Raw genomic sequence first — 243,793 nt, forward strand, 5'->3', positions numbered from 1 at the left:
AACATTATCTCGGAAAGCAAAAATGGGTATGTTTGAAGGAATAGTGGTTCCAACAATGTTGTATGGTTGCGAGGCGTGGACTATGGATAGAGTTGTGCGCAGGAGGATGGATGTGCTGGAAATGAGATGTTTGAGGACAATGTGTGGTGTGAGGTGGTTTGATCGAGTAAGTAACGTAAGGGTAAGAGAGATGTGTGGAAATAAAAAGAGCGTGGTTGAGAGAGCAGAAGAGGGTGTTTTGAAGTGGTTTGGTCACATGGAGAGAATGAGTGAGGAAAGATTGACCAAGAGGATATATGTGTCGGAGGTGGAGGGAACGAGGAGAAGAGGGAGACCAAATTGGAGGTGGAAAGATGGAGTGAAAAAGATTTTGTGTGATCGGGGCCTGAACATGCAGGAGGGTGAACGGAGGGCAAGGAATATAGTGAATTGGAGCGATGTGGTATACCGGGGTTGACGTGCTGTCAGTGGATTGAATCAAGGCATGTGAAGCGTCTGGGGTAAACCATGGAAAGCTGTGTAGGTATGTATATTTGCGTGTGTGGACGTATGTATATACATGTGTATGGGGGTGGGTTGGGCCATTTCTTTCGTCTGTTTCCTTGCGCTAGCTTGCAAACGCGGGAGACAGCGACAAAGCAAAAAAAAAAAAAAAAATATATATATATATATATATATATATATATATATATATATATATATATATATATATATTTATATCATCCCTGGGGATAGGGGAGAAAGAATTCTTCCCACGTATTCCCTGCGTGTCGTATAAGGCGACTTAAAGGGGAGGGAGCGGAGGGCTGGAAAACCTCCTCTCTCGCTTTTTTTTTTTTTTAATTTTCCAAAAGAGGGAACAGAGAAGGGGGCCAGGTGAGGATATTCCCTCAAAGGCCCAGTCCTCTGTTCTCAACGCTACCTCGCTAATGCGGGAAATGGCGAATAGTATGAAAGAAAGAATATATGTATTTATATATATATTTATATGTATTTTGCTTTGTCGCTGTCTCCCGTGTTTGCGAGGTAGCACAAGGAAACAGACCAAAGAAATGGCCCAACCCACCCCCATACACAATGTATATACATACTCGTCCACACACGCAAATATACATACCTATACACCTCAATGTACACATATATATACACACACAGACACATACATATATACCCATGCACACAATTCACACTGCCTTTATTCATTCCCATCGCCACCTCGCCACACATGGAATACCAACCCCCTCCCCCCTCCTGTGTGCGAGATAGCACTAGGAAAAGACAACAAAGGCCCCATTTGTTCACACTCAGTCTCTAGCTGTCATGCAATAATGCCCGAAACCACAGCTTCCTTTCCACATCCAGGCCCCACACAACTTTCCATGGTTTACCCCAGACGCTTCACATGCCCTGATTCAATCCACTGACAGCACATCAACCCCGGTATACCACATCGATCCAATTCACTCTATTCCTTGCCCACCTTTCACCCTCCTGCATGTTCAGGCCCCGATCACACAAAATCTTTTTCACTCATCTTTCCACCTCCAATTTGGTCTCCCGCTTCTCCTCGTTCCCTCCACCTCCGACACATATATCCTCTTGGTCAATCTTTCCTCACTCTTCTCTCCATGTGCCCAAACCATTTCAAAACACCCCCTTCTGCTCTCTCAACCACGCTCTTTTTACTTCTACACATCTCTCTTACCCTTACATTACTTACTCGATCAAACCACCTCACACCACACATTGTCCTTAAACATCTCATTTCCAGCACATCCACCCTCCTGTGCACAACTCTATCCATAGCCCACGCCTTGCAACCATACAACATTGTCGGAACCACTATTCCTTCAAACATACCCATTTTTGCTTTCCGAGATAATGTTCTCGACTTCCACACATTCTTCAAGGCTCCCAGGATTTTCACCCCCTCCCCCACCCTATGATTCACTTCCACTTCCATGGTTCCATCCACTGCCAGATCCACTCCCAGATATCTAAAACACTTTACTTCATCCAGTTTTTCTCCATTCAAACTTACCTCCCAATTGACTTGACCCTCAACCCTACTGTACCTAATAACCTTGCTCTTATTCACATTTACTCTTAACTTTCTTCTTTCACACACTTTACCAAACTCAGTCACCAGCTTCTGCAGTTTCTCACATGAATCAGCCACCAGCGCTGTATCATCAGCGAACAACAACTGACTCACTTCCCAAGCTCTCTCATCCACAACAGACTTCATACTTGCCCCTCTTTCCAAAACTCTTGCATTCACCTCCCTAACAACCCCATCCATAAACAAATTAAACAACCATGGAGACATCACACACCCCTGCCACAAACCTACATTCACTGAGAACCAATCACTTTACTCTCTTCCTACACGTACACATGCCTTACATCCTCGATAAAAACTTTTCACTGCTTCTAACAACTTGCCTCCCACACCATATATTCTTAATACCTTCCACAGAGCATCTCTATCAACTCTATCATATGCATTCTCCAGATCCATAAATGCTACATACAAATTCATTTGCTTTTCTAAGTATTTCTCACATACATTCTTCAAAGCAAACACCTGATCCACACATCCTCTACCACTTTTGAAACCACACTGCTCTTCCCCAGTCTGATGCTCTGTACATGCCTTCACCCTCTCAATCCATACCCTCCGATATAATTTACCAGGAATACTCAACAGACTTATACCTCTGTAATTTGAGCACTCACTCTTATCCCCTTTGCCTTTGTACAATGGCACTATGCACGCATTCCGCCAATCCTCAGGTACCTCACCATGAGTCATACATACATTAAATAACCTTACCAACCAGTCAACAATACAGTCACCCCCTTTTTTAATAGATTCCACTGCAATACCATCCAAACCTGCTGCCATGCCGGCTTTCATCTTCCGCAAAGCTTTTACTACCTCTTCTCTGTTTACCAAATCATTTTCCCTAACCCTCTCACTTTGCACACCACCTCGACCAAAACACCCTATATCTGCCACTCTATCATCAAACACATTCAACAAACCTTCAAAATACTCACTCCATCTCCTTCTCACATCACCACTACCTGTTATCACCTCCCCATTCCGTACCTAAGAATATTATTTCCTAAATAGGGTTTACACATAGTTCACACTTATCATCTTGACCACTTGTATATGATTTACTTGTGTTGGTTATATTTGCATTTATTTTTCTTTGAAAATCATAGTATTTGTTTTGACCAATAATAATTACACTTATTTTTTATCTTTATTTTGTAGCAGTAACAAAGAGAGTGAAAAGAGACTGTTGAACCTTACAAAACTGAATGAGGAAGTCAGAAACATCGGAATGAAGGTAGTGAATGGGGAATGTCATATCAAAGAAGAATTGGAGGAATTAGATGAAGTAGAAGCAAAGGTGGTAAGTTATTAAGATCAGCATTATTATTGGAAGTAGATTACTTACACTTGTAAGTAGTGAGTACTTACAGTATTATGTATCAAATTTATTTGAGAAGATTGGTTATTTGCAGTTGTATATAGGAGAGAGCTTACTTACAGTTGTGTATAGTGAGAACTTAATTGTATTATGTATGATTATTATTGGTGATAGAGGATATTCCCTCAGAGGCCCAGTCCTCTGTTCTTATTGCTGATTCGGGAAATGGCGAATAGTTTGAAAGAATAAGAAAAATTACAGTTACATATAGTGAACACTTTCGGTATTATATTTATTTGTTATTATACTTTATTATACTTAATTATACTTTATTATTCTTAATTATACTTTATTATACTTAATCCCCTATCCCTGGGGATAGGGGATTAAGAATACTTCCCACGCATTCCTCACGTGTCGTAGAAGGCGACTAAAGGGGACGGGGGCGGGGGGCCAGAAACCCTCCCCTCCTTGTATTTTAACTTTCTAAAAGGGGAAACAGAAGGAGTCACGCGAGGAGTGCTCATCCTCCTCGAAGGCTCAGATTGGAGTGTCTAGATGTGTGTGGATGTAACCAAGATGAGAAAAAAGGAGAGATAGGTAGTATGTTTGAGGAAAGGAACCTGGATGTTTTGGCTCTGAGTGAAACGAAGCTAAAGGGTAAAGGGGAAGAGTGGTTTGGGAATGTCTTGGGAGTAAAGTCAGGGGTTAGTGAGAGGACAAGAGCAAGGGAAGGAATAGCACTATTCCTGAATCAGGAGTGGTGGGAGTATGTGATAGAGTGTAAGAAAGTAAATTCTAGATTGATATGGGTAAAACTGAAAGTTGATGGAGAGAGATGGGTGATTATTGGTGCATATGCACCTGGGCATGAGAAGAAAGATCATGAGAGGCAAGTGTTTTGGGAGCAGCTGAATGAGTGTGTTAGTGGTTTTGATGCACAAGACCGGGTTATAGTGATGGGTGATTTGAATACAAAGGTGAGTAATGTGGCAGTTGAGGGAATAATTGGTATACATGGAGTGTTCAGTGTTGTAAATGGAAATGGTGAAGAGCTTGTAGATTTATGTGCTGAAAAAGGACTGGTGATTGGGAATACCTGGTTTAAAAAGCGAGATATACACAAGTATACGTATGTAAGTAGGAGAGATGGCCAGAGAGCGTTATTGGATTACATGTTAATTGATAGGCGCACGAAAGAGAGACTTTTGGATGTTAATGTGCTGAGAGGTGCAACTGGAGGGATGTCTGATCATTATCTTGTGGAAGTGAAGGTGAAGATTTGTATGGGTTTTCAGAAAAGAGGTGAGAATGTTGGGGTGAAGAGAGTGGTGAGAGTAAGTGAGCTTGGGAAGGAGACTTGTGTGAGGAAGTACCAGGAGAGACTGAGTACAGAATGGAAAAAGGTGAGAACAAAGGAGGTAAGGGGAGTGGGGGAGGAATGGGATGTATTTAGGGAAGCAGTGATGGCTTGCGCAAAAGATGCTTGTGGCATGAGAAGCGTGGGAGGTGGGTTGATTAGAAAAGGTAGTGAGTGGTAGGATGAAGAAGTAAGATTATTAGTGAAAGAGAAGAGAGAGGCATTTGAACGATTTTTGCAGGGAAAAAATGCAAATGAGTGGGAGAGGTATAAAAGAAAGAGGCAAGAGGTCAAGAGAAAGGTGCTAGAGGTGCAAAAGAGGGCAAATGAGAGTTGGGGTGAGAGAGTATCATTAAATTTCAGGGAGAATAAAAAGATGTTTTGGAAGGAGGTATATAAAGTGCGTAAGACAAGGGAGCAAATGGGAACTTCAGTGAAGGGCGCAAATGGGGAGGTGATAACAAGTAGTGGTGATGTGAGAAGGAGATGGAGTGAGTATTTTGAAGGTTTGTTGAATGTGTTTGATGATAGAGTGGCAGATATAGGGTGTCTTGGTCGAGGTGGTGTGCAAAGTGAGAGGGTTAGGGAAAATGATTTGGTAAATAGAGAAGAGGTAGTAAAAGCTTTATGGAAGATGAAAGCCGGCAAGGCAGCAGGTTTGGATGGTATTGCAGTGGAATTTATTAAAAAAGGGGGTGACTGTATTGTTGACTGGTTGGTAAGGTTATTTAATGTATGTATGACTCATGGTGAGGTGCCTGAGGATTGGCGGAATGCTTGCATAGTGCCATTGTACAAAGGCAAAGGGGATAAGAGTGAGTGCTCAAATTACAGAGGTATAAGTTTGTTGAGTATTCCTGGTAAATTATATGGGAGGGTATTGATTGAGAGGGTGAAGGCGTGTACAGAGCATCAGATTGGGGAAGAGCAGTGTGATTTCAGAAGTGGTAGAGGATGTGTGGATCAGGTGTTTGCTTTGAAGAATGTATGTGAGAAATACTTAGAAAAACAAATGGATTTGTATGTAGCATTTATGGATCTGGTGAAGGCATATGATAGAGTTGATAGAGATGCTCTGTAGAAGGTTTTAAGAATATATAGTGTGGGAGGCAAGTTGTTAGAAGCAGTGAAAAGTTTTTATCGAGGATGTAAGACATGTGTACATGTAGGAAGAGAGGAAAGTGATTGGTTCTCAGTGAATGTAGGTTTGTGGCAGGGGTGTGTGATGTCTCCATGGCTGTTTAATTTGTTTATGGATGGGGTTGTGAGGGAGGTGAATGCAAGAGTTTTGGAAAGAGGGGCAAGTATGAAGTCTGTTGGTGATGAGAGAGCTTGGGAAGTGAGTCAGTTGTTGTTCGCTGATGATACAGTGCTGGTGGCTGATTCATGTAAGAAACTGCAGAAGCTGGTGACTGAGTTTGGTAAAGTGTGTGAAAGAAGAAAGTTAAGAGTAAATGTGAATAAGAGCAAGGTTATTAGGTACAGTAGGGTTGAGGGTCAAGTCAATTGGGAGGTAAGTTTGAATCTAGAAAAACTGGAGAAAGTAAAGTGTTTTAGGTATCTGGGAGTGGATCTGGCAGCTGATGGAACCATGGAAGCGGAAGTGAATCATAGGGTGGGGGAGGGGGCGAAAATTCTGGGAGCCTTGAAGAGTGTTTGGAAGTCGAGAACATTATCACGGAAAGCAAAAATGGGTATGTTTGAAGGAAAAGTGGTTCCAACAATGTTGTATGGTTGCGAGGCGTGGGCTATGGATAGAGTTGTGTGCAGGAGGGTAGATGTGCTGGAAATGAGATGTTTGAGGACAATATGTGGTGTGAGGTGGTTTGATCGAGTAAGTAATGTAAGGGTGAGAGAGATGTGTGGAAATAAAAAGAGTGTGGTTGAGAGAGCAGAAGAGGGTGTTTTGAGGTGGTTTGGTCACATGGAGAGAATGAGTGGGGAAAGGTTGACCAAGAGGATATATGTGTCAGAGGTGGAGGGAACAAGGAGAAGTGGGAGACCAAATTGGAGGTGGAAAGATGGAGTGAAAAAGATTTTGAGTGATCGGGGCCTGAACATGCAGTAGGGTGAAAGGAGGGCAAGGAATAGAGTGAATTGGAACGATGTGGTATACCGGGTCGACGTGCTGTCAATGGATTGAACCAGGGCATGTGAAGCATCTGGGGTAAACCATGGAAAGTATGTGTGGCCTGGATGTGGAAAGGGAGCTGTGGTTTCGGTGCATTATTACATGACAGCTAGAGACTGAGTGTGAACGAATGGGGCCTTTGGTGTCTTTCCTAGCGCTACCTCGCACACATGAGGGGGGAGGGGGTTGTTATTCCATGTGTGGCAAGGTGGCGATGGGAACAAATAAAGGCAGACAGTATGAATTATGTACATGTGTATATATGTATATGTCAGTGTGTGTATATATATGTGTACATTGAGATGTATAGGTATGTATATTGTGCGTGTGTGGACATGTATGTATATACATATGTATGTGGGTGGGTTGGGCCATTCTTTCATCTGTTTCCTTGCGCTACCTCGCTAACACGGGAGACAGCGACAAAGCAAATAAATATAATAAATAAATAAATACTTTATCACTGTCTCCCACGTTAGCGAGGTAGCTCAAGGAAAGAGATGAAATAATGGTCCAACCCACCCACATATACATGTATATACATACATAAACATCCACACACGCACATATACATACCCATACATTTCAACATATATGTACATATACATACACAGACATACACATATATATACACATGTACATATTCATACATGTTGCCTTCATCCATTCCCGTTGCCACCCCACCACACATGAAATGGCACCCCCCTCCCAATGCACGAGCCTGAGGTAGCACTAGGAAAACACAACAAAGGCCAAATTTGTTCACACTCAGTCTCTAGCTATCATGTGTAATGCACCAAAACCACAGCTCCCTTTCCAAATCCAGGCCCCACAAACCTTTCTATGGTTTACCCTAGACGCTTCACATTCACTGGTTCAATCCATCGACAGCTTGTTGACCCCGGTATACCACATCGTTCAATTCACTCTATTCCTTGCATGCCTTTCACCCTCCCGTATGTTCCGGCCCTGATTGCTCAAAATCTTTTTCACTCCATCTTTCCACCTCCAATTTGGTCTCCCACTTCTTGTTCCCTCCACCTCTGACCCTTTTATCCTCTTTGTCAATCTTTCCTCACTCATTCTCTCCATGTGACCAGACCATTTGAATGCACCCTCTTCTGCTCTATCAACCACTCTTTTTATTACCAAACATCTCTCTTACCCTTTCATTACTTAATCAAACCACCTCACACCACACATTGTCCTCAAACATCTCTTACTACTTTAGTCACCCTCTACGACATGTGGGGAATATGTGGGAAGTATTCTTTTTCCCGTATCCCCTGTGATATATATATATGTAAGAAAAAAATATCCTCTTCTCACTTCACCACTTCTTGTTATTACCTCCCATTAGCCCCCTTCACCGATGTTCCCATTTCTTCTCTTGTCTTACGCAGTTTATTTACCATTTTCCAAAACATCTTTATATTATTTATTTTTATTAATTTTGCTTTGTCACTGTCTCCCGCGTTACAGAGGTAGCACAAGGAAACAGACGAAAGAATGGCCCAACCCACCCACATACACATGTATATACATACATGTCCACATACGCAAGTATACATACCTATACATCTCAATATATACATATATACACACACAGACATATACATATATACGCATGTACATCATTCATACAGTCTGCCTTTATTCATTCCCATCGCCACCTTGCCACACATGAAATAACAACCCCCTCCCCCTCATTTGTGCGAGGTAGCATTAGGAAAAGACAACAAAGGCCCCATTCATTCACACTCAGTCTCTAGCTGTCATGTAATAATGCACTGAAACCACAGCTCCCTTTCCACATCCAGGCCCCATAGAACTTTCCATGGTTTACCCCAGAAGCTTCACATGCCCTGGTTCAATCCATTGACAGCACGTCGACCCCGGTATACCACATCATTCCAGTTCACTCTATTCCTTGCACGCCTTTCACCCTCCTGCATGTTCAGGCCCCGATCACTCAAAATCTTTTTCACGCCATCTTTCCACCTCCAATTTGGTCTCCCACTTCTCCTCATTCCCTCCACCTCTGACACATATATCCTCTTGGTCAATCTTTCCTCACTCATTCTCTCCATGTGACCAAACCATTTCAAAACACCCTTCTCTGCTCTCTCAACCACACTCTTTTTATTACCACACATCTCTCTTACCCTATTATTACTTACTTGATCAAACCACCTCACACCACATATTGTCCTCAAACATCTCATTTCCAGCACATCTACCCTCCTGCGCACAACTCTATCCATAGCCCATGCCTCGCAACCATATAACATTGTTGGAACCACTATTCCTTCAAACATAGCCATTTTTGCTTTCCGAGATAATGTTCTCGACTTCCACACATTCTTCAAGGCTCCCAGAATTTTCGCCCCCTCCCCCACCCTATGATTCACTTCCACTTCCATGGTTCCATCCACTGCCAAATCCACTCCCAGATATCTAAAACACTTCACTTCCTCCAGTTTTTCTCCATTCATACTTACCTCCCAATTGTCTTGACCCTCAACCCTACTGTACCTAATAACCTTGCTCTTATTCACATTTACTCTCAACTTTCTTCTTTCACACACTTTACCAAACTCAGTCACCAGCTTCTGCAGTTTCTCACATGAATCAGCCACCAGCGCTGTATCATCAGCGAACAACAACTGACTCACTTCCCAAGCTCTCTCATCCACAACAGACTGCATACTTGCTCCTCTTTCCAGAACTCTTGCATTCACCTCCCTAACAACCCCATCCATAAACAAATTAAATAACCATGGAGACATCACACACCCCTACTGCAAACCTACATTCACTGAGAACTAATCACTTTCCTCTCTTCCTACACATATACATGCCTTACATCCTTGATAAAAACTTTTCACTGCTTCTAACAACTTGCCTCCCACACCATATATTCTTAATACCTTCCACAGAGCATCTCTATCAAGTCCATCATATGCCTTCTCCAGATCCATAAATGCTACATACAAATCCATTTGCTTTTCTAAGTATTTCTCACATACATTCTTCAAATCAAACACCTGATCCACACATCCTCAACCACTTCTGAAACCACATTGCTCTTCCCCAATCTGATGCTCTGTACATGCCTTCACCCTCTCAATCAATACCCTCCCATATAATTTCCCAGGAATACTCAACAAACTTATACCTCTGTAATTTGAGCACTCACTCTGATCCCCTTTGCCTTTGTACAATGGCACTATGCAAGCATTCCGCCAATCCTCAGGTACCTCACCATGAATCATACGTACATTGAATAACCTTACCAACCAGTCAACAATACAGTCACTCCCTTTTTTAATAAAGTCCACTGCAATACCATCCAAACCCGCTGCCTTGCCGGCTTTCATCTATCGCAAAGCTTTTACTACCTCTTCTCTGTTTACCAAATCATTTTCCCTAACCCTCTCACTTTGCACACCAACTCGACCAAAACACCCTATATCTGCCACTCTGTCATCAAGCACATTCAACAAACCTTCAAAATACTCATTCCATACCCTTTTCACATCTTCACTACTTATTATCACCTCCCCATTAGCCCCCTTCACTGAAGTTCCCATTTGTTCCCTTGTCTTATGCACTTTATTTACCTCCTTCCAAAACATGATTTTATTCTCCCTAAAATTTAATGATACTCTCACCCCAACTCTCATTTGCCCTCTTTTTCACCTCCTGCCTCTTTCTTTTATATATCTCCCACTCATTTGCATTATTTCCCTGCAAAAATTGTCCAAATGCCTCTCTCTTCTCTTTTACTAATAATTTTACTTCTTCATCCCACCACTCACTACCCTTTCTAATCTGCCCACCTCCCACGCTTCTCATGCCACAAGCATCTTTTGTGCAAGCCGTCACTGATTCCCTAAATACATCCCATTCCACCCCCACTCCTCTTACCTCCTTTGTTCTCACCTTTTTCCATTCTGTACTCAGTCTCTCCTGGTACTTCCTCACACAAGTCTCCCTCCCAAGCTCACTTACTCTCACTATGCTCTTCACCCCAACATTCTCTCTTCTTTTCTGAAAACCTCTACAAATCTTCACCTTCGCCTCCACAAGATAATGATTGGACATCCCTTCAGTTGCACCTCTCAGCACATTAACATCCAAAAGTCTCTCTTTCGCGCGCATATCAATTAACACGTAATCCAGTAACGCTCTGTGGGCATCTCTCCTACTTACATACGTATACTTATGTATATCTCTCTTTTTAAACTAGGTATTCCCAATCACCAGTCCTTTTTCGGCACATAAATCTACAAGCTCTTCACCATTTCCATTTGCAACACTGAACACCCCATGTATACCAATTATTCCCTCAACTGCCACATTACTCACCTTTGCATTCAAATCACCCATCAATATTATCCGGTCTCGTGCATCAAAACCACTAACACACTCTTTCAGCTGCTCCCAAAACACTTGCCTCTCATGATCATTCTTCTCATGCCCAGGTGCATATGCACCAATTATCACCCATCTCTCTCCATCAACTTTCAGTTTTACCCATATCAATTTCGAGTTTACTTTCTTACACTCTATCACGTACGCCAACCACTCCTGATTCAGGATTAGTGCTACTCCTTCCCTTGCTCTTGTCCTCTCACTAACCCCTGACTTTACTCCCAAGACATTCCCAAACCACTCTTCCCCTTTACCCTTGAGCTTCGTTTCACTCAGAGCCAAAACATCAAGTTTCCTTTCCTCAAACATACTACCTGTCTCTCCTTTTTTCTCATCTTGGTTACATCCACACACATTTAGACACCCCGATCTGAGCCTTCGAGGAGGATGAGCACTCCCCGCGTTACTCCTTCTTCTGTTTCCCCTTTTAGAAAGTTAAAAAATACAAGGAGGGGAGGGTTCCTGGCCCCCCGCTCCAGTCCCCTTTAGTCGCCTTCTACGACATGTGAGGAATACGTGGGAAGTATTCTTTCTCCCCTATCCCCAGGGAAAACATCTTTTTATTCTCCCTAAAATCTAATGATACTCTCTCACTCCAACTCTCATTTGCTCTCTTTTTTGCCTCTTGCACCTTTCTCTTGACCTCCTTCCACCTTTCTCATGCTACAAGCATCTTGTGTGCAAGCCATTTTTTCGTCCATTTCCTTGCACTACCTCGCTGACACGTGAGACAGTGACGAAGTATAATGAAATGATAAATGTAGGAGTTTGTTAATGTGTGTGAAAGAAGAAAGATGAGAGTAAATGTGAATAAGAGCAAGGTTATTAGGTACAGTAGGGTTGAGGGACAAGTCAGTTGGGAGATAAGTTTGAATGGAGAAAAACTGGAGGAAGTGAAGTGTTTTTGATATATGGTTGTGGATTTGGTAGCGGATGGAACCATGAAAGCAGAAGTGAGTCACAGGGTGGGGGAAGGAGCGAAAGTTCTGGGAGCGTTGAAGAATGTGTGGAAAGTGAGAAAGTTATCTTGGAGAGCAAAAATGGGTATGTTTGAAGGAATAGTGGTCCCACCAGTGTTATATGGTTGCAAGGTATGGGCTATAGATAGGGTTGTGCAGAGGAGGGTGAATGTGTTGGAAATGAAATGTTTGAGAACAATATGTTGTGTGAGGTGGTTTGATCAAGTAAGTAATGAAAGGGTAAGAGAGATGTGTGGTAATAAAAAGAGTGTGGTTGAGAGAGCAGAGGAAGGTGTATTGAAATGGTTTGGTCACATGGAGAGAATGAGTGAGGAAAGATTGACAAAGAGGATATATGTGTCAGAGGTGGAGGGAAGAAGGAGAAGTGGGAGACCAAATTGGAGGTGGAAGGATGGAGTGAAAAAGATTTTGAGTGATTAGGGCCTGAACATACAGGAGGGTAAAATGCGTGCAAGGAATAGAGTGAATTGGATGGACGTGCTGTCAATGGATTGAACCAGGGTATGTGAAGCATCTGGGGTAAACCATGGAAAGTTTTGTGAGGCCTGGATGTGGAAAGGAAGCCATGGTTTTGTTGCATTACACATGACAGCTAGAGACTGAGTGTGAAAGAATGTGGCCTTTGTTGTCTTTTCCTAGCGCTACCTCGCATTCGCGGGGGAAGGGGTGCCATTTCATGTGTGGTGGTGTGGCGACAGGAATGGATGAAGGCAGCAAGTATGAATATGTACATGTGTATATATGTATATGGCTGTGTATGTATATGTATGTATACGTTGAAATGTATAGGCATGTATATGTGCGTGTGAGGGCATTTATGGACATACATGTGTATTTGGATGGGTTGGGCCATTCTTTTGTATTTTTCCTTGCACTACCTCACTAATGCAGGGTACAGTGACTACATATGATAAATAGAAAGATATAAAATACAGATATCCCTCCAGTTGCCCCTTTCAGCACATTAACATCCAAAAGTCTCTCTCTCACGTGCCTATCAATGAACACGTAATCCAGTAATGCTTTCTGGCCATCTCTCCTATTTACTTACATATACTTATGTATATCTCTTTTTAAACCAAGTATTCCGAATCACAAGTCCTTTTTCAGCACACAAATCTACAAGCTCTTCACAATATCCATTTACAACACTGAACACCCTATGTACACTAATTATACCTTCAACTGCTACATTACTCTCATTTGCATTCGAATCACCCATCACTATAACCCAGTCTTGTGCATCAGAGCTGCTTACACACTCCCTTAGCTGCTCCCAAAACTCTTGTGTATCATGATCTTTCTTCTCATGACCAGGTGCATAGGCACCAATAATCACCCATCTCTCTCCATCCACTTTAAGTTTTACCCATATCAATCTAGAGTTTACTTTCTTACACTTTATCACATACTCCCACAACTCCTGCTTCAGGAGTAGTGCTACTTCTTCCTTTGCTCTTGTCCTCTCACTAACCCCTGACTTTACTCCCAAAACAATCCCAAACCACTCTCCCCCTTTACCCTTGAGCTTCATTTCACTTAGAGCCAAAACATCCAGGTTCCTTTCCTCAAGCATACTACATATCTCTCCTTTTTTCTCATGTTTGTTACATCCACATACATTTAGACACCCCAGTCTGAGTCTTCGAGGAGGATGAGCACTCCCCGCATGACTCCTTCTTCTGTTCCCCTTTTCGAAAGTTAAAATACAAGGAGGGGAGTGTTTCTAGCCCCCAGCTCCCTTCCCCTTTAGTCGCCTTCTACGACACATGTGGAATGCATGAGAAGTATTCTTTCTCCCCTATCTTGTGGAGGCGAAGGTGAAAGATTCGTAGAGGTTTTCAGGAAAGAAGAGAGAATGTTGGGTTGAAGAGAATGGTGAGAGTAAGAAAGCTTGGAAAGGAGACTTGTGTGAGGAAGTACCAGGAGAGATTGAGTGCAGAATGGAAAAAGGTGAGAGCAAATGACATAAGAGGAGTGGAGGAGGAATGGGATGTATTTAGGGAAGCAGGGATGGCTTGCACAAAAGATGCTTGTGGCATGAGAAAGGTGGGAGGTGGGCAGATTAGAAAGGGTAGTGAGTGGTGGGATGAAGAAGTAGAATTGTTAGTGAAAGGGAAGAGAGAGGCATTTGGACGATTTTTGCAGGGAAGTAGTGCGAATGAGTGGGAGATGTATAAAAGAATGAGGCAGGAGGTAGAGAGAAAGGTGCAAGAGGTGAAAAAGAGGGCAAATGAGAATTAGTGTGAGAAAGTATAATTAGGTTTTAGGGAGAATAAAAAGATGTTTTGGAAGGAGGTAAATAAAGTGCGTAAGACAAGAGAACAAATGGGAATGTTGGCGAAGGGGCAAATTGGGAGCTGATAACAAGTATTGGTGAAGAGGTAGAGTGAGTCTTTTGAAGGTTTGTTGAATGTTTGATGATAGAGTGTCAGATGTAGGGTGTTTTGGTCAAGGTGGTGTACAAAGTGAGAGGATCAGAGAGAATGGTTTGGTGGACAGAAAAGAGGTAGTGAAAGCATTGCGAAAGATGAAAGATGGCAAGGCAGTGGGATTGGATGGTATTGCAGTGGAGTTTATTATAAAAGGGGGTGACTGTGTTGTTGTCTGGTAGGTAAGGATATTCAATGTATGTATGGTTCATGGTGAAGTGCCTGTGGATTGGCAGAATGCATACATATTGCCATTGTACAAAGGCAAAGGGGATAAAGGTGAGTGTTCACATTATAGAGGTATAGGTTTGTTGAGTATTCCTGGGAAGTTGTATGGGAGGGATGCCTTTTCCTGTTTTCAGGTTAATGTTGCACTAATAAGAAAGAAAAGGGTCTTGTTCAGAACATGGTGTGGAAGGATGCTGAATGCTGTTATAATGGAAGTAATGTTTTCATTAAAATAACTGACAATGTGAGTGATTGGTTTAAAGAAGTTTTGGGAGTATTTCAGGGTTGTTTGATTTCACCATAGCTGTTCTGACATTTTCCACCTTTAGACAGAGCCATGTTAGCATCTGTGAGAGGGCACTCTCTCACAAGCTGTTAGATTTCATCTAGCCCCTTGCAAAATGGGGGGTGGGGGTATGAGAGAATCCAAGAGAATTTCTTTCCCCCTCCTCTTTTGACATTCACAGATATGTGGGGTTTGACGAATGCTCATTAACAGGAGCTCATCAACCAATCAGCAACTGCTCTGAACTGTCAGGTCACCGCCATGGCTCACAGCTGAGTTCACCATGTGGATTAGCTTCAGCTTTTCACTTGTCTGCAGAGTGCTGCCTATGATATGATGCTGCAGCTGATCCAAGCCTGAGATTTTGTTCTTAATTATGTCACTTTAGTATTCTTTGTTTTTTTCATGGTTTACAAATTCAAATTGTAATTACTTTGTTTTTATTAGGAATTTTAGATATTTAGGTGAAAGCCATTTTCTTTGTTTAGCTGTATGTTTTTATCACCTAGCTTGACTCCTCTTGAAGGATATGAGGAGTTATCTTCAGTGAATCTTAAGATTAGGTGCCATTTCTGTGAATGTTATCAAAAATTTTAGATTTCACATTTCAAATGTGGGTTTGATACGTAGGACACATTAGCTTTTTAGGATTAAGTCCAACCTAATTTCTATGAGGTTTCTATCAGTTGTGTTTTCCCCTAGAAATGTTGGGATTAAAAAGGTTTCTATCAGTTGTATTTTCCCCTAGAAATGTTGGGTTTAAAAAGGTTTCTATCAGTTGTATTTCCCATAGAAATGTTGGGTTTAGCCGCTTTTATACTCTGAACTGGATCTGGTGACTTCTAGGAGTTGAAATTAGTTCATTTGATTGAAGAAGTTTGGGGATTCCTATCAACCTATGTCCATCCTGTTATGGGAGTTCCATTTCTTTTCATAATGCATTCTGTTCTCCCTTATTTAGAAAAATTTTGGGATGCAGTATGAAGAGACTTGTAGAACCGTTTAGGTGGATAGCAGTCTGCCCTCCACTGTGTGCAATTGCGTGGTGGCTCATTTATTTCTTAGCTGGTTCCCAAGTGGAGCAGTTGTAGGAAATGCTGATAGTTTCATGGATTTTTTTCCATTTCAGAGAAGGGGCCCAGGTGAGGATATTCCCTCAAGGGCCCAGTCCTCTGTTCTCAACGCTACCTCGCTAATGCGGGAAATGGCGAATAGTATGAAAAAAAAAAAAAAAAAAAAATCATGTACTGTAGATGATTATTTTATGTCCTGGAACAAAGACTGATGTACTGTGTTGGGGCTATAGAAGGAACAAAGACTCATGTACTGTGTTGGGGCTATGGAAGGTACAAAGACTCATGTACTGTGTTGGGGCTATGGAAGGTACAAAGACTCATGTACTGTGTTGGGGCTATGGAAGGTACAAAGACCTATGTACTATGTTGGATCTATGGAAGAAACAAAGACTCATGTACTTTGTTGGGGCTATGGAAGGAACAAATACTCATGTACTTTGTTGGGGCTATGGAAGGAACTAATACTCATGTACTGTGTTGGGGCTATGGAAGCAAGAAAATTGCAACAGACCGTTCATACATGTAGCATTGCTGACTGACATGTACCAACTAGCATGTATCACAGTAGTGCTCTAAACAGTTGTTGATGATGACAATTTTATAAGTAATTCATACATTTATTTATTTATTTTGCTTTGTTGCTGTCTCCCGCGTTAGCGAGGTAGCGCAAGGAAACAGACGAAAGAATGGCCCAGCCCACCCACATACACATTTATATACATACACGTCCACACATGCAAATATACATACCTAAACATTTCAACGTATACATATATATACACACACAGACATATACATATGGACACAAGTACATAATTCATACTGTTTGCCTCTATTTATTCCCATTGCCACCTCGCCACACATGAAATAACAACCCCCTCCCCCCTCATGTGCACGAGGTAGCGCTAGAAAGACAACAAAGGCCCCATTCGTTCACACTCAGTCTCTAGCTGTCATGTAATAATGCACCGAAACCACAGCTCCCTTTCCACATCCAGGCCACACAGAACTTTCCATGGTTTACCCCAGATGCTTCACATGCCCTGGTTCAATCCATTGACAGCATGTCGACCCCGGTATACCACATTGTTCCGATTCACTCTATTCCTTGCACGCCTTTCACCCTCCTGCATGTTCAGGCCCCTATCACTCAAAATCATTTTCACTCCATCTTTCCACCTCCAATTTGGTCTCCCACTTCTCCTCATTCCCTCCACCTCTGACACATATATCCTCTTGGTCAATCTTTCCTCACTCATTCTCTCCATGTGACCAAACCATTTCAAAACACCCTCTTCTGCTCTCTCAACCACACTCTTTTTATTACCACACATCTCTCTTACCCTATTATTACTTACTTGATCAAACCACCTCACACCACATATTGTCCTCAAACATCTCATTTCCAGCACATCCACCCTCCTGCGCGCAACTCTATCCATAGCCCATGCCTTGCAACCATACAACATTGTTGGAACTACTATTCCTTCAAACATAGCCATTTTTGCTTTCCGAGATAATGTTCTCGACTTCCACACATTCTTCAAGGCTCCCAGAATTTTCGCCCCCTCCCTCACCCTATGATTCATTTCCGCTTCCATGGTTCCATCCGCAGCCAAATCCACTCCCAGATATCTAAAACACTTCACTTCCTCCAGTTTTTCTCCATTCAAACTTACCTTCCAATTGACTTGACCCTCAACCCTACTGTACCTAATAACCTTGCTCTTATTCACATTTACTCTCAACTTTCTTCTTTCACACACTTTACCAAACTCAGTCACCAGCTTCTACAGTTTCTCACATGAATCAGCCACCAGCGCTGTATCATCGGCAAATAACAACTGACTCACTTCCCACGACAGACTGCATACTTGCCCCTCTTTCCAAAATCCTTGCATTCACCTCCCTAACTACCCATCCATAAACAAATTAAACAACCATGGAGACATCACACACCCCTGCCGCAAACCTACATTCACATACACAGCTTGATACAGGCTCTTGTCAGTGACATCCCATTCTAGGGTGTGCCATAAGTGGCACAGATCTGGGGGTTTGTACTGTAATATGGTAGTCCCATGTGTAATTGTAATAATTAGGCTTTTAAAAGGATGAGTGTGTTTTTTAAATTGTGCAAAGCAAAATTACTGCTTTATGTTTCAAATTGTAGTATTGAAATTTTGCATTAGAAGCAAGTTTTATAAAGAGATTCTCTTTCTTTTTGAATTGCTATTTTAGAAAAAAGTTTGACAGATTTGTGAAAATGAACTTTTTTGCAGTTCCTTGAACACCTAGAGATAAATTTTTCCATTCCATAGAATCTGTGAACTTAAAAGTATTCTTTCCAACCATCCTCGTATGTCTAGGAACATGTAGTAATTCTTAACTCAAATGAATATGATACTGTGGATATTGAAAATGAAGTAATTAAACAAATATTTTAGAGCATCCTCTGTATTTATGGAAGCCACATTGCTGGGCATTTAGTATTTTTCGGTTGACGAACACATGCACTGCTTTAGAGAATTTCTGTCAACAGTTGATGAACACATGCACTGCTTTAGAGCATTTCTATCTACAGTTGAACACATGCTTTGCTGTAGACCATATCAGTCTACAGTTGATGATTACAGGCATTGCTTTCTAGTGAACAATTCCGTTTTGTACAGAAAATTTGTGTACTCCACTTAATAAGAATTTTCCAAGAGAATACAACCAGGCAATATAAGAACATTGTAGGTGAGTTTGTTTTGATTAATGATTTATTTGTTTTCTTGGACAACCTGCAGTGCCTTGATGAACATGCATAATCAGATTGACACTTAACAACAGCCAGCGCAAGTAACTTCGTCATCTTGTTGACCTATCTTAATTTCTTCTTCTTATTATTATTTTGCTTTGTCGCTGTCTCCCGCCTTAGCGAGGTAGCGCAAGGAAACAGACGAAAGAATGGCCCAACCCACCCACATACACATGTATATACATACACGTCCACACACACAAATATACATACCTATACATCTCAAATGTACACACATATATTTACACACACAGACATATACATATATACACATGTACATAATTCATACTGTCTGCCTTTATTTATTCCCATCGCCACCTCGCCACACATGGAATAACAACCCCCTCCCCCCTCGTGTGTGAGTTAGCGCTAGGAAAAGACAAGAAAGGCCCCATTCGTTCACACTCAGTCTCTAGCTGTCGTGTAATAATGCACTGAAACCACAGCTCCCTTTCCACATCCAGGCCCCACAGAACTTTCCATGGTTTACCCCGGACACTTCACATGCCCTGGTTCAATCCATTGACAGCATGTCGACCCCGGTATACCACATCATTCCAATTCACTCTATTCCTTGCATGCCTTTCACCCTCCTGCATGTTCAGGCCCCGATCAATCAAAATCTTTTTCACTCCATCTTTCCACCTCCACTTTGGTCTCCCACTTCTCCTCGTTCCCTCCACCTCTGACACATATATCCTCTTGGTCAATCTTTCCTCACTCATTTTCTCCATGTGACCAAACCATTTCAAAACACCCTCTTCTGCTCTCTCAACCACACTCTTCTTATTTCCACACATCTCTCTTACCCTTACATTACTTACTTGATCAAACCACCTCACACCACACATTGTCCTCAAACATCTCATTTCCAGCACATCCACCCTCCTGCGCGCAACTCTATCCATAGCCCATACCTCGCAACAATACATCATTGTTGGAACCGCTATTCCTTCAAACATACCCATTTTTACTTTCCGAGATAATGTTCTCGACTTCCAAACATTCTTCAAGGCTCTCAGAATTTTTGCCCCCTACCCCACCCTATGATTCACTTCCACTTCCATGGTTTCATCCCTGCCAGATCCACTCCCAGATATCTAAAACTCTTTACTTCCTCCAGTTTTTCTCCATTCAAACTTACCTCCCAGTTGACTTGAGACCCTCAACCCTACTGTACCTAATAACCTTGCTCTTATTCACATTTACTCTTAACTTTCTTCTTTCACACACTTTACCAAACTCAGTCACCAGCTTCTGCAGTTTTCCACATGAATCAGCCACCAGCGCTGTATCATCAGCGAACAACAACTGACTCACTTCCCAAGCTCTCTCATCCACAACAGACTGCATACTTGCCCCTCTTTCCAAAACTCTTGCATTCACCTCCCTAACAACCCCATCCATAAACAAATTAAACAACCATGGAGACATCACACACCCCTGCCACAAACCTACATTCACTGAGAACCAATCACTTTCCTCTCTTCCTACATGTACACATGCCTTACATTCTCGATAAAAACTTTTCACTGCTTCTAACAACTTGCCTCCCACACCATATATTCTTAATACCTTCCACAGAGCATCTCTATCAACTCTATCATATGCCTTCTCCAGATCCATAAATGCTACATACAAATCCATTTGCTTTTCTAAGTATTTCTCACATACATTCTTCAAAGCAACCACCTGATCCACACATCCTCTACCACTTCTGAAACCACACTGCTCTTCCCCAATCTGATTCTCTGTACATGCCTTCACCCTCTCAATCAATACCCTCCCATATGATTTAACAGGAATACTCTACAAACTTATACCTCTGTAATTTGAGCACTCACTCTTATCTCCTTTGCCTTTGTATAATGGCACTATGCACGCATTCCGCCAATCCTCAGGCACCTCACCACGAATCATACATACATTAAACAACCTTACCAACCAGACAACAATACAGTCACCCCCTTTTTTTAATAAATTCCACTGCAATACCATCCAAACCTGCTGCCTTGCTGGCTTTCATCTTCTTCAAAGCTTTTACTACCTCTTCTCTGTTTACCAAATCATTTTCCCAAACCCTCTCACTTTGCACACCACCTCGACCAAAACTCCGTATATCTGCCACTCTATCATCAAACACATTCCACAAACCTTCAAAATACTCACTCCATCTTCTTCTCACATCACCACTACTTGTTATCACCTCCCCATTTGTCCCCTTCACTGAAGTTCCCATTTGCTCCCTTGTCTTACGCTTTTTATTTACCTCATTCCAAAACATCTTTTTATTCTCCCTAAAATTTAATGATACTCTCCCACCCCAACTCTCATTTGCCTTCTTTTTCACCTCTTGCACCTTTCTCTTGACCTCCTGCCTCTTTCTTCTATATATCTCCTACTCATTTGCATTATTTCCTTGCAAAAATCGTCCATATGCCTCTCTCTTCTCTTTCACTAATAATCTTACTTCTTCATCCCACCACTCGCTACCCTTTCTAATCAACCCACCTCCCACACTTCTCATGCCACAAGCATCTTTTGCGCAAGCCATCACTGCTTCCCTAAATACATTCCATTCTCCCCCACTCCCCTTACCTCCTTTGTTCTCACCTTTTTCCATTCTGTACTCAGTCTCTCCTGGTACTTCCTCACACAAGTCTCCTTCCCAAGCTCACTTACTCTCACCACTCTCTTCGCCCCAACCTTCTCTCTTCTTTTCTGAAAACCCCTATAAATCTTCACCTTTGTCTCCACAAGATAATGATCAGACATCCCTGCAGTTGCACCTCTCAGCACATTAACATCCAGAAGTCTCTCTTTTGCGCGCCTATCAATTAACACGTAATCCAATAACGCTCTCTGGCCATCACTCCTATTAACATACGCATACTTATATATATCTCGCTTTTTAAACTAGATATTCCCAATCACCAGTCCTTTTTCAGCACATAAATCTACAAGCTCTTCACCATTTCCGTTTACAACACTGAACACCCCATGTATACCAATTATTCCCTCAACTGCCACATAACTCACCTTTGCATTCAAATCACCCATCACTATAACCCGGTCTTGTGCATCAAAACCACTAACACACTCATTCAGCTGCTCCCAAAACACTTTGCCTCTCATGATCTTTCTTCTCATGCCCAAGTGCATATGCACCAATAATCACCCATCTCTCTCTATCAACTTTCAGTTTTACCCATATCAATCTAGAATTTACTTTCTTACATTCTATCACATACTCCCACAACTCCTGTTTCAGGAGTAGTGCTACTCCTTCCCTTGCTCTTGTCCTCTCACTAACCCTGACTTTACTCCCAAGACATTCCCAAACCACTCTTCCCCTTTACCCTTGAGCTTCGTTTCACTCAGAGCCAAAATATCCAGGCTCCTTTCCTCAAACATACTACCTATCTCTCCTTTTTTCTCATCTTGGTTACATCCACACACATTTAGACACCCCAATCTGAGCCTTCGAGGAGGATGAGCACTCCACGTGTGACTCCTTCTTCTGTTTCCCCTTTTAGAAAGTTAAAATACAAGGAGGGGAGGGTTTCTGGCCCCCCACTCCCGTCCCCTATAGTTGCCCTCTACGACATGTGAGGAATGCGTGGGAAGTATTCTTACTCCCCTATCCCCTATCTTTCATATTTGTTCACTGTTTCATACATGTGCAAGGTAGCAACAGGAACAGATGAAGGTCTCATTTGCTCACATCCATTCTCTTAGCTGTGTAATGCGCTGAACCTCATTCCGCTATCCACAATCAGGTCCCAGGTTGCTCTTTTGCCTTGGTTAATTCCATTAACAGTAAGTGGCCCCTGTATATCACATCATTCCATTTTGCTCTATCCAGTGAACACCTTTCACACTCCCCCATGTTCAGGCCTCAAGTGCTCAAACTATTTTCACTCCATCCTTTCATCTCCAATTTGGTCACCCCTTCTTGTCCCCTCATCTTCTGACACATATATCTGTGTTCTTTGTCAACTTCTCCTTACACATTTTCTCTACATGTCCAAAACCATTTCAGCACACCCTGTTTAGCTCTCATACACACACTTCTTATTACCACATCTCTTTCTTACCCTTTTATTTGTTATTCAATGAAACCACCTCATGGAACATATTGTACTCAAACATTTCATTTCCACCACATCTCCCATCCTTTGCACAGCTTCATCTACGGCCCCTGCCTTTCATCCATACATTATCCTTGGGACTACTATACCTTCATATGTAACCATTTTCTTTTTAATAGGTAATGACTTCTCTTTCTGCACATTCCTCAATACTCAAAAACCTTTGCTCTCTTACCTGCCTTATGACTTGCTTCCTCTTCCTTGGTTCCATTTTATGCCATGTCCACTCCCAGGTATCTAAAACACCTCTCCTGAATACTCTCCAATCAAACTCACACATTTGCTAACCTGTCTCTTTGCCCTGCTACACCTGATAATCTTGCTTAATTCACATTTGCTGTCAACATCCACCTTGCACACACACACTCTCCCACACTCGGACACTAACTTCTGCATCTGTATTTGATTTTCTGGCTAAAGATTTTTATTAATTTCATGTGCCAAATATTTTCTGCTCCAAGGGTTTTTGTACTGTTTTGACTTTCATTAGTGTGCCATTGCACTGAATGTTAAAACTGGAAGATTTTCTTTGTTTTGACCAGAACTAAGAAGTTAAGATTCTTTTTATTATTAGAGAGATTATTTTACACATTCTTTCACGCATTCGTTAACTTATCTCTGGGGAACAGATCAATTGTAACTGCATATTTTCCTGTTGCTAACAAAGGTGTGTACTTGGCATACTATATTGTAACATACAGTTAAGTGCAGTCTTCGTGTCATTGATATATGGTGAGTGATTAAGGGCCCAGGATACTACCTTGTAGGACATTACATGTTTTTCACCAGGTTCTGACTTTGTACCCTTTACATTACCAGTTTGCTCTCTACCAGTCAAGTATGAATATATTTAAGTTTAAGGGTAGACCTGGTCCTAGCCTTTTTTAAGAAGAGTCTGGAGAACTTCAGGTCTGTCTTGTTCATAGTCTCGATCATGGCCATTTACTAGTAGTTTTATTATGGATTCTAGTCAGGGCATGCAAACTGCCACCTCTGAATTCCCTAATAACAACTACCTTGATGTTTTTTATATCTAGATGGTCAGAACAGCAGAAGTTATCAGTCATTATTAGCCTCTTACTGTAGACTGGAAAATGGATTTTTAGTGAATTGTAAAGTTTCATGCATAATGCATCAAGTATGCCAACACAAGCATTTTGGATCATGCATGGTGCATCATCTGTGCACAAGTGTTGACATACTTTGTGCCAAATAACTTTACAGTGAACAAGTAAGTGGGGTGGTTCTAGCTCTGCATCCTTACTTGACATAGTTGAGTCGAAAGTGGTCTTGCTTATAAACTCTCCCAGGCTAAATTTAAGACTTGACCTGCTTGCCCTACACTGCAATGTTGGTACATTAAACCTCTTCTATAGGTATTACTTTGGTTTTTGCTTTTAGGAGCTTGCTGCTTGTGTGCCCCCATCATTAACTAGACCATGTGATACGTAGTAAGCTGTTGCATCACATGATTACTATGTGACCATTTTGATAACTGTTTCTTTCCCTGGATCTTGAAGCTTTGGAACTCTCTACCTTCTCATGTCTTTCCTAATGTCTCTGACCTGGCATATTTTAAAAGACAGGTTTTTCACTTCTTCCAAAATTCCTAAACACTTACCTTTGTTTCTTCTTTTTCATAATCCTCTATATTTCAATTAAGGCCCAACCTTGATGTGGACTATTGTCCATGACTCGAGCATCCAACATAAAAAAAAGGTAAGTCAGCTTTTAAAACTGAATTTCTTGTTCAGATACGAAAATGTCTTTTTTATGAGCAGTTACTTCAGTTACACAAAGGATTGCTCTGTCATTCTATGGAGTACTGATCTTAATTTTAGGATGGCTCTAGTTCTAAGTACTTACTTAATAAGAGTCAGCCCTCTACAGTCTTACCATAAAACTGTACCTGCTTTTTCTATGCTGTTGTCTCACTTTCCCTCATTTCTTAGATGTTACTTCGGTGTTTGTAACCAAGAGGAGATTGCTTTCATGCATCTGTTATTGCCTAGACTATGCAATCCTTGATAGGCTTACTTTTAATTTGGTTGGTTGCACATAGATTGAATGGCTGATGTAATTTTCACTTTATTAAGTTGAACTTGCAAGATTTAGTTAGAGAGGAGAAAACTCATTAGAGATGCATTATTAGCAAGTGTTTACTGGAAAAAGTTAAGAATGGTCATAGTTTATGTAGATGCATTGGACATTTATATGTATTGGAAGGAGGAATGAGTGACCAATTTTTTTTTTATATCAGATGTATGAAAATAAGTTGAGAAAGAGATGAGTTGAATTGTCACTGTGAGAGTGCATTTTAAATAAAGAGGGTAACACTAATGAATCTGCAAAGATGTGCAGTTACCTTGGTATTTTGATGAGATTCTTAACAAATCTGCTGTGAGTATTGTTATCTGGTCTCAAAAGCAGGGTACAGCATAATCTAGATTAAAGAATGAAAATAGAACATAGGTTATAAGATAACTTCCTGTCATTTACAGGAGATTGTGGATTCCAGTTGCCCAGAAAATGGGGATTCGGATTCTCTAAAATCATCTTTCTCAGTATCGTTGACTCAGCCACGAGAGGGTACTATGACTGAGAGCCTAATGGATAGTGATACAGCATCTGGAGCTTCACCATCACTTGGAGCAGTGAACTATGCTGCCCTGTCGGCTGCTGGAAGCGCCCGTCCTCCCAGTGGTAGTGGCAAGCGAAACACAACCATTTTACTGTCTCCACCAGGTATTCTGATATTTATCCTTATCTTGTGTGCTCTTTCAATTGGTACATATCCTGTCCACTCAAAGATTTTTAAGTATTATCATGATAATGTCCAACAGATCTGTGGCCCCCTAGTCCTGCTATCATGGGGTGTTAAGAATCTCCAGGTTTCTGCCTGACTCTACTGCCCATGAGAGGGAGTGTTCTGGCCACCATTAACACTGATTCTAAGAAAATTTATGTTGATTTTTATTCTCTTCAAAACCATTTTCTTCTTGTAATCATCTATATATATAGTTACTGAGAAAGAGTTATGAACTGGCTAATAACCTTTTCCTTACTATTTCATGACCTGTGCAAGAGTAGGCAAATTCTTCTTGTTGAGTGTTTACAATAGTTGATAGTTTTCCACTTCTCTATAAGTTAGAAAGACCTAGTCTTAAAGAAAGCTAGCAAGAAATGTTAGTAAACAGAATATATAACCAAGGATGTGTAGCATGTGTAAAAGATTATTAAATAAAATATTGCACATGAACTTATTAGATGATTCATAAATATGTCTTCATAATTGTTTGCCATTTTCTGCATTAGTTATGAAACACCAGGAACAGACAAAGAATGGCCATATTCGCTCACATCCTCTCTCTAGCTGTCATGTATAATGACCGAAACCAGAGCCACATATCCACATCTGCCTCTCAGACCTTTCTGTGGTTTCCCATGACACTTTTTATAAGCTTAGGTTCAGCCCATTAACAGCACATTGCTCCTTGTATGTCACATCACTCCAATTTGCTCTAACCCATGCGTGCTCACACCTTCCTGTGCAGGAAGGCAGCCGAGAACAGTCTTGTACATCAAGCAACAAGTGCCAGTGCCCTGCCACCATCTCCTTTGTTTCCTCTCTTTTCTTGTTCCCTCCACCTCTGATATGTATACCCTCTTCGTCATCTTCTCATCTTTTATCCTCTCCATATGTCCATTTCATGTCAGCACACCCTTAACAGCTCTCTCATACATATTCCTCATGCTATTTGGAGTTTGATTGCCTTAACTTGGAAAAGAATTATCTTCATGATAGATTTTATTAAAGATAAAGATTAGAATTTTACTCACAAGTCAGACTCACTTCCATATGCTTTTTCATCCATTCCACAACTTCAGCAGCAGTGCTTCCCCATTCTTAGTCCTTGCCCTCCCTCTAACCCCTGATTGTACCTGAAAAACTTTCCCAAACCATTCATCTCCTCTCCCCTTTAGCTTTGTTTTGCTCAGAACTAGAACATCCAGGTTCCTTTTCTTAAACATATTACTTATCTCTCTCTTCTTCACATCTTGGTTATAGCCACACACATACGGACACCCCAGTGTGAGCCTTCAAGCAAGTTGAGCTCTACTCATTTGGATCCTTGGTCTATTCCAGCTTGTAGAAATTTGAAATGCTGTGTTGGGAGGGTTTCCTGCCTCCCGCTGCCACCTCCTTTAGTTGCCTTCTACGGCACACAGATTACACTGGGAAGTATTCTTTAAACTCTGTCCTGAAGGATTCCGACCCTTTTAGTTGCTGTCTTTGGCTCTCAAGGAATAGATAGGAAGTACCCTTTCTCCCAAACCCCAGCTTGCACCCTTTAGTCATTCTGTTGATGCCAAAAGCATCAACACAAGAACAGCACACAAACTACATTCTCTTAGAACACAAACTGGCAAGATATTTTGATGAGAAAAAGAATCTCCTAACATCCAGGTCCTTTGTGATGAAATCATCCACTTCTTTCTAAACTGTCTCACCTACCCTGTTATCCACCCTTTCAAAAGCAAATATAGCTTATAGTTAATTCAGCTGACTATTAAGGGGGAAGGGTTTTCTGTTAATGTCATTTGCCTATAAAATCGCAGTTTTTATGCACTCACCATTGGACAGATATTCACTACTGAATGATGTGTAACTATCATTAAATTGAGAATGAAAGAAAATGAAATGAAAGAATACAGTATTGTGATGAAATGAAATAAATGATGTGCTCTTGATGTACTGTAGAAATATTAGGTAGAAGTAGTAGGTAGGAGCATTAGGTGGAAGTAGTAGATTGGAACAGTGGGTATACACATAAGGTAGAAGTAGGCAGTAGTTACATTAGGTAGGAGCCTCTGGAAATGGTGCATGGAGTTGCTGCCTCCCTGTGGCCTGTTAAAGGTGAGGCACAAAAGACTATGAAGCAGCAGTGGAGTTCACTTATTATGGAGACCCCTTTCTGTGGCCATCCCCTTGCAGGAGTTCCCAGAGGAAATAGGTATCAGAGATATAGATGGATGTGCTGTATTTTCTTTTTATCAACTTACATGTTTAGTCTGGGTTATCTTGATACAGTTTTGAATTGCTGTGATAAGTAGTGGTGTGGGAGGCAAGTTGTTAGAAGCAGTGAAAAGTTTTTATCGAGGATGTAAGGCGTGTGTACGTGTAGGAAGAGAGGAAAGTGATTGGTTCTCAGTGAATGTAGGTTTGCGGAAGGGGTGTGTGATGTCTCCATGGTTGTTTAATTTGTTTATGGTTGGGGTTGTTAGGGAGGTAAATGCAATAGTTTTGGAAAGAGGGGCAAGTATGCAGTCTGTTGTGGATGAGAGAGCTTGGGAAGTGAGTCAGTTGTTGTTCGCTGATGATACTGCGCTGGTGGCTGAATCGAGTGAGAAATTGCATAAGCTGGTAACTGGGATTGTTAAAGTGTAAGAAAGAAGAAAGCTGAGAGTAAATATGAATAAGAACAAGGTTATTAGGTTCATTCGTGATGAGGGACAAGTTAATTGTGAGGTAAGTTTGAATGAAGAAAGCATGGAGGAAGTGTTTTGGATATCTGGGAGTGGATTTAGCAGTGGATGGAACCATGGGAGCAGAAGTGAGTCATAGGGTGGGGGAGGGGTGAAGGTTCTGGGAGCATTGAAGAAGGTATGGAAGGCAAGAACATTATCTCGGAGAGCAGAAATGGGAATGTTTGAAGGAATAGTGGTTCCAACAATGTTATGTGGTTGCAAGGCATGGGCTATAGATAAGGTTGTGCGGAGGAGGGTGGATGTATTGGAAATGAAATGTTTGAGGACAATATGTGGTGTGAGGTGGTTTGATCAAGTAAGTAATGAAAGGGTAAGAGAGATGTGTGGTAATAAAAGGAGTGTGGTTGAGAGAGCAGAAGAGGGTGTATTGAAATGATTTGGTCACATGAAGGGAATGAATGAGGAAAGATTTACAAAGAGGATATATGTGTCAGAGGTGGAGGGAACGAGGAGAAGTGGAAGACCAAATTAGAGGTGGAAGGATGGAGTGAAAAGGATTTTGAGCAATCGGGGCCTGAACATACAGGAGGGTGAAAGGCATGCAAGGAATAGAGTGAATTGGAACAATGTGGTATACCAGGGTCGACGTGCTGTCATTTAAATGAACCAGGTCATGTGAAGTGTCTTGGTAAACTATGGAAAGTTCTGTGGAGCGTGGATGTGGAAAGGGAGCTGTGGTTTCAGTGCATTACACATGACAGCTAGAGACTGAGTATGAACAAATGTGGCCTTTGTGGTCTTATCCTAGCTCTGCCTTGCTCGCACGTAGGGAGAGGGGTTGCTGTTTCATGTGTGGTGGGATAGCAACAGGAATGGATGAAGCAGCAAGTATGAATATGTTCATATGTATATATGTATATGTGTGTGTATGTATATATATGTATACATTGAAATGTATAGATATGTATATGTGAGTTCTGGGTGTTTTTGTATATACATGTGTATGTGGGTGGGTTGGGCCATTCTTTCGCCTGTTTTTTGAGCAATCGGGGCCTGAACATACAGGAGGGTGAAAGGTTTGCAAGGAATAGAGTGAATTGGAACAATGTAGTATATGGGGGCCCCGATGTAGTGTTAGTGGACTGAACCATGGCGTGTGAAGCATCTGGGGTAAACCATGGAAAGTCTGTGGGGCCTGGAGGTGGATAGGGAGCTGTGGTTTCGGTGCATTACACATGACAGTTAGAGATTGAGTGTGAGCAAACGTGGTCTTTTTTGACTTTTCCCGGTTCTACCTCAATGTAGGGAGGGCTTTTTCCTGTGTGGAAGGTTACCGACAGGAATTGATGAAGGCAGCAGTTATGAATATAACATGTGTATATATATATGTGTCTGTGTATGTATATGTATATATTCATTGATATGTATATTTGTGTGTATGGGCGTTTACGTATTTTTATGTGTTTATGAGTGGTTAGACCATTCTTTGTCTGTTTCCTTGCTCATTGTCGCTGATGCAGGAAACAACTGTTAAGTATAATGATAATGAAAAAAGGATATTCCCTTTTTTTATACTTGATCATTGCACCAGGTGCAGATGAAAAAAGGTGTCATCCACTGACACCCATTCTTCTCTTCCTCCTTTTGTCTTTCCTCGTCATATAACTTTTCCTTTAAGTGATCTTCAAAACAGTAACAGAGCCTTAAGTTCTTCTTTTTTCCCTTTAGTTTGTTTTTCCACCCAAGATTGCCTTGATTTGGGCATGTTATTTGCCCATTTTGGTCACTATAGAAAAAAGGCCTTCTTTTAAGGCCCTCAATTATTATAATCCAGTTGCATCAGAAGGAAGTGGCTTTGGTCTTTAATCCCAAACCAGGGCATAATTCTTAAATCCACAGGCTTGATTTTAGTACTCCTAATGTAATATCTTGTTTAGAACATGTTTGCAAACTCTTATATATCTAAAACTCTCTGCACAAGTTGCTGAAGTGTTAGATTTTGACATGGGGCATTTTTCCCTTCCCTGAATTCTGTTTGCTCCATCATGAAAAAGTATGTAATAGTAAGGACTTGATCATTTGTAGTGCTGATGTACACCTTAACAATTAAACTGAAAATACTAATTCTCCTATAAAGAAATGTACATGCCTCTGAAATGAAGTTTCTGAATGATAAAGTAAAACCTAATTCAGTTTATTTGAATAACTTTGATATGCCAGCAGTCAGAGAATATGACATAACATGTGTCAGTAGCATCATTAATAGAAGTAAAGATTTGTAGGAGCCTCTGAAACACTGCATTAGAGTTGCTCTCTGCCAGTGGCCTCTCAAGTGACAGGCACTAAAGGATAAAAAACAGCACTGAATTTCAACAGTTATGGAGAGTCTCTTTCCTTAGCCACCCCCCTAGGGACTTTCCAAAGGGAATGGGCATCAGAAATATAGATATATAGATAGAAGATTTGTTTAAGCAGCTTACATTATAGATGAATGTCTTTATTGCAATACTTGATCAAATTTACTTTTATTCTCCAAATACAGTGTTGGCAAGCACAGCAGTTAGTGAAAATATGGCGCAGCAGGTGCACTTCCCATCCCTCCCAACCACTGGCACACTACCAACCACAGTCATGCCACTTACAGCAGGCACAGTGCCCAATACAGCAGCAGGCACAACAATTAGTACAACTACTAGCCTTCTTACCACATCTTCTGGCCAGTCATATATCCATTCATCACTTGTATCTCAGGAGGCACAGGCTACAATGGGTAAGTTAGTTATCTTTCTCTCACTCTCTCATTACCTTAACTTTGCATGTAATAAAAATCTATGAAAGAGTGTTAAAAGGACATATATTAAATCATTATACCATTAACTCAAGAATAGCTACTTAAATGAAGGCCAGCATGGATTTGAGACAGGGAAAAGTTTACAAACCTAGTTTTTGGCTCCTTGCAAGCAGAAGCTATAACAATATTCAGTGTACTGTCAGGTGAAAAAAGAAACCTGCATGAAACAGCTACAGAGACTTAAAAAAGAATACTTACCATTATTTGATATCAGTCCCAGATGAACCAAGAACAGATGATTATGTAAAGCAGGTGGCTGCTGACAAGAATAGCTTCATTGATCATGCTAAATGTGCAGTGAGGGTCTCATGCAAACCATGCAGTTATAGTTACACCTCGTTATAGGTACTCATAAGTAAGCAGCTACTCTCTCACTTTCTCTTTCCTGCTCTTCTGAATCTGAAAGTGACCAGAATCATTAAATCAAGAGTAATACCCGGAAACATACCAAAAATGCATAAGACAAAGATGCCTGAATGCACAACAAGGAAATTGGAACAATTCTTTAATGTGATACTGAGTGATATAAGACATTTGATTGGAATGACTACAGAAACATTCAGAAAAAGTTTGAACTTATGGTTGAAGACAGAACCAGATGACCCTAGAATAGATGATATGCCAAAGGAAAAACTAGAAAAAAAGGGAATAGCATTATACATCAAGTAAGGCAACAAGTTGAGGCAGTCAAGATAATCATTTGTTAATGTGTGTCAATTAGTGAGCACAGTGTGCTTGCCCTGCCACCACTTTGGCTCTCTCTCTCTCTCTCTCTCTCTCTCTCTCTCTCTCTCTCTCTCTCTCTCTCTCTCTCTCTCTCTCTCTCTCTCTCTCTCTCTCTCTCTCTCTCTCTCTCTCTCTCTCTCTCTCTCTCTCTCTCTCTCTCTCTCTCTCTCTCTCTCTCTCTCTCTCTCTCTCTCTCTCTCTCTCTCTCTCTCTCTCTCTCTCTCTCTCTCTCTCTCTCTCTCTCTCTCTCTCTCTCTCTCTCTCTCTCTCTCTCTCTCTCTCTCTCTCTCTCTCTCTCTCTCTCTCTCTCTCTCTCTCTCTCTCTCTCTCTCTCTCTCTCTCTCTCTCTCTCTCTCTCTCTCTCTCTCTCTCTCTCTCTCTCTCTCTCTCTCTCTCTCTCTCTCTCTCTCTCTCTCTCTCTTCTCTCTCTCTCTCTCTCTCTCTCTCTCTCTCTCTCTCTCTCTCTCTCTCTCTCTCTCTCTCTCTCTCTCTCTCTCTCTCTCTCTCTCTCTCTCTCTCTCTCTCTCTCTCTCTCTCTCTCTCTCTCTCTCTCTCTCTCTCTCTCTCTCTCTCTCTCTCTCTCTCTCTCTCTCTCTCTCTCTCTCTCTCTCTCTCTCTCTCTCTCTCTCTCTCTCTCTCTCTCTCTCTCTCTCTCTCTCTCTCTCTCTCTCTCTCTCTCTCTCTCTCTCTCTCTCTCTCTCTCTCTCTCTCTCTCTCTCTCTCTCTCTCTCTCTCTCTCTCTCTCTCTCTCTCTCTCTCTCTCTCTCTCTCTCTCTCTCTCACATATATATATATGCAATCATGTCTGGGGAGGAAGTTGTCATACCTAGGCTACCAGGAGAATGGTATTGCCTCATTACTCGGTTATAATGGTATCAGACATCAGCAGTAAAGGAGAGCATAGTAAGGAGTACTGCTGGTGACACCAGAGGAAGCAAAATGATTGGATTGGAAAGTGATGAAAAGAGGATGTGAAAAGAATTAGATACAATTTACAAATGGGTTGGAGTGAACCAGACAGAATTTGATGATAAATTTTAGCAAATAGGTTATGGGGCAAGAAAGAATACATCACTGATGCCACGTAGAGGTCCAGCAGAGAAAGTTATAGAATAATGAACAATTATGAATTATGAGAAAATTGATTTTAGAAAGCATATTAAGATGATGAAGCCATCAAGTGACGAATGGTTTTGAGATTTTAGATAGCATATTAAGATGATAAAGCCATCAAGTTATGAGTGGTATGATTTTGAAAACTTTTTCTCATGATATAGAAACCTATTGATTTTTATTAATAGTTTATTATACTTAATCACCGTCTCTTGCGTTAGTGAGGTAGCGAAAGGAAACATGTATTTACATGAACGCCCACACATGCACATATACATACCTATACATTTCAACATATACATACATATACATAAACATATACATATGTACATATGTACATATTCATACTTGCTGCCCTCATCCATTCTCCTTGCCATCCTGCCACACATATAATAGAACCCCCCCCCCTCCCAACTGCTGCAGCCGCCGCCACCACAAGGTGGCGCTAGGAAAAGACAAAAAAAGGCCACATTCGTTCACACTCAGTCTCTAGCTGTTATATGTAATGCACCGAAACCACCCCTCCCTCTCCACATCAAGGCCTCACAAAACACTCCATGGTTTACCCCAGACTCTTCACATTCCCTGGTTCAATCCATTGACAGAACGTCCACCCTGGCATACCACATTGTTCCAATTCACTCTATTCCGTGCTTGCCTTTCACCCTCCTGTATGTTCAGTAAGTAAAGAAAGGGTAAGAGAGATGTGTGGTAATAAAAATAGTATAGTTGAGAGAGCAAAAGAGTGTGTGTTGAAAAGGTTTGGACACATGGAGAGATTGAGTGAGGAAAGATTGACAAAGAGGATATATGTGTCAGAGGCAGAGGGAAGAAGTGGGAGACCATATTGGAGGTGGAAGGATGGAGTGAAAAAGATTTTGAGCAATAGGAGCCTGAACATACAGGAGGGTGAAAGGCGTGCAGGGAATAGAGTGAATTGGAACGATGTGGTATACCGGGGTCAATGTGCTGTCAGTGGATTGAACCAGGGCATGTGAAGCATCCAGGGTAAACCATGGAAAGTTTTGTGGGGCCTTGATGTGGAAAGGAGCTGTAGTTTTGATGCATTACTCATGACAGCTAGAGACAGATTGTGAATGAATGTGGCCTTTTTTTTTTCTTTTTTCTTTTCCTGGCGCTACCTTGCTGGAGGGTGTGGGGGATGCTATTTCATGTGTAAGAGAGATGTGTGGTAATAAAAAGAGTATGGTTGAGAGAGCAAAAGAGTGTGTGTTGAAAAGGTTTGACACATGGAGAGATTGAGTGAGGAAAGATTGACAAAGAGGATATATGTGTCAGAGGCAGAGGGAAGAAGTGGAAGACCAAATTGGAGGTGGAAGGATGGAGTGAAAAAGATTTTGAGCAACAGGAGCCTGAACATACAGGAGGGTGAAAGGCGTTCAAGGAATAGAGTGAATTGGAACGATGTGGTATACCGGGGTCGATGTGCTGTCAGTGGATTGAACCAGGGCATGTGAAGCATCTAGGGTAAACCATGGAAAGTTTTGTGGGGCCTTGATGTGGAAAGGAGCTGTAGTTTTGATGCATTACTCATGACAGATAGAGACAGATTGTGAATGAATGTGGCCTTTTTTTTTTCTTTTCTTTTCTTTTCCTGGCGCTACCTTGCTGGAGGGTGTTGGGGATGCTATTTCATGTGTGATGGGGTGGCGACAGGAATCGATGAAGGCAGCAAGTATGAATATGTACATGTGTATATAGGTATATGTCTGTGTATGTATGGGAGCCTTGAAGGATGTGTGGAAGTCGAGAACATTATCTCAGAAAGCAAAAATGGGTATGTCTGAAGGAATAATGGTTCCAACAATGTTGTATGGTTGCGAGGCATGGGCTATGGATAGAGTTGTGCGCAGGAGGGTGGATGTGCTGGAAATGAGATGTTTGAGGACAATATGTAGTGTGAGGTAGTTTGATCGAGTAAGTAATGTAAGGGTAAGAGAGATGTGTGGAAATAAAAAGAGTGTGGTTGAGAGAGCAGAAGAGGGTGTTTTGAAATGGTTTGGGCACATGGAGAGAAAGAGTGAGGAAAGATTGACCAAGAGGATATATGTGTCGGAGGTGGAGGGAACGAGGAGAAATGGGAGACCAAATTGGAGGTGGGAAGATGGAGTGAAAAAGATTTTGAGTGATCGGGGCCTGAACATGCAGGAGGGTGAAAGGCGTTCAAGGATTAGAGTGAATTGGATTGATGTGGTATACCGGGGTTGACGTGTTGTCAGTGGATTGAATCAGGGCATGTGAAGTGTCTGGGGTAAACCATGGAAAGTTGTGTGGGGCCTGGATGTGGAAAGGGAGCTGTGGTTTCAGGCATTATTGCGTGACAGCTGGAGACTGAGTGTGAACGAATGGGGCCTTTGTTGTCTTTTCCTAGTGCTACCTTGCACACATGAGGGGGGAGGGGGATGGTATTCCACGTGTGGCGAGGTGGCGATGGGAATGAATAGGGGCAGACAGTGTGAATTGTGTGCATGGGTATATATGTATGTGTCTGTGTGTGTATATATATGTGTGCATTGAGATGTATAGGTATGTATATTTGCGTGTGTGGGCGTGTGTGTGTGTACATTGTGTATGGGGGTGGGTTGGGCCATTTCTTTCGTCTGTTTCCTTGCGCTACCTCGCAAACGCGGGAGACAGCGACAAAGCCAAAAAAAGAAAATAAAATAATGTATATGTATGTATACATTGAAATGTATATGTATGTATATGTGTGTGTATGGGTATTTATGTATATATATGTGTATGTGGGTAGTTGGGCCATTCCTCGTCTGTTTCCTTGCGCTACCTTGCTGACGCGGGAAACAGCAACCGAGTATAATAATAATAAGAAAAAGTGAGCGTGTATGTATATATGTGTGTATATAGGTGGATGGGTCTTTCTTTGTCTTTTTGCTGGTGCTACCTCACTGGCACAGGAAGCAGCGGTCAAGTATGATGAATAGATGGAAAAATATAGTTTTAATGGGATGGCCTTGATTAGGGCCTCAGTTGCCCATGGTATCTCAATTAACATAAAAAAAGACTGATAGGCATGCAAAAAAAAAGCCTCTTGGATGTGAATGTTCTGAGAGAGGCAGCTGGTGGTATGTCTGATCATTACCTGGTGGAGGCAAGGGTGAAGAATTGTAGAGGTCTTTGGAAAAGAGGAAATTATACAAGTGAGAAGAGGATATTTAGAATAAGTGAGCTTAGAAAAGAGGCCTGTGTAAAAAAAGTACCAGGAGAGATTAAGTTTAGAATGGTAGAAAGGTACGAGTAAATGAAGCTAAGGGAGTGGGTGAGGAATGGAGGTATTTAGGGAAGCAGTGCTGGAAGCAGTGTGAGGCATGGAGAAGGTGGGATGTGGACAGGTAAGAAAGGCTAGTGAGTGATGGGATGAGAAGGTAATGTTGTTAGTGAAAAAGAAAGGGAAGGTATAGAAAGGTATGTAGGTGTTACTTACAGGAAAGAAGTACATATTATTGGGAAGAGGAGGGTGCAGGGGCAGAAAAAAGGGCAAGGAAGAGTGAGTATCATCAAACTTCAATATAGATAAGATGTTGTTTTGGAAGGAGGTTGATAGGGCGAGAAAAACAGCAGAACAAATGGGGAAAATGGGAGGATGTAACAAGCAGTGATGAGGTTGATAGAAGGACTGAGTGCTTTAAAGAATTGTTGAATGTTTCATGCTAGGATGGCAGATATATATGTCAAGTGAGGGTCATGGTAGAGTGACAGATATGTGAAGTGAGGGTCATGGTAGGGTGACAGATATGTGAAGTGAGAGTCACAGGTGGTTTGGTAAAGAGAGAAGAGTTGCGTAATATGAAATGTGGCAAGGCAGCTGGAGTAATGGTAATGCAATTGAATTTTTTAAGAAAGGAGGTGACTGTTATTGATTGGTGGGGATTTTCTGTGTTTGTGTGGATCATGGTGAGGTGCCTGAGGATTGGCAGACAGCAAAGATGAATGTTCAAACTACAGAGGTATAAGTCTGTTCAGTTTACCTGGTAGATTATATAGAAGAGTGGTAATTAAGAGGGTGGTGGCATGCACAGAGCATCAGATTAGGGAGGTACAATATGGATTCAGGAGTGGCTGAGGATTTCTAGATTAGGTGTTTGACGTGAAAGATGTGTGTGAGAAATACTTACAGAAACAGAAGGATTTGTATGTGGCACATATGGATTTCAAAAATGCATATGATAGATGTTGATAGATATGCTTTGTGGAAATTATGAGTGTATGGCTCGGGAGGAAAGCTAATAGAAGTAAGAAGATTTATCAAGAGTTTTTGGCATGTGTGTGAGAAGGTAGATAAGAGGGTGAGTGGTTCTAGGAGAAGGTAGGTCTGTGATAGGAGTGTGTATTGTCACTATGGAAGTTTTATGGGTGGGGAGGTGAAGGAGGTAAATGCAATGGTCTTAGAGAGATGATCAGGTATGCAGTTTGTAGGGGTGAGGGACCTCAGGAGTGAGACCAGTTGTTGTTTGCTAGTGACAAAGCTTTGGTTGCAGCTTTGTATGAGGATCTCCAGAGGTGAATATCTGAGTTTTGGAGAGTGTGTGGAAGGAGGAAGTTGAGAGTAAATGTGAACAAAATTAAAGTTATCATGTTTATCATTGCAGAGAGGATGCTAGGTAGGATATGATTATGTGTGGAGGAAACTTTTAGGAAGTGGGATGTCTTAGATACATTGTTGTGGACTTGGCAATGAATGGAACAATGGAAGCACTGATGAGTCATAGTTTGGGTTAAGGGGCGAAGGTCCTTGGAGCATTGTGAATGTGTGGAAAGAGAGGTTGTTGTCTCGCAGGGCAGAAATGGGTATATTTGAAGGTAATGTTATCTCAACGATCATGAATTGATGTGAGGTATGAGTTGTAGATAAGACCATTTAGAAGAGTCTTCTCATGTTTTTAAGGACAAGCCATCATGTGAGGAGGGTGGAATGAGGAAGTAATAATTTGGTAAGAGAGAGGTGTAATGACAAGAAGAGCACGGTTGAGAGAGCTGAAGGGAGTTTGGACATCAAGAGAGACTTGAGTGATGAGGGGTTGGCAAAGAGGATATATGTGTCAGAGTTGGAATGGCTGAGAAAGGGAGACTAAATTGGAGATGTAAGGATGGAGTGAAAGATATTATGAGTGCTGGGACCTTAAATGTAGGAGGGTGAAAGGTGTGCACACGATATTGCGAATTGGAGCAATGTGGTGTACACAGGGTGTCATGCTGTCTGTGGACTGAACCAGGGGATGTAGAACAGCCGGAGGAGACCATGTAAAGGTAGGTCCTGGTCATGGATAGGGTGCTGAGGTTTTGGTGCATTGCACATGATGGTTACAGAATTGATGTAAGTGACACTACCTTTTGAAGGCAGGAAATGGCAAACAAGCACAAAAGAAACAAGTTGAGCAAATGAATTATGGGACAAAGAAGAATACATCATTGATACCTCATAAAACTCCAACAAAGAAACTGATAGAAAGTAGGACAAATGCAAAAAATTTGAGTTTCATCATAAACGAGGAACTAGATGTCAGGAAGAATATTGAGAAGTTAAAAGCTCAGACTGAGTTCAAGCTTTTAAGTTAGGTCATTGGTTGAAGGATGCAACCGGTGTGACCTCCACAGCCTTACTGGTTTGGTACACTTCTCAAATTTCTCCACTGTATGTGCCATAATGCTCTTGACAGATGCAGTCAATATGTTAAAGCATATTGGGCTCCAGATGTTTAAAGTGCTTTCTCTTATTTTATTGATTGTGCCTTTTGTTTTCAGGGGTAATATTTGAGTTTTCCATACCAGTTGTGCAAATATTGATATTTTAGTGTGATTTAGGAAATCACACTTTCCAGGATTTTTGAAGCTTGTGGAACAAGTATAGAAAATTATGGATATTAGGTAATTTTAGGGATGTTGTATATCCCATAATCTAGTTAGATTGCATATTTCTTAGGCATACAAAATTTTATACTGGTACCAGGATCATGGGTTTAAAGATGCATTAAGGAATTTTCAATTTCATCCGCAGAGCAATATCAGCGAAAGCTGGCATTCCATGAGCCTCGACCTTGTCCTACTTGCAAGAGAACATACCGAGATGCTGCTACTTTACGTACTCACATGGCTATTATGCATGCTGTGGGTAAGTTTCTTGTACTAGTTTTAAAGTCATGTTGCTGTTCAGTAATTGAGGGATAACTATGTGGAATTCAGTATGGTTAAATTGTATTATTGACGGTATAACAAACATGAAATTTTTTCTGTCCAGCAGTCAGTAACATGAGAAGTTCTACAGACGAAGAAAGAATTGCCCATCCACTCATATGCACATATATATACATAAGCGCCCATACATGCACATAAACATACATATACATATCAACATATACACATATACATACATATACACACATACACAGACATATACATATATATACACATGTACATATTCATACTTGCTTGCCTTCTTCCATTCCTGGTGCTACCCGCCCCACAGGAAACAGCACTGCTACCCCCTGCTTCAGCGAGGTAGCACCAAGAAAACAGACAGAAAAGGCCACATTCGTTTGCAATCTCTAGCTGTCATGTGTAATGCACTGAAGCCACAGCTTCCTATCCACATCCAGGCCCCACTAACCTTTCCATGGTCTTACCCCAGATGATTCACATGCCTTGGTTCAGTCCATTGACAGCACGTTGACCCCGGCATACCACATCGTTCCAATTCACTCTATTCCTTGCATGCCTCTCACCCTCCTGTATGTTCCGGCCCTGGTCACTCAAAATCTTTTTCTCTTCATCCTTCCACCTCCAATTTGGTCTTCAGCTTCTCCTTGTTCCTTCCACCTCTGATACATATATCCTCTTTGGCAATCTTTCCTTACTCATTCTCTCCATATGTCCAAACCATTTCAACACACCCTCTTCTGCTCTCTTAACCACATCCTTTTTCTTTCCGCACATCTCTCTTACCCTTTCATTACTTGCTCGTTGAAACCACCTCACACGACATATTGTCCTGAAACATTTAATTTTCAACACATTCACCCTCCTCTTTACAACCCTATCTATAGCCCATGTCTTGCAACTATATAACATTGTTGGAACTACTATTCCTTCAAACATACCCATTTTTGCTCTCCGAGATAACATTCTTTCCTTCCACTCATTCTTCATCGCTCCCAGAACCTTCGCCTCCTCCCCCACCCTGTGATTCACTTCCGCTTCCATGGTTCCAATTGCTGCTAAGTCCACTCCCAGATATCTAAAACACGTCACTTCCTCGAATTTTCTCCATTCAGACTTACATCCCAGTTAACTTGTCCCTGAACGCTACTGAAATATTCTTTTGTTTTCAACCCATTCCCAATGCTTTTTGAAAGTTTGCAGTACAGTAGTAATAGCACTTTTCAACACCACTGCTTGGTGGCATTGTTTAATTCTTCCCACTGAACTTCATTAACTACCTAGAATTGCAAAGATTTGAACTTCTCCATGGGCTGATTTTTTTTCATATTTTAAAGGTATTTCCCACGTTAGCAAGATACCACTAGGAACATGAAAAATGGCCTTATTTGCCTGCAGCTACTCTCTAGCAGTCATGTATGATGCTCTGACACCAGGGCCTCCTATCAGCAACCAAGGCCCACAGACCTCTTTGTGGTTTTCCCTGATCCTCGTATATACCTTGGTTCAGTCCAATATATATGACATCTTTCTAATTCATTCTGTCCCATGCCTGCCTTCACACCTTCTTGCATGCTTGAACCTCCAAACACCCAAAGTATTTTTCACTATATCTTTCCATTTCCACCTTGTCCTCAGTTTCCATCCTTCTCCTTTTTCCTTCCACTTCTGATTTGTATAATGTCTTAGTCGGTCTCTCCTCACTCACTTTATCCACATGTCCAAGACATTTCAGCACATATTCTTCAGGTCTCTCAACTATGCACTTCTTACAAACACATCTCTCACTTATACTATCTTTCTTGACCAACCCTCTTTACCCACATGTCATGAAGCAGTATTATTATAATTATTAATTTTCTTTTCATTATCATACTTTGTCGCTGCCTCCTGCGTTAGCGAGGTAGTGCAAGAAAACAGACGAAAGAATGGCCCAACCCACCTCATACACATGTATATACAGATATATACATACCTATACATTTCAATGTATACATACATATACATACACAGACATATACATATATATACTGTACACATCTACATATTCATACTTGCTGCCTTCATCCATTCCCATTGCCACCCCGCCACACATGAAATGGCACCCCCCTCACCCCACACTTGCACAAGGTAGTGCTAGGAAAAGACAACAAAGGCCACATTTGTTCACACTCAGTCTCTAGCTGTCATGTGTAATGCGCTGAAACCACATCTCCCTCTCCACATCCAGGCCCCACAAAACTTTCCATGGTTTTTCCCAGACACTTCACATTCCCTGGTTCAATCCATTGACAGCACATCAACCCCAGTATACCACATCGTTCCAATTCACTTTATTTCTTGCATGCCTTTTACCCTCCTGTATGTTCAGGCCCCGATCGCTCAAAATCCTTTTCACTCCATCCTTCCACCTCCAATTTGGTCTCCCACTTCTCCTCGTTCCCTCCACCTCTGACACATATATCTTCTTTGTCAATCTTTCCTCACTCATTCTCTCCATGTGACCAAACCATTTCAAAACACCCTCTTCTACTCTTTCAACCACACTCTTTTTATTACCACACATCTCTCTTAACCTTTCATTATTTACTCGATCAAACCACCTCACACCACATATTGTCTTCTAACATCTCATTTAAAACACATCCACCCTCTGCACAACTCTATCTATAGCCCATGCCTCGCAACCATATAACATTGCTGGAACCACTATTCCTTCAAACATACTCATTTTTGCTCTCTGAGATAACGTTCTCACCTTCCTCGCATTCTTCAACACTCAGATTCTTCGCCCCCTCCCCCACCCTGTGACTCACTTCTGCTTCCATGGTTCCATCCGCCGCTAAATCCACTCCCAGATATCTAAAACACTTCACTTCCTCCAGTTTTTCTCCTTTCAAACCTCCAGTTTTCTCCTTTCAAACTTACCTCCCAGTTAACTTGTCCCTCAACCCTACTGAACCTAACAACCTCGCTCTTATTCACATTTATTCTCAGCTTTCTTCTCTCACAAACTTTACCAAACTCAGTCACCAACTTCTGCAGTTTCTCACCCGAATCAGCCACCAGCGCGATATCATCAGTGAACAACAACTAACTCACTTTCCAAGCTCTCTCATCCACAACAGATTTCATACTTGCCTCTCTCTCCAAAACTTTTGCATTCACCTCCCTGACCACCCATCCATAAACAGATTTAACAAGCATGGAGACATATGCACCCCTGCTGCAATCCGACGTTCACTGGGAACCAATCACTTTTCTCTCTTCCTACTCGTACACATGCCTTACATCCTTGATAAAAACTTTTCACTGCTTCTAGCAATTTACCTCCCATAACATATACTCTTAATACCTTCCACAGAGCATCTCTATTAATTCTGTCATATGCCCTCTCCAGATACATAAATGCTACATACAATTGTAATCCATCTGTTTTTCTAAGTGTTTCTCACATACATTCTTCAAAGCAAACACCTGATCCACACATCCTTTGCCACTTCTGAAACCACACTGCTCTTCCTCAATCTGATGCTCTGTACATGCCTTTATCCTCTCAATCAATACCTTCCCAAATAATTTCCCAGGAATACTCAACAAACTTATACCTCTGTAATTTGAACACTCACCTTTATCCCCTTTGCCTTTGTACATTGGCACTGTGCATGCATCCCGTCAATCCTCAGACACTTCACTATAAACCATATATACATTGAATATCCTCACAAACCATTCAACAACACAGTCACCCCCTTTTTAATGAATTCCACTGCAATACCATCCAAACCTGCAGCCTTGCCGGGTTTCATCTTCCGCAAAGCTTTCACTACCTCTTCTCTGTTTACCAAACCATTCTCCCTTAACCTCTCACTTTGTACACCACCTCTCCTAAAACACCCTATATCTGCCACTCATCATCAAACACATTCAACAAACCTTAAGATACTCACTCTATCTCCTTTTTACTTCACCACTACTTGTTATTACCTCCCAATTAGCCCCTTCATTAATGTTCCATTTGTTCTCTTGTCTGAAGCACTTTATTTACCTCCTTCCAAAACATCTTTTTTATTCTCCCTAAAATTTGATGATACTCTCTCACCCCAACTCTCATTTGCCCTCTTTTTCACCTGTTGCACCTTTCTCTTGACCTCCTGTCTCTTTCTTTTGTACATCTCCCAGTTATTCACACTACTTCCCTGCAAAAATCATCCAAATGCCTGTCTCTTCTCTTTCATTAACAATCTTACTTCTTCATCCCACCTCTCACTACCCTTTCTAATCTGTCCACCTCCCACCTTTCTCATGCCACAAGCATCTTTTGTGCAAACCATCACTGCTTCCCTAAATATATCCCATTCCTCCCCCACTCCCCTTATACCTAATGCTCCTGTCTAATTTTTTTTTTTTTTTTTTTTTTTTTTTTTGCTTTGTCGCTGTCTCCCGCGTTTGCGAGGTAGCGCAAGGAAACAGACAAAAGAAATGGCCCAACCCACCCCCATACACATGCCTTGATTCAATCCACTGACAGCACGTCAACCCCGGTATACCACATCACTCCAATTCACTCTATTCTTTGCCCTCCTTTCACCCTCCTGCATGTTCAGGCCCCGATCACATAAAATCTTTTTCACTCCATCTTTCCACCTCCAATTTGGTCTCCCTCTTCTCCTCGTTCCCTCCACCTCCGACACATATATCCTCTTGGTCAATCTTTCCTCACTCATTCTCTCCATGTGACCAAACCATTTCAAAACACCCTCTTCTGCTCTCTCAACCACGCTCTTTTTATTTCCACACATCTCTCTTACCCTTACGTTACTTACTCGATCAAACCACCTCACACCACACATTGTCCTCAAACATCTCATTTCCAGCACATCCATCCTCCTGCGCACAACTCTATCCATAGTCCACGCCTCGCAACCATACAACATTGTTGGAACCACTATTCCTTCAAACATAGCCATTTTTGCTTTCCGAGATAATGTTCTCGACTTCCACACATTCTTCAAGGCTCCCAGAATTTTCGCCCCCTCCCCCATCCTATGATCCACTTCCGCTTCCATGGTTCCATCCGCTGCCAGATCCACTCCCAGATATCTAAAACACTTCACTTCCTCCAGTTTTTCTCCATTCAAACTCACCTCCCAATTGAATTGACCCTCAACCCTACTGTACCTAATAACCTTGCTCTTATTCACATTTACTCTTAACTTTCTTCTTTCACACACTTTACCAAACTCAGTCACCAGCTTCTGCAGTTTCTCACATGAATCAGCCACCAGCGCTGTATCATCAGCGAACAACAACTGACTCACTTCCCAAGCTCTCTCATCCCCAACAGACTTCATACTTGCCCCTCTTTCCAAAACTCTTGCATTCACCTCCCTAACAACCCCATCCATAAACAAATTAAACAACCATGGAGACATCACACACCCCTGCCGCAAACCTACATTCACTGAGAACCAATCACCAATATATATATATATATATATATATATATATATATATATATATATATATATATTTTTTTTTTTTTTTTTTTTTGCTGTCTCCCGCGTTTGCAAGGTAGCGCAAGGAAACAGACGAAAGAAATGGCCCAACCCACCCCCATACACATGTATATACATACGTCCACACACGCAAATATACATACCTACACAGCTTTCCATGGTTTATCCCAGACGCTTCACATGCTTTGGTTCAATCCACTGACAGCACGTCAACCCCGATATACCACATCGCTCCAATTCACTCTATTCCTTGCCCTCCTTTCACCCTCCTGCATGTTCAGGCCCCGATCACACAAAATCTTTTTCACTCCATCTTTCCACCTCCAATTTGGTCTCCCTCTTCTCCTCGTTCCCTCCACCTCTGACACATATATCCTCTTGGTCAATCTTTCCTCACTCATTCTCTCCATGTGACCAAACCATTTCAAAACACCCTCTTCTGCTCTCTCAACCACTCTCTTTTTATTTCCACACATCTCTCTTACCCTTACGTTACTTACTCGATCAAACCACCTCACTCCACACATTGTCCTCAAACATCTCATTTCCAGCACATCCATCCTCCTGCGCACAACTCTATCCATAGTCCACGCCTCGCAACCATACAACATTGTTGGAACCACTATTCCTTCAAACATACCCATACCTGTCTAATGTTCTTACCTATTGCTGTCTATTGCTTCTACCATTTTACTAAAAGGCAGGGCTAGCACATAGTACTGACCACATGAAAATAGAGTAATGAAGAATGTGTGAGTTGAGCATTAAGTGGTATAAGTGACAAGGAGAGAATGTATAATTTATGGGCAGAATGTCAACAGACTTCACAGAAAGAAAAAACATGTACCTGAGTCAGGGGAGTGCTTCTTAACAACTGATGTGCTGCCTCACTGTGCAACTGTTAATAACCTTCCTAATATTATTATTTATTATTTTGCTTTGTCGCTGTCTCCCGCGTTAGTGAGGTAGCACAAGGAAACAGACGAAAGAATGGCCCAACCCGCCCACATACACATGTATATACATACACGTCCACACACGCAAATATACATACCTATACATCTCAATGTACACATATATATACACACACAGACATATACATATATACACATGTACATAATTCATACTGTCTGCCTTTATTTGTTCCCATCGCCACCTCGCCACACATGGAATAACAACCCCCTCCCCCCTCATGTGTGCGAGGTAGCACTAGGAAAAGACACCAAAGGCCCCATTCGTTCACACTCAGTCTCTAGCTGTCATGTAATAATGCACCGAAACCACAGCTCCTGATACCTTCCTGATACCCAGGCTAATAGTGCTGGTAATATACATCCCTGGTTTGTGGCTTCCTACCAACTATCTATCTATCTATACCTCTGGTGCCCTTTCCTTCCAGGAACTCCCATCAACGGGGGTGGCCAAGGCGAAAGAGTTTCCACTCATCCCTCTCCTTACATGCCACCCTTGCATGCACCACTCCACTCATTCTTCTGCCATTTCTCTCCCTCCAGTATTCTTCCACTCTGTTTTCCCATGTCACAGTGATCTGCCTCTCACACTAACCCCTTTAAGTGTATTGTCGTAGACTCTCCTTCTACTCTTCCCATCTTGCATTCTTTCCACATGCCCAAACCACTTCAAAGTATTATGTTTCACCCACTCTACTACTCCACAATCCATTCCCTTTGCAGTTCTTGCCATACCACATCTGACATACACCAGTTCATTTCTTTCTTCATTTCATCTAGTCAAACCACATGCTCCTCTCAAATAGGTATTTGCACAGCTTGGATTTATGACCTCTGTAACTCATTCCATGTCCATGTTTTGACGTTTAGGTCAGGGTTAGGAGGACTGTGCTGTCCATTAATCCTCTCTTCACTTCCATACGTACACCTTTACCCTTTTATTTTTTTTATTTTGGGACTCATTGACTCTTCTACTCTGTACTGTGCTCTCTCCCTTATCTTTCTTTCCATATCACAACTTACCCAAGAAAGTTTCTAAATATTTAGATTTTCTCACCACTTCCATCTTTCTTCTCTCATACCCAGTTCTCTCACCGCTTCCCTCTTTCTTCTCTCATACCACACTCTTCTTTCATTCTATATGGTTTTGCAATATCTGCACTTTCACTCCATTTCCTTTTAAACACCATTACTTTACTTTTACTTGCATTTACCCTCTATCACCAATGCTTACACACATCATAAAACACACATACAACCTTCTGCAACTCCTCTTCACTCTCATCTAACAACATAGTATCATCTGTAAACAGACTTACTACTAGCCTCCATGCCTTACCACTACACTCCATCTCTGCACCCCATTTGTCTAGTTCTCTTCTCACTCCTCTTATCAGACATCTGTTTTTGATGCTGTCTCACTAATGCCGGAAATGGCAAATATGTATAAAGAAAGAAAAAAGATTTATGTTTATATATTAATTATACTTGATCACTGTTTCCCATGTCAATGAGGTAGGAAACAGATGAGGCCAGGAAACAGATGAAGACCCATCCACTCATATACACACGTATGTACATATCATCATATACACATGTACATACCTATACATACACAGACATACACACATATATACACATTTGCATATTCATACTTGCTTACCTTCATCCATTCCTGGCGTCACCCCACCCACAGAAAACAGCATTGTCAACCCCTGCGTCAACAAGGTAGTGCCAGGAAAACAGACAAAAAAGGCCACATTTGTTCACACTCAGTCTCTAGCTATCATGTGTAATGCACTGAAACCACAGATCCCTATCCACATCCAGGCCCCACAGACCTTTCCATGGTTTACCCCAGATGTTTCACATGCCCTGGTTCAGTCCATTGACAGTACGTCAACCCCGGTATGCTACATTGTTCCAGTTCACTATTCCTTGTTTGCCTTTCACCCTCCTGTATGTTCAGGTCACAAATGCTCAAAATCTTTTTCACTCCATCCTTCCACCTTCAGTTTGGTCTCCCACCCCTTGTTCCCTCCACCTCTGACGTATATATCCTCTTTGTCGGTCTTTCCTCACTCATTCTCTCCATATGTCCAAACCATTTCAACACACCCTCTTCTTTTCTCTCAACCTTACTCTTTTTATTTCCACACATCTCTCTTACCCTTTCATTACTTACTTGATCAACCAAATCACGCCACATATTGTTCTCAAACATTTTATTTCCAACACATCCACCCTCCTCCATACAACCCTATCTGTAGCCCATGTCTCACATTCTATAACATAGTTGGAACTACTGTTCCTTCAAACATACCCATTTTTGCTCTCTGAGATAACATTCTCTCCTTCCACACATTCTTCATCACTCCCAGAACCTTCACTCCCTCCCCACCCTGTGACTTACTTCCTCTTCCATGGTTCCATTCTCTGCCAAGTTCACTCCCAGATATCTAAAACGCTTCACTCCCTCCAACCTTTCTCCATTCAAACTTACATCCCAATGAACTTGTCCCTCAATCCTACTGAACCTGATAACCTTACTCTTTTTCACATTTACTCTCAACTTTCTCCTTTCACATACTTTTCAAAATTCAGTCACCAACTTCTTCAGTTTCACACTTGAATCAGCCAATGACTCACTTCCCAGGCCGTCTCATCCCCAATGGACTGCATACTCGCCCCTCTCTCCAGAACTCTTGCATATACCTGCCTAACCACCCCATCTATGAACATCTCTTCCTACTCATGCACATGCCGTACATCTTTGGTAAAAACTTTTCACTGCTTCTAGCAGCTTACCTCCCACACCATTAAGACCTTCCACAATGCATCTCTTATCAACCCTATCATATGCCTTCTCCAGATCCATTAATGCAACAAACAAATCCCTCTGTTTTTCTATGTACTTCTCAAACATTCTTCAAAGCAAACACCTGATCCACACATCCTCTACCACCTCTGAAACCACACTGCTCTTCCCCAATCTGATGCTCTGTACGTGCCTTCATCTTCTCGATCAATACTCTCCCGTATAATTTCCCAGGAATACTCAACAAACTTATGCTTCTGTAGTTTGAACACTCGCCTTTATCCCCTTTGCCTTTGTACAGTGGCACTATGCATGCACTCCACCAATCCTCAGGCACTTCACTGTGATCCATACATACACTGAATATCCTTACCAATCAGTCAACAACTGCAGTCACCCCCTTTCTTAACAAGTTCTACTGCAGTACCATCCTAAACTGCCACCTTGCCAGATTTCATCTTTGGCGAAGCTTTCACTACCTTTTCTCCCTTAACCAAACTATTGTTCCTGATCCTCTCACTTCGCACACCATCTTGACCAAAACTCCCTATACCTGCCACACTGTCATCAAACACATTCAACAAACCTTCAAAATACTCACTCCATCTCTTCACTTCATCACTACCTGTTATTACTTCCCCACTTACCCCCTTCACCGATGTTCCCACTTGTTCTCTTGTCTTACTCACTTTATTTACCTCCTTCCAAAACATCTTTTTATTCTCCCTAAAGTTTAATGAAACTTTTGCACCCCAACTCTCATTTGCCCTCTTTCTCAACCCTCGGACCTTTCTCTTGACCTCCTGCCTTTTTTTTTTTTTTTTTTATACATCTCCCAGTCGTTTGCACTCCTTTCTTGCATGTATCATCCAAAGTCCTCTCTTTCATCTTTCACTGACAACTTTAGTCCTTCACCCCACCGCGCACTACCGTTTTTAATCTGCCCACCTTCCACCTTTCTCATGCCACATGCATCTTTTGCACAAGCCATCACTGCTTCACAAGATATATCCCATTCCTCACCCACTCCCCTCACATCATTTGCACTCACCTTTTGCCATTCTACACTCAATCTCTCCTGTTACTTCCTCTCAAGTATCCTTTCTGAGCTCACTTACTCAAACAACTCTTCTCCCTAACATTCTCTCTTCTTTTTTGAAAATCTCTACTGATCTTTACCTTTGCCTTCATAAGATAATGATCAGACATCCCTTCAGCTGCCTGTCTTAGCACATTAACATCCAAAAGTCTCTCTTTTACATGCCTATCAATTAACGTAATCCAGTAATGCCCTTTGACCATCTCTCCTACTCACATAGTATACTTATGTATATCTCTCTTTTTGAACCAGGTATTCCCAATCACCAGTCTTTTTCAGCATGCAAATGTACAAGCTCCTCACTATTTCCATTCACAACGCTGAATATCCCATGTACACCAATTATACCCTTAACTGCCACATTACTCACCTTCACATTTAAATCACCCGTCACTAAACCCAGTCTCATGCACCAAAGCTGCTAATACACTCACTCAGCTGCTCCCAAAACACTTGCCTCTCATGATCTTTCTTCTCATGACCAGGTGCATAAGCACCAGTAATTACCCGTCTCTCTCCTTCCACTTTCAGTTTTACCCACATCAATCAAGAATTTATTTTCTTACACACTATTACATACTTGCAAAGCTCCTGCTTCAGGAGTAGTGCTACTCCTTTCTTAGCTCGTCCTCTCACCAACCCTGAACTTTACTCCTAAGACTTCTCAAACCACTCTTCCCCTTTACCCTTGAGCTTCGTTTCACTCAGAACCAGAACATCCTGGTTTTTTTCCTCAAACATACTACTTATCTCCTTTTTTCTCATCTTGGTTACATCCACACACATTTAGACACTCCAGTCTGAGCCTTTGAGGAGGATGAGCACTCCCCACTTAAATCCTTGTGTTTTCCTTTTTAGAAATGGAAATACAAGGAGGGGAGGGTTTCCACCTCCCTGCTCACACCCCCTTTAGTCGCCTTCTACGACATGTGGGTAATACGTGGGAAGTATTCAAATAAGCCAGAGATCAAACATGATTCAATTACATCTCTTTCACTGAAACAGTTTGATTTAGCTATGGTCTTAGCTCCTTCCCAATCAATATGGTGATCAAAGGCAGCTTTATGTTGGGATAAGCTGCTGCTGTGTTTTGCTATCCTAACAATATACTTGTTGTGAAATCTTAGTCTCTAAATCTTTTCCCGATTTTCCAAGATAGAATTGTTACAGTCTTTATGTGGGACTTTATAAACAACACCTATATTATTTGATGGGCTATTTTTGATGAGGGCTTTCTTGATGGTTTTCTCATATTTGAATACTACTTGTACATTAGTACAACAACAACAATGTTGAGTAATGTAAGGGTAAGAGAGATGTGTGGAAATAAAAAGAGCGTGGTTGAGAGAGCAGAAGAGGGTGTTTTGAAATGGTTTGGCCACATGGAGAGAATGAGTGGGGAAAGATTGACCAAGAGGATATATGTGTTGGAGGTGGAGGGAACGAGGAGAAGTGGGAGACCAAATTGGGGGTGGAAAGATGGAGTGAAAAAGATTTTAAGTGATCGGGGCCTGAACATGCAGGAGGGTGAAAGGCGGGCAAGGAATAGAGTGAATTGGATCGATGTGGTATGCCGGGGTCGACATGCTGTCAATGAATTGAATCAGGGCACGTGAAGCGTTTGGGGTAAACCATGGAAAGTTGTGTGGGGCCTGGATGTGGAAAGGGAGCTTTGGTTTCAGGCATTATTACATGACAGCTAGAGACTGAGTGTGAACGAATGGGGCCTTTGTTGTCTTTTCCTAGCGCTACCTCGCACACATGAGGGGTGAGGGGGATGTTATTCCATGTGTGGCGAGGTGGCGATGGGAATGAATAAAGGCAGACAGTATAAATTATGCACATGTGTATATATGTATATGTCTGTGTGTGTGTATATATGTATACATTGAGATGTATAGGTATGTATATTTGCGTGGGTGGACGTGTATGTATGTACATGGTTATGGGGGTGGTTTGGGCCATTTTCTTTCGTCTGTTTCCTTGTGCTACCTCGCAAATGCGGGAGACAGCGACAAAGCAAAATAATAATAATAATAATAATAATAATAATAATACTTGTACATTATGTTTTTTTGAGAATGTGAACATTCGAGAAAATTCTCATTGAAGGGAAGAACAAGCGTTCTTTGGTAACTTTTACATTCTGACTTATCATTTTCGCAGAAAGTCCTCAATGTTCAGATCGTTAGGCCAAAAGCAAAGTACATCGTCCACATATGGGAGACAAACTTTCTTTTGTTCCGGTATAGTGTTTAGCAAATGATTTTCAAAGTACTTGGTACAAGGGGTGGATGCCATCAGGACCATAAGCCTTGCAGTTGTCCAGAGAGAAACACTTTTCGAACAGGCTGAGAAGAGATTATGGAGAGGGGCATAGGATCAGTAAGGGTGAAGGAATGTTAGAATCATCCAAGATGGAGTTAGAGGAGAAATGGGAGCCAAAGAGAGTTGCATTATCATTGGGAGAGACAGCTCTAGTACCATCAGAATGGAAAAGAGGAGGAAAGGTAGAGCGACAGAAGTTGTTAGAGATGACCCTAACCAAAAAACTAGAAAGACCTGTCACTGGATGACAAGGAGAGGTTAGCTTCCTTCCTTTGAATAAGGGAACACTTTCCATGACAGATAACATACTTGCAGTTATTACATCAGTAATAAAAGCTGAACAGGAGTCAGAGGAGGGAGATTTTTTTCAAGCCTGATATGTCTGATCCCTTGCCTGAATGGCCTCAGAACAGGAATTTTTGAGTCTTGGATTGGAAAAAAAAGGTCATCTTGGAGGAAGAGGGGATAAATGCTTCCATTGCCTTAAGAATAGCTTCTGCTGTGTGTTTGGCAGAGACACAAGCATTACCGCATAAAAGGAAGTAAAATTACTCAGGGAAAGGCAAAAAAGAAATTATGTATGTAAGTCCAGTTAGTTTTGTTGAGATGCCAGTATTTATGCATAGAAGGGGCTGCTGGAGGAAGAGGTGCTGTTAGAATAAATACATTTATGAGTGTGTTGATCAGATGAACTAATTAGGGGTGAGATTGTGTAGTTACAACAGGATGGGCTTGAGGTGAAATTCAGAACAAGAATATTAGGAGAGTGGTTATAGTAGTCAGGAATATGGGTAGGGTGGGAGATGATTCGCTCTAAATCATTGAGAATGTAGAATATGAGCTCTTCAATCTTTCCACCGTCCATCCGTACAGGGGCATTCAAATACTGTATTTCCTATGGTGTTTATTGAAGTCTCCGAAGTAGAGGATCTTGGCTTGCAGGTTAGATGATACCACAGTCTCATGGCAGGAGTTTAGACAGTCGAAGAAAGATATAGAATTTGTAGAATTAGGAGAGCAGTAGGCAAAACAGAGAAAAAGTATGGAAGTTGGGAGACAGACCTTGAGCCACATAACATCAAAGTTTGAGGCATGCATCAAAGTGTGTTTATGTTGGAACTTGCACAAACATCACTTTTTAACTGGAAACGAGTGGAGATGATAATTCAGTATGAAAATGGGACTAGTGAGAACATCTTTAGACAACTGTTTCTCAGAGAGAAGTAAGATATTAGGAGAGGTGCTAGACAGATGATGTTCAACAGAGGAGAGGTTACCAGAGAGACCAGGAATGTTGCTATAGTTAATAGAAAAAGAGGAAGGTCAAACAGAGAGGGAAAGGTCTTGGAAGGGGCTGGTACTAATACTGTCTGAGACTTCCCTCTCGTTAGCAGTAGTCAGGTGGAAATCTGGAGAGTCTTAGTAATCCATGATGCTGGGGACTCTATTATGATTATGCTTAAAAACATTCGAGCATACAGGAGTTGGTAAGAGTGGTCATGTGAAGAAAATAAGCAATATTTGAGTAGGTGTATGCTACTTGTAAGAAGATGTTAGGACTAGCCCAGTAGTCCTGTTTTGATGAGACAAAAATTAGACCAGCAATCCTAACATGGAGAGTATGTTTTCAGGCACCAATTTAACATTTATCAGTCAGACGGTAGTATCACCTTGGGTGGCTGCTGTCAACAGCCCTCTACCTAATGGATTGCTCCAAGGGTAGGGCACAGGATGTTCCTTAAGTTAGTTGGGGTATTAGGAGGGGCCAGTGCACTGCTACCTGAGCCTTCCCTCTCACTGGTAGCAGAGTCATGCGAGAAAGTGTAGTCAGAGAAATATACCTTAGATTTTCAGGGGTCGTGGGAGGGGCCATTACTATACTACCTAGGCCCTCCCTGTTGCTGGTAATAAAGTCACAAATGCTTGTGATAATGATGATGATAAGTACTGATATTGATAACGATGTTCATTGTTTTAATGACAGAAATAGCAATGATGTAAGGCAAGTGTATGTTTGTGTGTAATTAACTATTTGTAACTGCCTATCTGTAATGTATGGGGAAGAAGTTTTATACTCCTGGGACCCTAGTTCTTGAGCATCATATACAATGGTTATAAACCATTAAGCCATGTACAGTGGTTATAAACTAAAAAGACATATACACTGGGTATAAACCCATAAGCCATATGCAATGGGTGTAGAACCCCAGTGTGGTAAGTCTCACGCAGCAACCCATACAATATTCATGGTACCCTTTATTACCAAAATTCACCATAAACCCACTGGGAATATCTTATAGAAATTTGCTTGTATAAGCATGATAGAGACATCACAGTAAAGTGAAAAATACAAAGTGTAGTTCATATCTATAGCACTTCAGTGATTTAAGGGGTAAGAGAATATGAACAGTTAATCCTTTCAGACACAGAAGTTTGTGAGATACAAAAATGCCAAATTTTACACAGAGCAGCCATAGATATCAGGGTATGCAAAGGACTTACTAAAAGGTCTAATCTAGAGGGAGATGAATTAAACTATATGACAAAACTGATTAGCTAAGTTGTCATTTTGTTACACACTCTCACAGTCCAGCTTTGATGAGGTTTCATTAATTCACATTGTCTATGACACAGAAGGAAGTCTCTCATTAGCTGAATTTTTCTTCTTATAATTTCTGATACAATGTCTATGACACAGAAGGAAGTCTCTCATTAGCTGAATTTTTCTTCTTATAATTTCTGATACAATGAATGTTGTTTTGAACATTTGCTTATTGTGCTGTGACCATTGCATGTTGTGTAAGTAGTGGTAAGTAGCATTTACCAACATTTTGTTGACTTTATGTGCCAGGCATAAATCCTTGAAGCATCTGCATCAAATAATAATAAACCTACCATGCAGGTCTTGACTTTCCCTGATTTGTACATTAAGCCATTCAGTCATTCTATAGTAAATGAATGTCTCTGTTCCCCTGTCATTTTAGAAGCTCTTCAGTGTTTTTGGCAATTTTCTTCCCTTATTACTAAATCCCTTGTAAATATCAGAGATTCTGTCACAGTGTACACAAGGCTGTAGAGGAGGATGTGTGAGCATTATTTAGATACATGTTATCATTGCATTTTAGTCATGTGAATGATGTTTTGTTTTTGTATTTCCAGGTAAAGAACCTTTTTCTTGTTCATGTGGGGCTCTTTTCCGTACCAAGTATGATATGTATCAGCATAAGAAGAATGGTCATCGGTAAAGTCACTACAGATATATGAGACCAAAGAAGTTTCTGTGGAGAGTAAAGATAGCATCGACAGGCAGAGTCATATTACATTTTATATTGCCACATACAAAATAGTGGTTTTTATCCACCAAAGATATTAATGAAGACTTATGTTACCAACTACATCTTGGCACAAAACTAGGATATTTAAGAAGTTATGTTTTTTAATGTGACTTTGTGTTTAAGCTCAAGTATGTAACTTGGAAATGTGTATAGCATGGTCCGAGTTAGAGTAACAGTAGTTGTGGTTTGTTTGAGAAAAAGTTTAGAAAAGCTTTAGAAGTTTGTTAGCTTACATAATTCCTCTTGATACTTGGGTAATAGATTTGTCGACGACTTGTCTCTCTACCTGTCTGTCACATTATTCTTAAGTTCTTATGTGATGTTTCAGTCACATTTACTTCTTGACATAATGATTAAATCTTGCTCAAGTTAATCACACCTGTGTGCCCATTGCACTGCTCACAGTAGCAGTATCTATGACTTCCTTAAATATTGAACTCTGGTGCTGCCAAATGGTGGTGCTGCAAACTTCTGTATTTAAACTCTAGTGTTGCTAACTTTAACATTGTTAGAAACTCTCAAAACCGTTGATGTCCAGTGCTGTATCTGAAGTTTACCCAGTGTATTAATGAAATTTGTAGATTGAGAGGGTATTGTTTAGACTTAGGATGTCACTGAGTGACATTTTTTCTTTTACAGTGAATGCATGTGTGTATTTGTTTGTGGTTTCATGTTTAAGTTGTTGTGTATTGTATACACCACAACAGTAATGACAGATACCATTGATACCAGTGAGAGAAGAGTAAGAGGTTTTTTATTAACTTCATATATTCTTCAGCCTTTCAGCGCAGACAGTAAATCTGCAAGCCTTAAAGTGAGCTTATATACTAACATATTTATAATATTTATTTTGATTCTTTTTCATGATCATGAGGATGAAAATGGTACTTAAGTACCAATGACTTTTGATCTCAAATTTTTTGTTAATTTGTTTAGATTTGCCCTTAAGTGGTGCAGCACTGAGCAGTATAACAATCATGGATAACAGACTTTGTATTTGGAATCAGCATATTTTAACTGCATTTACAATGGAAAACATACATTTATAGATAATTGAAAGATTTGGAGCTTGTTAGATAAAGCATTAGTTTTCCTGTGGAGACTTTGTTGGTATATAAAGTACAGCAGAAAATAGCTCCATATATATAGTTTCAGCTTTAGGAGAACTGTTTTATATCTGTGTGTGTAATTATTGTAAAGGCCAGACAATATTTTGTTTGTGCCAGTATGGTGATATGGGTGGCATTTCAACTTGTTACCAATCAAACTGTATAAGAGTTAATGCTTATATGTTCTTGGGAATACTAGGTTGTGTTATTATAAAATTGTTTAGGTTGAGGGAAAGTTACCACCAAATAGTTTTAGTGTAAGCACGCATACCATTGATATATTTTTCTCTTGTTACCAAATAATGGTATGAACAGGTTGTATTTCTGTCTATTTTAGTTTTAAGAGTTTTTGTAAATGTTTTGATACTACATCTTCAGTCATCTACCCAAACATTTGGCCAAAATTAGTGATAGCGATATGAATGAGAAAGTAGCTAAGTGGTCTCTTACATTTTTTGATTGTTTACTTGTAATTTGCTTTCATTTAACAATATTTAGTTTCATCAAAGTTGCTGCATCATTGTATTGTGTAAGTAGTATTGTCTGGGTTCTTTGTAAAGAAATAATACAGTTCTAATTTGCATACTAGATCTGCACTACAGTACCATACAGCAGGAGTTAACTGGTTGTTGAATTTCTAGGAAAAGTATATATAAGTGAGAGATGCATCGAATTAAACTTGCCGTGCTTGTATCTATTGCTTAGCTTTAGTATTATGCATGTTACTTTTTTCATGTTTAGAGTTGCCTCATTATGTTATGATCTCTTTGCACTTTACCGTTGCAAGATGTTAAAAAATATCCAGTACATATTAGTCTGACTACCTAAACGAAGCCTGCCTTTGTCCCAGTTGACTGGTATCTGAAAAAGGAGCCAAATTGACAAATACTATTTGATCAGATATTCAGGAACCCACAAAACCAGCAATATAGTTCCCCACTCCTTCTGACTTGTATGGTGAACAAACAATTCATCTCATTATTCAAAATTGGTAATGAAGTAAGGATATTCCATCTACGGCTCAGGGATTTGTTCTTAATGCTACCTTGTTAATGCGGGAAATGGCGAATATGTATGAATATATATTTTTTATTTTTTTTTTTATTTTGCTTCGGCGCTGTCTCCCGGGTTAGCGAGGTAGCACAAGGAAACAGACGAAAGAATGGCCCAACCCACCCACATACACATGTATATACATACACGTCCACACACGCAAATGTACATACCTATACATCTCAATGTACACATATATATACCCAAACAGACTTATACATATATACACATGTACATAATTCATACTGTCTGCCTTTATTTATTCCCATCGCCACCTCGCCACACATGGAATGACAACCCCCTCCTCACTCATGTGTGCAAGGTAGTGCTAGGAAAAGACAACAAAGGCCCCATTCGTTCACACTCAGTCTCTAGCTATCAGGTAATAATGCACCGATACCACAGCTCCCTTTCCACATCCAGACCCCACAGAACTTTCCATGGTTTACCCCAGATGCTTCACATGCCCTGGTTCAATCCATTGACAGCACATTGACCCCGGTATACCACATCATTCCAATTCATTCTATTCCTTGCACGCCTTTCACCCTCCTGCATGTTCAAAATCTTTTTCACTCCATCTTTCCACCTCCAATTTGGTCTCCCACTTCTCCTCGTTCCCTCCACCTCTGACACATATATCCTCTTGGTCAATCTTTCCTCACTCATTCTCTCCATATGACCAAACCATTTCAAAACACCCTCCTTTGCTCTCTCAACCACACTCTTTTTATTTCCACACATCTCTCTTACCCTTACATTACTTACTCGATAAAACCACCTCACACCACATATTGTCCTCAAACATCTCATTTCCAGCACATCCACCCTCCTGCGCACAACTCTATTCATAGTCCACGCCTCGCAACCATACAACATTGTTGGAACCACTATTCCTTCAGACATACCAATTTTTGCTTTCCAAGATAATGTTCTCGACGTCCAAACATTCTTCAAGGCTCTCAGAATTTCCCCCCCTCCCTCACCCTATGATTCTCTTCTGCTTCCATGGTTCCATCCGCTGCCAGATCCACTCCCAGATATCTAAAACACTTTACTTCCTCCAGTTTTTCTCCATTCAAACTTACCTCCCAATTGACTTGACCCTTAACCCTACTGTACCTAATAACCTTGCTCTTATTCACATTTACTCTTAACTTTCTTCTTTCACACACTTTACCAAACTCAGTCACCAGCTTCTGCAGTTTCTCACATGAATCAGCCACTAGCACTGTATCATCAGCGAACAACAACTGACTCACTTCCCAAGCTCTCTCATCCACAACAGACTGCATACTTGCCCCTCTTTCCAAAACTCTTGCATTCACCTCCCTAACAACCCCATCCATAAAGAAATTAAACAACCATGGAGACATCACGCACCCCTGCCGCAAACCTACATTTACTGAGAACCAATCACTTTCCTCTCTTCCTACACGTACACATGCCTTACATCCTCGATAAAAACTTTTCACTGCTTCTAACAACTTGCCTCCCACACCATATATTCTTAATACCTTCCACAGAGCATTTTTATCAACTCTATGATATGCCTTCTCCAGATCCATAAAAGCTACATACAAATCCATTTGCTTTTCTAAGTATTTCTCACATACATTCTTCAAAGCAAACACCTGATCCACACATCCTCTACCTCTTCTGAAACCACACTGCTCTTCCCCAATCTGATGCTCTGTACATGCCTTCACCCTCTTGGTCAATACCCTCCCATATAATTTACCAGGAATACTCAACGAACTTATACCTCTGTAATTTGAGCACTCACTCTTATCCCCTTTGCCTTTGTACAGTGGTACTATGCAATCCTCAGGTTTCTCACCATGAATCATACATACATTAGATAACCTTACCAACCAGTCAACAATGCAGTCACCCCCTTTTTTAATAAATTCCACTGCAATACCATCCAAACCTGTTGCCTTGCCGGCTTTCATCTTCTGTAAAGCTTTTACTACCTCTTCTCTGTTTACCAAATCATTTTCCCTAACCCTCTCACTTTGCACACCACCTCGACCAAAACACCATATATCTGCCACTCTATCATCAAACACATTCAACAAACCTTCAAAATACTCACTCCATCTCCTTCTCACATCACCACTACTTGTTATCACCTCCCCATTAGCCCCCTTCACTGAAGTTCCCCTTTGCTCCCTTGTCTTACGCACTTTATTTACCTCCTTCCAAAACATCTTTTTATTCTCCCTGAAATTTAATGATACTCTCACACCCCAACTCTCATTTGCCCTCTTTTTCACCTCTTGCACCTTTCTCTTGACCTCCTGCCTCTTTCTTTTATAAATCCTCCCACTCATTTGCATTTTTTCCCTGCAAAAATCGTTCAAATGCCTCTCTCCTCTCTCTCACTAATAATCTTACTTCTTCATCCCACCACTTACTACCCTTTCTAATCAACCCACCTCCCACGCTTCTCATGCCACAAGCATCTTTTGCGCAATCCATCACTGCTTCCCTAAATACATCCCATTCCTCCCCCACTCCCCTTACCTCCTTTGTTCTCACCTTTTTCCATTCTGTACTCGGTCTCTCCTGGTACTTCCTCACACAAGTCTCCTTCCCAAGCTCACTTACTCTCACCACTCTCTTCACCCCAACATTCTCTCCTCTTTTCTGAAAACCCCTACAAATCTTCACCTTCGCCTCCACAAGATAATGATCAGACATCCCTCCAGTTGCACCTCTCAGCACATTAACATCCAAAAGTCTCTCTTTCACGCGCCTATCAATTAACACGTAATCCAATAACGCTCTCTGGCCATCTCTCCTACTTACATACATATACTTATGTGTATCTCGCTTTTTAAACCAGGTATTCCCAATAACCAGTCCTTTTTCAGCACATAATCTACAAGCTCTTCACCATTTCCATTTACAACACTGAACACCCCATGTTTACCAATGATTCCCTCAACTGCCACATTACTCACCTTTGCATTCAAATCACCCATCACTATAACTATAACCCAGTCTTGTGCATCAAAACCACTAACACACTCATTCAGCTGCTCCCAAAACACTTGCCTCTCATGCTCTTTCTTCTCATGCCCAGGTGCATATGCACCAATAATCACCCATCTCTCCATCAACTTTCAGTTTTACCCATATCAATCTAGAATTTACTTTCTTACACTCTCTCACATACTCCCACCACTCCTGTTTCAGGAATAGTGCTACTCCATCCCTTGCTCTTGTCCTTTCACTAACCCCTGACTTTACTCCTAAGACATTACTAAACACTCTTCCCCTTTACCCTTGAGCTTCGTTTCACTCAGAGCCAAAACATCAAGGTTCCTTTCCTCAAACATATTACCTATCTCTCCTTTTTTCTCATCTTGGTTTCATCCACACACATTTAGACACCCCAATCTGAGCCTTCGAGGAGGATGAGCACTCCCCACGTGACTCCTTCTGTTTCCCTTTTTAGAAAGTTATACATCATCTCTTTTTCCCGCATCAACGAGGTAGCACCAGGAAACAGACAAAGAATGGGCCATCCACTCATATACATATTTATATATGTAAGGTGATCAAGTAAGTAATGAAAGGGTAAGAGAGATGTGTGGTAATAAAAAGAGTGTGGTTGAGAGAGCAGAAGAGATTGTATTGAAATGGTTTGGTCACTTGGAGAGAATGTGTGGGGAAAGATTGACAAAGAGGATATATATGTCATAGGTGGAGGGAATGAGGAGAAGTGGGAACCAAATTGGAGGTGGAAGGATTGAGTGAAAAAGATTTTGAGCGATCGGAGCCTGAACATACAGGAGGGTGAAAGGTGTGCAAGGAACAGAGTGAATTGGAATGATGTGGTATACCGGGGTTGATGTGCTGTCAGTGGATTGAACCAGGGCATGTGAGGCGTCTGGGGTAAACCTGGATGTGGAAAGGGAGTTGTGGTTTTGATACATTACACATGACAGCTAGAGGCTGAGTGTGAATGAATGTGGCCTTTGTTGTCTTTTCCTAGCGCTACCTCGCACGCGTGGGGGGAGGGGAGTGCCATGTGTGGCGGGGTGGTGACGGGAATGGATGAAAGCAGCAAGTATGAATGTGTACATGTATATATTTGTATATGTCTGTGTATGTATATGTATGTATACGTTGAAATGTATAGGTATGTATATGTGCGTGTGTGGGCATGTATGTATATACATGTGTAAGTGGGTGGGTTGGGCCATTCTTTCGTCTGTTTCCTTGCGCTACCTCCCTAACGCAGGAGACAGCAGCAAAGTATAAGAAAATTTATATAAGTAAACGCTTATATATACATACCTATACATATCAACATATGCATGCATATACATACACACAGTCATATACATATCAGCATATGCACACATATACATACACATACACAGACACATACATATATACACATGTACATATTCATACTTGCTTGCCTTCATTCATTCCTGTCGCTTTCCCACCCCACAGGAAGCAGCATCGCTACTCCCCGCTTCAGCAAGATAGCGCCAGGAAAACAGACAAAAAAGGCCACATTCTTTCACACTCAGTCTTTAGTTTTCATGTGAATTGCCACAAAACCACAGCTCCCTATCCACATCCAAGCCCCACAGACCTTTCCATGGTTTACCCCAGACGCTTCACATGCCCCGATTCATTCATTGACAGCATGTCGACCCCATTATACCACACCATTCCAATTCACTGTATTTCTTGCATGCCTCTTACTCTCCTGTATGTTCAGGCCCTGATCGCTCAAAATCTTTTTCACTCCATCCTTCCACTTCCAATTTGGTCTTCTGCTTCTCCTTGTTCCCTTCATCTCTGATATGTATATCCTCTTTGTCAATCTTTCCTCACTCATTCTCTCCATATGTCCAAACCATTTCAGCACACCCTCTTCTGCTCTCTCAACCACACTTTTTATTTCCATCCATCTCTTACCCTTTCATTACTTAATCAGACCACCTCACATCACATACTGTCCTCAAACATTTCATTTCCAACACATCCACCCTCCTCTTTACAACCCTATCTATAGCCCATGTCTTGCAACCATACAACATTGTTGGAACTAATGTTTCTTCAAACATACCCATTTTTGCTTTCCGAGATAACATTCTCTCCTTCTACACATTCTTTATTGCTCCCAGAACCTTCGCTCCCTCCCCCACCATGTGACTCACTTCTGCCTCCATGGTTCCATCCGCTGCCAAATCCACTCCCAGATATCTAAAACTCTTCACTTCCTCCAGTTTTTCTCCATTGAAACTTACATCCCAATTAACTTGTCCCTCAACCCTGCTGAACCTAATAACCTTGCTCTTATTTACATTTACTCTCAACTTTCCCGTTTCACATACTTTTCCAAACTCAGTCACCAACTTTTGCAGTTTCTCACTCAAATCAACCACTAGAGCTGTATCATCGGCAAACAGCAACTGACTCACCTCCCAGGTCCTCTTATCACAACAGACTGCGTATATACTCACCCCTCTCTCCAAAAGTCTTGCATTTACCTCCCTCATCACCCCTATCCATAAACAAATTAAACATACATGTGGACATCACATACCCCTGCCGCAGACTGATATTCACTGGGAACCAATCACTCTCCTCACTTCCTACTTGTGCACATGCCTTACATTCTTGGTAAAATCTTTTCACTGCTTCTAGCAACTTACCTTACACACCATATAGTCTTAAGACTTTCCACAAGCATCTCTATCAGCCCTATCATATATCTTCTCCAGGTCCATAAATGCTAAATACATCTATTTTTCTAAGTATTTCTCACATACATTCTTCAAAGCAAACACCTGATCCATGCACCCTCTACCACTCCTGAAACCACACTGCTCTTCCCCAATCTGATGTTCTGTATGTGCTTTCACCCTCTCAATTAATACCCTCCCATATGATTCCCCAGAAATACTCAACAGACTTGTGCCTCTGTATTTTGCACACTCACCATCCTCTCCTTTGCCTTTGTACAGTGGCACTATGCACACACACACACACACACACACACACACACACACACACACACACACACACACACCCTAGCCTGAGCCAGGTGTCCATTTTGTCAACCAGCCTGCAAGGGTGGATGAACAGCTAGGTTAACTGTGGACCGACTGCTACAACCAGGATTCATATCTATGCATTTGACGCTCTGTAGCATGTGAATGCATCTTGTCAGGAACGTTACCTCTACACATGGAGGTCTATAATTTACAGATGTTTGCACTCGTAATCCAGAGAATTTGCTATAATGGTCTGTCAGATCACACTCATTTATTTGAATGTTACTGATTGATGTTTTACAACCTACTTTATATATTTGTTATATGGTCCAATTTCTTTGTTTAACCTCTGTCCAAGTAACTTTCCCTGAATCTGGTTTATAGCTTGTCAGTTCACTCTATGATTACAAGAGTAACTCTGTCTTGAGCACTACTTTTGAAAAGCTGGCCCCATATGGAGTCATAGTTGGGCAAGAGTTAATTTACTGTTTAAGAATACAGTTTCCTGCTCAGCATATGAAATTATTTTGTATTTCTAGATGACCTTTATATACTTAATATGAATAATGGTGAGGTAAAACAATTGTTTTAATGTTACATGATATTCATACTATGGTAATTTGGTATGCATCGTGTTTTCGTAAACAAAGTTCAAGCCGGTGTCCGCCTCCCTTCATTTTCTTAAATTTGTTGCTTGGTTGTAGTAGTGTCTATCCATGGCTTGTATCAGATATTGAAAATTCATTTTGATTGGGTAGAATTATTTTCTCTTCAGGCACATTTAAAGTATCATTATCAATTCTTCCACACCACTTACCCTCCTCTGTGTTTAGGCCGTGATCGCTCAAAGTCTTTTTCACTTCATCCTTCCCCTTCCAATTTGGTCTCCCACTTGTCAATGTTCCCTACATCTCTGACACATATATCGTCTTTGTCAATCTTTCCTCACTCATTCTCTCTGTATGTCCAAACCATTTCAACACACCCTCTTATGCTCTCTCAACCACATTCTTTTTATTTCCACACATCTCCCTTACCCTTTCATTACTTACTTAATCAAACCACCTCACACTACACATTGTCCTCAACCATTTCACTTCCAACACATCCACCTTCCTCCGTACAACCCCATGCCGTGCAACCATATGATATTGTTGGAACTAATGTTCCTTCAAACGTACCCATTTTTGCTGTAAGATAACGCTCTCTCCTTCCACACATCCTTTACCGCTCCCAGAACCTTCGCATTAATTGGATGCCCTTGATTAGGGCCTAAACTGCCCGGGCCATCTCAGCTTAAAAAAAGAAAAAAGTTTTATTATTTTGTGATGCTAGGACACCTTTTTATGGGGCTCTTTCATCTTAGAGGCTGTGCTTCATGCAGGAGCAGGATAAAGTGGGCTGCTTTGGGATAAGAAGACTTTTACATCTCTGTAATTACCTATTTCTACAGTAATAGGAGAGATTTCTACACTCATTGGGCCCTGTCTTCTGAACTTTTTGTGCCATCAAGTAGCCTTTTAAACCTTTGTAAACTGCCAGCATTAATTTTATCATTGGTCAGAATATTCCAGCCATCCACCACCCTAACACAAAACCTGTACTTCTGAACATCCTTTCTACCTAACACTTTAACCAATTCATTGTTATGTCTTTTGGTTACTCTGATGCTGCATCTCTTGAAGAACTGTTAAGTGTCAGTATCATACAGCTGATATAGAAATTTGTTTTCAGGACCTTCCCTCTCTCTCTCCCCCCTCCCATATGGTGGACAGCTTTGTAGCTCTCAGTCTCACATCTTGGCTCATTTATCTAACTCATGTATCATTTTATTTGTTCCTCTTTAAGTACAGTGGCCAGATTAAAAAGGCATATTCAAGCTTTGGTCTGATGTATGTAGTTAATGGTAGTAGTTTATAGGCAGCTAACAACCATGGAGGTATAATACGAGTACTACCTTCCTTAGTATCATGAGGGTTAGTGACTGCAGGTGAGCCAGCACTTCACTGGTTGTCAAGTTGGACTCATCTGACCCAGGTAACTATCTTTTCTTTCTGCTTCACCAACATGTGGACTACTGGTATTCTACCCACAGACATGCAATCTCTTCTTGTTATACATAACTCTTGATAACACTGAACTCACACAGCTCATTCCTCATAGCTCTGGATTTTCCTGCAGTAAGCACTATGTGCTAACTTGCCTTTTGGCAAAATGGTAGGAGCAATAGATAGTAGTAATAAGTAGGAACATTAAGTAGAAGAAGTAGGTCGGAGCATTTGGTAGATGTAGTCATTTAGGAACATTGGGTAGGAACCTCTGTAAACACTGCATTAGAGTTGCCCTCTGCCAGTGACCCATTAAGGGTGAAGCGCTAAAGGCTAAGAATCGGCACTTGAGTTCTCTAGTTATGGAGACCTGATTGCTAAGGCCACCCCCTTGAGGGAGTTCCGGTTGGAACAGGTGTCAGAGATAAAGATGGATAGATAGACATTGAATTTGAGTCTTATATTTGCCAGCAGACAGTTTGCATATTTCACAGGTGTCCTGTTGTGTAGGTCTGGCAGTGAATTAAGCACGATGATGATCCATAGATCTCTTTCACATTATATTCCTGTAATGTATTTCATTTGTTAATAATCACACTGAGGCATTCCTTCACTTTTTTCCATCTTCATCACCTTGCACTTCCTTGGATTGAATTTCATTAATGATTTAACTAACCAATTTCAGAGTTGGTCCAGGTCCCCTTGTAGGCCGATGCAGTCATCATTCTTCCTTATTCCTCACCTGACCTTGACATTGTCTCTTCTGTGTGCTGACAGTGGCATAACTTTGTCAAAGATGACTTTTCATTTACTGTTTTACCTCTTGCAGGCAGTCTTCTAACACCTACCCACCTACATACCTGTGATTATCTGAAACAATATTTTGCCATGGTGGCACCGCATTCTCAATGAGTGAGACTATTCTTCTCAACTACCAACTGCATTATTCTTTCATGCTATTCACCATTTCCCGCATTAGCGAGGTAGTGTTAAGAACAGAGGACTGGGCTTTTGAGGAATATCCTCATTTAGGACTGATTCATTCACATGTCTAGAATTCTTGTAAATGTTTCTCTGGTTCTTCCATGCTTTCTCTTTCTTTCATTCCTGTTCATTGTTTAGGGCATTAGCTACCTGTGTTAATGCAAGGAACAGGTAAAGAAATGGCCTTATTCACTCACATCCATTGTCTAGCTGTCATGCGTAATGCATTAAAACCACTTCTCCCTATCCACTACCTGACCCCTCAGACCTTTCCATGGTTTCCCCCAGCTGCTTTATATGCTCTAGTTCATTTTATTTGCAGCACATCATCCCATGTATACCATATTGTTGTAATTCATTCTGTCCCATGCATGCTTTTCACCTTCCTGCGTGTTCAAGCACAAAGCAGTCAAATCATGTTTACTACATCCCTCCATTCCCAATTCAGTCTCTTTCTCCCTGACCCCTCTGATTCTGACACATAATCCTCTTTGTCAGTCTCTCCAAACCATTTTAGCACTCCCTCTTCAGCTCTCTCAACCATTCTATCATTACCTCACCTACCTTTTACCCTGTCATTTCTTTATCAACTGACCCTGCTATCTACCTGTCTATTCATCTATATCTCTGATGCCAGTTCCCCCTGGGAACTCCAATCAAGGGAGTGGCCACAGCAAAAGTCTCCACTTATCCCTGTCCTTATAAGCCTCCCTTGCATACACCATTCCATGCATTCTTCTACCATTTATCTCCATCTAGTACTATTCTACTCGTTATTTTCTCATGTCACAGGTGGTCTTCCTCTCACACCAACCCCTTTAATTGTTCTGGCAAATACTCTCTTAGTAATCTCCCCTTCTTACATTCTTTGCACATGCCCAAACCACCTCAAAGTATTGTTTCACCCGCTGTAACACCCCACAATTTATTTCCTTTGCATTCCCTGCATTACCACATTTCTCATACACCTTGTCATTTCTTTCTTCATTCCATTTAGTCATACCACATTCTCCTCTTAGATAGCTTATTTCTATAGCATGGATTCATGTGTTGCGCGAGTCATTCCATGTTCATGTTTCAGCTGCATAGGTCAGGGATAGGAGGACTATGCTGTCCTTTGATCCCTTCTGCACTTAGTTACATCTCTCCCCTACTTTATTTTATATAGGGATCCAATTACTTGTCTACCATGTACTCCTCTCTCCCATATCTCTCTTTTATGTTACTAGACTTGCCCGAGATAGCTCCTAAATACTTGAATTCCCTCACCTCTTCTGGTCATTCTCCCCCCATATCTGTAGTACAATTTAGTACAAATCTTCTCTCACTCAGTAGAGTTTTGCATAATCAATACTTTCACTCTGTTTCCTTCAAACACCAGTCTCTTTACTTTTAAGTGCATTTACACGTAATTGCTTATGCTTACATACATCATAAAAGACATATCCTTCTGCAACTCCTCTTCACTCTTAGCAAACAACACTCTTATCTTCAGCAAAGAGGCTTCTTTACTAGCCACCATACATTACTACCATTCTCCATCTCTGCACTCCCTTTCTCTAGTTTTATTTTCACCCCTTGTATCATCTGTATATATATATATTTTTTTTTGCTTTGTCGCTGTCTCCCGAGTTAGCCAGGTAGCGCAAGGAAACACACGAAAGAATGGCCCAACCCACCCACATACACATGTATATACATACACGTCCACACACGCAAATATACATACCTATACATCTCAATGTACACACACATATATATATATATATATATATATATATATATATATATATATATATATATATATATACACACAGACATATACATATATATACATGTACATAATTCATACTGTCTGCCTTTATTTATTCCCATCGCCACCTCGCCACACATGGAATAACAACCCCCTCCCCCCTCATGTGTGCGAGGTAGTGCTAGGAAAACACAACAAAGGCCCCATTTGTTCACACTCAGTCTCTAGCTGTCATGTAATAATGCACCAAAACCATAGCTCCCTTTCCACATCCAGGCCCCACAGAACTTTCCATGGTTTACCCCAGACGCTTCACATGCCCTGGTTCAATCCATTGACAGCATGTTGAACCCAGTATACCACATCGTTCCATTTTACTCTATTCCTTGCCCGCCTTTCACCCTCCTGCATGTTCAGGCCCCGATCACTCAAAATCTTTTTCACTCCAGCTTTCCACCTCCAGTTTGGTCTCCCACTTCTCCTCATTCCCTCCACCTCTGACAAATATATCCTCTTGGTCAATCTTTCCTCACTCATTCTCTCCATGTGACCAAACCATTTCAAAACACCCTCTTCTGCTCTCTCAACCACACTCTTTTTATTTCCACACATCTCTCTTACCCTTACATTACTTACTCGATCAAACCATCTCACACCACATATTGTCCTCAAACATCTCATTTCCAGCACATCCACCCTCCTGCGCACAACTCTATCCATAGCCCATGCCTCGCAACCATACAACATTGTTGGAACCACTATTCCTTCAAACATACCCATTTTTGCTTTCCGAGATAATGTTCTCGACTTCCACACATTCTTCAAGGCTCCCAGAATTTTCGCCCCCTCCCCCACCCTATGATTCACTTCCGCTTCCATGGTTCCATCCGCTGCCAGATCCACTCAGAGATATCTAAAACACTTTACTTTCTCCAGTTTTTCTCCATTCAAACTTACCTCCCAATTGACTTGACCCTCAACCCTACCGTACCTAATAACCTTGCTCTTATTCACATTTACTCTTAACTTTCTTCTTTCACACACTTTACCAAACTCAGTCACCAGCTTCTGCAGTTTCTCACATGAATCAGCCACCAGCGCTGTATCATCAGCGAACAACAGCTGACTCACTTCCCAAGCTCTCTCATCCACAACAGACTGCATACTTGCCCCTCTTTCCAAAACTCTTGCATTCACCCCCCTAACAACGCCATCCATAAAGAAATTAAACAACCATGGAGACATCACACTCCCCTGCCACAAACCTACATTCACTGAGAACCAATCACTTTCCTCTCTTCCTACACGTACACATGCCTTACATCCTCGATTAAAACTTTTCACTGCTTCTAACAACTTGCCTACCATGCCATATATTCTTAATACCTTCCACAGAGCATCTCTATCAACTCTATGATATGCCTTCTCCAGATCCATAAATGCTACATACAAATCCATTTGCTTTTCTAAGTATTTCTCACATACATTCTTCAAAGCAAACACCTGATCCACACATCCTCAACCACTTCTCAAACCACACTGCTCTTCCCCAATCTGATGCTCTGTACATGCCTTCACCCTCTCAATCAATACCCTCCCATATAATTTCCCTGGAATACTCAACAAACTTATACCTCTGTAATTTGAGCACTCACTCTTATTCCCTTTGCCTTTGTACAATGGCACTATGCAAGCATTCCGAAAATCCTCAGGCACCTCACCATGAATCATACATACATTAAATAACCTTACCAACCAGTCAGCAATACAGTCACCCCTTTTTTAATAAATTCCACTGCAATGCCATCCAAACCCGCTGCCTTGCTGGCTTTCACCTCCCGCAAAGCTTTTACTACCTCTTCTCTGTTTACCAAATCATCATATATATATATATTTTTTTATTATTATTATTATTATTATTATTTTGCTTTGTCGCTGTCTCCCGCGTTTGCGAAGTAGCGCAAGGAAACAGACGAAAGAAATGGCCCAACCCACCCCCATACACAATGTATATACATACACGTCCACACACACAAATATACATACCTATACATCTCAATGTACACATATATATACACACACAGACACATACATATATACCCATGCACACAATTCACACTGTCTGCCTTTATTCATTCCCATCGCCACCTCGCCACACATGGAATACCATCCCCCTCCCCCCTCATGTGTGCGAGGTAGCACTAGGAAAAGATAACAAAGGCCCCATTCGTTCACACTCAGTCTCTAGCTGTCATGCAATAATGCCCAAAACCACAGCTCCCTTTCCACATCCAGGCCCCACACAACTTTCCATGGTTTACCCCAGACGCTTCACATGCCCTGATTCAATCCACTGACAGCACGTCAACCCCGGTATACCACATCGATCCAATTCACTCTATTCCTTGCCCTCCTTTCACCCTCCTGCATGTTCAGGCCCCGATCACACAAAAGCTTTTTCACTCCATCTTTCCACCTCCAATTTGGTCTCCCACTTTTCCTCGTTCCCTCCACCTCCGACACATATATCCTCTTGGTCAATCTTTCCTCACTCATTCTCTCCATGTGCCCAAACCATTTCAAAACACCCTCTTCTGCTCTCTCAACCACGCTCTTTTTATTTCCACACATCTCTCTTACCCTTACATTACTTACTCGATCAAACCACCTCACACCACACATTGTCCTTAAACATCTCATTCCCAGCACATCCACCCTGCTGCGCACAACTCTATCCATAGCCCATGCCTCACAACCATACAACATTGTTGGAACCACTATTCCTTCAAACATACCCATTTTTGCTTTCCGAGATAATGTTCTCGACTTCCACACATTCTTCAAGGCTCCCAGGATTTTCACCCCCTCCCCCACCCTATGATTCACATCCGCTTCCATGGTTCCATCCGCTGCCAGATCCACTCCCAGATATCTAAAACACTTTACTTCCTCCAGTTTTTCTCCATTCAAACTTACCTCCCAATTGACTTGACCCACAACCCTACTGTACCTAATAACCTTGCTCTTATTCACATTTACTCTTAACTTTCTTCTTTCACACACTTTACCAAACTCAGTCACCAGCTTCTGCAGTTTCTCACATGAATCAGCCACCAGCGCTGTATCATCAGCGAACAACTGACTCACTTCCTAAGCTCTCTCATCCCCAACAGACTTCATACTTGCCCCTCTTTCCAAAACTCTTGCATTCACCTCCCTAACAACGCCATCCATAAAGAAATTAAACAACCATGGAGACATCACACACCCCTGCCGCAAACCTACATTCACTGAGAACCAATCACTTTCCTCTCATCCTACACGTACACATGCCTTATATCCTCGATAAAAACTTTTCACTGCTTCTAACAACTTGCCTCCCACACCATATATTCTTAATACCTTCCACAGAGCATCTCTATCAACTTTATCATATGCCTTCTCCAGATCCATAAATGCTACATACAAATCCATTTGCTTTTCTAAGTATTTCTCACATACATTCTTCAAAGCAAACACCTGATCCTCACATCCTCTACCACTTCTGAAACCACACTGCTCTTCCCCAATCTGATGCTCTGTACATGCCTTCACCCTCTCAATCAATACCCTCCCATATAATTTACCAGGAATACTCAACAAACTTATACCTCTGTAATTTGAGCACTCACTCTTATCCCCTTTGCCTTTGTACAATGGCACTATGCACGCATTCCGCCAATCCTCAGGCACCTCACCATGAGTCATACATACATTAAATAACCTTACCAACCAGTCAACAATACAGTCACCCCCTTTTTTAATGAATTCCACTGCAATACCATCCAAACCTGCTGCCTTGCCGGCTTTCATCTTCTGCAAAGCTTTTACTACCTCTTCTCTGTTTACCAAATCATTTTCCCTAACCCTCTCACTTTGCACACCACCTCGACCAAAACACCCTATATCTGCCACTCTATCATCAAATATATATATATATATATATATATATATATATATATATGTTAGAAAAACAGTATTGAACAAATATATAATATTGAACAAATATTATAGTTCCTCTTGGTAATTACAAAAGCAAACGTATGTGTGCACACACACACACAGCATGGTTTTAGGGGAAGTAGGTCATGTCCCTGCGTGTCGTAGAAGACGACTAAAAGGGGAGGGAGCGGGTGGCTGGAAATCCTCCCCTCTCGTTTTTTTTTTTTTTTTTTTTTTTTTTTTTTTTTTAATTTTCCAAAGAAGGAACAGAGAAGGGGGCCAGGTGAGGATATTCCCTCTCAGGCCCAGTCCTCTGTTCTTAACGCTACCTCGCTAATGCGGGAAATGGCGAATAGTATGAAAAAAAAAAAAAAAATGTTAGAAAAACATATATATATATGTTAAATAGCCATGGTGACATCACACAGCCCTGCCTCATACCCACATGTATACCAGAATTTTCACTGAGTTATCCAGCCACTCTTACACATGCAATTGTTACTGTATAGAAGGCTTTCACACCATCCAACTGTTGTCTCCCTATCCCATATATCCTCACCACACCCCATGAAGCGATCCACTCAACTCGTGCTCTATTCTGATCTATAAAAGCTGTATACAACTTCGATCCACTCAACTCTGTCTTGTGCTTTCTTCTGATCTATAAAAGCTGTATACAACTTCTTACCTTTTGCTCAACAGTTTACACAAAACCTGATCGACACATTCCCTACCTTTCATAAAACCCCCTTGCTCCTCGCTTATTCTACATTCAGACACTTCCATCATTCTATCAATCAACACTCTTCCACAGACCACAAATTGTGCTCAGACATTTAATCTCCAACATATTCACCCTCTTCCATGTTTTCTCTTCTGTATGCTATGCCTCGCATCCGTACAACACTCTCAGAACTGCTGTACAGTACGTTTAAACATACCCATGTATGCCATTCCAGATAGGAACCTCTCCTTCCACATATTCCTCAATGTTCCCAGAACCTTCATTCCCTCATCCACCCTATGATTCTCTTCAGCTTCCATTGTTTTGTTCTCTGCCATGTTCCACTCTTGGCTATCTAAAATGCTTTACTTCCTCCAAACTTACTCCAATCAAACTCACACCCCAACTAACCTGTTCCATATATGTTTTTCATTACTCCAGGTTGTATGTTAAATAATCCGTCTAGCTTCCTGGCTGAGCTGTAGTAACTTTTTGTCCTATTTATATTTTGGATTTTCTTGGTATTCTTGAAGATTTGATAACTCTGTTTCTTCCGTGTTAATAAGATTTCAAGTTTTATAGATTTTTTTATATACCTTCAGATCATCATACATATTTCTCCTCTTTTTTCTCAATTATATAGTTGCATCTCTTTCAGCTTTTCATGGTAGTTCATATGTTCCACCCCTTTGAGTTATGTACGTGAAAAGTAACTTTAAATTTCTTTCCATTTTATGTATACTTTTACTTAATCCATTGAGTGTTTATTTCATTGGAATTTCATTTTCTCTAAATCTTCATTTCATATTTTCTCATCAGTTTCTTTTAAAAATCCTTCTTCCGTTTCTGTCCTTTTCCTCTTCTTCCATGCCCTCCTTTTCATCCAGAGTTTGCTGTCCTGAAGTTTTTCTGTTTTGTACTTTATTCTTTTTCTTTGGTGTCTGCCTGATGATTATTATTAGGCCTAGCCTCTTATAGTATATTTTTTGTATTTGTCTATAGTTTGATATATGAAAATCTCATTCCAATTTGTGTTTAGAATCCTTTCAGCGATCTTATTATATGAAAATCTCATTCCAATTTGTGTTTAGAATCCTTTCAGTGATCTTTTTCCTAGTCTGATTTGTCATGGTGGAAATTTTTATCACTCAAGTCATTGTTGTCCTCCGTTTCTGTTTTGTGTTCTTATTCATTCAGTCTTCCCATTTAAATGCTGTAGTGATTTCTATGACATGATATTTATTGAAATGTTTCCGTTTCATTAGTAAAGATAAGATGTATCCTATTGTTCCCTCTTGTCGGTTTGTGGTTTTCATGCACAATGCTGAATGATTCACATAGATTAATTATCTTTGGAGATGATTTCTTTTATTTGCCTATCCATTATTATTTCATTTGTGAGCAGTTGAGGAGTACATTCATGAGAAAGTAAGCATGCATTCCATATTTTTTGGGGGGAGAAGAATTGGGAGATTGAATTTGCATTTGTAACAAGCCATTAGAAAGGAATGATGCAGGCCCAAGTCTTGTATTGAAATGGATTTCCAACAGGGGGGCTGATTGAGAGCGTAAATTAGGTTTTAGTATGATTTAAAGATTAGTGGATAGAGTATAGCATAAGAATGTTTTTATAGTGTTATTTTTATAGTGTTAAGAGTTATATTGCAGATAGCTTACTGAGAATAAGGTTAGTTTGAGCACATTAGAAAGAAAGAAGTGAAAGGAGAATCTAAGAAGGAATAAAAAGAAGGAAGAGGAGGAATAAGGTGAGAGGGCTTAGATACGGTGTTGATGGAAGATATAATGTGGATAGTGAGTATGAGACAAGTGCACTTATTGGTGACTTTGCAGCATTATACAGGTACACCACCAAATTTTTGGCAACTGATGGTTCGGTAGCTTCTTTAGTCCAGACAAAATTACATGAGGGAACTTGAAATTACTGCGGCCACCAGACTAGTTTACTTGGCGGCCACAGATAGCGGTGTGTAGGGCATGCCTATTTGCATTCTTTACACTGCACTTGTTGGTGGTGATACCACAATTCTGTGAGATTCTTAGCTTATTTTGCTTAGATTTAACCCTTGCTATGGCTTCCAAGACATATGAGAGTGTCAGTCGTGGTGTCAAACGTAAACACTAGTCCGTATCGATCCAAGATGAAAGCAGAACTGTTGCAAAAAATGGATCGTGTGGTGTTTCGGTGCATAAGCTGTGTGACGTACAGTATTGGTTCGTCAACTGTTTATGTTATAAAGAAGCAAAGGGAGAAAATATTGAAATTCTATGCAGACCAATTCCAAGAAGCAATTGACGATTAGAAAAGTAAGAGTACTGAGCACAATTGAGTGATGATGGAATGGTTTTGATAGCGTCAAAGTGATGGAGTGGACTTGTCAGGTAGCATGAGAATGAACCAGGCTTAGTCGTTCCCTAAAGAACTTAAATAACAACATGAGCGTAACTATAGTGAAGGATGGCTTCAAAGATTCAAGAAGCATCATGAAATTTCTATGAATAAAGTGTGCGGAGAAAAGCTGTCTGCAAACCTTGAAGGAGCTGCCAAGTATGTGGACGAATTTGCGAAACTCATAGCTGACTAGAACCTCAGTCCTCAGTAGGTGTATAATGTATTTCATTTATTTATTTAATTTACATTTAATATTTGTTTGATTTAAATTTCTAGCAGTCCATGGTATATTTTAGACACATGGGAGATGTATAATTAGTGGGTTAGAGGTGTGTTGATGAATTATTATTACATGACCACGGTTGGTCCTGTGAAATAGTTAATCCGGCAAGACTTTGGAACCAAGAGTGCTGGGAAATAGGTGGTGTACCTGTATATTAATTGAGTTTGGGAGAAATATTCTACTGAGGCCATACTACCCCAGATACTTTAACATCCCTGCCTTTTGCCAGCTTGTGGCATTGTGAGTTGGGAGCCCAGTTTTACAAGTGTTATTTCAATAGATGCTGCCCATATACATAAGATTCAGCCTTTATGAATGGAAGTAGAGTGAATGGAAATAGAAAGAATGGAAGTAGAGTTAATGGGAATAGAAAGATAAGAGTATACAGTGATTTAAGTTATAGAATAGTTGAATGATATTTCTTGGTCATTTAATGTTTTTGGTGCAGTTTTGTGACTGTGTTAGAAATGTGAAAGAATTAAATTAGTATGTTACTCCAACATGCAAACAATAGGGTTTAGTGCAAATGTGATGTTAGGTTTGGTAAGATGTGTTGCTCAGCTACTCATTTGTCTCATCAACACTTATTTTGGCCAAGTTTATTTTGAATGAATATATTTTTTTCTCTTTTTATGTAAAGATGAACATTTTAAATTATAGCTATGAATTATGGTGTTCAAGGACAAATCCTTGATTTTGTTATGGAATTCATAGTTATGTATATGGCAGATCTGTCTTATGCATTGGGAGGTTTAAGGTTATGGCAACATTATCTTTGGAAACTTCAAAATTTAGAGGTTTTGAGTTATATTAATCTACTATCAGAGGTATTTTATTTCATATATATCATGTCATTAAATGGGAGAACATTTTGCCATCTGGAAACCTATTACTTCCCTTTGGATCTGCCATTGGTTTCATTTATGTGATGGCATGATTCCTGTTTTTCAACCATTGTTTGGCTGCTGGAGTATATGTATATATCAGTGTTTGGGTGCTTCTTTTTTTATCATTAGTGGGCAACTTTAGTAAGGACAGTCAGTCCTTGTATGTAAGCCACATTTCTGTTACTAAGTGTTTTTCATAGTGACAAGTGGGTTAAAGGTAGGAAGGAAAACTTAAATCAAGAGCTAGGAATTTATTTTTCTTAGTTTTGACAAAGTCTTCTTCAGGAGAATAATAGTACATCATGATAGGTACTCCAGCATATATAGAAAACTGATAGATCAAGGAACTGGATGCTGAGAAGTATTGCCAACTCATTCATCTATTACTAGCAGGACTGTGCAAGGCTTATAGATGAGGTTGCCTGAGCACAAAGCTGTCATTAGGACCTCTGCACCACCAGTGCTTTGATGGTACATATGGAGAAGGAGGAACATTTATCAGGATGGAGGGATTTAGAGATTTTACAGCAGGAAGTTGTTGCCTTTCAGTATCTATGATGAAATATTGCAATTGGTGGCAGTGCTAGTGTGTTATGCTCGCCACTTGACTTGTACGTTGATGAACTGTGTTTCTCTTGATTACCTCACCTTGTCCCCTGACTTGACTTACTTGCTTGTATAATGCTGTTTTTTTAGCAGTTCTCTTATGCCATAGTTATCTGTTCTAGGTTCATCCAGTGTTGTCTTCAACCATGAGTTGAAGCTTCTTTTGAATGTTTCTGCTGTCACTCCATGAAATTTCATAGATCACCTGATATTGCATTGAATAATTGTTAGACAGGAAGACAAGGAAAGCATTGGAAGCAGTCTCTGTTTCTACAGAAAGAAACAGTAACACCAAATCAGGCAGCTTCACCTAGACTAGAGCAGTGGTAGAAATGGTGTGTTGTAAGTGGCCAATGTATGGCAGGTAAGGGCCAGAAATGGACCAGTTACGTAGCAGTGCTTCTCAGTTTCCAGTTCCATGACCATTTAAGTAGCAGTGCTTCTCAGTAGTTTTATATGATCCACTAATTTTCTAAACAGGCTTGTTTAGCTGTCATTAAGTATCATTAGAGTATGCTCCTGGAGAAGGCTTTGTTGAAAATAATTGAGAATTATAAATTTCTTTTTCTTGTTTAACCCCAACTGTCACTAGACTTTGTGGAATGTGAGCTGGCAGTAATAATATTTACCTGAATCACCATATGTGATCTGCATGTTACCAATAGTTTTAATTTCTTAGCAAAGCAAAATTCTCTGATTGCAGTCTAAAAAAACATGCAAATTAATTTTTAGATGTACTTGTGCCTGGAACAGGAGGATGTAATATTGATAATGTGTGATATATGAGATAACCCCATTCCCCCCCCAGAAAAAAAGGTTTTTATGAAGAGGGTAGCAAAACAGTGATGGATTATCATCCAGTATTTGTTCCCCAGCATTTTTTATTTTTTTTTACCAGACTATAAAGTGTAAGTTAGATTTCCTAATGCTTATATAATGCATATAGATACTATATATCTTTACGATCAAAGGAAAAGTAAGTGTGTTACCAAAATATCTAGTGTTGAGAAGATTATCTTGTTAGGCTTAAGTCATGTTAACAATATTTGCAATGCAATTTAAATTAGGTCGTACTTGTCATTGATGTTTTAGAATCAACATAAGGATTTATTACTTGCAGTTATTGACATAAGAATTACATGTGTGTGGAAAGTACAAAGGTATAGCAAGATTTTTATCATGCTGTGGTATTTACGTAGCTGCCACTTCCCAACCCACACTGCTTGTGTTTTATGATGCATATATACGTGGCAGTTTGTAATTTTTTCACCTTCTGGTGTATATTAAGTGTAGTTTGTAATATTAGTTGAATTGGACATGGAATAGCCTGTGGTTGAAACCATTGTGTTTTTTGTAGGATTTCCTGCATTACAAAACGAATTTCATGTCCACTGTTATCTTGTTGTACCCAGTTTTGAATGTCATTAACTTCATGATAAGTGAGAGTTGTTTACTAGATTTTGAATATTTCATAATGAAGTTAATATTATTTGCAAATTAGTGTAATCTACTCTTGATATTACATAAATTGTAACGTCTCAAATCCAGCATTCCAAAATCTGGCAACTCCCAAAATGTGGCTCTTGTAAGGTACTGATGTTCACTGAGACCCATGCCCTTCAGTTAAAGTGTAATCACAAGTGATTACCTTTCCTGGCAACTATCTTCTCCTAATTCTGAAACTCTGTATGTTGCCCTACTTTAGACCTTCTCATTTAGGTCTTTTTGTTTTTTTAAGTGCAGTGAACAAACCTGAGAAGTATATTCTAGTTTTGGCTTTATATATGAAGTGAACATTTTGCACAGTGCTAAAAGCCAATCATAGGAGAGGCTAACTATCTAAAGCAAGTGACACAGCAAGAAATGTGTAAGAAGTCTTCACAGCCATGTACAAACAGGTACAAAAACTCCAACCCTTCACCAACCCCCTTACATGATTTTCCTGAGCCTGAGCTTAGTTTTGATGGTCTTACGAGCATATCCACATCAGCTCCTATGATGAATGATGTGCATAACCTTATTTCTTTCTTCCTTGAGATGTTACCTCATTGCAGCAAGAAGACACATATTTACTTCCTTCAACCTCAGTCAGGTCAATTCTAATTCAACACTTCAGTAAAGTAATATGCTGTCACTGCTTTTGTCTTCATATACATTTTTCAAGAGTGAATGATGTAAAATTCTTGATAATTGCATCTACATTACATTTGAATTGTTTTTGACAAATTTATGGACTTTTGTGATGGGAGAAGAAAACTCCATAAGTTTATATAAATTATTTGAGTTGCTGTCAGGTACTCTACATGTTAAATTCCCAAAATTCAGAAAATTCCATATTTGGTAATTGCTCAGCCCTAAGGTTGCTGGATTTGAGTTATAAGAGTGTATTGTACTGTAATACTAAATTGAAAGTAGAATATACTTTAATCTTTGTTGTTATGTAATGATACTGCATATGAAAAATGCAGACTTAATAAATGTGCTTTAGTGGCATTCCAGTCCAGCTGAGGCTCCAAATGCTTTGGCTCATATATATTTGTGTTGGTTCTCAGTGGCAGTACAGAATGGTTTGTCACTTTTACCTTATCTTACATCTGTGGAATATTTACCACAGAACTTTGGGTGTGCACAGAATTTTGTTGTAGTGAAGAAGAATGTATTAATTATAGGTACATTCATAGAAATTACTCAAATGAAAGTTATTTTGTAAATTGATGTAGGTTTCATATGAATATTTTTCTTTCTTTCCTTCCTTATTCTTGTTGATTTTTTATTATTCTGATTAATTTGGTGTAAAAGATTCTTTACATGTGCCTTTGTGTTTTTCTCAGATAGAGCTGTTTAAACCATTCCAGATGAAAAGAAACTGATAAAATTTTACATCTTTAAGAATGAGGCAAAATTATGGTTTCCACTGATGGGAGACTTATGCACCAGACTACAGGTATGTATACAACTAACTTGTAACATTGTAAACAAACCAGATGTCACGTCATCCCCAACTTTCTTTGATCAGGTTAGTTCCATTCCTCCTTTCATATTCTAAGCCAAGCTATCATATTTCCATTCTCTACTTGTCCAACCTATCATCATTCATCCTCTCCTTATGTCCAAACCCAAACATATTCATCTTCTCCACATGTCTAATCCACCTCAAATATTTTTCATACCTTTGTGTGATACCATGACCTATGTCATATTCTCTCTGACAACACGTCTCCTATATACTTCACTGGTGCTCTCCCATCTTCCGGAATTTTGAGCACACTTCAAGTTCCACTTTTCGGTAGCCAATATTTTATAAGTGTTTGTTCCATTCATTTCTTATTTTCACATCTAGTGATTATAATTAGCAGAAATATGCTCTCTTAATAATTTTTTCTCATTCATTGTCACAATTTCTCTTTTTAGTAACATCCTTAAGGATCCAATCAAATTTTATCCATGGAAAGCTCTCACCTTAATTTTTCTCGCATTATGCCATGGATTTTTACACATTGAGAGTTGTGCTGACCTTAGGAGGCAGAAGTGCATGATAATTTCATCTAATAGTCAGTCATCCTCAGCCATGTCAATGTCTGACTCATTTTCATGAATTTTATAGGGAAGAAATTGAGCAGCCTTTGGCTAAATTTTGAATATCAGGCAAATGATCAGGAATTATTTGATGATGATCTGTATTTGTATTGAAAGTTGATTGAGGCAAGGTAGGAGAAGGTTTTCTAGCAGAGGTGGGGACAGTGTTACCTTTGCCCATGTGACTTTGACAAAGCTGCACCTCACTGGTGTGTCTGGGAGTTTACACACTTTTATAGTTTTGCTGTTATGAAAAAATTATCATTTAATTAGTTTCATTATGAAAGGAAGGCTTATTATGCAATATAAATTGTACTGATAATTAGTAAATAGTATTTTGGTTTAGGTAAAGTGAAGGCTTTATTATGCAATGTAAAATGTACTTATAATCAGTAGATAGTATTTTTGTGTAGGTAAAGTGAATGATGAAATTTGCACAGTGGCAACTCACACGACACTCAGGCCTTACTCTTGCATTTTGTAAAATGTTGTGCTGAAATAGAAACATAATGAAAGGAGTGAACAAAATTTTTAAAAGTTCTTTTCTTCATTGGTATATGAATATCTTTGAAATTGCAAGGTTGAATATATTTTCTAACTTTTTGAAAAATGTGGATTTTGAGTAATGGAAAGGAAGACTTAATAAAGAGTTAGGGGGTTGAACCATTATAAGAAGAACAGTTGATAACTAATGAATTCTTTGTGGACTTCAAAAGCCATGATGATGCTTTTATCTTTGGTTCATCCATGTAAGTTTTTCGAGTGGTTAGAGCTTCATCATCATTCATTGATGTGTCAACATTCTAAGTATCACTATGACTCTTGTCCCGTCTCTCCATCTTGCTGGATCTAATCAGTCACCATCGTCAGAATTCATCTTTAATGATTCATAATTCTGTATAATCAAAGGTAGTATGACTTTTATTTGTGCCCATATTTTTCTTGAAGTGAGAGAAAAAGAAAATATAGATTAATAAGGGCTCTGCAGGTGTTTGTAGACCGAATCTTAAAGTTTGAAAGGTTATAGGAAGAGGGAAAGACTTAAGGAGGAAGAGAATTCCACAACTTAAGTGTTATAGGGAAGGAGATATCATAAGTCGTTATTTGAGTCTAGTCTCCACCCAGAAATTCTGGGAAGTAGCAGCCAGACACATGCCTTGGGTGTGGGGACACTTACAGAGAGCTCACAAGAACTAGGGTCAAAATAATATCTGTAAATCATAGAGAAAGTAGCAACATTATGGTGTATGGAAAGGGATGATTGTAGAGAGATGATGCCAGGAGAATTAATGAGTTGGTTGGCTTTTGGTTCCACTCTGGTTAGCAGAGAACTAGAGGAAGAGCTATTACAGATGTGTGAGTAGAATTCCATGCTTGGGTGAATGAAAAAAAATCTTGTATATATGAAATAGTTGCTCACAAGAAAACCTTTTCCTCTGTATTCCCTGTATCCCCATTCTTCTTGATGGCCTGGGCTAAGGTGTCTGAATGTGTGTGGATGTAACCAAGGTGAGTAGAAAGGATAGATAGGTAGCACGTTTGAAGAAAGGAACCTGGGGGTTCTGGCTCTGAGTTAAGCAAAGCTCAAGGGTAAAGGGGAAGAATGGTTTGGAGGTGTCAAAGATGTGGTCTATGGTTGGTGAGAGGACAAAAACTAAGGAAGGGGTAACACTACTCCTGAAGCAGGAGTTGTGGTAGTGTGTGTGATAGAGTCTAAGGACGTAATTTCTAGATTGATATGGGTAATACTGAAAGTGGATGGTGAGAGATGGGTGATTATTAGTGTTTTTGCACCTGGTCATGAGAAGAAAGCACGAGAGCCATATGTTTTGGGAGCAGGTGAGTGTGTCAGCAGTCTTGATGGAAGATGCTGGGTATTAGTGATAGGTGATTTAAATGCAAAAGCGAGTAATGTGACAGTTGAGGGTATGATTAAGGGACATGTAGAGTTTAGTATTGTGAATAGAAATGGTGAACAACTAGTGGGATTGTGTGTTGACAAGGAACAGGCAATTAGGAGAAGCTGGTTTAAAAAGAGGGACGTACACAAATGTATGTATGGAGTAGGAATGATGATCACCAGGAATAATTGGATTGCATAGTAATTGATAGACATGCTAAAGAGACACTTTTGCATTTGAATGTGCTGAGAGTGGCAGTTTTAGGGACGTCTGATCCATTACCTAGTGGGGGCAAGGGTGAAGATTTGTAGAGGTTTTTGGAAAAGAGGAAAGTTTTGGTTGAGAAGAGGGTAGTTGAATTAAGTGAGCTTGCAAAAAAGAGTCATGTGTGAAGAAATACCTGGAGAGATTGAGTGTAGAATGGCAAAAGGTGAAAGTAAATGAAGCTAGGGGAGTTTGAGAAAGGGGAGATATTTAGGAGGTAGTGTTGGCATAAAGAATAAAAACAAACTCTTCCCCTTTACCCTTGAGCTTCGTTTCACTCAGAGCCAAAACATCCAGGTTCCTTTCCTCAAACATACTACCTATCTCTCCTTTTTTCACATCTTGGTTACATCCACACACATTTAGGCACCCCACTCTGAGCCTTCGAGGAGGATGAGCACTCCCCGCGTGACTCCTTCTTCTGTTTCCCATTTTAGAAAGTTAATACAAGGAGGGGAGGATTTCCGGCCCCCCGCTTCCGTCCCCTCTAGTCGCTTTCTACGACACGCGAGGAATACGTGGGAAGTATTCTTTCACCCCTATCCCCAGGGATACCTATCCCCCGCAAACGCGGGAGACAGCGACAAAGTATAAAAAAAAAAAAAAAAAAAAAGTGTTGGCATGTGCGAGAGATGCATGTCATATGAGTAAGATGGGAGATAGGCAAGTGAAAAAGGATTGTAAGTGGTGGGATGACAGAATAGTTTCTAATGAAGGGAAAAAGAGAAGTATGCAGATGGCACTTACAGCAGTTAGCGTTCCTGACCGTGACACATTCACAGGCCACCCAGGGTCGAGCTAATAGGCTTGAATCCTGGTTGTGGCAGTCGGTCCACAGTCAACCCAGCTGTTCATCCTCTCTCAGAGGTTGGTTGATGAATTAGATACATGGCTCAGGCTAAGGTGTATGAGTAGGAAAGGAGGAGAATGATTGGTTCCCATTGAAGGTCGGTCTGCGGCAGGGGTGTGAGATGTCCCCATGGTTGTTTAATTTATTTATGGATGGGGTGGTTAGGGAGGTAAATGCAAGTTTGGAGAGTGGGGCAAGTATGCTGTCTGTTGGGGATGAGAGGTCCTGGGAAGTGAATTAGTCGTTGTTCACCAATGATACAGCTCTGGTGGCTGATTTGAGTGAGAAACTACAGAAGTTGGTGACTGAGTTTGGAAAAGTGTGTGAAAGGAGAAAGGTGAGAGTAAATGTGAATAAGAGCAAGGTTATTAGGTTAGACAGGGTTGAGGGATAAGTTAGTTGGGATGAGTTTGAATGGAGAAAAATTAGAGGAAGTGAAGTGTTTTGCATATCTGGGAGTGGACTTATCTGTGATTGGAACCATGGAAGTGGAAGCAAGTCATTGGGTGGAGAGGGGGTGAAGGTTCTGAGAGCGATGAAGAATGTGGAAGAATAGTAGTTCTAACAATATTATATGGTTGCAAGACATGTACAGCGGAGGGTGGATTTGTTGGAAATAGAATGTTTGAGGACATGTGGTGTGAGGTGATTTGATCAAGTAAATAATGAAAGGGTAAGAGAGATGTGTGGTAATAAAAAGAGTGTGGTTGAGAAAGCAGAAGAGGGTGTGTTGAAATGGTTTGGACATATTGAGAATGAGTGAGGAAAGATTGACAAAGAGGATATATGTGTCTGAAGTGGAGGGAACAAGGAGAAGTGGGAGACCAAATTGGAGGTGGAAGAATGGAGTGAAAAAGAATTTGATTGATCAGGGTCTGAACATACATGAAGGTGGGAGGCAAGCAAGGAATAGAGTGAATTGGAATGATGTGGTATACCGAGGTCGACATACAGTCAGTGGACTGAACTAGGGCATATGAAACATCTGGGGTAAACTATGGAAAGGTATGTGGGACTTAGATGTGGATAGTGAGCTGTGGTTTTGGTGCATTACCATGACAGCTAGAGACTGAATGTAAACGAATGTGGTCTTTTTTTTGTCTTTTTCTGGTGCTGCCTCGCTGACAAGGGGTGGCAATGCTGTTTCCTGTGGGGTGGGATGGTGATGCAAATGGATGAAGGCAAGCAAGTATGAATATGTTTTTTTTTTTTTTTTTTTTTTTTTTTTTTTTATACTTTGTCGCTGTCTCCCGCGTTTGCGAGGTAGCGCAAGGAAACAGACGAAAGAAATGGCCCAACCCCCCCCCCCCCATACACATGTACATACACACGTCCAGACACGCAAATATACATACCTACACAGCTTTCCATGGTTTACCCCAGACGCTTCACATGCCTTGCTTCAATCCACTGACAGCACGTCAACCCCTGTATACCACATGACTCCAATTCACTCTATTTCTTGCCCTCCTTTCACCCTCCTGCATGTTCAGGCCCCGATCACACAAAATCTTTTTCACTCCATCTTTCCACCTCCAATTTGGTCTCCCTCTTCTCCTCGTTCCCTCCACCTCCGACACATATATCCTCTTGGTCAATCTCTCCTCACTCATTCTCTCCATGTGCCCAAACCATTTCAAAACACCCTCTTCTGCTCTCTCGACCACGCTCTTTTTATTTCCACACATCTCTCTTACCCTTACGTTACTTACTCGATCAAACCACCTCACACCACACATTGTCCTCAAACATCTCATTTCCAGCACATCCATCCTCCTGCGCACATCTCTATCCATAGCCCACGCCTCGCAACCATACAGCATTGTTGGAACCACTATTCCCTCAAACATACCCATTATACAAACATACCCATATACAAACATATACAAACATATGTATATGTTTGTATATGTATATGAATGTATATGCTGATGTGTATATGTATGTATATGTGTGTGTATGGGTGTTTATGTTTATATATGAGTGGATTTGCCATTCTTCGTCTGTTTCCTAGCACTACCTGCCTAATGTAGAAAACAGAAATTAAGTACAATGGAACAAAATATATATATATATATATATATATATATATATATATATATATATATATATATATATATATATATATATGTCATGTCATACTATTCGCCATTTCCCGCGATAGCGAGGTAGCGTTAAGAACAGAGGACATGGCCTTTGAGGGAATATCCTCACCTGGCCCTCTTCTCTGTTCCTTCTTTTGGAAAATTAAAAAAAAAGCGAGAGGGGAGGATTTCCAGCCCCCCGCTCCCTTCCCTTTTAGTCGCCTTCTACGACACGCAGGGAATACGTGGGAAGTATTCTTTCTCCCCTATCCCCTATATATATATATATATACACACATATATATACATACATATATATATACATATATATATATATATGATCGGCGTTTCCCCACATTAGAGAGGCAGCGTCAACAAGAGAAAAACAAAGGCCGCACTCGCCCACATCCACTCTCCAGCCGCCACGTGCAACGCACCGAAAACACAGCCCCCCGTCCACAACCAGGCCCCACATACCCTTCCATGCTCCCCCCTGGCAGCTTCACACCCCCTGGTTCAGCTCCCAGAAAGCACGTCGACCCATGTATACCACCTCGCTCCAATTCACTCCATCCCGAGCACGCCCCTCACCCTCCTGCATGTTCAGGCCCCGATCACTCAAAATCATTTTCATACCATCTTTCCATCTTTGATTTGGCCGTTCCCTTCTCACTGTCCCCTTCACTTCTGAAATCAGCTACTAGCATATATATATATATATTTTTTTTTTTTTTTTTTTTTTTTTCATACTTTGTCGCTGTCTCCCGCGTTTGCGAGGTAGCGCAAGGAAACAGACGAAAGAAATGGCCCAACCCCCCCCCCATACACATGTACATACACACGTCCACACACGCAAATATACATACCTACACAGCTTTCCATGGTTTACCCCAGACGCTTCACATGCCTTGATTCAATCCACTGACAGCACGTCAACCCCTGTATACCACATGACTCCAATTCACTCTATTCCTTGCCCTCCTTTCACCCTCCTGCATGTTCAGGCCCCGATCACACAAAATCTTTTTCACTCCATCTTTCCACCTCCAATTTGGTCTCCCTCTTCTCCTCGTTCCCTCCACCTCCGACACATATATCCTCTTGGTCAATCTCTCCTCACTCATTCTCTCCATGTGCCCAAACCATTTCAAAACACCCTCTTCTGCTCTCTCAACCACGCTCTTTTTATTTCCACACATCTCTCTTACCCTTACGTTACTTACTCGATCAAACCACCTCACACCACACATTGTCCTCAAACATCTCATTTCCAGCACATCCATCCTCCATATATATATATATATATTTTTTTTTTTTTTTTTTTTGCCGCTGTCTCCCACGTTTGCGAGGTAGCGCAAGGAAACAGACGAAAGAAATGGCCCAACCCACCCCCATACACATGTATATACATACGTCCACACACGCAAATATACATACCTACACAGCTTTCCATGGTTTACCCCAGACGCTTCACATGCCCTGATTCAATCCACTGACAGCACGTCAACCCCGGTATACCACATCGATCCAATTCACTCTATTCCTTGCCCTCCTTTCACCCTCCTGCATGTTCAGGCCCCGATCACACAAAATCTTTTTCACTCCATCTTTCCACCTCCAATTTGGTCTCCCACTTCTCCTCGTTCCCTCCGCCTCCGACACATATATCCTCTTGGTCAATCTTTCCTCACTCATTCTCTCCATGTGCCCAAACCATTTCAAAACACCCTCTTCTGCTCTCTCAACCACGCTCTTTTTATTTCCACACATCTCTCTTACCCTTATGTTACTTACTCAATCAAACCACCTCACACCACATATTGTCCTCAAACATCTCATTTCCAACACATCCACCCTCCTGTGCACAACTCTATCCATAGCCCACGCCTCGCAACCATACAACATTGTTGGAACCACTATTCCTTCGAACATACCCATTTTTGCTTTCCGAGATAATGTTCTCGACTTCCAAACATTCTTCAAGGCTCCCAGAATTTTTGCCCCCTCCCCCACCCTATGATTCACTTCCGCTTCCATGGTTCCATCCGCTGCCAGATCCACTCCCAGATATCTAAAACACTTCACTTCCTCCAGCTTTTCTCCCTTCAAACTTACCTCCCAATTGACTTGACCCTCAACCCTACTGTACCTAATAACCTTGCTCTTATTCACATTTACTCTTAACTTTCTTCTTTCACACACTTTACCAAACGCAGTCACCAGCTTCTGCAGTTTCTTACATGAATCAGCCACCAGCGCTGTATCATCAGCGAACAACAACTGACTCACTTCCCAAGCTCTCTCATCCACAACAGACTTCATACTTGCCCCTCTTTCCAAAACTCTTGCATTCACCTCCCTAACAACCCCATCCATAAACAAATTAAACAACCATGGAGACATCGCACACCCCTGCCACACACCTACATTCACTGAGAACCAATCACTTTCCTCTCTTCCTACACGTACACATGCCTTACAGCCTCAATAAAAACTTTTCACTGCTTCTAACAACTTTCCTCCCACACCATATATTCTTATATATATATATATAAGTTTTTATCGAGGATGTAAGGCATGTGTACGTGTAGGAAGAGAGGAAAGTGATTGGTTCTCAGTGAATGTAGGTTTGCGGCAGGGGTGTGAGATGTCCCCATGGTTGTTTAATTTGTTTATGGATGGGGTTGTTAGGGAGGTAAATGCAAGAGTTTTGGAAAGAGGGGCAAGTATGAAGTCTGTTGGGGATGAGAGAGCTTGGGAAGTGAGTCAGTTGTTGTTCGCTGATGATACAGCGCTGGTGGCTGATTCATGTGAGAAACTGCAGAAGCTGGTGACTGAGTTTGGTAAAGTGTGTGAAAGAGAAAGTGGTGAAAGCTTTGTGTAAGACGAAATGTGGCAAAGCAGCTAGAGTGGATGGTGGTATTTCAGCTGAATTTCTGTAGAAAGGGGATGATTGTGTCGGTGATTGGCTAGTTAGGATTTTCATTGTATGCATGTATCATGTTGAACTGCATGAGGATTAACAGAATACATATATGGCCATTTTATAAAAGTATGGGGTGCAAAGGTGAGTCATCAAACTACAGAGGTATAAGTTTAATTGTATCAGGAAAGTTGCATGTGAGAATGGTGATTGAGAAGATGAAGGCATGTATAGAGCATCAGATTGGGGAGGAACATGGTAGAGTCACAAGTGGTAGAGGATGTGCAGATCAGGTGTTTGCTATAAAGAATATGTGTACAGAATTATTAGAGAAACAGAAGGATTTGTATTTAACATTTATAGATCTAGAGAAATCATATGATGGGTTGATAGAGATTTCTTGTGGAAGGTCTTAAGAATAAATGGTGTGGGAGGAAAGTTGTTAGAAGCAGTGAAAAGTTTTTATCGAGGATGTAAGGCATGTGTACGTGTAGGAAGAGAGGAAAGTGATTGGTTCTCAGTGAATGTAGGTTTGCGGCAGGGGTGTGAGATGTCCCCATGGTTGTTTAATTTATTTATGGATGGGGTGGTTAGGGAGGTAAATGCAAGTTTGGAGAGTGGGGCAAGTATGCTGTCTGTTGGGGATGAGAGAGCTTGGGAAGTGAGTCAGTTGTTGTTCGCTGATGATACAGCGCTGGTGGCTGATTCATGTGAGAAACTGCAGAAGCTGGTGACTGAGTTTGGAAAAGTGTGTGAAAGAGAAAGTGGTGAAAGCTTTGTGTAAGACGAAATGTGGCAAAGCAGCTAGAGTGGATGGTGGTATTTCAGCTGAATTTCTGTAGAAAGGGGATGATTGTGTCGGTGATTGGCTAGTTAGGATTTTCATTGTATGCATGTATCATGTTGAACTGCATGAGGATTAACAGAATACATATATGGCCATTTTATAAAAGTATGGGGTGCAAAGGTGAGTCATCAAACTACAGAGGTATAAGTTTAATTGTATCAGGAAAGTTGCATGTGAGAATGGTGATTGAGAAGATGAAGGCATGTATAGAGCATCAGATTGGGGAGGAACATGGTAGAGTCACAAGTGGTAGAGGATGTGCAGATCAGGTGTTTGCTATAAAGAATATGTGTACAGAATTATTAGAGAAACAGAAGGATTTGTATTTAACATTTATAGATCTAGAGAAATCATATGATGGGTTGATAGAGATTTCTTGTGGAAGGTCTTAAGAATAAATGGTGTGGGAGGAAAGTTGTTAGAAGCAGTGAAAAGTTTTTATCGAGGATGTAAGGCATGTGTACGTGTAGGAAGAGAGGAAAGTGATTGGTTCTCAGTGAATGTAGGTTTGCGGCAGGGGGGTGTGATGTCTCCATGGTTGTTTAATTTGTTTATGGATGGGGTTGTTAGGGAGGTAAATGCAAGAGTTTTGGAAAGAGGGGCAAGTATGAAGTCTGTTGGGGATGAGAGAGCTTGGGAAGTGAGTCAGTTGTTGTTCGCTGATGATACAGCGCTGGTGGCTGATTCATGTGAGAAACTGCAGAAGCTGGTGACTGAGTTTGGTAAAGTGTGTGAAGAAGAAAGTTAAGAGTAAATGTGAATAAGAGCAAGGTTATTAGGTACAGTAGGGTTGAGGGTCAAGTCAATTGGGAGGTGAGTTTGAATGGAGAAAAACTGGAGGAAGTGAAGTGTTTTAGATATCTGGGAGTGGATCTGGCAGCGGATGGAACCATGGAAGCGGAGGTGATCATAGGGTGGGGGAGGGGGCGAAAATCTGGGGGCCTTGAAGAATGTGTGGAAGTCGAGAACATTATCTCGGAAAGCAAAAATGGGTCTGTTTGAAGGAATAGTGGTTCCAACAATGTTGTATGGTTGCGAGGCGTGGGCTATGGATAGAGTTGTGCGCAGGAGGATGGATGTGCTGGAAATGAGATGTTTGAGGACAATGTGTGGTGTGAGGTGGTTTGATCGAGTGAGTAACGTAAGGGTAAGAGAGATGTGTGGAAATAAAAAGAGCGTGGTTGAGAGAGCAGAAGAGGGTGTTTTGAAGTGGTTTGGGCACATGGAGAGGATGAGTGAGGAAAGATTGACCAAGAGGATATATGTGTCGGAGGTGGAGGGAGCAAGGAGAAGAGGGAGACCAAATTGGAGGTGGAAAGATGGAGTGAAAAAGATTTTGTGTGATCGGGGCCTGAACATGCAGGAGGGTGAAAGGAGGGCAAGGAATAGAGTGAATTGGAGCGATGTGGTATACCGGGGTTGACGTGCTGTCAGTGGATTGAATCCGGGCATGTGAAGCGTCTGGGGTAAACCATGGAAAGCTGTGTAGGTATGTATATTTGCGTGTGTGGACGTATGTATATACATGTGTATGGGGGGGATTGGGCCATTTCTTTCGTCTGTTTCCTTGCGCTACCTCGCAAACGCGGGAGACAGCGACAAAGTATAAAAAAAAAAAAAAATTATATATATATATATATATATATATATATATATATATATATATATATATATATATATATATATATATATATATATATTATCCCTGGGGATAGGGGAGAAAGAATACTTCCCACGTATTCCCTGCGTGTCGTAGAAGGCGACTAAAAGGGAAGGGAGCGGGGGGCTGGAAATCCTCCCCTCTCATTTTTTTTTTTTTTTCAATTTTCCAAAAGAAGGAACAGAGAAGGGGGCCAGGTGAGGATATTCCCTCTAAGGCCCAGTCCTCTGTTTTTAACGCTACCTTGCTAATGCGGGAAATGGTGAATAGTATGAAAAAAAAAGAATATATATATATATATTTTTTTTCTTTTTCATACTATTCGCCATTTCCCGCGATAGTGAGGTAGCGTTAAGAACAGAGGACTTGGCCTTTGAGGGAATATCCTCACCTGGCCCTCTTCTCTGTTCCCTCTTTTGGAAAATTAAAAAAAAAAAAACGAGAGGGGAGGATTTCCAGCCCTCCGCTCCCTTCCCTTTTAGTCGCCTTCTACGACACGCAGGGAATACGTTGGAAGTATTCTTTCTCCCCTATCCTCAGGGATATATATATATATATATATATGTATATATATTTTTTTTTTTTTCAAACTATTCGCCATTTCCCGCATTAGCGAGGTAGCGTTAAGAACAGAGGACTGGGCCTTTTTCGGAATATCCTCACCTGGCCCCCCTCTGTTCCTTCTTTTGGAAAATTAAAAAAAAACGAGAGGGGAGGATTTCCAGCCCCCCGCTCCCTCCCCTTTTAGTCGCCTTCTACGACACGCAGGGAATACGTGGGAAGTATTCTTAATCCCCTATCCCCAGGGATAATATATGTATATATATATATATATATATATATATATATATATATATATATATATATATATATATATATATATATCGGGTTGGGCCATTCTTTCATCTGTTTCCTTGCGCTACCTCGCAAACACAGGAGGCATTTGACCAAAACATTTCAATACACTCTTCTGCTCTCTCAACCACACTCTTTTTATTACCACACATCTCTCTTACCTTTTCATTACTTACTCAATCAAACCATCTCACACCAAATATTGCCCTCAAACATCTCATTTCCAACACACCCACCCTCCTTTGCACAACCCTATCTATAGCCCACGCCTTACAACCATATAACATTGTTAGAACCACTATTCCTTCAAACATATCCATTATTGTTTTCCGAGATAGCGTTCTCGACTTCCACACATTCTTCAACGCTCCCAGAACCTTTGCCCCCTCCCCCACCCTGTGACTCACTTCCACTTCCATGGTTCTGTCCGCTGCCAAATCCACTCTTAGATATCTAAAACACTTCACTTCCTCCACTTTTTCTCCATTCAAACTTACCTCCCAATTAACTCTTCCCCCAACCCAACTGAACCTGATAACCTTGCTCTTATTCACATTTACTCTCAGCTTTCCTCGTTCACACATGCCCATGCCATCTCAGCTAACATTAACAAAATAATGGCTGGGAGATGTATGAGAGAAAATAGCAGGAGGTCAATAGGAAGGTGCAGGGTGAGTGAGTTTCAGTGAAGTAAATGTCAGGGACAATAAGAGGATGTTTTGGAAAGAGGTTTTAGTATGCAAAAAACAAGAGAACATATGGGAACATTATTGAAGTGGATAAATGGGGGAAGTGGTAACAGTTAGTGAAGAAGTGAAGAGGATATGGAGTGAGTATTTCGAAGGACTGTTCAATGTATTTGATGATAGGTTGACAGATGTAGGATGCTTGGATCAGGATGGTTTGTAAAGTAAGAGAGTCACGGGGAGTAGTTTGGTGAAAAGAGAAGTGGTGAAAGCTTTGTGTAAGACGAAATGTGGCAAAGCAGCTAGAGTGGATGGTGGTATTTCAGCTGAATTTCTGTAGAAAGGGGATGATTGTGTCGGTGATTGGCTAGTTAGGATTTTCATTGTATGCATGTATCATGTTGAACTGCATGAGGATTAACAGAATACATATATGGCCATTTTATAAAAGTATGGGGTGCAAAGGTGAGTCATCAAACTACAGAGGTATAAGTTTAATTGTATCAGGAAAGTTGCATGTGAGAATGGTGATTGAGAAGATGAAGGCATGTATAGAGCATCAGATTGGGGAGGAACATGGTAGAGTCACAAGTGGTAGAGGATGTGCAGATCAGGTGTTTGCTATAAAGAATATGTGTACAGAATTATTAGAGAAACAGAAGGATTTGTATTTAACATTTATAGATCTAGAGAAATCATATGATGGGTTGATAGAGATTTCTTGTGGAAGGTCTTAAGAATAAATGGTGTGGGAGGAAAGTTGATGGAAGCAGAGAAAAGCTTTTACCAAGGGTGCAAGGCATGTGTACAAGTAGGAGAGTAGAGTGAGTAGTTCCAGGTGAAAGTTCGTCTGTGGTTAGGGATGTGATTGAGTTTTAAGGGAGGTAACTGCAAGAGTCTTGGAGAAGGGGGCAAGTATGCAGTCTGTGGGGGATGAGAGGGCCTGGGAAGTGAGTCATTTGTTTACGTGAGAAAAACAGACAACAGGCGGCCTGGTTGGCCCATGACTGAGTTGTCTGAAAAAAAAAGACATGAAAATTTAATTTCACTCATTACATTTTTAAGCTATCACTGACTCCCCACTGCTGCACATTACCCTTCTAATGTCCTTATTACCGTTGTCATTTATATGTTTATTTCTGGCTTTTTTCTCAAAATTGTTATTATTATTATACTTTGTCACTGTCTCCCGCATTTGCGAGGTAGCACAAGGAAATAGATGAAAGAATTGACCAACCCACCCACATGCACTTGTATATACATAAATGCTCACACACGCACATATACATACCTGAATTTATAAAATACTTGTGTAAATGACTTTTGAAGATATCTATGATTTTAGCATTCACTATGTTTGATGGTAACTTATTCAAGTGCTCAACACACCTATAGGAAAAGAGCTTTTTCCCATGTCAGCACTGCATCTTCTAGCTTTGAGTTATGTTCCATTTGTCCTAGTACCCGTGTTTTCTTGTGGTTTACTTTATTGAACCTGTTCAGAATTTTGAACATTTGGATTAAGTTGTCGCAAAGTCTGCATTTTTTTAAGGGAGAAGATATCCAGTCATTTTAGCCTCTCTCTATATGCCAGATTTCTAAAGGGTGGGATCAATTTTGTTGTGCATCTTTGTACTTATTCTAATTTTTCCTCATCTTTTTTATAGTTTTGGGCCAAACTGGACTGCATATTCAAAGTGTGATCTCACTAGAGAATTATAAAGTGTGAGCATTGTTTCTGGTGTCTTATTATCTATGTTCCTGGCTATGAAACCTAACATTTGGTTACCTTTTTTACTCGCTGTTTGACACTGTTTAGTATATTTCAAATTCTTGCTAATGACAACTCCAAGGTCCTTTTCTTCATTTACTTTAGTTAGAGAGTTTCCAAATACTTTGTAGTCTTAACATGTATTCTTGTCTCCAAAGTGCATAACTTTACACTTTTCTCCAGCAAATTTCATTTGGCATCTGTCTAACCACTCTCCTCTTAAGGTAAGATCTCTTTGAATCATTTCGCAGTCCCACCTGATTACAGCTCTACCTGCTAGTTTGGGCCTGTGGCACACCACTTGTTACATCTAGCCAGTCTGAGGCTTCGCCTTTTAATACTACATGCTGCTTACTTCCAGTAAGCCAGTCTCTGATCCTTGGACAGAGTTCTTCACTGAAGCCCTATGCTTTGAGTTTATGTAAAGGTATCTTGTTAGGTACTTTATCAAAAGACTTTTGATTATCTAAATATATTATGTCAGACAGTAAATTTTCATCCCAATTCTGATATATAACATTAAAAAAATTCCAGCAAATTTATCAGGCGGGATCTTCTATAGCAGAAATCATGTTAGTTGTCTGACGTGATTTTATCTAGAAATGTGAAAATTTTATACCATTATTTTTTCCATTTTCCAACGCTCTTTACCTAATGCTGACATAAGGCCAATTGGGCAGCAGCTCAAGGCACACTTTTTGTCTATTTTCTTTTTTTTTTTTTATAGGAATAACATTTGCTAGTTTCCAGTCAGTTAGCACCTGACCATCCGATAGTGATTTGTTGAATATTTTTTTTATAGGGTATATCAGATGTCTTCTGACCTTTAAAAGTCTCAGATCTAAGTTATCTGGGCTGTTGGATTTGTTAGGATTTAAGTATTTAAGTACTTCAGAGCTCTTTATTTCTCTAACCTTCAACTCTTCTTCATCGGATCCTTGAAAGATTTTCATTGGTTGCGGTATTTGAGATGTTTCTTCAATTGTGAATACAGAGTTGAAAGAATAATTTAGTATGTTAGCCATTTTCTTGCCATCAGTAGTTAGTGTGTCATGTTTGTTTCGTAATGGTCCAATTCCTTCTTTTACTGTCTTCCTTTGTCTTATATATTTGAAGGATTCCTTCAAATTATTCTTAACTTTCAGGGATATTCTTTTTCCTTTGTCGCAGTTGCTCTGTCTTTTGACCTTCTTCCACTCTCTCTGGATTTAAATTAATATCTGGCAATTTTCATTGGTTCCCATTGATTTGAATTTCTTATGTTTTCTTCTTTTGGTAAATTAGTCCCTCTGTTCTCCTAGTCATTCATGGTGGTTTTGAAATACTGCACATTCTCCTTGTAATTTGTGGAATATATTTATTTTCAATCTTGAGTAGTGTGTTTTTAGAATTATTCCACATTTCCTCCATTGTGTAATCATCAAGAAGTTTTGTCCGATTGGTACTGTGAATTTCTTGTCTAATGTTTTTAGAATTTGCTCACCTGTGATCTGGGATCAAGCGTTTGTTGTCATTTCATAATCTAATTTTGTCTTTAATGTATTCAAAATGTGATCACTGTTTGACAAACTCTCACCTACTTTGCAAGAGTTGATTAAGTTTGTGTTACTGGCAAAGACAAGATCAAGAATGTTTTTACCTCTGGTTGGTTTTTCGATTAACTGTTCTAGAAAAGTGTCTTCCATCAGTTCTGTTGGTCTCATTCCCTCTCAGTCAGTCACCAGTTAAAGTTTTCCAATTTATGTTTGGACTGTTGGAGTGCCCTACTATTATAATGTATTTACTATTTATTATAGTTTTAATTTGGTCACCTGTTAATGTGTTCCAGTTTATGTTTGGACTTTTGAAGTCCTCTCTTTACTGTTTATTACAGTTTTGATTTCATTGTATATCTTATTGTCATCTTCACTTTGCTTAAGAGTTTTTTACAAACAGAGCAACTGTTCAGAGAGGAAACTGTATGCATTAGGGAATAGAGAGGAACAGACAAGACATAGAAAGTTAGTTTAGAAAGCAAAGACTTATGCCACACCCTGTTAGTCATGGCCCATACCCTGTCATATGCCACTCTTCCTATACCACACTTTATCATATGCTTTGGAGATGGTAAGGGATATGACAAAAGTTTCACCACAATCCTGAGAAAGGAGGACTAGAGGTGAGTGACATAGGAGAGGTAACCAACCTAGCCTTGTAAAATCCATATTGATGACATCATAAGAAACACTTTCTTGAAGTAATCTTACAATATGGCAACACCACATGGATGTGGTTGTCAAATTGTACTCCTCTGACCCAGGTACCTGTCTTTTCTTTCTGCTTCACTAACATGTGGACTAATGGCATTCTGTCCACAAACATACAATCTCTCCTTATCATACGTAACAGCTTGACATCACTTAACTCAAGCTGCTCATTCTTTGTATCTCTAGATTTTTCTGTAGTGAGTGCTATGCCATAGCCCTGCCTTTTCGCAAAATGATAGGAACAGTGGATAGAAGTAGTAGGTAGGAACATATAGGAAGGAGTATTAGGTAGTAACATTAGATAGAAGTAGTCATTAAGAATATTAGGTAGGAGCCTCTGCAAACACTATGCTGTACTTGCCCTCCACCAGTGGCCTGTTAAGGGTGAGGTACTAAAGGCTAAGAAGTGGCACTGGAGTTCTTTAGTCATGGAGACTCTGTTGCCATGCCCACCTCTTTGAGGTGGAAGATCCAATTAGAACTGGTCCCAGAGATATAGATAGATAGATAGACATGGGTGATAATCGAGATAGTAAGTTAAAGTCATTTTTAGTGGCTTTGCTGTTGTTGCAAGGAGTTTTGAATTTACTCTAGATGAACTGGAGTAAACAAATAATTTTGGAACTATGAGGGTCATCAAAATTAAAGGTTTGTGTTGTTTCTCCTTCATTAGTTCATCTCCTTGGTTTTCATTTTCATAAATCTTTCATAAGCTATCTAACTCTTGTGTCTCCGTATCTTAAAATGTTCTGTTCCAATTTTGCCTTCCGATACCTCTTTTTAAACCAGTCTTGATATACCTGTCCTTCTTTCTCTTTCCCTTACTATTATTCAAAAGATGTCATCTCCTTTATGTAATTTAGAATCTAATGTAATGTGATGTTCAGTCTCTCAGCCAGTGTTTCTAAAGTTGTTCAGTTCATGATAGTTCCCATCCTTGTAAACTTTTTTGCTGGGATTGCATGCTTTATATTTACTCATGTCGTTTCATGAGATCTCATGCATTACATACTTACTTTTCTCAGCCAGGATCCCATGAGTGATATTTTCAAATCCCAGGCTATCACATGCAGAGACTTTGATGTTATTTTGATGGATTGATATTTCTTTGAACACGATATGTTCAGGGATATGCTGGTACAATAAGTTTATCTGTTTATTTATCTATATCTCTGATGCCTGTTCCCTCCAGGAACTCCTGTTAAGGAGGTGGCCACAGCAAAAGAGTCTCCACTTATCCCTGTCCTTACATTTGTCCCTCGCGTGAACCATTCCATGCATTTTTCCCCCTTTTTTCTTCCTCCAGACCACCTTCACTCTGTTTGCCCATTTCACAAGTGATCTTCCTCTCGTACCAACCCCTTTAATTATACTATCATACACTTTTCATGTAAACTCCCCATCTTCCAATTCTTTCTAAATGCCCAAACCACTTCAAAGTATTATGTTTCACCCACTCTGCCACTCCACAATTCATTCATTCATTCCCTTTGCATTCCCTGCCATATCAAATCTCTCGTACACTCCGTCATTGCTTTCTTCATTTCTTCTAGTTATACCATATGCTCCTCTCAATAACTCATTTTCAGCGCCTGGATTCTTGACCTCTGTGAAACATTCAATGTTCATGTTTTGGCTGCATAAATCAGGTTTAGGAGGACTATGCTGTCCATTAATCCTTTCTTCACTTCCATACTTACACCTCAACCCTTCATTATTCTTTTATGGGACCCAGTAATTCTTCTACCCTTTACTGTTCTCTTCTTTGTCTTTCCTTCCATATCACAAAACTTACCTGAGATGGCTCCTAAACACTTAGATTCTATCATGCCTTCCAGTCTTTCTTCCCTGCATATCTATATAACACAGTTTAGTACATTTTTTTTCTCACTCTAAAGGGTTTTGGGAATCTATACTTTCACTCTATTTCCTTCAAACAACATTACATTACTTTTACCTGCATTTAACCTTCAGTCGCCTATGTTTACACAAATTATAAGACACACTTGCAATGTTCTGCAGCTCCTCTTCATACTCGGCAGACAACACATTATCGTCCGCAAATAGGTTTGTCACTAGCCACCATACCTCACCACCATGCTGTCACTACACACCTTTCCCTAGTTTTGCTTTCACCTCTCTTATATGTGTTAAAAGCCACAGTGACATCACACAGTCCTGTCTCACTCCCGCATGTATTCCTAAACTCCAGATCCATTTAAGCTGTACTCAGCCTCTTACCTTTCACTATATATTTTTCCACCGTCATTCTCACTGCAAAAATATGATCCACACGTTCCCTGCCTTTCGTAAAATCCCCTTGCTCCACACTTATTCTGCATTCAGTCACTTTCATTGCTCTGTATCAATCACTATTCTTACGTACACTTTTTGTAGTATGAATTAGCAAACTTATTTCCCAGTTATTGCTACATACATCCTGAGCACCTTTCCATTTGAATAAAGGAGCAACTTTAGCTTTCAGCTAGTCCTTAAACACAACCTTTTACATCTATGCTAAATTACATATCAAATACATCACTCTATTGCTTTTTTTCCTCCATACCCCAACATTTCAGCTGTAATCCCATCCATTCCAGTGCCTTTTCTGTCAACTTCATTATTGCCCATTTTACCTCCCCTCTACGTTTGGGCCTCAGCACTTGTATCCTTTCCCTTCCATCCTCCATGCCCACCTTCAGTTCACTTTCTTCTTTTGATTCAGCAACTCCCCTTCCTTTCTTCTTACACCTACATTTACACTCTTGCATCTACCTCTTTCATTTTTCACCTCCTAGTAAATTTTTTTTCATTCTTCATCTTTGTTTCTTTTGTTAGTGAGGTAGTGCTAGGAGTCTTGTGCATGCCCTCCACCCCTCTGAATGTTCGGGAACCAGTCATTCAAAATCTTTTTGTCTCCATCCCTCCGTCTCCAATTGGGTCTCCCATTCTCCTTTTTCCCTTTACTTCTTACTTATGTATCTTCTTTGTCAACCTTTTTTCACTCATTCTCCGTATGTCCATATCATATCAGCAGCTTTATTCCAGAATCTTCATCTACTCTTTCCGTACTTTCCTCGAGAAACTTCTTAACATTCCACTGACACATCTTATATTCTTCACACCTCCTTTGCTGAACTCCCAGTGGTGCATTTCTTTTGAACAGTCTACTGTATGCCTCTTTTTTCTCTTCCACAGCATTTCTAACCTCGTATGTCCACCATGCATTTATTGGCACACATTGTAGGAAATGATATTACCATGAATCTTTTTGTCCATGTGATATATCAGGTTATTCACCTTATGTCACTCTAGTTGAAATTGCCAATACAGTAATAATTTCTTTCTTCACTATCTAGCAGATCTTGAAGCTTCCTTTATCATCATAATCCATTTGTTTTGGGTTTGTTTTATTACTTTAAATCTGGCTCATTGAAGTTTTAGATGAATTAGGAAAGTTAGCCCATATCAGATACAGTTTTAGATGGGAAGATCTCTGGAAGGGAGACATCTGTATGATGAAGTGTGTTTGACTATCCTCTTTCCTTGAGTTTCTCATGCTGTAAGATATGGCATTTAATTTTTCATTCCATTCATCTAGCATAGAAAATCAACTTTCACCCAAAGAGGGTTTTAAGTGTGTTTTGTTCGGTTGTGGGTTGGGCAAACTGAGCTGTCATCTCTATTTCTCATACTTTGATTTCAACATTATATGAAACCACACTCTGTGACAGGTTTTTGTGTTCTTAAGGTAAGGCCAGTAAGTTGTTGCTTCAGTAATTAGGTATGTATACATCCTGTTGATTCTAACCTAAGGCTTGCCTTTTTTCACATGGATTATTTACCTACAGAATTCAGTTTGAAAGAAGCAAAGGCATTAGTGATCTGAACACATTCTCCATCATAGTAATGATATATATATCTTTCATTTGAAGTGTTTATGATGTGAAGATTCCTAAAACAGTTATTGTGCACAATATTGTTACCAATACTATTTTTTTTTCAAGCTCCTGATATTTCAGTGGATGTAATTCGTTTTCCATAATAAATGTTATCTGTGCCTAACATGAGTGCAGCTTAGCACTTATGTTTTGAGGTTGCCTTAAAGTAATAGACACAAGTTCTATAGTTTTGATATGATATTTTTGGACTGTTCACAAATATTGTCTAGGTTAGCACAAAAAATTCTGCTGCTAAATTTCCAGCTGTAAAGATTTAGTCAGCAGTGGGAAAATAAGTGATAAGTTTTCATATTTTTATAATAATATTTGATGTATTTGAGCACTTTTAGGTAGATCCTGTATACATGTTGTTGCACAATCACAATGGAAACTGTCTCCTGATTTTTGCTCCAGATAACAAGTACAGTATGTACTAGCATTTTAAGTTTTTTATAGGCATTTAATTGATATAGGCAGTTGTATATTTGTTGATAGGTTTAACTGTTTTTGTTTAATATATACTTGTGGTGCAGTTACCATTTGGCTGCCTGTATTCACCTAAGATAAATTTAGTTACCATTACCTGAACCTGATTGGAAGTGCATCTTGATCAGATGTATGTTTAATGGGTGTTATTGTATCTTATATCAGTTATCATTACATTAATTTATTTAATCGTTTAAGTTTTCCCAACCCCAACAAGTAAATTATATCTGACACACTTTGCATAATTAAACTAAGTATTTTTTGTTGCCTGTTTTAAAGGGAATTTTTCAGAGAAAGACATACAGTATACAAAGTCAAGCTGACGACAGCTCTGTATGTCATCTTAAGACAGACAACTGGATAGTTGCACTCAAATATTAGGTTCATGTATCTCTTATTCTTAGTTTCATATATTGTTCATGTGCCTTACCTGATGGAAATGTGCTCACAGTGGAACTGCGTTGGCTTTGGCAAGTGTCTTTACAGACTTAGTGATAAATTGTTTATTTTATTCTGTGACAAAAGTGAGTTTGCCTGGTTAAAGTGATGTATATAAAGTACAATTTAAAAGTTTTGGAAAGTATTACACATGTATAATAATGATGAGTGCAAAAATGTTGCTATGAATATAAGATCATTGTTTGCTGTAGACTGAATCTCAGTATATATTAGTCTTACTTAGAAATATTGTTTTTGGTACATTTACATATTATTGCCCTATTCTTATCTTTTTATACAGTACAGTATTAGATATTCAGAAAACAAATTTCTTTGTATCATATATAGAATCACTCATACTATTAATAGCCTTGTTTTTATTTTATACAATATAGTTTCTTCTTCCTACCCACAAAGATGGGGAGACAGACAAATTCATGCATGCACACATATAGGAATGCCCAGTCTCAAGAAATGTGAATGGTGCATAGTGGGGAAAGTAATATGCGAGAAAATTATTGGTGATATGCAGTACTTCCTAGAATTTTGATGTAAGTGATTATTAAACAATTGATAAGGGTGCAAATATGGATGATACTGGAGGCAGCAAGACAAGCACATCTCAAATGACAAAGTTCTGATCTGGAAACATATTCTTCGAGTGTGTACGGGAAAATTTCTTGTATCATCATGTCACTAAAGACACTAGAGTTAGATTGGCACATACATTATCAGTAATAGAACTCATCTCTTTGTAGAAATAATAATAGATATGACACACCAGTATGTGCATGAATTTGACTATGGGTTGTGAGGACATGAAAAGGTCAAAGAGGAATCCAGACTCAGGAGGAAGAGATAGTTGTGAAAACTACATAGAGTTAAACAGTTCTTTGGGAACATAGATTTGGAAATGGTATTCTTTATTCAAAATATAGAACATCATTTTGGAAGTTCCACAAAATATACTTTTGAGAAGATTTGTACATGGTTACCATTGGCATTAAAGTAGAGGGATGTTCCGAATGGAAAAAGAGCACAGTGATGTACTATGAAGTACTTACAGGCGGTACAGAGGATTTGGGAGGTTCAAGAGAGCAAGGAAAATGTGTCACAAAATAAGGAAAGAGAAGTAGGGGAACTTTCAAGAAAGTATCACATACAAGGCAGGGGATAATCCAAAATTATTCCATAGATTTCTCTGGAGTAAATTGTTAGTTAAAGAGCAGCTAATAAGACTGAGGGATTCAGAGGGAATTTTTGAAGAGGAGGAAATATGTGAAGAATTGATTGATAAGTTGAAGCTTATATTCATAGTGTAAGACACTGTGGCACCCAACACCATTGAAATGGGATAGAGAGGAGTTTGAAACCATTACGAATTTTAAAATGACAGGTAGGATACTGAAGGTTTCCTGATCCATATAAGGCACATGGTTGCTATGAATTCTTTACTTATGTGTTCGAGTGTGCAGAAACACTTGACAGGTTTTCTCTGGATAAAATGGGGTGGCTATTACAATAGAGTTCATAGTGTAGTTGACATCAAGTGATATTTGCTCTGTAGCAATGAGTCAAGTGATCCAAATGATAATTTCTTTGGTGATAAGAATATACCCACTGATGATAAAAAGAACAAAGTACATTAAAATACCAAATAAAAGGGTAGTCACAGTTGAGAAATTATCATGTGTAGTGCTTGTTGCTATCTCAATAGGACCTTTCCTCTGGTTTCTCTGGAGAAAAGTCTTGGCCTATTTCCCTTGATTCTCTATTGTTTCCTTCTTTTCATTTGATGTTCTCTCATTTCTTGAGAGAAAGAGAGCTTTTCTTTCTTTACACAAAAAACACCATTTTTTTATGAAGCTCGGGCAGGAATTTCTTATACCTGCTCAAGTTTTGGATGTTTACAAAAAACATTAGAAATAGATAGGGTGCTAAGAGAGCATATGTAGTGCCTGTTATTAAGAATTGAGATGAAGCAGTTGCACTCAACTACTAATGAGAATCTTTGATGAGTATGGTCTGTGAAATGTTAAAAACAATTGTCAAAAAGCAAATTATATCAGAAAAGAGATATTACACAACAAATAGCTTCGAGTAAGAGCTGTTGTAGATGAGATGGGTTGTGTGTATTTGGATATTTTGAGGGCATTTGATACTGTCCTTTTCAGGAAATTGGTGGGGACATTTGAGTCTGTCCTATACAGGAGATTGGCAAGGGCATTTGATACTGTCCTGTATAGATTGGTGAGAACATTTGATACTGTCCCATACATGAGAATGTTAAGGACATTTGAGTCTGTCCTGTACAGGAGATTGGTGAGGGCATTTGATACTTAAACATATAGGAGATTGGTGAGGATATTGGATGATGTCCCTTATAGGAGATTGATGAAGATATTTGATACTGTCCCATATAGGAGATTGATGAGGATATTTGATATTGTACTATATTGGAGATTGATGAAGACCTCTGATACCGTCCCATAAGAAATTGGTTAAGAAGCTGGTCATTTTCAGTAAGGCTTTAATAAAGGGTAGACGTATTTGGGTGGATAGAAAATTATCTTAGTAGAAGGAAATAGAGGACTCATGTTATAAGTGCCTTTTCTAAGTGAGTTGATATTCTAGATGTTTATGAGTGATTTGCCAAAAGGACTCGACTCATACCTAAATATGTTAGGTTATCATGCTTAGGTTATGAGAGAAGACAGAAATGATGAGAATTGGATCAAGTTAAGTTTAATGAGTCCAAAGCCTTGTTTCTACCCATTATTTTATTGAAAATTTCTCACAGCCTCCCTCTCTCTTTTGATTGTCCTGCAATTCCACCTCTTGACCCAATGAACATGCTTAGTATTACTGTCATATCCACTCTTTCTTGAAAAACCACACATTACAGAAATAACTATGTCTGCCTCATGAGAAATTGGGAGTCCTGTTTTAAATATCAAAATTTCTTTTCTTGTGAACAGTTACTCTGTTTATAAAAGAATTGATCCATCCTTGATTGAAGTACTGCTCTCATAATGTAGGGCAGCTCTAGTTCTACACCCTTACTTAAAAGATTTGAGTTAAAAGTGGTCTGACATAAATTTTGCCAGGCTAGCTTCAAAATATGATCTGTTTGCCCTGCACTGTGTTGTTGTTTCACTTCCCCCTTTTGTAGGTATTACTTAGGTTTTTGCTCCCAAGAGTTGACTCCTAAATAGACCACACAATACTCGGCAAGCCGTTGAAGTTAGTAACTCAAGGGAGAGCCAATTTATTAAGTTTCATCCCCTTTACCTTGAAGCTTTTGAACTATTTACCTTCTCATTTCTTTCCCAATAGCTATGTCCTGGCACATTTCATAAGACTCCAAAATTCATAAATGCCTTCCCTTGTCTTTTGTTTTTCCTTTCATAATTCTCTCAATATTTTGATAAAGGCCTGGCCTTGATATGGACTTTTGTCTATGAATGGAGCCTTTAATGTTGAAAAAATATTACAAAGAAATTAGAAGAGTTCCAGTGTTAGTGTGATACATGATAAAAAAAAATACAACCCAAGGAAATGCAAAATGAGAGGACTTTGTAAAAGACCTGTTTTTCCTAGAAATAGTGTATTGACAAAGCTACATAAACCTGTCTTTGAAAGAGACTTGTGGATTGATGTCTTACTCAACCTTTCACCAGAATACCATATCAGAATTCCTAAGGTGGCATACTGTCTACTAATTGTGTTAGAATTGCTTGTAATTATATGGATAAGATATTCACTAAACCATTTGCTACTTATATTAGACCTTAATGAGAATATTCATCTCGAGTTTTAAGCAAATTTTAAAGAAATATAAAGATTAACAAGGAATATTCAGAGATGGGAAGCAAAAATGTACCTGAAATAAGGGAGCTGATTTATTGGAACTTGTTAGATGCTATAATATTACCCACCAAGGGAGATGAGAAGAATTAGGAAAAAATTATTATTCACAAACCTTAAAGTTTCTAAATTTGTTGGTGTTAAAAGAGTAAACAGCACAATTAAAGATGTTAATAAGGAGTAACCAAAGGTCCTAGCAAGAAACTGCATAAGAAACTTTTTACAGAAGGTGGTAAGTAATTTTATATTATCAGAGTTGTTGATGACTGATAATGGAAATGAAGATGGCGTACAGAAGTTGAGAAAGATTTTGGATGGTAAAGAATTCATGAAACTGTGCCTCACAAGTGTCATAGCCAAAAATGAAGTACCTGATAGGGCCATGATAGAGGGCACCAGGGTTGGCCAAAAATGTCTAATACCGTTCTAAAGAAGTGATATGCAATAGCGTGCATGTCTACAGTTATTCACTGTGTTACTTACAGATATTTGTCCCACCACCTTCAGTACAAAGAAATGCCAAGCACAAATAACAAAGTAATTGACTCACCATTGAACTCTCGATCTCCAGGAAGCACAATCCTGCTTTATTACAAGAACAGCTGATGATCCCCCAAGACAAGTACTCCTTAGATTGTCCATGGATACTGGTGTTCCCTAGATGATCCCCTGACTGGTGGTCCCCTGATACTGGTAGTCCCCATATGGTCCCTGGACACTAGTGGTCCCCAGATGGTCCCTGGACACCGGTGGTCATAACACTAGCTAGTGGTCTCTAGATGTTCCCCCAACACTGGTGTTTCTTAGGTGATCCCCCAGCACTAGTGGTCCCTAGATGATCCCCCAACACTGGTGTTTCCTAGATGATCCCCCAACACTGATAGTCCCTAGATCATCCACAAACACAGTTGGTCCGTAGATGATCACCCAACACTGATGGTCCCTAGGTGATCCCAACAAATGGGCCCTAGATGATCCCCCAACACTGATGTGTCCTAGATGATCCCCCAACACTGATATTCCCTAGATCACCCACAAACACAGATGGTCCGTAGATGATCACCCAACACTGATGGTCCCTAGATGATCCCCAACACTGTTGGTCCCTAGATATCCACCAACACGTGGTCCCTAGATGATCCCAACAAATGGTCCCTAGATGATCACCCAAAACTGTTGGTCCCTAGATGATCCTCCAACACTGGTGGTCCCTAGATGATCCCCAACACTGGTGGTCCCTAGATGATCCTAACACTGGTGGTCCGTAGATGATCACCCAACACTGATGGTCTCTAGATGATCCCCAACACTGTTGGTCCCTAGATATCCACCAACACGTGGTCCCTAGATGATCCCAACAAATGGTCCCTAGATGATCACCCAACACTGGTGGTCCCTAGATGATCCTCCAACACTGGTGGTCCCTAGATGATCCCCAACACTGGTTGTCCCTAGATGATCCCCAACACTGGTGGTCCGTAGATCACCCAACACTGATGGTCCCTAGATGATCCCCAACACTGTTGGTCCCTAGATATCCACCAACACGTGGTCCCTAGATGATCCCAACATGTGTTCCCTAGATGATCACCAAACACTGTTGGTCCCTAGATGATCCCCAACACTGGTGGTCCCTAGATGATCTCCCAACACTGATGGTCCCTAGATGATCCCCAACACTGGTGGTCCCTAGATCATCCATCAACATTTGTGGTCCTTAGATGATCCCCACTGGTGGTCCCTAGATGATCCCCAACACTGGTGGTCCCTAGATTATCCAACAGCACCGGTGGTCCTGAGATGATCCAAAACACTGGTAGTCCCGAGATCATTCCCAACACTGGTAGTCCACAGATGATCAAAACTGGTGATCCTTAGATCATCCACCAACACTGGTCGTCCCTATATGATTCCCCAACACTGGTGGACAATAGACCCTCCACTAACACTGGTGGTTTCTAGATGATCCCAACACGTGTTCCCTAGATCATCTACCAACACTGGTGGTCCCTAGATGATCGCAACTCTAGTGGTTCCTAGATAATCCTCCAACACTGGTGGTCCCTAGATGATCCCCCAACACTAGTGGTCCCTAGATGATTACCAACGCTGGTGGTCCCTAGATGATCCCAACACTAGATGATCCCTAACACTGGTGGTCCCTAGATGATCTCCCAACACTGGTGGTCCCTCGATGATCCCCCAACACTGTGATCCCCCAACATTAGTGGTTCCTAGATGATCCCCCAATACTGGTGGTCCCTAGATGATCCCAACACTGGTGGTCCGTAGATCATCCACCAACACTCGTGGTCCCTCAATGATCCCCGACACTGGTGGTCCCTAGATCATCCCCCTACACTGGTGATCCCTAGATCATCGCAACTCTAGTGGTCCCTAGATGATCCTCCAACACTGATGGTCCCTAGATCCCCCAACACTAGTGGTCCCTAGATGTTTACCAACGCTGGTGGTCCCTAGATGATCCCCCAACACTAGTGGTCCCTAGATGATTACCAACGCTGGTGGTCCCTAGATGATCCCAACACTAGATGATCCCTAACACTGGTGGTCCCTAGATGATCTCCCAACACTGATGATCCCAACACTGGTGGTCCCTAGATGATCCTCCAACACTGGTGGTCCCTAGATGATCCCAACACTAGGTGATCCCTAACACTGGTGGTCCCTAGATGATCTCCCAACTCGTGGTCCCTAGATCATCCCCAACACTTGTGGTCCCTAGATCATCCCAACACTGTTGGTCCCTAGATCATCCCAACACGTGGTCCCTAGCTAGATTATCCCAACACTGGTGGTCCCTAGCTAGATTATCCCAACACTGGTGGTCCCTAGATCATCCCCCAACACGTGGTCCCTAGATCATCCCCAACACTTGTGGTCCCTAGATCATCCCCAACACTGGTGGTCCCTAGATCATCCCCAACACTGGTGGTCCCTAGGTAATTCACCAACACTGGTGGTCCTTGGATGATCCCAACAATGATGGTCCCTAGATCATCCCCAACACGTGTTCCCTAGGTCATCCCAACACTGATGGTCCCTAGATCATCCCCATCACTATTGGTCCTTTGATATCCCCAACACTGGTGGTCCCTAGATGATCCCAACATGTGGTCCCTAGATCATCCCAACACTGATGGTCCCTAGAACCCCCTACAGTGGTGGTCCTTAGATCATTCCTCAACACTGGTGATCCCTAGATCATCCCCAACACTGATGGTCCCTAGATAATTCCCAACACTGGTGGACCCTAGATCATCCCCAACACTGGTGGTCCCTAGATCATCCCAACACTGATGGGCCCTAGATCATCCCAACACTGATGGTCCCTAGATCCCCCAACACTGGTGGTCCTTGGATCATTCCTCAACACTGGTGGTCCCTAGATCATCCCCTAACACTGGTGGTCCCTAGATCATTCCTAACACTGGTGGTCCCTAGATTATCCACCAACACTGGTGGTCACTAGAGTATCCCCAACAGTGGTCCCTAGATGAACCCCAGCACTGGTGGTCCCTAGATGATCCCAACACTGATGGTCCCTAGATCATACACCAACACTAGTGGTCCTTAGATGATCCCAACCCTGGTGGTACCTAGATCATCCACCAACACTGGTGGTCCCTAAATCACTCCAACACTGGCGGACCCTAGATGATCCCCCAACTGATGGTCCCTAGATCATCCTCCAACACTGGTAGTCCCTAGATCATCCACCAACACTGGTGGTCCCTAGATGATCCCAAAACGGTCCGGAGATCCCTCAGCACTGGTGGTCCTTATATAATCCCCCAACACTGATGGTCCCTAGATCCCAACACTGGTGGTCCCTAGATCATCCTCCAACACTGATGGTCCCTAATGACCCCCAACACTGGTGGTCCCTAGATGATCCTAAAACGTGGTCCCTAGATGATCCCTCAACACTGGTGGTCCCTATATAATCCCCCAACGCTGATGGTCCCTAGATGATCCCCCAACATTGTTGGTCCCTATATTATCCTAACACTGTTGGTCCCTAGATCATCCTCCAACACTGGTGGTCCCTAGATGATCCCAACATTGATGGTCCGTAGATCATCCGCCAACACTGAAGGTCTCTAGATGATCCCAACACTGGTGGTCCCTAGATAATCCCCAACACTGGTGGTCCCTAGATAATCCCCAACACTGGTGGTCCCTAGATAATCACCAACACGTGGTCCCTAGATCATCCCAACACTGGTCCCTAGATCATCCCCAACACTGATGGTCCCTAGATCATCCCCCAACACTGGTGGTCCCTAGGTCATCCACCAACGCTGGTGGTTCCTAGATCATCCCCAACACTGGTGATCCCTAGATCATCCCTCAACACTGGTGGTCCTTGGATGATCCCAACACTGGTGGTTCCCAGATCATCCCCTACTCGTGGTCCCTAGATCATCCCCAACACTGATGGTCCCTACATAATCCCCATCACTGGAGGTCCGCAGATGATCCCAACACTGGTGGTCCCCAGATGATCCCCAACACTGGTGGTCCCTAGATCATCCACCAACACTGGTCGTCCCTAGATGATCCCCGACACTGATGGTCCGTAGATTATCCCAAACACTGTTGGTCCCTAGGTCATCCACCAACACTGGTGGTCCTTAGATCCCCAAAACTGATGATCCCAACACTGCTGGTCCCTGGATGATCCCCAACATTGGTGGTCCCTAGATGATCCCAACACTGGTGGTCCCTAGATAATCCCCAACACCCAACACTGGTGGTCCCTAGGTCATCCACTAACGCTGGTGGTCCCTAGATGATCCCAACACTGGTGGTCCCTAGATCATCCCCAACTCGTGGTCCCTAGATAATTCCCATCACTGGAGGTCCCTAGATGATCCCAACACTGGTGGTCCCTAGATTATCCACCAACACTGGTGGTCCCCAGATGATCCCCAACACTGGTGGTCCCTAGATCATCCACCAACACTTGGTCGTCCCTAGATGATCCCCGACACTGATGGTCCGTAGATCATCCCAAACACTGTTGGTCCCTAGGTCATCCACCAACACTGGTGGTCCCTAGATCCCCAAAACTGATGATCCCAACACTGCTGGTCCCTGGATGATCCCCCAACATTGGTGGTCCCTAGATGATCCCAACACTGGTGGTCCCTAGATCATCCCCAACACGTGCTCCCTAAATCATCTTCAACGCGTGCTCCCTAAATCATCCCAACACTGGTGGTCCCTAGATTCTCCTCAACACTGGTGATCCTTAGATCATCCACCAATACTGGTGGTCCCTAGATTATCCCCAACACTGGTGGTCCCTATATGACCCCAACACTGGTGGTCCCTAGATGATCCCCCAACACGTGGTCTCTAGATGATCCCCAACGCTGGTGATCCCTAGATCATCCACCAACACTGGTGATCCCTAGATGATTCCCAACGGTGGTCCCTAGATCATCCACCAACACTCGTGGTCCCTAGATCATCCCCCAACACCGGTGGTCCCTAGATCATCCCCAACACTGGTGGTCCCTAGATCATCCCAACACTGATAGTCCCTAGGTCATCCACAAACAGTTGGTCCGTAGATAATCACCCAACACTGGTGGTCCCTAGATTATCCCAACACTGGTGTTCCCTAGGTCATCCACCAACACTGGTGGTCCCTAGATGGTCCCCCAACACTGGTGATCCCTAGATGATCCCCCAACAGTAGTGGTCCCTAGATGATCCTTCAATACTGATGGGCCCTAGATGATCCCAACACTGGTGGTCCCTATATGATCCATCAACACTGGTGGTCCTATATGATCCATCAACACTGATGGTCCCTATATGATCCACCAACACTGGTGTTCCCTAGATGATCCCAACACGTGTCCCCTAGATGATCCCCCAACACTGGTGATCCCTAGATGACCCCAACACGGATGGTCTCAAGATGATCCCAACACTGGTGTTCCCTAGGTCATCCACCAACACTGGTGGTCCCTAGATGGTCCCCCAACACTGGTGATCCCTAGATGATCCCCCAACAGTAGTGGTCCCTAGATGATCCTTCAATACTGATGGGCCCTAGATGATCCCCAACACTGGTGGTCCCTATATGATCCACCAACACTGGTGTTCCCTAGATGATCCCAACACTGGTGTCCCCTAGATGATCCCCCAACACTGGTGGTCCCTAGATGACCCCAACACGGATGGTCTCAAGATAATCCCAACACTGGTGGTCCCTAGATGATCCTAACACTGGTGGTCCCTAGCTGATCCCCTAATACTGGTAGCCCCTAGACGATCCCCCAACACTGGTAGCCCTAGATGATCCACCAACACTGGTGTTCCCTAGATGATCCCCAACACTGGTTGTCCCTAGATCATCCACCAACACTGGTCGTCCCTAGATGATCCCCAACACTGATGGTCCCTAGAGTATCCCAAACACTGTTGGTCCCTAGATGATCCCCAACACTGGTGGTCCCTAGATGATACCCCAGTAGTGGTAGTCCCTAGATGATCCCAACACTGATGGTCCCTAGATGATCCCCAACACTGGTGGTTCCTAGATGATCTAAAAACGTGGTCCCTAGATGATCCCAACACTTGTGGTCCCTAGATGATCCCAACACTGATGGTCCCTAGATGATCCCCAACACTGATAGTCCCTAGATGATCCCAACACTGGTGGTTCCTAGATGATCCCCAACACTGGTGGTTCCAAGATGATCTAAACACTGGTCGTCCCTAGATGATCCCAACACTGGTGGTCCCTGGATGATCCACAACACTGTTGGTCCCTAGATGATACCCCAGTAGTGGTGGTCCCTAGATGATCCCCATCACTGATGGTCCCTAGATGATCCCCAACACTGGTGGTCCCTAGATGATCACCCAACACTGGTGGTCCCTAGATGATTCCACAACACTGTTGGTCCCTAGATGATACCCCAGTAGTGGTGGTCCCTAGATGATCCCCATCACTGATGGTCCCTGGATGATCCCCATCACTGGTGGTCCCTAGATGATCCCCATCACTGATGGTCCCTAAATGATACCCAACACTGGTGGTTCCTAGATGATATCCAACACTGGTGGTCCCTAGATGATACCCAACACTGGTGGTTCCTAGATGATATCCAACACTGGTGGTCCCTAGATGATACCCAACACTGGTGGTCCCTAGATGATACCCAACACTGTTGGTCCCTAGATGATTCCCAACACTGGTGGTCCCTAGATGATTCCCAACACTGGTGGTCCCTAGATGATACCCAACACTGTTGGTCCCTAGATGATTCCCAACACTGGTGGTCCCTAGATGATACCCAACACTGGTGGTCTCTAGATGATACCCAACACTGGTGGTCCCTAGATGATACCCAACACTGTTGGTCCCTAGATGATTCCCAACACAGGTGGTCCCTAGATGATCCCAGCACTGTTGGTCCCTAGATGATTCCCAACACAGGTGGTCCCCAGATGATCCCAGCACTGTTGGTCCCTAGATGATTCCCAACACTGGTGGTCCCTAGATGATACCCAACACCGATGGTCCCTAGATGATACCCAACACTGGTGGTCCCTAGATGATTCCCAACACAGGTGGTCCCTAGATGATCCCCAGCACTGTTGGTCCCTAGATGATTCCCAACACTGGTGGTCCCTAGATGATACCCATCACTGTTGGTCCCTAGATGATTCCCAACACTGGTGGTCCCTAGATGATCCCCAGCACTGTTGGTCCCTAGATGATTCCCAACACTGGTGGTCCCTAGATGATACCCATCACTGTTGGTCCCTAGATGATTCCCAACACTGGTGGTCCCTAGATGATACCCAACACTGATGGTCCCTAGATGATACCCAACACTGGTGGTCCCTAGATGATCCCCAGCACTGTTGGTCCCTAGATGATTCCCAACACTGGTGGTCCCTAGATGATCCCCAGCACTGTTGGTCCCTAGATGATACCCAACACTGGTGGTCCCTAGATGATCCCCAGCACTGTTGGTCCCTAGATGATTCCCAACACTGGTGGTCCCTAGATGATACCCATCACTGTTGGTCCCTAGATGATTCCCAACACTGGTGGTCCCTAGATGATACCCAACACTGATGGTCCCTAGATGATACCCAACACTGGTGGTCCCTAGATGATCCCCAGCACTGTTGGTCCCTAGATGATTCCCAACACTGGTGGTCCCTAGATGATACCCAACACTGATGGTCCCTAGATGATACCCAACACTGGTGGTCCCTAGATGATCCCCAGCACTGTTGGTCCCTAGATGATTCCCAACACATGTGGTCCCTAGATGATCCCCAGCACTGTTGGTCTCTAGATTATCCCCGGCACTGGTGGTCCCTAGGTGATACCCAACACTGATGGTCCCTAGATGATTCCCAACACATGTGGTCCCTAGATGATCCCCAGCACTGTTGGTCTCTAGATTATCCCCGGCACTGGTGGTCCCTAGACGGTTCCCCAAGCGATTATGCAGTCTACAGTGACACGGTGTGGAAGAGTCTCTGGGTCTGACGGTATAGTGTACCATGTGTGTTCGGTGTAGGAGAGTCTCTGGGTCTGACGGTGTAGTGTACCATGTGTGGTGGGTGCGGTGTACAGTGTACCATATGTGGTGGGTGACGGTACAGTGTTCCATGTGTGGTGGGTGGGTGGGTGAGGGTACAGTGTACCATGTGTGGTGGGTGGGTGAGGGTACAGTGTACCATGTGTGGTGGGTGGGTGGGTGAGGGGACAGTGTACCATGTGTGGTGGGTGGGTGGGTGAGGGTACAGAGTACCATGTGTGGTGGGTGACGGTACAGTGTACCAGTGTTGGTGGGTGGGTGAGGGTACAGTGTACCAGTGTGGTGGGTGGGTGAGGTACAGGTGTGAGGTGGGTGGACAGTGTACCATGTGTGGTGGGTGGGTGGGTGAGGGTACAGTGTACCATGTGTGTGGTGGGTGGGTGAGGTACAGTGTACCATGTGTGGTGGGTGTGGGGTACAGTGTACCATGTGTGGTGGGTGGGTGGGTGAAGGTACAGTGTGTGGTGGGTGGGTGGGTACAGTACAGTGTGTGGTGGGTGAGGGTACAGTGTACCATGTGTGGTGGTGGGTGGGTGAGGGTACAGTGTACCTGTGTGGTGGGTGGGTGAGGGTACAGTGTACCATGTGTGGTGGGTGGGTGGGTGAGGGTACAGTGTACCAGTGTGGTGGTGGGTGGGTGAGGTCAGTGTGTGGTGGGTGGGTAGGTACATGTGTGACATGGTGTGGGTGGGGTGAGGGTACAGTGTACCATGTGTGGTGGGTGGTGGGGTATGTACATGTGTGGTGGGGTGGGTGAGGGTACAGTGTACCATTGTGTGGGTGGGTGGGTGTGGGTGAGGGTACAGTGTGTGGTGGGTGGGTGGGTGGTACAGTGTACAGTGGGTGGTGGGTGGGTGGGGTGGGTTGTGGTGTGGTGGGTGGGTGAGGGTACAGTGTCTGTGGGTGGGTGGGTGAGGGTACAGTGTACCATGTGGGTGGGTGGGTGACGGGTACAGTGTACCATGTGTGGTGGGTGGGTGGGTGAGGGTACAGTGTACCATGTGTGGTGGGTGGGTGGGGTCAGGGTACATGTGTGGTGGTGGGTGGGTGAGGGTACAGTGTACCATGTGTGGTGGGTGGGTGGGTGAGGGTACAGTGTACCATGTGTGGTGGGTGGGGGGTGAGGGTACAGTGTACCTTGTGTGGTGGGTGGGTGGGTGAGGGTAAAGTGTACCATGTGTGGGTGGGTGGGTGAGGGTACAGTGTACCATGTGTGGTGGGGTGGGTGGGTGAGGGTAACAGTGTGGTGGTGGGTGGGTGAGGGTACAGTGTACCATTGTGGTGGTGGGTGGGTGAGGGTACAGTGTACCATGTGTGGTGGGTGGGGTGACGGTACAGTGTACCATGTGTGGTGGGTGGGTGGGTGAGGGGAACAGTGTACCATGTGTGGTGGGTGGGTGGGTGAGGGTACAGTGTACCATGTGTGGTGGGTGGGTGGGTGAGGGTACAGTGTGTGGTGGGTGGGTGAGGGTACAGTGTGTGGTGGGTGGGTGAGGGTACAGTGTGTGGTGGGTGGGTGAGGGTACAGTGTACCATGTGTGGTGGGTGGGTGGGTGAGGGTACAGTGTACCATGTGTGGTGGGTAGGTGGGTGAGGGTACAGTGTACCTTGTGTGGTGGGTGGGTGAGGGTAAAGTGTACCATGTGTGGTGGGTGGGTGAGGGTACAGTGTACCATGTGTGGTGGGTGGGTGGGTGAGGGTACATTGTGTGGTGGGTGTGTGGGTGGATGAGGGTACAGTGTGTGGTGGGTGGGTGGGTGGGTGAGGGTACAGTGTGTGGTGGGTGGGTGAGGGTACAGTGTACCATGTGTGGTGGGTGGGTGGGTGACGGTACAGTGTGTGGTGGGTGGGTGAGGGTACAGTGTACCATGTGTGGTGGGTGGGTGGGTGAGGGTACAGTGTGTGGTGGGTGGGTGGGTGAGGGTACAGTGTGTGGTGGGTGGGTGGGTGAGGGTACAGTGTGTGGTGGGTGGGTGGGTGGGTGAGGGTACAGTGTGTGGTGGGTGGGTGAGGGTACAGTGTACCATGTGTGGTGGGTGGGTGGGTGACGGTACAGTGTGTGGTGGGTGGGTGAGGGTACAGTGTACCATGTGTGGTGGGTGGGTGGGTGAGGGTATAGTGTGTGGTGGGTGGGTGGGTGAGGGTACAGTGTGTGGTGGGTGGGTGGGTGAGGGTACAGTGTGTGGTGGGTGGGTGGGTGGGTGAGGGTACAGTGTGTGGTGGGTGGGTGAGGGTACAGTGTACCATGTGTGGTGGGTGGGTGGGTGAGGGTACAGTGTGTGGTGGGTGGGTGAGGGTACAGTGTACCATGTGTGGTGGGTGGGTGGGTGACGGTACAGTGTGTGGTGGGTGGGTGAGGGTACAGTGTACCATGTGTGGTGGGTGGGTGGGTGAAGGTACAGTGTGTGGTGGGTGGGTGGGTGAGGGTACAGTGTGTGGTGGGTGGGTGGGTGAGGGTACAGTGTGTGGTGGGTGGGTGGGTGAGGGTACAGTGTGTGGTGGGTGGGTGGGTGGGTGGGTGAGGGTACAGTGTGTGGTGGTCCGTGTGATGGTCTACCTCGGCTGCTGAGCCTCAGGTAAACACTTGCTGGCCAGCTGGTGAGTCGTGACGGTACAACCATTGTGCCACCACCATTATTAACCCTCCATCCTGCCAGTATTAACCCTCCATCCTGCTGGTATTAACCCTCCATCCTGCTGGTATCCTACCATAATAGTCAATAATGATGCCGTTTGGCTGGCTGAGGTCAGTGTAAGTGTGGGCAGGCAGGAGATGCCTCATCACAACTCCACTTAGTAACATTGTGACCTCATTACATTGTGACCTCATTACATTGTGACCTCATTACATTCCACAAACTGGTCAGACTGGATTACTAGTCGATGATTCTCAATGTTTCCCTTTACTGGATGGATGATGGATGCCATTTGTCTTACTGTAGGGGTTACAGAAAATGTTGATCATAAAGTCGTTCAATAATATATCCTGTCCTGCTCACTGGTTGGCCAATCTGTTGCACAAAGAAGATATATTTTGGGTTGTTAGGCTCTCTGACTTGTCCATATAAGCAATGTTTACAATCTTCATGTTCCATAGTTGGAATTAGTTGGTAATTTTTCAGGTTTTGGTCGTCACATTTTCTATTTTGTAAATTTCGATGAACTGATACCACTGGATTCTTGAAGTTGATACAGACTGAGATTTTAGATGTAGAACTATGCCATCAAGAAAAAAAACTTTTAAAGTGGGCAGGGATTTGAATTAAAGGGAAATTGTTAGGTAAAAACAGTATAAATCAAAATTTTGAAATGTTTGCACATTGGTAACATTTTCATCAAAGTCTAGCAACTAGGAAATAAATAGGAGGGATGCCTGGGGGTATAATGAGATCCTCATACATGTGCAAAGACATTATAAAGGTGACTATGCTGCAAATGGCTTACAAAAAACATTGTTCAGATTTTGTCGATCTTTATTTGGTTTGTAAGTCAATTTACAGACTAAGTAAAGCGAAAATACAGTGAGGACATTTTGTGTTTGGGTTGAGGTGGTATATGAAGTGCGAGTCATGGAGAGTGGTTTGGAGAAGAGAGAAGAGGTGATGAGTCTTGTGTTTGATGAAATGATTAAAGTGGGTGGTACTGTGGGTGAATTTCTTAAGAAAGAGATGACTGAGTTGCTGATTGCTTGGTTAGGATTTTAGTGTATGTATGTATCATGGTGATTTGCCTGAGGATTGACAGAATCCTTGTTTAGTGCCATTGTATAAAGGCAAGGGGAACAAAGGTGTGTGTTCAAACTACAGCGGTATATGTTTGTTGAGTGTACGTGGTACGTTGTATGGGAGACTAGTGATTGAGAGGGTGAAAGCATGCACAGATCATCAGATCGGGGAGGATTATTGTAGTTTCAATAGTGCTTGAGGGTATGTGCATCAAGTGTTTGCTTTGAAGTATATGTGTTAGAAATACCTAGAGAAACAGAAGGATTTGCATGTAGCATTTGTGGATCTAGAGAAAGCATATGATAGGGTTGACATATTCCTTGTGGAAGGACTTACATATATATTATATGGAAGGAAAGCTGCTAGAAGCAGTTTTTTTTTTTTCTTTTTTTTTCAAGGGTATAAGGTATGTGTACAAGTAGGAAAAGAGGAAAGTGAGTGGTTCTAAGTGAAGGCTGGTCTGCAGCAGGTGTGTGTGTAATATCACCATGACTTTAATTGATTTATCGTTTAGGTGCTAAGGGAGGTAAATGCAAGAGTCTTTGAGAGATGGGCTCTCTTTTCTTATTCATTTACAACATTATTTCACCACTAACTACTCCTTTTCACCTGTCGACCTCCCACCTTCTGCATGCCACACAGCTCTCTCACATATGCCACCACTGTTTCTCAGCACTCAGAGAGCTTTTAATCTCATCTTTTGCCATTCAACACTCAGTCTCTCCTGGTATCTCTTCACACAAGCCTCTTTTCCAACACCACCTATTTTCACAAGTCTTCTGACCCATACATTTTCTGCCTTTCTGAAAACCTCAATAATATTTATCAGTTATAAGTCATTTTGTCTCATTAACCAAAGGTAGACTTGCATCTGGACAAATTAGCTGTACTTCTCGTACCCATTCCCCATTTGGTGGTGGCGGCCCATGCAGAACCAGTTCTCATCCAAATGTTTTAAGGAAGAGTTGCGATAATTTATTTAAGCTTTTACCCCCCCCCCCCCCCAAACAGAATTGGCTGGAATGGACTTATTGTGAAGGTGTTAGACTATTTGAATCAATTTTAATGATTTAAGGTATGACTAAATCTGTAGAGGCTTTGAAACTTATAAAACTTATGCTAGAAATTCTCAATGACATGAAAGGCTATGAAGCTAAGCCCTGTTCACAGTTTAAAAGAACTGATCATGAATTTTCAAAGCAAGACTGATTTTACACCAAAGTAGTTGATTATTCACTGATTTTTACACTAAAATAATTGATTATTTGATTATTTTACTCTACACCCAAGAAGACTCTCGCTGAATTACATTAGAAATGGTGATTTAAATAGTTTTAGTTCTAAAAAAAATATGTTTTGTTATTCATGATTCACCTGCATTAGACAACTGAATTAGACCATATAGTGGTTCCCTGCGTGTTGTAGAATGCGACTAAAAGCGTTGGAAGAAGGAGACTGAAAATCCTTCTCCCCAGGTTTTACTTTTCCAAGAGAAGGGGAACAAGTGAGAATTTTCCCTTTAAGGCTCAGTCCTCTGTTATTGACACTACCTCGCTAAGGTGGGAAATGGTGAATATGTATGAAAAAATGAAATATGTATGTTTTAATCATTCTTATTATTATTATTATTATTATTATTATTGTTAGGGAGGTGAATGCAAGAGTTTTGGAAAGAGGGGCAAGTATGAAGTCTGTTGTGGATGAGAGAGCTTGGGAAGTGAGTTAGTTGTTGTTCGCTGATGATACAGCGCTGGTGGCTGATTCATGTGAGGAACTGCAGAAGCTGGTGACTGAGTTTGGTAAAGTGTGTGAAAGAAGAAAGTTAAGAGTAAATGTGAATAAGAGCAAGGTTATTTATTAGGTACAATAGGGTTGAGGGTCAAATCAATTGGGAGGTAAGTTTGAATGGAGAAAATCTGGAGGAAGTAAAGTCTTTTAGATATCTGGGAGTGGATCTGGCAGCGGATGGAACCATGGAAGCGGAAGTGAATCATAGGGTGGGGGAGGGGGCGAAAATCCTGGGAGCCTTGAAGAATGTTTGGAAGTCGAGAACATTATCTCGGAAAGCAAAAATGGGTATGTTTGAAGGAATAGTGGTTCCAACAATGTTGTATGGTTGCAAGGCGTGGGCTATGGATAAGAGTTGTGCGCAGGAGGGTGGATGTGCTGGAAATGAGATGTTTGAGGACAATGTGTGGTGTGAGGTGGTTTGATCGAGCAAGTAATGTAAGGGTAAGAGAGATGTGTAGAAATAAAAAGAGCGTGGTTGAGAGAGCAGAAGGTGTTTTGAAATGGTTTGGGCACATGGAGAGAATGAGTGAGGAAAGATTGACCAAGAGGATATATGTGTTGGAGGTGGAGGGAATGAGGAGAAGTGGAGACCAAATTGGAGGTGGAAAGATGGAATGAAAAAGATTTTGAGTGATCGGGGCCTGAACATGCAGGAGGGTGAAAGGCGAGCAAGGAATAGAGTGAATTGGATCGATGTGGTATACCGGGGTTGATGTGCTGTCAGTGGATTGAATCAGGGCATGTGAAGCGTCTGGGGTAAACCATGGAAAGTTGTGTGGGGCCTGGATGTGGAAAGGGAGCTGTGGTTTTGGGCATTATTGCATGACAGCTAGAGACTGAGTGTGAACGAATGGGGCCTTTGTTGTCTTTTCCTTGCGCTACCTCGCACACATGAGGGGGGAGGGGGATGGTATTCCATGTGTGGTGAGGTGGCAATGGGAATGAATAAAGGCAGACAGTGTGAATTGTGTGCATGGGTATATATGTATGTGTCTGTGTGTGTATATTTATGTGTACATTGAGATGTATAGGTATGTATATTTGTGTGTGTGGACGTGTATGTATATACATGGGTATGGGGGTGGGTTGGGCCATTTCTTTCGTCTGTTTCCTTGCGCTACCTCGCAAACACGGGAAACAGTGACAAAGCAAAATAAATAAATAAATAAATAAATATATTATTATTATACATAATCGCTGTTTCCCACATCAGCAAGGCAGTGCTAGGAAACAGACGAAGAATGGCCCATCCACTCATATATATGTATATATACATAAACACCCATATACGCTCATATACATTATATTATTTTTTTATTATACTTTGTCGCTGTCTCCCGCGTTTGCGAGGTAGCACAAGGAAACAGACGAAAGAAATGGCCCAACCCACCCCCATACACATGTATATACATACGTCCACACACGCAAATATACATACCTACACAGCTTTCCATGGTTTACCCCAGACACTTCACATGCCTTGATTCAATCCACTGACAGCACGTCAACCCCGGTATACCACATCGCTCCAATTCACTCTATTCCTTGCCCTCCTTTCACCCTCCTGCATGTTCAGGCCCCGATCACACAAAATCTTTTTCACTCCATCTTTCCACCTCCAATTTGGTCTCCCTCTTCTCCTCGTTCCCTCCACCTCCGAGACATATATCCTCTTGGTCAATCTTTCCTCACTCATTCTCTCCATGTGCCCAAACCACTTCAAAACACCCTCTTCTGCTCTCTCAACCACGCTCTTTTTATTTCCACACATCTCTCTTACCCTTACGTTACTCACTCGATCAAACCACCTCACACCACACATTGTCCTCAAACATCTCATTTCCAGCACATCCATCCTCCTGCGCACAACTCTATCCATAGCCCACGCCTCGCAACCATACAACATTGTTGGAACCACTATTCCTTCAAACATACCCATTTTTGCTTTCCGATATAATGTTCTCAACTTCCACACATTCTTCAAGGCCCCCAGAATTTTCGCCCCCTCCCCCACCCTATGATCCACTTCCGCTTCCATGGTTCCATCAGCTGCCAGATCCACTCCCAGATATCTAAAACACTTCACTTCCTCCAGTTTTTCTCCATTCAAACTCACCTCCCAATTGACTTGACCCTCAACCCTACTGTACCTAATAACCTTGCTCATATACATATCGACATATATATACATATACATACACAGACATATACATATATACACATTGGAAAGGATCACAATTTAGTGTGTGATCAAGATATTCCTATGAGTCCAGGGGGAAAATGAAACACGATAAGATCCCACGTGCACTTTCATGTAATAATCACATCATTAGGGGAGACACAAGAGAGAAATATAACAGTCAGTAGATATTTATCGAAGAGACGAAGCTAGGATGCCATTTGGTAAACATGCGATTGTCCAAGACAGACAACGAGTGTTCATAAACTTATCATTTTACAAATTTTATCAGCAATAAAGTTATCTAATTTATATAAATCATCACTAATATTAAGATTATAATTCTTTATATATTGAATAATAGAAGATTCAATGATATTTCTCGTGGTAATAGAGTTAGAGTTAATAACTGAGATGGCGTTACTCCAGTCAATACAATGATCATAGTTTGTAAGGTGATTAAACAAGGCATTTGATTCTTGTCCTGTTCTTATACTATATTTATGTTGCTTAAGTCTAACAGAAAGATCCTTACCAGTCTGCTCAACATAGAATTTATCACAATTTCCACATGGCACTTTATAGATGCATCCAGGAGAATTTTCTGGTGAATTCCTGATTAAATCATCTATAAGATGATTTTTTGCTAACTTAAGGGATTTATCAATGAAAGATCTAGGTTACTTTATCTTAGATCCAATAGAATATATCTTCTCAAACTCATCATCAATAAACTCTGGACTGCAAATACGTAATGCCCTAAGGAACATAGATTGAAATGATGATAATTTAACTCTGTCATGTTGAGATGAGTAATGATGGATATATGAGCATACATTGGTAGGTTTTCTGTATATGCTAAACTTAAACTTTTTCCTTGCCTATGGATCATGCAATCTAGAAATGGTAATTTACCATTATTTTCATTTTAGATTGCATGATCCATAGGCAAGGAAACAAGTGAAATTAGTGGAATGCACGTATAGTGTCGTCATATAAAGGCAGAGGGGTTGAAGGTGAGTGTACAAACTACAGAGGTATAAATTTGTTGAGTACACCAGGTAAGGTTATGGGAGGGTATCAATTGAGAAGGGGAAGGCATGCAAAAGCATCAGATTGGGGAGGAGCAGTGTGGTTTCAGAAGTGGTAGAGGATGTGAGGATCAGGTGTTTCCTTTAAAGAATGTGTGAGAAATTTGTAGAAAAGCAGATGGATTTGCATGTGGTATTTATTGATGTGGAGAAGGCAAATGATAGGGTTGATGGAGATGCTTTGTAGAAGGTTATAATGATATGGTGTGGGAAGTAAGCTGCTGGAAGCAGTGACTATTTTATATCAAGGGTATGAGGCGTGTGTATGAGTAGGGAGAGAGGGGAGTGAACAGTTCATTGTGAGGGTCAGTCTGCAGTCTGTCACCATTGCTATTTAATTTGTTTATGAGTAGGATTGTAATGGTGGTAAATGCAGGAATCTTGGAAAGAGGAGTGAGTATGCAGTCTATTGGGGATGAGAGGGCCTGGGAAGTGAGTCAATTGTTTTTCGAATATAATACAGCACTGGTGGCTGATTTGAGTGATAAACTGCAGAAGTTGGTGACTGAGCCTGGAAGTGTGTGTGAAAGGTGAAAGTTGAGAGTAAATGTGAATAAAAACAAGATTATTTGGTTCAGCAGGGTTGAGGGACAAGTTGATTGGGATGTAAGTTTGAATGGAGAAAAATTGGAGGAAGTGAAGTGTTTTAGATATCTGGGAGTGGATTTGGAAATGAATGAAACCACTGAAGTGGGAGTGAGTCATAGGGTCGGGGAGGGGCAAAGGTTCTGTGAGCGATGAAGAATGTTTGGAAAGAGAGAATGTTATCTCTGAGAGTAAGAATGGGTATGTTTGAAGGAATAGTGGTTCCATGAAGTAGCCAGGCAATGGAATATAGATCGTGTTTTGCGGAGGAAGAAAATTGAATGTTTAAGGATAATATTTGGTATGAGGCGGTTTGATTGAGTAAGTGATGAAAGGTTGATAGAGATGTGTTGAAATAAGAGTGTGGTTGAGAGAGCAGAAGAGGGTATGTTGAAATGGTTTGGATGTATGGAGAGAATGGATGAGGAAAGGTTGACAAAAAGGATATTTGTGTGAGAAGTGGAGGGAACAAGGAGAAGCAGAAGGCCAAATTAGGGATGGAAGATGGATTGATAAAGATTTTGAATGATTGGGGCCTGTACATGCAGGAGGGTGAGAGGTGTTCATGGAATAGAGTGAATTGGAACAATGTGTTATACTGAAGTCAATATGCTGTCAAAGGGCTGAACCAGGGCATGTGAAATGTCCAGGGTAGACCATGGAAAGGTCTTTTGATCCAGGATGTGGATAAGGAGCTATGGTTTCATTGCATTACCCATGACTGGTAGAGAATGAGTGTGAGTGGAAGATTTATAGAGTAAGTACTCACTGCTGAGGATGTATTGGCTGTTCATGGCTTGACTGCTGTGTGAGCTGCCAGAGTTTTGTTAAAGAGGGTGGACAGGTTCAGCAAGATGAAGACCTCATGGAATTCCAGCTGGTGTAAGAAGTGCCCAGGAAGTTTGTACATGCTTTTTTTCTGTATTCTTTCCCGCTGGTGCCCCTGGGTATCTTTAAGGGAGGAGGACAAAGCTGGGAAGACGTAGATCAGCTTAAGTAGAATGAAGATAGTATAGACATTTTTAAGTTCAAATGATGGGATATCTATTGAACTCATTTGGCTGAGAAGGTATAAATGGTATGAGGAAGATTTGATGATAGTGCTGAGATGGTTCTTTCAGTTTAAATACTGAAAATTTTGAAGGCTTAGACTATGTGGAGATTGTCAGGGCCTATTGTGATGCCAGGGGGCAGGATGTCTGTGCCCAGGTTGATGTGCATCATCAAAGTTGTGGTGTGATTGATGGTGACATCATTGGCCATAGTTCACTCTTAAGGGTGATTATCAGGGTCAGCTTAGGCTCAGTTAAACACAAAACTTTCACAAATTAGACTGGAGATTGGAGTAATGACGACAGGGTATAAGGTATTAAGAGACTTGGGTTTATTGGATTTGAATGGAGGAGTGACATATGCTGTCTTCCAAGGTGTAGGGCATTTAGACTGTGAATGAAGTTATATATGGCAGTTATTGATGTAGCTAATTCATGGAATAATTCCTTGTACAGCTTCAATGGAAGATCTGTGTGTGTGGATGAGCATTTGGTTTTAAGATACCGAAGGCACTTACCTACATCATCTGCCAAGTTTGTTACACAGTTAGCATTGTGCACTACCTCTGCCTCAGGCAAATCTCATCAGAGATACTCTCTTTCTTGATCTCTTTTTTTCTTGTAATTTTAAAGAGAGCTTTTATAATGTATTGATGGATTATGAAAATATATTTTACAAAATCTGATGTTTTGTGTTCTGTATATTTCTAGATTGGAGTGCACATGATGTTTCCCATGAAGCTGAAGAATGAAGAGATTTTTTGAGGATAAAGGTGAATGGGAACCACCAAGAAGACGTCCAGCTCTTATTCGACCAAATGCATCAACACTAGAGGGAAGCAATGTAGGGGCAGCTATTGAAACAGCAAACAACTCCGTGAGGGAAGTAGATATCTCTGTACATTCAACAGTGTCATCTTGTACATCAACAGCAAATATATTGTCGACAGCAGTTGCAGGATCATCAGACTCTTCACTGTCACAGGTTATAAATACATTAAATGCAACTGTATTTTCAGCAACAGCAGTTGATTTAAGGACAGCAGCAGTATCAGAAGTAACGACAACTCTACCTACATCAATTGTAAAAACAGCAGCTTCTGAATCAGTAACTATTACAGAACCTTTTATGTGTGGTTCAAATACTGCCTCAGTAACTTCAGGTGTTTCAGATTTTGCCTTGACAACTTCAGGTGCTTCACATACTTCATTAGCAACTTCAGGTGCTTCAGATACTGCCTCAGCAATTTCAGATGTTTTAGAAACTGCTTCAAACACTTCAGGCATTTCAAATACGGCTTTGCCAACTTCGAGAGTTTCAGATACTGCCTCAGCAACTTCAAGTGTGTCAGTTACTGCCTCGGTAACTTCATGTCTTTCTAATACTGCATCTGCACCTTCAAACAATACATTGTCAGAACCTGTTACCTGTGTTTCGGGTACTGCCCTGGCAACTTCACCTTTTACCTGTGTTTCAAATACTTCCTCGGCAACTTCAGGTGATATATCAGAATTTTCAGAAAGTAGTGTCACAGTAATACCATCTACAGAAGCAGCTTTATCTTACAAATCAGCTGTATGCACACTAGCATCTACAGCACTGACTAAATTAATAGCAGCTAATGTAACAGCTATATCTATATCATCTTCATTACCTACGTTATCAGCAAATAATGATAGAATAATAAATGCAGCTACTACATCTACAGTATCTACTGTATTAAGTGACAGAACAGTAAGTGCAGCTTCTACATCTACAGCACCTACTTTTTTGATAAATGACAGAACAGTAAATGCAGCTACTACATCTATATTGCCTACTTTATTGAGAAATGAGAAAACAAAAAATACAAGTACTACATCTACTGCACCTAGTGTATCAAGAAATGACAGAACAGTAAATGCAGCTACTACATATACCACACCTACTTTATTGAGAAATGACAGAACAGTAAATGCAGCTACTACATCTACAGCACCTACTTTATTGATAAATGACAGAACAATAAATACAGTTACTACATCTATAGCACCTACTTTATTGAGAAATGACAGAACAATAAATGCAGCTGCATCTAAAGCACCCATTTTATTGAGAAAGGACAGAGCCATAAATGCAGCTACTGCATCCACAGAACCTATTTTATTGGGAAATGACAGAACAATAAATGCAGCTACTACATCTGCAGCACCTATTTTATTGAGAAATGACAGAACAATAAATGCAGCTACTACATCTGCAGCACCTATTTTATTGAGAAATGACAGAACAATAAATGCAGCTACTACATCTATAGCACCTACTTTATTGGGAAATGACGGAACAGTAAATACAGTTACTACATCTACAGCACCTATTTTATTGGGAAATGACAAAACAATAAATGCAGCTACAACATCTACAGCACCTACTTTATTGAGAAATGACAGAACAATAAATGCAGCTACTACATCTACAGCACCTACTTTATTGAGAAATGACAGAACAATAAATGCAGCTATTACATCTATAGCACCTACTTTATTGAGAAATGACAAAGCAATAAATGCAGCTACTACATCTACAGCACCTACTTTATTGGGAAATGACGGAACAATAAATACAGCTACTACATCTATAGCACCTACTTTATTGAGAAATGACAGAACAATAAATGCAGCTACTACATCTACAGCACCTACTTTATTGAGAAATGACAGAACAATGAATACAGCTACTACATCTATAGCACCTACTTTATTGAGAAATGACAAAACAATAAATACAGCTTCTATATCTTCATTTTTATCAAGTGATTATATAAAGAATGCAGCTATTATATCTAAAGCACCTTCTTTATCATCAAATGATAGAATGATAAGTGTAACTAATTCTACAGCACCTTGTTTGTCATCAAATAATAAATTGATAAGTGCAGCTACTACTACAGCACCTTCATCTGCATGTGACAGAATGATAAGTACAACTACAACTACAGCACCTTCTGTATCATCAGATGATAGAATTTTAAAGGAATGTATGTCATATGTAGGATTTACTTTATCAACAAATAATAAGACAATAGATGAAGCTACATCTGTAAGTTTACTTGCATCGACAACTGTTGCTTCAACAGTTGATACTGTTCCATATTCATCAGCACCTGCAGTTTTATCCACTTCATCACGGTCAATTAATCCAGGGTCAGCAACTACTTTAGTATCATCAGTAACTACATCGACTCCAATTGTATCATCTAAAACCACATCAATAGTTGCTCCTTTATTTACTTCAGCTGCATCAACAGCTGTAACTTTATCATGTGTGCCAGTATCAGTGCTTAATACTATATCAGCTACAAGTGCATCTACAGTGGCTGTGATATCAACTGCAGCACCACCATCTACATATACCTCAGAAACATCTCCAGCAGTTACTGCTTCAATATGTGTTACTGAATCAACTCCATCAGTAAGACCAGTTGCATCACTAGCAGATCGTATGGTTACTTTATCAGTATCAAATCTCTCAGTATCTTCAGGATCATCATCATCTAGTTCAAGCTTATCAATGCCTAATGCATTGGTACCTTCAGAATCTACAATGTCAACCACTTCCAGCTCTGTTATAGCCTCTCCATCATCCTCTTCTGGCTGTATCTTATCTTCATCCAGCATCAGTTCTGATTTACTTCGTGTATCTGTTTCTTTATATCCCATGCAGTTGCTTACATTATCATCTGATTCCTCATCTGATTCTTCCAACGATTCTGTGGGTATTGTGCCAGTGACATACTCTACAAATGGGGAGGCACCAGTGAGCAATTCTGTTACATCTGTCAGCTTTACCTTGCCAACAGTAGATTCAACACCTGTCCCTTCACCATTACCATCAAACTTGCCATCATCTGATCATCCTAATTTTAACATCCATGAAAATAATTCTGCTACAACAAATTTGATGACAAATTCTCTCAGTTCACTTCCAATGGATGACCTTTTAGAGGTACCTAACTCAGAATCACATCCATCCTTTGCCTTATATTCATCAGCATTTCCTTCTCCATGTTTGTCATCATCACTTTCTGAAGCCACTTCACAAACTCCTACTTCAGAAGCTTCATCCATCAGTAATGTTCATATAACAGTAGGTTTATCAAGACCACTAGCTCAGCAAGCTGTGATAGAGGCTCATGGAGGAAGATACCTGAGGGAGGAAAATTTGATAGAAAGTTTGATTGAAGAGCAAAGTACACCTCTAATGACATCAACACCTCTGACTACAGCTCAGGTTGAGTTGGAACCCCAGGTGTTACTCAGTAGGGATGAAGAGCGTAAGGTCAAGGAGGAACACATTCTCCAGTCTGGTAAAGGTAAGTCATATTGAGTTAGATATAAAGAAGGAATGTTTAGAGAATATGTGCTTGTTGGCATGAGTAAAAGAAATTTTTGGCTTGGAAGAAGTCTTGTTAGATAATAAATTTTCCCATTCATTTGTGCTGGCTTGGGTGATTATGTATACTTACACAGAAATTGCCTTCAAATCCAGATTGAATTAGCTTAGAGACCCCCTTCAAATACAGACTGAATTAGCTTAGAAATCTTCAAATCCAGACAGAATTAGCTTGGCAACTCCCTTCAACTTCAGACCTAGTTATCCTAGGATAGTGTTGATAAGTGAAGACATAGATTAGACTAATATTTCTCCAAGTCAGCTTTATCTTTAACAGTAAGAAGTATTTATAGATAAGAAAGAATTATAGCTCAGATACTCACCAGGCATGTTGAGAAATGATGACAAAATTATGGAGGGCTTTGTATGTTGATTTTATAATGCATATAGGCCTTCTTTCATGTACATATGAATAGATGAAATGAAATGAACAAGAGTTTATTGAATGAAGGCAGTCATTTGGCTGAAAATATACTACTGAGGTATTACAGATATTACATAAGTGGGAGGCCATGATAGTTACCGGTTAACTGATTATACAAGAGCTTAAGATTAGGGTGAGCCAGATATTTTCAGTTTCAAAAAGCATATCGGTTAGGTACATTTAGATATCCAGGATGGCAGGTATACAGGGATATTTACAGAGTCTGTGTTATGTTCATGAGCTTGACTGAACATTAAGTGATGAATTGTTACAGTAATAAAGTAGTTGACATGCCACATAAGCTAATTAGCAGGAAATAAGCTGTTCACTTGCATAACTATGCACTTTTTCATGAATTTTTAAGAAGTTCACCATAGTAAGTATAGGATTTTTTTTTACCTTTCTTTATGAGCTCTGATTGGAAAAAGTCGATTGTGTTGATGAACAGCAGTCTTTGGTGGAGGGGTGCTGGGGGGGGGGAGATGTCTGTGACTGGGATATGTCAGCAGTTTATTGCCAAACTGTCATTTGAGCTGCCAGTGTAGTTTAGAGATGGTGGACAGGTTCAGCAAAATGAGGTCCTCGTGTAGGAAGGGCCCTGGATGATCTTGCATGCCCTTTTCTGCTCTCTTTGTGGCTGTCCCTTTGTGTAGCTGTTATTGAGGAGGACCAGGCTGGGAAGTCATAGGTGAGCTTAGGTAGAATGAATATGTTATAGATATTCCTGAATTCATTTGGTGGGACACCTGGTTATTTCAGTTGGCAAAAATAAGGTACAGGTGGTATGAAGAAGGTTTGATGATATTGGTGACATGACTGCTCCAGTTTAAACCCTTGTCTGTTTTGACACCAAGAAGTTTAATGTCCCTGAGTACACAGAAGATGTCAGGGCATAGTACAATGTCAGGGGACAGGATATTGTCTAAGCACAGGTTGATGTGCATCATCACAGTTGATGTCAATGATAGTGATGTTGTTGGCTGTAGTCCACTCCTGAACGTTGTCGATGATGTGCTGAAGTGCACTAAAGTCAGGAGAGTTGCTGCTGATAGTGATGCCAAAGTTGGAGTTGGCTATGTCCTTCCAGTGGTAGTTTGCATCCTTTAGGGCATCATTGATGTGGATGAGAAAGCAGAGTGGCCCCATCTTGGTGCTGTATGGAATGCCACAAGTTAAGGTTTGTGATGCCAATGTGGCTCTCCTAAAGTGGATGGTTTGGTGTCACCTGGTCAAGAAGTCTGCCAGCCACCAGACAAGACACCCACATAGACCCAGGTCATTGGCTTTCTTTATAATGTTTTAGTTTACCAAGTTGAAAGCCTTAGTGAAGTCTAGTTAGGTGAATGCCACTGAGTTTTTGCATTTCTCCAAGTTGCAGTAAACAATGTTTAGGAGACTGACAAGGAAGTGAGTGGTGGAGGATGACTTCATTACATGACAACTAGAGACTGAGTGTGAACGAATGTGGCCTTTGTTGTCTTTTCCTAGCCCTACCTTGCACACATGAGGGGGGAGGGGGTTGTTATTACATGTGTGGCAAGGTGGCGATAGGAATGAACAGATGCAGACAGTATGAATTAGGTTTATTATTTATTTTGCTTTGTCGCTATCTCCCCGCGTTAGCGAGGTAGCGCAAGGAAACAGATAAAAGAATGGCTCAACCCGCCCACATACACATGTATATACATACACGTCCACATACGCAAATATACATACCTATACATCTCAATGTACACATATATATACACACACAGACATATACATATATACACATGTACATAATTCATACTGTCTGCCTTTATTTGTTCCCATTGCCACCCCGCCACACATGGAATAACAACCCCCTCCCCCCCTCATGTGTGCGAGGTAGCACTAGGAAAAGACAACAAAGGCCCCATTCGTTCACACTCAGTCTCTAGCTGTCATGTAATAATGCACCGAAACCACAGCTCCCTTTCCACATCCAGGTCCCACACAACTTTCCATAGTTTACCCCAGACGCTTCACATGCCCTGGCTCAATCCATTGACTGCACGTCGACCCCGGTATACCACATCGTTCCAGTTCACTCTATTCCTTGCACGCCTTTCACCCTCCTGCATGTTCAGGCCCCGATCACTCAAAATCTTTTTCACTTCATCTTTCCACCTCCAATTTGGTCTCCCACTTCTCCTTGTTCCCTCCACCTCTGACACATATATCCTCTTTGTCAATCTTTCCTCACTCATTCTCCCCATGTGACCAAACCATTTCAAAACACCCTCTTCTGCTCTCTCAAACTCACTCTTTTTATTTCCACACATCTCTCTTACCCTTACATTACTTACTCAATCAAACCACCTCACACCACATATTGTCCTCAAACATCTCATTTCCAGCACATCCACCCTCCTGCGCACAACTCTATCCATAGCCCACGCCTCGCAACCATACAGCATTGTTGGAACCACTATTCCTTCAAACATACCAATTTTTGCTTTCCGAGATAATGTTCTCGACTTCCAAACATTCTTCAATGCTCCCAGGATTTTCGCCCCCTCCCCCACCCTATGATTCACTTCCGCTTCCATGGTTCCATCTGCTGCCAGATCCACTCCCAGATATCTAAAAGACTTTACTTCCTCCAGTTTTTCTCCATTCAAACTTACCTCCCAATTGACTTGACCCTCAACCCTACTGTACCTAATAACCTTGCTATTATTCACATTTACTCTTAACTTTCTTCTTTCACACACTTTACCAAACTCAGTCACCAGCTTCTGCAGTTTCTTACATGAGTCAGCCACAAACACTGTATCATCAGCGAACAACAACTGACTCACTTCCCAAGCTCTCTCATCCACAACAGACTGCATACTTGCCCCTCTTTCCAAAACTCTTGCATTCACCTCCCTATCAACCCCATCCATAAACAAATTAAACAACCATGGAGACATCACACACCCCTGCCGCAAACCTTCATTCACTGAGAACCAATCACTTTCCTCTCTTCCTACACGTACACATGCCTTACATCCTCGATAAAAACTTTTCACTGCTTCTGACAACTTGCCCCCCACCCCATATATTCTTAAAACCTTCCACAGAGCATCTCTATCAACTCTATCATATGCCTTCTCCAGATCCATAAATGCTACATACAAATCCATTTGTTTTTCTAAGTATTTCTCACATACATTCTTCAAAGCAAACACCTGATCCACACATCCTCTACCACTTCTGAAACCACACTGCTCTTCCCCAATCTGATGCTCTGTACATGCCTTCACCCTCTCAATCAATACCCTCCCATATGATTTACCAGGAATACTCAACAAACTTATACCTCTGTAATTTGAGCACTCTTTTTTATCCCCTTTGCCTTTGTACAATGGCACTATGCACGCATTCCACTAATCCTCAGGCACCTCACCATGAATCATACATACATTAAATAACCTTACCAACCAGTCAACAATACAGTCACCCCCTTTTTTAATAAATTCCACTGCAATACCATCCAAACCTGCTGCCTTGCCGGCTTTCATCTTCCGTAAAGCTTTTACTACCTCTTCTCTATTTACCAAATCATTTTCCCTAACCCTCTCACTTTGCACACCACCTCGACCAAAACACCCTATATCTGCCACTCTATTATCAAACACATTCAACAAACCTTCAAAATACTCACTCCATCTCCTTCTCACATCACCACTACTTGTTATCACCTCCCCATTAGCTCCCTTCACCGAGGTTCTCATTTGCTCCCTTGTCTTACGCACTTTATTTACCTCCTTCCAAAACATCTTTTTATTCTCCCCGAAATTTGATGATACTCTCTCACCTCAACTCTCATTTGCCCTCTTTTTCACCTCTTGCACCTTTCTCTTGAACTCCTGCCTCCTTCTTTTATACATCTCCCACTCATTTGCATTTTTTCCCTGCAAAAATCGTCCAAATGCCTCTCTCTTCTCTTTCACTAATAATCTTACTTCTTCATCCCACCACTCACTACCTTTTCTAATCAACCCACCTCCCATGCTTCTCATGCCACAAGCATCTTTTGCGCAAGCCATCACTGCTTCCCTAAATACATCCCATTCCTCCCCCACTCCCCTTACCTCCTTTGTTCTCACCTTTTTCCATTCTGTACTCAGTCTCTCCTGGTACTTCCTCACACAAGTCTCCTTCCCAAGCTCACTTACTCTCACCACTCTCTTCACCCGAACATTCTCTCTTCTTTTCTGAAAACCCCCACAAATCTTCACCTTCACCTCCACAAGATAATGATCAGACATCCCTCCAGTTGCACCTCTCAGCACATTAACATCCAAAAGTCTCTCTTTCATGCGTCTATCAATTAACACATAATCCAATAACGCTCTCTGGCCATCTCTCCTACTTACATATGTATACTTATGTATATCTCGCTTTTTAAACCAGGTATTCCCAGTCACCAGTCCTTTTTCAGCACATAAATCTACAAGCTCTTCGCCATTTCCATTTACAACACTGAACACTCCATGTATACCAATTATTCCCTCAACTGCCACATTACTCACCTTTGCATTCAAATCACCCATCACTATAACCCGGTGTTGTGCATCAAAACCACTAACACACTCATTCAGCTGCTCCCAAAACACTTGCCTCTCATGATCTTTCTTCTCATGCCCAGGTGCATATGCACCAATAATCACCCATCTCTCTCCATCAACTTTCAGTTTTACCCATATCAATCTAGAATTTACTTTCTTACATTCTATCACATACTCCCACAACTCCTGATTCAGGAGTAGTGCTACTCCTTCCCTTGCTCTTGTCCTCTCACTAACCCCTGACTTTACTCCCAAGACATTCCCAAACCACTCTTCCCTTTTACCCTTGAGCTTCGTTTCACTCAGAGCCAAAACATCCGGGTTCCTTTCTTCAAACTTACTACCTATCTCTCCTTTTTTCTCATCTTGGTTACATCCACACACATTTAGACACCCCAATCTGAGCCTTCGAGAAGGATGAGCACTCCTCGCATGACTCCTTCTTCTGTTTCCCCTTTTAGAAAGTTAAGATACAAGGAGGGGAGGGTTTTTGGCCCCCCGCTCCTGTCCCCTTTAGTCGCCTTCTACGACACGTGAGGATTGCGTGGGAAGTATTCTTTCTCCCCTATCCCCAGACATGTATATGTCTGTGTGTGTATATATATGTATACGTTGAGATGTATAGGTATGTCTATTTGCATGTGTGGACATGCATGTATATACATGTGTATGTGGGTGGGTTGGGCCATTCTTTCATCTGTTTCCTTGCGCTACCTCGCTAACGCGGGAGACAGCGACAAAGCAAAATAATAATGATATAATATATCATTATATATATATATATATATATATATATATATATATATATATATATATATATATATATATATATATGGATATATATATATATATATATATATATATATATATATATATATATATATATATATATATATATATATATATTTATTATATATAAAAGTTTTTATCGAGGATGTAAGGCATGTGTACGTGTAGGAAGAGAGGAAAGTGATTGGTTCTTAGTGAATGTAGGTTTGCGGCAGGGGTGTGTGATGTCTCCATGGTTGTTTAATTTGTTTATGGATGGGGTTGTTAGGGAGGTGAATGCAAGAGTTTTGGAAAGAGGGGCAAGTATGAAGTCTGTTGTGGATGAGAGAGCTTGGGAAGTGAGTCAGTTGTTGTTCGCTGATGATACAGCGCTGGTGGCTGATTCATGTGAGAAACTGCATAAGCTGGTGGCTGAGTTTGGTAAAGTGTGTGAAAGAAGAAAGTTAAGAGTAAATGTGAATAATAGCAAGGTTATTAGGTACAGTAGGGTTGAGGGTCAAGTCAATTAGGAGGTAAGTTTGAATGGAGAAAAACTGGAGGAAGTAAGGTGTTTTAGATATCTGGGAGTGGATCTGGCAGCGGATGAAACCATGGAAGCGGAAGTGAATCATAGGGTGGGGGAGGGGGCGAAAATCCTGGGAGCCTTGAAGAATGTGTGGAAGTCGAGAACATTATCTCGGAAAGCAAAAATGGGTATGTTTGAAGGAATAGTGGTTCCAACAATGTTGTATGGTTGCGAGGCGTGGGCTATGGATAGAGTTGTGCACAGGAGGGTGGATGTGCTGGAAATGAGATGTTTGAGGACAATGTGTGGTGTGAGGTGGTTTGATCGAGTAAGTAATGTAAGGGTAAGAGAGATGTGTGGAAATAAAAAGAGCATGGTTGAGAGAGCAGAAGAGGGTGTTTTGAAATGGTTTGGGCACATGGAGAGAATGAGTAAGGAAAGATTGACCAAGAGGATATATGTGTCGGAGGTGGAGGGAACAAGGAGAAGTGGGAGACCAAATTGGAGGTGGAAAGATGAAGTGAAAAAGATTTTGAGTGATCGGGGCCTGAACATGCAGGAGGATGAAAGGCGGGCAAGGAATAGAGTGAATTGGATTGATGTTGTATACTGGGGTTGATGTGATGTCAGTGGATTGAATCAGGGCATGTGAAGCGTCTGGGGTAAACCATGGAAAGTTGAGTGGGGCCTGGAGGTGGAAAGGGAGCTGTGGTTTCGGGCATTATTGCATGACAGCTAGAGACTGAGTGTGAACGAATGGGGCCTTTGTTGTCTTTTCCTAGCGCTACCTCACACACATGAGGGGGGAGGGGGAAGGTATTCCATGTGTGGTGAGGTGGCGATGGGAATGAATAAAGGCAGACTGTGAATTCCACATACACATTTTTAACTACACTCCACATCCCAAATAAAAACCCTAACATCTCTTTTACACATTTATATCCACCAACAAACATTAACCAACAAATTAAACGTCTCCTTTATTTTTCCCTGCCACCCCCCACACAAAAACCCCCAACCCCCCCCCCCCAGGGGCGGGGTACCAGAAAAACCAAAAAAGGGCCCCATTCTTTACCTCATCCTAGCTTCAGAATAAGCCCAAAACCCAACCCCTTTCCACACCCAACAACAATTTTCCCTTTTACCCCAACCTTACTCCCTTTCAACCCCAAAAACCATTTTCCCCCCCGTATCCCACATCTTCCATTCACTTTTTCCCTTCACCCTTTCACCCTCCTGATTTTACCCCACCCTCAAAATCTTTTTCACTCATTTTTCCACCCCCTTTGGTTCCCACTTCCCCTTTTCCCCCCCCTCTACCTTTAAATCCCTTGTCAATCTTTCCTCACCATTTCCCATGTCCAAACCATTTCAAAACCCCCTTCTCTCTCAACCACCTTTTTATTTCCACACACTCCTTACCCTTTCATTATTACTCATCAAACCACCTACCCCCCTTTTGTCCTCAAACACCTTTTCCACACATCCCCCCCTGCCCAACTTACCATACCCCACGCCCGAAACCATACAAATTTTGGAACCACTTTTCCCTTCAAAAACCATTTTTTTTTCCCGAGAAATTTCCATCCAACTTTCTTCAAGCCCCCAAATTTTTCGCCCCCCCCCCCACCCATTTTCATTCCCCTTTTCCAGGGTTCCATCCTCCAACCCCCCCCAGAATCTAAAAAACTTTACTTCCCCCATTTTTCCCTTCAAATTTCCTCCCAATTATTGCCCTAACCCCTACGTACCTAATAACCTTTGTCTTTTTCACATTTACTTTTAATTTTCTCTTTCCACATTTTTCCAAACTTTTCCCATTCTGCATTTTCTCCCGAATACCACCAGGTGTATCTGCAACAACAAAACTCATTTTCCAAGCTTCATCCCAACAATTTATACTCCCTCTTTTAAAAATTTTGCTTTTCCCCCCAAAAACCCCAAAAAAAATTTAAACCCATAACTCCACACCCCCCCGAAAACCTCACCAAACCCATCCTTTCCCTTTTCCACACTAAATCCTTACACCTCGAAAAAAAATTTTCATCTCTAAACTTTCCCCCCAACCAATATTTTAAACCTTCCCAAATCTCTATAAACCTTAATCCTTTCCAACCCTAAATTACATACAAATCCATTGTTTTTCAATATTTTTCCATTTTTCTTAAAGAAAACCTACCCCACACATCCTCTCCACCCCGAACCACACTGCTTTTCCCCAACTAGCTTTTTAAACCTTTACCCTTCAATCAATACCCCCCCATATAAATTTCCCGGAAAAACTCAACAAACTTATATCTTAATTTAATCCCATCCCCTTTCCCGTAAAACATAGCACCCTTCCCCAATCCTCAGGCCCTCACCTAATCATACTACATTAAAAAAACCCTTACCAACCAGCAACTACTCACCCCCCTTTTTTAAAAATTCCACTGCAATACCATCCAAACCCTCCTGCCCTTTTTATCTTCCGAAAGCTTTTACTCCTTTTCTCTTTTACCCAATCATTTTCCCCAACCCTCTCATTTGCACACCACCCCCGACCAAAACACCCTTTTCCCACTCTATATCAAACACATTCAACAAACCCTTTAAATACTCACCCATCCCTTTTACTCACTACTTTTACCCTCCCCATACCCCTCAGAAATTTTCCTTTTTCCCCTTTCTTCCACTTTTTTTAAACCCCCCTTCCAAAAACCCTTTTTTCCCCAAATTTTTATACTCCTCACCCCCTTTTTTTGCCCCTTTTTACCTCCTTTACCTTTTTTGACTCCTGTTTTTTTCTTTTATACTCCCCATCATTTCATTTTTTCCCTCAAAATCCCCAAAAGCCCCCCTTTCCTTTACTAATTTTTTACTCTTTATCCCACCCTCCACCCTTTATTTACCCACCTCCCCCGTTTTCATCCGCTCTTTTGCCAACCCTCATTTCCCCAAATAATCCCATTCCCCCCCACTCCCCTTACCTCCTTTTTTTCCCCCTTTTTTAATTTTTTATCAGTCCCCGTACTTCCCAACAAGCCCCTTTTCCAACCACTTACCCCCACCTCTTCACCCAAAATTCCTCTTTTTTTCAAAACCCCACAAAACTTTCCCTTCCCCCCACAAAAACAAAATCGAGGATGTAAGGCAAGTGTACGTGTAGAAGAGAAGGAAAGGAATGGTTCCTTAGTGAATAGTAGTGTTTTTGTTTTATTTTATTGCGGCAGGGTGTGTATGTCTCCAGGGTTGTTTAATTTGTTTATGGATGGGTTTTGTAGGAGGTAATGCTTAGTTTTTGGAAAGAGGCAAGTATGAAGTCTGTTGTGGATGAGAGAGTTTTGGGAAGTGAGTCAGTTGTTGTTCCTGAGATACAGCGGGGTGCTGATTCTGTAGAAACTCCCTTAAGCGGGTGGCTGATTTTTGGTAAAGTGTTGAAAAAAAGAAAGTTAAGAGTAAATGTAATAATACAAGGTTATTAGGTACAGTGGGGTTGGGGGCCCAATTTCAATTAGGAGGTAAGTTTGAAGGGAAAAAACGGGAGGAATTTAAGGTGTTTTAAAAAATCTGGGAGTGGATCGGGCAGGGGAATGAAACCATGGAAGGGGAATTGAATCATAGGTGGGGAGGGGGCGAAAACCCTGGGACCTTGAAGAATGGGGTGGAAGTCGAGAACATTTCTCGGAAAAAAAAAATGGGTATGTTTAAAGGGAATAGGGGTTCCAACAATGTTGTATGGTTGTCTGGCGTGGGCGACTGAGAGAGTTAGCACAGGAGGTGGATGAGCTGAAATGAGATGTTTGGGGACAATGTGGGTGTGAGGTGGTTTGATCGATAAAAATTTAAAGGGGTAAGAGAGATGTTTTGGAAAAAAAAAGACATGGTTGAAAAGCAGAAGGGGGTTTTAAAAGGGTTTTTGGGGCACTTTAGAAATGAAAAGGGAAAATTGCCCAAGAGGATATATTGTCGGAGGTGAGGAACAAGAGAAGGGGGAGAAAAAATTTGGGAGGGGAAAGATGAAGTGAAAAAGATTTTGAGTGAGGGGGCCTGAACATGCAGGGGGATGAAAGGGGGGAAAGGGAAAAAGGGGAAATTTTGGATTAAATTGTTGTATACTGGGGTTAGTTTGTCAGGGGATTAAAATCAGGGCATGTGAAGCGTCGGGGGTAAACCGGGAAAGGGTTGAGGGGGGCCCCTGGAGGGGGAAAGGGAGCTGGGGTTTGGGGCTTTTTCCATGAAAATAGAGACTGAGTGTAAAACGAATGGGGCCTTTTTTTTTTTCCCTACGCTACCTCACACACATGAGGGGGGGGGAAGGTAATCCATTGTGGTGAAGGTGGCGAGGGGAAAATGAAAAAAGGGCAGACGGTGAATTGTTGCTTGGGGGAAAATGTACATTCCCCGTGTGTGGGGTATTATGTGTGTACATTGAGATTATAGGTTTTGTATATTTGCGTGTGGGGATGTGTATGTATATACATGTTATTGGGGGGGTTTGGGGCCTTTTTTTTCGTCTGTTTTCCTTTCGCTACCTCCAACGCGGGGACAGCGACAAAGCAAAATAATTTAAAAAAAATAAATAATTTATATATATATGAAAATGGGCCCAAAACCCTACTTTTTAATAAAAAATACACAATATACACACCATACACGACTTATATATCACGTATGTATTCATACTAGTTTTGGCTTTTCAAATCGATTCTCACACTACCCTTTCCCACAGGAAACAGCATTGCTACCCCCCTCAACAAGGTAGTGCCAGGAAAACAAGACAAAAAAAGAATAAAAAGCCAAATAAACTTCACAGCAACTCGTCTCTACATCAAATTACCACACACACAACTGGTCTCTCTGTCTCTGGAGTAGACTTTTTTGAAAAAATGAGGGGAAAACCCTTTTGGGTGTGGAAGTTGGGGTCCCCAAAAGGGGCGAGGAGGGGGCAAAAAAAAAAGGTTTTTTTGGGGGCGATAAAAAATTGGGGGTGGAAGGAAAAAATGTTATTGTAGAAAAAACAAAAAAAAGGATATGTTTTTAAAAGGGAAAAATTTTTTCCAAAAAAATATTATATGGGTTTTGAGGGCCCTGGGCTAGTTGTACAGAGGGAGGGGTGGATTTTGTTGGAAATGAAAAAGTTTTGAGGACCCAAATTTTTGGTGTGAATTTGGGTTTTATCCCTTTAAATAATGAAAAGGGGAAGAGAGATGTGTGGAAATAAAAAGGGTGTGGTTGGGGGGAGCAGGAAAAGGGGGTAAATTTTAAATGATTTGTTCATATGTACTGAAAGAAGTCAAATAGGATTTGAGGTGAAAGGTTTGAGTCAAATAGTGAGGGGTACATACATAGGAGTCATGGAGAGGTGGACAGGAGAACAAGGAAAAGCTACAGGAAACGACCCAATTTTGAGGAGTAATGTTGTGGTCACGGGGCAGTTAAGATCAGGCATATGCGGATAGACAGTTATTCTTGGCCGTAGTTCACTAGAAAACGGTAAGGAGGGAAATGAGGCGTGGTAGCACAGTGGAGAGCTGAATGGATTGGGACACTCTCAAAGTGGTCACCCTACTGTACCTAATAACCTTGCTATTATTCACATTTACTCTTAACTTTCTTCTTTCACACACTTTACCAAACTCAGTCACCAGCTTCTGCAGTTTCTTACATGAGTCAGCCACAAACACTGTATCATCAGCGAACAACAACTGACTCACTTCCCAAGCTCTCTCATCCACAACAGACTGCATACTTGCCCCTCTTTCCAAAACTCTTGCATTCACCTCCCTATCAACCCCATCCATAAACAAATTAAACAACCATGGAGACATCACACACCCCTGCCGCAAACCTTCATTCACTGAGAACCAATCACTTTCCTCTCTTCCTACACGTACACATGCCTTACATCCTCGATAAAAACTTTTCACTGCTTCTGACAACTTGCCCCCCACCCCATATATTCTTAAAACCTTCCACAGAGCATCTCTATCAACTCTATCATATGCCTTCTCCAGATCCATAAATGCTACATACAAATCCATTTGTTTTTCTAAGTATTTCTCACATACATTCTTCAAAGCAAACACCTGATCCACACATCCTCTACCACTTCTGAAACCACACTGCTCTTCCCCAATCTGATGCTCTGTACATGCCTTCACCCTCTCAATCAATACCCTCCCATATGATTTACCAGGAATACTCAACAAACTTATACCTCTGTAATTTGAGCACTCTTTTTTATCCCCTTTGCCTTTGTACAATGGCACTATGCACGCATTCCACTAATCCTCAGGCACCTCACCATGAATCATACATACATTAAATAACCTTACCAACCAGTCAACAATACAGTCACCCCCTTTTTTAATAAATTCCACTGCAATACCATCCAAACCTGCTGCCTTGCCGGCTTTCATCTTCCGTAAAGCTTTTACTACCTCTTCTCTATTTACCAAATCATTTTCCCTAACCCTCTCACTTTGCACACCACCTCGACCAAAACACCCTATATCTGCCACTCTATTATCAAACACATTCAACAAACCTTCAAAATACTCACTCCATCTCCTTCTCACATCACCACTACTTGTTATCACCTCCCCATTAGCTCCCTTCACCGAGGTTCTCATTTGCTCCCTTGTCTTACGCACTTTATTTACCTCCTTCCAAAACATCTTTTTATTCTCCCCGAAATTTGATGATACTCTCTCACCTCAACTCTCATTTGCCCTCTTTTTCACCTCTTGCACCTTTCTCTTGAACTCCTGCCTCCTTCTTTTATACATCTCCCACTCATTTGCATTTTTTCCCTGCAAAAATCGTCCAAATGCCTCTCTCTTCTCTTTCACTAATAATCTTACTTCTTCATCCCACCACTCACTACCTTTTCTAATCAACCCACCTCCCATGCTTCTCATGCCACAAGCATCTTTTGCGCAAGCCATCACTGCTTCCCTAAATACATCCCATTCCTCCCCCACTCCCCTTACCTCCTTTGTTCTCACCTTTTTCCATTCTGTACTCAGTCTCTCCTGGTACTTCCTCACACAAGTCTCCTTCCCAAGCTCACTTACTCTCACCACTCTCTTCACCCGAACATTCTCTCTTCTTTTCTGAAAACCCCCACAAATCTTCACCTTCACCTCCACAAGATAATGATCAGACATCCCTCCAGTTGCACCTCTCAGCACATTAACATCCAAAAGTCTCTCTTTCATGCGTCTATCAATTAACACATAATCCAATAATGCTCTCTGGCCATCTCTCCTACTTACATATGTATACTTATGTATATCTCGCTTTTTAAACCAGGTATTCCCAGTCACCAGTCCTTTTTCAGCACATAAATCTACAAGCTCTTCGCCATTTCCATTTACAACACTGAACACTCCATGTATACCAATTATTCCCTCAACTGCCACATTACTCACCTTTGCATTCAAATCACCCATCACTATAACCCGGTGTTGTGCATCAAAACCACTAACACACTCATTCAGCTGCTCCCAAAACACTTGCCTCTCATGATCTTTCTTCTCATGCCCAGGTGCATATGCACCAATAATCACCCATCTCTCTCCATCAACTTTCAGTTTTACCCATATCAATCTAGAATTTACTTTCTTACATTCTATCACATACTCCCACAACTCCTGATTCAGGAGTAGTGCTACTCCTTCCCTTGCTCTTGTCCTCTCACTAACCCCTGACTTTACTCCCAAGACATTCCCAAACCACTCTTCCCTTTTACCCTTGAGCTTCGTTTCACTCAGAGCCAAAACATCCGGGTTCCTTTCTTCAAACTTACTACCTATCTCTCCTTTTTTCTCATCTTGGTTACATCCACACACATTTAGACACCCCAATCTGAGCCTTCGAGAAGGATGAGCACTCCTCGCATGACTCCTTCTTCTGTTTCCCCTTTTAGAAAGTTAAGATACAAGGAGGGGAGGGTTTTTGGCCCCCCGCTCCTGTCCCCTTTAGTCGCCTTCTACGACACGTGAGGATTGCGTGGGAAGTATTCTTTCTCCCCTATCCCCAGACATGTATATGTCTGTGTGTGTATATATATGTATACGTTGAGATGTATAGGTATGTCTATTTGCATGTGTGGACATGCATGTATATACATGTGTATGTGGGTGGGTTGGGCCATTCTTTCATCTGTTTCCTTGCGCTACCTCGCTAACGTGGGAGACAGCGACAAAGCAAAATAATAATGATATAATATATCATTATATATATATATATATATATATATATATATATATATATATATATATATATATATATATATATATGGATATATATATATATATATATATATATATATATATATATATATATATATATATATATATATATATATATATATTTATTATATATAAAAGTTTTTATCGAGGATGTAAGGCATGTGTACGTGTAGGAAGAGAGGAAAGTGATTGGTTCTTAGTGAATGTAGGTTTGCGGCAGGGGTGTGTGATGTCTCCATGGTTGTTTAATTTGTTTATGGATGGGGTTGTTAGGGAGGTGAATGCAAGAGTTTTGGAAAGAGGGGCAAGTATGAAGTCTGTTGTGGATGAGAGAGCTTGGGAAGTGAGTCAGTTGTTGTTCGCTGATGATACAGCGCTGGTGGCTGATTCATGTGAGAAACTGCATAAGCTGGTGGCTGAGTTTGGTAAAGTGTGTGAAAGAAGAAAGTTAAGAGTAAATGTGAATAATAGCAAGGTTATTAGGTACAGTAGGGTTGAGGGTCAAGTCAATTAGGAGGTAAGTTTGAATGGAGAAAAACTGGAGGAAGTAAGGTGTTTTAGATATCTGGGAGTGGATCTGGCAGCGGATGAAACCATGGAAGCGGAAGTGAATCATAGGGTGGGGGAGGGGGCGAAAATCCTGGGAGCCTTGAAGAATGTGTGGAAGTCGAGAACATTATCTCGGAAAGCAAAAATGGGTATGTTTGAAGGAATAGTGGTTCCAACAATGTTGTATGGTTGCGAGGCGTGGGCTATGGATAGAGTTGTGCACAGGAGGGTGGATGTGCTGGAAATGAGATGTTTGAGGACAATGTGTGGTGTGAGGTGGTTTGATCGAGTAAGTAATGTAAGGGTAAGAGAGATGTGTGGAAATAAAAAGAGCATGGTTGAGAGAGCAGAAGAGGGTGTTTTGAAATGGTTTGGGCACATGGAGAGAATGAGTAAGGAAAGATTGACCAAGAGGATATATGTGTCGGAGGTGGAGGGAACAAGGAGAAGTGGGAGACCAAATTGGAGGTGGAAAGATGAAGTGAAAAAGATTTTGAGTGATCGGGGCCTGAACATGCAGGAGGATGAAAGGCGGGCAAGGAATAGAGTGAATTGGATTGATGTTGTATACTGGGGTTGATGTGATGTCAGTGGATTGAATCAGGGCATGTGAAGCGTCTGGGGTAAACCATGGAAAGTTGAGTGGGGCCTGGAGGTGGAAAGGGAGCTGTGGTTTCGGGCATTATTGCATGACAGCTAGAGACTGAGTGTGAACGAATGGGGCCTTTGTTGTCTTTTCCTAGCGCTACCTCACACACATGAGGGGGGAGGGGGAAGGTATTCCATGTGTGGTGAGGTGGCGATGGGAATGAATAAAGGCAGACTGTGAATTGTATGCATGGGTGTATATGTACATGTCTGTGTGTGTGTATATATGTGTGTACATTGAGATGTATAGGTATGTATATTTGCGTGTGTGGATGTGTATGTATATACATGTGTATGTGGGTGGGTTGGGCCATTTCTTTCGTCTGTTTCCTTGCGCTACCTCGCAAACGCGGGAGACAGCGACAAAGCAAAATAATAAATAAATAAATAATTTATATATATATGAAAATGCTCATACACATACATATTAATATATACACATATATACACACACATACACTGACTTATATATGCACGTATGTATTCATACTAGTTTGCTTTCATCGATTCTCAGCACTACCCTGTCCCACAGGAAACAGCATTGCTGACCCCCCTCAACAAGGTAGTGCCAGGAAAACAGACAAAAAAGGCCACATACGTTCACACTCTGTCTCTGGGAGTAGACTTAGCAGTGAGGGGAACCATGGATGTGGAAGTGAGTCACAGGGTCGAGGAGGGGGCAAAGGTTTTAGGAGCGATGAAGAATGTGTGGAAGGAGAAAATGTTATTGTAGAAAGCAAAAATGGATATGTTTAAAGGAAATAGTATTTCCAACAATATTATATGGTTGTGAGGCATGGGCTAGTTGTACAGAGGAGGGTGGATATGTTGGAAATGAAATGTTTGAGGACCATTTGTGGTGTGAATTGGTTTGATCGGGTAAGTAATGAAAGGGTAAGAGAGATGTGTGGTAATAAAAGGAGTGTGATTGAGAGAGCAGAAGAGGGTGTATTGAAATGATTTGGTCATATGAAAAGAAAGAGTGAGGAAAGGTTGACAAAGAGGACATATGTGTCAGAGGTGGAGGGAACAAGGAAAAGCAGGAAACCAAAATAGAGATTGAAGGATGGAGTGGAGTTAAAAGATTTTGAGTGATCAGGGCCTGAACATACAGGAGGGTGAGTGGCATGCAAGGAATAGAATGAATTGGAACAATGTGGTACACCGGGGTTGATGTGCTGTCACTGGACTGAACCGGGGCATGTGAAATATCTGGGGTAAACCATGGAAAGGTCTGTGTGGCCTTGATGTGGATATTGAGTTGTGGTTTCAGTGCATCACACCCTATGACTCACTTCCGCTTCCATGGTTCCAGTCGCTGCTAAGTCCATGCCCAGATATCTAAAACACTTCACTTCCTCCAATTTCTCTCCATTTACCTATATCCCAGTTAACTCGTCTATCACCCCTACTAAACCTAATAACCTTGCTCTTATCCACATTTACTCTCAACTTTCTCTTTTCACACACTTTTCCAAACTCATTCTCCAACTTCTGCAGTTTCTCACTCGAATCAGCCACCAGAGCTGTATCATTGGCGAACAACAAATGACTCACTTCCCAGGCCCTTTCATCCCCAACAGACTGTATACTGGCCTCTCTTTCTAAGACTTTTGCATTTACATCCCAAACAACCCCATCCATAAACAAATCAAACATCCATGGGGACATCACACACTCCTGCTGCAGACCGACATTCACTGGGAACCAACCACTCTCTTCTCTTCCTACTCACAAACTTGCCTTACATCCTTGGTAAAAACTTTTCACTCCTTTCAGCAACTTACCTCTCACGCCATATACTCTTAAGACCTTCCACAAAGCCTCTTTGTCAATCCTGTCATATGCCTTCTCCAGATCTGCAAGTGTTACATACAAATCCATCTGTTTTTCTAAGAATTTCTCACATACATTCTTCAAAGCAAATACCTGATCCACACATCCTCTACCACTTCTGAAACCACACTGCTCTTCCCCAATCTGATGCTATGTACATGCCTTCACCTTGTCACTCAATACCCTCCCATATAATATCCCAGGAATGCTCAACAAACTTATGCATCTTTAGTTTAAATACTCACCTTTATCCCATTTGCCTTTGTACAGTGGCACTATGCATGCATTCCGCCAATCTTCAGGCACTGCACCATGATCTGTATCCTTACCAACCAGTCAATAACACTTAGCAATGGATGGAACCATGGAAGCGGAAGTAGATCACAGGGTGGGGAAGGGGGCAAAGGTTCTGGGAGCAATGAAGAATTTGTGGAAGGAGAGAACATTATCTTGGAGAGCAAAAATGGGTATGTTTGAGGGAATAGTAGTTTCAACAGTGTTATATGGTTGCGAGGCATGGGCTACAGATAGGGTTGTATGTAGGAGGGCGGCTGTATTGGAAATGAAATGTTTGAGGACAATATGTGGTGTGAGGTGGTTTGACTGAGTAAGTAATGAAAGTGTAAGAGAGATGTGTGGAACTAAAAAGGGTGTGGTTGAGAGAGCAGAAGTGGGTGTGTTGAAATGGTTTGGACATATGGAGAGAATGAAGTGGAAATATTGACAGAGAGGATATATGTGTCAGAGGTGGAGAGAACAAGGGGAAGCAGAAAACCAAATTGGAGGTGTAAGTATGGAGTGAAAAAGATTTTGAGCGTTAGGGCCTGAACATACAGGAGGGTGAGAGGTGTGCAAGAAATGGAGTGAATTGAAAGTATGTGGTATACCGGGGTCAACATGCTATCAATGGACTGAAGCAGGGCATGTGAAACATCTTGGGTAAACCATGGAAAGTTCTGTGGGGCCTTGATGTGGATAGGGAGCTGTGGTTTTGGTGCATTACACATGACACTTAGAGATTGAGTGCAGATGAGTGTGGCCTTTTTTGTCTTTTCCTGGCGGTACCTCGCTGAAGCAGGGGGTAGCAGTGCTGTTTCCTGTAGGGCGGGGTAGCAACAGGAATGGATGAAGGCAAGCAAGTATGAATATGTACATGTGTATGTATGTATATGTATATGTTGACATGTATATATATGTATATTTACGTATATGGGTATTTATGTACATGTATATGACTGGATGGGCCATTCTTCATCTGTTTCCTAGTGCTACCTTGCTGACTAAGGAAACAGTGATTATGTATTATAGATAAATAATAGATATATTTTTTATAATCTTTTTGTCATTTCCTAGCTCTACCTCGCGCTCACACTGGGGGAAGGGGGCGCCATTTCATGTGTGGCGGGGTGGCGGTGGGAATGGATGAAGGCAGTATGTATGAATATGTACATGTGTATATATGTATATGTCTGTGTATGTATATGTATGTATACGTTGAAATGTATAGGTATGTGTATGTGCGTGTGTGGGTGTTTATGTATATACATGTGTTTATGGGTGGGTTGGGACATTGTTTTGTCTGTTTCCTTGTGTTACCTTGTCAATGCAGGAGACAGCAACAAAGTATGATAAATAGAAATAAATAATAATCGCTGTTTCCCGCGTCAGTGAGGTAGCGCCAGGAAACAGACGAAGAATGGCCCCACAAAACTTTCCATGGTTTACCCCAGACATTTCACATTCCCTGGTTCACTTCATTGACGGCATGTCGACCCCGGTGTACCACATCGTTCCAGTTCACTCTATTCCTTGCACACCTTTCACCCTCCTGTATGTTCAGGCCCCAATCGCTCAAAATCTTTTTTCACTCCATCCCTCCACCTCCAATTTGGTCTCCCACTTCTCCTCGTTCCCTCCACCTCTGACACATATATCCTCTTTGTCAATCTTTCCTCACTCTTTCTCTTCATGTGACTCAATACATCCTCTTCTGCTCTCTCAACCACTCTTTTTATTACCACACATCTCTCTTACCCTTTCATTACTTACTCGATCAAACCACCTCACACCACATATTGTCCTCAAACATCTCATTTCCAACTCATCTACCCTCCTCTGCACAACCCTATATATAGCCCACGCCTCACAACCATATAACATTGTTGGAACCACTATTCCTTCAAATATACCCATTTTTGCTCTCCGAGATAACGTTCTTGCCTTTCACACATTCTTCATCACTCCCAGAACCTTTGCCTCCTCCCCCACCCTGTGACTCACTTCCGCTTCCATGGTTCCATCCACTGCTAAATCCACTCCCAGATATCTAAAATACTTCACTTCCTCCAGTTTTTCTCCATTCAAACTTACCCCCCCTGTTGACTTGTCTCTCAACCCTACTGAACCTAATAACCTTGCTCTTATTCACATTTATTTTCAGTTTTTATGTTACTAATGAGAAGAATTTTATGTAATAGACTTCGTGCCATATTTCAGTTCCAGTGGCAGGAGTGGTCATACCAAAGGGCCAGCTACGCCGAGCAGGACCGTATCTGTTGGGGCCATGCTTAGGATCTTCCCCCGTTCGTTCTATTGTACAATGTCTTGCACGTAGGGAAAACACAGGTTAGTAGATTTTCATCATGTAAGGAGGACAGTTGATATTAGTAAGCTAGATTTACACTTAGTGAGTAGGTTTTGTATTAACCTTTTATTTTCTTACTGAATTGCACTTATTCAGATATGCATTCTTATGAATATTGCACATATTCAGGTATGCATGCTCATGAATGTTGCACATATTTGAATATACATACTCATGAATATTGCACCTATTCAGGTCTGCACACTCATGAATGTTGCACATATTCAGATATGCATACTCATGAATATTGCACATTCAGGTATGTATACTCATGAATATTGCACATTCAGGTATGCCTACTCATGAATATTGCAATATTCATATATGCATTCTCATTGATATTGCACATATTCAGGTATGCCTACTCATGAATATTGTACATATTCAGGTATGTATTATCATGAATGTTGCACATACTCAGGGGTGCATACTCTTGAATATTACACATATTCAGATATGCATTCTCATGAATATTACACATATTCAGATATGCATACTCATGAATATTGCACATTCAGATATGCATACTCATGAATGCATATTGCACATATTCAGGTATGCATACTCATGAATATTGCACATATTCAGGCATGCATACTCATGAATATTGCACATTCAAATATGCATACTCATGAATGCATAGTGCACATATTCAGGTATGCATACTCATGAATATTGCACATATTCAGGCATGCATACTCATGAATATTGCACATTCAAATATGTATACTCATGAATGCATAGTGCACATATTTAGGTATGCATACTCATGAATGTTGCACATTTTCAGATATGCATACTCATGAATAATGCACATATTCAGATATGCATACTTATGAATATTGCATATATTCAGATAAGCATTCTCATGAATATTGCACATATTCAGGTATGCATATTTATAGATATTACACATTCAGATATGCATACTCATGAATATTGCACAAATATTCAACTATGCATACACATGAATATTCCAATTTATTCAGGTATGCAGAGGTAAATGGGAGGTGGGGGAAAGGGAATACCTGTAAACATAGCCAAAATAAGGTGTTTTGGAAGGATGTTACTTATTTGCAAAAAAACAAGGGAACAAAAGGGGACACTGATTAAGTGGGTTAATGGAAAAGTGGTAACAGGTGGTGATGAATTTAGGGGATGGAGTGAATGTTTTGGAGGACTGTTGAATGTGTTTAATGATGGGAAGGCAGATTTAGGGTGTTTGGTTTGAGGTGTTATGTGGAGTGAGAGTCATGAAGAGTGGTTTGGTGAAGAGAGAAGAGGTGGTGAAAGCCTTATGGAAGATGATTACTGTGTTGTTGATTGGTTAGTTAAGATTTTCAGTGTATGTATGGGCCATGATGAGGTGCCTGAGGATTGCCAGAACTCATGTGTAATGCCTTGTGTAAAGGCAAAATGGATAAAGGTGAGTGATCAGGCTACAGAGTTATATGCTTGTTGAGTATACCTGATAAGTTGCATGGGAGAGTAGTGATTGAGAGGATGAAGGCATGTGCAGAGCATCAGATTTTGGGAGGAACAATATTTCAGAAGTAGTAGACAATGTTTGGATCAGGTGTTTGCTTTAAAGAATGTGTGTTCAGAGTACTTTTGAGAATCAGAAGGATTTGTATATGGCATTTTTAGATCTGGAAAAAGTATATGGTAGGGTTGATAGAGGTTCCTTGTGGAAGATCATAAAGTATGTGGTGTGGGAGGAAAGCTGCTAGAAGTAGAAGTTTTTACCAAGGGTATAAGGCATATGTATGAAGAGACAGAGAGGAAAGTGAGTGGTTCCAGGTGAAGGTTGGTCTGTGGTAAAGATGTGTGGTGTCACCATGGCTGTTCAGTTTGTTTTGAATTGGGTGGTAAGGGGGTTAAAGGCAAGAGTCTTGGAGAGAGGGATGAATATTCAGTCTGTAAGGGATGAGGGTTCCTGGGAAGTAAGTCAGTTGTTGTTTGCTGATTACACAGCAAATTCAGTGACACAGCAGATTCAAGTGAAAATGTGCAGAAGTTGGTGACTGACTTTGAGCTCAAATGGTTTGGGAAAAGAGGAAGTTGAGTGTAAATGTGAGTAAAAGCAAAGTTATTAGGTGTAGCAGAGTAGAGGGACAGGTTAGTTGGGGTTGGAGTTTGAATGGAGCAAATTCGGAGGAAGTGAGGTGTTTTAGAGACATGATAGTTGACACAGCAACAGATAGAACCATGGAAGTGGAAATGAGTCATATGGTGGGTGAGGAGGTGAAGAGAGGTGTTATCTGGGAAGGCAAAAATGGGTATGTTTGAAGGTATAGTAGTTCCAACAAAATGGATGCAAGGTATGGACTATGGAGGAGGATGGATGTGTTGGAAGTAAAGTGTTCAAAGACAGTATGTGATGTGAGATGGCTTAATTGATTTAGTAATGAAAGTGTACAAAAGAGTTATGGTAATAAAAAGAGTATAGTTGAAAGAGCCAAAGGGGATTTGCTAAAGTGGTTGGGACATAAGGAGAGAATGACTGAGGAAAGGTTGATAAAGTGGATATATGTATTGAAAATGGAGAGGACAAGAAGAAGGGTGAAACCAAATTGGAGATGGAAGGATGGAGGGAAGCAGATTTTGAGCAATCGAGGCCTGAACATGTATGAAGATAAAAGTTGTGCACAAGATTGAGTGAACTGAAAAGATGTTGCTTGTAGAGGTCAACATACTGAACCAGGGAGTGTGAAACAGCTGAGGGTAACATGGAAAGGTCTATGGCACCTGATTGTACATAGGGGACTGTGGTTTTGCTGTATTGCACAGAACAGCTTGAAAATGGATGTAAGTGATTGCAGCCTTTTTTCTTCTCTTCTTGGCTCTGATTTGTTATGTGGAATATAGCAATCGTATTTAGAAAAAAGTATAGGTAAAAGGTGGTTCACTTAACATATGCTTCTGTAACATATATATCCTTAACATAACATTTTTTGGGAGTGTATATTCCATATCAAGAAGGAAATGTGTATATTCAGTATGTTTTATAAAAAGAGGCGCATACATGAGCAAACTTGGGTGAGTGGGGTAGTGGCACAAGCCTGGTTTCTTGAACTCTGTGACTCATTCCAAGTCCACATTTTGGTGACACATGTCAGGGTTGGGAGGACTATACTGTCCCTTAATCCTCTCTTCACTTTTATACCTACACATCTCTATCCTCCATTATTCTATTAAGGGGTCTAATTACTCTTCTACCCTGTACAGCTCATTCCATTATCTCTTCTTCCATAACACAAAACTTACCTAAGACAGCTTCTAAATGCTTAGATTCTCCCACCTCTTCCAGTCTTTCTCCCCTATATCCAAGACACATTTTTGTACACTTTCTTCTTTCACTCTATATGGTTTTGCAAAATTTATAGTTTTACTCTTTGCTTCTTTTCAAACACCATTATTTTACTTTTACTTGCCTTTCCCTCCAATTGCCTAAACTTACAAGCATTGTAAAACACACTACAACCTTCTGCAATTCCTCTTTGCTCTCAGCAAATAGTACATTATTATCTGCAAACAGGTTTGTCACTAGTCACCATACCTCACTGCTACACTCCATCTCTGCACCCCTTTCCTTAGTTTTGTTTTCATCTCAATTATCACTCAATCATTTTGTATATTAAAAAGACGTTGACATCACGCACCCCTGCCTCACACCCACATATATGCTGAAACTTTTGCTCAACTCTCCATCCACTCTTACACATGCATTTGATCCTTAATAGAAGGCTTTCACACCATCCAACTATTGTCCCTTTATCCTGTATATCCTTAACGCATCCCATAAAGCATTCCACTCGACTTTGTCATATACTTTCTCCAGATTTATAGAAGCTGCTTACAACTTTTTACCTTACACTAAATAGTTTTCCATGGTCATCTCCACTACAAAAATCTGATCCAAACATTCCCTTCCTTTCCTAAAACCTCCTTGTTCCTCACTTATTTTGCATTCAGTCACCTCCATCACTCGATCAGTCAACATTCTTACTTACACTTTTCCTGGTATACTTAACATAGTTGATCCCTTTTAATTGCTACATACATCCTCAGCACCTTTTCCTATGAATAAAGGAATGATAATAGCTTTCAGCCAGTCCTTACACACAACTGTCTGTTTCCAAGCTAAATTACATATCAGATGCATCCACTCTATCACACTTTCTCCTCCATACTTCAGCATTTCAGCCATAATCCCATTCACTTCAGGTGTCTTTCCAATGTTCAGTCTCATTATCACCCTTTTAATTTCCCTTTTTGCTGTAGGCTTTTGCAATTGTATCCTCTTTTCCTGCCATTCCTCCATAGCCATGCATGTAAGAGCTAATGCCTCACTTTTCCCCTTATTCATCAGTTCTTCTGAATGCTCTCTCCATCTTCCTTTCACTTCATCCTTTTGATTCAGCAACTCTCCTTTCTTACTTTTCACATTAATGTTTCAATTCTCATGTCCACCTTTTTCCTTTTTCACCTCCTTCCAGTTTAGTTTCTTATTTTTCCTATACTTTTCACTCACCTCTTCCAAAACCTTCATCTACTCTTTCTATTCTTTCCTCTGTCAGCTTCTTATTCTGTTTACATATTGTATATTCTTCCCTCCTCCTTCGCTGAACTTCCACTGGTACATACTTTTGGAGCAATCTACCAAATGCCTTTTTCTTCTCTTCCACAGCTTTAATGGTATCTTCTGTCCACCTTTATTTTCTTATATCTCATTTCGTTGTATCCATCTACTAATTCTACAACCTTTAACAGTCTTTCTCTAAAGATTTTAAACACCTCATTCATGCATGGCTGCATTCCTACATTTACTGCACTTCCATCTAAACTTTTGGTCACCCTCCTTTCATACTCCTCCTTGCATTCTTTCTAATTCATCTTCTCACTTGTCAGTGCTTTTACCTCTCTGTTCTTCCTTACACCATACCTTCACTTCTCCCTGATCCTCATCCTCAGAAGAACTGCGAAATAGTCGGAGTCTTCAAAGAATTTTCTCGCATCACTGGCATCTAACACATTCTTTCTCGGTCTTTCATCCACTGCCACATAGTCAGTCAAACCCTTTTGCTCTCGCTTTCATTTCTCATCCATGTATATCTGTGGATCATCTTGTGCTGAAAAAGGGTGTTTGCTAGGAATAAACCCCTTTTGCCACAGACATGCATAAGGTAACTTTTATTCTCATTTACTCCAGACACTCCCCATTTACCAACTATCTTGCCAATTTCATCACATCCCACTTTTGCACTCATATCATGCATTACAACTACTTTCATTCCCAAAACCATTTATACAGTCATTCAGATTTCTCCAGAAATGCTTCATTCCATCTTTACCTCACATAGTCTTCATATTCACAGGTTTATATACTCATACCCATGCATGATTCACAATTCCAGTCTTTCCTTTCACCCACACTCTTCATGATCCATTCCGTCTATACTCTGTAGCACCCTCCCACACTCTCGGTGATAGCAGAATTGCACATCCTTCTTTCCCTCTTCCCTGACAATTTTCATTCATTCCTGTCCATACCACTTCTCCTTCCATGCCCTCCGATAACTTGCATTCATTATTTCCATTTTCACTCCATACACCCTGCCTAAGGATATAGGTTTCCCCAGTACTCAGCACATCCAAACTATAACTTTCAAACCACTCTACAAGCTCCCTCCTTTTACTGTCACCAATCATCCCATTTACATTCAGCACCATCTCCCTCAGTTGCTCATCTCTTTCACTCATAGTCTTGCTTTTGTGCCTCACCTTTGACCTGGCCACTGACAGATGGCAACTCCAGCACAGTGTTTCCCAGAGACAGCAGGGTTCTCAAATTGTCTGAAAAACTAAAAACCTCAACACACCTTAAGTGTTTGGCTGTATTAGAAAGAAAACTACTACTATATTACCCTGACAGAGTTGGGCAACACCTCCCTCTTCAGTTCCACCCTAAGGGTGTAACGAGGTTACCACAATTAGGCGAGGTTAGGCTTGGATACTCTAGAAAAGTAGGATATCCCCTTGAGGTACTGAAATTTAAAACTTTTCCGTTTCAAGCCTGCCACAGTGACAGCACCTCCTAACCTTGTTGATTATGATACTAACACTTAGCTGAAAAAGGGGGCAAATGAGAGATAGGGAGTACCTGCCTACCTACAAATACCTATGAAAGTATGGGGGTATTTGTAGGTAGAGAGCAGTGGGTACAAGAACTGAAAAAGAGGGCAAATGACAGATAGGGAGAAAAATAGAGTAAAACCTCTGTTTTCCAAAACGTTTGGGAAGCTGCTATTTCAGCTAAGATTTCTGGTTATTCAAGTTTTTTTTTTTTTTCAATACATCAATTTGTTTATTTATTTTTTTATTTATTTTGCTTTGTCGCTGTCTCCCGCATTTGCAAGGTAGCACAAGGAAACAGACGAAAGAAATGGCCCAACCCACCCCATACACAATGTATACACACACACGTCCACACACGCAAATATACATACCTATACATCTCAATGTACACATATATATACATACACAGACACATACATATATACCCATGCACACAATTCACACTCTCTGCCCCCATTCACTCCCATCACCACCTCGCCACACATGGAATACCTTCCCCCTCCCCCCTCATGTTTGCGAGGTAGCACTAGGAAAAGACAACAAAGGCCCCATTCGTTCACACTTAGTCTCTAGCTGCCATGCAATAATGCCCGAAACCACAGCTCCCTTTCCACATCCAGGCCCCACACAACATTCCATGGTTTACCCCAGACGCTTCACATGTCCTGATTCAATCCACTGACAGCACGTCAACCCCGATATACCACATCAATCCAATTCACTCTATTCCTTGCCCTCCTTTCACCCTCCTGCGTGTTCAGGCCCCAATCACACAAAATCTTTTTCACTCCATCTTTCCACCTCCAATTTGGTCTCCCACTTCTCCTCGTTCCCTCCACCTCCGACACATATATCCTTTTGGTCAATCTTTCCTCACTCATTCTCTCCATGTGCCCAAACCATTTCAAAACACCCTCTTCTGCTCTCTCAACCATGCTCTTTTTATTTCCACACATCTCTCTTACCCTTACATTACTTACTCGATCAAACCACCTCACACCACACATTGTCCTCAAACATCTCATTTCCAGCACATCCACCCTCCTGCGCACAACTCTATCCATAGCCCACGCCTCGCAACCATACAACATTGTTGGAACCACTATTCCTTCAAACATACCCATTTTTGCTTTCCGAGATAATGTTCTCGACTTCCACACATTCTTCAAGGCTCCCAGGATTTTCGCCCCCTCCCCCACCCTATGATTCACTTCCACTTCCATGGTTCCATCCACTGCCAGATCCACTCCCAGATATCTAAAACACTTTACTTCCTCCAGTTTTTCTCCATTCAAACTTACCTCCCAATTGACTTGACCCTCAACCCTACTGTACCTAATAACCTTGCTCTTATTCACATTTACTCTTAACTTTCTTGTTTCACACACTTTAGCAAACCCAGTCACCAGCTTCTGCAGTTTCTTACATGAATCAGCCATCAGCGCTGTATCATCAGCGAACAACAACTGACTCACTTCCCAAGCTCTCTCATCCACAACAGACTTCATACTTGCCCCTCTTTCCAAAACTCTTGCATTCACCTCCCTAACAACCCCATCCATAAACAAATTAAACAACCATGGAGACATCACACACCCCTGCCGCAAACCTACATTCACTGAGAACCAATCACTTTCCTCTCTTCCTACACGTACACATGCCTTACATCCTCGATAAAAACTTTTCACTGCTTCTAACAACTTGCCTCCCACACCATATATTCTTAATACCTTCCACAGAGCATCTCTATCAACTCTATCATATGCCCTCTCCAGATCCATAAATGCTACAAATCCATTTGCTTTTCTAAGTATGTCTCACATACATTCTTCAAAGCAAACACCTGATCCACACATCCTCTACCACTTCTGAAACCACACTGCTCTTCCCCATTCTGATGCTCTGTACATGCCTTCACCCTCTCAATCAATACCCTCCCATATAATTTACCAGGAATACTCAACAAACTTATACCTCTGTAATTTGAGCACTCACTCTTATCCCCTTTGCCTTTGTACAATGGCACTATGCACGCATTCCACCAATCCTCAGGCACCTCACCATGAGTCATACATACATTAAATAACCTTACCAACCAGTCAACAATACAGTCACCCCCCTTTTTTGATAAATTCCACTGCAATACCATCCAAACCTGCTGCCTTGCCAGCTTTCATCTTCTGCAAAGCTTTTACTACCTCTTCTCTGTTTACCAAATCATTTTTCCTAACCCTCTCAGTTTGCACACCACCTCGACCAAAACACCCTATATCTGCCACTCTATCATCAAACACATTCAACAAACCTTCAAAATACTCACTCCATCTCCTTCTCACATCACCACTACTTGTTATCACCTCCCCATTTGCGCCCTTCACTGAAGTTCCCACTTGCTCCCTTGTCTTACGCACTTTATTTACCTCCTTCCAGAACATCTTTTTATTCTCCCTAAAATTTAATGATACTGTCTCACCCTAACTCTCATTTGCCCTCTTTTTCACCTCTTGCACCTTTCTCTTGACCTCCTGTCTCTTTCTTTTATACATCTCCCTCTCAATTGCATTTTTTCCCTGCAAAAATCGTCCAAAAGCCTCTCTCTTCTCTTTCACTAATAATCTTACTTCTTCATCCCACCACTCGCTACCCTTTCTAATCAACCCACCTCCAACGCTTCTCATGCCACAAGCATCTTTTGCGCAGTCCATCACTGATTCCCTAAATACATCCCATTCCTCCCCCACTCGCCTTACTTCCATTGTTCTCACCTTTTTCCATTCTGTACTCAGTCTCTCCTGGTACTTCCTCACACAAGTCTCCTTCCCAAGCTCACTTACTCTCACCACCCTCTTCCCCCCAACATTCACTCTTCTTTTCTGAAAACCCATACAAATCTTCACCTTAGCCTCCACAAGATAATGATCAGACATCCCTCCAGTTGCACCTCTCAGCACATTAACATCCAAAAGTCTCTCTTTCGCGTGCCTGTCAATTAACACGTAATCCAGTAACGCTCTCTGGCCATCTCTCCTACTTACATACATATACTTATGTATATCTCGCTTTTTAAACCAGGTATTCCCAATCACCAGTCCTTTTTCAGCACATAAATCTACAAGCTCTTCACCATTTCCATTTACAACACTGAATACCCCATGTATATCAATTATTCCCTCAACTGCCACATTACTCACCTTTGCATTCAAATCACCCATCACTATAACCCGGTCTCGTGCATCAAAACCACTAACACACTCATTCAGCTGCTCCCAAAACACTTGCCTCTCATGATCTTTCTTCTCATGCCCAGGTGCATATGCACCAATAATCACCCATCTCTCTCCATCAACTTTCAGTTTTACCCATATTAATCAAGAATTTACTTTCTTACATTCTATCACGTACTCCCATAACTCCTGTTTCAGGAGTACTGCTACTCCTTCCCTAGCTCTTGTCCTCTCACTAACCCCTGACTTTACTCCCAAGACATTCCCAAACCACTCTTCCCCTTTACCCTTGAGCTTCGTTTCACTCAGAGCCAAAACATCCAGGTTCCTTTCCTCAAACATACTACCTATCTCTCCTTTTTTCACATCTTGGTTACATCCACACACATTTAGACACCCCAGTCTGAGCCTTCGAGGAGGATGAGCACTCCCTGCGTGACTCCTTCTGTTTCCCATTTTAGAAAGTTAAAAATACAAGGAGGGGAGGATTTCTGGCCCCCTGCTCAAAATATTATAATGTTTGTTTAAACATTATAAAATTTTGAAATATTTTACATATTTGTAAATGTCTTATATTGATGAAATGTTTATGTCTGTAAGCTTTCAGTACTGCCTGTAATCACTTCAAGTACATTATCCATGAGGCAGTGTTTCTTTATTCAAAGGAAGTGCGATTTCCTTTCCTCATCATCCCATGATAAATCTCTCTGATCTTTATGTGAAGGCATCACAGATAACTTTTATTGCTCTGCCTTTCCTTCACTTTCCCATTCTGCAGTACTGTAGCTGTCTATCCTATAGACATAGCAACTCTCTTTGGTTCCCATTTCTCCTCTAACTGCACTTTGAACTACTCTAACATTCCTTCGCACCCTGATGCTCCTCTTACTAATCCCATGCCCCTCCATGTAATCTCCATTTGGACTGTCCAAAGAATGCTTCTTTCTGTAGACAAAAGCAAGGCTCAAGGTCCTGATGTCATCCATCCTCATGCAGTCAAAGAGTATGCTTACTTGTCAGTTTTGTTTCTGGTACATCCCGTCCCTGAGAAGGGTGACCATTCTAACCCATCAAACTGTCGTCCTGTTGCTGTGACATATAACATTTCCAAAGTCTTTGAGTCCCTCCTCAACTCCAATATTTGTAGAAATCTTGAATTTCACAGTCTTTTCTCAGATCACCAGTACAGCATCTGTGAGTTGAGATCCACTGTTGATGTTCTTTCCTATTTTGCTAATATCTGGTCATCAACCCTTGTAGATTTGGGGGAATCTTACATAGTTAGCCTGGACAGGGTGTGGCAGCAGGTTCTCATCTTTTATCTCCCCTCTTTTGGCTTTCCTCCCTCATATCTACCATCCTTTCTGGCTTATCTGTCTCCATAACTGTTGATGAATCAGCCTTCCCTTCTCTTTCCATCAATAGTGATATCCCCCCTCAAGGTTCTGTCCTGTCCCCTACTTTTTTTCTGCTTTTTGCCAATGATTTTCTCTCTTCCTCAGATAACCAAAAGCACTCATATGCTGACAACTCAACACTACATACATTCCTCCACACCCTTCAGTTCTACTCCTCTCTCTTGATCTGCATCTCGTCTTGACACATCTTCATTAATAAACTCAAACTTGAACAAAATATTTCAGTTGGGGATACAAAATCTGGTTATGTTTAATGTCACCAAGACCCAGTATCTACCCATCTCCCTATTGAAACACTCCTCACAACTCTCATTTCTCCTTTGACAATTCTGTAATTCCACCTCTTGACTCAATAAACATATTTGGTATCACTGTAACATCCACTCTTTCTTGGAAACCCCTCATTTTGGATATAGTTAAGTCTGCTTCTAAAAAAAAAAAGTGTTCTGTTTAGATGCAAAGGACTGATTCATCTTTGTATGGAATATTGCTGTAACATCTTGGGTGGTTCTAGCTCTGCAACCTTACTTTACGGAGTTGAGTTGAAAGCAGACCAACTAATAAACTCTCCCAGGCTAACTTGAAAACTTGACCTGCTTGCCTTAAGCCACAGTGTTGGGTCATCTTCTGTCTTCTATCTGTATTACTTTAGTTTTTGCTCCTGAGAGCTGGTTGTTTCTGTGCCCCCTAGTTGGGAAGCTGCTGCATCCCATAATTACTGTGTGGCTGTTATCAACTCATGGGTGGGTCATTTTGCTAACTGTTTCTTTCCCTGGCACATTTTAAAAGACAGGTTTTTCACTTCCTACAAAGTTTATACATTCCCTTGTCTCTTCTTTTTTTCTTTTCATAATCTCTTTCATAATCTCTGTATTTCAATCAAGGCCTGTCCTTGATGTGGACTTTTGTCTGTGACTAGAGTCTCGTACATAAGAAAAGAGAATATGTTAGATAGGAGGCTATTGAAGGCAGGTGCCAGGGTGATACTGTTACCTGATTTTTCCAAAGATAGGGAGGGCTCAGGCACTAGAAGCATCAACCCCCTACATGCCTTTTCCCTCTCTAATAGACCTACCTCTTTTTCTATTTACTATAACAATATTCATGGTTTTTCTAGTAACTTCTCCTTTGTTTGTCACCACCTGTCTAGTACCACTCCTAATATCTTTTGTCTGTCTGAAACTCAGTTGCCTAAAGATGTTATCACAACCCCCTTTTTCATATTCAGCTATAATCTTCACTCATGATTCCAGTTCAGAGGTGGTGTCTGTGCTTATTCCAACATCATCACACCTGTGGCACGCCTTGAGGAACTTGATTCCTCAAACTTTGATGTTATCTGGCTCAAGATATGTTTCTCAACTGATGTGTTTCCCATCTGCCTCTGTTTTCCTTTGTTTTGGCTACTGCTTTTCTAATTCGCAACTTTTATTTCTTTCTTCACCCACCTAAACTCCTCCCATGAAGCTGTGACATCCTCTCATCTGCAGGCTAAGATCCTCTATCTAGATTTCCACATTCACTAAAGGGAATAGTTGAGTTCCTCCCCAGATTCTCCATTCTCAATGATCTAGAGCAAATTATCAACCACCCTACCCATATTGCTGACCGCTTTGACCATTTTCCTGATATTCTGCATTGTTTTTCATCTCTGATTATTTGTGCTGTAACTACATGATCTTGCCCCAAGTTGGTTTATCTGATTCCACACTCATGAATGTATCTATTTCAATGGTTCCTCCCCCTCCAGCTGCACCATCTAAAGATGAATGATGGCACTTCAACAAAGCTAACTGGAATATCTTTAGAAAATTTTTTTCTGACCTTCCTTGGGTAAATTATTGTCTGTTATGTAATGTTTCTGTCCTCCCCAAATGCATAGCAGAGGGTATTGTTGTGGAAATGGAAACCTTTATCCCCTCTTTCTCCAAGACAACATCTTCCAATCCATGGTTCTACTGTTCCTGCTCTGACCCCAATCAGGCAAAAGTTCAATCCTTTATTCCAAGGAAGTGCAATAACCTCCTCTTTATCCTCTGATAGATCCTTCTGGTCTTTAGCTAAAGGCATCGCAAAAGGCATCGCTAAAAATTTTTGTCGCTCTACCTTTTCTTCTTTTTTTCATTCTGATGGTACTATAGCTTGTCTCTCTCTTAGACAAGCAACTCTCATTGGTTCTCATTTCTCCTCTAACTCTACTTTAGATGACTCTTACAGTACTTCACCCCATGATGCTACTCTTGCCAATCCTATGCCCCATCCTGTAAGCTCTTTTTGAACTGTCCAAAAAGTGCTTCTTTCTCTGGACACATGCAAAGCTTTTAGACCTGACACTATTCATCCCCGTATGTTGAAAGAGTCTGCCTCTGAACCTGAACCTGTGCTTGCTTGTCTGTTCCATTTCTGTTTAAAAATCAGACCTTTTCCATCTTGGAAGCATGCGTTGATACATCCCATGCCTAAGAAGGGTAAAAGTTCTAACCCCTCTAACTATCATCTTGTTGCTTTTTTTTTTTTCTTTTTTTTTTTTTATATACTTTGTCGCTGTCTCCCGCGTTTGCGAGGTAGCGCAAGGAAACAGACGAAAGAAATGGCCCAACCCCCCCCCATACACATGCATATACACACGTCCACACACGCAAATACACATACCTACACAGCTTTCCATGGTTTACCCCAGACGCTTCACATGCCTTGATTCAATCCACTGACAGCACGTCAACCCTGGTATACCACATCGCTCCAATTCACTCTATTCCTTGCCCTCCTTTCACCCTCCTGCATGTTCAGGCCCCGATCACACAAAATCTTTTTCACTCCATCTTTCCACATCCAATTTGGTCTCCCTCTTCTCCTTGCTCCCTCCACCTCCGACACATATATCCTCTTGGTCAATCTTTCCTCACTCATCCTCTCCATGTGCCCAAACCACTTCAAAACACCCTCTTCTGCTCTCTCAACCACGCTCTTTTTATTTCCACACATCTCTCTTACCCTTACGTTACTCACTCGATCAAACCACCTCACACCACACATTGTCCTCAAACATCTCATTTCCAGCACATCCATCCTCCTGCGCACAACTCTATCCATAGCCCACGCCTCGCAACCATACAACATTGTTGGAACCACTATTCCTTCAGACATACCCATTTTTGCTTTCCGAGATAATGTTCTCGACTTCCACACATTCTTCAAGGCTCCCAGAATTTTCGCCCCCTCCCCCACCCTATGATCCACTTCCGCTTCCATGGTTCCATCCGCTGCCAGATCCACTCCCAGATATCTAAAACACTTCACTTCCTCCAGTTTTTCTCCATTCAAACTCACCTCCCAATTGACTTGACCCTCAACCCTACTGTACCTAATAACCTTGCTCTTATTCACATTTACTCTTAACTTTCTTCTTCCACACACTTTACCAAACTCAGTCACCAGCTTCTGCAGTTTCTCACATGAATCAGCCACCAGCGCTGTATCATCAGCGAACAACAACTGACTCACTTCCCAAGTGTTGCTTTTACATCTACTTTTTCCAGAGCCATTGAATCTCACTTCAGCTTCCATATCCTCTGTTATCTTGAATCGCCGTCTTCTCTGATCACCGGAATGATTTCCATCTGGCAAGATCCACCGGTGATATCCTTTTCTCTCTTATTAATGTCTGGTCATCATCCATTTTAGATTTTTAGGAATGCTATGTAGTTGCCTTGATATATCCAGAGCTTTTGACAGGATGTGGGATCAGGATCTCATCTCTAAGTTCACCTCTTTTGGCTCCCGTCCCTATCTTTTTTCCCTTGTATCTAACTTCCTCTCTGGCCAGTCTATCAATATGGTAGTTGATGGTTTAACCTCTACCCCAATCTCCATCACTAGAAGTGTCCCTCATGGTTCTGTCCTGTCTCTTACACTTTTTCTCCTTTTTATCAACAGTTTCCTTTATTCTAATGATAACCAAATGCACTCATATGCTGACAACTCAACACTGCATTCCTCCACATCCTTCAATTCTACTCCTCTCTCTCACTCTGTCTGCATCTTGTCTCAACACAGCTTCCTCAATAAACTCAAAACTTGTACAGGATATCTTAGTTGGGTAGAAGAAATCTGGTTAAGTTTGATACCTCCAAGGCCCATTTTCTGCCCATCTATAAAAATTTCCCTACTACTTTGCTCTTTCTTGCGACAATTCTGTAATTCTGCCTCTTGACTCATTGAAAATACTTGACATACATCCACATTATCTTGGAAACCCTGTGTTACAGAAATAGCTAAGTCTGCCTCTAGGAAATTGGGAGTTCTGTTTAAATGGTGGAATTTCTTTTCTTTTGAACAGTCACTCTGTTTATACAAAGGATTGATCTGTCTTTGTATGGAGTACTGCTCGTACATCTGGGGTGGTTCTTGCTGTTCATCATTACTTGACAGATTGGAGTTGAAAGTGGTCTGATGTATCAACTCTCCCATGCTAGCTTCAGAACTTGACTCACTTGCCCAATCCCACAGTGGTGGTTCACTTTTCCTCTTGTATAGGTATTGATTATGTTTTTGCTCCTGAGAGGTGGCTGCATGTGTGTCCTCACCAAGAACCAATCACTTTCCTCTCTTCCTACATGTACACATACCTTACATCTTCAATAAATACTATTCACTGCTTCTAACAACTTGCCTCCCACACCATATATTCTAAATACCTTCCACAGAGCATCTCCATCAACTCTATCATATGCCTTCTCCAGATCCATAAAAGCTACATACAAATCCATTTGCTTTTCTAAGTATTTCTCATATACAATCTTTACAGCAAACACCTGATGCACACATCCTCTACCACTTCTGAAACCACACTGCTCTTCCCCAATCTGATGTACTGTACATGCCTTCATCCTCTCAGTCAATACCCTCCCCTATAATTTCCAAGAAATACTCAACAAACTTATACTTCTGTAATTTGAGCACTCACTTTTATCCCCTTTGCCTTTGTACAATGGCATTATGCAAGCATTCCGCCAATCCTCAGGCACCTCACCATGAATCATACATACATTAAATAACCTTACCAACCAGTCAACAATACAGTCACCCCCTTTTTTAATAAATTCTACTGCAATACCATCCAACCCGCTGCCTCTCCGGCTTTCATCTTTCGCAAAGCTTTTACTACCTCCTCTCTGTTTACCAAATCATTCCCCCTAACCCTCTATTTTTATGCATTTTTTTTATAATTGAGGATGGCCAACTGAGATTGAAAAATCTGATATTTTACCATATTGAGCTTCAGAGAGAAAAAGAAATGTTTAGAAAGGTGAATAGTATGAGAACAGTTCTGATGACAAACTTAAGACAAGCAAGGGGATTAATTGTGTTGATAATTGTTACATAGATCATTACAAAGCACTGGATCTGAAAAGAAAATGTGTGTACTGCTTTTTGAAACTGGATGATATTTTCAAAGACTGCACTGCTGTGATGATTATTATGTTATATGATATGTGAAAACTAATCAAAGGTAAACTATTATAAAAGCAACAATGATAAGAGAGAATCTCTGTGCCTCATAGAACATTTAACTGTGTTTGTAATTGTTTTCAACTTATTTTCAGACAACTTCTTCACTTTTAAACTTATTTTCAGACAACTTCTTCACTTTTAAACTTATTTTCAGACAACTTCTTCACTTTGAAGATTTTAACGGTAAGAGATGCAAGTGATGAAACACAAGATGACCGTCAGGGGAAAATGCTTTTACACACTGAACACTCCCTTCTCTCCTTATTGTCCGGCCAGCGTGGAGTTATTCAACACCATGGACTGTTTGAAGTAAGATGAAACAAGTTCTAAAATCCATATGATATACTGTGTTATCAAGAAGACAGTACATAATGCTCATAGAATAATCACTGAAGGTGAATGGTACAAAAGGGATTGAGAGCTTTGTTTGGAGAAAACAAAACATTAAGAAATCAGGGTATACAAGGAATGTATTTATCCTAGAACACAATAATTGAAAAGCTGCTTTATGGAATATTAAGCAGGAATAAGTTACAAGTAGATGTGTAATGAAATGTGTAAAGTGAATTTTTTACCTTAGCAGATTTGTAATGTTTATACCTTATTGCATTTTTTAACTGAGTGATGTAGCATCAGGAACAAACAAATAGCAGCCTCATTTGCACACTTACTTTATCTAATTGTGATGTGGAGTGTATTGAAACCATCCACAGCCAGTTACCAGCCCTTTTGAGAATGCTGCATGTACCAGCCCTTTTGAGAATGCTGCATGTACCAGCCCTTTTGAGAATGCTGCATGTACCAGCCCTTTTGAGAATGCTGCATGTACCAGCCCTTTTGAGAATGCTGCATGTACCAGCCCTTTTGAGAATGCTGCATGTACCAGCCCTTTTGAGAATGCTGCATGTACCAGCCCTTTTGAGAATGCTGCATGTACCAGCCCTTTTGAGAATGCTGCATGTACCAGCCCTTTTGAGAATGCTGCTTTTGTCACCCTTTCTGAGAATGCTGCATGTACCAGCCCTTTTGAGAATGCTGCATGTACCAGCCCTTTTGAGAATGCTGCATGTACCAGCCCTTTTGAGAATGCTGCATGTACCAGCCCTTTTGAGAATGCTGCATGTACCAGCCCTTTTGAGAATGCTGCATGTACCAGCCCTTTTGAGAATGCTGCTTGTGTCACCCTTTCTGAGAATGCTGCTTTTGTCACCTTTCTGAGAATGCTGCTTTTGTCACCCTTTCTGAGAATGCTGCTTTTGTCACCCTTTCTGAGAATGCTGCATGTACCAGCCCTTTTGAGAATGCTGCATGTACCAGCCCTTTTGAGAATGCTGCATGTACCAGCCCTTTTGAGAATGCTGCATGTACCAGCCCTTTTGAGAATGCTGCATGTACCAGCCCTTTTGAGAATGCTGCATGTACCAGCCCTTTTGAGAATGCTGCATGTACCAGCCCTTTTGAGAATGCTGCATGTACCAGCCCTTTTGAGAATGCTGCATGTACCAGCCCTTTTGAGAATGCTGCATGTACCAGCCCTTTTGAGAATGCTGCATGTACCAGCCCTTTTGAGAATGCTGCATGTACCAGCCCTTTTGAGAATGCTGCTTGTGTCACCCTTTCTGAGAATGCTGCATGTACCAGCCCTTTTGAGAATGCTGCATGTACCAGCCCTTTTGAGAATGCTGCTTGTGTCACCCTTTCTGAGAATGCTGCTTTTGTCACCCTTTCTGAGAATGCTGCTTGTGTCACCCTTTCTGAGAATGCTGCTTTTGTCACCCTTTCTGAGAATGCTGCTTTTGTCACCCTTTCTGAGAATGCTGCTTTTGTCACCTTTCTGAGAATGCTGCTTTTGTCACCCTTTCTGAGAATGCTGCTTTTGTCACCCTTTCTGAGAATGCTGCTTGTGTCACCCTTTCTGAGAATGCTGCTTTTGTCACCCTTTCTGAGAATGCTGCTTTTGTCACCCTTTCTGAGAATGCTGCTTTTGTCACCCTTTCTGAGAATGCTGCATGTACCAGCCCTTTTGAGAATGCTGCATGTACCAGCCCTTTTGAGAATGCTGCATGTACCAGCCCTTTTGAGAATGCTGCATGTACCAGCCCTTTTGAGAATGCTGCATGTACCAGCCCTTTTGAGAATGCTGCATGTACCAGCCCTTTTGAGAATGCTGCATGTACCAGCCCTTTTGAGAATGCTGCATGTACCAGCCCTTTTGAGAATGCTGCATGTACCAGCCCTTTTGAGAATGCTGCATGTACCAGCCCTTTTGAGAATGCTGCATGTACCAGCCCTTTTGAGAATGCTGCATGTACCAGCCCTTTTGAGAATGCTGCATGTACCAGCCCTTTTGAGAATGCTGCATGTACCAGCCCTTTTGAGAATGCTGCATGTACCAGCCCTTTTGAGAATGCTGCTTTTGTCACCTTTCTGAGAATGCTGCTTTTGTCACCTTTCTGAGAATGCTGCTTTTGTCACCCTTTCTGAGAATGCTGCTTGTGTCACCCTTTCTGAGAATGCTGCATGTACCAGCCCTTTTGAGAATGCTGCATGTACCAGCCCTTTTGAGAATGCTGCATGTACCAGCCCTTTTGAGAATGCTGCATGTACCAGCCCTTTTGAGAATGCTGCTTTTGTCACCTTTCTGAGAATGCTGCTTTTGTCACCCTTTCTGAGAATGCTGCTTGTGTCACCCTTTCTGAGAATGCTGCATGTACCAGCCCTTTTGAGAATGCTGCTTGTGTCACCCTTTCTGAGAATGCTGCTTTTGTCACCTTTCTGAGAATGCTGCTTGTGTCACCCTTTCTGAGAATGCTGCTTGTGTCACCCTTTCTGAGAATGCTGCTTGTGTCACCCTTTCTGAGAATGCTGCTTTTGTCACCCTTTCTGAGAATGCTGCTTGTGTCACCCTTTCTGAGAATGCTGCTTGTGTCACCCTTTCTGAGAATGCTGCTTGTGTCACCCTTTCTGAGAATGCTGCTTTTGTCACCCTTTCTGAGAATGCTGCTTTTGTCACCCTTTCTGAGAATGCTGCTTTTGTCACCCTTTCTGAGAATGCTGCTTTTGTCACCCTTTCTGAGAATGCTGCTTTTGTCACCCTTTCTGAGAATGCTGCTTTTGTCACCCTTTCTGAGAATGCTGCTTGTGTCACCCTTTCTGAGAATGCTGCTTTTGTCACCCTTTCTGAGAGTGCTGCTTGTGTCACCCTTTCTGAGAATGCTGCTTTTGTCACCCTTTCTGAGAATGCTGCATGTACCAGCCCTTTTGAGAATGCTGCATGTACCAGCCCTTTTGAGAATGCTGCATGTACCAGCCCTTTTGAGAATGCTGCATGTACCAGCCCTTTTGAGAATGCTGCATGTACCAGCCCTTTTGAGAATGCTGCATGTACCAGCCCTTTTGAGAATGCTGCATGTACCAGCCCTTTTGAGAATGCTGCTTGTGTCACCCTTTCTGAGAATGCTGCATGTACCAGCCCTTTTGAGAATGCTGCATGTACCAGCCCTTTTGAGAATGCTGCTTTTGTCACCCTTTCTGAGAATGCTGCTTGTGTCACCCTTTCTGAGAATGCTGCTTTTGTCACCTTTCTGAGAATGCTGAATGCCCTTTCTGAGAATGCTGCTTGTGTCACCCTTTCTGAGAATGCTGCTTTTGTCACCCTTTCTGAGAATGCTGCATGTACCAGCCCTTTTGAGAATGCTGCATGTACCAGCCCTTTTGAGAATGCTGCATGTACCAGCCCTTTTGAGAATGCTGCATGTACCAGCCCTTTTGAGAATGCTGCATGTACCAGCCCTTTTGAGAATGCTGCATGTACCAGCCCTTTTGAGAATGCTGCATGTACCAGCCCTTTTGAGAATGCTGCATGTACCAGCCCTTTTGAGAATGCTGCATGTACCAGCCCTTTTGAGAATGCTGCATGTACCAGCCCTTTTGAGAATGCTGCATGTACCAGCCCTTTTGAGAATGCTGCATGTACCAGCCCTTTTGAGAATGCTGCATGTACCAGCCCTTTTGAGAATGCTGCATGTACCAGCCCTTTTGAGAATGCTGCTTGTGTCACCCTTTCTGAGAATGCTGCTTTTGTCACCCTTTCTGAGAATGCTGCATGTACCAGCCCTTTTGAGAATGCTGCATGTACCAGCCCTTTTGAGAATGCTGCATGTACCAGCCCTTTTGAGAATGCTGCATGTACCAGCCCTTTTGAGAATGCTGCATGTACCAGCCCTTTTGAGAATGCTGCATGTACCAGCCCTTTTGAGAATGCTGCATGTACCAGCCCTTTTGAGAATGCTGCATGTACCAGCCCTTTTGAGAATGCTGCATGTACCAGCCCTTTTGAGAATGCTGCATGTACCAGCCCTTTTGAGAATGCTGCATGTACCAGCCCTTTTGAGAATGCTGCTTGTGTCACCCTTTCTGAGAATGCTGCATGTGCTAGCCCTTATGAGAATGCTGCATATGATTACTATTTGTGTATTGTGGGGAGAGATTTTTACACTCATGTTACCCCATCTCTTGACCTTGTAGATGTGTACTGTGTCTTTATTTATATGTATGTACACTTACACACACACACACAACACACACACACACACTCGCACACTTACACACACACACACTCGCACACTTACACACACACACACTCACACACACACACACTCGCACACTTACACACACACACACTCACACACACACACACACTCGCACACTTACACACACACACACTCGCACACTTACACACACACACACTCGCACACTTACACACACACACACTCGCACACTTACACACACACACACTCGCACACTTACACACACACACACTCGCACACTTACACACACACACACTCGCACACTTACACACACACACACACTCGCACACTTACACACACACACACTCGCACACTTACACACACACACACTCACACACACACACACTCGCACACTTACACACACACACACTCGCACACTTACACACACCAGCTTTTGCCAACTGAGAGTGCTACATGTGCCAGCCCTTATGAGAATGCTGCATATGATTACTATTTGTGTATTGTGGGGAGAGATTTTTACACTCATGTTACCCCATCTCTTGACCTTGTAGATGTGTACTGTGTCTTTATTTATATGTATGTACACTTACACACACACACACTCACACACACACACACTCGCACACTTACACACACACACACTCGCACACTTACACACACACACACACTCGCACACTTACACACACACACACTCGCACACTTACACACACACACACACACACACTCGCACACTTACACACACACACACTCGCACACTTACACACACACACACTCGCACACTTACACACACACACACTCGCACACTTACACACACACACACACTCGCACACTTACACACACACACACACTCGCACACTTACACACACACACACACTCGCACACTTACACACACACACACTCACACACACACACACTCGCACACTTACACACACACACACACTCGCACACTTACACACACACACACACACTCGCACACTTACACACACACACACACACACACTCGCACACTTACACACACACACACACACTCGCACACTTACACACACACACACTCGCACACTTACACACACACACACTCGCACACTTACACACACACACACTCACACACACACACACTCGCACACTTACACACACACACACACTCACACACACACACACTCGCACACTTACACACACACACACTCACACACACACACACACACTCGCACACTTACACACACACACACTCGCACACTTACACACACACACACTCGCACACTTACACACACACACACTCGCACACTTACACACACACACACTCACACACACACACACTCGCACACTTACACACACACACACTCGCACACTTACACACACACACACTCGCACACTTACACACACACACACTCACACACACACACACTCGCACACTTACACACACACACACACTCACACACACACACACTCACACACACACACACTCGCACACTTACACACACACACACTCGCACACTTACACACACACACACTCGCACACTTACACACACACACACTCGCACACTTACACACACACACACTCGCACACTTACACACACACACACTCACACACACACACACACACACTCACACACACACACACACTCACACACACACACACAAACATACAGATATACACATGTACATACACACGTCCACACACGCAAATATACATACCTACACAGCTTTCCATGGTTTACCCAGACGCTTCACGTGCCTTGATTCAATCCACTGACAGCACGTCAACCCCGGTATACCACATCGCTCCAATTCACTCTATTCCTTGCCCTCCTTTCACCCTCTGCATGTTCAGGCCCCGATCACACAAAATCTTTTTCACTCCATCTTTCCACCTCCAATTTGGTCTCCTCTTCTCCTCGTTCCTCCACCTCTGACACATATATCCTCTTGGTCAATCTTTCCTCACTCATTCTCTCCATGTGCCCAAACCATTTCAAAACACCCTCTTCTGCTCTCTCAACCACGCTCTTTTTATTTCCACACATCTCTCTTACCCTTACGTTACTTACTCGATCAAACCACCTCACACCACACATTGTCCTCAAACATCTCATTTCCAGCACATCCACCCTGCTCCACACAACCCTATCTATAGCCCATGCCTCACAACCATATAACATTGTTGGAACCACTATTCCTTCAAACATACCCATTTTTGCTTTCCGGGATAATGTTCTCGACTTCCACACATTCTTCAAGGCTCCCAGAATTTTCGCCCCCTCCCCCACCCTATGATCCACTTCTGCTTCCATGGTTCCATCCACTGCCAAATCCACTCCTAGATATCTAAAACACTTCACTTCCTCCAGTTTTTCTCCATTCAAACTCACCTCCCAATTGACTTGACCCTCAACCCTACTGTACCTAATAACCTTGCTCTTATTCACATTTACTCTTAACTTTCTCTTTCACACACTTTACCAAACTCAGTCACCAATTTCTGCAGTTTCTCACATGAATCAGCCACCAGCGCTGTATCATCAGCGAACAACAACTGACTCACTTCCAGAGCCCTCTCATCCTCAACAGACTGCATATATGCCACTCTCTCCAAAACTTGCATTCACCTCCCTAACAACCCCATCCATAAACAAATTAAACAATCATGGAGACATCACACACCCCTACCGCAAACCTACATTCACTGAGAACCAATCACTTTCCTCTCCTCCTACACGTACACATGCCTTACATCCTCGATAAAAACTTTTCACTGCTTCTAACAACTTGCCTCCCACACCATATATTCTAAATACCTTCCACAGAGCATCTCTATCAACTCTATCATATGCCTTCTCCAATCCATAAATGCTACATACAAATCCATTTGCTTTTCTAAGTATTTCTCACATACATTCTTCAAAGCAAACACCTGATCCACACATCCTCTACCACTTCTGAAACCACACTGCTCTTCCCCAATCTGATGCTCTGTACATGCCTTCACCCTCTCAATCAATACCCTCCCATATAATTTGCCAGGAATACTCAACAAACTTTTTTTTTTTTTTTGCCGGTCTCCTGCGTTTGCGAGGTAGCGCAAGGAAACAGACGAAAGAAATGGCCCAACCCTCCCCATACACATGTACATACACACGTCCACACACGCAAATATACATACCTACACAGCTTTCCATGGTTTACCCCGGATGCTTCACATGCCTTGATTCAATCCACTGACAGCACGTCAACCCCGGTATACCACATCGCTCCAATTCACTCTATTCCTTGCACGCCTTTCACCCTCCTGTATGTTCAGGCCCCGATCGCTCAAAATCTTTTTCACTCCATCCTTCCACCTCCAATGTGGGCTCCCACTTCTCCTCGTTCCCTCCACCTCTGACACATATATCCTCTTTGTCAATCTTTCTTTGCTCATTCTCTCCCTGTGACCAAACCATTTCAGTACACCCTCTTCTGCTCTCTTAATGACACTCTTTTTATTACCACACACCTCTCTTACCCTTTCATTACTTACTCGATCAAACCACCTCACACGACATATTGTCCTCAAACATCTCATTTCCAGCACATCCACCCTGCTCCACACAACCCTATCTATAGCCCATGCCTCACAACCATATAACATTGTTGGAACCACTATTCCTTTAAACATACCCATTTTTGCTCTCCAAGATAACATTCTCACCTTCCACGCATTCTTCAACACTCCCAGAACCTTTGCTCCCTCTCCCACCCTGTGGCTCACTTTTGCTTCCATGGTTCCATCCACTGCCAAATCCACTCCTAGATATCTAAAACACTTCACTTCCTCCAGTTTTTCTCTATTCAAACTTACCTCCCAATTTACTTGTCCCTCAACCCTACTGAACCTAATAACCTTGCTCTTATTCACATTTACTCTCAGCTTTCCTTTCTTCTTTGACTTACTTTACCAAACTCAGTCACCAATTTCTGCAGTTTCTCACCCGAATCAGCCACCAACGCTGTATCATCAGCGAACAACAACTGACTCACTTCCAGAGCCCTCTCATCCTCAACAGACTGCATATATGCCACTCTCTCCAAAACTTGCATTCACCTCCCTAACAACCCCATCCATAATCAAACTAAACAACCAGGGAGACATCACGCACCTCTGCCACAAACCGACATTCACTGGGAACCAGCCATTTTCCTCTCTTCCTACTCGTACACACGCCTTACATCTTCAATAAATACTTTTCATTGCTTCTATCAACTTACCTCCCACACCATATACTCTCAATTCCTTCCATAGAGCATCTCTGTCAACTCTATCATATGCCTTCTCCAGATCCATAAATGCTACATAGAAATCCATTTGTTTTTCTAAGTATTTCTCACAAACATTCTTTAAAGCAAACACCTGATCCACACATCCTCTACCACTTGTGAAACCACACCTCTCTTCCCCAATCTTATGCTCTGTACATGCCTTGACCCTCTCAGTCAGTACCCTCCCCTATAATTTCCCGGGAATACTCAACAAACTTTTTTTTTTTCTTTTTTTTTTGCTTTGTCGCTGTCTCCCGCGTTTGCGAGGTAGCGCAAGGAAACAGACGAAAGAAATGGCCCAACCCACCCCTATACACATGCCTTGATTCAATCCACTGACAGCACATCAACCCCGGTATACCACATCGCTCCAATTCACTCTATTCTTTGCCCTCCTTTCACCCTCCTGCATGTTCAGGCCCCGATCACACAAAATCTTTTTCACTCCATCTTTCCACCTCCAATTTGGTCTCCCTCTTCTCCTCGTTCCCTCCACCTCCGACACATATATCCTCTTGGTCAATCTTTCCTCACTCATTCTCTCCATGTGACCAAACCATTTCAAAACACCCTCTTCTGCTCTCTCAACCACGCTCTTTTTATTTCCACACATCTCTCTTACCCTTACGTTACTTACTCGATCAAACCACCTCACACCACACATTGTCCTCAAACATCTCATTTCCAGCACATCCATCCTCCTGCGCACAGCTCTATCCATAGTCCACGCCTCGCAACCATACAACATTGTTGGAACCACTATTCCTTCAAACATACCCATTTTTGCTTTCCGGGATAATGTTCTCGACTTCCACACATTCTTCAAGGCTCCCAGAATTTTTGCCCCCTCCCCCACCCTATGATCCACTTCTGCTTCCATGGTTCCATCCGCTGCCAGATCCACTCCCAGATATCTAAAACACTTCACTTCCTCCAGTTTTTCTCCATTCAAACTCACCTCCCAATTGAATTGACCCTCAACCCTACTGTACCTAATAACCTTGCTCTTATTCACATTTACTCTTAACTTTCTTCTTTCACACACTTTACCAAACTCAGTCACCAGCTTCTGCAGTTTCTCACATGAATCAGCCACCAGCGCTGTATCATCAGCGAACAACAACTGACTCACTTCCCAAGCTCTCTCATCCCCAACAGACTTCATACTTGCCCCTCTTTCCAAAACTCTTGCATTCACCTCCCTAACAACCCCATCCATAAACAAATTAAGCAACCATGGAGACATCACACACCCCTACCGCAAACCTACATTCACTGAGAACCAATCACTTTCCTCTCCTCCTACACGTACACATGCCTTACATCCTCGATAAAAACTTTTCACTGCTTCTAACAACTTGCCTCCCACACCATATATTCTTAATACCTTCCACAGAGCATCTCTATCAACCCTATCATATGCCTTCTCCAGATCCATAAATGCTACATACAAATCCATTTGCTTTTCTAAGTATTTCTCACATACATTCTTGAAAGCAAACACCTGATCCACACATCCTCTACCACTTCTGAAACCACACTGCTCTTCCCCAATCTGATGCTCTGTACATGCCTTCACCCTCTCAATCAATACCCTCCCATATAATTTGCCAGGAATACTCAACAAACTTATACCTCTGTAATTTGAGCACTCACTCTTATCCCCTTTGCCTTTGTACAATGGCACTATGCACGCATTCCGCCAATCCTCAGGCACCTCACCATGAGTCATACATACATTAAATAACCTTACCAACCAGTCAACAATACAGTCACCCCCTTTTTTAATAAATTCCACTGCAGTACCATCCAAACCTGCTGCCTTGCCGGCTTTCATCTTCCGCAAAGCTTTTACTACCTCTTCTCTGTTTACCAACTCATTTTCCCTAACCCTCGCACTTTGCACACCACCTCGACCAAAACACCCTATATCTGCCACTCTATCATCAAACACATTCAACAAACCTTCAAAATACTCACTCCATCTCCTTCTCACATCACCACTACTTGTTATCACCTCCCCATTTGCGCCCTTCACTGAAGTTCCCATTTGCTCCCTTGTCTTACGCACTTTGTTTACCTCCTTCCAGAACATCTTTTTATTCTCCCTAAAATTTAATGATACTCTCTCACCCCAACTCTCATTTGCCCTTTTTTTCACCTCTTGCACCTTTCTCTTGACCTCCTGTCTCTTTCTTTTATACGTCTCCCACTCAATTTCATTTTTTCCCTGCAAAAATCGTCCAAATGCCTCTCTCTTCTCTTTCACTAATACTCTTACTTCTTCATCCCACCACTCACTACCCTTTCTAATCAACCCACCTCCCACTCTTCTCATGCCACAAGCATCTTTTGCGCAATCCATCACTGATTCCCTAAATACATCCCATTCCTCCCCCACTCCCCTTACTTCCATTGTTCTCACCTTTTTCCATTCTGTACTCAGTCTCTCCTGGTACTTCCTCACACAAGTCTCCTTCCCAAGCTCACTTACTCTCACCACCCTCTTCACCCCAACATTCACTCAACAAACGTTTTTTTTTTTTTTTTTTTTTTTTTTTTTTTTTTTTTTTTTTATACTTTGTCGCTGTCTCCCGCGTTTGCGAGGTAGCGCAAGGAAACAGACGAAAGAAATGGCCCAACCCTCCCCATACACATGTACATACACACGTCCACACACGCAAATATACATACCTACACAGCTTTCCATGGTTTACCCCGGATGCTTCACATGCCTTGATTCAATCCACTGACAGCACGTCAACCCCTGTATACCACATCGCTCCAATTCACTCTATTCCTTGCCCTCCTTTCACCCTCCTGCATGTTCAGGCCCCGATCACACAAAATCCTTTTCACTCCATCTCTCCACCTCCAATTTGGTCTCCCTCTTCTCCTCGTTCCCTCCACCTCCGACACATATATCCTCTTGGTCAATCTTTCCTCACTCATTCTCTCCATGTGCCCAAACCATTTCAAAACACCCTCTTCTGCTCTCTCAACCACGCTCTTTTTATTTCCACACATCTCTCTTACCCTTACGTTACTTACTCGATCAAACCACCTCACACCACACATTGTCCTCAAACATCTCATTTCCAGCACATCCATCCTCCTGCGCACAACTCTATCCATAGCCCACGCCTCGCAACCATACAACATTGTTGGAACTACTATTCCTTCAAACATACCCATTTTTGCTTTCCGGGATAATGTTCTCGACTTCCACACATTTTTCAAGGCTCCCAAAATTTTCGCCCCCTCCCCCACCCTATGATCCACTTCCGCTCCCATGGTTCCATCCGCTGACAGATCCACTCCCAGATATCTAAAACACTTCACTTCCTCCAGTTTTTCTCCATTCAAACTCACCTCCCAATTGACTTGACCCTCAACCCTACTGTACCTAATAACCTTGCTCTTATTCACATTTACTCTTAACTTTCTTCTTCCACACACTTATACCTCTGTAATTTGAACACTCACCTTTGCCTTTAAACAGTAGCACTATGCATGCATTCCGCCAATCCTCAGGCACTTCACCATGAACCATACATACATTGAATATCCTCACCAACCAGTCAACAATACAGTCACCCCCTTTTTGAATAAATTCCACTGCAATGCCAGCCAAACCCGCCACCTCGCCAGCTTTCATCTTCCGCAAAGCTTTCACTACCTCTTCTCAGTTTACCTAACCATTTTCCCTGACCCTCTCACTTTGCACACCACCTCGACCAAAACACCCAATATCTCCCACTGTATCATCACACATTCAACAAACCTTCAAAATACTCACTCCATCTCCTCACTTCACCACTACTACTTATTATCTCCCCATTTTCCCCCTTCACTGATGTACCCATTTGTTCTCTTGTCTTATGCACTTTGTTTACCTCCTTCCAAATCATCTTGTTATCTCCTCGAAATTTAACAATACTCTCTCACCCTAACTCTCATTTGCCCTCTTTTTCACCTCTTGCACCTTTCTCTTGACCTCCTGCCTCTTTCTTATATACATCTCCCACTCATTTGCATTTTTTCCCTGCAAAAATTGTCCAAATGCCTCTCTCTTCTCTTTCACTAACAATCTTACTCCTTCATCCCACCACTCACTACTCTTTCTAATCTGTGTGTGCATGTATATGAGTGGATAGGCCATTCTTCGTCTGTTTCCTGGAGCTACATTGCATTTAGCCTCTTGTCTGAGATTGCTGCATCTGGAACCCTTTCTGAGAATATTGCATCTGGTTTTCTCTCTGATATTGATGCAACTGCATGTTCCAGCCTTACTGGGAATGCTGCATTTGCCATCCTTTCCAGGGATGCTGCATGTGCCAGCCTTTCTGTGAGTGCTTTACATACTAGCCTTTCTCAGTACACTGCATATGACGGCCCTCAGCAAATGCCATAAGAACTATATCTTCTGCAAGCACTACATATTATCAACCCCTTTGAGAATGCTGTGTGTGCCACCCCTTTTGGGAAATTTGCATATGCCAGACTTTTTGAGAATGCTGCATGTCACTCCTTTTGGAAATGCTGCATGTGCAAGCCCTTTTTGAAATGTTACATGTATCAGCTCTTATGAGAAGGCTGCATGTGCCAGCCCTTATGAGAATGCTGCATGTACCAGCCCTTTTGAGAATGCTGCATGTGCTAGCCCTTATGAGAATGCTGCATATGATTACTATTTGTGTATTGTGGGGAGAGATTTTTACACTCATGTTACCCCATCTCTTGACCTTGTAGATGTGTACTGTGTCTTTATTTATATGTATGTACACTTACACACGCACACACACACACACACACACACACACACACACACACATACACACTCACACACACACACACACACACACTCGCACACTTACACACACACACACTCGCACACTTACACACACCAGCTTTTGCCAACTGAGAGTGCTACATGTGCCAGCCCTTATGAGAATGTTGTATTAGCTAGCTCTTCTGAGAATGCTGTATTTACCACCCTTTCTGGGAATACTTCAGGTGCTAAGTCTTCTAAGAAAGCTGCAAGTGCCATCCTTTTCTGGAAATGCCACATGTTTCACTCTTTTTTTTAAGAAAGCTGCATGCTCCACCCCTTTCTGAGAAGGTTGCATGTCCCATTCTTTCTGAGAATGGTATTTATGTCACCCTTTCTGAGAATACTGCTTGTGTCACTCTTTTTGAGAATGTCACGTGTCACTATTTTTGAAAATGTTGCTTGTGTCACTCTGACTGTGCTGTTTGTGTCACTCTTTATGACAATGCTGCCTATGCCACCCTCTCTGAGAAAGCTGCTTGTGTCATTGTGTCTGAGAATGCCCATTGTGTCACCTTAATATCACTGCTTGTGTCTCCCTTTTTGAGAATGCTTCTTATGTCTCTCTTTATGACAGTGCTGCCTGTGTCACTATGTCTGAGAATGCTGCTTGTGTCACTTTTACTGAGAATGCTGTTTGTGTTGCTATGACAATGCAGCTCATGCTACTCTGTGTGAGAATGCCACTTGTGCTACTCTTTCTGAGAATGCTGCTTTTGTCACCCTTTCTGAGAATGCTGCTTTTGTCACCCTTTCTGAGAATGCTGCTTGTACCACCCTTTCTGAGAATGTTGCTTGTGCCCCCTTTTTGAGTATGCTGCTTGTTCTAACCTTTCTGATAATGCTGCATATACCACCCCTCTGAGAGTGCTGCTTGTGTCACCCTTTCTGAGAATGCTGCTTGTGCCACCTTTTTTTGGGAATACTGCTTGTGCTCCCTTTCTGAGAATGCTGAATGCCCTTTCTGAGAATGCTACATGTGCCACCCTTTCTAAGAATGCTGCTTGTGGTGCTCCATCTCAGGATGGTGAATGTACCAAGCCTTCTGAGTATGCTACAAATGTTATACTTGCTGCATATATGCTGCCCTTTCTGAAGATGTTGCACATGCCACCTCTTGTAAGAAAAAGTTCATATTATGTAAGTAGATGAGGCAAGAAATATTGTAACTCCTATATTCAGTACCTTAATATTAAGATATTGATTTAAGATGTTAGGCAAGAAATTTTGTAACTCCTATATTCAGTACCTTAATATTAAGATATTGATTTAAGATGTTAGGTTAACTGTATTGCATTTGCAGGACTATGCATGTGGAGCACGAGAGCAGAGTGGCGGAACACTTGTGGCTACGGGAAGATTGGTGCGACGTGTTTGTCTGGTATTAGACTGCGTGACTCCTCAGGATTATTGTCCCCATACAAATGATCTTATCAACCTACAGCACTATGTTATTACAAAGAAGAAACTTTTAGAACGTGATGCTCTCACTATCTTTTACAATATTGTTTCTGTTGTTCACAGTTTACATGAGGTAGGTAACATATTGATTATATTCTTTTCATTGTTATAATGAAAACAATATGTCATTCACTGTTCTTCTATTTTCAGGTATCTGTCTTGGGTGTCATCATTACTGTAGTTTCCCTGAGACAAATATTTTATATTCAGCTCAGTTGTGTAGTGCAAATATTGGTTTTCCCACTACTATTGATTCCTCACTTGGATTTTTGTTTTTCCTGTCATCTGATATGCCATTCTCATGTGGAATAAGAAAAAGTACAATATTTCTAAAAAAGTGTGATGTGTAGTATGGATTTCAAATTTATATCTGTATGTTAATTTATCAGTAACTTACTATTCATGACAGAATATATAGGTAAAATTCATGTTAACACCAGCACGATTGGTGGGACAGCTAACAGCGTTTGTTTGCATCATTGTTTTCCAGTATTTCTATCAGATGGGAGCACCTATCAGTGTTTATTGCTTATTTCAAAGCTAGATGTGCTTTTGCAAATATTGTAGTGCCTACTGTTATTATTAAAGGGACAGTGAGAAAATGCACATTTTACATTGCATACACAAAAATTAATTTTTGCTAAAATGTGAATTTCTCAGTGCAGGGTAAAGGTAATTAACATTGTGACATACAGTGTACACATTACCCAAATCTGGAATAGCAGGTGTCAAGGATATACAAAAAAAATTAAGATTTTAAAGACTAGAGACAAACCAATAATTTGGTTTGATAACTGATATTATTTTCATGCAATGGGTAATGATACGGCCAGAGTATGGGTGTAGATATAGATACAAACAGGAGAACAGTTCCATTGCAGATGAAAGAGAGTAGCTACACACACCAATGATCTTATGCTGTCATTCAGTCAAGTACAAATTAAAAACAAACCAGCATGAAATGATAGCACCTTTGATTCAGTTTTTACTAATGACATAGTAATAAAATGGACTGCTGCAATTATTTAGTGTGGGAATGGGGAAAGTAGAAAACTTTCTGATTAATCACATGGAAGATCAAAACCTGAGAACTATTGTAAGTAAAATGATGATTTATGTGAAAACCAGGAGTCTCTTTGAAGACAAAAGAAAATGAGTGAATCATCTACCACTGAAAATGTAAAAGCAAGGTCTGTGGCTTATTTTAGATTTTCTAGAGAAGAACTGATTGACACTTACATAGCACTCCTAAAGATGATAGCAATGAGATTTATACAGTACACTTATTGTGCTTCCTTTAACAATCAACTTTTAAACAAACTCACCATCACTATATCAGGAGCCATGAAAGGAGGATGCATAAGGTGCTGGAATGAGAAGTATTGCTATAAATGCTGCATTATAGCTGAAGAACTTTTGCAACAAATTTTCATATGTCATTTTGGATGATAGTCAGAGAGAACTTTACCTGGTAATGTGATGGTGGCTAGTTGTGGCTGTGAATTTGGCTATAGCTATCTTTCCTTCCAGCATAGACCCTCTAAGCTCCTTTAATTTCATATCAGAAATTATGAGCATTTGTATATTATTCCCCTGAGTACCATTAGTATTATTATTATGGCTGTGCATGCCTGGGAGGTAGGAAATAGTAGGTAAATATGCAAACAAATGTGGCAAGCATGAACATTGGCTGATGCCTGGATTTGATAACAAGCTCACTGCCAGTGGGTAAGATGTGTTGCTGTGACATCATCATAAAATAATCAGAGTAGAAAAAGAGATGTATATATTTTTGGGTGATGTAAATGATGATGAAAAACACTTATGAACACATATATATATATTTTTTTATTTTTTTTTTGTTTTGCTTTGTCGCTGTCTCCCGCATTTGCGAAGTAGCGCAAGGAAACAGACGAAAGAAATGGCCCAACCCACCCCCATACACATGTATATACATACGTCCAGACACGCAAATATACATACCTACACAGCTTTCCATGGTTTACCCAAGACGCTTCACATGCCCTGATTCAATGCACTGACAGCATGTCAACCCCGGTATACCACATCGATCCAATTCACTCTAGTCCTTGCCCTCCTTTCACCCTCCTGCATGTTCAGGCCCCGATCACACAAAATCTTTTTCACTCCATCTTTCCACCTCCAATTTGGTCTCCCACTTCTCCTCGTTCCCTCCACCTCCGACACATATATCCTCTTGGTCAATCTTTCCTCACTCATTCTCTCCATGTGCCCAAACCATTTCAAAACACCCTCTTCTGCTCTCTCAACCACACTCTTTTAATTTCCACACATCTCTCTTACCCTTACGTTACTTACTCGATCAAACCACCTCACACCACACATTGTCCTCAAACATCTCATTTCCAGCACATCCATCCTCCTGCACACAACTCTATCCATAGCCCACGCCTCGCAACCATACAACATTGTTGGAACCACTATTCCTTCAAACATACCCATTTTTGCTTTCCGGGATAATGTTCTCGAGTTCCACTCATTCTTCAAGGCTCCCAGAATTTTCGCCCCCTCCCCCACCCTATGATCCACTTCCACTTCCATGGTTCCATCCGCTGCCAGATCCACTCCCAGATATCTAAAACACTTTACTTCCTCCAGTTTTTCTCCATTCAAACTTACCTCCCAGTTGACTTGACCCTCAACCCTACTGTACCTAATAACCTTGCTCTTATTCACATTTACTCTTAACTTTCTTCTTTCACACACTTTACCAAAGTCAGTCACCAGCTTCTGCAGTTTCTCACATGAATCAGCCACCAGCGCTGTATCATCAGCGAACAACAACTGACTCACTTCCCAAGCTCTCTCATCCCCAACAGACTTCATACTTGCCCCTCTTTCCAAAACTCTTGCATTCACCTCCCTAACAACCCCATCCATAAACAAATTAAACAACCATGGAGACATCACACACCCCTGCCGCAAACCTACATTCATTGAGAACCAATCACTTTCCTCTCTTCCTACACGTACACATGCCTTACATCCTCGATAAAAACTTTTCACTGCTTTTAACAACTTGCCTCCCACACCATATATTCTTAATACCTTCCACAGAGCATCTCTATCAACTCTATCATATGCCTTCTCCAGATCCATAAATGCTACATACAAATCCATTTGCTTTTCTAAGTATTTCTCACATACATTCTTCAAAGCAAACACCTGATCCACACATCCTCTACCACTTCTGAAACCACACTGCTCTTCCCCAGTCTGATGCTCTGTACATGCCTTCACCCTCTCAATCAATACCCTCCCATATAATTTACGAGGAATACTCAACAAACTTATACCTCTGTAATCTGAGCACTCACTCTTATCCCCTTTGCCTTTGTACAATGGCACTATGCACGCATTCCGCCAATCCTCAGGCACCTCACCATTAGTCGTTCATACATTAAATAACCTTACCAACCAGTCAGTAATACAGTCACCCCCTTTTTTAATAAATTCCACTGCAATACCATCCAAACCTGCTGCCTTGCCGGCTTTCATCTTCTGCTAAGCTTTTACTACCTCTTCTCTGTTTACCAAATCATTTTCCCTAACCCTCTCACTTTGCACACCACCTCGACCAAAACACCCTATATCTGCCACTCTATCATCAAACACATTCAACAAACCTTCAAAATACTCACTCCATCTCCTTCTCACATCACCACTACTTGTTATCACCTCCCCATTAGCGCCCTTCACTGAAGTTCCCATTTGCTCCCTTGTCTTATGCACTTTATTTACCTCCTTCCAGAACATCTTTTTATTCTCCCTAAAATTTAATGATACTCTCTCACCCCAACTCTCATTTGCCCTCTTTTTCACCTTACTACTTTCACCTTTGCTAGAAACCCTCCCCTCCTTGTATTTTAGCTTTCTAAAAGGGGAAACAGAAGAAGGAGTCACACGGGGAGTGCTCATCCTCCTCGAAGGCTCAGATTGGGGTGTCTAAATGTGTGTGGATGAAACCAAGATGAGAAAAAAGGAGAGATAGGTAGTGTGTTTGAGGAAAGGAACCTGGATGTTTTAGCTCTTATTGAAATGAAGCTCAAGGGTAAAGGGGAAGAGTGGTTTGGGAATGTCTTGGGAGTAAAGTCAGGGGTTAGTGAGAGGACAAGAGCAAGGGAAGGAGTAGCACTACTCCTGAAAAAGGAGTTGTGGGAGTATGTGATAGAGTGTAAGAAAGTAAACTCTAGATTGATATGGGTAAAACTGAAAGTTGATGGAGAGAGATGGGTGATTATTGGTGCATATGCACCTGGGCATGAGAAGAAAGATCATGAGAGGCAAGTGTTTTGGGAGCAGCTGAATGAGTGTGTTAGTGGTTTTGATGCACGAGACCGGGTTATAGTGATGGGAGTAATGTGGCAGTTGAGGGAATAATTGGTATACATGGGGTGTTCAGTGTTGTAAATGGAAATGGTGAAGAGCTTGTAGATTTATGTGCTGAAAAAGGACTGGTGATGGGGAATACCTGGTTTAAAAAGAGAGATATATGTAAGAATACATATTTAAGTAGGAGAGATGGCCAGAGAGCATTATTGGATTATGTGTTAATTGGTAGGCGCACGAAAGAGAGACTTTTGGATGTTAATGTGCTGAGAGGTGCAACTGCAGGGATGTCTGATCATTATATTGTGGAAATAAAGGTGAAGATTTGTAGAGGTTTTCAGAAAAGAAGTGAGAATGTTGGGGTGAAGAGAGTGGTGAGAGTAAGTGAGCTTGGGAAGGAGACTTATGTGAGGAAGTACCAGGAGAGACTGAGTACAGAATGGAAAAAGGTGAGAACAAAGGAGGTAAGGGGAGTGGGGGAGAAATGGGAAGTATTTAGGGAAGCAGTGATGGCATGCGCAAAAGATGCTTGTGGCATAAGAAGAGTGGGAGGTGGGCAGATTAGAAAGGGTAGTGAGTGGTGGGATGAAGAAGTAAGATTATTAGTGAAAGAGAAGAGAGAGGCATTTGGACGATTTTTGTAGGGAAATAATGCAAATGAATGGGAGATGTATAAAAGAACGAGGCAGGAGGTCAAGAGAAAGGTGCAAGAGGTGAAAAAGAGGGCAAATGAGAGTTGGGGTGAGAAAGTATCATTAAATTTTAGGGAGAATAAAAAGATGTTTTGGAAGGAGGTAAATAAAGTGTGTAAGATAAGGGAACAAATGGGAACTCCAGTGAAGGGGGCTAATGGGGAGGTGATAACAAGTAGTAGTGATGTGAGAAGGAGATGGAGTGAGTATTTTGAAGGTTTGTTGAATGTGTTTGATGATAGAGTTTGCAGATATAGGGTGTTTTGGTTGAGGTGGTGTGCAAAGTGAGAGGGTTAGGGAGGATGATTTGGTAAACAGAGAATAGGTAGTAAAAGCTTTGCGGAAGATGAAAGCCGGCAAGGCAGTGGGTTTGGATGGCATTAGTGGAATTTATTAAAAAAGGGGGTGACTGAATTGTTGACTGGTTGGTAAGGTTATTTAATGAATGTATGATTCATGGTGAGATGCCTGAGGATTGGCGGAAAGCTTGCATAGTGCCATTGTACAAAGGCAAAGGGGATAAAAGTGAGTGCTCAAATTACAGAGGTATAAGTTTGTTGAGTATTCCTGGTAAATTATATGGGAGGGTATTGATTGAGAGGGTGAAGGCATGTACAGAGCATCAGAATGGGGAAGAGCAGTGTGGTTTCAGAAGTGGTAGAGGATGTGTGGATCAGGTGTTTGCTTTGAAGAATGTATGTGAGAAATACTTAGAAAAGCAAATGGATTTATATGTAGCATTTATGGATCTGGAGAAGGCATATGATAGAGTTGATAGAGATGCTCTGTGGAAGGTATTAAGAATATATGGTGTGGGAGGCAAGTTGTTAGAAGCAGTGAAAAGTTTTTATCAAGGATGTAAGGCATGTGTACGTGTAGAAAGAGAGGAAAGTGATTGGTTCTCAGTGAATGTAGGTTTGCAGATATTTCCAGATATGATTCTATGGTTGTTTAATTTGTTTATGGATGGGGTTGTTAGGGAGGTGAATGCAAGGGTTTTGGAAAGAGGGGCAAGTATGAAGTCTGTTGTGGATGAGAGAGCTTGGGAAGTGAGTCAGTTGTTGTTTGCTGATGATACAGTGCTGGTGGCTGATTCATGTGAGAAACTGCAGAAGCTGGTGACTGAGTTTGGTAAAGTGCGTGAAAGAAGAAAGTTAAGAGTAAATGTGAATAAGAGCAAGGTTATTAGGTACAGTAGGGTTGAGGGTCAAGTCAATTGGGAGGTAAGTTTGAATGGAGAAAAACTGGAGGAAGTGAAGTGTTTTAGATATCTGGGAGTGGATCTGGCAGCAGATGGGACCATGGAAGCGGAAGTGAATCATAGGGTGGGGGAGGGGGCGAAAATTCTGGGAGCCTTGAAGAATGTGTGGAAGTCGAAAACATTATCTCGGAAAGCAAAAATGGGTATGTTTGAAGGAATAGTGGTTCCAACAATGTTGTATGGTTGCGAGGCGTGGGCTATGGATAGAGTTGTGCGCAGGAGGGTGGATGTGCTGGAAATGAGATGTTTGAGGACAATATGTGGTGTGAGGTGGTTTGATCGATTAAGTAATAATTGGGTAAGAGAGATATGTGGTAATAAAATGAGTGTGGTTGAGAGAGCAGAAGAGGGTGTTTTGAAATGGTTTGGTCACATGGAGAGAATGAGTGAGAGAAGATTGATCAAGAGGATATATGTCAGAGGTGGAGGGAACAAGGAGAAGTGGGAGACCAAATTGGAGGTGGAAAGATGGAGTGAAAAAGATTTTGAGTGATTGGAGCCTGAACATGCAGGAGGGTGAAAGGTGTGCAAGGAATAGAGTGAATTGGAACGATGTGGTATACCGTGGTCGACGTGCTGTCAATGGATTGAACCAGGGCATGTGAAGCGCCTGGGGTAAACCATAGAAAGTTCTGTGGGGCCTGGATGTGGAAAGGGAGCTGTGGTTTTGGTGCATTATTACATGACATCTAGAGACTGAGTGTGAACAAATGTGGCCTTTGTTGTGTTTTCCTAGTGCTACCTCTCACACATGAGGGGGGAGGGGTTGTTATTTCATGTGTGGCGAGGTGGCAGTGTAAATGAATAAAGGCAGACGGTATGTATTATGTACATGTGTATATATGTATATGTCTGTGTGTGTATATATATGTATACATTGAGATGTATAGGTATGTATATTTGTGTGTGTGGACATGTATGTATATACATGTGTATGTGGGTGGGTTGGGCCATTCTTTCGTCTGTTTCCTTGCACTACCTCGCTAACGCAGGAGACAGCGACAAAGCAAAATAATAAATAAATAAATATCAGCAGGTGAGGAAAGTGAACAGGAATGATTGGTGAAATGTTCAAGACTAAGTTACTCTGAGAGTGATTTTTGCTAGAGTATGAGGAATGTGGACCACACCACCTCCACATATACAAAGAATTTCAAGTAGCAAAATAATAATGGGTCCTTTTGACATCGTGTAATAGCTGCACCCAACTTTCCTGAATGTAATTATTGTGTGTTGGACAAATTGGACAACTTTGGTAACATATGATAATAAAGAGCAAAAGTATTTCCAAGCATATTTTGACGAGTGTCATGTATAGAAAAGTGCATGGTTTAACATTTACTGTAATATTTTTTCATATACTGTCTTCCTCTTGTATACTGCTGAGGAAGAAATGAGAGTGGAGTGTGATGTAAACAAACAGGACCTATACATCTTATCCTCTTACCTCAAGGTTAGGAGGGATTGCCCTGGGTATGCCATCCACACTTCCTTCTCCTCCCACTCATTTTTAGTGTGCATAGTGTGATGATTTTGAATTTTTTCACGTTATTCACCGCCAGTACAGTGCTTGTGTAAGAAACAAGAGTAAGTTGTCATTCCAAGCTCAAGAAAATGAAAGCAACAAGAAATCCATATCCCCTTTTCTTGTATTTAGCTGTCAGATGTGTCAGCCTTCCCCTCTCCTTGCTTACTCAGTACTCCACTATTCAACATCAATGTTCTGTTAATTTATGTGTATTTGTGCATGCCAGTTTGTTGAATTATAAGGTTTTCTATTTTGTATTTTTTCACACTTGTTGAGGATATTTTTTTAGATACTTCATGGAGGATGGAGTAGTGGTTAGTGTTATTAACCATGATGCTTGTATGGGCTGTCCAAGGTAAAGCCCAGATGGGTTTAAGCCACAGCAATTGGTCCACTGTTTTCCCAGCAGTTCATCTTCCTCTGGACTAGATGATAAAATGGGTCCTGATTTATGTTATGGTATATATGTAAATATAGAGTAAATGAGATTGCATTGATTAGGACATTGAGTTGTCTGTGCAGTCTCAGCTAAAGTGAAAAGAAAATGATAAGAAATTAATGGTTAATGAAAACTTGACCATCTACTAACTTCTTTGATTGATGAGAACAGCACCTTGTTTTTGATACCACTTGCAGAATGAACCTTTTTATTCTTTTTTTTTTATCTCTACAGCTTTTAATGCATTTCAGCAAAATATTGTTCACCGGGACTTGAAGCTTGGCAATTTAGTTCTACATAGGACCACACGAGATATCACTATTACTAATTTCTGTTTGGGACAACATCTGCCATCAGAGAAAGACCGTCTGCGTGATCAACGGGGGTCTCCTGCATATATTTCACCTGATGTCCTAAGTAGCAAACCATATCTAGGTTAGTTATACTTTCTGTCATACTGATGTTTTAATGTTTTTTCATTGTAAGGCTTTGATAGATATGATTAATAAGAAATGTGTTGAAATGATAAATAGAAATGAAGAAGTTTCATTAGTATATCATATGTAGTAATGAAACATTAAACAGAAGCGAATTTTACAGAATGAGTTCCATATATGAACAGAAATACTGTAATGTATTGGCTACTAAACTTATGAAACCTGTTTTTTTACCAGTTTCATTTTCAGACTTATTTTCATTTTCTTTTCCTGTAGTATTCAGTAACATCTGCAGTATCCTTCACATGTATTTCAACTGAACATAAGCAATTTTGTGCATTTTTATTGTTTAAATATCTGTGGGGCCTGGATGTGCATAAGAAGCTAGGGTTTCTGTGCATTACACATGACAGCTAGAGACTGAGTGTGAATGAATGTGTTTGTTTTTTGTCTGTTTTCCTGGCACTACCTTGCTGAAACATAGGGTAGCAATGCTATTTTCTGTGGGGCGGGGTAGTGACAGGAATGGATGAAGGCAAATGAGCGTGAATATGTACACGTGTATATATATGTATATGTCTGTATATGTGTATGTATATATGTTTGTATGGGTGTTTATATATATATATATATATATATATATATATATATTATCCCTGGGGATAGGGGAGAAAGAATACTTCCCACGTATTCCCTGCGTGTCGTAGAAGGCGACTAAAAGGGAAGGGAGCGGGGGGCTGGAAATCCTCCCCTCTCGTTTTTTTTTTTTTTTTCCAAAAGAAGGAACAGAGAAGGGGGCCAGGTGAGGATATTCCCTCAAAGGCCCAGTCCTCTGTTCTTAGCGCTACCTCGCTAATGCGGGAAATGGCGAATAGTATGAAAAAAAAAAAAAAAAAAAAAAATATATATATATATATATATATATATATATATATATATATATATATATATATATATATATATATATTTTTTGCTTTGTCGCTGTCTCCCGCGTTTGCGAGGTAGCGCAAGGAAACAGACGAAAGAAATGGCTCAACCCACCCCCATACACATGTATATACATACACGTCCACACACGCAAATATACATACCTACACAGCTTTCCATGGTTTACCCCAGACGCTTCACATGCCCTGATTCAATCCACTGACAGCATGTCAACCCCAGTATACCACATCGATCCAATTCACTCTATTCCTTGCCCTCCTTTCACCCTCCTGCATGTTCAGGCCCCGATCACACAAAATCTTTTTCACTCCATCTTTCCACCTCCAATTTGGTCTCTCACTTCTCCTTGTTCCCTCCACCTCCGACACATCTATCCTCTTGGTCAATCTTTCCTCACTCATTCTCTCCATGTTCCCAAACCATTTCAAAACACCCTCTTCTGCTCTCTCAACCACGCTCTTTTTATTTCCACACATCTCTCTTACCCTTACATTACTTACTCGATCAAACCACCTCACACCACACATTGTCCTCAAACACCTCATTTCCAGCACATCCACCCTCCTGCGCACAACTCTATCCATAGCCCACGCCTCGCAACCATACAACATTGTTGGAACCACTATTCCTTCAAACATACCCATTTTTGCTTTCCGAGATAATGTTCTCGACTTCCACACATTCTTCAAGGCTCCCAGAATTTTCGCTCCCTTCCCCACCCTATGATTCACTTCCGCTTCCATGGTTCCATCCACTGCCAGATCCACTCCCAGATATCTAAAACACTTTACTTCCTCCAGTTTTTCTCCATTCAAACTTACCTCCCAGTTGACTTGACCCTCAACCCTACTGTACCTAATAACCTTGCTCTTATTCACATTTACTCTTAACTTTCTTCTTTCACACACTTTACCAAACTCAATCACCAGCTTCTGCAGTTTCTCACATGAATCAGCCACCAGCGCTGTATCATCAGCGAACAACAACTGACTCACTTCCCAAGCTCTTTCATCCACAACAGACTTCATACTTGCCCCTCTTTCCAAAACTCTTGCATTCACTTCCCTAACAACCCCATCCAGAAACAAATTAAACAACCATGGAGACATCACACACCCCTGCCGCAAACCTACATTCACTGAGAACCAATCACTTTCCTCTCTTCCTACACGTACACATGCCTTACATCCTCGATAAAAACTTTTCACTGCTTCTAACAACTTGCCTCCCACACCATATATTCTTAATACCTTCCACAGAGCATCAACTCTATCATGTGCCTTCTCCAGATCCATAAATGCTACATACAAATCCATTTGCTTTTCTAAGTATTTCTCATATACATTCTTCAAAGCAAACACCTGATCCACACATCCTCTACCACTTCTGAAACCACACTGCTCTTCCCCAATCTGATGCTCTGTACATGCCTTCACCCTCTCAATCAATACCCTCCCATATAATTTACCAGGAATACTCAACAAACTTATACCTCTGTAATTTGAGCACTCACTTTTATCCCCTTTGCCTTTGTACAATGGCACTATGCACACATTCTGCCAATCCTCAGGCACCTCACCATGAGTCATACATACATTAAATAACCTTACCAACCAGTCAACAATACAGTCACCCCCTTTTTTAATAAATTCCACTGCAATACCATCCAAATCTGCTGCCTTGCCGGTTTTCATCTTCCACAAAGCTTTTACTACCTCTTCTCTGTTTACCAAATCATTTTCCCTAACCCTCTCACTTTGCACACCACCTCGACCAAAACACCCTATATCTGCCATTCTATCATCAAACACATTCAACAAACCTTCAAAATACTCACTCCATCCCCTTCTCACATCATCACTACTTGTTATCACCTCCCCATTTGCGCCCTTCACTGAAGTTCCCATTTGTTCCCTTGTCTTACGCACTTTATTTACCTCCTTCCAGAACATCTTTTTATTCTCCCTAAAATTTAATGATACTCTCTCACCCCAACTCTCATTTGCCCTCTTTTTCACCTCTTGCACCTTTCTCTTGACCTCTTGTCTCTTTCTTTTATACATCTCCCACTCAATTGCATTTTTTCCCTGCAAAAATCGTCCAAATGCCTCTCTTTTCTCTTTCACTAATAATCTTACTTCTTCATCCCACCACTCACTACCCTTTCTAATCAACCCACCTCCCACTCTTCTCCTGCCACAAGCATCTTTTGCGCAATCCATCACTGATTCCCTAAATACATCCCATTCCTCCCCCACTCCCCTTACTTCCATTGTTCTCACCTTTTTCCATTCTGTACTCAGTCTCTCCTGGTACTTCCTCACACAAATCTCCTTCCCAAGCTCACTTACTCTCACTCACCCTCTTCACCCCAGCATTCACTCTTCTTTTCTGAAAACCCATACAAATCTTCACCTTCGCCTCCACAAGATAATGATTAGACATCCCTCCAGTTGCACCTCTCAGCACAGTAACATTATATATATATATATATATATATATATATATATATATATATATATATATATATATATATATATATATATATATATATTTTTTTTTTTTTTTATACTTTGTCGCTGTCTCCCGCGTTTGCGAGGTAGCGCAAGGAAACAGACGAAAGAAATGGCCCAACCCCCCCCATACACATGTATATACATACGTCCACACACGCAAATATACATACCTACACAGCTTTCCATGGTTTACCCCAGACGCTTCACATGCCTTGATTCAATCCACTGACAGCACGTCAACCCCGGTATACCACATCGCTCCAATTCACTCTATTCCTTGCCCTCCTTTCACCCTCCTGCATGTTCAGGCCCCGATCACACAAAATCTTTTTCACTCCATCTTTCCACCTCCAATTTGGTCTCCCTCTTCTCCTTGCTCCCTCCACCTCCGACACATATATCCTCTTGGTCAATCTTTCCTCACTCATCCTCTCCATGTGCCCAAACCACTTCAAAACACCCTCTTCTGCTCTCTCAACCACGCTCTTTTTATTTCCACACATCTCTCTTACCCTTACGTTACTCACTCGATTAAACCACCTCACACCACACATTGTCCTCAAACATCTCATTTCCAGCACATCCATCCTCCTGCGCACAACTCTATCCATAGCCCACGCCTCGCAACCACACAACATTGTTGGAACCACTATTCCTTCAAACATACCCATTTTTGCTTTCCGAGATAATGTTCTCGACTTCCACACATTCTTCAAGGCCCCCAGAATTTTCGCCCCCTCCCCCACCCTATGATCCACTTCCGCTTCCATGGTTCCATCCGCTGCCAGATCCACTCCCAGATATCTAAAACACTTCACTTCCTCCAATTTTTCTCCATTCAAACTCACCTCCCAATTGACTTGACCCTCAACCCTACTGTACCTAATAACCTTGCTCTTATTCACATTTACTCTTAACTTTCTTCTTCCACACACTTTACCAAACTCAGTCACCAGCTTCTGCAGTTTCTCACATGAATCAGCCACCAGCGCTGTATCATCAGTGAACAACAACTGACTCACTTCCCAAGCTCTCTCATCCCCAACAGACTTCATACTTGCCCCTCTTTCCAAATCTCTTGCATTTACCTCCCTAACAACCCCATCCATAAACAAATTAAACAACCATGGAGACATCACACACCCCTGCCGCAAACCTACATTCACTGAGAACCAATCACTTTCCTCTCTTCCTACACGTACACATGCCTTACATCCTCGATAAAAACTTTTCACTGCTTCTAACAACTTTCCTCCCACACCATATATTCTTAATACCTTCCACAGAGCATCTCTATCAACTCTATCATATGCCTTCTCCAGATCCATAAATGCTACATACAAATCCATATATATATATATATATGTGTATATGAATGGATGAGACATCCCTGGGGATAGGGGAGAAAGAATACTTCCCACGCATTCTTCACATGTCATAGAAGGCGCTCAAAGGGGACAGGAGCGGGGGGCTAGAAACCCTCCCCTCCTTGTATTTTAACTTTCTAAAAGGGGAAACAGAAGAAGGAGTCACGCGGGGAGTTCTCATCCTCCGCGAAGGCTCAGATTGGGGTGTCTAAATGTGTGTGGATGTAACCAAGATGAGAAAAAAGGAGAGATAGGTAGTATGTTTGAGGAAAGGAACCTGGATGTTTTGGCTCTGAGTGAAATGAAGCTCAATGGTAAAGGGGAAGAGTGGTTTGGTAATGTCTTGGGAGTAAAGTCAGGGGTTAGTGAGAGGACAAGAGCAAGGGAAGGAGTAGCACTACTCCTGAAACAGGGGTGGTGGGAGTATGTGATAGTGTGTAAAAAAGTAAACTCTAGAATGATATGGGTAAAACTGAAAGTTGATGGAGAGAGATGGGTGATTATTGGTGCGTATGCACCTGGGCATGAGAAGAAAGATCATGAGAGGCAAGTGTTTTGGGAGCAGTTGAATGAGTGTGTTAGTGGTTTTGATGCACGAGACCAGGTTATAGTAATGGGTGATTTGAATGCAAAGGTGAGTAATGTGGCAGTTGAGGGAATAATTGGTATACATGGGGTGTCGTGTTGTAAATGGAAATGGTGAAGAGCTTGTAGATTTATGTGCTGAAAAAGGACTGGTGATTGGGAATACCTGGTATAAAAAGAGAGATATACATAAGTATACGTATATAAGTAGGAGAGATGGCCAGAGAGCATTATTGGATTACGTGTTAATTGATAGGCGCACAAAAGAGAGACTTTTGGATGTTAATGTGCTGAGAGATGCAACTGGAGGGATGTCTGATCATTATCTTGTGGAGGCGAAGGTGAAGATTTGTAGAGGTTTTCAGAAAAAAAGAGTGAATGTTAGGGTGAAGAGAGTGGTGAGAGTAAGTGAGCTTGGGAAGGAGACTTGTGTGAGTAAGTACCAGGAGAGATTGAGTACAGATTGGAAAAAGGTGAGAACAAAGGACGAAAGGGGAGTGGGGGAGGAATGGGATGCATTTAGGGAAGCAGTGATGGCTTGTGCAAAAGATGCTTGTGGCATGAGAAGAGTGGGAGGTGGGCAGATTAGAAAGGGTAGTGAGTGGTGGGATGAAGAAGTAAGATTATTAGTGAAAGAGAAAAGAGAGGCATTTGGATGATTTTTGCAGGGAAATAATGCAAATGAGTGGGAGATGTATAAAAGAAAGAGGCAGGAGGTCAAGAGAAAGGTGCAAGAGGTGAAAAAGAGGGCAAATGAGAGTTGGGGTGAGAGAGTATCATTGAATTTTAGGGAGAATAAAAAGATGTTTTGGAATGAGGTAAATGAAGTGCGTAAGACAAGGGAACAAATGGGAACTTCAGTGAAGGGCGCAAATGGGGAGGTGATAACAAGTAGTGGTGATGTGAGAAGGAGGTGGAGTGAGTATTTTGAAGTTTTGTTGAATGTGTTTGATGATAGAGTGGCAGATATAAGGTGCTTTGGTTGAGGTGGTGTGCAAAGTGAGAGGGTTAGGGAAAATGATTTGGTAAACAGAGAATAGGTAGTAAAAGCTTTGCGGAAGATGAAAGCTGGCAAGGCAGCAGGTTTGGATAGCATTGCAGTGGAATTTATAAAAAAAGGGGTGACTGTGTTGTTGACTGGTTGGTAAGGTTATTTAATGTATGTATGACTCATGGTGAGGTGCCTGAGGATTGGCGGAATGCTTGCATAGTGCCATTGTACAAAGGGAAAGGGGACAAAGGTGAGTGCTCAAATTACAGAGGTATAAGTTTGTTGAGTACTCCTGGTAAATTATATGGGAGGGTATTGATTGAGAGGGTGAAGGCATGTACAGAGCATCAGATTGGGGAAGAACAGTGTGGTTTCAGAAGTGGTAGAGGATGTGTGGATCAGGTGTTTGCTTTGAAGAATGTATGTGAGAAATACTTAGAAAAGCAAATGGATTTGTATGTAGTATTTATGGATCTGGAGAAGGCATTTGATAGAGATGCTCTGTGGAAGGTATTAAGAATATATGGTGTGGGAGGCAAGTTGTTAGAAGCAGTGAAAAGTTTCTGTCGAGGATGTAAGGCATGTGTACATGTAGGAAAGTGATTGGTTCTCAGTGAATGTTGGCTTGCAGCAGGGGTGTGTGATGTCTCCATGGTTGTTTAATTTGTTTATGGATGGGGTTGTTAGGGAGGTGAATGCAAGAGTTTTGGAAAGAGGGGCAAGTATGCAGTCTGTTGTGGATGAGAGAGCTTGGGATGTGAGTCAGTTGTTGTTCGCTGATGATACAGCACTGGTGGCTGATTCATGTGAGAACTGCAGAAGCTGGTGACTGAGTTTGGTAAAGTGTGTGAAAGAAGAAAGTTGAGAGTAAATGTGAATAAGAGCAAGGTTATTAGGTACAGTAGGGTTGAGGGTCAAGTCAATTGGGAGGTAAGTTTGAATGGAGCAAAACGGGAGGAAGTGAAGTGTTTTAGATATCTGGGAGTGGATTTGGCAGCGGATGGAACCTTGGAAGTGGAAGTGAATCATAGGGTGCGGGAGGGGGCGAAAATTCTGGGAGCCTTGAAGAATGTGTGGAAATCAAGAACATTATCTTGGAAAGCAAAAATTGGTATGTTTGAAGGAATAGTGGTTCCAACAATGTTGTATGGTTGCGAGGCGTGGGCTATGGATAGAGTTGTGCACAGGAGGGTGGATGTGCTGGAAATGAGATGTTTGAGGACAATATGTGGTGTGAGGTGGTTTGATTGAGTAAGTAATAATTGGGTAAGAGAGATGTGTGGTAATGAAAAGAGTCTTGTTGAGAGAGCAGAAGAGGGTGTTTTGAAATGGTTTGGTCACATGGAGAGAATGAGTGCGGAAATATTGACCAAGAGGATATATGTGTCAGAGGTGGAGGGAACGAGGAGAAGTGGGAGACCAAATTGGAGGTGGAAAGATGGAGTGAAAAAGATTTTGAGTGATCGGGGCCTGAACATGCAGGAGGGTGAAAGGCGTGCAAGGAATAGAGTGAATTGGAACGATGTGGTGTACTGGGGTCGACGTACTGTCAATGGATTGAACCAGGGCATGTGAAGCATCTGGGGTAAACCATGGAAAGTTGTGTGGGGCCTGAATGTGGAAAGGGAGCTGTGGTTTCGGTGCATTATTACATGACAGCTAGAGACTGAGTGTGAATGAATGTGGCCTTTGTTGTCTTTTCCTAGCGCTACCTCGCACACATGAGGGGGAAGGGGGTTGTTATTTCATGTGTGGCGAGGTGGCGATGGGAATGAATAAAGGCAGACAGTATGAATTATGTACATGTGTTTATATGTATATGTTTGTGTGTATATATACATATATATATATATATATATATATATATATATATATATATATATATATATATATATATATATATATATATATATATATATATATATATTTTTTTTTTTTTTTTTTTTTTTTTTTTTTTTTATACTTTGTCGCTGTCTCCCGCGTTTGCGAGGTAGCGCAAGGAAACAGACGAAAGAAATGGCCCAACCCCCCCCCCCCCATACACATGTACATACACACGTCCACACACGCAAATATACATACCTACACAGCTTTCCATGGTTTACCCCAGACGCTTCACATGCCTTGCTTCAATCCACTGACAGCACGTCAACCCCTGTATACCACATGACTCCACTTCACTCTATTTCTTGCCCTCCTTTCACCCTCCTGCATGTTCAGGCCCCGATCACACAAAATCTTTTTCACTCCATCTTTCCACCTCCAATTTGGTCTCCCTCTTCTCCTCGTTCCCTCCACCTCCGACACATATATCCTCTTGGTCAATCTCTCCTCACTCATTCTCTCCATGTGCCCAAACCATTTCAAAACACCCTCTTCTGCTCTCTCAACCACGCTCTTTTTATTTCCACACATCTCTCTTACCCTTACGTTACTTACTCGATCAAACCACCTCACACCACACATTGTCCTCAAACATCTCATTTCCAGCACATCCATCCTCCTGCGCACATCTCTATCCATAGCCCACGCCTCGCAACCTTACAACATTGTTGGAACCACTATTCCTTCAAACATAGCCATTTTTGCTTTCCGAGATAATGTTCTCGACTTCCACACATTTTTCAAGGCTCCCAAAATTTTCGCCCCCTCCCCCACCCTATGATCCACTTCCGCTTCCATGGTTCCATCCGCTGACAGATCCACTCCCAGATATCTAAAACACTTCACTTCCTCCAGTTTTTCTCCATTCAAACTCACCTCCCAATTGACTTGACCCTCACCCCTACTGTACCTAATAACCTTGCTCTTATTCACATTTACTCTTAACTTTCTTCTTCCACACACTTTACCAAACTCAGTCACCAGCTTCTGCAGTTTCTCACATGAATCAGCCACCAGCGCTGTATCATCAGCGAACAACAACTGACTCACTTCCCAAGCTCTCTCATCCCCAACAGACTTCATACTTGCCCCTCTTTCCAGGACTCTTGCATTTACCTCCCTAACAACCCCATCCATAAACAAATTAAACAACCATGGAGACATCACACACCCCTGCCGCAAACCTACATTCACTGAGAACCAATCACTTTCCTCTCTTCCTACACGTACACATGCCTTACATCCTCGATAAAAACTTTTCACTGCTTCTAACAACTTGCCTCCCACACCATATATTCTTAATACCTTCCACAGAGCATCTCTATCAACTCTATCATATGCCTTCTCCAGATCCATAAATGCTACATACAAATCCATTTGCTTTTCTAAGTATTTCTCACATACATTCTTCAAAGCAAACACCTGATCCACACATCCTCTACCACTTCTGAAACCGCACTGCTCTTCCCCAATCTGATGCTCTGTACATGCCTTCACCCTCTCAATCAATACCCTCCCATATAATTTACCAGGAATACTCAACAAACTTATACCTCTGTAATTTGAGCACTCACTCTTATCCCCTTTGTCTTTGTACAATGGCACTATGCACGCATTCCGCCAATCCTCAGGCACCTCACCATGAGTCATACATACATTAAATAACCTTACCAACCAGTCAACAATACAGTCACCCCCCTTTTTAATAAATTCCACTGCAATACCATCCAAACCTGCTGCCTTGCCGGCTTTCATCTTCCGCAAAGCTTTTACTACCTCTTCTCTGTTTACCAAATCATTTTCCCTAACCCTCTCACTTTGCACACCACCTCGACCAAAACACCCTATATCTGCCACTCTGTCATCAGACACATTCAACAAACCTTCAAAATACTCATTCCATCTCCTTCTCACATCACCGCTACTTGTTATCACCTCCCCATTTACGCCCTTCACTGAAGTTCCCATTTGCTCCCTTGTATATATATATATATATTTTTTTTTTTTTTGCTTTGTCGCTGTCTCCCGTGTTTGCGAGGTAGCGCAAGGAAACAGACGAAAGAAATGGCCCAACCCACCCCCATACACATGTATATACATACGTCCACACACGCAAATATACATACCTACACAGCTTTCCATGGTTTACCCCAGACGCTTCACATGCCCTGATTCAATCCACTGACAGCACGTCAACCCCGGTATACCACATCGATCCAATTCACTCTATTCCTTGCCCTCCTTTCACCCTCTTGCATGTTCAGGCCCCGATCACACAAAATCCTTTTCACTCCATCTTTCCACCTCCAATTTGGTCTCCCACTTCTCTTCGTTCCCTCCACCTCCGACACATATATCCTCTTGGTCAATCTTTCCTCACTCATTCTCTCCATGTGCCCAAACCATTTCAAAACACCCTCTTCTGCTCTCTCAACCACGCTCTTTTTATTTCCACACATCTCTCTTACCCTTACGTTACTTACTCGATCAAACCACCTCACACCACATATTGTCCTCAAACATCTCATTTTCAGTACATCCACCCTCCTGCGCACAACTCTATCCATAGCCCACGCCTCGCAACCATACAACATTGTTGGAACCACTATTCCTTCAAACATACCCATTTTTGCTTTCCGAGATAATGTTCTCGACTTCCACACATTCTTCAAGGCTCCCAGGATTTTCGCCCCCTCCCCCACCCTATGATCCACTTCCGCTTCCATGGTTCCTTCCGCTGCCAGATCCACTCCCAGATATCTAAAACACTTTAGTCAATTGGGAGGTAAGTTTGAATGGAGAAAAACTGGAGGAAGTGAAGTGTTTTAGATATCTGGGAGTGGATCTGGCAGCAGATAGAACCATGGAAGCAGAAGTGAATCATAGGGTGGGGGAGGGGGCGAAAATTCTGGGAGCCTTGAAGAATGTTTGGAAGTCGAGAACATTATCTCGGAAAGCAAAAATGGGTATGTTTGAAGGAATAATGGTTCCAACAATGTTGTATGGTTGCAAGGCGTGGGCTATGGATAGAGTTGTGCGCAGGAGGGTGGATGTACTGGAAATGAGATGTTTGAGGACAATATGTGGTGTGAGGTGGTTTGATCGAGTAAGTAATGTAAGGGTGAGAGAGATGTGTGGAAATAAAAAGAGTGTGGTTGAGAGAGCAGAAGAGGGTGTTTTGAAATGGTTTGGTCACATGGAGAGAATGAGTGGGAAAGATTAACCAAGAGGATATATGTGTCAGAGGTGGAGGGAACAAGAAGTGGGAGACCAAATTGGAGGTGGAAAGATGGAGTTAAAAAGATTTTGAGTGATCGGGGCCTGAACATGCAGGAGGGTGAAAGGCGTGCAAGGATAGAGTGAATTGGAACGATGTGGTATACCGGGGTCGACGTGCTGTCAATGGATAGAACCAGGGCATGTGAAGCGTCTGGGGTAAACCATGGAAAGTGTGTGGGGCCTGGATTTGGAAAGGGAGCTGTGGTTTCGGTGCATTATTACATGACAGCTAGAGACTGAGTGTGAACGAATGGGGCCTTTGGTGTCTTTCTTAGCGCTACCTCGCACACATGAGGGGGGAGGGGGTTGTTATTCCATGTGTGGTGGGGTGGCGATGGGAACAAATACAGGCAGACAGTATGAATTATGTACATGTGTATATATGTATATGTCTGTGTGTGTATATATATGTGTACATTGAGATGTATAGGTATGTATATTTGCATGTGTGGACGTGTATATATATACATGTGTATGTGGGCGGGTTGGGCCATTCTTTCGTCTGTTTCCTTGCGCTACCTCGCTAATGCAGGAGACAGCGACAAAGCAAAATAATAAAAATAATACGTTGAGATGTATAGGTATGTATATTTGCGTTCGTGGACGTGTATGTATATACATGTGTATGTGGGTGGATTGGGCCATTCTTTCGTCTGTTTCCTTGCGCTACCTCGCTAATGCGGAAAACAGTGACAAAGGAAAATAGATAAATGAATAAATATGAATGGATAGGCTATTCTTCATCTGTTTTCTGGTGCTACCTTGCTGATGCAGGAAACAGCGACTAAGTATAATGTAATATTTGATTTATCGATATTTATTATACTTAACCGTTTTTTCCTGTGTTAGCGAGGTAGTGCAAGGAAACAGACGAGGAACGGCCCAACTCACCCACATACTTATGTATGTACATAAACACGCACATATACATACATATACATTTCAATGTATACTTACATATACATACTCAAAGATATATAATATGATATTTTATATATAGGGTGTTTTGGTCGGGGTGGTGTGCGAAGTGAGAGGGTTAGGGAGAATGGTTTGGTAAACAGAGAAGAGGTAGTGAAAGCTTTGCGGAAGATGAAAGCCAGCAAGGCGGCGGGTTTGGATGATATTGCAGTGGAATTTATTAAAAAACGGGTGACTGTGTTGTTGATTGGTTGGTAAGGATATTCAGTATATATATGGATCGTGGTGAAGTGCCTGAGGATTGGTGGAATACATGCATAGTGCTGTTGAACAAAGACAAAGGGGATAAACGTGAATGTTCAAATTACAGAGGCATAAGTTTGTTGAGTATTCCTGGGAAATTATATGGAAGGATGTTGATTGAGAGGGTAAAGGCATGTACAGAGCAACAGATTGGGGAAGAGCAGTGTGGTTTCAGAAGTGGTAGAGGATGTGTGGATCATGTGTTTGCTTTGAAGAATGTACGTGAGAAATACTTGGAAAAACAGATGGATTTGTATGTGGCATTTATGGATCTGAAGAAGGCATATGATAGAGTTGATAGAAATGCTTTGTTGAAGGTTTTAAGAGTATATGGCATGGAAGGTAAGTTGCTAGAAGCAGTGAAAAGTTTTTACCAAGGATGTAAGGCAAGTTCACGAGTAGGATGAGAGGAAAGTGATTGGTTCCCGTGAATGTTGATTTATGGCAGGGTACGTGATGTCTCCATGGTTGTTTAATTTGTCTGTGGATGGGGTTGTTACGGAGGTGAATGCAAGAGTTTTGGAAAGAGGGGCAAGTATGAAGTCTGTTGTGGATGAGGGGGCTTGGGAAGTGAGTCAGTTGTTGTTCGCTGATGATACAGCACTGGCGGCTGATTTGGGTGAGAACTGCAGAAGTTGGTGAATGAGTTTGGTAAAATTTATGAAAGAAGAAAGCTGAGAGTAAATGTGAATAAGAGCAAGGTTATTAGGTTAAGTAGGGACAAGTTAATTGGGAGGTAAGTTTGAATGGAGAAAAACTGGAAGAAGTGAAGTGTTTTAGATATCTGGGAGTGGACTTAGCAACAGATGAAACCATGGTAGCAGAAGTGAGTCATACGGTGGGGGAGGAGGCAAAGGTTCTGGTAGTGTTGAAGAATGTGTAGAAGGTGAGGACATTATCTCGGAGAGCAAAATTGGATATGTTTGAAGGAATAGTGGATCCAACAGTGTTATATGGTTTTGAGGCATGGGCTATAGATAAGGATGTGTGGAGGAGGGTGGATGTGTTGGAGATGAAAAGTTTGAGGACAAGATTTGGTGTGAGGTGGTTTGATCGAGTAAGTAATGAAGGGGTGAGAGAGATGTGTAGAAATAAAGAGTGTTGTGAGATAGCAGAAGAGGATGTGTTAAAATAGTTTGAACACTTGGAAAGAATGAGTGAGGAAAGATTGACAAAGAGGATCTATGTGTCAGAGGTGGGGGGAAGAAGGAGAAGTGGGAGACCAAATTGGAGGTGGAAGGATGGAGTGAAAAAATGTTTGAGCGATTGGGGCCTGAACATACAGGAGGGTCAATGGTTTGGTCCATTGACAGCATGATGCCCCACGTTACTCCAGTTCCTCTGTCCCATGCATGCCTTTCACCCACCTGCATGTTCAGGCCTCAAGCACTCATTACCTTTTGCCATCCAGCCTTCCATCTCACATCTGTTTGGTGTTTCCCTTCTCTTTTTTTCCTCCACTTCTGATGCACATATCCTCTTTGTCAGCCTTTCTTCTGTTATTGTCTCCATGTGTCCAAACCATATCAGCACATCCTCTGTAGTTCTCTCAACCACACCCTTCTTGTTACCACCCCTCTTACTCTTACTCCTTTATTACTTACTTGATCAAACTACCTTATGTTACATAATATCCACAAATTACCTTGGTTCTGTTTCCTGCCATATCCACTTCCAGTTAACTGAAACACTCCTCTTCCAAATTTTCTCCATGCAAACTCAAACCTCACCTAACATATGCCCTCTGCCTTGCTAAACCTAATAACTTTGTTTTGTTCAAGTTTGCTCTCAACTTCATCTTTTTTACACACCCTTCCAAATTTAGTCAACAACTTTTGCAAATTCTCTCTCAAATCTGTCACCAGTGCTGTGTCATCAGCAAACAGTGAATGAATTTTCCCAGGCCCCCCCTCACCCATACAGACTGCATACTCATCCCTCTTTCCAAGACTCTTATATTGCTTCCCTCACTACCCCATCAATAAACAAACAGCCACAGAGACATCACACACTTCTGCCAGAGACCCACTTTCACCTGGAACCACTCATCCTCCAGTTACCTACTAATACCTTTACACGCACATGCCTTACAGTCTTGATAAAAGCTTCTCACTACTTGTAGTAGCATTCTTCCCACAACATATATTCGTAAGACCTTCCACAAGGTATCTCTATCAACTCTGTCAAATGCTTTATCCAGACTCCACAAATGTCATATGTAAATCCCTCTGTTTCTCTATGTATTTCTCCTGCATATTCTTTGAAGCAAAGACAGTCCACAAATCCTTTACCTCTGGAGCCACATTGTTCATCCTGAGTCTGATGCCTTGTACATACCTTAACCCTGTCTGTCACCAGTCTTCCATGCAACTTATAAGGTACACTCAATAAACATGTATCTCTGTAGTTTAATGGCTTGCTTTCTACCAATCACCAGGCATCTACTCATGATCCATACATACATTGAAAATCTTAACTAGTTAATAACTCAGTCATCCCTTTTCATAAGAAATTCAACCGTAATACTAACCACTGCAGCTGCCTTGCCACATTTCATCATATGCAAGGCTTTCACCACTTCCTCTCTCTCTTCACCAAGCATCTTTCCATGACTTGCTCTTTCCACATACCTCCTCAACCCAAACACCTTAAATATGGCACCCTGTCCTCAGAAACTTACATTTAACTATATCTCAAAATACTCACTCCATATCCTCCTCACCTCAGTGCATCTTGTTACCATTTTCCCAATTGCGTCCTTCACCATTGTTCCCATTTGTTCCTTTGTTTTTCTCATACTATTAACATCTCATTCTTCCTGAAGTTAACTGATACTCACTCACCACAGCTCTCATTTTCCCTCTTTTTCAACCCCTGCATCTTCCTCTTGACCTTCGGCTGCTTTTTTTGTATGTCTCTCAATTGCTTGCACACTCTTCATACAAGTACTGCCCTTCCACCTCCCTTTTCTCTTTCACTGGCAGGTTTACTTCTTCATCCCACCACTCACTACCTTTTCTTACCTGCCTACTTCCCACCTTCTACATGCCAAACATTTCACTTGCACATACCAGCACTGTTTATTTGAATACCTCCAGTTCCTCACTCACATCTCTTGCTTAGTTTACTCTCACCTCTTGCCATTCTACACCCAGTCTCTTGTGGAAATTCCAAGCGCCTTACTTTGACCACCCTCTTCTCATACAGTTTCCTCTTTTCTAAAAGCCTCTACAAATCTTCACCTTTACCTACATCATGCGCTTATCAGACATCCCACAAGCTGCCCCTTTCAATATATTCATATTCAAGAGTCTCTCTTTTGCACACTTATCATTTAGTATATAATTTATTAATGCCCTCTTACCATCTTTCCTTCACACACACCTATACTTATTGTGCCCCTCTTTTTAAACCAGGTACTCCCAGTCACTAGCCCTTTTCCATCACAACTTTGCAAGTTGTTCACCATCCCAGTTCACCTCACTGAATACCCTATGTCCCCTAGTTATATTCTCAACTGCCATGCTACTTACTCACATTTAAATCACTCATCACCAATACCCAGTCTTTTGGATCACAGCTGTTGACATACTCATTCAGCTGCTCCCAGAAAACATTTGCCTTTCATGATCTTTCTTCTCATGACCATTTGCATAAGCACTAATTAGCCCCCATCTCTTACAATCCACTTTCATTTTTACCCACATCAGTCTGGAGCCTATTCTTGGGGTAAGAGGGAAAGGATTCTACCTATGCATTCACTGCATGTTATACAAAGTATTGAGGAGGGAGAGGAGCAGGGGGCTAGAGCCTTTGAGCCTTTCCCACCTTCTTGCATTTGAATTTCTAAAAGATGTAACAGAAGGACCCAAGCATGGAGTACTCAATCCTCATTGATGGGTCAGACTGGGATGTCTGAATGTGTGTGGATGTAACCAAGAAGAGAAGAAAGGAGAGATAGGTTGAATGTATGAGGAAAGGAACTTTGGATGTTCTTGCTTTGAGTGAAACAAAGCTTGAGGGTAAAGGGGAGAACGGTTTGAAAATATCTTGAGAGTGAAGTCAAGGGTTGGTATGAGGGCAAGAGTTTAGGAAGGGTTAGCAGTACTGCTAAAGTAGGAGTTGTAGGAATGTGTGAAAGAGCATAAAAAAGTGAGCTCCAGACTGGTCGTTTCATCTCTTGATATATTCTTAACATATTTGATCACTATTTCCCACATTAGCAAGGTAGCATTAGGAACAGATGAAGAAAGGCCATATTCACTCACATCCATTCACTAGTTGTTAATTTTTCTATTATTTCTTCTCATACCTTGATTTTTTACCAAATCATTTTCCCTAACCCTCTCACTTTGCACACCACCTCGACCCAAACACCCTATATCTGCCACTCTGTCATCAGACACATTCAACAAACCTTCAAAATACTCATTCCATCTCCTTCTCACATCACCACTACTTGTTATCACCTCCCCATTTACGCCCTTTACTGAAGTTCCCATTTGCTCCCTTGTCTTACGCACCCTATTTACCTCCTTCCAGAACATCTTTTTATTCTCCCTAAAATTTACTGATAGTCTCTCACCCCAACTCTCATTTGCCCTTTTTTTCACCTCTTGCACCTTTCTCTTGACCTCCTGTCTCTTTCTTTTATACTTCTCCCACTCAATTGCATTTTTTCCCTGCAAAAATCGTCCAAATGCCTCTCTCTTCTCTTTCACTAATACTCTTACTTCTTCATCCCACCACTCACTACCCTTTCTAAACAGCCCACCTCCCACTCTTCTCATGCCACAAGCATCTTTTGCGCAATCCATCACTGATTCCCTAAATACATCCCATTCCTCCCCCACTCCCCTTACTTCCATTGTTCTCACCTTTTTCCATTCTGTACACAGTCTCTCCTGATACTTCTTCACACAGGTCTCCTTCCCAAGCTCACTTACTCTCACCACCTTCTTCACCCCAACATTCACTCTTCTTTTCTGAAAACCCATACTAATCTTCACCTTAGCCTCCACAAGATAATGATCAGACATCCCTCCAGTTGCACCTCTCAGCACATTGACATCCAAAAGTCTCTCTTTCGCACGCCTGTCCATTAACACGTAATCCAATAACGCTCTCTGGCCATCTCTCCTACTTACATAAGTATACTTATGTATATCTCGCTTTTTAAACCAGGTATTCCCAATCATCAGTCCTTTTTCAGCACATAAATCTACAAGAGAAGAGGTAGTAAAAGCTTTGCGGAAGATGAAAGCCGGCAAGGCAGCAGGTTTGGATGGTATTGCAGTGGAATTTATTAAAAAAGGGGGTGACTGTATTGTTGACTGGTTGGTAAGGTTATTTAATGTATGTATGACTCATGGTGAGGTGCCTGAGGATTGGCGGAATGCTTGCATAGTGCCATTGTACAAAGGCAAAGGGGATAAGAGTGAGTGCTCAAATTACAGAGGTATAAGTTTGTTGAGTATTCCTGGTAAATTATATGGGAGGGTATTGATTGAGAGGGTGAAGGCATGTACAGAGCATCAGATTGGGGAAGAGCAGTGTGGTTTCAGAAGTGGTAGAGGATGTGTGGATCAGGTGTTTGCTTTGAAGAATGTATGTGAGAAATACTTAGAAAAGCAAATGGATTTGTATGTAGCATTTATGGATCTGGAGAAGGCATATGATAGAGTTGATAGAGATGCTCTGTGGAAGGTATTAAGAATATATGGTGTGGGAGGCAAGTTGTTAGAAGCAGTGAAAAGTTTTTATCGAGGATGTAAGGCATGTGTACGTGTGGGAAGAGAGGAAAGTGATTGGTTCTCAGTGAATGTAGGTTTGCGGCAGGGGTGTGTGATGTCTCCATGGTTGTTTAATTTGTTTATGGATGGGGTTGTTAGGGAGGTAAATGCAAGAGTTTTGGAAAGAGGGGCAAGTATGAAGTCTGTTGGGGATGAGAGAGCTTGGGAAGTGAGTCAGTTGTTGTTCGCTGATGATACAGCGCTGGTGGCGGATTCATGTGAGAAACTGCAGAAGCTGGTGACGGAGTTTGGTAAAGTGTGTGGAAGAAGAAAGTTAAGAGTAAATGTCAATAAGAGCAAGGTTATTAGGTACAGTAGGGTTGAGGGTCAAGTCAATTGGGAGGTGAGTTTGAATGGTGAGAGGCTGGAGGAAGTGAAGTGTTTTAGATATCTGGGAGTGGATCTGTCAGCGGATGGAACCATGGAAGCGGAAGTGGATCATAGGGTGGGGGAGGGGGCGAAAATTTTGGGAGCCTTGAAAAATGTGTGGAAGTCGAGAACATTATCCCGGAAAGCAAAAATGGGTATGTTTGAAGGAATAGTAGTTCCAACAATGTTGTATGGTTGCGAGGCGTGGGCTATGGATAGAGTTGTGCGCAGGAGGATGGATGTGCTGGAAATGAGATGTTTGAGGACAATGTGTGGTGTGGGGTGGTTTGATCGAGTAAGTAACGTAAGGGTAAGAGAGATGTGTGGAAATAAAAAGAGCGTGGTTGAGAGAGCAGAAGAGGGTGTTTTGAAATGGTTTGGGCACATGGAGAGAATGAGTGAGGAAAGATTGACCAAGAGGATATATGTGTCGGAGGTGGAGGGAACGAGGAGAAGAGGGAGACCAAATTGGAGGTGGAAAGATGGAGTGAAAAGGATTTTGTGTGATCGGGGCCTGAACATGCAGGAGGGTGAAAGGAGGGCAAGGAATAGAGTGAATTGGAGCGATGTGGTATACAGGGGTTGACGTGCTGTCAGTGGATTGAATCAAGGCATGTGAAGCGTCTGGGGTAAACCATGGAAAGCTGTGTAGGTATGTATATTTGCGTGTGTGGACGTGTGTATGTACATGTGTATGGGGGGGGTTGGGCCATTTCTTTCGTCTGTTTCCTTGCGCTACCTCGCAAACGCGGGAGACAGCGACAAAGTATAAAAAAAAAAAAAAAAAAAAAAAAACCTTGATTTTTGATAATGTTTTTGTAACTTGTAAGATTGATCAATTGTAGAGGTATTGAAGTCATCTTTTTTCTTTTCAGGAAAACCATCAGATATGTGGGCTCTAGGGGTGGTGCTTTTCACTATGCTTTATGGACACTTTCCATTCTATGATGCCTCACCACAAGAACTCTTCCGCAAAATCAAAGCAGCACAGTATACTCTTCCAAAGTGAGTGAGATTTATTGTTGGAACTACTATTCCTTCAAACATACCCATTTTTGCTTCCTGAGATAATGTTCTCTCCTTCCACACATTCTTCATCTCTCCCAGAACCTTCACCTCTTCCCCCACCCTGTGACTCACTTCTGATTTTATGATTCCATTCGCTGCTAAGTCCACTCCCAGATATCTAGAACACTTCACTTCCTCCAGTTTTTCTCCATTCAAACTTACCTTCCAATTAACTAGTCCCTCAACCCTGCTGAACCTAACAACCTTGCTTTTATTCTTATTTACATTTACTCTCAACTTTCTCCTTTCACACACCTTTCCAAACTCAGTCACCAACTTCTGCAGTGTCTCCCTGAAATCAGCCACCAGAGCTGTATCATTGGCAAACAACAACTGACTTACTTCCTTGGCCTTCTCTTCCCCAAGAAACTGCATACTGGCCCCCTCTCTCCAAAACTGTTGCATTTGCCTCCCTAACCACCCCATCCGTAAACAGATTAAACAACCATGGGGACACCACACGTCCCTGCCACAGATCAACCTTCACTGGGAACCATGCATGCCTTTGATCTATCTGTATGTTCATTCCCCAATCACTCAAAATCTTGTTCATTCCATTCTTCTATCTCCAATTTAGTCTAACTCTTTTCTTGATCCCTCTACTTCCTACACATATATCCTCTTTGTTAACTTTTCCTTCCTAATTTTCCCCATATGTCCAAACCATTTGAACACACCTTCCTCTGCTTTCTCAATGACAATGTCTTTATTATCACACCTCTCTCATACTCTTTTAGTACTTACTCCATCAAACCACCTCACACCAGATATTGTTCTCTTACATTTCACTTCCGACACTTCCACCCCTGTCTGCAAATCCTCATCTATAGCCTATGCCTCGCATCCATTTAACATTGTTGGAAGTACTATACCTCGAAACATACCCATTTTTGCCCTCTCAGACAATGACCTCTCATTCCACACATTCTTCGGTGCTTCCAGAACCTTTGCTCCCTTGCCTGCCCTGCAGTTCACTTCCACTTCCATGTTTTCATTCACTGCCATGTCCTTTCCCAGATATCTAAAGCACTTCACTTCCTCCATTTTTTTCCATTCAAACTCACTCCCAACTGACCTGACCCTCGACCTGCCATCTATCTGTATATATCTCTGATGCCTGTTCCCAGTAGGAACTTCCTTGAGGGGGTGGCCATGGTAATAGAGTCTCCATAACTAGTGAACTCCAGTGCCACTTCTTATCCTTTAGTGCCTCACCCTTAACAGGTGACTGACAGAGGGCAGCTCTAGTGCAGTGTTTGCAAAGGCTCCTACCTAATGTTCCTACTGACTACTGCGTAATGCTTCAGTACTATACAAGTTTTCCCCCCTCCACTTGAGCTCCAGTCATGGACACAAGTCCACATTAAGGCCAGGGCTTAAGTGAAATATGGAGAGGATTGTGAAACAAAAAAAGAAGGGATGAAGTAAAGCATTTACGAATTTTGGAGGAAGTGAAATACCTGTCCTTTATTATGTGTTAGGTCATAGTTATTTGGAAAGACATAAGAAAAAAAGGGAGTTTTAAAGCTTTGAGATGTAGGGAAAGGAACAGATATCAAAATGTCCCACCCTTGAGTTGCCAGCAATCACACTGTAATCATGTGATATAGCAGCTTACTGAGTATTGCATGGTCTGTCTAGTGGTAAGGGCAGACAAGCAGTCAGCTCTTAGGAGCAAAAACCAAAGTAATACCTATATGAAAGGAAAGTGCACCAACATTGTGGTATTATATAAGCAGGTCAAGTTTTGAAGTTAGCCTGGGAGAGTTTATAAGTTGGACTGCTTTTGACTCAACTCTGTCAAGTAGGGCTTTAGAGCTAGAGCCACCTTATATGTGACAGCAATATAATAATCCACAAGGATTAAACAATGCCAACCACTCCATTCAAACAAATCTGTGCCAAGTTTTTGCCAAGACATATATGATACTTCATGGAGTTTCAAAGGTACCTGTGCTTGTTACAGTAAGTTTTTGAATATCACTCGTACTTACTGGGCCAAAACAAGATATCTTCCAAACCTAAGAGACATTTCTATTTCTTCTTGTGATTTGTAAATATGATTAATACTTTGGCACTCAGACTTTTAGGTATAATAATACTATTCTATTTTTATTTTTTATTATACTTTGTTGCTGTCTCCCGCATTAGCGAGGTAGCATAAGGAAAAGGATGAAAGAATGGCCCAACCCACCAACATACACATGTATATACATACACGCCCACTTAAGCACATATGCATACCTATACATTTCAGTGTATATACACGCACAGACATATACATTTATACACATGTACATATTCATACTTGCTGCCTTCATCGATTCCTGTTGCCACCCTGCCACACATGAAATGGCACCCCCCTCCCCCCGCGCATGTGCGAGGTGGCACTAGCCACATTTGTTCACACTGCCTCTAGCCGTCTCATGTAATGCACCAAAACCACAGCTCCCTTTCCACATCCAGGCCCCACAAAACTTTCCATGGTTTACCCCAGACACTTCACATGCCCTGGTTCAATCCATTGACAGTACATCCACAGCAGTATACCACATCGTTCCAATTCACTCTATTCTTTGCATGCCTTTCACCCTCCTGTATGTTCAGGCCCCAATTGCTCAAAATCTTTTGTACTCCTGCCTTCCACCTCCAATTTGGTCTCCCACTTCTCATTCCCTCCACCTCTGACACATATATCCTCTTTGTCAATCTTTCCTTACTCATTCTCTCCATGTGACCAAACCATTTCAATACACCCTCTTCTGCTCTCTCAATCACACTCTTTTTATTACCACACATCACTCTTACCCTTTCATTACTTACTCAGGCAAACCACCTCACACCACATATTATCCTCAGTCATCTCATCTCCACCACATCCACTTTCCTCTGCACAAGCCTATTTATAGCCCATGCCTCACAACCATATGACAATGTTGGAACCGCTATTCCTTCAAACATACCCATTTTCGCTCTCCGAGTACTTTTCTTGCCTTCCACACATTTTTCAACGCTCCCAGAACCTTCGCCCCCTCCCCCACCCTGTGACTCATTTCCGCTTCCATGGTTCCATCCACTGCTAAATCCACTCCCTGATATCTAAAACACTTTACTTCCTGCAGTTTTTCTCCATTCAGACTTACCTCCCAATTGACTTGTTCCTCAACCCTACCTGGCTCTTATTCACATTTACTCTCAGCTTTCTTCTTTCACTCACTTTACCAAACTCAGTCACCAGCTTCTGCAATTTCTCACCCAAATCAGCCATCAGCGCTGTATCATCAGTGAACAAACGACTCACTTCCCAAGCCCTCTCATCAATAAAAGGCTGCATACTTGCCCCTCTCTCCAAAACTCTTGCATTCACCTCCCTAACAACCCCATCCATAAACAAATTAAACAACCATGGAGACATCACACACCCCTGCCGCAAACCGACATTAACTGACATTCAATGGGAACCAATCACTTTCCTCTCTTCCTACTCATACACATGCCTTACATCCTTGATAAAAACTTTTCACTGCTTCTAGCAAATTACCTTCCACACCATATACTCTTAATACCTTCCACAGAGCATCTCTATCAACTCTATCATATGCCTTCTCCAGACCCATAAATGCTGCGTACAAATCCACCCATTTTTCTAAGTATTTCTCATATATTCTTCAAAGCAAACACCTGAGCCACACATCCTCTACCACTTGTGAAACCACACCTCTCTTCCCCAATCTGATGCTCTGTACATGCCTTCACCCTCTCAATCAATACCCTCCCTTATGATTTCCCAGGAATACTCAACAAACTTGTACCTCTGTAATTTGAACACTCACCTATCCCCTTTGCCTTTGTACAATGGCACTATGCATGCATTCTGCCAATCCTCAGGCATTTCACCATGAACAGTACATCCCTTTTTTAATAAATTCCACTGCAGTACTATCCAAACCTGCCGCCTTGTCGGCTTTCATCTTCCACAAAGCTTTCACTACCTCTTATCTGTTTACCAGATCATTCTCCCTGACCCTCTCACTTCGCACACCACCTCGACCAAAACACCCTACATCTGCCACTCTGTCATCAAACACATTCAACAAACCTTCAAAATACTCACTCCATCTCCCTCTCACTTCACTACTACTTGTTATTACCTTTCCATTAGCCCCCTTCACCGATGTTCCCATTTGTTCTCTTGTCTTATGCACTTTATTTACCCACTTCCAAAACATCTTTTTATTCTCCTTAGAATTTAACGTTAATCTCTCACCCCATCTCTCATTTGCCCTCTTTTTCACCTCTTGCATCTTTCTCTTGACCTCCTGCCTCCTTCTTTTATACATCTCCCAGTTATTTGCACTATCTACCTGCAAAAATCATCCAAAAAGGCCTCTCTTCTCTTTCACTAACAATGTTACTTCTTCATCCCACCACTCACTAACCTTTCTAATCTGCCCACCTCCCACCTTTTCATTTTATTAAGAAAACACCATCCACATAGCTGATTTCCTCCTTGAATGATTAGTATGAATGAATCTCAAGAGGGATTTGATCCTAAGTCTCTAGCCAACCTTCAAGAGTATTTCCTTTCGTTACTTGCATTGCTGGGTTCTTTAGCTACTTTCTTAAGATCAGCTGATCAGTTATGTCAAGATCTCAAACAGCTGAATGTATAAGACAAAATACACTATCATCATTACCTGAGCTCTCCATGGTCCACCCCACCTTACTTGGTACACTAGCAATAAACATTTATTACCTCTCTTGTATTTGGCATTTGGAGAATAATTCTTTTGTCTTACTGACATCCCCTGAAGCCTCAAGGACACTGAAGACAGAGGTTTCATAAAGATGTCCTCCAAATGGTCATGATCTGTCTCCTCAGTTATAGTATATCTCCCATACAAATGTGAATGAAATATTAATACCCCCAAAACAATGGCCAACAATGCTTTCTCTGTCTGTGCATAGTTTTTTGTCTTGATTATTGATTTAGTTGCATAAGCAAAAGGGTGCTGCTCCTGCAAGATACGTGCATGCAGTGTAAACCCGGTGCATCAGTAGTCATAGTTACATGACTAATTGTTTAAGCTCTCTAAAACATTTGTTTTGAGCTGTATCTCACAGGATTTCAATATGGGTTGTTTGCAGGCTAATTTTTTAAAATCTCTAAAACATTTGTCTTGAGTGGTATCTGATATAGATTTAACAATAAATTCTTTGCAGATTAATTGCTTAAGCTGTCAAAGACATTTATCTTGAGCAGTATCTCATATAAATTCTATATTTTTTCTCAAATGATGCATGTAGGGGTTTATTAATAGTTGATGTTTTGCGGTACAAACTTACCTACATAATTGATCATTCCCATGAAGCATTGTAATTCTGCCTTATTAATGCTAGTTAGGGATGGGAAATTATTGATAATATCCACTTTCTTAAAATCAATTTGAAGAGCTTTCTGTGTCAGTATATGCCCAATATTTTATAATTTGTTAGTTTTTAATTTAACCTAATTACTCTTCAGCTTCAGACTCATATTTCTACATCAGGATAAAACCTTCCATACCCTAGAATTATGTTCATCCTCAGTAATACCATGAACGAAAATATCATTCATGATAATTTCAACTCCCTCTGGATTGTCAAAAATTGTGTGTATTCTTTTCTGATTAATTTCTTGGGCTGGTCTAATACCAAAGGGGTCTAAGAAATCTGGATTTTCCAAAACAGGTGTTAAAAGTGAGTAGCTGGAAAGATTTTTCATCTAATACTGAAATTGCTTTAGCACCTTGTAACTTGGTTCAGATGTCCTCAGTGGTAGGCATTGAGCAATGTTGTCTTTCTAGTTTTTTTCAGAAGTGTAGGATCCCAACATTTCTTTAACTTGTGATCTTTATCCACTGCCACATTACTGTCTACCCAGTCTGTTGGACTAATCTCAAGAACAGCACAGTAAAGAACAATAGCACCATTAAGTATAATCATGATATAGTCCAACAAACCTATGGCCCCAAGTCCCTGGCATCATGGTTGCTAAGAATCTTCAGGTTTCCACCTGACTACTGCTGAAGAGAGGGAGGCCTCAGACAGCAGCAGTACTAGCCCCTCCTGCAGCCTTTCCCTCTCAGTTAAACCTTCCTCTTTTTCTGTACCATTTGTGGTCTCTCTAGTAACCTTTCTTCATTAAAACATCATCTGTCTAGTACCTCTTCTAATGTCTTACTTCCCTTTGAAATAGTTGTCAAATGATGTTCTTGCCAGCCCCTTTCTCATATCCAAGTTGTCACTATCTCCTTTTTCATTTTTTTTTTTTTTGTCGCTGTCTCCCGCGTTTGCGAGGTAGCGCAAGGAAACAGACGAAAGAAATGGCCCAACCCACCCCCATACACATGTATATACATACATCCACACACGCAAATATACATACCTACACAGCTTTCCATGGTTTACCCCAGATGCTTCACATGCCCTGATTCAATCCACTGACAGCATATCAACCCCGGTATACCACATCGATCCAATTCACTCTATTCCTTGCCCTCCTTTCACCCGCCTGCATGTTCAGGCCCCGATCACACAAAATCTTTTTCACTCCATCTTTCCACCTCCAATTTGGTCTCCCACTTCTCCTCGTTCCCTCCACCTCCGACACATATATCCTCTTGGTCAATCTTTCCTCACTCATTCTCTCCATGTGCCCAAACCATTTCAAAACACCCTCTTCTGCTCTCTCAACCACGCTCTTTTTATTTCCACACATCTCTCTTACCCTTACATTACTTACTCGATCAAACCACCTCACACCACACATTGTCCTCAAACATCTCATTTCCAGCACATCCATCCTCCTGCGCACAACTCTATCCATAGCCCACGCCTCGCAACCATACAACATTGTTGGAACCACTATTCCTTCGAACATACCCATTTTTGCTTTCCGAGATAATGTTCTCGACTTCCACACATTCTTCAAGGCTCCCAGGATTTTCGCCCCCTCCCCCACCCTATGATCCACTTCCGCTTCCATGGTTCCATCCGCTGCCAGATCCACTCCCAGATATCTAAAACACTTTACTTCCTCCAGTTTTTCTCCATTCAAACTTACCTCCCAATTGACTTGACCCTCAACCCTACTGTACCTAATAACCTTGCTCTTATTCACATTTACTCATAACTTTCTTCTTTCACACACTTTACCAAACTCAGTCACCAGCTTCTGCAGTTCCTCACATGAATCAGCCACCAGCGCTGTATCATCAGCGAACAACAACTGACTCACTTCCCAAGCTCTCTCATCCCCAACAGACTTCATACTTGCCCCTCTTTCCAAAACTCTTGCATTCACCTCCCTAACAACCCCATCCATAAACAAATTAAACAACCATGGAGACATCACACACCCCTGCCACAAACCTACATTCACTTTTTCATATCTAGCTATAATCTCCACTCATGATTCTAGTTCAAAGGTGTTGTTTGTGCTTATTCCAACATCAGCACACGTGTTGCACACCTCAAGGACCTTGAATCCCCAAATTTTGATGTTATGTGGCTCAAGGCGTGTCTCCTAACTACCACACTTTTCCTCTGTTTCACCTACTGCCCTCCTAATTCTACAGATTTTATATCTTTCTTTGACTATCTAAACTCTTGCCATGAGACTGTGGCATCCTCTCAGTGGTAAACCAAGATCCTCTTCTTCAGAGATTTCAATGTTCACCATCAGAAATAGTTGAATTCCTCTTATACAGATGGTGGAGGGATTGAAGCCCCACTCATGCTCCATTTTCAGTGATTAAGAGCAAATTATTTTCTACCTTACCCATATTCCTGACTGCTATAACCACTCTCCTAATATTGTGGATTTGTTTTTCACTATCTTCAACACATCAAGATGATGATGATGAGGAGGAGAACAAGAGAGAAGAACCCTTCCACCGCTTAGGTCTAGAAGCGACAAAGCAAAATAATATTGTTTTTCACCTCAAGTGCATCCTGTTGTAATTACACAATCTAGCCCCTAATTGCTTCATCTGATCATACTCTCATAAATGTATCTATTTTAATGGCACTTTCTTCTCCAGCAGCCCCTTGTAAGCATAGATACTGGCACCCCAACAAAGTTGACTGGAATAACTTATGTAAATTATTTTCTTACTGATTGGGTGAATTTCACTTTCTTATGTAATGATACTGCTGTTTCCACCAAAAGCATGGCAAAGGTATTCTTGCAAGAATGGAAGTATTAATCCCCTCTTCCTTCGAGATGATCTTTTCATCCAATCCATGATTCAGCTGCTCCTGTTCTGAGGCCATTCAGGCATGGGATCAGGCATGTCGGGTTTGGAAAAACTCTCCTTCTGGCTCCTGTTCAGCTTATATCACTGCCCATAATCACTGCAAGTACGTTATTCAAAGGAAGTGTGATAACCTCTCCTCATAGATATTTCTGGTCTTTAGCTAAGGACATCTCTAGTAGCCTCTGCCGCTTTACCTTTCCTTCACTTTTCTTTTCTGACAGTAGTATAGCTGTCTCTCCTGTAAACAAAGCAAAGCCCATTGGTTCCCATTTCTCCCCTAACTTCACCTTGAATGACTAATATTCCTTCAACCCCTGATGCTCTTCCTACTAATTCTGTGCCCCTCCCCATAATCTCTTTTTGAACTGTCTGTAAAGCACTTCTTTCTTTGGCCACAAGCAAGGCTTATAGTCCTGATGGCATTCACCCCCATGGACTGAAAGAGTATGCGTCTGAACTTGCACTTGTGCTTGCTCATCTGTTCCACTTCTATGTAAAAACCAAAACTTTTCCTTCTTAGAAGCATGCGTTGATATAACCCATCCCTTAGAAGATTGACTGTTCTAACCCCTCTAACTAATGTCCTCTTTCTTTGACATCTACTATTTCCAAAGTCAGTGAATCCCTCCTCGCCTCCCATATTCTCCGACACCTTGAATCTCATAGTCTTCTCTATCATCACCAGTGCGACCTCCATAAGGTGAGATCCATCATTGATATTCTTTCCTATCTTACTAATGTCTGGTCATCATCCCTGAAAGATTTTGAGGAGTCTTATGTAGTTGTCCTTAACATATCCAAAGCTTTCAACAGGGTTTGACATCTGGGTCTCATCTCTGAGCTCTCCTCTTTTGGCTTCCCACACTCACTCTGCTTTTTCATATCTAGCTTCCTCTTCAGCCAATCTATCTCTGTGGTCATTAATGGATCAGCCTCTCCCTGTTTCTCCATCAACAGTGGTGTTCCTCAGGGTTTTGTCCTGTCCCCCAACACTTTTTCCCCTTGTATTAATGATTTTCTCTCGTACACAAGTCACCAAGTGCACTTGTACACTGATTACTCAACACTGCATTCCTCCACATCCTTCAGTTCTGCTCCTTCTTCTCTCACTCGATCTGAATTTTGTCATAACACAACTTCGTCAGTAAAGTCAGACAGAATATCTCATTAGGGTAGATAAAACCTGGTTAAGTTTAATGCTTTAAGACCAGGGTTCTACCCATCTCTCTATCGAAAACTCCTCACAACTCTCGTGTCTCCTTTGATGGTTCTGTAATTCCACCTCTTGACTCAGTGAGCATACTTGATATTTGGTATTACTGTAACATCCATTCTTTCATGGAAACCCCACATTACAGAAGTAACTAATCCTGCCTCCAGGGAACTGGGATTTCTGTTTAGATGTGAAATTTCTTTTCTTATGAACAGTTGATTGGTTTTACAATGGACTGATTTGTCATTGTATGGGGTGCTGCTCTCACATCTGGGATGGTTCTACCTCTGCATCCTTACTTAACAGGATTGATTGGAAGGGAGTCTGACTTGTAAACTTTCATAGGCTAACTTCAAAACTTGACCCTCTTGCCCAATGCTGCAATGTTTTTTCACTTTCCCTCTTCTATAGGTGTTACTTTGGTTTTTGTTTTCAAGGCTTAGTTGCTTGTGTGCCCCCAATACTAGCTAGACCATGTGGTACTTGGCAAGCTGCTGCATTATGTGATTACTGTGTGGATGTTGGCAACTCAAGGGTGGGCTGGTTTATTAAGTGTTTCTTTCCCTACACTTCATATATTTGGAACTCTACATTCTCATGTCTTTCCCAATAACTGTGACCTGGCACATTTTAAGAGACAGCTTTTCACTTGCTGCAAAATTTTGAAAATACTTTCCCTTGTCTCTTCTTTTTTTTCCTTTCATAATCCTCTCTATATTTCAATTAAGATCTGGCCTTGATGTGGACTTTTGTATGTGACTGGAGCCTCCAACATTAAAGAAAAGAATAATTTTATTCTTGCTTTAGTTTTTCTTTTTAAGGAAATATCCATATCTCTTTTTGGGGAAATTGGGCAACTTAGCTGACATTTTAATCAACTTGTAAATTAACCTTTCCCATTAAACATCACAAAGCAATGAACTTATCCTGACATTCAGCTTCTGCTTCATTATTGGTTTAGTTAAACTTATATGAGCTTTGTAAACAGTTTGCAACCAAGGATTACTCAAGCATCTGTACTCAAAAGTGGAGCATCTTTTTCATTCACAGTAAAAAATCTTAACAAATATTTTCAAGTATCATATTTCCTCTTAATCTCACATTTGCCAAGAGGAACAATTGTATGACCACCATAAGTAAATAGTATACACCTTGTTTTCTTTAGTTATGGCTTAAGGTTTAATTTGTCACATATGTATTTAGGAAAAACACATACTTCAGCACCTGTGTTTATTTAAAAGTCTAACTCGAGGTTATCAAATATCAGACATACATTCATCAAAGCAAACTCCTGATTCACATGTCAGCAATTTTATGACCACCATAAGCAGATAGTACACACATTGTCTTCTTTAGTAATGGCTTAAGATTTAACTTGTCAGGTATATATTTGGGAAAAACACTTGCTTCATCACCAGTGTTTATTTGAAAGTCTAACTCAAAGCTGTCAAATTTCAAACATACATTCATCAAAGCAAACAGCTGATCCAGACATCCTTTCCCATTTTCGGACCCACATTGTTCCTTCCCAGTCTCATATTATATGTATGACACCATCTTGCCACCCAAAACACTCCCAATCGACTTACCAGGTAGACCTACCCTCATCTGGAACCACTTACCTTCCTCTCTTCCTACTCACATGCATGCCTTACTCTCTTGATAAATACCACTGCTTTTAGCAGCTTTCTTCTGTCACTGTACATTTGCAGCAATTTCCATAGAGCATCTCTGTCAACTTTATTATATGCTCTCTCCAGATCCATACATGCAATGTACAGGTTCTGTCGTTTCTCTTTCAGTATTTCTCACACACACTGTTCAAAGTAAGCACCTGATCCACACATTCTTTCCTACTTCTGAACTCACATAGTTCCTTCCCAGTTTCAAACTATATGCATGACACCACTCACTCAATCACCACTCTCCTGAACAACTTATCAGGTACACTCAACAAACTTATACCTTTGCAAATTAAACCTTCACTTTTTTCTCCTTGCCTCTATACTGTAGCACAATACAGGCATTTCATCAATCCTTAGGCCATGAGCCATTCATACAATGAAAATCCTAATAAACCAATCATTAACACAGTTGCCCCCTTTCTTGAGAAATTCAACTGAAATCTCATCCACCCCTGCCACTTTGCTACATTTCACCTTACACACGGTTTTTCACTATCTCTTCACTTTTCTAACCTTCTTAGTCTCTGATGCCCATTCTTTCCAGTTATTCCCATCAAGAGGGTAGTCATAGCAAAAGAATCTCCACTTGACCCTGTCGTTACATGCCATCCTTGCATACATCATTCCTCCAGGACTCTTCCACTCTGTTTCCCTGTATCACAGGTGTTCTTCCTCATGTACCAGTCCCTTTAATTGCACTGTCACACACTCTCCTTGTAAGCTTCCCACCTTGCACTCTTTCCCACATGCCCAAACCAACTCAAAGTATTACAGTTCACCCTTTCTACTACTTCATAGTTCATTCCCTTTGCATTCCCAACCATACCATCTCTTATACACCCCCTCATAACCTTTTTCATTTGATCTAGTCTTACCACATGCTCCTATCAAAAGCTCATTTCCACAGACAGGATTCTTGACTTCTGTGACTGATTCTATGCCCATGTTTTAGCTGCAGAGGTCAGGTTTGAGAGGGCTATGATTCTTTGCCCATGTTTTAGCTGCAGAGGTCAGGTTTGAGAGGGCTATGCTCTCCCATATCCTTTCTTCTCTTCCATACACCTCTACCCTTCATGATTTTATTAATTTACTTTGAGATTCAATATTTTCATACAGTTTTTTCTTTTCTGAATAATGGAATTTTGTTATTAATAAAGAAAGATCCCTCAGAGATTAAGTAGTCCTAAAAAGCATTCTGCATATGTGCCAAATATGATGTAATTATTTTGCTAATGTTTTTTTTTTTTTGCTAATTATTTTGCTAATGTATCATCTTTATATATATTTTCTATATTTGACTTCAGGGGGGACAAACTTGTGAAAGAAACAACTAAGGATGTAATTCGTGGATTACTGGTATTGGACCCAGTTCAGCGCTTTACCTGCAAGCAGGTCCTGTCCAGACTCACTGCCATTATTTCGAGCCCCATCATAAAGAACCCACAGGTAATCTGTAGTTCTTGTCAGGTGCTGTGATAAATGACAATCAGTGGTTCTTTGAATGCTTTTCTAGTGTCTACAAAAAACATTGTCCACTCATATATGTTTAAAAGGTGATATGTAGCTAAGGTTTATCATGGGTAAAAGCATAGACACCCTCAAGGTGAAATCATTGCATTTGGCTGCTGAGACTGATGTTTCTAATGGTTTGAGTATCAACAACCTTCTAGAGTGAGTTTTGGCTATCTTGAGGGAATGATGTTTTCTTTATTCTTCCAGGCTGCCACTTCATTTTGGGAATTTTGCTTCTGGGCACTGTATTTCTTCCACATATTTCAGTATAGTTAGCTTTCACTCTTTTAAGGAGGAGAAAGCCTGAATTCTTGCTTTGAAGCAATAAAATGTAGGTACATGAAAGATTTCTCAGCATGCTATGTGCTCAGAATGTATGATCAAGCAGCTGTGTCCTGCAACTCCTCATCAGTACTTCACCTCATTCAGGGGATCAAGATCCTATGGACCCAATATATGGACCTAGAATACTCCAGGAACCTTGCTAATTCCTTGCCAGATGTCTGTATATGGTAAGGAAGGCAAAGGATAGATGACAAAGTACAAAAATGTAAGTGTGACTTTGCCTTTGAAAATGTATGGGGAGGTGGACAAGGTTTTCATAGACATTGTATTAGCTGTTTGTCAGAAGTTTAACCAAAAATTCTTAGCCTAGATATTTACCTGAATTTCTTATTGCTTTTGATTCCATATGCTTATATTTTATCCCTTACTTTGATAACTTTGACTGCTTTTAGGATAACAGAATGGCAATCGTGCAGATGCCTTTAGAGTCTCAGCAAGGAACTTCTTGCTTCAAAGGAATTCATTATTCCTTGCACCTGCATTAGATGCAATTTCAGAGCTGCAAGATTTCCTTAAGAGGAGTCATGTGGTTATATGAACAAGAAACCCTCCTCATGTAAATGGAAATGGAGTTGATAATGTTAGACAGGAAAATAAGAAGGTAATTGTCTATAGATAATGTATTTCAGACACTGCATATTTCCACTCGTATCTCAAGAATACAGGGTAAAGATAGAGCTTGTCAGCACTCAAAGTGCACCTTTTCACCTATATGTATCAGAATATTGCCTCTCTCCTTATAATTGATTAGTCAGCATTCATTCCTTCAGAAATTCAAGTCCAGGCACATTTCCACACTTGCCTTCGTATGAACCTCACACTTGAGTTCTTTCACCATTTTCTATATTTTCTAAGTTTCGTTCATGGGCTGCTTTTCCCTTTCATTCACACCAGTTCCTCTTCCAATACTTTGATTTTATATCCAGAATGGTAATTCCTGAAAACTTATTCCCTAAGTTTGACAACATATGCCACACACAATCAAAGGTAAATTTACTCTTTGTTTCTTGATTATGGATCACAGTACGCTCAAAATATCACGGATTAGTTGCTGAGTAAACAGGTTGGGAAGACAAGATGACTATCCTTCTTTTGGATATGAACATTGGTGGACATGTTACATACAGAGTATTGGTAGATGGACATGTAACATGTAGAGTATGGTCGATGGATATGTTAAATACAAAATACTGGTAGATGGGCATGTTACATACAGAGTATGGTAGATGGACATGTTACATACAGAGTATGGTAGATGGGCATGTTACATACAGAGTATGGTAGATGGACATGTTACATACGAAGTGTGTTAGATGGACATTTTACATATAGAGTATGGTAGATGGACATGTTACATACAGAGTATGGTCAATGGACAAGTTACATACAGAGTATGGTAGATGGACATGTTACATACAGAGTATGGTAGATGGACATGTTACATACGAAGTATGTTAGATGGACATTTTACATATAGAGTATGGTAGATGGACATGTTACATACAGAGTATGGTCAATGGACAAGTTACATACAGAGTATGGTAGATGGACATGTTACATACAGAGTATGGTAGATGGACATGTTACATACAGAGTATGGTAGATGGACATGTTACATACAGAGTATGGTAGATTGACATGTTAAATACAGAGTATGGTAGATGGACATGTTACATACAGAGTATGGTAGATGGACATATTACATACAGAGTATTGGTGGATCGACATGTTACATACAGAGTATGGTAGATGGACATGTTACATACAGAGTATGGCAGATGGACATGTTACATACAGAGTATGGTAGATGGACATGTTACATACAGAGTATGGTAGATGGACATGTTACATACAGAGTTTGGTAGATGGACATGTTACATACAGAGTATGGTAGATGGACATGTTACATACAGAGTATGGTAGATGGACATGTTACATACAGAGTATGGTAGATGGACATGTTACATACAGAGTATGGTAGATGGACATGTTACATACAGAGTATGGTAGATGGACATGTTACGTACAGAGTATGGTAGATGAACATGTTACATACAGAGTATGGTAGATGGACATGTTACATACAGAGTATTGGTTGATGGACATGTAACATGTAGAGTATGGTCGATGGATATGTTACATACAGAGTATGGTAGATGGACATGTTACATACAGAGTATGGTAGATGGACATGTTACATACAGAGTATGGTAGATGGACATGTTACATACAGAGTATGGTCCATGGACATGTTACATACAGAGTATGGTAGATGGACATGTTACATACAGAGTATGGTAGATGGACATGTTACATACAGAGTATGGTAGATGGACATGTTACATACAGAGTATGGTAGATGGACATGTTACATACAGAATATGGTAGATGGACATGTTACGTACAGAGTATGGTAGATGAACTTGTTATATACAGAGTATGGTAGATGGACATGTTACATACAGAGTATGGTAGATGGACATGTTACATACAGAGTATGGTAGATGGACATGTTACATATAGAGTATGGTAGATGGTCATGTTACGTACAGAGTATGGTCAATGGACATGTTACATACAGAGTATGGTAGATGGACATGTTACATACAGAGTATGGTAGATGGACATGTTACATACAGAGTATGGTAGATGGACATGTTACATACAGAGTATGGTAGATGGACATGTTACATACAGAGTATGGTAGATGGACATGTTACATACAGAGTATGGTAGATGGACATGTTACATACAGAGTATGGTAGATGGACATGTTACATACAGAGTATGGTAGATGGACATGTTGCATACAGAGTATGGTAAATGGACATGGTACATACAGAGTATGGTAGATAAAATTTTCATGAATGCTAACCAGTAAGGATTAGCTAGGCCTCAGGCTTCAGCAAGTGAATACTGTACATTACACTGAGACTACAGCCATACTAATTATCGTTATTTCAGTAGCAGTAAAGAAACCAATTATTTCAGTTGCCTACTTTCTGATACAGGATTGTCTGCAGAGTTTCTCTTTGGATTGACTGATGCCATAAGAGCTTTCATTTGCAGTTCTATGGTAAGAAACTTACTAGTCATTTCTTATTTTGTCACTTCAAATTTTTCAAATGATTAGTTCCCCTAAACACCAATCTCTTTGTCAAAATTATCCAAAACTCTCAACGAGACCTTAAATTAACTTAGACACCTGTGGATTTACCAGCTATACTGGCCAAGAAAAACTAAGTATAGTTGTGTGAGTTTAAAGTGAACTTTTAACAGCAGAACAGGGGTTGTAGTCATTTTTGTAGAATGAAATATTGAGTTTGGAAGCATTACTGTGAAAAACATTCTGATAAAGTCATCTTAAACTAGTTATAAGCACCACTTGATACTGTTTTCATTCATTGTGTCAGGGATTTAGACAAATAGTGAAGGCCATTGATGGATAAGGAACTTCCTTTCAGCCCTTACTTGCTGGCAATAATCTCCCTCTTTCTTTTGATGGACCTTATCTTTACAGTTGATGTGGGACTGTTCTTTGACATAGAAGTGAATGATTTACACTTATTAGATCACATCATAGAAATGACTACAGCTTATATATGTATAGTGTGGAAATATGTGAATGAGATTTTTTTTATTTTACATGATTAGAGGATCTAGTCATGGACAGAAGTCCACATCAAGACCAGGCTTTAATTGAAATATTGAGGTTAATCAAAGAGGAAAAAGAAACACAAGGGAAAGTATTTAAAAATTTTGGAGGAAGTGAAAAACCTGTATTTTAAAATGTGCAAGGTCATATTTATTGAGAAAGACATTAGAGAATTGAGAGTTCCAAAGCTTCGAGGTGTAAGGAAAGAAAGTTATCAAAATGGCCCACCCTTGTGTTGTCAATGGCCACTTAGTTATCATGTTATGCAGCATCTTGCCAAGTACTTCATCGTTGAGCTTGTAGTGGGAACACAGAAGCAGCCAGCTCTCAGGAGCAAAAACTAAATAATACCTATAGAACAGGTAAAGTGAACCAACATTGTGATGTAGGGCAAGTGCTTTGAAATTAGCTTGGGAAAGTTTATAAGTCTGACTGCTTTCTACTCAACTCTGTCATGTAAGGATGCAGAGCTAGAACTATCTCAGATGTGAGAGCAGTACTTCACACAAGAACACATCAATCCTTTATAAACAAGGCAACTGTCCAGAGGAAAAGGAATTTCAACATCTAAACAGGACTTCTAGCCTCTTAGAGGTAGGCTCAGCTATTTCTTTATTGTGAAGTTTCCAAGATGGAGTGGATGTTGCAGTGATACCAAGTGTCTTGGAGGCATTAAACAACCAGATTTCATGTATCCCACTGAGGTATCCTGTCCAAGTTTGGCTTCATTGAGGAAGTTGTATTGAGTGAAAAAGTGACACAACTGTTAAAGGCAAGAGCACATTTAGTGACATGATGACAGAATAGATTGGAAAGTCATTAGTGAATGGGTTTTTGATACAAAATGAAATGAGGTTATGAAAGATAATAACTTAGAGGCAAGTATGAAACTTTTCTGAGAGTACTGCAAAGAATCAGTGGATTGCTACCAGACTGAAAGGAAAAGTTGTGGAAAATGGATGATGCCTGCAGGCAGAAAACAAGTTGATGAATCAAAAAGGAGTTTGGGAAGAGGGAAAAGGTTAGCAATGAGTGAAGAAGGCAGACACATATCACCATCCCTTTTGATATGTGGTCCTGACACAGAGAGGTGGCTAGCTTTTTAGGCACTACTGGAAACCAATAAAATAGGGTCTTGGGATGGAAGTGAGAAAATAAGTAATGTGTCCTAGACTATAGTTACTTATTACTAGTATTGTTTTTTCAAGTTAGAACTTAGTCAAGAATGCTGTCTTAATTGTCCATATTTGTAAATCATATGTGGAAGTACTGTTGATACAAGCTTTGTTGTTAAGAAAGTTCTAGTCATTTTGTATCTGATACACTGTATGTTGCAAGATTTAGAGCAGAAAAGTCCTTGCAGTTTCTTGCTGAAGATTTTTTTTTTTTTTCTTTTTGCTTTGTCACTGTCTCCCGCGTTTGCGAGGTAGCGCAAGGAAACAGACGAAAGAAATGGCCCAACCCACCCCCATACACATGTATATACTTATGTCCACACACGCAAATATACATACCTGCACAGCTTTCCATGGTTTACCCCAGACGCTTCACATGCCCTGATTCAATCCACTGACAGCATGTCAACCCCGGTATACCACATCGATCCAATTCACTCTATTCCTTGCCCTCCTTTCATCCTCCTGCATGTTCAGGCCCCGATCACACAAAATCTTTTTCACTCCATCTTTCCGCCTCCAATTTGGTCTCCCACTTCTCCTCGTTCCCTCCACCTGTGACACATATATCCTCTTGGTCAATCTTTCCTCACTCATTCTCTCCATGCGCCCAAACCACTTCAAAACACCCTCTTCTGCTCTCTCAACCACGCTCGTTTTATATCCACACATCTCTCTTACCCTTACGTTACTTACTTGATCAAACCACCTCACACCACACATTGTCCTCAAACATCTCATTTTCAGCACATCCATCCTCCTGCGCACAACTCTATCCATAGCCCACGCCTCGCAACCATACAACATTGTTGGAACCACTATTCCTTCAAACATACCCATTTTTGCTTTCCGAGATAATGTTCTCGACTTCCGCACATTCTTCAAGGCTCCCAGAATTTTCGCCCCCTCCCCCACACTATGATCCACTTCCACTTCCATGGTTCCATCCGCTGCCAGATCCACTCCCAGATATCTAAAACACTTTACTTCCTCCAGTTTTTCTCCATTCAAACTTACCTCCCAATTGACTTGACCCTCAACCCTACTGTACCTAATAACCTTGCTCTTATTCACATTTACTCGTAACTTTCTTCTTTCACACACTTTACCAAACTCAGTCACCAGCTTCTGCAGTTTCTCACATGAATCAGCCACCAGCGCTGTATCATCAGCGAACAACAACTGACTCACTTCCCAAGCTCTCTCATCCACAACAGACTTCATACTTGCCCCTCTTTCCAAAACTCTTGCATTCACCTCCCTAACAACCCCATCCATAAACAAATTAAACAACCATGGAGACATCACACACCCCTGCCGCAAACCTACATTCACTGAGAACCAATCACTTTCCTCTCTTCCTACACGTACACATGCCTTACATCCTTGATAAAAACTTTTCACTGCTTCTAACAACTTGCCTCCCACACCATATATTCTTAATACCTTCCACAGAGCATCTCTATCAACTCTATCATATGCCTTCTCCAGATCCATAAATGCTACATACAAATCCATTTGCTTTTCTAAGTATTTCTCACATACATTCTTCAAAGCAAACACCTGATCCACACATCCTCTACCACTTCTGAAACCACACTGCACTTCCCCAATCTGATGCTCTGTACATGCCTTCACCCTCTCAATCAATACCCTCCCATATGATTTACCAGGAATACTCAACAAACTTATACCTCTGAAATTTGAGCATTCACTCTTATCCCCTTTGCCTTTGTACAATGGCACTATGCACGCATTCCGCCAATCCTCAGGCACCTCACCATGAGTCATACATACATTAAATAACCTTACCAACCAGTCAATAATACAGTCACCCCCTTTTTTAATAAATTCCACTGCAATACCATCCAAACCTGCTGCCTTGCCGGCTTTCATCTTCCGCAAAGCTTTTACTACCTCTTCTCTGTTTACCAAATCATTTTCCCTAATCCTCTCACTTTGCACACCACCTCGACCAAAACACCCTATATCTGCCACTCTATCATCAAACACATTCAACAAACCTTCAAAATACTCACTCCATCTCTTTCTCACATCACCACTACTTGTTATCACCTCCCCATTTGCCCCCTTCACTAAAGTTCCCATTTGCTCCCTTGTCTTACGCACTTTATTTACCTCCTTCCAGAACATCTTTTTATTTTCCCTAAAATTGCTGAAGATAAGCATGGTTTTTATTCACTTGTGCAGATATACACAATTGTGATCCTTTTACTGTAAAATTCTTTTTCTTATACTGGCTGTCCCAAGAGGGAATAGCAATATGATAAGACTTTGATAAAGATTATGGGAAAAATATATCTATTGCAACTAAATGTTTCAGGTTGTTCCAGAAGTAGGAGGTATGGAAGAAGATAAAACTACAAGCATTAAAGGAACCTCAAATGACCTCCAGACCAAGGATGGGTCTCTTAACTGCGACAGCTTAGACAATTGTTTTAGAAATGGTATCAACATCTCTAACAGAGTAAAGAGATCTGGAGATAAAGATGGTGAGAATCAAGCAAAATACAACTTGGATCATTTACTCCTTCGAGTTGCACAGCAGGTTTGTATACACTATTATACCCTGAGACCTACAATCAGGTTGAGAAATACTCCTATTCATGAGTGAGTTCTATTTCAGTAAAACATTTCAGATTGATTTATCCATTATCAATGCTGATTTTCCAATTGATTACCATTTTACCTTACCTTATTTTCCTGCCCTAGGAATCTTTTCTCTGGAGCTATTTCAGTGCTCAGGAAGCTATCCATGTCCACTGGTTGGGATAGCAGGTCAAGGAGTGTGGTGATGTGTATGTCTTTGTGTATGTCTTTGAATGCAGTATAGTTTAGGAGAAAGTGTTCAGTCTCTTCAGTGTGAATTTGCATCTTGGGCATGAGGGGTCTTGTAATATGTTGAATTGGTGTTTGTAACATTGTAAAGAAGCATAGTGTCCAGAACACATTTGAGAAAATACAAGTTTTGTAGGTATAGGGGGGTGTGATTTCAAGGGGATGTGTGTCTGGTTTGATGATGATAAGATTGCATTGGGAGGATGTTTGTTTAGTGCTTGTTGGGTCATTTTAATGTGTATATGTTTTGTTTGTGTTGTGTTTGTTAGGGATGGGGAGATTTGTGAGCATAGACTGTTGAAGTGTATAACAGGGGGAAACTTTTATTTATACTTAAAGGTTGATGGTTGATTTTGGAGTGTTTTGGACAAGAAAGGTCTAGTACTGTTGTAAAAATTGAGTGTTGAGCATATTGAAGTGGGAGTGCATTGGAGGATCTTTGATTTGCTATGTAAGTATTGAATACTTGTGGCTGCTAAGGAGCCAATGTTTGTTCTGAGTTCGCTATTTTGTCTTGTTTGTAGCTTTGTCATACTGTATATACTCATCAAATCATCAGTCTCAAGTAACCATAGACTCAATATGTCTATTTATCGCATGTAATAGACTTGTATTGTGTGGTGGTTAGCGTTTCTGATCATAAAGCATTCATGAGCTGCCCAAGGTCAGTCACAAAGGTTTGAATCCTAGTTGCAGCGGTTGGTTGACAGTCATACCAATTGTTCATTCACCCCTAGAGGTTGGTCGATAAAATGAGTACCTGGTTCAGACTAGGGTATATATATGCATAATGTTAATGGGATGGCCTTGATTAGGGCTTCAGTTGCCCATGGAAGAAAAAGAAAGTCAACCCCACTTTTTCAGAAACCCAAGGACATTGAAATGAGAGAGAGAGAGAGAGAGAGAGAGAGAGAGAGAGAGAGAGAGAGAGAGAGAGAGAGAGAGAGAGAGAGAGAGATGCTTGCTAATCAAATGACATAACTCAGACACAAGAAGAATAACCATTACAATTGTAAGCAAATTATGTCAGTTCAAACTTTTATGTACAGTAGAAAGAATACTTCCCACGCATTCCTCACATGTCGTAGAAGGCGACTAAAGGGGACGGGAGCGGGAGGCTGGAAACCCTCCCCTCTTTGTATTTTAACTTTCTAAAAGGGGAAACAGAAGAAGGAGTCATGCGGGGAGTGCTCATCCTCCTCGAAGGCTCAGATTGGGGTGTCTAAATGTGTGTGGATGTAACCAAGATGAGAAAAAAGGAGAGATAGGTAGTATGTTTGAGGAAAGGAACCTGGATGTTTTGGCTCTGAGTGAAACGAAGCTCAAGGGTATAGGGGAAGAGTAGTTTGGGAATGTCTTGGGAGTAAAGTCAGGGGTTAGTGAGAGGACAAGAGCAAGTGAAGGAGTAGCACTACTCCTGAAACAGGAGTGGTGGGAGTATGTGATAGAGTGTAAGAAAGTAAATGCTAGATTGATATGGGTAAAACTGAAAGTTGATGGAGAGAGATGGGTGATTATTGGTGCATATGCGCCTGGGCATGAGAAGAAAGATCATGAGAGGCAAGTGTTTTGGGAGCAGCTGAGTGAGTGTGTTAGTAGTTTTGATACACGAGAGCAGGTTATAGTGATGGGTGATTTGAATGCAAAGGTGAGTAATGTGGCAGTTGAAGGAATAATTGGTGTACATGGTGTGTCAGTGTTGTAAATGGAAATGGTGAAGAGCTTGTAGATTTGTGTGCTGAAAAAGGACTGATGATTGGGAATACCTTGTTTAAAAAGAGAGACATACATAAGTATACGTATGTAAGTAGGAGAGATGGCCAGAGAGCATTATTGGATTACGTGTTAATTGATTGGCACGCGAAAGAGAGACTTTTGGATGTTAATGTGCTGAGAGGTGCAACTGCAGGGATGTCTCATCATTATCTTGTGGAGGCAAAGGTGAAGATTTGTCGAGGTTTTCAGAAAGAAGAGAGAATGTTGGGGTGAAAAGAGTGGTGAGAGTAAGTGAGCTTGGGAAGGAGACTTGTGTGAGGAAGTACCAGGAGAGACTGAGTACAGAATGGAAAAAGGTGAGAACAAAGGAGGTAAGAGGAGTGGGGGAGGAATGGGATGTATTTATGGAAGCAGTGATGGCTTGCGCAAAAGATGCTTGTGGCATGAGAAGCGTGGGAGGTGGGCAGATTAGAAAGGGTAGTGAGTGGTGGGATGAAGAAGTAAGATTATTAGTGAAAGAGAAGAGATAGAGGCATTTGGACAATTTTTGCAGGGAAATAATGCAAATGAGTGGGAGATGTATAAAAGAAAGAGGCAGGAGGTCAAGGGAAAGGTGCAAGAGGTAAAAAAGAGGGCAAATGAGAGTTGGGGTGAGAGAGTATCATTAAATTTTAGGGAGAATAAAAAGATGTTTTGGAAGGAGGTAAATAAAGTGTGTAAGACAAGGGAACAAATGGGAACTTCAGTGAAGGGGGCTAAAGGGGAGGTGATAACAAGTAGTGGTGATGTGAGAAGGAGATGGAGTGAGTATTTTGAAGGTTTGTTGAATGTGTTTGATGATAGAGTGGCAGATATAGGGTGTTTTGGTCGAGGTGGTGTGCAAAGTGAGAGGGTTAGGGAAAATGATTTGGTAAACAGAGAAGAGGTAGTAAAAGCTTTGCGGAAGATGAAATCCAGCAAGGCAGCCGGTTTGGATGGTATTGCAGTGGAATTTATTAAAAAAGGGGGTGACTGTATTGTTGACTGGTTGGTAAGGTTATTTAATGTATGTATGACTCATGGTGAGGTGCCTGAGGATTGGCGGAATGCGTGCACAGTGCCATTGTATAAAGGCAAAGGGGATAAAAGTGAGTGCTCAAATTACAGAGGTATAAGTTTGTTGAGTATTCCTGGGGAATTATATGGGAGGGTATTGATTGAGAGGGTGTAGGCATGTACAGAGCATCAGATTGGGGAAGAGCAGTGTGGTTTCAGAAGTGGTAGAGGATGTGTGGATCAGGTGTTTGCTTTGAAGAATGTATGTGAGAAATACTTAGAAAAGCAAATGGATTTGTATGTAGCATTTATGGATCTGGAGAAAGAATATGATAGAGCTGATAGAGAGGCTGTGTCGAAAGTATTAAGAATATATGGTGTGGGGGCAAGTTGTTAGAAGCAGTGAAAAGTTTTTATCGAGGATGTAAGGAATGTGTACGTGTAGGAAGAGAGGAAAGTGATTGGTTCTCAGTGAATGTAGGTTTGCGGCAGGGGTGTGTGATGTCTCCATGGTTGTTTGATTTGTTTATGGATGGGGTTGTTAGGGAGGTGAATGCAAGAGTTTTGGAAATAGGGGCAAGTATGCAGTCTGTTGTGGATGAAAGAGCTTGGGAAGTGAGTCAGTTGTTGTTCGCTGATGATACAGCGCTGATGGCCGATTCATGTGAGAAACTGCAGAAGCTGGTGACTGTGTTTGGTAAAATGTTTGCAAAAAGAAAGTTGAGTGTAAATGTGAATAAGTGCAAGGTTATTAGGTACAGTAGGGTTGAGGGTCAAGTCAATTGGGAGGTAAGTTTGAATGGAGAAAAACTGGAGGAAGTGAAGTGATTTAGATATCTCGGAGTGGATTTGGCAGCGGATGGAACCATGGAAGCGGAAGTGAATCATAGGGTGGGGGAGGGGGCGAAAGTTCTGGGAGCGTTGAAGAACGTGTGGAAGTCGAGAACATTATCTCGGAAAGCAAAAATGGGTATGTTTGAAGGAATAGTGGTTCCAACAATGTTATATGGTTGCGAGGCATGGGCTATAGTTAGAGTTGTGCAGAGGAGGGTGGATGTGCTGGAAATGAGGTGTTTGAGGACAGTATGTGGTGTGAGGTGGTTGGATTGAGTAAGTAATAATAGGGTAAGAGAGATGTGTGGTAATAAAAAGAGTGTGGTTAAGAGAGCAGAAGGTGTTTTGAAATGGTTTGGTCACATGGAGAGAATGAGTGAGGAGAGATTGACATAGAGGATATATGTGTCAGAGGTGGAGGGAATGAGGAGAAGTGGGAGACCAAATTGGAGGTGGAAAGATGGAGTGAAAAAGATTTTGAGTGATCGGGGCCTGAACATGCAGGAGGGTGAAAGGCATGCAAGGAATAGAGTGAATTGGAACGATGTGGTATACTGGGGTTGACGTGCTGTCAATGGACTGAACCAGGGCATGTGAAGCATCTGGGGTAAACCATGGAAAGTTCTGTGGGGCTTGGATGTGGAAAGGGAGCTGTGGTTTCGGTGCATTATTACATGACAGCTAGAGACTGAGTGTGAATGAATGTGGCCTTTGTTGTCTTTTCCTAGCACTTCCTCGCGCACAAGCCAGGGGAGGGGGGTTGTTATTTCATGTGTGGCGGGGTGGCGATGGGAATGAATAAAGGCAGACAGTATGAATTATGTATATGTGTATATATGTATATGTCTGTGTGTGTATATATATGTATACGTTGAGATGTATAGGTATGTATATGTGTGTGTGTGGATGTGTATGTATATACATGTGTATGTGGGTGGGTTGGGCCATTCTTTCGTTTGTTTCCTTGCGCTACCTCGCTAACGCGGGAGACAGTCGACAAAGCAAAATAAGATAAATAAATAAATGTTTGTAAGCCCATATCCAGAATATATCATTGGTGGGATGGCAAGTGTCATTTGGCAGAACTCACTGTCTATTCCAATTATTGATGAAATACGCCTCTGTATTCCCAATGTGGATGGAACAGTGTCTATATCTTACCTGACCTGTATTATGGTGAAAATGCAACAGTATCCTCAACTACATGGGTAAGCATGCTAGGTAAATAAAATGAGACATTCTTTACTGGTGGTCCTGCTGGGGCCAGGTCATGAACTAAAACATCTAAATTTGTACTATAGACTCTTTTAAGATGCTAATTTCACCATAATATGAATCACATAAGAAGAAAAGATAATGCAGGTACTGTCCAGAAGCTGAAGTAGAGTTGTAATTTAGCAGAACTTGCCATATTTAGAGCAGTGTGCACCACCTTCATTTCCCACCAAGGAACACTGCTTCCCCCAAGAAACTCTGCTAATCCCCAATGGAATACTGTTTCCCCCAGCTATTGGCTGCTTTTTTCCTGAAGTACAATTACCAGTCAATAACTCAAATAAGCACTGTTTGAATAGCATTACAGTGCTTATCTTTAAAGCTAAGGTGTTTCCTGGACATCTTAGAATGTCACACTCGTAAAACTCTTATCCACCATGATTTACTACAAAAAGACAGGCTTTTGTACCACAAAAAACACTGAAATTGCATCAGAATGTAGGAACAAAGTTTATGGATTGTCCAAATTTGGACTGAGACTGACACGCAGTGACCAAGCTAGAGCTTCTATTGCCTTGAAATTTCTACTTAGAAATGATCTTTGTAGGCATAACGGTGGCATTTTTTTTATTGTTGCACCATTAAGATACAATATTGTAAATTAAAGCCAATCCCCAACTTACGATGGGGTTATGTTCCAGTAAACCCATCATAAGTTGAACATATAGTAAGTTGAAAATACATTTAATATGATTGTTTACTCTTGTGATTGCACGGCTGACTGGAAGCTGCAGCTTGCTGCTGCTGCACAGCAGATTGCTAGCCTGGGAAAGATAAAAATTCAAAGTACATTTTCTACTCAATTCGTATTGATATCACCCCATCATAAAGTTGAAAAATCATAAGTCAAATCATCGTAAGTTGGGGACTGTCTGTATTGTAAAACTGTGTATGTGTCCAGAGAAACATTGTATGTTAGTGAAATAAGGGGGAAAAAATGCTTCGAGTTGATAAGTAAAAGGCTGTCTCAAGTTGTTCTGATACCCAGCATCCTGGACTTAGGTTAGGAACTAATTGAGAATACAATTACTTACCATACTTAGTTCAGTGTGGCTTACCTTACCTTATCTTATCCTACCTCACCTTACCTCACCAGTGTAACAGACTTTCATGGAAATTTCTACCAGATTTCAAACTTATTCTCGTGCAGTCCAAATTCAGATACATTAAGTTTGTTATACCCTAATGCTTAACTATGCGTACTTCATGAAACAATGTTGATACCATTATCAGTGACATTCAGCCCACTGCCTGCCAGGCATGAGACAAGTATGTGTCCTTGTTGCTAAGATTTGGGTTCATAGCATGCATTGAACAGGTACTTCCCCTAGATTCTGTATAGAGACCCATCAGATGAGGAATGACCATTATGACACCTTCTCCTTGAACGGCAAAGTTGTGGAGTTTTCTTCCTTTTATCTTTTCCACAACCTGTAAACTTTTCATCTGTAAGAGTCAGGTCTGCAAACACCTAAGATGCTACTGTATAATTCATGTGATTATATTTATGGTACTCTATTTTTGTTTCATCCAAGGTGGCCATGAGTAGTTTATGTTTCTACCTTTGCTATGTTAGTTGCTTATTATAAAGATGATAATAATATTATATTATTTTTTATTATACTTTGTCGCTGTCTCCCACGTTTGCGAGGTAGCGCAAGGAAACAGACGAAAGAAATGGCGCCCCCCCCCCATACACATGTATATACATACGTCCACACACACAAATATACATACCTACACAGCTTTCCATGGTTTACCCCAGACGCTTCACATGCCTTGATTCAATCCACTGACAGCACATCAACCCCGGTATACCACATCGCTCCAATTCACTCTATTCCTTGCCCTCCTTTCACCCTCCTGCATGTTCAGGCCCCGATCACACAAAATCTTTTTCACTCCATCTTTCCACCTCCAATTTGGTCTCCCTCTTCTCCTCGTTCCCTCCACCTCCGACACATATATCCTCTTGGTCAATCTTTCCTCACTCATTCTCTCCATGTGCCCAAACCACTTCAAAACACCCTCTTCTGCTCTCTCAACCACGCTCTTTATTTCCACACATCTCTCTTACCCTTACGTTACTCACTCGATCAAACCACCTCACACCACACATTGTCCTCAAACATCTCATTTCCAGCACATCCATCCTCCTGCGCACAACTCTATCCATAGCCCACGCCTCGCAACCATACAACATTGTTGGAACCACTATTCCTTCAAACATACCCATTTTTGCTTTCCGAGATAATGTTCTCGACTTCCACACATTCTTCAAGGCCCCCAGAATTTTCGCCCCCTCCCCCACCCTATGATCCACTTCCGCTTCCATGGTTCCATCCGCTGCCAGATCCACTCCCAGATATCTAAAACACTTCACTTCCTCCAGTTTTTCTCCATTCAAACTCACCTCCCAATTGACTTGACCCTCAACCCTACTGTACCTAATAACCTTGCTCTTATTCACATTTACTCTTAACTTTCTTCTTCCACACACTTTACCAAACTCAGTCACCAGCTTCTGCAGTTTCTCACATGAATCAGCCACCAGCGCTGTATCATCAGCGAACAACAACTGACTCACTTCCCAAGCTCTCTCATCCCCAACAGACTTCATACTTGCCCCTCTTTCCAAAACTCTTGCATTTACCTCCCTAACAACCCCATCCATAAACAAATTAAACAACCATGGAGACATCACACACCCCTGCCGCAAACCTACATTCACTGAGAACCAATCACTTTCCTCTCTTCCTACACGTACACATGCCTTACATCCTCGATAAAAACTTTTCACTGCTTCTAACAACTTTCCTCCCACACCATATATTCTTAATACCTTCCACAGAGCATCTCTATCAACTCTATCATATGCCTTCTCCAGATCCATAAATGCTACATACAAATCCATTTGCTTTTCTAAGTATTTCTCACATACATTCTTCAAAGCAAACACCTGATCCACACAGCTAATGATATTTATTGAAGAATGGGGGTTCGTTTTTTATTATTCTTTTATCATTGAAAGTTATCTGTTCACACTTACCACAGTAAGCAATTGAAGTAACTGAAGCTTATAGAATTGTTGACATTATATTTTATTCAAATTAGTAAATAGAATTATTAATTTGTAGAGCACACTTCTGATTTGAAATGCTGATTCATTTCTTTTTACATTAACATAATGTACGGTAATGCAACCTGAAATTTCAGAATGAAGAAGGCAGTCATATTGCTAACCACAAATCTGGAGTCAAGAGTAGCAATAGCTCTGTCAGTTGTACGAGCAACAACAGTAGTAACAAACCAAATGGCGTGATTTCTTGTATAGTTGGAGATGCTCGGCCACTTACCCAGGTGGAATTTTCCTCACTTAGACACATTCTTCCCCACACATCTAGTAAGTACAATTCTCTGAAATAGTACTTATATCCTTTACTCTGACAGTGAATAGATAAATGAATAAGTAGATCAATCTTGTTGAAGAACATCTCAATCCAAAGGAGTCCATCATTTCTCTGCTACTGTAAGTAGCACAGGCTTGAACTTGCTGGAGCTTTTTTAGAGAAAGAGGTCCTGGGGTTAAATAAGAATGATGATAACATTAATGATCTTATTAGAGGATAGGAAAGAAAAATAATCTCACGTATTCCCTTTATCTTGGAGAATGCAACCAGAGGCAGGAGTAGAGGAGCTGAAAATTCATGTGGACATAACCAGGATGAGGAGAAGGGAGAGATAGGTGGTATGTTTGAGGGGAGGAATGTGGATGTTCCATCCCTGATTGAAACATAACTAAAGGGGATAGAGTAAGAATGATTTGTGAATGTCATGTGCGGTAAAGTCAGGGGTTAGTTTGATGTTGAGAGTTATGTGTAGGGATAGCTCTATTGCTAAAGGAGTGTAAGTAAGTGAGCCCTCTATTGATATGGTTACTAATGAAATTGGATTATGAGAAATGGGTGATTATTAGTGCTTATGCACCTGCAAGCAAGAGGATGAAGGAAAATAGCAAGGAATTTAGGAGGAGCTGTATGAATGTATCAGAAGTTTTGATGCAAAGGATCATGTGTTAGTGATGGCTAATTTGAATGCAAAAGTGGGTAACATTGTAGGTAAGGGTATAATTGGGATCATGGTGTACCCTGTGTTGTGAGTAGAGATGATGAATAGCTTGTGGAGCTGTGTGCTGAAAAAGAACTGGTGTTTGGGAATACCTGGTTTAAAAACACAGACATCCACTAGTAAACATGAGTAGGAAAGACGGGTGAAGAAGCCGGAAAAACCCAGGTGTCGCTTCCTCTGAACTGCAGTTTGTGCACTTTCATCCAACAAGTTCCACTGCTTGAGCCTAGACGTCAAAAGCTCGGCATTCGACTTTGTGAGACCAAGATCCCTGATCAAGTCATTGAGGTCTTTTTGGTTGGGGTAGTATGGGTTTCTCTCCCCAGCTGCAACTCTGAAATTGAAACTTTAATGTCGTCCTGCCCCTCTGACTACTGTTCATATTACTTGAAACTTCTGGAAAGTTCTATTCCAGCTACTCAGCACTGAATCTATCTGGAATGTTCTGAAAAATAGGTCTTTCTTCTTTCTTTCATACTATTCACCATTTCCTGCATTAGCGAGGTAGCATTAAGAACAGAGGACTGGACCTTTGAGGGAATATCCTCACCTGGCCCCCTTCTCTGTTCCTTCTTTTGGAAAATTAAAAAAAAATGAGAGGGGAGGATTTCCAGCCCCCCGCTAAATTTCAAAATATTACTGTCCTGTTCACAGAAGTATAGTTTCAAGGAATGATAGCCATTTTCTATACTTTTTAGACATAATTGATTAGAAAACAACACTTATTACTCAGGAACAAAAAAGTAAAAACTTGTTATGCAGTGTGATGTTTTCCAAAACTAGGAATGATTGCCTTAATCTATTAGGAAAAAAAAGATGCTTTTTAATTGTTTATATGCATCTTTTTATAAATGAAGATGATTTTTTACTTACACACTTGGAACATGGAAGGCCTAAAAACAGTTGCACGTCAAAAGAGTTAAAAAGAATTAACTTTCTTCATTATGATAAAATGGAAAACCCTTTACTTGTGACCATTTATTTGTTTATGTACCTTTAATATATAGAGGTAACTGCTAATTATATGAGACAAACTTTAAAATGTGAATGTCTTAAAAGTATATAAAAAAATAAGAATTCTGTGTGGGCAATCATTGTTTATTCACTCAATATTTAAAAGATGAGAGAAGTGAGAAAAGAATAGAACCTACACGTCATGGTTAAAGTTTCTGTGGAGCTCCCTTTAGGTGATTGTCTGTTGTAGATATTTTTGCTTTTTTTTTTTGTCATAGCTCTAGTTCTGCAATAGAGATGTGGTAGATTTATACATCTATTAAGCATCTTTTACCAACTAATGCTCTGTTGATACAAATTTGTCTTTTTTCTTTTAGGACTGAACGAATCAGTGACTCGAAGTTGTGGACCACCACCAAGTGTTGCAGTTGTGGTTAGCAGAAGTAGTAATGACAGGTTCAGCTCTCTCTTCTCACCACGTTCAACTGGAGCTCGCAACTTTCCTATCAATCTTTTACGCTCACCAGTTTCAAACCATACACAACCACCACCTAATGTGACAATACCTCCTGCACCACTTCCCCCACATGTACTTTCCTCCCACCTCTCATCCCCATTATCTCATCTCCCACCAACCAATCCTCGAATGACCCTTTCATCATCTCACCCAGTGTCATCTGATTCCGTTATACCAACTTTTGGAGTATTTTCTAATTCAGTTCAATCTCAAAGTTCCCAGCCTAGAGGACCTCATCCACCTGCACCATCTACAGGGTCACGAACCCGTTGGACTCCTGGAATACATAGTCGTATTGTACATAATATTAGTAGTTTACAACATATAGCATCCTCTACAGGTGGGCAGGAAGAAACTCTTCAGATCTCTTCCCAAGATATAGGGGAAAATCATCAGTCGGAGGAATTTAACAACTCCGAACTTGGGACACCTTCCTTGTCTTCATCCCAACCTCCAAGAGGTCCTTTGCACTTATTAGAGAGATCTGGGAGAGGCCAAGCAGGCTCTGCTATGAGTCGTAGGACATTTCGCCCAGTGCGACGTTATAGATGAGCAACACTTAGTTGGAACAGACTTCATAGTAATGCAAATAGATGGAAAATAGTGGCAAAAATGACTGATGATTATCATACTACCCATTTGAAATGTTATAGCTATGCTGTTTCTTCCATAACTTCCCTAGATTATCAGATAATTGAAGGAAGTTAGGAAAATTTTATCTTTTTGTCAAATAACATACCATTTCCTTTTCTCTGTTATAGTGGCCCATGCATTTTTGTATTTGTGCATATTCCCTCACTCTGTTACTCAAGCACAGTCTGTCTATATACTGTCTCTGATGCCTATTCTGTTTGGGAATTCCCACTGAGTGAAGGGGGCATGGCAAAAGAGTCTCTCCTTATCCTTGCCCTTAAATGGCTCCCTTTGCTTACACCATTACACACATTTCTCAATGGGGGGTATGGCAAAAGAGACTCTTCTTATCCATGCCCTTAAATGCCTCCATTTGCTTGCACCATTCTACACATTTTTCCACCATTTCTTTCCCTTCAGTACTCTTCCACTCTGTTTTCCCCAATGTCCGAGGTGGTCTACCTCTTACACAAGCCCCTTTAATCATACTGTGATACACTTTCCTTGAAACCCCCCATTTTGCATTCTTTCTGTGTGCCCAAACTACCTCAAAGTATTGTTTCACCCACTCTACCACTCCACAATTCATGTGCTAAGCATTCCTTGCCCTGCCAAATCTCTCATGTGCCCCTCATTTCTTTTGTTATTCCATCTAGTCATACTGCATGCTCCTTTCAAATAGTTCATTTCTACGGCCTTTATTCTTGACCTCAGTGACTCATTCCATATTAATGTCTCAGCTGCATAGGTCTGGATTGGGAGGACAATGCTATCCCTCAAGCTTTCCTTCACTTCCATCCTTACCCCTCTACCCTTCACTATTTTGTTAAGGGACCCAATGACTTTTTTTGACTTTTGGCTTATAACTGTCTTTTTCAACATGATGCTCTACATTTTTAGAGGTATCTTTACCATATGTATCTTTTCCACAAGCTCAGGCCTTCTTGATATTCCAACCTCCACACTCACCAGCCCTCATTTACCTTTTGGAAAATTTGAAGGACATATGCTAAGTAGTGTCCTTCAGTTGAAGAAGTGAGATCTTGAAGCAGAAAACCCTACTACCCAACAAAGTATTTAGCATTCATGAAGAGCTGTTGTAGCTGGTCAAAGCACTCAAATAAATAAACCAGTTATCTAGTGATAGTTTCCAAACCAGGATTAGATAAGAACCTGAATGCTGGCTACTGTCAAAGTCATGTCCACAGTAACATCAGATCTAAAGTTTCATCAGTCCAAAATTAGTGAAATAAAGATTATCATTTTATTGTTTCAAAGTAAGAATTCATGCCAAAGAAAAACCATTTGCATCATGTTGACAAGAATCTCTGCATGTATAAACTGAGTGTTTATACTGTTTATTTTTTAAAGGGAAACCCTAAAATTTGGTCATGATTAACTGTAGTCTTGTAGTATGTGTGTAATTCACAGAAGCTAAAGGAAGAACACCTACGAAGTCATTTGACCATGGGTCATGGTGTTTCATAGCAGTATGAGGTTCAGACCCAAGTTAGAAAGAAAATTCTAAGTTTCCTCTTTTGCCAAGGGTTCCAGTCACAGACAGAAGTCCTCACTGAGATCAGGCCTTAAATGAAACAAAAAAGGACAAGATAGTTAAGAAGTAAGGAAAGACAAAGAATGTATGAGTTTTTATAGAATGTATGAGTTTTTATGCCTCTTAAAAATGAACAGGCCTTAGCTGTTCAGAAAACTTGAGATGGAAAAGTTCCAAAGCTAAGCAATGTTGGGAAGGAAAATTAACACATTTCTATTTTACCAGATTATGGTATTCTAAATTGGGAAGAGTATACTTTGAAAATACATTTCAACAGAGAACAAATAAAAAGTTCTTTCCATAAAAGGAGTATCATTCAGAGAAATTTGATTGTGATCACTAGGGGTTGTAAGAAGTTTTTTATGATTTATTACCATTTTCCACATTTGTGAGGTAGCACCAGAAACACATGAAGAAAGGCCACATTTGCTCACATCCATTCTCTCTCTGTCATGTGTAATGCACTGAAAGCACAGCTCCCTATTCACAACCAGGCTCCACAGGCCTTTTCATGGTTTAAG

At 41.4% G+C, this 243,793-nt stretch overlaps 2 protein-coding genes across 4 annotated transcripts in view; both read left to right on the forward strand.

Moving 5' to 3' along the window:
- The window catches only part of LOC139754818 (uncharacterized), a 105,545-nt gene extending 48,590 nt beyond the window's left edge, over positions 1-56,955 (forward strand). For both annotated transcript variants that reach the window (XM_071672669.1, XM_071672670.1), the window contains exons 5-9: positions 3,287-3,428; positions 25,832-26,075; positions 31,363-31,590; positions 39,545-39,658; positions 55,597-56,955. In XM_071672669.1, coding sequence (XP_071528770.1) covers positions 3,287-3,428; positions 25,832-26,075; positions 31,363-31,590; positions 39,545-39,658; positions 55,597-55,682 — 814 coding nt within the window. In that variant the 3' untranslated portion in view covers positions 55,683-56,955. The remainder of the gene's footprint in view (positions 1-3,286; positions 3,429-25,831; positions 26,076-31,362; positions 31,591-39,544; positions 39,659-55,596) is intronic.
- A 60,213-nt stretch (positions 56,956-117,168) lies between these two features.
- Positions 117,169-243,578, forward strand: LOC139754817 (uncharacterized). 2 transcript variants are annotated; one of them, XM_071672668.1, is made up of 11 exons: positions 117,169-117,216; positions 125,775-129,415; positions 149,557-149,685; positions 166,153-166,307; positions 180,976-181,206; positions 189,676-189,859; positions 209,689-209,818; positions 222,384-222,525; positions 230,111-230,335; positions 238,702-238,888; positions 240,945-243,578. In XM_071672668.1, exons 2-11 carry the CDS (start codon positions 125,812-125,814, stop codon positions 241,634-241,636), a joined length of 5,679 nt encoding a protein of 1,892 aa, XP_071528769.1. In that variant the 5' UTR covers positions 117,169-117,216; positions 125,775-125,811; the 3' UTR covers positions 241,637-243,578. The 2 variants fall into 2 exon arrangements, with proteins under 2 accessions (XP_071528769.1, XP_071528768.1); XM_071672667.1 differs by having other exon boundaries at positions 117,180-117,238.
- The last annotated feature ends 215 nt before the right edge of the window (positions 243,579-243,793 follow it).

This window comes from Panulirus ornatus, chromosome 17 (assembly GCF_036320965.1).
Source record: "Panulirus ornatus isolate Po-2019 chromosome 17, ASM3632096v1, whole genome shotgun sequence".
NCBI classification, from domain to species: Eukaryota; Metazoa; Arthropoda; class Malacostraca; order Decapoda; family Palinuridae; genus Panulirus; species Panulirus ornatus.

Coding starts and splice junctions, on each gene's coding strand:
- LOC139754817 (XM_071672668.1), top strand. CDS start 125,812: ATGAAGAGATTTTTTGAGGATAAAGGTGAATGGGAACCACCAAGAAGA. Junction 181,207..189,675: donor TTGTTCACAGTTTACATGAG/GTAGGTAACATA, acceptor AATGCATTTCAG/CAAAATATTGTTCACCGGGA. Junction 238,889..240,944: donor CATTCTTCCCCACACATCTA/GTAAGTACAATT, acceptor TTTTTCTTTTAG/GACTGAACGAATCAGTGACT.